Source organism: Tamandua tetradactyla, chromosome 7 (assembly GCF_023851605.1).
Source record: "Tamandua tetradactyla isolate mTamTet1 chromosome 7, mTamTet1.pri, whole genome shotgun sequence".
Taxonomy (NCBI): domain Eukaryota; kingdom Metazoa; phylum Chordata; class Mammalia; order Pilosa; family Myrmecophagidae; genus Tamandua; species Tamandua tetradactyla.
The window spans coordinates 79,602,611-79,890,968 of NC_135333.1; positions in this window are offsets into that span (position 1 = coordinate 79,602,611).

Consider the following 288,358-nt stretch of genomic DNA (forward strand, 5'->3'; position numbering starts at 1 on the left):
ATAACTATAACGAAAAAAAGTTGCCTCTGTTTGTATGAGTGTACTTCTGGATGCTTTGTTTTGTTCCATTGATAAATACATATCAGTTAATATGACACTATCTTTAGCTAACCTACTTCTATTATAAGTCTTAAAATTGGGTAAAATTGCAATACTAGTGGTCAATAAGAGCAATGGGTAAGGGGTATGGCATGTAAAGGTTTTTCTCTTTTTATTTCTTTTTATAGAAGAATACAAATGCTCTAAAAGCATGATGACGAATACATAATTATGTGATGATATTGTGAACCATTGATTGTATACTTTTGATGGAGTACATGGTGTGTGAACATATCTCAATAAAATTATATTTACAAAAAATCTCACCTAACAATGGCTATATTAGTAAATATTTTCCTGTTGATCTGAGTTCCAGAGAAAAACTGATCTATATTGGCAATTTTGGCACTGATGTCTATAAAAATAATAGTAATTTTAAAATAATGTTTTACACTAATAATCTGTTCAGAAGTCTACTATATTTTCTTTCCTTTTATTTTTCATGTCAAAATGGAGTGAAAGGCATTGGCAGTTCTTCTTGACATGATATTCACCCATCAAAAGTATAACATATTGCTGCATTTAAATTACTATGATATTACACAGTTTCTGATTTTGTGATTTTTCATAAGAGTTTAGGTTGATAAAAATTTAAAGCTCCTAGAACAGAATAGTTAGGCCTAAAATAACTCCTTTTAGGTATACGTACACGCAATTTTTAAAAACTCTGACTTCATGTTAATCTCCTCAATTATTTTGTCTATGTATATTTAAAGCTCTTCTATGCTTTAGTGCCTCATCAAATCCCATTCAGATACAGACCAGATCTGACCACATATTCAAAAATATATTCTATCTGATATACCTAATAACTATAGTGTGAAATACTTAAAATAAAAATTTTGCCATGTTTTCAGGCTTTTGTGAGTGTTCACCATCAGCCCTCCAAATGGAACATATATTATTGGATATTTAAAGCTCTGCTAACCTTGATGTCTCTAACTGAAAATTGCAAAACTTGGAAATGCTGAATTATATGTAAAATAGGACTAATGATGAAATAACAATTATAAAATTTTCTGACGTACTGTTGTTTCCATTTACAACATAAAGTTCATTGGAAAAATGTTCTGAATGTTTACCATAATATTTGCATTTTGCTTATAACAAATCGCTAACCGGTAAGTTATGGGGTAGCATATGGGTCTCAGTTCTTTAGTTGGCAGCAGTTAGACAAATCCTACATTTTTGGATACAAATAAGTGCTTGAGAAAGAAACTACCCATTTTATGTAATCACGTGTCCATTTGGATGTAGGTCAGGAAGGACGTGCTAGTGTACTAGTAGCCATAAAAATTTGCCCCATGCTAATTACTCTTTAGTTGTAGGGTGTTGGTTCAACTAGCTATGCTTATGTTATATGGTCCATATATACAAGTCTTCTCATTTGTAGAGAGGCCAGATGGGTCCCCCTGAACATGAACCTTTCCTGCTAGTTAGATTAACTATGAAAGGTTTAAATATTTGGTTTCTGTTTTTTTTTTCTTTTTTTTGTAAAATAATTCATTCTAGCACCATCTTTTATAGATGTGAGGGACTTTTAATTCAGAAAGAGAAGCAAACGCTATTTATTCATGCAGATTACTGCCAATAGTCCATCATTTTTGCTTCAAAGTATACATGTAGCCATCATTCTTATTATTTCAGTGATTTTTTTCATGTGAATTTTAGATTCATTTGTAAGAACTGGGTACTAAGGAAGGAGGTTTTAAATTCTGAATATCAATATTATCTGTATCCAAAGATTATATGCAAATCTCCCCAAATCTAACAATTTGATATTTAAGTTAATTTCTGTGAAAGAGGAGAATACTGACATTTCTATTTACATAAAATATATAAAGTAATTATTGTGGGAAGTAACTTGTCTGTGAAAGTAAACACATAGTTTTAATACACTTTTTAAAGCAACAGTCATGTTCACTATAAATCACTCTGTGGGAAAAATTAACATAAGTACATCTTCTTAGCATAATTCTTATCATTATATTTGAGTATAAAAAAATTTACGTGAAATATTCTGAATTAATCCTTTTCAAAAATGCATATCAAACTTTCTTAATATTAGTGCACCATGAATTGTATATCTGGTGTTCTCAAAGATCCTCTGGCTTAGTATTATCTGCATCTGAAAGCCTATAATTAAATGAATTTGTAAGGATGCCCTATACTACATAATTATTGAAATGCCAATATTCTCACCGTCTTTCACACTGTGTATTCAAGTTTAAGAGAAAACACATATACTTTTTAAAAAGTTCTAGAAGGAAAGCAATTAAGCAAGTGGAACTATCCTATCCAGAGTAGGGTACCCAAGTAAATTAAAGTCTAAAGGCAAAACTCTAGTTAAAATTTGTAGGTTGACCAAAATTTTGTCAATTCTGTCATCACGTAACTAAATCATCAGATATGGTATTCCATTCTTATGTAGTAAAATGTTCAGGTATGGTTCAGGAAATGCAAATAAAAATTCATTAGTTCTGACCGTTATACTTTATCAATAGATTAAGAAAAGAAAATGTACAGGCTTCAAAAAAGCATATGAAACTATGAATATTAGAGGTATAGAAAAAGGTGGAAGGAATCTCCAAAGGTGGACAAATTAGACCAGTTCAGAAACCTCTCTTGATTGTGTAGTTATTTGTTATGAGAATTGACGTGCCTTGACTTTAATGATCTGTTATCTTTTTGAAATTATTCTCTATACTTTAACCAGCAAGGTTCCTACTTTAGGAGTGCTTTAGAGGATAGGTTAGTCAAAAAGAAAATATGGAGTCTCTTTCATTCTACATAATAACTTATGGCATTCAATTAATTTAGTTAATACTTTAATAATTTCTCATTAAAACTGGTAAATATTTAAATTTTCTATAATTCTATTTATACATTTATAAAAAGGAGAATTTTGTTCAAATAATTTTTGAGTCATCATAGGATTTATACTGGAAGTACTAATAACCGTATAACACAGGGTTTCTCAACCTTAGCCTTATTGACATTTGGGCTGGTGATTCTTTGTTGTGGGATATCTGTGCATTTATAGGATGTGAAGCAATGTCATTTGTATCTACCATCTAGAAGCTAGTAACACTTAACTGGGACAACCAAAAATAACATCAGACTTTATAAATATTTCCTGGGGGGTAAAATGAGCTCAGTTAGGAAACACTGACCTAGCCATAACTATTTATGAACAAAATTTTGTCTTTTTTTTATGTTGAATGTGAGACATCATTAATAGTAATAATGTCTCCTGAAATTTTAATTTTTTTAAAGTTCAAAGGTATATCTTCTATTTTTATAACTAAAGAGGACAAAACATTGGAATTTTAAAATAATACTTTCTCAAACATAGAAAGATTAAAAAAAAAAAGATGAATTCCTCATAAGATCCTTACTAGCCAGAAAAAAGAAAATTTTAAAATACAATTTGGCATTTTAGACAGCAGTATAAATGAAAATTGACTTTAGGTTCATGCAGAAATAATATCCAAATTGTGAAGTGACTCCTTCATTTCAATATTTTAATGTGATTTAACAATTTAGTGAACTGTCATCAGTTATGGGGTGTGGGTTTTGGGACTCAAGCAAGAAAGGACAAAGTTACCTTTAAAAAATCTGGATTCCGATTTTTAGCAGTAATTGCATGCACAATGTTAGACTACCATTATCAACATCCATTACAATTCCATTCATAATGGCTCTTCAAAGAATAAAATGTCTAGGAATGAACGTAACCAAGGAGTTAAAGGACTTGTAAACTGAAAACTACAGCTGAAAGAACTAAAGAAGACCTAAATAAATGGCAATGTATCCCTTGTTCATGGTTAGAAAGACTTAATACTATTAGGATTTCAATAATACCTAAAATAATCTACAGATTCAACGCAATACCCATCAAAGTCACAGCAGCCTTTTTATTTATTTATTTATTTATTTATTTATTTTCAGAAATGGGAGAGCCAATTCTCAAATTCATATGGTATTTCAAGTAGTCCCAAATAACCAAACCAATATTGTAAGTAAGAACAAATTTGACAGCCTCACACTGCCTGATTTGAAAGCTTACTATAAAGCCACACTAGTATGGCTATTGGCATAAAACAGTATGGTATTGGCATAAAGATAGTAATACAGACCAATGGAATAGACTTGAGAGTTCAACTATAACCTATATATCTATGGCCAACTGAATTTTGACAAGGGTGCTAAGTACATTTATTTTAAATTTCTTTTCTTTGTTTCATAGAACCAATTAAAGTCATGAATTTCTTCCTGAATTTTGTATTAACTGCACCCACCTGTTTTGTTATGCATGTTTTCTTTATCATTCAATACAAAATATTTCGTACTACCTCTTGTGATTTCTTCTTTTGCCATGGATTATTTAGAAGTGTCTTGTGTAAGTTCCATACATTTGGAATATTGTAGATATTTTTCTATTATTGATTTATCTAATTCCATTGTGGTCAGTGAATATAACCTGTATTGTTTCAATTTTTCTAAAATTTTGATACTTATTTTATGATTTGGCATATACTTTATCTCAGAGAATATTTCCTATACACTTGGAGAAAATGTGTATTCTGCTGCTTTGGCATGTAGTACTCAGTATATTAATTAGATGAAGCTGTTAAGTAGTGGTTCAAGTTTTCTATAACTTTAATAGATTTTCTTTCTATAGTCTCTTAAAAATTAATTCCTGAGAGACAAATGCTTCAAAACTCTAATTCCAAATATGGATAGCTCTACTTCTCCTTTCTGTTCTGTTTTTGCTTTATTTTCTGAAGCTCAGTTGTTGTTCAAATGGGTACGTACACATTTGAAATTGTCCTTTCTTCCAATGAATTGTCTCTAAATCATTATGAAATAGCTGTTTTTATCCCTGGTAATATTCCTTGCCTTAAGTGTACTTTGATATTAATATAGCCATTCAATATTTCTTAAGAGTAAGATGTGCATAATATATACTTTCCCATTCTTTTACCCTTTATTTATTTATATTTGATAATCAAAATAGTTTTTATAGGAAAGTATATAACTGGGTCTTACTTTTTGTTTATTATAACAATTTCTGTTTTTCAATTTCCATGGTAAGACCATTTATTAATATAGTTACCAATATATTTTAGTTAAATATGTCACCTTGCTATTTTCTGTCACTCACCCACAGTTGCCCTGCACTCATTTTTGATGATTAATTTGGCTGAATACAGAATGCTAGATTAATAATGCTTTCCTTCAGCACTTCATGATATTGCTGTCTCATGGTTTGCATAACTTCTGATGAGAAGTCTGCTGTCATTATCTATTTTATTGGATATTTTTCCTTTGACTGATTTTAAAAATTTTCCCTTAAACATTTGTTTTTGGAAATTTAATGTAGTATATTTATCTTGCTTGGGGTTTGTTAAACTTCTCAGATATATGAGTTTGAAAAAATTGGAGCCATTTTATTTTCAAATATTTTATTCCCTTCTGCCCCTTTTCTAGGAGAACAATTACGCATTGGTGTAATTGCTTGAAATTGTTCACCTGTTACTGAGGTTCTGATGTTGCTGTTTTTTCCCAGTTTTGTCTTTTCTTGCTGTGCTTCAGTTTGGAGAGCTGACCTTGTGGAGTCGTCAAGTTTATTCATATTTTCTTCTGCAATATGGAATCTGTTCTCAAATCTATCCAATGAGTATTTCATTTCAGATGTTATGATATTTGTCATTTGATGTTTTATTTTTTTAAGTCTTCAATTTTTTTTCCATTATGTTCATGTTTTCTTTAAATCCTTGAGTGTCTATTTATAAGAGCTGTTTCAAAGTCTTGGCTAATTTCATCATCTATCATACCTGTCTGTTTTTATCGACTGATCCAAATCAGTCCTGGTTATGCATCAAATTTTGTTGCTTTTTCTCATGTCTACTGATTTTGACTGGATATTGTACATTGTGAATATACATTATTGAAAGCTTACATTTTATTGCCTTTCTTCCTAGAATGTTGATGCTTCTGTTAATAGGTTAAGTTACCTGATAAGCAAGCTAATCCTTTAGAGATTTGTTTTTAACCTTTTAAGGACAGGACTGTAGTTGTATTTACTCTAGTTCTAGCTGTAAACTAAGTTGTCTACTAAGACAGGGTCTTTTTTGGATATCCACAATTTTCCTGTGTGTTCAAAGACATCTAAGTAAAGATGCCTTACTAGCCAAGTAAGACTAGTAGACAAGAGGCATGAAAGATATAATGCTAAAGTCTAATATAGATCAAGGAGATTCGCTTTAGAGAATAGTGTGATGATACTATTCTTGAAATAAAAGTTTCCTTTAAGTGAAAGACAAAAATCTCAAAAATAAATTCATGTATTTCAAATTTATTTCATACTATCTACTTCTTATCATGTGCTTCATTGTGAGTGGTTTATTCAGATCTATCCTTCAGGTCACAGATGCATTGAGTTTGTTTTTAGTAGCAACTCTTGTAATTTCTATAACATTTTTGGTTCTTTGTCAAGTTACTCTACAATATAACATTGTTGTGCTTTTTTTTTCCTTCAAGATTTTTGTTTCTTTTTTCATTACTTTAAATATGTTAATACTGACAAATTCTTTATGATTGTTCTATTATTTCTATATCTTAGCATGAAAAATTATAATTCTTTTATCTCCTTACTTACTCTAATGATGTTTCACTTCCTATTGTAGCTTACTGCCCTGAGTTTATCCCATGAAGAATGGTTTTCTTTCTGGAAAATCTGTATGTCTTAGTTAGGTTAGGAAGCATCCTCCTTGTTGCCTTCACATTTCTTTGTGCCTTATATCGAAACAATATATCTGGTCTGTGAATTTGCATCCCACAATAGGATATGAATAAGCCTAAGGATCTTCTTTTATTTTCCCAGGTATCTGTTTATAGTCTCAAGACCATAGGATATTAACTAGTATTAGTGATTTGATGTCTTCCTAGTTCCTGTTTCATGGATTTAGTAGCTCTTCATAACTACCTCCTTAAAATAAATAGCTCAAAATCAGTCTTCTAGAACTTTAAAGATTTCCTCCCCATTACAGATTTAGACTGAAATCTTCAAGGATATGTATCTGGGTTTCAAACTCCATACATTGTTGAAATTTTGAGTTCTATCTCAGTTTCTCAAAGTTGTGGGTTTAACTTTATTTTTTGGATGACCATTTATTAAAACAACCTTTGCTCTATTTTATCTAGTAACTTTAACTCTTTTTTAGGGAAGATATTCTTCCATGTCAACTTCATTTCCCATATTGCCTGGAAATCTATTCAACCTCTTTAGGTCTATGTTTCCTCATTATTTTACAGATAATAGCCTCTACATTGCCAGGGGTTCAAGCAAGTGAATTAAATTAATATATATTAATGGCTTAGCATAGTAGTTGGTAAATCATAATTGTGCAGCAAATACTATTCTTCGTATAATGCTAAAGAACATATATTTAATTTGACATATGAAGTTACCAAAAAAGCATCTTAATCAATTTGAAATTGCTAACTTTTTAAATTTTTTAATGAAAGATTGCTTCTTAAGTATTTGTATACTGTCCAAAATGTACAGAAAAACACTGAAATGCATGGAAAAAAATTGGTATTATTTGCTTGTGCCTCATTTCTTTAATATATATAGAATTTCTGCAAGTGGGCTATTTTTTGAAACTCTCTGAGCTTCAGAATTTTGTACAAAGATTATGTGGAGAAAAGGCTCTGTGTTTATATTCTGCTGGAGGAGCTTTTGAGTAAATGCATTTTTAATTTTCCTTATATAGCGTCGATGTCTAATGAATGAATGCTAAACTCTTATAATTAAAAGAGAGAGATGTTTAGGACTGAAAGCAGAGGATTTGTAATTCAGAACATCTGATATTTTTTGATGATCCGGTTTAAAGGATCTGAAAATCTATATATACACCTTATTTTTTATTGATTAAAATAGTTCCAAATCATTTGATGTATGAATATGGAAAAGTTGTAGGATCTTTATCCATAGGGGAATTAGGGAAGGCGAGAGGAAAAGGAGTTTGGGGTAGGGGGTGGAGAGTACGTGAATCCACTGAGTTAAATTAGTAAATAATTAAAACTGGTTAAAACAACCATTTTCACACATTGTAAATTTAAAGCCTGTTCAATCTTTTTAAAATTCATTTGAATCTGCAATTATTTAGGCTGTGAGCTGTGCACTGAAGAGAGCATAAAATTATAGATTTTAAGGTTGTAACTGGAGGTAATATATAAATTCAATCGATCAGTCTGGCAGAGAATTGATGCCACAGTTTGTACCCAGTGGCATTTTCTCTCTCTTACTCAACTGGCTTTAGAACATTATCAGAGGTTAATATGATATGCCTATATAATGATACACTTTCAGTCATAAGTCTCTTGTTCTGATTAAATCTTAGGTGCCCACATTGTGGCAATAAATGGACAGACAGTCTGATTCCATCCCACTATTGTGTCCACTTCACTGCGTTTGCACAGTAACCAGTGGTCCTAAGAGCCAGCAATCCAGTGAGAGAGGGTGTCTGTCTTTTTAGGACAAAACAATGGAGGAAAATGACAACAACATGTAGCTGGAGCTGCAGTCTGGATTCAGCTCTCTCTCTAGCAGCCCCCTGTCTTTGTCTTTCCGTATGTTCTGATCAATTTACTTTTAAAATTATTTGATTTCATGTTTTGATTCTCTTTTTCATTTAATAATATGTTTCCACCGTAGCATTATCTTTTGTGCCCATTGCCTGCCAAGCTTGATCTTTCCAGTAAAACTACTGGGAACATTTAGCTGTCTTTCTCTTTGTTTTATTATAATTGAATTCTTAACCTTATTTAATACCACACAGCTTTTTATTTTTAAAGTGCACAGAGCTAAACCATGTATTTTATCCTCAATAAATATGTTCAACTTATTGGCAGCTTTCAGGCAGAGTATGTTACATAAAGTGATATATAGTATATTCCTTATAGCTCCACCTAAGCCTGGCAAAGCAATATCGTACAACATGTACTGCTTATCTGGTCTGCCTATACACAAGACGAGATTATTTCTGCCATGAATGTTGAGACACAGCTTGCCCAGGTATTTATCAATAATGATTTGCAGAGGTAGCATTTAATCTGTGACATTAAAAAGGTAACATACAGCCTAATTATAAAATAAAATTTGTATTAACTTTACTCTGTACTCGAGTTTTAGTGTATTTATTCATTCATTCATCCATTTCGCTTCATCTGGAAGTGCCTCCTCTACAGCCAGACACTGTACTGGGTGCTAGGTGGGGAGGCAAACAAAGTCGGTATCCTGCATGGGACATGTATTTTAGTGAAGAACACAATCATTTAGCAAACATAAGCAAATATATGTCAGGTGAAGAGGAATGCCAGGTAGAATGGGATTATAAGTTTGGGCTGGCATGGTGTGAGGAAATAGGGTGGTCACGGGGGACCTCGCTGATTAGGTGATATCTGAGCAGAGACCTGGCAGTAGTAAAGCAGTGAACTATGTGGACATCTACAAAAATAACACTAGAGGCAGAAAGAAAGGCCCACAAAGGGAACATGCTTGGCATGTTCAATGACAAGCAAGCCAACTCATTTGTCTGGAGAAGGATGATGTAAAAGGAGAATCTTAGGCTCTGTCCCTCCAAGCTGCAAAATCATATGCAAGTGATTTGAGAAACTACTAAGGGAATGTGGAAAGCAGAGAGGAAAAGGGGAAGAAGTCAAACAAGAAGAGTACAATTTCAAATGAATTCCACACCTCAACCTCATTTTCTGAGTGTTCTGTATTGTCAGTTAATTTTCAGAGGTAAGAGCCTTGGGCTTTCAAAATTCTGTTACAGTCAGTCATTGGCTATGGACAGCCCAGGAAAGATTTCAACTCCCAGACCCCAAGGTCACTCGGTGCTTCTGGACAGAACAGCTTCAGAAGTCCCAAGTAGTCCTCCAAAGAAGGTGGTAAGTGCAAAGCATGCATAAGCTGAGAGATTGGTGTACAGAGTGAGTAAACAGTATCCTAGGTATCTGGCAGGACAAGCAATTGGAATGCTTGTACTCACCAATATTGCCTACCCTTGCATTTAGGTGTGCCCCACCTGCCTGGTGGCTGAAATCTAGCAAACAGAATATAGAACTTGAGCCATTAAATGACCATGTGGAGAAGAACTCACCATATCTCCAAAACTGAATTGGACCATGGCATTAGTGAGAAATAAATTTTTATTAAACTTTTATTATTTAGTGTATTTTAGTTTATTATAAGCAATGATAACATTTTGCGTCAACTAGCATTGTTAACTTTAACGAATATATCTGGTTTATCTTTTAGATAGATTCCTCTGGTTACAGTGAAAATAAAAGACCATAGAGGGACAAGTGAAAAATCAGGAAGATTAGTTAAGAGGCAATTGCAATTTTTTTTGGAAAGAGGAATTGGTGAGACAAGAGTGATGAGATTTTAAAAAAAACAGAACCAACAGGATTTGCTGATGGATTTCAAAATTAATTTTCTCTATTTTTATTCAATCAAGGTCTCTTTTCTCTATTTCACCCTCACCTTCTCTCTTTCCCTTTTTCTCCTCTTTCCTCCTCCCTTCAGCTCTCTGTAATTTTTCAACATTCATATTTTATATGAGTACTTATTAACTATATGGAAAATATTGATTAGCTCTAATATCTCAGATATTTACCAATCACCAAATTTTGGTTTTTACCTTTACATGTTGTCCTTGCTTATTCTGATTTTTTTTCTCATCCCTGTCTTTGCTTTAGTATTTTTCATGTATACCAAGGTGGTGGATATTATTTTAAATGTTGCTCCTTTGGAGGAACGTAAACTTCTTCTTCTTTTGGTCTAAGCAAAAACAAAACAAAACATGTTCACTAAAGTAAAACTTAAGACATATAACATTTACTTAACTAAAAAGAAAATCACAGGCATGCATAAAATATAAACATGGAATAGAAAAATATTAACAATTATTTCTTTTATCCATGTGTCTCAATCAAGATAATAGTTATTGTGATTTCTCTTGGTTCTCTGCTGAAGCAATAAGCTATTATTTCTGTCATTAGCATTATGTAAATATTTTAATTATTTTATTGAGAACAGTGTACAATATACCTCCTTAATTTTGGTTTTCCATTTTTCTCCTCTGTCAATTGGGAAAAAAATGTGGAGGTGAAACACATGTATATATGAAAGGCCTCTAACCATTAAGCCTGCAGCAAATGTCGTATGAATATGCTATCTGAAATTGTTAGATGTTTAAGATTTTTTCCTTATAAACTACAAAAATTTCACAATTTACCCTCATAAAATTTAAGTAAGAAACAATGGGTTTTGAATAAATATTAAAGAGTATAAACTACACCAATATCTACCTATGTTTGCACATAATTATTTAATAAGACTCTTACCACTGAAACACAAGTTTTCTGTTCAAGGAGAAATGTTGTCTTTTTGAAGATATATATTCCTATCTACCTTGTTGAGTTTAATATGGCACTAAGTTGTTGAATTGAATCAATACCTTGCACATGGAAAAAGAAGATAATTGTAAAGAATTGCAAAGTTTTAATAGATTGCAGGGACACGTAAAAATGTTTTGCTCAAAAGGGAATGCATTTATATATATGAAATAAACATATATTCATATATATATATATATATATATATATATATATATATATATATGAAATAAACCATCATTGAGAGAGCAAATTTCTAGGTCACTAAAAAGTCAATTCTGTCAGTGTTTCCATGGAAAAGCAAAAGGCTTAACACTAAGAAATATTTTGTAGTTTTCTACAGTTACATTATTTCTCAGCTCTGCCTCTGGGGTCATTTAAGTTTTCAGAGTAAATGATTGGGTAAATTTTTACAAGATTTACAGTATTGCCACTACTAGGAGTGTTCTTTTATGTTTGACATATAGAAAGGGCTGTTGGTCTCAGAAAGTAACTGTAAAAATGCACATATGACTCTACCAGTGGCCCTGTTTTCTCTTTCATTATTCTACCACTTTCTCTGGCTGCTTTCCTACATAAAGGAGCTTTCTGATGCCAGGGACACCGTTTGGAAAGCTGAAATGGGGAGACTGGTTAGAAAACCTCTGATTCATGAAGTCTAGCCTTAATAGGGCAGGTTGTGATGTCTGTCTACACAGAGGAATAGGCAGATTAGGAATAGCATAACAGTTGCCTGGAGTCTACATGATGAGCGGGCAACAGGCATGATGTCAGAAGGAGTGCCTCTGCACAGCGAGAGAGGGAGTTCAGACATAAACGCGTTTACCTTAGACGTGTATCTGGTGTTGAAATGCCTGTGTGATGATAAGATTGTGTTTTAGTTTGCATTTCCTTGAAAGCAGAACTTGGGACCAGTGTTTATTTCCAGATGGTTTATCTGGAAGGCTGGAGATAGGAGGTATGAGGGAAGGAAAGAAATGGTCAGGGTTTTATGATGGTAACCACTGTGGGCAACTGCAACTTGAGTCTACTCTAAGCAGAGTGTAGAATTTTCTTTTTGAATTGTCCCTTCCGTGGATAGGAGGCAAGGATAACCACACATCAGCTGGAATCTCCAATGGTTGAGTGTTGTGCCGTTTATGCCCTGACACTTCCACACAGTTCAAGTGGAGGTGAAGACAGTTCCATGCAGAAAGCTAAAGTGCCAACAGGAGAGGTAAAGCACTGTCAGAGCAGAGTGAGTTAAAACCTGTATGAAAGCATCCTGGCTTGGTTGAAATCAGAAATGACGTCCAGAGAATGTGGGTGAAAGTACCAGAGTGGATTCTGATAGCCATAGACACGGAGTGGGCCTTTTGGTGATGGGTGAGAGTACATCACCCATGTATACAAGATATGTGAGACTGGGAATCAACTTTTCAAAACCACCGATCAATTTCTCATATGTCCTGTTGGGCTGCTCCAAAGGCAATCTGCATAATTCTGACTACCAATTTATTTTGTATAGATTCTATTAGAAGTTAGAAATAGGCAAATGGTTGCTTTGGGAAAATTACTTAATGTTTCATTGGAAGTTCATCCTAGAGAGAGGGTTATTTATTTACTTTTAAACTTTTTTTTGTATAATGTAAGATATATCCAAAGCAAAGAAAAAAAAAGCAATAGCTTTCAAAGTACTTTTCAACAGGTAGTTACAGGACAGATCCCAGACTTTGTCATGGGCTACCAAATGATCCTCTCATATTTTTCCTTCTAGTTGCTCCAGAATATGGGAGGCTAGAGGACTTAAATATTTATCATCACAATTGACTTTTTTTCCTTTTTTTTGTGAAAAATGACATATATACAAAAAAGCTATAAATTTCAAAGCACAGCACCACAATTAGTTGTAGAACAGATTTCAGAGTTTGGCATGGGCTATAATGTCACAATTTTAGATTTTTACTTCTAGCTCCTCTAAAATACTGGAGATTGAAGGAGTTATTAATTTAATGATTTAGCATTCGTATTCATTTGTTAAATCCTATATTCTCTGTATAACTCCACCATCACCTTTGATCTTTCCATTCCTCTCTTTAGGGGGTGTTTAGGCCATGGCAATTCTAAATTTTTCATATTGGAAGGGTCAGTCAATAATTTGGGTCAGGAAGATGGAACTATCTGATGTTCTGGAGAGGCTGGGCTAGGTTTCAGGACTTATCTGGACCAGGGGCCCCATCTGGAGGTTGTAGGTTTCTGGAAAGTTACTATAGTGCATGGGGCCCTTATGGAACCTTATATATTGACCTAGGTTTGACTGGAATGGTCCTGGTTGAGGTTGGCAGGTTATGATAGGTAGCAAGGTATAATTGGAGTTTGTGTAAGAGCAACCCCCAGAGTACCCTCTCAACTCTGTTTGAACTCTCTCTACCACTGATACTTTACTAATTACACATATTTTCCCCCTTTTGGTAAGGACAGAATTGTTGATCCCACAGGTTTGGATTCATCCCTGGGAGTCATCTCCCATGTTACCAGGGAGACTTTCACTCCTGGTTGTCATGTCCCACATAGGGGAAAAAGCAATGATTTCACTTGCTGAGTTGGGCTTAAAGAGGCTGAGGCCACATCTGAGGAACAGAGGTCCTCCAAAAGTAACTGCTAGGCATGACTATAGGTAGGCTAAACTTCTCCTCTAGTTACATAAGCTTCACAGGAGTAAGCTTCCTGATCGAGCGTATGGCTTATTGATTTGGGTGTCCCTAAAGTTTGACAAAGTATTGGGATTTCCTGATGGTAAGGTTTAATAGTTTCATATTTTTCTCCCATCCCTCAGGGGAATTTGCCAATACGTTTTGGTTATCTGCTTAATATACTCTAGTATGTATCCAGGCATTGCAATAATCTATACAGGATTAAAGGACCTCTTTCTTCCTCTGGGCTCCCTGTGTTTCAGTTGTTCAAATGAGCTATACAGATAGGTTCAATTAGATTATGCACTTGTGTTAGTTAGATTCAGTTGTCAACTTGGCCAGGTGAGCATACCTAGTCTTGTTGCTGCGGACATAAGCCAATGGTACGTGAGCCTCATCTGTTGCTAATTACCTCTGTAGTCGGCTAGGAAGTGTGTCTGCTGCAATGGGTGACATTTGACTCAATTGGCTGGTGCTTAAATGAGAGAGCACAAGGTAGCACAGCCTAAGCAGTTCGGCATTCCTCATCTCAGCACCCGCAGCTCAGCCCAGGCCTTTGGAGATGCAGAAAGAAGTCACCCGGGGGAAAGTTGTTGGAACCCAGGGGCCTGGAGAGAAGACCAGCAGAGACCATCCTGTGCCTTCCACGTAAGAAAGAACCTCAGTGTTCTGAGGAAAGTTAGCTGCCTTTCCTCTGAAGAACTAACAAAATAAATCCCCTTTTATTAAAAGCCAGTCCATCTCTGGTGTGTTGCATTCCAGCAGCTAGCAAACTAGAACAGCACTACAGAAAATCTCAGTTCCAGACCAAATAAACCTTTCTTCCATTGGTCTCAAAGAGTATGTGTGGCTCTAAAATATCGACACTGTCTTCCTTAACCCTATGTCCTGAATTACTTTAACCCCAGCTTTTTTGGCTTCATTCTTATCTCTAAAGATCAGGTTATATAAATAAAACAGCTTCTCAAAATCCAGAAATAATAATCACTACTCTGGACTTAATGTGTCTGCTCTGAAAGCTTACAATCTAGGCCCTTGTTTTCTTATAAGCATTTTCTACAGGTGAGTATACCGTTCTTGTTCTTTTGTTTCTGTCTTATTTTACCTCACCAAATGTCCCACATGTTCATTCACATCGTTGCATGCCTCATGACTTTGTTCCTTTTTGTGGCAGCACAATCTTCATTCATAAGTATACATCATCACTCGCCAATCTACTTCTCTATCAGTGCATCTTTCAGGTACCTGCGTTCATCAGGCGTCATGGAGAAGGCCCCAAATCCACAGTCCATCAGCATCTTTAATTTTAGATAATTTTATTGTTCCCAAGAGCAAGAAAACCAATAAAAACACCCTCACCAAATAAGAAATCTAAACCTACTCTTAACTCTTGGCCTTCCCCCATTATTTATCTCTGCTGTTGCTGCGGTAGTGCTGATGGTTTCCTTTGAACATAGCTCATAGCATGCAATAGCAGTTTTCCCCCGTACCCTGGACTTAAACACTCTTTATTCAAGAATCATATCTTTGAAGTAATTCTTACGAGAACGAATTCATATTTCTAGTGTTAATCAGTGGGACACATAGGTCTATACAACCCCTTTCAATCTTGTTCATCTTCAACATGGTAATATTACTTACAGATGCCCTAGAGAACCACTTTCACTCCTATCTATTCCTTTACATGGGAGTTCAACCTCATTAGCTAATGGTTCACTTATGTCTAGTTTCTGTGTATCTCTAAGTCCCCTATATTCAGTATTATAAGCCTCTGATTATACCGCTAAGCTGGTCATAAAAGTGGAATCATACAGTATCTATCCTTTTGTGTCTGGCTAATTTCACTCAGCATTATATCCTCAAGGCTCATCCATCTTGTCAAGTGCTTCAGGACATCACTTTCTCTTATTGCTGCATAATATTCCATTGTATGTATATACCACATTTTTATATGGTATATATATATATATATATATATATATATATGTATGGTATGTATATACCATATTTTTGTTGTATTTGTTGATACAACAAAATATCAACAAATATAACAAAATCATTTTTTGGTGATCCACTTGAAGATTTGGAAAGCCTAACTACCAAATTCGTCTGGAGGGGAAAGAGACCCCAAATAGTGAAAAGCATCCTATAACGACAAGAGCAAAGTGGGAGGATTAACGCTCCCTGCCTTTACACCATATTATAAAGCCACAGTGGTCAAAACAGCATAGTTGATCTACTTGTCTGTTGATGGGCATTTGGTTTGTTTACCTCTTTTGGCAATTGTGAATAATGCTGCTATGAATATCGGTGTGCAGATGCCTGTTTTTGTGGTTGCTTTCAGCTCTTCTGGGTATATACCAAATAGTGCTATTGCTGGGTCATAGGGCAGCTTGATAAATAGTTTCCTAAGGAACTGCCAAACAGTCTTTCTTGGTAGCTGCAACATTATACAGTCCCACCAGCAATGCATAAGTGTCCCAGTTTCTCCACATCCTCTCCAACATTTATAGTTTCTTATTTGTTTAATAGCAGCCATTCTTAAAGGCGTGAGGTGATAACTCATTGTAGTCTTAATCTGCATTTCCCTTATAGCTAATGAAAATGAGCATCTCTTCATATGCTTTGAGCCACCTGTATTTGCTCTTCAAAAAAATGCCTATTCAAATCTTTAGCCCATTTTATAATTGGGCTGCTTGTTCTTTTGTTGTTGAATTGTATGATTTCTTTATATATACAGGAAATCAAACCTTTGTCTGATATGTGATTTCCAAATATATTCTCCCATTGAGTTGGCTGCCTCTTCATCTTTCTGACAAAGTCTTTTGAGGTTCAGAAGCATTTCTTTTTGAGAAGTTCCCATTTATCTATTTTTTGCTTTTGTGTTTTGGGTGTAAAGTTTAGGAAGGTGTTTCTTATTACTAGTTTTTGAAGATGCTTCCCTACATTTTCTTCTGGAAAATGGTGCTAGTTCTTTTATTTAGATGTTTGATCCACTTTGAGTTAATTTTTGTGTAGGGTGTAAGATAGGGGTCCTCTTTGATTCTTTTGGCTATTGATATCCAGTTTTTCCATGCCCAATTATTTAAAAGACTATTTTGACCCATTTCAGAAGATTGGTGGCCTTGTCAAAAATCAGTTGAGCATAGATATGGCGATCTATTTCTGCACTCTCAATTTGATTCCATTGGCCAATGCTTCTATATTTGTGCTAGTACCATGCTGTTTTGACCACTGTGGCTTTATAATATGTTTTAAAGTCAGGGAATGTTAATGCTCCCACTTTGCTTTTTTCTTTTAGAATGCTTTTAGCTATTCAGGGTCTCTTTCCCTTCCAGATGAATTTGGTACTTAGCTTTTCCAAATCTTCGAAGTAGGCTGTTGGAATTTTGATTGGTACCGTGTTGAATCTGTAGATCTATTTGCGGAGAATTGAGATCTTAACTATATTCAGCCTTCTCATCCATGAGCAGGGAATGTCTTTCCACCTATTTAGATCTCCTTTGATTTCTTTTACAAGGTTACACAGTTTTCTGTATACAAATCCTTTACATCCCTAGTTACATTCATTCCTAAGTACTTGATTCTTTTAGTTGCTATTTTCAATGTATTTTTTTCCTTAACTGACTCCTCAGCTAGGTCATTGCTTGTGTATAGAAATGTTACTGATTTTTGTACATTAATTTTATAGACCACCACCTTGCTGAATCTGTTTTTTAGCTGAAGTAACTTTGCTGTAGATTTCTCAGGATCTTCCAAGTATAGTATCATATCATCTGCAAATAATGAGAGTTTTACTTCTTCCTTTCCAATTTGGATGCCTCTTATTTCTTTACCCTGGAGGTACATATGATGGAATATTATGCAGCTGTAAGACAGAATAAAGTTATAAAGTATGTAACAACATGGATGGACCTTAAGGATATTATGCTGAGATTAGCTAGAAACAAAATGGCAAGTACTGTATGGTCTCACTGATATGAACTGACATTAGTCAATGAACTTGGAATATTTCTATGGTAATAGAGACAATCAGGAGACAGAAAATAGGGTACGATATTGGGTAGTTGGAGCTGAAGTGATACAGATTGTGCAACAGGACTGAATATAAAAACTCAGAAATGCACAGCACAATATTACCTAACTGTAAAACAATTATGTTAAAACACTGAATGAAGCTGAATGTGAGAATGATAGAGGGAGGAGGGCTGGGGGCACAAATGAAATCAGAAAGAAAGATAGATGATAAAGACTGAGATGGTATAATCTAGGCATGCCTAGAGTGTATAATGATAGTGACTAAATGTACAAATTTTAAAAATGTTTTTGCATCAGGAGGAACAAAGGAATGTCATTACTGCAGGGTGCTGAAAATAGATGGCAATTGATATTTTTAAATTTCAACTTATGTGTGAGAATAAAGCAAAAAATGTTTATTTGGTACAAAATTTATATTTTGACTAGTGCATTTCCTAATATAACTTATATAGATAGCTTAATTGAACACCATAAGTACATAGAACCTTCAGTAGGAGGTTTATTTTTGAAGGGTGGTTTCTTAAACACTTTTATTTCAAGTTTCCTAAGTTTAAGGATTGTGAATAAAAAGCTATTGACATTTTGTGAGAGTTAAATGGCTGATTCCTGAACATTTTATAAAGCAACTATTTTCAATGTCTTTGTGATATATTATTACTTAACTATGAGATTGAAATCTCAGCATAATCTCACGCCTGGGAGATTCCTAAAAGAAGTTATATATTTGCTGTGTCTCTATTAGGCTACCATAACTACTGCATTTTCAAACTGCAGGCCTTATCTATCATTAAATTTTAAAGTTTTCAAAAATCTAGTGGGAAGGGATTTTCTTTCTTTTCCTCCCTTACATTGTCTCTGAGCTGGAGAAGAAAGTAGATTAAGCAAAAGATTTTTGTTTGCCTTGAATACAAAAGAAGTTCAAATGGATGCCTCAAGTGCAGTGGCCTTGATGAGGACTGCTCTTTTATTATAATTTTATGCCTAACAGTTCATAGAATATTCAGTTCAGCTGGGAAAAATTTGAAACTTTAGACAGAAGACATATCTCTGTAGGGAAACTTACCTGAGGGTAATTCCTCTGTGCCTAAAATTTAGGCAGATTGTGTGAGAGAAAAGAAATGCTTAAGAACAAATTAAGGATGGCCAAACTGATGTTATAACATAAAATAAATTCTACCTCCTCTAACTTTTCCATATCAACTTGAAATAAAATTAGAAGGAGTGAAAGTTAATTTAATATTTTCTCATGAATTAACTGTATACATCTTTGCAAACCTAGTTAGTAAACACACTGAATTCTTTAAAAAATGTTATATTTATACACCATTTTAGACAAATTGAAGCAGTATATATTGAACATGCCACTAGATTAGCCCATGATTGTGTATATATGTGTATATATACCTATAACAGTCGACTCATACAGTTGGCATGAGTCTTTTGTTTCTTAGAATTTTTGGCCTGGTTGTTAAACACAGTCAATATTAAAAATTAAATTGCATGAATTTATGGTTAAATAAATTATAGAAAATAAATACTTTAAATTCATCATTTCTATTTTACTACTTTTTACTATTTATGCTCTTGAGATGATTTGTATTTGTGTCTGTGTGGTGAGAATAGTATCATATCATGCATAGTACAATAGTACTAATGTACCATAGTATTATTTCTTCTTAGTTGTGCATTCAGTAGTGTTGAGATGGTAGCGTGGTACTGGACATGGTGCAGGTATTTATATCCCAGAAATTGGCAAACACTACAACTCAAGGCTTGACATTGCTTTGTTGATTGAGTATACTTAAGACAGTGTTGGAGAAAATGCTAATGCAGATTCAACTTAAAAGTGGATTGAGTTTATCTGTAGCCACTACATTGTCAACAGTATAAAAATTGAGGACATATTATTCACACATTCGAAAACTATTATCTGATTCAGTGAAGAAGACATTCCTATCATTAACCAAAAATGACGTTCTGACAAATGCCTTTGTTGTTTCACTTTTGTTTCATTACTGAAAATAATAATATCATCCAACATTCTTGAATAGCAACTATAAGTTGGTTAGGGCTACAGGAGTTCCAAACAAAATCGATGAGAGCATTCTGTGAAAATCAATTGGGTATTTGGAATTTAAAATAAAAATATTACACATTTTATTGTTATTTATAATTTTTGAATAATAAAATTTATAATATATTTTTTCTTTTTTTGTTGGTCTTAATTTTTTTATTTAAGAAAGCAAACAATACACTTAGAACCACCAACAATGGATATCTTAGTTAGCTTAACCATAGGCATATTTAAATAAAGTATCCATATAATCATTGTAAAGCCTGTGTTTGTACAGTAAATTTTATAAACCAATTTAAAATTAAGGCAACAAGGAAAAATTCTGCATATTCAGATAGCAAAATTCTTAAATTCTAAGTATTAAAAACTAACTTAGATATCATTTGATCAGCTGTCAAGCTGTGAATGTTCTCAAACTGCCAAGTTGAAAGTTTTTACAAATATCTGAATTGCTATAGTGATGACCTATGTTACTAACTCCTTTCCTGATTTCAGGAAAATATGAAGATACAAATATTTTTACCATTAACATATGGAAATCTTAACCACCTAAAATGAATATCTAAGTAAACTTATCCATAGGCATATTAAAATATATGTCTAAGTAATCATGGTAAAGCCTATTCATACACTCTGTTTCATAAACCAATTTAAAATTAAAGCAAGGAAGGAAAAAAAATCTATAAATACAGATATCAGAGTTACATGAATTCTAAATATTAAACAGTATCTTAAATATCATTTGATTAACTATCAAAACTGTGTATATTCTCAAAATACCAAGTAAAAAGTTATTACAAATATCAACTTTGCTATAATAGTAAGCTATGTTACTAAATATTTTCAATTTTTTGACTTCAGGAATTTATTTTATCTAATACTCTTATAACTGCCTAGCCATTTTTTAGTTGTAATACACACACACACACACACACACACACATATAAGCACACACGCACAAAGAAAATTTAAAAAAGCAGTGATTTTCAAAGCACACTTCAACAAGCAGCTACAGAACAGTCCCCAGAGTTTGTCATGGCTGCCATGTCCTCAACTCAGCTACTCCAAAACACTAGTGGCTTTATCAGAGTCATAATAATGGAATCATACAGTATCTGTCCCTTTGTGCCTAACTTATTTCACTCAGCATTTAAGTTCTCAAGGTTCATCCGTGTTTCATGTTTAGGACATCATTTTGTCTAAATGCTGCATAATATTCCATCGTATGCATATACCACATTTTGTTTATCCACTTGTCTGTTGATTGACACCTGGATTGTTTCCATCTCGAGGCAATTGTGAATAGTGCTGCTGTGAACATCAGTGTGCAAATGTCTGTTCGTGTCAGTGCCCTCAAGTCTTTTGGGTATATAACGAGTTTTGGTATTGCCAGGTCATAGGGCAACTGAATATTTAGTTTTCTGAGGAATCACTAAACTGATTTCCACAGCAGTTGAATCATTTAACATTTCCACCAACAGTGAATAAGTGTTCCAATTTCTCTGCATCCTCTCCAACATTTATAGTTTCCTGTTCACTTAATAGCAGCCATTCTTATAGTTGTGAGGTGATAGCTCATTGTCATTTTAATTTGCATTTTCCTTATAGCCAGTGGAGATGAGCAGTTCTTCATGGGTTTTTTAGCCATCTGTATTTGCTCTTCAGAAAAGTTCCTATTCATTTCTTCTGCCCATTTTATAATTCGGTTGTTTGTTCTTTTGTTGGTGAGGTGTATAATTTCTTTATGTACATAGGCTATCAAGCCTTTATCCAGTATGTGGTTTTCAAACATTTTCTCCCATTGAGTTGGCTGCTGCTTCACCTTTTTAACAAATTCGCTTAAGGCACAGAAGCTCTTGATTTTAAGGAGTTCCCATTTGTCTGTTTTTTATTCTTTCACAGCTTGTGCTTTAGGTGTAAAGCTTAAGAAGCTACCTCCTATTACTAGATTCTGAAGATGTTTCCCTACATTTGTTTCAGTGTAGGTACTGGCTCTTACATTTAGGTCTTTGATACATTTTGAATTAATTTTTATATAGGGTATAAGATATGGGTCCTCCTTCATTCGTTTGGTTATTGAAATCCAGCTTCCCCATGTCCATTAATTGAAAATTAATGTCCCAATTCAGTGGATTTGGGGGCCTTATCAAAGATCAAATGTCCATAAATTTGGTGGTCAATACTTGTACTCTCAATTCTATTCCATTGGTCATTTCTTCTCTCTTTGTGCCAGTACCATGCTGTTCCGACTACTGTGAATTTATAGTAAGCCTTAAAGTCAGGAAGTGATAGACCTCCCAGTTAGCTCTTTTTTAGAGGCTATCTTTAGCTATTAGAGATCTCTTTCCCTTCCATATAAATTTGATAATCAGTTTCTTCAAGTCTTCAAAGTAGATTGTTGGGATTTTTATTGGTATTACATTGAATCTGTAAATCAGTTTGGGTAGGATCGACATCTTGATGATATCCAGTCTTCCAATCCAGGAGCATGGAATATCTTTTCATCTATTTAGGTCACTTTAAATTTCTTTTAGCAATATGTTTTTATAATTTTCTTTGTATAAGTCCCTGATATCCCTGGTTAGATTTATTCCTAGATACCTAATTCTTTTGGTCACTATTCTGAATGGTATTTTTTCCTTAGTTGTCACCTCAGATATGTTATTGCTTGTGTACAGAAACATTACTAATTTTTGTATTTTAATCTTATATCCTGCCACTTTGCTGAATTTGTTTATTAGCTCAAATAGCTTTACTGTAGGTTTCTCAGGATTTTCTAAGTATAGGATCATCTCATCTGCAAATAATGAAAATTTTATTTCTTCCCTTCCTATTTGGATGCCTTTTATTTCTTTCTCCTGTCTAATTGCTTCAGCTAGTACTTCTAATACAATGTTGAATAACAGTGGTTACAATTGGCATTCTTGTCTTATCCCCGATCTCAATGGACATGCTTTCAATTTCTTACCATTATGTATGATACTGGCTATGGATTTTTCATAAATGTCCTTTATGATATTGAGAGTTTCCTGCAATGTCTAACTTTTGAAATGCTTTTATCAGGAAAGGATGCTGGATTTTATCAAATGCTTTTTCAGCATCAATCAGTATAATCATGTCATTTTCCCTTTGATTTGTTAATGTGCTGAATTATGTTGATTGATTTTCTTATGTTGAACCACCCTTGTATTCCTAGTATGAATCCCACTTGATCATGATGTATAATTCTTTTAATGTAGTGCTGGATATGATTTGCTAGGATTTTGTTAAGAATTTTTGCATCCATGTTTATTAGGGAGATTGGTCTTTAGATTTCTTTTCTTGTATCATCTTTATCCAATTTTGGTATTAAAGTGATCTTAGCTTCATAAAATGAGTTAGGCAGCATTCCTTTTTCTTCAAATTTTTTGTAAAAGTTTGAGCAGGATTGGTGTATTTCTTTTTGAAAAGTTTGATAAAATTCTCCTATGAAGTCATCAGGTCCTGGGCTTTTTTTTTGGGGGGGGAAGATTTTTGATGACTGATTGGATTTCTTTACTTCATTTGTTGAGATCTTCTATTTCTTCTCAAGTCAGTATAGGTAATTTGCGTGTTTCTAGTAATTTGTCCATTTAATCTAAATTATCTAGCTTATTGGCATATGGTTGTTTATAATAATCTCTAATGATGTTTTTAAATTTCTTCATGCTCTGTGATAACAACACCCCTCTCATTTCTGGTTTTATTTGTTTGTGTCTTCTCTCTTTTCTCCTTTGTTACTCTAGCTAGGGGACATTCAATTTTATTAATTTTCTCAAAGAACCAACTTCTGGTTTTTGTCTATTGTTTTATTGTTCTCCAGATTGTTTATTCTGCTTTAATTTTTATCATTTCTCTTCTTTTATTTGCTTTAGGGGTTAGTTTTCTTTTCTTTCTCTAAATCTTCCAGATGAGTAGTTAAATCCTCAAGTTTGCTCATTCTTGTTTCTTAATATATGCATTTAGGGCAATAAACTTCCTTCTCAGCACTGCTTTTGCCACTTCCCATAAGTTTTGATATGTTGTATTCTCATTATCATTCATCTCCAGATATTTACTGATTTCTCTAGCAATTTCTTCCTTGACTGACTGACTATTTAATAGTGTGTTGTTTAATTTCCACATATTTGTGAAAGTTCTGGTTCTTTGGTGATTATTAATTTCCAATTTTATTGCATGGTGATAAAAGAAAGTGTTTTGAATAATTTCAATCTTGTTAAACTTATAGAGACTCAGTGATGTCCCAGTATATGATCTATCCTGGAGAATGTTCCATGTGCTCTAAAGAAGAATGTATATCCTCATGTTCTGGGATGTAATGATCTATATATGTCTGATAGATCTAATTCATTTATTTTATTGGTTAGGATCTCTAGTTCCTTGTTGACCTTCTGTGTGGTTGTTCTATCTATAGCAGAGAGTAGTGTATTGAAGTCTCCCAGTATTACTGTTCATGTGTCTATAGCTCCCTTCAGTTTTCCCAGTATATGCCTCATGTACTTTAGAGCATCTTGATTGGGAGCACACACATTTATGATTGTTATTTCTTCCTGGTGAATTGCCCCTTTTATTAATATGCAGTGTCCTTCTTTGTCTCTTATTAGGTCTTTACATTTACATAAAAAGTCTATTTTTTTATTAGTATAGCTACTCCTGCTTTCTTTTGGTACAGCTTGCCTAGAAGATCTTTTTCCATCCTTTCACTTTCAATCTAATCATGTCATTGAGTCTAAGATGCATCTCTTGTAAACAGCATATAGATGGGTTATGTTTTTTGATCCATTCTGTCAGTCTGTGTCTTTTAATTGATGATTTTGGTCCATTGAAAGTAATTACTGTAAAAGCAGCTCTTGAGTCTACCATCTTGTCCTTTAGTTTTTATTTGTCAAATCTGTATATAATTTTCATTTTCTCTCTCTTTTCCTTTAAATTACCTTTACTCATATTTTTCATTTCTGTGCCCTCTTCCAGACCTCTCTCTCCTGTCTTTTTTTTTTTTTTTAATTATTGTCATCAGCTGACAGGGCTCCCTTTAGTATTTCTTGTAGGGCTGATCTGTTGTTGATTCATTATCTCAATCTTTATCTTTGAAGATTTTAATCTCTCCCTCAATTTTGAAGGATAACTTGGTTGGATAAAGAATTCTTGATTTAAAAGCCTTTGTCATTCAGGATCTTAAAAATATCATACCACTGCCTTCTTGCTTCCATGGTGCTTGGTGAGTAGTCTCAAGTCAGTCTCATGTGTTTTCCCTTGTAAGTAGTAGATCATTTTTCCGTGCAGCTTTCAGGACTTTTTGTGTCTATTCAATACATGACAGTCTGATTAGTATGTGTCTTGGAGTGGGCTTATTTGGATTTATTCTATTTGGAATTTGCTGGGCCTCTCTGATGTGCATATTCGTGTCTTTTATAAGGGTTGGGACGTTTTCTCCAATTATATCTCCAACTAACTTTCCCAACCCTTTACACTTCTCTTCTCCTTTTGAGACACCAATAGTTCTTATATTTTTGTACCTCATGTTGTCCATTATTTCTCTAAGATCCAGTTGCAGTTTTACCATCTTTCTTGCCATTTTTTCTTTTGTGCACTCTAGTTCTGTTGTTCTATCTCCCAGCTCAGTTGTTATTGCGTCTGCTTCTTCAAATCTGCTATTGTGTGGCTCCGGTATAATTCTTTTTCTTTTTTCTTTTTACATGGGCAGGCACCAGGAAGTTAACCAGGTTTTCAGCATGGCAGGCAAGAATTCTGCCACAGAGCCACCATCGCACTGCCCTCCACATATATTTTTTATTTGGTCTACTGTATCTTTCATTTCCATGAGGACTGCCATTTTTCTATTTAACCTACCAAATTCTTTATTATGCTCTTCTAGTGTCTTCCTGATAGCCTTTATTTCTTTATACGTATCATTGAGTAGTTGATCCATATTGTGTGTCCCCTCTGGAATTTTGATTTTCTCGTTTGGCTGGGCCATTCTGCTTTGATCTTTGTGTGTTTTGTGATTTTCTGTTGTGTTCAGGGCATTTGATTATCTTGATTTGTTTATTATGCAAGTTGGTTTCCTTCTCTCTTCTAAAGTTTTGTATTTCCTTAGTTTTAGCTGAATGTTTCCTTCTGCACTTTGTCAGTTATTCTTTTCCAAATCAAGGTCCAGATGTCATGTAGAGGACACAATTCAACTTAGGGCCTATTATAAGGTAGGCCAGAGTGCACCTGTACTCCAGTGGCAGAATGGCTGGTTATCATGCAAGAGACCCAAGGTGGACTCAGCCTATGCACAAAAAAAAAAAAAAAAGAAAGAAAAAGAAAAGAATGAGAAAAAAAGAAGAAAAGAAGAGAGAGATAATAATAAAGTAAAATAATAATATAATAAAAATATGAAACAGAAAAGCAAGAACCACAACAAAATACACCTTGGCAGTAGTAGGCACATGAATCAAAAGTAGATACCCCACAACATACTGGGGGTGAAGTCAAGCTGGCAGTTACCAGAAGGAGAGAAAATTTAAGGGAAAGCAAATAATAGTAGTAATAAAAATAAATGAAATGGAATATAAAAAACAATATGTGAAATAAAATATAGAAAATGAGTAAAATATAAGAATATAAATACCTATAAATTTTTTAAAAAAATAATGAAAAGGACAATTATATTACTAATAAAATGTTTAGAAAGAAAATGTTTTAAAGGTGGGGAAAATAAAAAAGGAATATGAAGAAGAAAAATATGTTTTTAATGAAAATAAAAATAAAGACGTAGACAGATAGTTACCTTGCCTGTACTTACTCCTTCTTTCAAGCAGGTGACGGCCATGAGATTCCTCTTACCTGGTGCTCTCCCCTCCTAGTCTGGTACAGCCGACCTGAACTTACCGCATCCGGCCAGCAGATGGTGCGCTGGGGTCTCCTCCTACCTCAGCCCCACCCATCCTGACCAGAGTGCCTGGAGGTGGGTATGCCCTGCAGGGGTCTGCTCTGGCAGGAGCAGCCAGCTGGTGGATCTCTTCAGGGGGACTAGAGAGTCAACCAGCCCTTGAGGGATCAGCTGATCCGCAGCGCTGGTGGGCCTGCCAGATACCGCCACTGTGGGCTGATTTTTCCTGCACCCGATGCATCAGGTGATGACACCCCCCCCCCACCCACCCAAGACCTGCCCTGTGGTGAACAATCACCCGACATCCTGGGTCCCTGCAGGTTCTGCCCAGGGCACCCACGTGGGGAGGTTTCCCCAGCCAGGAGCTGTGCAGGCTGGAGCCGAGGAGGGTCATTTTCCTCCTATCACACCTCCTTAGTGCACCGCAGCCCACCTGGTCAGGATCCCAGTCATATATCCCACTCACTGCCCCCTGATACTTCTCACACCCAAACCTGACTAAAGATGGTCCAAGACTATTCACACCCCCGGAACTGCAGTTCTGGACTTCTCTCCGTCTTCTATCTTGTTCCGCAGAAGTGAAGTCCCTTTTTTTTTTCCCCTTTTTTACATAGGTTGTCAAACTTTTATGGCACACCTTTGTAGATGTATACAGTTTCAATAACTATAAACATTTTACATAATTCTTAAAAATAAGCAGTTCCTGCAGAATCTGGGAATTTATTTTCCTTTATACATTAGAGTTAGGGCCTAAAAGAAAACATACAAATTAAATTTATTATTCAACATTTTATCAAGTTGAAAATTATAGGTGGAACCATAAACAGGATAATATATTATTGATACTATTAAATTCAATGGATACCATTAAGTGCGAGATTTGGAGAACCTAGCCCAAGACAAGTGAACTGGTTCTCAGACAGAATCTTCACTTGCAAAGATTTACTCTCATAAAATCCAAAATTTCTAGATAATGTGGGACTGACTTTTAATTTCTCTCTTTTAGCATCTTTTTAATGGTTATGACAATATGAAGAAAAATATTCTTACTATAAACAGAATATAAAGTTATAAATGATCACCTGGATATCAGTAGTACTTGAGAGGTAATGTGTATGTTTGTAAAAAGATATTCCAATTTATAACACAAATTTTTGACTTTTCTAAAATAGAATAATTGTAATAAATTATCTTTTTTTTATATTATCATTTGGCAATAAGATTTGAATTCTTAAAATTTTCCAGAAAAAATATACTTGAATTTACAGTTGGGGAAAAAAATAATTCTCTAACCCTTATCTTTTCTAACATCTCCTATGATAAATACCAAATTATACTGAATGTCTTTCCCAAATTCATCTATGATTCCTGTTCCAAATAGGCATTTTGGTCAAAACATTCATGAGAGAATAATCGTTTTTCTACTATCAACTTAAACTTCCCTACTATTTTTCAAACGTGTAGAAAAGCCCATGATCTCCTCACTCTTGTTCCTAGATGAGCCAGGACTATTTCTCCAGTCGTCCAGTATGAACCCTCATTCTCAGCATTCTTGTGGGGTTGTTGAGTCTATATTCACATGCGTCTTTTTATTGCACCATTGGTCTAATTAAGCTCTTAGTATGTGGACAAGGTGAGTATGACGTTTATATATATTAAAAAAAAAAAAGAAAAACTTTCAAGATATATTTCAAACATGCAGAAATACTATACTCATTCCTGTATCTACAATGCAACTCATTTTCTTTATTTTTCTTCTCTTTTCAACCCATCTTCCTTTCTTCCTTCCAAAATGAGATGCAATGCATTAAGATAAAAGCATACATTTATCTATTCCCCATCTGTGGAGTGAGTTACTACACAGTAAGTAATGAGAATACAAGCTTAGACACAACAGCAACTCTCAGCAAATGACCATTTTATACTTACACAGCATAAAGGGTCCAAAAGAGCAGGGAAAGAGATTCCTTCATAGCTAGTCTTCTGGGAAGACCAAACTGCTTACATCTGCATTGGTGGGTGACAGCTTCACCTGCCTCACTTCGTTTCTGAGAATAAAGGTTAGTTTGTGCTACCCCATCTGAGTAGTTATTCATTCCAGGACCCTGCCCCTGAAAGTTTTCTGCCCTGACAAGCATCTGGGGATACTTGTTCCTGTTCCGTGTTTCCAAGTTTAAAAGCTGATCAGACCTTTACATTAGACCTAATATCTACCCTGGTTGTAGAATGAAACATAGCCACCAATAGAAGAGGAGCCAGGGCCAGGCAAGGGCTGGGAGATAGTCTCTGAGCAAGGGTCTCTGACTTCCCAGCTTCGTCCCATTCCCTGATCCCTCTTTCTCTCTCTCTCTCTCTCTCTCTCTCTCAGAAAGGGAGAGGGGAAGTAACCAATCTATTTTATAAATGTACTACATGTGTTTCAAAAGTAAATAAAGAGGGTGGGCCATGGCGGCTCAGCAGACAGAGTTCTCGCCTGCCATGCCAGAGACCCAAATTCGTTTCCCAGTGCCTGCCCATGCAAAAAATTAAAAAAAAGAGTAAATAAAGAGAACATATAATTTTGCAGTTTTTACTTAGCTTTTTGTTTTCTAAATGCCATTACTGATTACTATAAATCTAGCTCATTCATTTTTTTCTGAGGGTATTTTATTCAGTTGTATGAGTATGTCATTCCTCTGTAGTTCCACATTGTTTCATTTTTTAAGTGCAGAAAATAATTAACATTCTTGAACATAATAAGATTTCTAGATTATATACTTAGCAATATGCTTATTGAGTTTTAGGTTTTCATAAACCCATAACTTTAACAATTATTGCAAAATTAATCTGCATGGATGTTTTATCAATTTACTTACTAGTAAGGGTATCAGTTTTCTCATCTATTTGCAAAACACTTGATATTCCAGGTGGTGCAATGGTGGCTCATTGGCAGAATTCTTGCTTGCCATGCCAGACACCTGGATTCAATTTCCGGTGCCTGCCCATGCAAAAAAAAAAACACTTGATATTGTGAGAATTTTAAATTTGTTAATCCCATGGATGTGAAAGTTTCTTTGTATTTCTTTCAATCTGCAATTTTTTTTTTACTGGTGAATTTGTGAATATCTTTGTATCTTCATAGACCATTCAGGTTCAGCTTCAGTAAATTGCCATATCAAATATTTTAGCATCTAGCTATTGGGTAGCTTGTTTTTCTTACTGGTTTATGCTTGAAACTATTTTTTTTTTTGTGGTTATATACCCAATGAAAAAAATTTCCAAATATGTTTTTCTTACATATGTTCAAAATTTCAAATTTTGATATAGGTATAGATAATAGATTCCTTTTGTCTTAAAAAGTTTAAATAATCCCAATATCATAAAGATATGATTTTCATATTATTCTATTTTTTGTATTGCTTCCATAATTAGACTTTTAATCCACTTATAATTTATTATTTAATAGTTTGAATAGGGAATCTAATTAGTTCATTTTTAATAGAGATAGCTAAGTGTCCTGGCAGTATTTTTCATGTCTATTCTTCTCCTCATTTATATTACTACTCTTTAACTTATATGAGTTTATATCTATATCTTTAATTGTTCAGGACTCTATTATGTTTCATGGGTCTCTTTGTCTATCCTTACTAGGAGATCAGTCACTGTTAACTTCTTTAGAATCATAATAACTTATCATGTCTAATAGGGTGATTCCTCCCTACTTATTCGTCTACAAAACTTTACAATTCTTGCCCCAAAATTCACTTGTATGAATTCACTCATGTGAATTTCATAGGTGAGTTTTAATATTTCATGGATAATTTGACTGGATTTTCATTTAATCTTATAATCTGTGGGAATTAAATTTTCCTAATATCAACCTTTCCTATCCATGAATAGAGTGTGACTCTACTTTTATTTAGGTGTGAAGATATTGAATGACATTTTATAGTTTTCTTACGTTTTAAAATTTGATTGTCAGATTTATTCCTAGATAATGTCATTTTTTTATTATTTTGAATGTGATCCTTTTAAACACAATTATTGCATTTACTACTTTACTGCTTTCTATATACGACTGTGATTGATTGTGTACTTTGATTTTGTATCCTGCAAACTTGCTTAACTCTCTTATTCTAATCATCTGTCTTTAACTTCCCTTTAATTTTCTATATAAACAACTTTATGTTTTAGGTAAATAACTATTTTTCTTCCTTTTTGATTCTTACTCATTTTACCATCTTATAGCATTAAATAAATCTTCCATTAAATGTGAAAAGAAAGGTGATAGCTTTCATCTTTGTCATGTATCTAATCTTTACTTCTCAGACAGATCACTGAATGAAAAATTAGCCTTTTTGGTGTATAAAGGTTACACTGAAAAGGAAGCAAGTATGAACAAATAAATTTTCTTTTCTGTGTGCTTCCTATACAAAAAAGCATTTATTATATTTAATCTAATGTTAACTAAGTTATATTGTTAATAACTCTTAATTATTCATTTCTTTCTTGTTTACCGATGGGTAAATTGCTTTAAGCTTCCAGACAGAAGAATTTTTTTTTAAATTTTTCCTTATACTCCTTCTTGTAATTCCACTATGGTGGTTGACTTTCTGCATATACCATAAATATCTGAATAGGGATAGTCTGATCACCAAGTCTGTGCTAATCTTCCAAAGGAACCAGGTAGGAAATGTCACTATTTAGACTGTCTACAGTGTAAAACCTTGGCATGGATGAAAGTAACAACTATTACTTCTGCTAACTTATCTATTTTGTTGTATAGAGTAATCAGTTTTCTTGAGCTTTATTAGTAATCTATGCCACTGCCTATTATATGCTCTTAATAACAGATCAGGGACTTGAAATGATGCTATTTTTTTATTTAGTGTAGTGCATTTAGCTTGAAATTAATTTAATTCTATCACTACTGAGTCAAATTAAATAATTAATACATATTATTTATAAAACCATATAAACAGCCCATAGAATTTTCAGTTACCTTAACTGGTTTTAATGAATACAAAGACTTCATGCTTTTATTATAATAGGAATTAAAGATAATGAGATGACTTATTCGGGGAGGTTATATTTGAGAGAAAAAGGAAAGAACTGTTATTCTTTTTCTTTCTTTCTTTTTTTTTTTTTGCATGGGCAGGCACCAGAAATAGAACCCAGGTCTCTGGCACAGCAGGCAAGAACTCCCTGCTGAGTCACCTTGGCCTGCCCATCTTTTTCTTTTTTGAGGCAATTTATACTTCTCTAAAGTTCTTGGATTTTTGTTATTCATCTCTACTTCTGCCTTTTTTTTTTTTTTTTCATTTCTCTGAGAGTCCTCTTTCTGACTTTTCTTCAGTAAGGTATGAGTTTAAATGGGGTAGAGGAATATAGTAGATACATTATCATTGTTTTGAGCAGTGCAGACTTATTCATTAGGCAGAAAGGACACAGTTCTTAAAGCCCACAGTACTAGTGGGCTAGTTTACAGTTCCAAGGCTAAGAAAATGTTCCAATTAAAACAAATCTATAGAAATGCCCAATCTAAGGCATCCACGGAAGGATATCTTGGTTCAAGAAGGCCGATGAAGTTCAGGGTTTCTCTCTCCAGTGAGAAGGCACGTGGGAACACAGCATCATCTGTTAGCTTCTTCTCCTGGCTTCCTGTTTCATAAAACTCCCCGAGAGACATTTTCCTTCTTCAAAGGTCTTGGCTGGTGGACTCTGCTTCTCGTGGCTATGTCGTTCCGCTCTGCTCTTTCTGAATCTCCTTCATTCTCCAAGATGTTTCCTCTTTTATAGGACTCCAGAAACTTATCAAGACCCATCCAAATGGGTGGAGACGTGTTGTCACCTAATCCAGCTTAACAACCACTCTTGATTAAATCACATCTCCAGGGAGATGATCTGATTACAGTTTCAAACATACAGTATTGAATAGGGATTATTCTACCTTTACGAAATAGAATTTTGATTACAACATGGCTTTTCTAGGGAATATACATCCTTTCAAACCAGCACAGGTTGCTACTGTCCTTTGGCAATTGTGAGTAAGACTGCTATCAACATCAGCGTGCAAATATCTTTCAGAGACCCTGCTTTTGATTCTGTGGGGTATATAGTAAAAAGTGAGAATGCTGGGCCATATCGTAACTCTTTATTTAACATTCTGAGGAACTGCCAAGCTGTCATCAACAGCAGTTGCTCCATTTTACATTCCTCCATTTTACATTCCCAATAATGAACAAGTGTTCCTATTTCTCTATATCCTCTCCAACATTTGTTATTTTGTGTTTTTTTTAACAGTAGCCGTTCTAGTGGGTGTGGAAAGTTATCTTGTTTTGGTTTTGCTTTGCGTTTCTTTAATGGCTAATGATATTGAGCATCTTTTCATGTACTTTTTTGGCCATTTGTATGTTGCTTTGGAGAAATATCTATCCATATATTTTGCCCATTAGATTTTGAGCATCTTTTCACATACTTTTTTTGGCCATTTGTATATGTTCTTTGGCGAAATGTCTATCCATATCTTTTGCTTTTGCCTGTTTTTAAATCGGGTCATTTGTCTTGTTATACTTGAGTTTTAGGATTTCTTTATAAATTCTGAATATTAAATAGTAGTTAAAAATATTGCATCCAATTCTGTAGGCTGTAGTTTTTCCTTTTGCTTTCACAATGAAGTACTTTGATGCACAAAAGTTTAAAATTTCAAATAGGTCCTTTTATCAATTTTTCCTTTTGTTGCATGTGTCTTGGTTGTAAAGTCTAAGAAACCACTGCTTGACAATAGGTCTTGAAAATACTTTCTGTTTTCTTCCAGGACTTTTCTTGTCCTGATCATTATATACAGGTTTTTTATCCTTTTTGAGTTAATGTTTCTATATTGTATGAGATATATTCTTTCTTCATTATTTTGCATATGAATATCCAGTTTCCCCACTACCATTTGCCAAAGAGGCAATTCTTTCCCAGTGGAGTGGATTTATCACCCTTGTTGAAAATCAGTTGGCCATAGATGTGAGGGTCTATTTATAGAATATCAATTTCATTGGTCTGTAAGTCTATCCTTGTGCCAGTACCAGGACCAGGATGTTCAGATCACCACAGCTTTGTCATTAGTTTTAAATTGGGACGTATAAGTCCTCTGCCTTCATTCCTTTTAAAGATGGTTTTGCCTATTCAGGGCTCCTTATACTTCCATATAAATTTAATGATTGACTTTTCCATGTCTGCAAAGAAGTCTACTGGAATTTTGTTTGGTATTGAATTGAACCTGTAAATCACTTTGGATAAAATTGACATCTTTTATATATATATATATATTTGTCATTGTTGTTAAAATTGACATCTTGACAATATTTAGTCTTTCAATCCATGTCTTTCCATTTATGTAGGTCGTCACTGATTTCTTTTAGCAGCATTTTATTGCTTACTATATAGAATCCTTTTTTCTTTGGTTAAATTATTCCTAGATATTTTATCTTTTAGTTACTATTGTAAGTGGATATTTTTCTTGATTTCCTATGCAGATTTTTCCTTACTAGTATATAGAAACCAAACCTATTTTGAATATTGATCTTATACTGCATCATTTGCTGAATTTAGTTAGTAAATCTAGTAGCTTTCTTGTGAATTTTTCAGGGTTTTTATATATAGGGCCATGTTATCTACAGATAGAAAAAGTTCCACCTCTTCCTTTCCAATTTAGATGCCTTTTCTTTTTCTTGCCTAACTGCTCTTTCTAGCATTTCCAGTATAATGTTGAATAATAGTGGTGACAGTGGGTATTTTGTCTTGTCCCCAATCTCAGCAGGAAAGCTTTCAGTCTTTTATCATTGAATATAATGTTAACTGTGGTTGTTTCATATATACCCCCTATCCTGTTGAAAGAATTTCCTTCTATTCCAACTTTTTACAGTGTCATATCAAGAAAGTATGCTGGAATTTGTCAAATGCCTTTTTTGCATCAATTGAAATATTATGTGATTCCTCCTTCATTCTGTTAATGAGGTGTATTACATTAATTGGTTTCTTATCTTGAATTACCCTTGCATGCCTGGAATCCTGGATCATGGCATAAAATTATTTTAATGCACTTGATCATGGTGTATAATTATTTTAATGCACTATTTGCTACTCTTTTGTTGAGAAATTTTGCATCTTTATTCATAAGGGATATTTGTCTTATGGAGTCTGTCTGAGTTTGGTGTTAAGGTGATGAGTTAAGGAGTGGTCCTTCCTCTTCAACTTTTTGTTAGAATTAGAGCACAATCAGAGTTAATCTTTCTTGGGATGGTTGTTTAAATTCACCAGTGATGCCATCTAGTCCTAGGTTTTTCTTTTGGTAGGATGTTTTTGATTACTGATGTGTCTCTTTATTCATTATTCATTTGGTGAGATTTATTCATTCTTGAGTCAGTGTAGGTAGTTTGTGTTTCTAAGAATTTGTCCATATTATCTAGGATATCTCATTTTTTTTTTTTTTGGCATTCAGGGGTTCATGGTATCACCCTATACTTCTTTTACATGTCCTGTGACATTCATAGTAATGTCCCCCTTTCATTTCTGAATTTAGTTGTCTGTGTCCTCTTTCATTTTTACTTTGACAGTCTAGCTAAGTGTTTGTTGATTTTTATTGTTCTTTTCAAATAATCAGATTTTGGTTCATTTTTTTTGTACTCTTTCATTTATATTCTTTCTAGTTTATGTTATTTACTTTCTACTTTCATTTTGGATTTCGTTTTCTCTTCTTTTTCTATATTCTCCAGTTGTGAGGTTAGGTGTCTGATGTGAGATATTTCTTCTTTTTTTCTTAACATTTTTATTGATAAACCTTCACTCATATACATTCTATACATGGTGTAAAATCAATGGCTCACGATATTGTCACCTTGTGTATTCATCACCATGATTATTTTTTAGGACATTTGCATCCCTCCAGAAAAAGAAATAAAAAAAAAAAGAAAAATCTCATACACACCATATACCATACCCCTACCTCTCATTGACCATTAGTATTTCTATCTACCCAATTTATTTTACCGTTTGTCCCCCTATTATTTATTTATTTTTATCCATATTTTTTACTAATCCATCCATACCTGGATAAAAGAAGCAACAGACACAAGGTTTTCACAGCCCCACAGTCACATTGTAAAAGTTATATCTTTATATAATTGTCTTTAAGAATCAAGGCTCCTGGAACACAGCTCAACACTTCCAGGTACTTCCGTCTAGCCAGTCTGATACACCATAAACTAAAAAGCGATTTCTATATAATGTACAAGCATAACCTCCAGGATAACCTCTTGAGTCCATTTGAAATCTCTCAGCCTCTGAAACTTCATTTTCTTTTATTTATTAAAAAAAAATTAACTAACACAACATTTGGAAATCATTCCATTCTACATATGCAATCAGTGATTCTTAATATTATCACATAGATGTATGATCATTATTTCTTAGTACATTTTTATCGGTTTAGAAAAAGAAATAGCAAGACAACAGAAAAGAAATAAAATGATAATATAGAGAAAAGAAATAAAAAAATACAAAAAATATATTAAAAAACATACAAAAAAAATTATAGCTCAGATGCAGCTTCATTCAGTGTTTTAACATAATTACATTACAATTAGGTATTATTGTGCTGTCCATTTTTGAGTTTTTGTATTCAGTCCTGTTGCACAGTCTGTATCCCTTCAGCTCCAATTACCCATTATCTTACCCTGTTTCTAACTCCTGCTGGTCTCTGTTACCAATGACATATTCCAAGTTTTTTCTCTAATGTCGGTTCACATCAGTGGAACCATACAGTATTTGTCCTTTAGTTTTTGGCTAGTCTCACTCAGCATAATGTTCTCTAGGTCCATCCATGTTATTACATGCTTCATAAGTTTATTCTGTCTTAAAGCTGCATAATATTCCATCGTATGTATATACCACGGTTTGTTTAGCCACTCGTCTGTTGATGGACATTTTGGCTGTTTCCATCTCTTTGCAATTGTAAATAATGCTGCTATAAACATTGGTGTGCAAATGTCCGTTTGTGTCTTTGCACTTAAGTCCTTTGAGTAGATACCTAGCAATGGTATTGCTGGGTCGTACGGCAATTCTATATTCAGCTTTTTGAGGAACAGCCAAACTGCCTCCCACAGTGGTTGCACCATTTGACATTCCCACCAACAGTGGATAAGTGTGCCTCTTTTTCCATATCCTCTCCAGCACTTGTCATTTTCTGTTTTGTTGATAATGGCCATTCTGGTGGGTGTGAGATGATATCTCATTGTGGTTTTGATTTGCATTTCTCTAATGGCCAGGGACATTGAGCATCTCTTCATGTGCCTTTTGGCCATTTGTATTTCCTCTTCTGAGAGGCATCTGTTCAAGTCTTTTTCCCATTTTGTAATTGGGTTGGCTGTCTTTTTGTTGTTGGGTTGAACAATCTCTTTATAAATTCTGGATACTAGACCTTTATCTGATATGTCGTTTCCAAATATTGTCTCCTATTGTGTAGGCTGTCTTTCTACTTTCTTGATGAAGTTCTTTGATGCACAAAAGTGTGTAATTTTGAGGAGCTCCCATTTCTTTCTTTCTTTCTTCAGTGCTCTTGCTTTAGGTTTAAGGTCCATAAAACCGCCTCCAATTGTAAGTTTCATAAGATATCTCCCTACATTTTCCTCTAACTGTTTTATGGTCTTAGACCTAATGTTTAGATCTTTGATCCATTTTGAGTTAACTTTTGCATAGGGTGTGAGATATGGGTCCTCTTTCATTCTTTTGCATATGGATATCCAGTTCTCTAGGCACCAGTTATTGAAGACACTGTTCTGTCCCAGGTGAGTTGGCTTGACTGCCTTATCAAAGATCAAATGTGCATAGATGAGAGGGTCTATATCTGAGCACTCTATTCGATTCCATTGGTCGATAGATCTATCTTTATGCCAGTACCATGCTGTTTTGACCACTGTGGCTTCATAATATGCCTTGAAGTCTGGCAGCGTGAGACCTCCAGTTTCGTTTTTTTTCCTCAAGATACTTTTAGCAATTCAGGGCACCCTTTCCTTCCAGATAAACTTGCTTATTGGTTTTTCTATTTCCGAAAAATAAGTTGTTGGGATTTTGATTGGTATTGCGTTGAATCTGTAAATCAATTTGGGTAGAATTGACATCTTAAGTATATTTAGTCTTCCAATCCATGAACACGGTATGCCCTTCCATCTATTTAGGTCTTCTGTCATTTCTTTTAACAGTTTTTTGTAGTTTTCTTTGTATAGGTCTTTTGTCTCTTTAGTTAAATTTATTCCTAGGTATTTTATTCTTTTAGTTGCAATTGTAAATGGAATTCGTTTCTTGATTTCCCCCTCAGCTTGTTCATTGCTAGTGTATAGAAACACTACAGATTTTTGAATGTTGATCTTGTAACCTGCTACTTTGCTGTACTCATTTATTAGCTCTAGTAGTTTTGTTGTGGATTTTTATGGGTTTTCGACGTATAGTACCATATCATCTGCAAACAGTGATAGTTTTACTTCTTCCTTTCCAATTCTGATGCCTTGTATTTCTTTTTCTTGTCTAATTGCTCTGGCTAGAACCTCCAACATGATGCTGAATAATGGTGGTGATAATGGACATCCTTGTCTTGTTCCTGATCTTAGGGGGAAAGTTTTCAATTTTTTCCCATTGAGGATGATGTTAGCTCTCGGTTTTTCATATATTCCCTCTATTATTTTAAGGAAGTTCCCTTGTATTCCTATCCTTTGAAGTGTTTTCAACAGGAAAGGATGTTGACTCTTGTCAAATGCCTTCTCTGCATCAATTGAGATGATCATGTGATTTTTCTGCTTTGATTTGTTGATATGGTGTATTACATTAATTGATTTTCTTATGTTGAACCATCCTTGCATACCTAGGATGAATCCTACTTGGTCATGATGTATAATTCTTTTAATGTGTTGCTAGATTCGATTTGCTAGAATTTTGTTGAGAATTTTTGCATCTATATTCATTAGAGAGATTGGTCTGTAGTTTTCTTTTTTTGTAATATCTTTGCCTGGTTTTGGTATGAGGGTGATGTTGGCTTCATAGAATGAATTAGGTAGCTTTCCCTCCACTTCAATTTTTTTGAAGAGTTTGAGCAGAGTTGGTACTAATTCTTTCTGGAATGTTTGATAGAATTCACATGTGAAGCCGTATGGTCCTGGGCTTTTCTTTTTAGGAAGCTTTTGAATGACAGATTCAATTTCTTTACTTGTGATTGGTTTGTTGAGGTCATCTATTTCTTCTTGAGTCAAAGTTGGTTGTTCATGCCTTTCTAGGAACCCGTCCATTTCATCTACATTGTTGTATTTATTAGCGTAAAGTTGTTCATAGTATCCTGTTATTACCTCCTTTATTTCTGTGAGGTCAGTGGTTATGTCTCCTCTTCCATTTCTGATCTTATTTATTTGCATCCTCTCTCTTCTTCTTTTTTTCAATCTTGCTAAGGGCCCATCAATCTTGTTGATCTTCTCATAGAACCAACTTCTGGTCTCATTGATTTTATCTATTGTTTTCATGTTTTCAATTTCATTTATTTCTGCTCTGATCTTTGTTATTTCTTTCCTTTTGCTTGCTTTGGGGTTAGTTTGCTGTTCTTTCTCCAGTTTTTCCAAGTAAACAGTTAATTCCCGAATTTTCGCCCTATCTTCTTTTATGATATAGGCATTTAGGGCAATAAATTTCCCTCTTAGCACTGCCTTTGCTGCATCCCATAGGTTTTGATATGTTGTGTTTTCATTTTCATTCGCCTCGAGATATTTACTAATTTCTCTTGTAATTTCTTCCTTGACCCACTCGTTGTTTAAGAGTGTGTTGTTGAGCCTCCACGTATTTGCGAATTTTCTGGCACTCTGCCTATTATTCATTTCCAACTTCATTCCTTTATGATGCAAGAAAGTGTTGTGTATGATTTCAATCTTTTTAAATTTGTTGAGACTTGCTTTGTGACCCAGCATGTGGTCTATCTTTGAGAATGATCCATGAGCACTTGAGAAAAAGATGTATCATGCTGTTGTGGGGTGTAATGTCCTATAAATGTCTGTTAAGTCTAGCTCATTTATTGTAATATTCAAATTCTCTGTTTCTTTATTGATCCTCTGTCTAGATGTTCTGTCCATTGATGAGAGTGGTGAATTGAAGTCTCCAACTATTATGGTATATGTGTCTATTTTCCTTTTCAGTAATTGCAGTGTATTCCTCATGTATTTTGGGGCATTCTGGTTCGGTGCATAAATATTTGTGATCGTTATGTCTTCTTGTTTAATTGTTCCTTTTATTAGTAGATAGTATCCTTCTTTGTCTCTTTGAACTGTTTTACATTTGAAGTCTAATTTGTTGGATATTAGTATAGCTACTCCTGCTCTTTTCTGGTTGTTATTGCATGAAATATCTTTTCCCAACCTTTCACTTTCAACCTATGCTTATCTTTGGGTCTAAGATGTGTTTCCTGTAGACAGCATATAGAAGGATCCTGTTTTTTAATTCATTCTGCCAGTCTATGTCTTTTGATTGGGGAATTCAGTCCATTAACATTTAGTGTTATTACTGTTTGGGTAATACTTTCCTCTACCATTTTTCCTTTTGTATTATATATATCTGTCCGGGACTTCTCGCTCAGCTTCTGGTCCCCGGCCGGCGAAGGGGACAGAGGAGAGAGAGACAGACGCAGACAAACCGACTTGAATGGCAGACACGAATCCGTAACACGCGGCGGTTGTGAGCACAGACCTTTACTGGAGCTAAGCTTGCATTCTTTGTAACAGGTTCCGCGCGGGCTAAAATACCCCACGGGGGAGCAACCTCTATGCGGCCGTCAGGTACGGCTCCCTGCGGGTCGTCTCCACCCACCCTGTCCGGGTAACCTCTTATATACTGTGCCCAAACCCAATAGGTTAGTGCCACGTATACAGAGGTGATTGGAAGATAGGGTTGGTGGGCGCGTGCGTCATACGCGGAAACAGGATGCGGGCGCCATCTTGACTCACTCGATGGGCGGGGGGAACTCTAGAGCAGGCCGCAGCGTGTCCACTAGGCCAGACCCGGGAGGCGGCTCTCCACATATATCATATCTAATTTTCCTTCTTTCTACACTCTTCTCCATACCTCTCTCTTCTGTCTTTTTGTATCTGACTCTAGTGCTTCCTTTAGTATTTCTTGCAGAACTGGTCTCTTGGTCACAAATTCTCTCAGTGACTTTTTGTCTGAAAATATTTTAATTTCTCCCTCATTTTTGAAGGACAATTTTGCTGGATATAGAAGTCTTGGCTGGCAGTTTTTCTCTTTTAGTAATTTAAATGTATCATCCCACTGTCTTCTAGCTTCCATGGTTTCTGCTGAGAAATCTACACATAGTCTTATTGGGTTTCCCTTGTATGTGGTGGATTGTTTTTCTCTTGCTGCTTTCAAGATCCTCTCTTTCTCTTTGACCTCTGACATTCTAACTAGTAAGTGTCTTGGAGAACGCCTATTTGGATCTATTATCTTTGGGGTGCGCTGCATTTCTTGGATCTGTAATTTTAGGTCTTTCATAAGAGTTGGGAAATTTTCAGTGATAATTTCTTCCATTAGTTTTTCTCCTCCTTTTCCCTTCTATTCTCCTTCTGGGACACCCACAACATGTATATTTGTGTGCTTCATATTATCATTCAACTCCCTGATCCCCTGTTCAAATTTTTCCGTTCTTTTTCCTATAGTTTCTGTTTCTATTTTGGATTTCAGATGTTCCATCCTCCATTTCACTAATTCTAGCCTCTGTCTCTTGAAATCTACCATTGTAGGTTACCATTGTTTTTTTCATCTCTTCTACTGTATTTTTCATTCCCATAAGTTCTATGATTTGTTTTTTCAGACTTTCTATTTCTTCTTTTTGTTCATTCCATGCCTTCTTCATGTCCTCCCTCAATTAATTGATTTGGTTTTTGAAGAGGTTTTCCATTTCTGTTCGTATATTCAGAATTAGTTGTCTCAGCTCCTGTATCTCATTTGAGCTATTGGTTTGTTCTTTTGACTGAGCCATATCTTCAATTTTCCTGGTGTGATTTGTTATTTTTGCTGGCGTCTGGGCATTTAAGCAGATTTCCCTGAGTGTGGGACCCAGCATGTTGAAAGACTTTCCTGTGAAGTCTCTGGGCTCTGTTTTTCTTATCCTGCCCAGTATGTGGTGCTTGTCTGTCTGCAGGTCCCACCAGCAAAAGATGTTGTGGCTCTTTTAACTCTGGAAGACTCTTGCTGCTGGGTGTGTGGTCGAGACAGAGGAAAGGTTGTAGGTTGGTTTTAATAACTTCAAATTGTGAAGTCCTGGGATCTGAATTCCTTGAGAGAGGGATTCCACCTGAGTTGCATTTCTGAAACTTCATTTTGTCTCATTTCTCTCCTTCCCCATTTGTTCAAGAAGTCTTTCTCAATACTTGATGCCAGGTCCTAGGTTGTCCCAGGATTTCTGTTCCATGTTGCAGGGAGATTTACACACCTGGAAGTCCTGTCACACTTTGGTGGAAGGGCAGTGACCTGCTGAGTTGGCTCAGAGAGAGAGGCCATATCTGACAACCAAAGATGTTTTCTAGGGGTGACTCTTAGGCATAATTATAAGTAGGCCTAGCCTTTCCTTTGCAGGAATAAATTTCAAAGGGGTGAACTCTAAGATCACAAGCTCGACCTATTGATTTGTTTGTCCCCACTGCTTACAAGATTATTAGAAATTCTCCAAATGGGGAAGTTAAATATTTCCACATTTCTCCCCAATGCAAATATTTCTTTATTCATTGCCCAGATTACTCTGGGATATATTGGAGCATCTCACTAACCTAGGCAAACCAACCTATTCAAGAGTCCATATACTTATGTAGTTCTACTAAACTGACCATCCAAATTAAATTAGGAAATGCACTACCCAAAATATAAATTTTGCACTGAATAAACATCTCTTCCTTTGGTCTCACACAGAAGTTGAAGTTTTAAAATATGGTCCATATTATCCTTTACCCTGTATTCTGATTTGTCTTAGTCCTATCCAAATCAGCTTCATTCATATGTCTGGTCAAAGTCTGATTATTTTTCAACTTTTTAAACAGTTCCTGGATGGGGTACTGCAAACTTTAATACCTTTGGAGCTCTAACACTGAAGTTTCTGAGGACAACCAGGTGATAAACAAACAACTCAACATCTCAGAATTTAGAAATAACAGTTAAACTCCTGAATATATGTAATTGCTATAAGAGCTTACAATCTTGACCCTTTAGAATAACCCCCAACCTGATAACGCGTGTTCTCAACTTCAGCTCACCAAGTTTTTATATTATAGTTAGTCCATATAATTGAGGCATGATAATATCTGTCTTTTTGTTTCTGACATTTCATTCAGCATACAGTCTTTAAGGTTCATACGCCTAGTTGCACACCTTACAACTTCATTCCTTGTGGCTGCTCAGTAGTCCATTGTATATATACATCATAGTTCCCCCTTCCATTTCTCAGTCATTGTACCCTTAGGCTACATCCATCCACTATGGATTGTGAATACTGCTGTCATAGACATTGGTGTGCAAATGTCCATTTATGTCCCCATACTCAGTTTCTCCAGGTATATACTGAGCAACAGGTTTCAGGATCATAAGGCAACCCCACTCCTAGTCTTCTGTGGAACAACACACTGCCCTCCAAGGGCCAGCACCTCTCAGTTTCCCTACTGACAGTGAATAGGTATATCTCCTTCTCTGCATTTTCTCTAGTACTTGTTTCTCTCTGTTCATTTTTAAACAGTTTTATTCACACATTATGACATCCAACCTAAGTAAATAGACATGCCTTTGCCACCATAATCTATATGAAGACATTTCCTTTTCCTCCACAAAGAATCCATACTCCTCCCTCATGCATCCTGCCTGTTGACATTTAGTTTTGGCGTAATGCCTTTTTTACATTCAGTTAAAGCATATTACAATATTGCTGTTGACTACAGACCTGTTTACATTAATTTTACTTTTTCCTTGTATACCATCTATTTTTTCACTTTTAACCTATTTTTGTCCTTGGGTCTAAAATGAGTCTCCTGTAGAGAGCATATAGATGGATCCTGTTTTTTAATCCATTCTGTCAGTCTGTATCTTTTGATTGGGGAGTTTAATCCATTGACCCTTAATGTTATTACTCTAAAGGCAGTGCTTTCTTCTATCATTTTGTCTTTTGGAATTTATGCCATATCTAATTTATTTTCTCTTTTTACCTTTGTTGATAGTCTTCATTTCTACACTCTTCTCCAGACCTTTCTCTCCTTACTTTTTATAACTGCCTGTAGTGCTCCCTTTAGTATTTTTTGCAGAGCCAGTCTCTTAGTCACAAATTCTCTCAATGATTTCTTGTCTGAAAATATTTTACTCTCCACCTTATTTATAAAGGACAATTTTGCTGGATACAGAATTCTTGGTTGGCAGTTTTTCTCTTTTAGAACCTTAAATATATCATACCACTGTCTTCTCACTTCCATGGTTTCTACTAAGAAATCTACACATAGTCATATTGGGCTTCCCTTATATGTGATGGATTGCTTTTCTTTTATTGCTTTCAAAATTCTTTCTTTGTCTTTGACATTTGACAATCTGTCTTGGAGTATGTCTGTTTGGATCTATTCTGTTTGGGGTATGCTGCACTTCTTGGATCTGTAATTTTATGTTTTTCATAAGAGATGGGAAATTTTCAGTGATTATTTCCTCCATTAGTCTTTCTCCTCCCTTTCCCTTCTCTTCTCCTTCTGGAACACCCACAAGTCAGATATTCATGCAATTCACATTGTCATATAATTCCCTGAGACCTTGCTGGTATACTTCCATTCTTTTCCTTCCATTATATTTTCTTCTGGATGCTGGAGTTCAGAAGTCTAGTCCTTTAGCTCACTAATCCTTTCTTCTGCCTCTTCAAATCTATTCTTATAGGTTTCCATTGTTTTTTCATCTCTTCTATTGTGTCTTTCATTCCCATAAGTTCTGAATTAGTTTTTTCAAACTTTTGAGTTCTTTTTGTTCACCCAACATCTACTTTATATCCTCCCTCAAGTCATTGATTTGATTTTGTATGAGATTTTCCATGTATGTTTGAACATTCTGAATTAGTTGTTTCAATTCCTGTATCTCATTTGAAGATAGGGCCATATCTTTGATGGGGCCATATCTTCAATTTTCCTAGTATGACTCATTATTTTTACTGGCATCTAGGTATTTTATTTCCTTGATTAGTTTATTCTGGGGGTTGTTTTCACTCTTTTACCTAGGATTTTCTTACTGGAAGTTGATTACTTTAATTGCTGCAGTTTTCCAGTCTCTGGGGCCTGAATTCCTTGAAGGGAGGGATCCTACTTGAGCTGAGCCCCACCTTTCTCTTGGGGAATATACACCCTTTAGGGAATTAACTCCTTTCACCTGAGTAGTTACTTTGTCTCTCAGACAAGCTTAATTCTGCCCTTTCCTGTGGCAGTGCTAGAGCCTGAGATGGCTTCCAGTTATATCTAATGAGCTGTTGAGGAGCAGAAAAAAAGGCAAAAAAAACAACAACAACCAAACAAAAACCAAAAACCTTTTCAGAGCCAGACCCCTGCTCTTGGGATTGTCAATCAAGAGCTTAAGTTTGTTCATGACTCTGTATCTCCAGGCTCTGTGTGCCCCCTTTCTTGGGGTCCAGCCCTTTCCCTGTAATTTCTTGTTGTCCAACTCAAAAAGTTTCTTTTGTTTTTGTTTTTATCTTTCATCCCCACCCCCTCTCTGTCATGGTAAAAACTTCTAGGAACTTTAGTGCTTATTCCAAATTTATCTTTGCTGAGGTTCTATTTTCAATAGTCAGAATTTGTTAATTAATTCTGTAATTGGAGCTTGGTTGAGCTGAGCCCTTGCTGCTAGGAAAGTCTGTTTCCTCTCCCTTTGGAGAACCAGCCTACTCTGCCCATGGGTTCCACATTTGTGGGACATTCAGTTCTAAGTAGGATCTTAGCTGTTCCACCTGGCCCAGACTGGTGTAAACTGTGTGTCCAGTTATTGATGTTCCCTCAGCCATTGTTCTGTACAATTCCTGGCTATTTACTATCTGCTCTGGAGGATGAACTAAATTCCACACTTCTCTAAGTTGCCATCTTGCCTCACCTGAAGTGGGGCAAAAATACAAATTTATTTTGAGTATTTATTGCTCTAAATTTCCCTCTCAGCAGTGTTTTTGCTGCATCCCTAAATTTTTGTATGTTGAATTTTCATTTTAATTTGCCTCAAGATATTTCCTAATTCCCCTTGTGATTTCTTTTCTGACCCATTGGTGATTTCAGAGTAAGCCGTTTAATTCCAACATATTTGTGATTTTACAGTTCTCCCTAATTATTGATTTCTAGATTCAATCCATTGTGGTCAGTGAGAATACTATATGATTTCATGCCATGTTTTTGCATTTATTGATACTTGTTTTTTGAGATAAAATACGGTCTCTCCTGGAGAATGACTGATATATGCTAGGGATGAATGTGTAATTTGCTGCTGTTGGATGAAGTGTTCTATATATGTTTGTTAGGTTTAGCAGGTTTAGAGGAGCATTCAACCTTGTATTTATTTATTGATTTTCTGTCTAGCTATTCTATCCATTATAGGGAGTATTATATTCAAGTCTACAGCTATTAACATAGGATTATCAATTTCATCCTTCACATCTCTCAATATTTGCTTCATATATTTTGGACTCTACAATTAGGTGTATATACAATTATAATTATTTTGTGTTCTTGTTTAATCTACCCATTTATGAGTATGTAGCAAATTTATTTGCCTTTATAACAATTTGTTTACTTAAGGTAATTTTCTGGTATTAGCTTAGCCACCCAGACTCTCTTGTATTTACTATTTATATGGAATCCTTTTCCATCCTGTTGCTTTCAATCTGCTCTTGTCTTTGAATTTAAGATATCTCATAAGTAGTGCACAGTTTGATCATGTTTTTTATCCATTCTGAAAATTTCTACCTTTTGACTGAAGAATTTAGTCCATTTACCTACTAACATATAGAACTTTCTTTTGCCATAAGGCTACATGGCCTTCATAAGTTTTAAACGTTTGTTGTTTTCAGTTTTTCCATTCATGCTACTTTCACACTTTGAGTTTTTCTACCATACGCTTTTGAGTCCCTTCTCATTTCTTTCTGTACGTGTTTATTTGTGTATATTTATTTTCTTTGTGGTTACCATGGGGCTTAAATTTAACATCCTAAAACCATGAACAGTCACATTTGATTTGATGTCAACTTAACTTCAATAGCATATACATACATGTTTTTTATAGTCCTCCTTCCCCCACCTTATTGTTGTACTTGCTACAGATTTTATGTTTATACTTTTAATTTCCTGAACCATAGATTTTTTCCTTCCATTTTTGTGCATTTACATTTTGATCCTGTAAGAGTGAAATAGTGCAGTTACAAAAAAAAAAAGAGAGACAATTAAATAATACTGACATTTACCGTTACCAATGTGGTTATCCTTACTGGTTATTTCTTATTTCTTTCTGCCACTTCATTCAGTCTTTTTTTTTTTTTTTTTTTTTTTTTGCATGGGGAGGTACCAGGAATCAAATTCAGATCCCTGGCGTGGCAGGTGCAATCCACTCTTTAGTTTCCTTTCATTTCAGACTAAAGAACTCCATTTATCAGTTTCTTTAATGTGGGTCTAATGGCAACAAACTCCCAAAGCTTTTGTTTATCTGCAAATATCTTAATTTCTCTCACTTTTAAAGACAGTGTCAGTAGATATAGAATTTTGGTGATATTTTATTTCTTAAGTATTTCATCCACTATCTTGTTGCCCTAATTGTTTCCTGTGAAAAATAAAAACTTAATCTTATTGGAACTTCCTCATACATAATATATTGCTTTTTCCCTTGCAGCTTTCAGAGCTCTCATTGTCATTTGCACTGAACAATTTGATGATTATGTGCCCAACTGTGTTTCTTTTTAATTTCATTCTGTTTTAGATTTATTGGATTTCTTGGATGTGGTCTTTTACTCCAGCATATCTGTTTCCTTCCTTTTTAAAATTTCTGTCTTTTTATTGAGCTTCTCATATTGTTCATTCATTGTTTTCCTGATATCTTTTAGTTCTTTCTCTGTATTTTACTACATACCTTGAACATATTGAGGATCATTTTTAAAGTCTTTAGCAGTATGTCTACAGACTAATCTTCTTCATTGATATGTTCTGGATTTTTATCCTCTTACTTTGCCTAGGTCATCATTTCCTGTTTGTCTTGTGATTTTTGTTGCAGACTGTGCATTTTAATATTTTAAAGTGTTACTCTGGGATTTTGTCATTGCACTGTCTATTCCTTAACTCTGTATGCATCTTGTGTTTTGAAAGATATTTTCTTGAGTACCAGGAGTTAACAAAACCAATGAAACAAGAAAAGTAACATTCACAGTCTTTCCAAGTTGGCTCTGCATTGTCTGGTGCTCCCTTTCAGTGTTCAACCATTCTATCAAGAAGATCAACCTGAGATGAACAGGAAATGCATGTTCCTGTCTTTTCTGAGCCTTTGTATTGTTCTGGGACTGTGTTTGCTAATGACCTTAGTTATTCTCCTGTTTAAAGGAATTCAAATGCCCCCTCTATTTCCTGTGCAATAGACTTTCTCACATTCCTAGGTGCTATATTTTATGACTTATTACAAGTATACCTTTGCTACAGTCTACTTAATTTAATTCTTTCTTATACTGCTTTACCTGTCCCAAACTGCTTCTGCCAGGAGGGCAAATTCTGGGACGGAGAGCCTGTGAAGAGTTTCCTATTTCAAGCTTTCAGGCTTTCACCTGGAGTATTGACACCAACATACAGGCACCCCGATATGCCCATAAGTTTTATTCTGCACCCACCAGAACAGGGCCAGGGACCCACAGCAGGAGATCAGACTGGCCCCACATTTCACTGGGGAGGGAGAAGAGTCAGATGTGTGCCCTGGGTTTTTTAATCTGTATTTTGTTGATTCAGCACTTGCTCAGTAACTATAGCCATTTAACTCTTTACTGTAGTTTTGAGGAAGGGTACTACTTTCAAAATTCCTCTGCTGCTTTTGCCTGAGGGGTGTTAGAACAATAAAACTTCTCAGAGTCAACCCTATAAATCTAAAGTGACTGATCAAAAGCAGTGATCAGCAATCAGACCCTTTACCCTGGAATTTGTGCCAATATCCCACCATGCCAGCAGAAATATGCGCTAAGAGCTTGGGCTACAAACCCCAGTGCTGCCTGCCTACCGTAGGTATGGGGGATGACAGACACTGCACAGAGGGCAAAGTTCATCCATATTTACCATCATTTACCAGCCTCTTCTTCAAGCTTGTCCCTGGATATTCCACAGTGTTCCACTAGACTCTGGTGTTTCAAAATAATTGATTCAGACAGTTGATTCAATCATTATTTTGGTAAAGGAATTATTCCTGGAGCTTTCAACTCTACTATCTTTGCAATGCAGCAGGTGTTCTTTGCACATGACCTTTATTAGAGCATAGCAGAGCTTACTTACAACCCATAGCAGCATGTGCCCAACCAGAGACCTGAACTTGGTCATTTTCTTGACTTACTTCCCCCCACGCTTTTAGTTTCACTTCCAACCCATTCACCATCTTTTCTCCTTCCCTCCCTTTCTGCCTGCCTGTCTAGGAAACAGATTTATTTGTCAGCTGTATCCCACCGAATATTCTATCAATCAGTTCTAACTCATAGATAGGTAGAGCTTGCAGTTAAGGGGGCTAGGTTAGATAACTATCACCAACTAAACTGGACGTAACTTTTGAAAATACTCTTAAGCAAAACAATTAAAAATGCTTTCTAAATATAAAAGAATGAATTTATTGCATTTCATCATGCTAGATATGCCTTTACAAATGGAGAAGCTATGCATTCTTGGAGACACTTTTTCTTTTCTTCTGACTAATCAGTTATTAGAATAAGGGTAGTACACATATTTAGATGTAATTCCATGTGGCTTGCAGTCTATCAGGAAAGGCTTTGTGGTACATTAGAAGTATGTTCAAGGAATGTCATCACAATATTTTAAAGGGCTTTATTTAAGATAAAGGGCAAGCCGGATCAAACCAGTCCACTGAATTTGCATGTTTTCCCCCTCACATTGCTTAAAACATCTTTTCAAACCAGCTTCAAACTAGAGCAATTAGGTAGGTAATTGCCCTAGTGTGAACTTAGCCTTAAAAGCTTATTCTATGAAACTAGAGTAATTAGACTTGGTTCTTCAGTGGTTTTTCTTCACTTCATTGTTCTCATGCATTAGGCTAATGTTGCTGTGCTTGGGTTCACTTCAATGCAAAGAAATAGAGGCTGGGGATGAAGAAATAAAAACTTAAATGGATAAGAAACCCAGCAAACAAAACTGAAACCCAGCTTGTGACAGCAATCATGAAACCATTTATATTCTAATAGTGCTTGTTTAACAGCATTTTAATTAATCTGAAAATTGCAACATACCTGCTTGTCATTATCCTTTGTAATAACTAGTTTATGTTCCTAAAATAGATATAGAAAATACCTCATGTTTTGCCAGATTATTTAGCTGTGCTTTGCTCTATCAAATTAATTTTTGTTGCTAACAGGATAACAGTTCTAGGTTTTTTTTTTTTCTTCACTTTATCATGTTAGAATCATTATCCAAAGGGAACAGCCAGGTCAAGTGTTAACAATATGTGCCTTACAAAAATAAAAGTTAAGATTTGCCATCTGTTTCAAAAAGATACTATTACATTAGATCATTAAAAAAAATCCCTTTAATCATAACACGTTTTGGTTTTGTTTCAATTTCTAAAAATTATACATGTATTTTAGTAAAGCAAAAGTATAATATATAATCAATTAATTCAAATTAAAATGTAATATAATGTAGCATACCTTTGTGTCAATATTTGAAGTAGATGTGTAATTTCTTCAGATGTGTTCCACGGATATAAATTTAAGGCTGAAGATGACATGTACAATGCAATGTGCATTAAATATTTGTTAAATCCAGTAGATTCTTAGATTAAAACTTTCATTATTGTTTTTATGATCGCATTCAAAGTGTCCCTCAGAAATGCTGACTGGACTCCTTTTCTCACCCAATAGCCCCTCTACCCTACTGTAGATTTTAAGTGCTATGTAATGACTCATTTCATGTGGCAAGAACAATCCTCCTGATTTGCTGCCCCAAATCTGGACAACTGATATAATATATATATAACTGGGACCACTTTTTCTGCACTAGTATGTCTGTTGTCATTTGGTTAATCCATTTCTTGCCAACATTGCCTTTATTCACCTGCATAAATTTTTTCCTTAGCAATTATAGAAATGATGTTATATGCTTTCTTCAGATTCCACACCTTTAAAAAATTATCATAACACCCAAATTAAATCCCAAATTTTGTGATATTAAACCTCTATTTTTGAGAGACGGCTTTTGAGTTTCTCAAAAGTTAAAAGGAAACGTTTCAGAACATACCCACATTTAATTTGTTAATTAGCATGGAAGAGAATACTTCAGTTCCTTTTCTTTCACTTCTGTGTTATGAGTTAAATCATCACTGTACTGTTAAAGCAGACTGCTACTGAAAGAACAAAATTTGCTTTCAGTATGATGACTGTACCAGTTTACCACAGCCATATTTTTCTGTAATCTGAGACAGATACATATTTAATAGTAGCCTTTTTTTTTTCTAAAGAAAACAATGCTAATGGGAGATGGCATTAGTATTTCCCAGGGAAAGGGAAAGAGTTTGGACTTTGAAGTTAGACAGATCAGAAAATTGCTTTGTATTAGTTTGAAGGGGCTATATTTCCGTGAGTCTCAGTTTTCTCATTGGCATTGTGTAGTCAATAGAATCTATCTTCTAAGATTGTACTGAAGACTAAATGAGATGTTATGCAAAGCCCATGAACAACATCTGTTATGTAAAATAGTTATAAAGCTTGGTAATAAATGTATCATCCTGCAAATGCTAATTCTGATCTGGCTGTGAGATGCCTGGAGGCAGGGTGGTTCAGTTCTTAGACCTCTGGTGCCCATGTCCATCATTGTGTCTGAGGTACTTTTTGCTAAAACAATGAATTAATGAATGCAAGAGTAAGTGCTTAGAATGCAAAATCACGTAGCAACAGTACACTGGACCAACGACTCTATAAAATACAGTTTATACTTATAAGCCTCCATTATCTATCTGATATTTAATAAACTAGTTACTGTCATATGGAGGTAGGTACAATGGAAAGGGCCTTGTAAAATGATCCAAGAAGCCTGACTCTACCACTGATTAAGTGGGAGAACTTGAAAGAAAGCTAAATCTGTCTAAGCTTTAAATTTCCCATCTATAAAATGAGGGCTTTGAGTTAAATGATCTTTAACATGTCATCTACCCCTCCCTGCATGAGCTTTATGAAGTCTATCACTTCAAAGGGTGCCAAAGTTTACAGAGAGAATGTCCACATTTTCCTTGCGCTTGCTCAGAGAGCTACAACCTGAACCTCTTTCATGAACAGATTTCAGCAAACAGACTCACAAGATAAATAAATAAACATGTAGGAAAACAGAGACATTTTGCATATGGATTTAATTTTAAAAGATACTAGAAAAATGCAGTCCAACATGCTTAATTAGAACAGATTCTTAAAAAAATAAATGTGCTAATTAGTTAGTCATCTTGATTACCAGAAGGTCATGCCCATATATACAACACGTATAAACCAGAAATTAGAGATACTTCACCACCTAGCTTCCATTCTGAAAAACTATTCCAAACTTGTAATGTAATTTTTAGGAGATGAATATTTTGGGAAGTAAGTGGTCTGGTCTCTTTTTCTTATTAGAAACTTCAGAATTATTCTGTGAATTTTTAATACATTGTAATTCATTTCTCCCTTTTAGCATCTCAATTAGTCTTTCCCAAAATATGTACTTCTTGCTTTAATTATTGGTATACTGCTCTTGTGAAGAGTTTCTGAAGAATCAGCGCTTCAGACACTAACTTTCTCATGCAAAGTAGGATAACCTAATTTAGCAGCTGTAGTAGAACAGGAAAGCAGCATGAGCCCCCAAAAAGCACTGCACAGTGGGAAGGGCATGCTGGCAAATACCAATTCACACTTGTTTTAGGCCTCCAGACAACATCAGGGATGCTGTTTAAATGGACTCTGTGTACAGTTAATACATTTTGGGGGTCACTGAAATGAACTATACTGATTCTTCTTCTTGGCAATTATTCCAATTAGGTGGATGCACCATTTTTTACAGTACTGATTAAGTAGGTTTAGTAGCAGGCACAAGGAAAGACTATGAGAGAATCCATGAAAATGATAATTCACATTTTTTAAAGTTCTTCTCATACTCACTAGTGTCTTATGTTACATGGTTAACAAATAGATGATTCTACAGAGAACATACTGCTGAGACCAGTGTTAAGGAAATGGTTAAATGTTCCAGGTAAGCACATTGAGATTTCAAATGTCAACATGATGAGAGGTAATTTTCAGTTGAAACTACCTGTTATTCTTGGTATTGGATATTTAAATATTCTAATTTTAACAAGCTTCTTTTCTGAGAAAAGAGTCAGAATATCCTGTACAACTAACTTGACTTTATTTGGAGTGTATACAATGATACTCTACCTCAAACCATCGAACTTATATGTTCATTATTTACACAAAAGAAATGCATTTGTAGCCACTCAAATTGACATTCTAGATCATCAAACAATGTATATCTGATTCTGTTCCATGTTATTATTAGCTTAAGAAAATCCAAATTTTTATCTTATTACTTTTTTATATGCTAAATATATTCCACTGTAGACATAGTTTTCTAGTATATTTTTACAGAAAACTGAACATGTGATGAAGCATTTTATAAACTAATGACATGTAAAGAAAATGATGGTAAAAATGTAGTTAACCAATATATATGGCAACTGAACCAAATTGTTAGAAGTAAAATGACCTGACCAAAGAAGGAGTTTAATTTGTTTTCTTTTCTTTTTTACTATCATGTTGATTTAAATACTGTTATTGACCGTACATAATTTTTTTATGTCATTTTCTACTGGAAATGAAATACTAAGACCTTGATAGATTACCTTAAACTATTTTTTACAATCTTCATAAAAGAAAAAAAAATATTAAAGGTCCATAGCTTGTTAAAAATAAATTTAGACATACCCTCAAGATCTGGCTATACAATAGTAAATCCCCCCAAAATTGAATTAAAAAACAGCATGTTAGATACATCACTTTAATGTTAACGTCCCTGGGTGTCATGTCCCACATAGGGACAGAGTAATGATTTACTCGCTGAGTTGGGCTTAAAGAGAGATAGAGGCCACAGCTGAGCAACAAAAGAGTTTCTGTGAAAGTAACTCTTAAGCATAACTATTGGTAGGCTTAGCTTCTCTGGTAAAGAAATAAGCTTCCCAAGACCAAGATCAAGGGCTTGGCCCATTGACTTAGGAGTTCCTAATGTTTGAGACAATATCAGGGGTTTCTCCAATGATAAAGCTTAATAGTTACATATTTTCCCCCCATCCCTCAAGGGACTTTATCAATATATTTTGATTATCTGTCCAATATACTCTGGTATGTATCTGGGTATTACATTGAGCTATGCAGAATTGCAAGTCCTCATTTCCACTCTGGGCTCCATGCTTTTGGGTCTTTTAAATGAATTATCCAGATAGGTTGAGTTAGATTATGTGCCAGAGAATATTTAGGTTTGGAAAAATAAACTTCTCTTCCTTTGATATTTTACAGTAGGTGAAGTTCTGAAATACGGATAATTTCATCCTTACACTGGTATTCTGATTTACCTTAGTCCCAACTCAATCATCTTCATTCTCATGTCTATTTGAAGTCTAATCTCTTTCAATTTCTTTAACAGCCATTGTATGTAGCAATGCTGACTTTCAGAGCTACAGAATTCCAACTCTGAGTCTTAGATGTCACCCTCTGTGTTCCCTTACATTTAATTTCAACCTCATTACTTAACTGTTCATCCATCTCTTATTTCTGTGTATCTCTGGGTCCTCTATATTCCATATTATAAGACTCAGAGTGTGATGTAGCTTAGATGTAGCTATAGTACCAGGGAGATAGCAGGTCTGAACTAAATGTTACTGCTAGAAGAGCTTATAATCTAGGCCCAAGTTTTCTTATCAAGTATTTGATAAAAGAGACCATACAATATTTGTTCTTGTTTCTGGTTTATTTTATGCCACATAATGTCCCCAAGGTTCATTAACCTCATTGCATGCCTCACAATTTTGTTCCTTTCTATAGCCACACAATATTCCATCATATATGTATACCAGTTTTTGTCATTCTACTTCTGAATGTATCCTTCGGTTACCTCCAATCCATTTGGCATCATGTATAATGCTCAAAGTCAACAATCTATGTCTCATATTATCTGCACTTAGTTGTACAATCAACAGTCTCAATTTTAGACAATTTTCATTGCTCCAAAGAGAAAAATAACAGATAAACACACCTTTAGCAAATAGAAAATCCAAACCTCCTCTTAACTCTTGTCCTTCTGCTCCCCCCACCCCAATTATTTATCCTGGTATTGCTGTGGTACTGTTGATCTCTTCCTATTAAACATAGCCAGTAACATGCCATAATAGCTTTCCCCCATACTCCAAATTATACACTCCCATGTGTAAGATTCTACCTTTGAAGTTGTTCATGCAAGAATTTATTTATATTTGTTGTGTTAATTGGTGGGATAAATGACTCTATCCAATTCCTTTCGATCATGTTCACCTTCAGTATGGCAATATTACTTAAAAAAAACACTAATGAACTGGGTCTATCCATTCCCTTACATTTAATTTCAACCTCATTACTTAACTGTTCATCCATCTCTCACTTCTGTGTATCTCTAGGTCCTCTATATTCCATATTATAAGCCTCTGAGATTATCTTTACCAAGGTCATAATAGTGATATCATACAGTATCTATCTTTTTGTGTCAGGTGTATTTCACTCAGCATTATGTCCTCACAGCTCATCCATGTTGTCATGTGTTTCAGGATGTCATTTCATATTACTGCTGCATAAAATTCCATTGTATATATGCACTACATTTTGTTTATCCACTTGTCTGTTGATGGACACTTGGATTGTTTCCATCTTTTGGTTATTGTGAATAATGCTATGAACATCAGCATACAAATATCTGTTTGTATCACTGCTTTCAGCTCTTTTGGGTGCATACTGAGTAGAGGTACTGCCACGCTGTAGGGCAACTCAATGTTTAATTTTCTAAGGAACCACTAAACTGTCTTCTATAGTGGCTATACTTTTATATATTTCCACCAGCAGTGAATAAGTGCTCCAATTTCTCCATATCCTCTCCAAAATTTGCAATTTCCCATTTGTTTAATAGTAGCCTTTCTTATAGGTGTGAGGCGATATCAAGGTGTAGTCTTGATCTACATTTCCCTTATAGCTTTTGAAAATGAACACCTCTTCATGTGCTTTTTAGCCATCAGTATTTGCTCTTTGAGAAAATGTCTATTCCTATCTTTAGTGTATTTTAAAATTGAGTTGTTTGTTCTTTTGTGTTGAATTGTATGAATTCTTTATGTAAAATGGATATCAAACCTTTATCTAAAATGTGATTTACAAATATTTTTTCCCAGTGAGTTGGCTGGCTCTTCACTTTTTGACAAATTCCTTTGAGATGCAGAAACATTTGATTTTGAGGAGTTCCCATTTATCTTTTTTTTTTTTTTCCTTTTGTGCTTTGGGTTGTACAATTTAGAAGGCTATTTCCTATTATGAGGTCTTGAAGATGTTTCCCTATATTTTCTTCTAGGAATTTTATGTTACTGGCTCTTATATTAGATATTTGATACACTTTGGGTTAATTTTGATTAGAGTATAAGGTAAGAGTACTTTTTCATTCTTTTGGCTATTGATATCCAGTTCTTCCATGCTCTTTTATTGAAAAGACAATCCTAGACCCAATGCAGTGGATTTGGGTACATTGTCAAAGATCAACTGACCATAGATTCAGTGGCCTATGTCTGCACTCTTAATTCAATTCCATTGGTCAATACTTGTCTTTGTGCCAGTACCATACTCTTTTGACAGCCGTGGCTTTGTAACAAGATTTAAAATTGGGAAGTATTAATCCTCCAACTTTGTTCTTCATATTTATGATATTTTTTGCTATCCAAATGAATTTGATAACTAGCTTTCCAAAGTCTTCAAAGTAGGTTGTTGCAATTTTTAAACTTTTTTTATTGTATTGTATAAAAAATATACAATGCAAAGAAATATATAAAAAAAAAAACAGTTTTCAAAGCAATCTTCAACAAGTGGTTACAGGACAGATACCAGAGTTTGTCATGGGCTACCATATGTTCCTCTCATATTTTTCCTTCTGGCAGCTCCAGAATATAGGAGGTTAGAGGGCTTAAATATTTTTTTATCATCACAATACACCTTTTATTCCTTATTTTTTTGTGGAAAATAACATATGTACAAAAAAGCTATAAATTTCAAAGTACAGCACCACAAGTAGTTGTAGAACATATTTCAAACTTTGACATGGGTTAACAATTTCACAATTTTACGTTTTTACTTCTAGCTGCTCTGAAATACTGAGACTAAAAGAGATATCAATTTAATGATTCAGCGTTCATAGAGGAGAGTGGTTTATTGAAGTCTATGACTCTTATTTGTTGTAACGTCTATTGCTCCCTTCAGTTTTGCCAATGTCTGTCTCATGTACTTTGGAGCTCCTTGATTGGAAGCATAAACATTTATGATTGTTCTATCTTCTTTGTGGATTGACCCTTTAATTAGCATATAACGTCCTTCTTTGTCTGTTGTGATGTCTTTACATTTAAAGTCTATTTTGTCCAAAATTAGTATCGGTACTCCTACTTTCTTTTGGTTACTTGTGTGAAAATCTTTTTCCATCCTTTCACTTTCAATCTATTTGTATCCTTGTGTCTAAAATGAGTCTCTTGTAAGCAGCATTTGGCTTGATTATGTTTCTTAATCCATTCTGCCAATCTGCATCTTTTAATTGGTAAATTTATTCCATTAACATTCAGAGTTATTACTGAAAATGCTTTCCTGATTCCACCTTCTTATCTTTTTAATTTTATTTGTCAGATCTATATAATCTACCTCTCCTTTTTTTTTCTTTTTTTCAGCCAGCAGAAACCCTTTAAGTATTTCTTGTAGAGCCAGTCTCTTGTTGACAGATTCTTTCAGAATTTCTTTGTCTGTGAAAAATTTAATCTCTTCCTCAGTTTTGAAGGACAATTTGGCTGGGCATAAAATTCTTGACTGGAAGTCTTTCTCTTTAAGGATCTTGAATATATCATACCACTGCCTTCTTGCCTCCAGGGTGCTAGTTGAGTAGTCTGAACTCAGTATTATTTTGTTTCTCTTGTATGTAGTAGATTGTTTTTCTTTTGCTGCTTTCAGGATTTTGTGCTTCTCTCCAACATTGATAGACTGATTAATATGTGCCTTGGGGAAGGCCTATTTGAATTTATTCTGTTTGGAGTTTTTTGGGCTTCTCTGACTTGTATATTTATGTCCTTTATGAGGGTTGGTTTGTTTTCCCCTATTATATCCTCAACTGCTCTTCCTAGCCCTTTACTCCTCCCTTCTACTTCTGGAACACCAATGATTCTTATATTTGTGTGCCTTGTTTTGTCTATCATTTCCCTGAGATCCCATTCAATTTTTCCCATCTTTTTTTTGTCATTTGCTGTTTTGAGTTTTCAAAGTCAGTTATCCTATTCTCTATATCACTTATTCTTTCTTCTGTCTCTTCAGATCTGGTGTTGTTTGAGTCTAGTATGTTTTTTATTTGGTCAGCAGCATCTTTAGTCTCCATAATATCCACTATTTTTCTATTTATTCTTTCAAATTCCTCTTTATGCTCTTCTACTGTCTTCTTGATCTCCTTTCATGTCATTTGCTATCCTACTTAATTTATTAAGTAGAGTTGTATGATATCTTTGATTAGTTGTTCCAGTATCTGTGTCTCCTCTGTGGTGTTTTACTTTTGTCCTTAGGCAGGGCTATATTTGTCTGCATTGTGATATGCTTAGTGATCTGCTGTTTTAGTGGTATGCTAATATCTTGCTTGATTTACTTTGGGAGTTGATTTCTTTTGGTCATCTGTGGCCTTGTGTTTGCAGGGTGGTTGTACAGCAGGGAACAAGGCATGGGGTGGGCACTCAGTGCAGTGATTTGTTTCAGGGCAGGTATAGGTGTAAGTTGTGGATATTATGCTGAGGCTTGTGAATGTGTGCACTAGCGGCCAGGGAGAATGTGGCTTTGTGGGTGCACTGGTCTAGGAGGCATAACCCTGGTGTGAGCTGGTCTAAGGCATGGGGACCTTTCTGCACATGTGTAGAGCTGTTGCAGCAGGTCAGTGTTATGGCTTCATGGATTGGGGGTAGATGTGACCCAACTGTGCAGGTCAGCACTTTCTGTGAGCTGGGAAGTATGACTGAGGGCATGCACATGCATGGTTCTAGGACTGCTGTAAAGTGCAGTTCCCAGAGCTGAATGATGTGATTCAGGGCCAGTGCACATGTGTTGGCCTGGGAGTGCTGTAAACAGATGCTCAGAGCTTCAGGCAGGGCAGAGTGAGGTTGTGAGACGCTATGGGTGGTGTCCTAGGTATAGGGGTTAGTGCCCACAGCCTTTATGTGCTGGTAACAGCCTGCAGGGAACTGGAAGGGAGAGGTAGTGCTTAGAATGTGTGCAGGAGAGGGGGGTTGGGCTTCACTTGAGGTTGGGGTGTGGGGCTGGTGGGGTGGGGGTGCCTGGAGCACAGGGAATGGGAGAGGATGATGGGGTTCAGGTGCATGAGGTGTGAGGTCAGTCTCCAGTCATGGTGCTGTGCTGGTGAGGATAGCACACCCAAGGAACATGGCCTGGCTCCCATCCATGCATTTTTGTGGGCTCCACAGCTCCATGCCTCTACGTCAGGCTCCAGCTGTCTGCCTCTCATTTCCTCAGCCTCTGCCGGTTGTTGAAATTTTGATTGGTATTGCATTGAATCTGTAGATCAATTTGGGTAGAATTGGAATCTTACCTACATTTACTCTACCTATCCATGAGCAGGAAATGTCTTTCCACCTACTTAGATTTTCTTTGATTTCTTTTACTGTTGTTTTGTAGTTTTCTGTCTACAGGTCCTTTACATCCTTGGTTAAGTTTGTTCCTAGATACTTGATTCTTTTCATTGCTATTTTGAATGTATTTTTTTTTCTTAATTGTCTAATTGGTTAATTCATTGCTTGTGTATAGAAACATTACTGATTTTTGCACATTAATCTTACATCCTGCCACTTTGCTGAATTATTAGCTCAAGAAACTCTTGTCATAGATTTCTCAGGATTTTCCAAATAGAGTATCATGTCATCTGCAAATAATGAAAGTTTTACTCTTTCCTTTCCAATTTGGATGCCTTGTATTTCTTTCTCCTTCCTGGTGGCTCTAGCTAGAACTTCTACAGTGTTGAGTAATAGTGGTGACAGAAGGCAGCCTTGTCTCATTCCCAATTCTAGGGAGAAGGCTTTCACTCTGTCCCCATTGAGTATGATGCTATGCTGATTTTTTCATCTATGCCTTTTATCATATTGAGGAAGTTGCTTTTAATTTCTACAGTTTGAAGTGTTTTTACAAGAAAAGGATGTTGGATTTTATCTAATGCTTTTTCAGCATAAATCAAGATGATTTTGTGACTTTTCCCTTTTTGATTTGTTAATGTGCTGTATTGCTTCAACTGATTTTCTTATGTTGAACCATCCTTCCATTCCTGGTATAAACTCTACATGGTCATGGTGTATAATTCTAATGTGTCTTTGGATTCGATTTGCTAATATTTCATTGAGATTTTTTGTATCATATTCATTAGGGAGATTGGCCTGTTGTTTTCCTTTCTTGTAGCATCTTTATCTGGTTTGGGCATTAGAATATGTTAGCTTCATAAAAATAAGCTAGGTAGAGTTCCTCTTTTCCTCAAATTTTTTGAAGAGATTGAGCAGGATTGGTGTTAGTTCTTTTTGGGATATTTGATAAAATTTCCTTATGAAGTCATCTGGTTGTGGGTTTTTCTCTGTAGGAAAATTTTTGATGACTGACTGAGTCTCTTTACTTGTGATTGGTTTATTGAGATCATCTATTTCTTCTTGAGTCAGTGTAGGTTGTTTGTGTGTTTCTAGAAATTTGTCCATTTTATCTAAGTCATCTAGTTTATTGACATATAGTATGTCATAGTATCCTCTTAAGACTTTTTAAAATTTCTTCAGTGTCTATGTTAATGACCTCACTCTTATTGCAGATTTTGTTTATTTACATCCTCTTTCTTTTTTTCTTTGTCAGCCTAGCTAGGGGTCCATTGATTTTTTTTTTTTTTAATTTTCTCAAAGAACCAACTTTTGGTTTTATTGATTATTTCTATTGTTTTGTTTGTTTGTTTTCCAATTCATTGATTTCTGCTGTAATCTTTGTTAGTTCTCGTCTTCTATTTGCTTTGGGGTTAGTTTATTACTCTTTCTTTATTTCTTCCGGATGGTCAGGTAAGTCCTCAATTTTTGCTCTTTCTTCTTTTTAATACAGGTATTTAGGACAATAAATTTCCCTCTCATCACTGCCTTTCTGTACCCCATACATTCTGAATGTTGTATTCTCATTTTCATTCATCTCCTGATATTTACTGATTTCTCTAGCAATCTCTTTGGCCCACTGACTGCATTGTTTGAACGGGAGTGGTAAAGGGTATGGCATGTTTGAGTTTTCTCTTTTTTCTTTTTTCTTTCCTTTGCTGAAGAGATGCATATGTTCAAAAAAAAAATGATCACAGTGATGAATACTCAACTATGTGATGATATTGTGAGCCATTGATTGTAATCATGATAAGAATGTTTCTGTGTTTGTTTATAGTTTATAATAAAAATATTTTTTTTAGAAAAGAGTTCATTGTTTAATCTCCATATATTTTAAATATTTAAGAATGTTTGCAAAGTGCCTAACATGGCAACTGTCAGCTTACTGTGTGCCGTGTTTAACATTACTGGAATGTTGAGGAAGAAATTTTGTTTGTTTCATTCACTTTATATTGCCAGTGCCTAGAATAGAGTGGTGACAAATGGAAGTTTAGTAAATATTTTCTAAATGAATATTTTCACAACACCCCTATGAAATTTATATTATTATCCCCATTTCACAGCAGAAGAAACATAGAAGCTGAAAACTTAGTGATTTGTTTAAGACTATAGAGCAATTAATGTAAAAGTTGCAGCTTGGTTTTAGCTTTCTATTTATCCACAATATTTGTTCTTTCCCTTTATACTTGAGAATATAAAGATAAGCTCAACTTGTGAAAGAACAGAAAAAAATGAGCATAATTTAGTAAATTATTACTGAGCACTGTATTAAATGACTTGCATAAAGTCTTTTATTTACTCCTTTTTTTAAAATTTCCTCTTTCAAAAAATTTTTATTGCTAAATATTTACAGATATACAGTCCATCTGAAGTATACAATGCATGGCTCACAATATCATCACATAGTTGTGTATTCATCACTGTGATCATTTTTAGAACATTTGCATCAAAACAGAAAAAGAAATTAAAAAAAAAAAAAAAGAAATTTGTATATCCCATACCCCTTACCCCTCCCTCTCATGACCACTAGTATTTAAATTTACTCAATTTTTACCCTTTATCCCCTATTAATTAGTTTTTATCCTAATTTTTTAACTCATCTTCTCGTACCCTGGATAAAAGAAGCATTGGGCACAAGGCTTTCATAATCAGATGGTCATATTGTAAAAGCTATATAGTTTTACAACCATCTTCAAGAATCAAGGCTACTGAAATACAGTTCAGCAGTTTCAGGTACTTTTCTCTAGCCACTCCAATATACCAAAAACTAAAAAGGGATATCTATTTAATGCATAAGAATAACCTCCCAGGATAACCTCTCAACTCTGAAATCTCTCAGACACTGAAACTTTATTTTGTCTTATTTATCTCTTCCCCCCTTTGGTCAAGAAGGCTTTTTCAGTCCCATGATGCTACATCCTGGCTCATCCCAGGAGGCCTGTCCATGTTGCCAGTGAGATTTACACTCCTGGGAGTCATGTCTCACATGGGGGGGGGGGGGAGGTCAGTGAGTTCACCTGCTGAGTTGGTTTAGAGAGGGAGACCACATCTGAGCAACAGCAACAAAAAGTTTTTAGGGGATGACTCTTAGGCATAATTATAAATAGGCTTAGATTCTCCTATGCAGGAATAAGTTTCACAAAGGTGAACCCCAAGAGCAAAGTTTTAGCGTATTGAATTGCTTGTTCCCACTGCTTGTGAGCATATCAGGAATTGTCCAGATGGGGAAGTTTAATATTTCCTGTTCTCTCCCCAGTCTCCCCAAGGGAATTTTGCAAATAGTTTTTTATCTCTGTCCACGTTACTCTGGAACATATTGGGGCATCACACCAACCAACAGGATCTCATGCCCTATTGGAGATTCCATGTAATCTTGTTCAAATAAACTAACCATACAAGTTAAATTAGATAATGCATTACCCAAAATATAAATTTTATACCAAATGAACATCTCGCCTTTTGGTCTCACACAGATGTTGTAGTTTTAAAATATGAACTATATCATCCTTTACTCTGTATTCTGATTTACTTTAGTCCTATCCAAATCAGCTTCATCCAGTTCTCTAGTTCAAGTCTGATAATTTTTTCAACAGTTTTTTTTCAACTTAAAAAAAAAATAGTTGCTGTGTGGGGTAATGCTGACTTTCACAGCTTCAATGCTCTAACTCAGAGTCTTAGGTGTCACATAAATTCCTGAAGTTTCAGGGTATGAGCAGGCAAATAGCTCAGTATCTTAGAATTTAGAAATAACAGTTACAACTCCTGAATGTATGTGACTACTGTAAGAGCTTACAATCTAGGACCATTTAAAATAGCCCCCAACCTGATAACCCATGCTATTGACTTCAGTTCATTCAGTTTTTATGTTATAGCTAGTCCATTTGATTGAGGCATGATAATATTTGTTTTTTTTGTCCCTGACATTTCATTCAACATACAGTCCTAGATGCATACACCTAGTTGCATGCTTCACAACTCCATTGCTTCCTGTGGGTGCTCAGTAGTCCACTGTATTTATATACCACACTTTCCCATTCCATTCCTCAGTCTTTGTACTCTTGGGCCAGTTCAATCCATTGTGAATCATGAACACTGCCACCATAAACACCAGTGTGCAAATGTACATTCCTGTCACCACACTCAGTTCCTCGAGAAATACAGTGAGCAACAGGGTTGCAGGATCATATGGCTACCCCACCCCTAGCCTACTGTGGAACCACTACACTCTCCTCCAAGGGAATGCACCTCTCAGTTTCCCTACTAACTCTGCATAGGTACATCCCTTTCTCCATATTTTCTCTAGCACTTGTTTTTCTCTGTTCATTTTAAAAGTTATATTCATACATCATACATTCCAATGTAAGTAAATAGATATGCCTTTAACACCATAATCTATATGAAGACATTTCCTTTTATTCCCCCCAAAATCCATACGCCTCTCCCTGATCCCCACCTGTTGACAATTAGTTTTGATATAATGCCTTTGTTACATTCAGTGGAAGCAGATTATATTACTGTTGACTATAGGCCCTAGCTTACATTGATTGTATTTGACCCTGTAAATCATCCATTTTCAACATCTTGCAATGTTGACATATGTTTGTTCTCCCTCATAAAAAAAACAAAACAAAACATTTTTTTATGTGTACATTTAATCATCATCATTGTCCACTCTAGGCATTCCTAAGTTATACCGTCTCTGTATTTATCCTCTATCTTTCCTTCTGGTTTCATAAGAGCCCCCAGCCCTTCTCCCTCAATCATAATCACATGCAGATTCATTCAGTGTACTTATATTATTGTGCTACCATCAGATAGTATTGTGCTATCCATTTCTGAATTTTTACAATCAGTCCTGTATTCCTTCAGCACCAGATGCCCAAATATGTACTCTTTTTCTATCTCCTGATAACCTGTGTTCTTAACTTCAACTCTCAAAGTTCACTCATTAATGTTACTTCATATTAGTGAGACCATATGGTATTTATCCATTTGTTTCTAGCTAACCTCACTCAGCACAATGTCCTCAAGTTTCATCCACATTGTTACATGCTTCATGCCTTTATTCTGTCTTAAAGCTGCATATATTCCATCATAAGTATATTCCACAGATTGTTTAGCCACTTGTCCATTGATGAACATTTGGGTTTCAATCTCTTGGTGATTGTAAATAATTCAGCTATAAACATCAGCATACACATGTCCATTTATGCCCTTGTCTTCAGTTCCTCTGAATATATACCTAATAATGGGATTGCTGGATCATATGCCAATTCTATACTTAGCTTCCTGAGGAACTGCCAAACTGCCTTCCAGAGCCATTGTACCATTTTACATTTCCACCAAGAGTGGATAAGTGTGATTCTTTCTCCGCATCCTCTCCAGCACTTGTCATTTTCTGTGTGTGTGTGTGTGTGTGAATGGTCATTCTAGAAGGTGTCAGATGATATCTCATTGTGGTTTTGATTTGCATTTCTCTAATTGCCAGTGAAGTTGAACATCTTTTCTTGTGCCTTTTGTATTTCCTCTTCTGAGAAGTGTCTGTTCATGTCTTACCCATTTCTAACTGGGTTATTTGTCTTTTTGTTGTTGAGTTGTAGAATTTCTTAATATAATCTGGATATTAAACCCTCATCTGATATGTGGTTTCCTTATATTGTCTCCCATTTTGTAGGCAGCCTTTCTATTTTCCTGATAAAGTTCTTTGATGTACAAAAGTGTTTAATTTTGAGGAGATACCATTATTCTATTTCTTTTTTTATTGCTCATGCTTTGGGTGTAAGATCTAGGCAACCACCTCCTATTACAACATTTATAAGATATTTCCCTACATTTTCTTCTAAAAGTTTTATGGTCTTAGCTCTAATGTTTAGGTCTTTGATTGATTTTGAGTAAATTTTTGTATAGGGTGTGAGATATGAATTCTCTTTCATTGCTTTGCATATGGATAGCCTGTTCTCCGAAAACCATATATTGAAGAAGTTGCTCTCTCCCAGGTGGGTTTGCTTGAACACTTCATCAAAGATCAATCATCTATCCATAGATAGGGTTTATTTATTTCTGAATACTCAGTTCTATTTCATTGGTCAGTACCTCTATCTTTATGCTATTACCATGTTGCTTTGACCACTGTATGGTGATCAAAGTCAGGTAGTGTGAGATCTCCCACTTCATTTTCCTTTCTCAAATATTTTTAGCTATTAGAAACACCCTGCCCTTCCAAATAAATTTGGTTATTGGTTTTTCTAACTGTATAACTTAAGTCTTTGAGATTTTAATTGGCATTACATTGAATCCATAGATCAATATGGATAAAATTGACATTTTACCTATATTTAATCTTCCAGTCCATGAACATGGTATGCCCTTCATTTATTTAGGATTTCCATGATTTCTTTTAGCAATTTCCTATAATTTTCTGTTTATAGGTCTTTTGTATTTTTAGTTAAATTTATTCCTAAATATTGGATTCTTTTGGTTGCCATTGTAAATGTGTTTTTTTTTCTTAATTTCCTTCTCGATTGCTCATCACTAGTGTATAAAAACACTACTGATTTTTTTATTTTGACCTTGTGCCCTGCCTCTTTGCTGTACTCATTTGTTAGCTCTAGTAGCTTTGGTTTAGATTTTTCTGGATTTTTGACTTACAGTATCATGCCATCTGCAAACAGTGAGAGTTTTACCTCTTCTTTTCCAATTCAAATATCTTCTATTTCTTTTTCTCTACTAATTGCTCTGGCTAGAACTTCCAGCACAATGTTTTATAACAGTGGTAACAGCGGGTGTCCTTGCTTTGTTTCTGATCTTTTAGGGAAAGCTTTCCATTTTTCCCTATTGAGGAAGATTTTAGCAGTCAGTTTTCATGTACTCCCCTTTTTATTTCGAGGACTTCCCTTCTATTCCTTTCCTTGGTAGTGTTTTTACCAAGAAAGCATATTGAATTTTGTCAGATGCCTCTTATGCATCAATCAAGGCATTCATGTGGTTTTTCTGCTTTGACTTATTGATATGGTGTGTTACATTCATTGATTTTCTTGTGTTGAGCCAGCTTTGCTGGAATAAATCCCACTTGGTCATGGTGTACAATTCTTTTAATGTTCTGCTTTATTAAATTTGTCAGCATATTGTTGAGGATTTTTGCATTATATTCACTAAAGATGTTGGTCTGTAATTTTATTTTTTTTGTAGTGTTTTTGTCTAGCTTTGATATTTAGGTAATGTTAGCTTCATAGAATGAGTTAGGTAGCTTTCCCTCCTCTTCAATTTTTTAGAGTTTGAGCAGTATTGGTGCTAACTATTTCTTGAATACTTTTTAGAATTTACATGTGAAGTCATCTGGTCCTGGGATTTTCTTTTTGGGGAGCATCCTGGTGATTGAATCAATCTCTTTACTTATGATTGATTTGTTGATTGTTGTCTATTTCTTCCTGAATCAATGTTGGTTGTTCATGCTTTTCTAGGAAGTTGTTGATTTAGCATATAGTTGCTTCTAGTATCCTCTCATTACCACCTTTATTTTTGTAGGGTCAGTGGTTAAGTCCCTTCATTCATTTCTGATTATTTTGCATTCTCTCTCTTTTATTTGTCAGCCTAGCTAAGGGTTCATTGATTTTATTGATTTTCTCAAAGAATCAACTTCTAGTTTTATTTATTTTCTCTATTGTTTTCATATTCCCAATTTTATTTATTTCTGTTCTAATCTTTGTTACATCATTCCTTTTGTTTGCTATGGAGTTAGTTAGCTGTTCTTTTTCTGGTTCTTCCAAATGAACAGTTAATTCCTTGATTTTTGTTCTTTCTTCTTTTTTAATATAGGCATTTAAGGCAAGAAATTTCCATCTCAGCACTGCCTCTGTTGCTTCCCTTAAATTTTGATATGCTATGTTTTGATTTTCACTTGCCTTAAGATATTTACTGATTTCTCTTGTAATTTCTTCTTTGACCCACTGTTGTTTGAGAGTATTTAACCTCTATATATTTGTGAATTTTCTTGTCTCTGCCTGTTATTGATTTCTAACTTCATTCCATTATGATCTGAGAATGTGTTCTGTACAATTTCATTTTTTTAAGTAGTTGAGATTTGGTTTGTGACCTAGCATATGGTCCATTCTTGAGAATGATCTATGAGCACTTGAGAAAAATTTGCATCCTGCTGTTGTGGGTCTAATGTTTGTAAATGTCTGTTATGTCTAGTTCATTTATGATATTATTCACAATCTGTATTTCCTTATTGATCCTCTGTCTAGATGTTCTACTCATTGATAAGGACAGGGAATTGAAGTCTCCAATATTATGGTAGAGGTGTCTACTCCTCCCTTCAGTGTTACCAGATTTTGTGTCATGTATTTTAGAGCACTCTGGTTTGGTGCATAAATATTTATGATTGTTATGTCTTCTTATTGAATTGTTCCCTTTATTAATACAGTGTCCTTCTTTGCCTCTTTTAATTGTTTTACCCTTAAAGTCTAATTTGTTGGCTATTAGTATAGCTACTCCTGCTATTTTCTTATTGCTGTTTGCATGAAATATCTTTTCCCAACCTTTCACTTTCAATCTATTTCTGTCCTTGGGTCTAAAGTGGGTCTCCTGTAGAAAGTATAGAGATGGGTCTGGTTTTAAAATCTATTTTGCTAGTCTATATCTTTTGATTGGGGCATTTAATTCATTAATATTTAATGGTATTAAGGTAAAGGCAATACTGTCTTCTACCATTTTGTCTTTTGGACTTTATATGCATATCTAATTTTTTTTCTTTTTACCTTTACTGATAGTCTTCTTTTCTACAGTCCTCTACAGACCACTCTTTCCTGTCTTTTCTTATCTGCCTGTATCGCTCCCTGTAGTATTTCTTGTAGAGCTGGTCTCTTAGTATAAATTCTCTCAATGACTGTTTGAAAATATTTTGACCTCCCACTTGTTTCTGAATGACAATTTTGCTGAGTATAGAATTCTTGATTGGCAGTTTTTCTCTTTCAGAATCTTAAATATATCATACCACTGCCTCCTCACCTACATGGTTTATGCTGAGAAATCCAAACAACATCTTATTGAGGTTCCCTTGTATGTGATGGATTACTTTTCTCTTGCTGATTTCAAAATTCTCCCTTTGTCTATGACATTTGACAGTCTGATTAGTAAGTGTCTTGGAGTAGGTCTTCTTAGATTTGTTCTATTTGGGGTACATTGCACTACTTGGATCTGTAATTTTTTTGTCTTTCATAAGAAATGGGAAATTTTCAGTGATTATTTCCTCCATTAGTCTTTTTCCTCCTTTTCCCCTTCTCTTCTCCTTCTGGGATACCCATAACACATGTATTCATGAGCTTCATTTTGTCATTCAGTTCCTTGAGGTTCTGCTCATATTTTTCCATCCTTTTCCCTATATTTTATTTTATGTGTCATATTTCAGATGCCTGTCCTCTAGTTCACTAATCCTTTCTTCTGCCTCTTCAAATCTATTGTTGTACATCTCCATTTTTTTAATCTCTTCTATTGTGTCTTTCATTCTCATGAGTTTTGACATTTGTTTTTTCAAACTTTACATTTCTTCTTTATGTTCACCCAATGTCTTTATATCCTCCCTCCATTTATTTATTTATTTTTGATGAGATTTTGCATGTCTGTTTGAACATCCTGAATTAGTTGTTTCAGCTTCTGTATCTCACATGAAGTGTTGGTTTGGGTTCCTTTGTGACATATCTTCAGTTTTTCTAGCATAATTCATTATTTTTTTCTGGCATCTAGGCATTGATTTCCTTAATTAATTTATTCTGGATATTGTTTTCACTCTTTTGCTTAGGGTTTTCTTGCTTAATGGCTTTTTTTTCTCTGTTCTTTGGTATTCAAGTCAACTTATTGTAGACTTCAAGCATAAGTTCCATTTAACTGATCAAAATTTTTCAGTTCTTGTTTTTCTGTTTCTTGTCCTGCCTATATGAAAACTTTTTTTTTTTTTTTTTTTTTTTTTTTTTTTTGAGGAAGGTCTGTCTCCTCAGGTATTTTAGACCTCAGTCACATTATCCCAGACCAGACAGGCCCACATCTCAGGAGGATAAACTAACCAGCATCAGTTTTCCCTGATGCTGAAATTCAACAGGGTGTCAGATTTTCCTATGAAGTTTCTAGACCCTCTGCTTTTCCTATTCTTCTCAGCATGTGGTGCTTTGTAGCCCACAGCTCCTTATTTGCATAAAGGGATGTGATGTCTTTAATTTCCTTAATAGTGGTGCAGTTGAGACATAAATTGAGGTAGTAGGCAGGCTTTCATTGCCTATGTTTCCAGTGGTGGGGTCTAAATTCCCTAGGGCCTCTGCTTGAGCTGGGCCCACCTCCCTTTCCTTGGAGAAGATATGTCCTGTAGGGAATTAACTCCTTTCACCTGAATATTTACTTTGTCTCTCAGAGAAGCTTAATTCTGCCCTTGTCTTTGGAATCCTGGATCCTGAGAGCCCTTGCAGTTCTATAGTTCTATTTAATGAACTGTTAGAAGTAAAAAAAAAAAAAAAAAAAAAAACCATTTTCAGGGCAGAACCCTGACTCCCAGAGTTTGCCAGTCAAGAACTTGAGTAAGAACATGGCTCCATATATCCCCACACTCTATATAAGCCCTTTTTTTGGGATCCAGCCCTTTTCCAGTATTTTGTGCTGTCCAACTCAAAAATTGTCTGCTTGTTTTTCCATCAGCCCTGCCCCCTCTTTGCCAAGGTGAAAACTCCTGGTTCCTTTCATGCTTACTCCAGGTTCATCTGTTCTCAGGGATTTTGTTCAGTAGTGAGAATTTGTTAATTAAATCTGCAATTGGAGCTTGGTTGAGCTAGGTCTTTGCTGCTAGTAATGTCTGTTTCCTTTCCCTACAGGGAATCAGCCTGCCTGTCTGTGGGGGAGGGGTACCAGCCTCCCTGGTTTGGGAGGCTTTCAATTCTATGTGGGATTTCAGTTGTTCCACACATTCCAGACTGGTGTACACTGTGTGTCCAATCACTGATGTCCCCCCAGCAGTAGTTCTATTCCACTCCTGGCTATTTACTTGCTGCTCTGGAGGGAAAACTGAATTCTACACCTCACTATGCCACCATCTTTCCCTGATTTCTTCTCATTTATTCTGTATGGTAACCCTGTAATGGTTAAAGTCTTGGTTAAGAATATAGTATTTAGAATTAGGCACTCTGATTTCAAACACTGTCTTTTCTACTTACTAGTCATGTACATCAATTAGGTTGTCTCAATTCCTCTTGCCTTTAGATGCTTGCCAATGAAAGATTTAGGTGTAAAAAATGAACGAGAATAGGTAGTGGTAATAGTAAGATTCATCTTAGTTTCAAAGATATTAACATCTCAAAAATATGTAGTTCAGACTCAAAGAATTAAGATACTTGGTGGATTAAACTTTATTACCAGCCAAGCTGATTTTAGGGAATGCAAAATATATCTGTGAGCAAATGTAGTTACTAAAACTGAATCCTGTTATTATGTTTTTAGACATTATATTTTTATTGACAACCACAGGTATCACGGGGCTACCACACACTTTCCCTTCAGGGACTAGACAATTTCCAGGCATGACAAAGATTAGCAAATAGCATGTAAGAAACAGGCCAGCTCCTCAAAGAAAGGATAGGAAAAGGTTGGGCTATGGATGGTAAATTTTTCCTTCCACATAACCAATCAGATTGAATTATTCATAACAAAAGAAGTCAGGACGTTATGCTAGCCTTGTTCTCCTCAAATGAAGGGGAGTCAGCAATATGGCAAATACTTCCCCTATTGAATGGCAGGGATAGAAGCAAGCACAGGTTTATCTGATTCCAACATCCAATCTTTACCCACTGTGTTACACATACTTAAAAGATGGGAAGAAGGGTATTTACTCAAGATTACATAATAAAACCCCAACAAATCTCTAAATCAGGCATAGTCTGCAGAACATGCTAATGGTTCCAAAAGTTGTGAAAGTCTAAACTTCGAGAAAGGGCTACAATTCAATGGACAGACTCTGAGAAGAAAGTATTGAGCTATATACAATGATCACTGAACAATTAAAGTCCTAATATATTAATTGAAGTCATAATTTAAAGGAAGTGCATTTAAATGGGCTGAGTTTCCAGGTCCAAATGAATCATACCCAAAGTTAATAAAATATTTTCAGTATTTAGTCAAATAATGTCCAAGGTTAACATTTGAGTATTCCTGGAGGAGAAAGTGATTTCAAAATGAAAGAAAGACCAATGTTGATTTTTCAAGAAGGTAATAAAAAGTGACAGTTCAGTCAGATGGATAACTATTCTTGCAAAATATAACAGTGGCTTATTACACTAATAATATGCAAACTGTTGAGGAAAGAACTGATCACTTGTAGCCAGTATGGGTTACATAAGAACAAATTATTCAGTCTCTGTCAATTCCATGTCAAACAAGCTCGACTTCCCCGTACTCATTCTCATCCCCCGTACTCATTCTCAGTACTGTCAAATCTATGGTCTACTGCTACTTGGGGTGGTATCTCTCTTCATCACTGAGAATTTTGACTCTTGATTTATGAGATTTCTTCTCAGCTCCTTTGTATTGAGTGACTGTGGCAGCCATGGAAATACTTTATTTAGACTTCCTGGTGGGTGGAGCAGAGTTGACTGACAAGCCCAGCTGCCACCCCTTTGGATCCACCACTACCGTAAAACTAAAGCCATGCTTTTCTGTGATTGTTCATAGCCAACACTAAGCCTGGCAAAGGTACTAATGAACGTCCATATCTCTGGGAAGTGAGACTCATTGGGGTAACTTTGGCTCTGAGATTTTTCACATTGTTCTGGCCATGACTTTCTCTGAACTGCATTTCAGTCTGAGGCTTATGACTCAATCTCCTTCCTGTCACCTCTCCTGCCAGAAGACATGCATTGTGGTCTGAACATTTTCCATGCCTACCCCGGCTTCATCCCCCTTATGCTTCATTGGGATTTCCTCCAATAATTCTTTACATGACTAACACAAGGGCTTTGATATCTTATGGGTTTCCCATACAGTGAATCATTATTTGTAATTTTTAAAACTCTCTACTAAATGATACATTAATGCTCCTTTCCTTATGCCTTTGAAGTTCCTTCTATTAGTTATAGGGTATATTTCTCCATTCCATTAATATTGTACTTTTTTTCATGACTTACTTTGACCAATAGAATATGAGCAAAAGTGATGAGTTAGTTTTGGGCAGAGCTCTGGAAGCACTGGATGTTTATGTTTGCTTCTTGTTTGTTGCCAGTTTCCATAAGAAGAATATATCCTGGATAGTCACTGGACAGACAAGAAGAAAAAATACATGTGGAACATTCCTGATTTTAAACCAAAGCCTTGAGTCAAGCATAACCTAAAGCAGAGCCTCACAGATATGAAAGAGAGAAAAGAAATACTAATTGTTCAAATAATTGAATTTTAGGGTTATTTATTATACAGCATTTTCTAAAATACTATTCAACAACTTAAAGATAATCTCAAATCTTGTCTTCAATAATAAGTATTTATTCCATTCAATTTTACCAATTCAATCTCATGGCCAAATACCAAATGTTGCCATACATGAAGTTGTAACACTTCTGAGATCTTAAATTCCAATATATCATTTCATCTTTATTAGCTTTTATTGCTCTACCTCTCTCCTACATATTAATTCCCTCAGAACACCTGTTGTTTGATCTCATTTAGACTTCCAAATCCTCCTCCCTTCATTTTTCTCCTAGTCTGTCTTCCAATCTGACTTCAAAGCTTTCCTTGTTACCCCACTCGACCTTGATCCCCGAGTGTATCACATCAATCTCTACCTGCCAGCACATTGACTTTCCTGGCTTCCCTTGACTTAACAACATTTCTATTATCTCGACTCTGAAACTTGGATCAATCCAACTATCAGCATTTCTTCCTCCCACATTATTTGACAGCTCAATGATTTAGGCAATCAACTACAAAAATTTCAATTTGGGGGACAGTATCAGCCCATGGTCACCAATATCATGTAGTCATCAAATATTGTCAATCATCATATGGACCAGAATGGAGCTCTTTCATTCATCCTCCATAGCTAATATGAGGGCACATAGTAATCTATATTACAGCAAGCAAATTTTTTGTATTATTTTAATTAATATTCTAGTTTACAATTAAAAATGTATTTGATAATTTGTTCCCAGTTACCTTTGAGAAAGCTTAGCTTAGTTACTAGAGATCGGAAAGAGCCCAACAAAATTCCAGGCCAGGTTATCTCATCTTATGCAATGTTGATATTTGGGACCAGATCACTCTTTGTTGGGGGAAGGAGTGCAGGCTTTCCTATGTATTGTAGGATATTTAGTTGCATCCCTGATCTCTACTTACTAGATGCCAGTAGAAACATCCTTCATCCAGTTATGACAACCAAAATTGTCTCCAGAGAGTGCCAAATTTTTCCTAGTATAGGAAAAAGTCACCATCAGGTGAAAATCATTGGTCTAGGCTATATCCATGGCTCAGGGACAAAAATAGATATTTCTGTTACTGTTTGGTGGAACTATATAGTTGGTTGGCAAAATTTTATTTTCCTAGTATGTGGAGACTTTTTTTTAAACCAGTTTTATTCACACGCCATACAATTCATCCAAAGTGATTCTATCAGTGGCTCTTGATATAGACACTGAGTTGTATGTTCATCACCACAATACATTTGAGAGCACTTCCATTGCTCAAAAACAATATCATTCCCCTGATAACCTCCACCTCGTGATTGACACTTAGCATTGGTATGTGTCTCTGATAGAATTGATAAAAGAATATTGCATAGTCTTATTGTTAACTATAGCCCACAATTTGCATTACTTGTTTTTTTTCCCCCATATGCCACCTTATTTATTAACACCTTGCAATAGTGTTGTATATTTGTTCTAGTTCTTATTTTGGTACAATTAGCCACAGTCATCACCCACAACGAGGTTCACTATGTTATACAATCCCATGTTTTATCCTCTAGTTTACCTTCTAGTGACATACACAACCCTAAACTTGCCCTTTTAACCATAGTCACTTCCATAATTCACTGCTGTTAATTACCCTCACAATATCATGCTACCACTCACCTCTATCCATTTCCAAATATTTATAATCAACCTTATTAGAAATTCTGTACAAATTATACATCAAATTCCCATTCTCTACCCTCATTCTATCTACTGATAACCCATACTCTGGATTTTAATTCCATGCATTTGCTCATTATAATTAGTTCCTATTAGTGAGACCATGCAGTATTTGTCCTTTTGTGTTTTATTTCACTCAGCATAATGTTCTCAAGTTTCATCCATGTTCTGGCATGCATCAGGGCTTCATACCTTCTCACAGTTGAATAATATTCCATTGAAAGTATATGCCACATTTTTTTTATCCATTCATCACTTGATGCACACGTGGGTTGCTTCCATATTTTTACAATTGTGAATGATGCTGCTTTTAATATCAGCAGGCAAATGTCTGTTCACATCCTTGCTCTCAGTTCTTCTGAGTATATGCCTAGTAGCAGGATGGTCATATCATATGTCAATTCTATACTTATCTTTCAAGGGAACCACCATTGTCTTCCACAACAGCTGCACCATCCTACATTCCCACCAGAAGTTAATAAGTATTCCTATTTGTCCGCATCCTCTAACATTTATAGTTTTCTGTCTTTTGATTTTAGTAGTGGAGACTATTGAGATAACATTTACTTTAATTTGAGAATGATGGAGTAGAACATCCAAGTGTGGTCAAATAATAAAGTTCTATGGAAGGGTAGCTCAATGAACAATGGCATATTATTCCTGGCCCTACACCCAGAGGGTCCATACTTAAGAGTATTAAGGAGACAATGGCTTTCACTATAGAGATGACAAGGTACAAGGCAGTATTGATTAGCATCTCTCCATAAAAGTGTAACTCAGAAAAGGATGAGACAAATTTTACTTCAACTTGTCATCTCTAACCTTGAGAATCCCAGTATATCAGCAGTGGTACTTAGTAGTAACAGAAGTGCTACCTAGTAGATGTGATGGTACCTTGCAAGAGGGACAGCATTCCTGCAGCAACTACAGTGGGAGTCACAGGACACAATAGGGGTGGGGAGAAAAAAGAAATAAAAGAGGGAATGACTCTTACTTTTGATTTATGGAAAAGTATTTATCAGACCAACCCTCCTGCCCAAAACCACTATAAACATGGATTAAAAAACAAACAATGAAGAAAATCTAAGGCATTCAGAATTTGAAGGGTCTACATTCTAATGGGAAGGAAAATGCATTAAGGTAAGGATATAGTTGTCTCAATTGTCACCTCTCAGAATATTTGCTGATTAAAAATATGGAGTACAGAAGCCTAGCAAAAAAGAATAGCCTGGAGTTTTCAACAGTTTCATTTGGCTCAGATGACAAATGCTGAACTTTATGGATTAACAGTGTATTCAATATTTGGGTCTCCAGAATTACAGAGGAAAAATAACAAATTGAAATTTTGTCTTCATTCTGTACCAAATTTACCCATTAGGCATTTGCTTGCTTCACAAAATGTATGTAGGTAGGGCAAAAATGCATAAGAGTACAAATGGTAAGAGGCTGAAAAGGTAAATGAAAAATACGATAATCTCAAAGTGCTAAGGAGACAAAGCTTGAAGAACAGGGATTTCCAAAGTGTTGTATTCAGGGAAAGACTTGGGGATTCTAGTTGAGATGCTAGAAGGAGCATGATAGGAATAAGAACAAATTTGGATGGTGTATTAGTTAGGGTTCTCTACAGAAACAGAATCAACAGGGAACACTTGCAAATATAAAATTTATGAAAGTGTCTCCAATGGATTTGATATCTGCGTGGGTTCGAACCCCACTCCTGGTACCAAAATCTGTTCTAGTTTGCTAGTTGCCAGGATGCAACACACCAAAGATGGATTGGCTTTTAAAAAAAGGGGATTTATTTTGTTGGTTCTTCAGAGGAAAGGCAGCTAACTTTCCACTGAGGTTCTTTCTTACGTGGAAGGCACAAGATGGTCTCTGCTGGTCTTCTCTCCAGGCCCCTGGGTTCCAACAACTTTCTTTGGGGTGACTTCTTTCTACATCTCCAAAGGCCTGGGCTGAGCTGCTAGTGCTGAGGTGAGGAATGCTAAGCTGCTTAGCTGTGCTACATTGCGTTCTCTCATTTAAGCACCACCCAATTGAGTCAAATGTCACTCATTGCAGCAGACATGCCTCCTAGCTGACTGCAGATGTAATTAGCAACAGATGAGGTTCACATACCATTGGCTTATGTCCGCAGCAACAAGACTAGGTATGCTCACCTGGCCAAGTTGACAACTGAATCTAACTAACACAGCTGGATCAACCTCAATTGTATCAATATATTCTGTTTGTATGTCACCTGATGGCTGAAAGAAACAAATTATATGTGTGGGAATACAAAATCTATAGCCTTTAGTTAGCATTTTATATAGAAAATGTTTAACATTCAATGAAATATTATCAGATCTGCTAGGAAACAGAACCAAATTAATAAAAACGAGTAAAACCAGACAAAAGAAAGAGGTAAATCAGATATTGGACTTTATTAGAACTATGATTAATGTGTTCAAGAAAATAGATTAAAAGGTTGAGAATTTGACCAGTGTCTTGAAAGTATGAAAAGTAAACACTGGAAATCCAAAATTGTACAATGATATAACTGAACATAAAAATTCAGTGGACAGCTTTATCAATAGACATAGCAAAACAAAAGAAAAATGGATTAGAAGATAAGTCAACAAAAAATATCCAGAAAAATCAAAGGAGGAAAAAAAAATGGGAAAGTACTGAAAAGAAAGTAAATAACATATGAAGCATGATAATATTTTTAAACATTCTATGGAATTTGTTATAGGGGAGAGAAATGAGTGAATCAGGAAGAAATACTATTTCAACAGAAATTGGCAGAAAAAAATTCAAACTGATGAAAGATATCAAGCCACAGAGTTCAGAAATTCTGTACTATAAAGTGTGGTAAATGCAAAGAAATGTACACATAAGCACAACAAAATAAACTGAAAACAAAATCCAAAGAGGAAATGTCAAAGGAAAACGCAGAAAGAGAGAAGTAATATTTTTAAAGGAGCCTCAATATGGTAGCAGGTTTTTCAAGAGAAATTACAAATTTAAAGTGCTGGAAAAATAAAGCAGCAGTAAAAATTTACTCAAAATATCTTTAAAAAGGAAGTTGAAAGGTGTTTTCATAAAAATAAAAACCAAAATATTTGGTTATCAGCAGGCCCAGATTAAAAGAAATTCTGAAGGAAGTTCTTCAGGCAGAATGAAAATGATCCCAATGAAACAAATGGAAATGCAAGAAAGGATGAACACCAGAATCCAAAACCTCACAAATAAACTCATTCTATATTGAAGTCTTATAAGTTTTAAAATGTTTGTAGATTTAAAAGAATTGGCAACTATATCACACGTTCATGGGGACATTTCATTGTTCAGAGAGTGATAAATGTGCTAATTTAAGGTAAACATTATGGGTCAAAATGCTTGTTAACTACTAAAAGAAAGTAATAACTAGGGTGTTCTAGTTTGCTAGCTGCCAGAATGCAATATACCAGAAACAGAATGACTTTTAAAAAGGGGAATTTAATAAGTTGCAAGTTAACAGTTTTTAGTCTATAGAAATGTCCAATCTAAGGCATCCAGGAAAGATACCTTGATTTAAGAAAGCCACTGAAGTTCAGGGTTTCTCTCGCAAGTGGAAAGGCACATGGTGAACATGGTCAAGGTTACTCTCTTGGCTGGAAGGGCACATGGCAAACAACATCATCTGCTAGCTCCCCAGGAGGTGTTTTCCTTCCTCATCTCCAAAAGTCACTGGCTGATGGACTCTCTGCTTTATGGTGTTACAGTGTTCTCTCCTCTCTCAGAATCTCAAGCTTTCTCCAAAATGTTTCCTCTCTTATAGGATTCCAGTACAGTAGTCAAAACCCACCTGGAATGTCTCCACTCAATCTAGTTTAACACCCACTCTTGAGTGAGTCACATCTCCATGGAGATAATATAATTAAAGTTTCTAACCTATAGTACAGAATAGGGATTAGAAGAAACCATTGCTCTTATAAGATCTCTTAGGATTAAAGCATTGCTTTTTTTTAGGGTACATAAATCCTTTCAAACCAGCACAGAGGGTAATTGATAGAAAAATTAAATAATAGCAGTAAAAAATGAACAAAAACAAATGAGAGAAGTGCAAAACAAATAATAAAAGGGAGATCTGAAACAACACATATTTGTAGATAGATTAATGGAAATAGACTTAGCCTGCCAATAACAGGTAACACTTGTCAAACTAAAGAAGGTGGAGGGAGAGGTAACAATGTGCTGCTTAAAAAAAGACAAAACTCTAAATACAAGGACACAGAAAGATTGAAAGCAAAGGATGGGAAAAATAAATCATGCAAAATCTAGGAAAAGTACTTTGCTGTAACTACAATAATTTTAGAACAAATAGAATTATTACTAAAAATAAAGAGGACAGGGTACGTGGGTGGTTCAGTGGTAGAATGCTCGCCTTCCATACAGAAGACCTGGGTTCGATTCCCAGCCCATGCACCCACACCCCCAAAATAAATAAATACATAAATGATAATAAAGAGGACTATTTCAGGCTAATATAAGCATAAGAAAGATGTAAGAAAGCCAAAGTGTGCGTGAAACTTGCAACATTATAGCTGAAACTATAAATCAAAAACTAACAGAACAAAAAATTAGAGACTTCACAAAACACTTTAAAAAACTAATAGGAAAGTATAAATGAATTTCAAAAATAAATTATAATTTAGTAATGAACTTATATAGAATATTATACTTTAAAAGCGACCAAAATCTATATAATTTTGAAAAACCTGAAATAATTGAAATAATACAGAATATATTTTCTAACTACAACTGAATTAATTTAGAAATAACAGAAAAATATGGAAACATTTTAAGTTTTTCAAAAGATAAGTAGAAAAGAAGTAATTGAGTTAAAATAAAAATACAATATATTAAAACATGTAGAATACAGCTAAAGCAGTATGTATGGAGGTAAATTTATTGATATAATGCTTATATTAGAAAAGTGAAGTACAATCAATGATTAAAGTTTACAGCTTAAGGTAGAAAAAGAAAAATTTAAGCTAAAGTAAAGTGAAGAAAATAATGACTATTTAAGATAGAAATTACAGAAATGTTAATTAACAAATTCAATATTTGGTTCCCTGAAAAGATTAATAATTGATATAATGCTACTAAGAGTGGTCAAGAAGAGACTGAAAACACAGATTAGCAGTAAAAGTATTGAGTGAGGGGAAATTGCAGTAGATGCTATAGACATTAAAAGGATAATAAGGGGAGGGTACTATGAATATAGATTTATGCCAATACTTTGGATAAATTAAAAGAAATAGACTTATTTTTTTAAAAAAATTTGCCAAAACTTGCCTAGCAAAATATTTTTTAAAAAATAAGGTTTTTAATCTAGTAAATAAATTGAAACCATATTAAGAAACTCTTCCTCAAATAGATTTCTAGGCCCAACTATTTCGCTGGTGAATTTTATCAATGAGAAAGAAATAATACTGACACTGTGGAAATCCTTTTAGAAAGCAGAAGGAAAGGGATGCAAAGTCATACTATTTTAGGTGGCCAGAATAACCTTTGTACTAAATGCTATGAAAACTATTACAAGACATGAAAATTATATATCACTATCATTCATGAACATAGATAAAAGATTTCTTACCAAAATATTAGCAAATCAAGCTCAATACATTAAAACGACAGTACAACTGGAAAAAGGAGCACCTACTCTGGCCCTGGGCCAGGTGCTGGAGGTATGATAATGAGCAAAACAGGGAGCAGCCGGAAGCTGGAAGTCAGCAAACCTGGAGGAGAAAAAAGATTTTGCCATGTGCATTGCCATATGAGAGAGGAGCCAAGGACCAAGGATCTCCAGCAGTCAGCACCAGAATGCCACAGTCTTCTGAGAGAAAACTTCATCTTGCTGACACCTTGATTTTGGACTTCTATCCTCAAAACCACGTGGCTATTAAATCTGTATCATTTATGCCAACCCATTGTATGGTGTTTGCTTTAGCAGCTAGGAAAGTAAAAGAGTAGTGATCTGTTTTAATTCTTTAGACATCTAAGGATTAATATAATTAATATAGAAGGATTTAGATATTAAAGTTTGATTTCATCTGTTCTATGATTTTCACCCCAATCTGTTGCACTAGCATCTTTCATACCAATTCATCTACAATTTAAGCATGTTCAATTTGATGCGCTATTCAGGCTATCCCACCTTTGTTCATTGGATGTGCTTCTGGATACTTTATTTCTTGTGTTTGGCTTTGGGATTCTGCAAATAGCCTTCTAGATTCAGCTTTTAAATTGTTGGGGTGCTGTAACAAAATACCGCGGAGCGGATGGTTTAAAACAGCAGCAATTTATTGTCTCACAGTTTTAGAGCTAAACATGAAAAATCAGGGTGTTGCGAGGGCCATGCTTCCTTTAAAGTTCATAGGGTAGTGTTGGGAGCTTGCTGGCAATCCATGGCCATTTTCTCTTTGTCTGTCTCTAAATGACTGTGTCCAAATTCCCTCTCTTTGTAATGACACCAGTCAGATAGATTAAGATTCACCTTAATTCTATTTTTCTCATCTTAACTGATATCATCAAAGATTCTATTTCCAGGGTGGGCCACAATGGCTCAGCAGGCAGAGTTCTCGCCTACCATGCCACGGACCCAGGTTTGATTCCCGGTGACTGGCTATGTGAAAAACAAAACAAGACCAAAAAAAAAACATTCTATTTCCAAATAGGATCACATTGACAGCCATTTTTGTAGGACTGGAACATATCTTTTGGGAGGATACAATCCTTATCAAGCTCCTGAAAACTTCCATACTATACATTACCCAATAATCAGCTCCTGCCATTTCTAGGGTCATGGAAAGGATCCAGAAAATGTGGAAGATTGAATACATATTTTTTTTATTTAGATTTTACTGGAATTTGATTCTTTACCTGATATTTATAATCATTTAAAAAGACTGAATCATAGTTATGATTTGACTTTTGTCAAATAATATTTTCATGGGAATACTTGATACTGAGTATACTAGGATAGACTAACTCCTCTAGCAAATAGACCCCTAAATTCATAGCAGCATAATCAAAGGAGTTTATTTCTCAGTCACATAAGAATCCAAGACTGTCAGTCCTGGGAGAGGGGTTTGTTCAATCCTCCAGGGACCCAGACTACAGGAGGTCCTGAGAACTTCAACATATACTACGATTGAAATTCATGGATTGAAATGGCGGAGTGGATATGAGTGGCTGTTATGGAAGTGCTACATGTCAATTCTACTGACAGTTCATTGGCAAGAACTCAGTTACATGATCACAGCTAAGGAAAGTATAGGGAAGAGAGGAAAACATGGACTTTTATAAATAGCCAGGCGTCACCAAACCTAGGAGCATAATTCTGTTGTATATTTAAATCTGGATGTGGGTAAAGATTTTAAATATCAATTACTATGATCTTTGGGCAGAATGGTATAATACGTTGGATTCTTCCAGGTTTAACATCAGTCTATGGGGTAAACCAAAACATTTTGAAGAAAAGAGGTTCAAATGGAAGACAAATTTCAGAGATTTGATTGAAACAGTGATGTAATTCAGAAAACACTAATTACAATAGAATCAAGAAATTACCATTTTCATGAAACCATTGGAGCAAAATTGTAGCAACTGGGAGATTATTTTAGAATTTGTAGTACCTGGAGAAGTAGGGGTCATTATTTTTAACCTCCCTCATCTTTAGAAATAGATAATGATGTGCACTATTCTAAGTATGTTTAATACTGCCACATAGTGTAACTTCCAGTTCTCAGCTGGATTCCCTTTAAAGCTGGAAACTGCTGTTCCTTCATATGATGATTCTTTACTTTTCCTATTTGTTTCCATTGCAGCAGTTACCATTTTGTCCCGGCCCTCATAACTTCACACATGGGTTATTTCAACAGACTCCTAGCTATTCTCCATCAATTCAGCTTCCTGTCAATATCCATTCTTCATAGTGCTTACAAAATTAATCTTCCCGAAACACTGTTTCATTACATCTCTTTCCAGTTTCACAAGGACGTCGTTCCCAGCTCCTTCCTGAATCGAACACGTGGCTCCCAGTTTCTTGCTGAATTGTTTTTTACCCTATAAATTCTGCTCTCATGTGCCTAATGCATCTTTATGGACACTTTCTACAGCTTTGACAGTTTATGGCTCTCCATATGGCATGTAACTTCCATTTCCATGACTTTTACTCTTTCATCTCCTCTTTCTCCAAGCCTCCCCTTCTTTCTCAACCATACCTGTCTCTTCCTTCAGAAAATAATCAATTACTTCCTTCTTTCCATACCCTTCCTTGGCTTTACTAACTTTCTACCCTCAGCAGATGTTAATTAATTCCCACTTAAATTTCACTAATAATTTCATATTTGTAAATTGAACTTTGATGTTTCACAAAAGGAAGGAAGAAATGCGTACATACCTATGATTCCTAGGAACAAATAGCATGTGCCTTGTTTGCCTTCAGAGTTCAAAACTATGTTGAAGTCAAAATATTTGACTTTTTTTACATGCTACTTATACAGAAATACCTTAATTGACTTCTATCTGCTTTTTTGGGTAATACTTATTTAATGAAGATGCATGATATGCTAAGAGAGCACACATTATATGCACCAGAGAAAATTAGATTCAAGAAGGAAGGTCTGCAAAACAAATACACCATTGAAGTCCTCTAAATTTGATTGCAAATTTGGCTGCAGGCTTGCTAACGTCAACAATTAGAGGGAAACCTGCACAGAAGCAAACCAATTTCTCAGGAGTAGCTGCTAAAACAGACACTATACAATGGGTTGGGTTTGATTATGTTGTTTGTATTTCTGCTGGATCATGCTCAAGGTTCTGTATTTCCGTGTTTTTTTTGTTTTTTTTTTTGAATGTGAATTTATGGTCTCTTGGATTTTATTTTTGAGAATTTTGAGGTCTGGTTGGAAAGTTAGCTTCCCCATGGGCATTCACAGTGACTTCTGCTAGGTACTGGGATCACTATCAATCCTAAAACATGACCCAATAAATTTGAGGTTTAAGGGATTTTTGGAATCACAAAAGGAAGTGTGAATTGGTGTTACAATCTCCTGTGAGGGTTGTCATGTGATGGTGAATTCTCAGGGGGAGAGTATGCTTTTCCTCCAGCTAGTTCTAAATTCAAGACAAGAAGGTTTCCTTTCTTTATCATTCTGTAGGGAAAATTCATCCACCCATGTCCATTGTGCCACTTGAAGCCCCAATATCCTGTAGAGGTCTGCTCTCAGACCGCACATTAAAGGAAGTCTTTAGACTTTACTTCATATCCTCTGTGTCACTTGGAATTTGATTTTTGTCCTTATGAAAAATCTGGTTTTAGTACCAATTTACCTGTAAGGCTTCCTATTTTCCATTCATTTTTGACTTCTTATTCTCTTACCAGTTCATGAATGCTTTTAAAAATTACTTTTAGTTTTCAAAATTAAACTACATGTATGTAAAATTGCATGTATTACATGTAGTTGTTTTTATACAGGATTGTAGTTCATAAACCAATAGATTTCTTGTTAGGCCATTTATTTTTTTTCCTCAAGAATATGTTGCTGGATTCACTATCTTTACAAAGCTAGACACTGGGTAGATAATTGAATTACTTTTCCATACTCTTGAAATATGCTTTTATGGCATAGTCTTCAAAATAGACATGGGGTTAAATAACAGAGAAGGTGAAATTGTTCACTTCTAGCTTATTCTTCACATGATGTGTTTAAAGCAATTAGGATTTAATCTTAACTGTACTGATAGTTACATTGCAAAGTAAGAGGTTAGTCAACCATATTTCTTAGCAAAGCACTGTGGTTTTAATAAGGCAATTTCACCAATAAATATAAAATTGGCATTAAATGACAGAGTTGTCTTTGTTAGCTTGTTTCGTGAGTAAAAACAGACATGTACTCTGAGACTGTCCATCTGGTACCTTCAGTGAAAATAAAAATTAGATTTCCAATTATCTTTATCACTTATTATTAACAACTTTTTATTCTAAGAAAATGTATTTTTTTCATATTTAGAGATTTTTCCCCCTGAACTCATTAAATGTCTACCTTATTAACCCATTTCATGTCCCTGTATATTTCATGTAAATATTTAAGAGATTATATTAAAATTAAATATTTATATCCTTTACGTTGTATGTCTCTGTATATGTTAGTATTTAAATGCACTAAGACATAGAATCACTTTATATACTACAGGAATAGAAAATACAGTGGGTGCTGATAGTTTTAAAAGAGACGTCTCAGTAATAGGGAAAGAAAAAATGTTCAAATATTATATTCAAAACAGCTTTTTAAAGAAGAAATATAATACAGCTTCTATTTCTATTTTTTATAGTTTTCCTTGCTTCCTTTTTACCTTTTTAGCTTTTTCCCTTTTATGAAATTGTCATTATTCCCTTTCCAAGGGATTTAAGATACAATTAGGTATAATTAGAAAGAGAATCCAACATATTGGATATGGTTGACCCAACTTCTTCCTCTGTTAAGTATTTGGCAATTTATACATTCCTAGTTTGGTTTTCAGATTCCAGGAAATTTTACTAAGATTTTTCATAGAATCTGATATATTTGAGTAAGATGGTTTATTTATACATTGAGAATATCTGTTATTAGTGTTTTAAAGAAATGCAAAGAATGAGTTTGACAAACATGGATTATTAGCATATATATTAGTTTTGATCAACATATACTATAAAATTTAGATGACACAGTATTTTTTTTAAAAAGCCAAGTGTTTTAGTTTCCTAGGCTGCTCACAGAAATACCATAAAATGGCCTAGTTTAAGCAATGGGAATTTATTCACAGGGCCTCATCAAGGTGGTGCTTTCTTCTTGAATACCAGCTGCTGCTAACCCTTGCTTGGCTCCTCTGCCACATGTCAAGGTATTCAGTGGTATCTCTTGGTCTCCTTTCCCTTCCAGGTTCTGTGGCGTTCAGTTTCTTGCTTCTGTGGCACTTGCTCGCTCTCTCTCGCGCTCTCTCTCTCTCTCTCTCTCTCTCTCTCTCTCTCTCTCTCTCTTCCCCTCTCCCTCCCGCCCTCTCCTGCCCCTGCCTCTTCCTCCCTCTCCCTCTCTCCCTCTCTCCCTGTCTCCCTGTCTCCCTCTCCCCCTCTCCCCCTCTCCCTCTTTCTCTCTCTGAATTTCATTCTTTTTATAATGGTCTCTAGTAAAAGGATTAAGACCTATGCTACCCATTCCTGAACTGAAGTAACCTTATCAAAATGTCCACTTACAATAGGCTTATACACAAAGGAATGGATTAGATTTAAGAAGATGTTATTCTGGGGTATGGACAGCTTCAAACCACCACCCCAAGTTTCTATATTTTAGATGATAAAAATGATAATTGCATTTTCCAAAGTTAGGACACAAATATCAAAGTTATGTTTTCTTTCAGGTTCTTTTTACCCTCCCACTTCATTGGAATTACCGACGGTAAAGCCAGCAAGTCAATACAGACATAAAATATCCTATTCATTATCACAAAGCTGATATGTGCTACAAGACTGTACTGTTTTTTAGTATTTTCTGCCTATTCTCATTTTATGGCCAGTATTCCTTTTTAGGGACCTAAATTGCTCTTTCGGTTACAATTCTAGATTTAAAGTGAGTATTATTTTCTGTGGAAAGCTGATTATCAAGATTTTTTGGCTATGGCTGTCATCCAGCATGCCTGTACAGGCAATATTAAATATTGAACAAAAGTTAGCAAAAACATAAGGGAAAACATCATGTATTGACCAATGTCAAACTAAGCCAAAAGTATTTTTTTTTCCATTTGCATTGATCTGAAGGGTTTAACATTTGGATTATCATGTAACCTTTGACCTTTAGCTTTAAGCCCACAGAACAAATTCATCTTCTATTTGAGGGGTATCCATAAACAGGCTTATTCTACCCCAGAACTAGCCACCTGGTGTCAGTTATAATAGTTCTCATGATAACTAGTAAATTTGGAGCTATTTTCATGAAATTATCTTAATACCAGTGAGCTGATAGCATTACAAATCTTGCAATATTAAGTAGATTTCTGTTGTTTATTGTGTGTGTGTAGATATAAATTAAACCATATATTTGGAACATTGGTACCATCTACACATTTCATTTTACTGCCTCATTGCCTATATTCAAGTTTTAAAATAGAATTTACTTTTAACCATTCTAGGTTCCTGGCTAGTTGATTGAATCAGAGCCAAAGAAAACATAGGCATGTCTAGGTTGACCACTGGGTACATATTTTAATTTCCTTTGCTGCTCAAGTAATTACCATGCAATGGGTTGGTTTAAACAATGGGAATTTGTTAGCTCATAGTTCTGAGGCAAGGGAAAAGTCCAAATCAAAGTGTCATCAAGATGTCCTCAAGGTGATACTTACCTCCGGAAGACTGGTGTTCTGAGACTGGATACCAGTCATCCATGGTCCTGGACTCCTCTGTCACATGGCAAAACATATGGAGACCTCTCCTGGTCTCTTTCTTTTCTTCCATTGACCTTCAGATTCTTGCTTCCCATGACTTTTTCTCTTTCTGTCTGAATTTCACTCTGCTTCTAAAGGACTCCAGTGTTAAGACCCATGCTGACTGAATTCAACTTAACCGAAACAACCTCATCATCAAAAGGTCCTACTTATAATGGGTTCATATCCGCAGGAATGGATTAAATTTGAGAATATGTTTTTCTGGAGTACATAGCTCCAAACCACCACAGTATGCCAGAACTATTATTAGTGAAGAGGGTCTCAAATGGAGAGATGTTCAAAAGCATTGCTTAGGGAGAGAGAAAAGGTAATAAAATTTTCCATAATTTGGTTCTCTCATCCTTAGTAAAAGCTAGATTTCTCAAACACAACAATGGTATCTGAGAAGCAATTTTACTGCTTTTCCTTACAATTAGGGAAAGGCAGGCAGCGGTGTTCAAATGATGCTTGACAGCCTGGGTAACAAGCACCACCATCTGTGCTATAACAGCGTTGTTTGTATTTTTAATGTTTACACATACAGCAAAGATAATTAAAAATAACTATAATTAAAAATGATTATAACAAATTACTTTTCCGTCAGCAGTAGTGTGTGTCTGTAACTTAGAAGTTACTTACTAAAGTAACCTTTTTTTGGAGTCTAGCAAGAAAATATTAAAATTCCTGCTTTATTTCTGGAAGTTTATAGATTCGAGGGAGGGGAGATTTGCCCAACCACGAAAATATTTAGCTGTTTTACTTCATGATACTTCTAGTATTATAGGAATTATTTCAGTATCAATAATATAGGGTGTGTTTTTTTCTCTGAAGGAAAGATTTAATATGGTTTCTTTCTCAAAATATATAAAGCAAAATGACTGGGGGGAAGTAAAAAAAACAGCATATTTGCCTCCCTGCAATGAACTCATTAAAAGGATTTGTTTTCAAAATGTCATATGAAATATGGAGAGAAAATTCCCTTCAGGAATAATACCATTCCCTGCATCTCCAAGAAACATGGAGCCTATGGATATCCTCAAACTGTCTTCTTTAAAGAAGGTACTGGTCAGTAACAGAAGTGAAAAAGTCAGTCCCGGGGCGAGGAATGAAGTTGACATAATCGTCATGGAAGGGGCTGGAATGTAGCAGGAAGTATATTGAAAAGATTAAGAGCATGGTCCTTGGAGGAATGCCTGGATTCCAGTCCCACACACAGCCTTTCATACTGGTGGGCTAAAATCACTTATGCCTCAGTCTCCTCATCTGCAACATACTGATAAGGGTAGTCTATCCGTAGTGTCGTGTAGTGGTGAGGATTAAATGAGTTGATATACATAAATTCTCACAACAGTGCCTGGCACACAGAAAATTTTATAGCAACAATTATTAATAACTTTACTTCTATTTGGAACTTGTCACCTGCTGGAGCCTTGCGACTGTGCCTTTAAGTTTTTATACCCCCAGGCCCTTGGTTATTGCTGGCTTCACTGCATCTTTCTAATGGTTGACAAAAGACATTATGTAGCTATATCTTAGCTTAGACTCAGGAAACAGAATATCCATTCCTTTTGGATTATTTTCGAAGAATTTTTGATTAGTAACCAAATGAAGACAATAGGGAGCCCCTGAGTGAAATTGGTGGACAAATTAATCTTTTTTTATTAGGGGACTGTTGAGGGTTGAATCATATCCCCAAAATAAGGCATGCTCAGGTCTCAAACCCTGTTACTGTAGGTGTGAACCTATTTGTAAATAGTACCTTTGAAGATGTTTTTAGTTAAGTGTGCCCAAACTGAATGAGGCTAAGTCTTAATTCTATATGACTGTGGTCCTTTTATAAGAAAAGGAAATTGGACATGGAAAGAGAAACAAACCATGGAGAGCAGCCAGAAGCTGGAAGTCTATGGAACCCAAAACAGAATGGAGAGGATGTCATTATATGCAATGTCTCGTGATGGAAAAGTCAAGATTGCTGGCGAACCAGAAGATACCAACCCCCGGAAGAAGTAAGTCTTCTAACCTCTGAAATTGAGAGCCAAGAAATAATTATCTTGAGCCAAGCCATTTTAAGATATTTGTTTTAGCAGCTGGGAAGCTAAAACAGTAACTAATGAACCTGGGAATTTTATAGACGGGGGGGGCGGGGGGGGGGCTTGATCCCCTTCACATTAAAAAAATATCATTCTGAATCGTGGCCTGGCTCCACTCACCTTATTCATGCAGAACAACTTTGCTCCCTGAAGTATTTTGGAGGGTTTCCAGAGGGAATCTTTCATACAAACAGAAATAAATCTCCTTCTCAGGTACTCACATGTGGTATCTGTGGCCACCATGCCCCTCCCAGGCCCAGTGGGGAGGTGGATTTCTCTACTGCTGCTCCACCTTACCCACCATGGACAACAATTTGCTTTTGGAAGACCTGACTTTCCAGGATACCAAGATGTATTACGATGTTACTTGTACTCCAAAATGATGAAACAGCTCTTCAGGTTTGCTATTATTGTTGTTTTTCCTTATACGTCTTTCTTTCCCTAGAACCCAGACATGAATCCAGAGGGCTGGGGACAGAGTCAAGTAATAGCAACCCTATTTTCTCAGAATCCCACTTTTTCCCGATAGTTAAAGATTGTTATCTATTTACCTTCCTCGGGGCAGTTCTTTCCTCCTTAAGGGTGCATTCTCTCCTGCAAGGCTACCCTATTTTTTCAGCTTCCCTTGCAATTAGGCTTTTGTCAGACTACTCTACTGTTTGCCAAACAAGACTGTGTATGTTTGAACCTGAACAGAAGTCACATTTAACTGTGTGTCCATAAGCCTTATGAGTCCCAACATAAATCAGTTTCAAGATGCATCCATTCAAGATGTCCAGACATGCTATTAAATAAATTCCCAGCCGAAAGAAAACTAAAAACACATTTTAGTTATACAACTGTCTTAAATTTCTTTTTAATAATTTAGAATTGAGCACCTTCAATAATTATTATAGTTTCATTCAGGTAATCCTTGATATTCTTCCTTTTTTCTTTTTACTTTCTACTAATAATTTCTCTTTACCTTCCCTTCTCTCTATATTCATTTATTCATTAATTTATGTTTTATTTATAATATGGAAGAGTAAGAACAGATTCATTTTATAAAGGATTTGTTCTAGTTTGGTAGCTGCTGGAATGCGATATACCAGAAACAGAATGGCTTTTTTTGTTTGTATGCTGTATGGTGGGGTCACAGTTCATTATTTTTCCATGTGAGTATCCCATTATTGCAGCACCATTTGTTGAATTTTTGTTGTTTTTGTTTGTTTGGTTTTCTTGTTTGTTGTTTTTTTGGGGGGTGTGTGCATGGACTGGGAATTGAACCCGGGTCACCCATATGTTGAGAATTCTACCCACTGAACTACCCTTGCACCCCCTCAGAATGGCTATAAAGAAGGGAATTTAATAAGTTGCTAGTTTACAGTTCTAAGGCTGAGAAAATGTCCCAATTAAAGCAAGTCTGTAGAAATGTCCAATCTAAGGCATCCAGGGAAAGATACCTAGGTTCAAGAAGGCCAGTGACATTCAGGGTTTCTCTGTCAGCTGGAAGGGCGCATGGCAAAGTCTGCTAGCTTTTTCTTTAGGCTTCTTGTTTCATGAAGCTCCCAGGAGGTGTTTTCCTTCTTCATCTTCAAAAGTCACTGGTTGGTGGATTCTCTGCTTCGTGGTTCTACAGTGTTCTCTGCTCTTTCAGAATCTCATGGCTTTCTCTTTTATTGTTCTCAAGCTTTTCCAAAGTGCTTCTTCTTTTGAAGGATTCCATTAAACCCAGTCAAGACCCATGTGGAATGAATGGAGTCTCCACCTAATCAAGTTTAATATCCACACTTGATTGAGTCACATCTCCATGGAGATAAGCTAACTAAAGTTTCTAACATACAGTACTGAATAGCAATTAGAAGAAACTTGCTCCCACAAGGTTGATTAGGACTAAAACATGGCTTTTCTAGGGTACATAAACCTTTTCAAACTGGCACAGGAGCATATGCTCTTTTTTTTGCAGAAATTTTTAAAAGCTAAAAAAAAAAAAAAAAAAGCCCACAGAGATAGTAACTCTCAAGCATGGCAATTTTTATGGGTAAAAATGTTAGCATACTAGTTCAGAATTTTTCTTCTTTCTTCAGAATTGTACAAGTCAGAATAGCATTCAGAGCCTTAGTTTTAACAAATCACAGTGCCTGGTTTAAAAAAAAATTAGGAAGTGCCAACAGACTTACATATATATGCACATACACATGCACATACATGTATATACACATACACATACATATAATTAATAGTTCTCTGTAATGTGAATGTATATTTTCATTACATGAGTCTCATATGTTAGTGCTTAACACCCTCCTATTTCTCTTGGATTTGAGGTCAGCACTGGTAAAATAATGGGAAACAGTACGAATAAGAATAGTGGATTTAATACTTATTATGTGTGGTGCTCTGCAAGTCAATGGCAAACATTTTGGGCTCTTTCCAGTTTCTCCAGTGACTAAATTGGGGACAGATGGTGGGAGGAACCTGCTGTGATTCATTCACAGGTGTTTAAAGAAGATGGCTTTCATGGTAATAGGAAAGAGGGAAAATAGAGACTTGGGTTACCACAGAGTTTGGACAATATGTAAGTGTTTTTGTAGGGTTCTATTTTGTTTTATGAGAGAATAAAAAATGTTATATTAAGAAATTAAATAGATGTGCCTACAACACTTATCCACAGTATTAATTATTTTTTATTAAAATGTTAATAATTGACTAAGGTGTTTTTGTTTTTTTATTTTTTTTGCATGGGCAGGCCCCAGGAATCGAACCCGGGTCTCCAGCATGGCAAGCGAGAACTTTGCCACTGAGCCCCTGTTGTACCACCCAATAATTGACTTAGTTTAAAATAAAATACATAGCTTTAATTAAATAATTAAGTTGTTTAATTCTAATATTATTGGGAAGGGATTATGATGGGAAGAAGGTTTAATATTATGGAATTTAGAAGTAAATAAATTTAAAAGTATAAGTATTTAAAAGTAAATAAAATAGAAAGAGCGCTTTTGTCAATTATGGACACAAACATTCTTCTTGCAAAATTCCTGTCCATGAAGTCCAAGGCAAATCCAGCCAAGTTTGATTTCTGGAGCAAGATCTGAATTACATTGTCTTGTTTCTGAGAGTACTTCAAAATGGACAAGACAGTTGCCGGACTGAGGAGAGCTAAGGCCAGTACCCAAGAGCCAGAGTCCTACATTAGGCTTATATTTTGCTGCACCAGGCAACAGGCCATATCCCTAGATAAGAGGGAACAGTCACTGAAGAGTGTAAAGCTTCAAATAAGGTGCCAACAAGTTTGAGATTCTAGGAGTTTGCTTTCAGTATTATTGGTTCCTGACCTTGTGGTAGAGAACTATCTTCAAAGACCAAACATGAGATTAGAGGGTTATGGGTGATTAACCCTCCCCTTTTCAGTGAGGATTCATTCATTCAATGGAGAATTTATTAAGCATTAACTATGTGCCATGCCTTATAGAATGCCTTGCAGAAATAACAGTGAATGAGAAATGGTCCTTGCTTACACTTGATAATGAGAAATTGCAATACACTTTTAAGTACTAGATTGGGAATTAGTAGAAGGTCCTTGGGGAACCTAAGAAGCACCACTGCACTTGTTTCAGATCACCAGGGGAGGCTTCAGGATGAGTAATGTCAAGGCAGAACCTTCAAAACTGTGTTAAGAATTAGCAACATAATGGGAGAAGTCAGAATGTAGCTGTTTAGCATGTTGGAGCAGGAGACACAGGGGCTTAAAGCAAGTAGAGAAAGAGGTAAATTCTGGGGTCTTGAGTCCCCTTTGCATATGTTGGAGTAGTTTGGGGCATGTGTGGAAGTAATGCTGATGAATTCATAAATGACGGGAATTTCCTTTTCTTATTCTTTCATGAATAAAGGGCAGAATTTCTCCTTAGATCATAACAAATTACATAGTCAGAATAAGAAATACAAACAACTTACTTATGAACCCACTTTTTAAAACATTTTTATTATGAAATACAACATACATGCAAAAAAGCAATAAATTTCTAATGACATTATAACAAGTAGTTATAGAACAGATTTCAGAGTTTGGTATGGGTTATAGTTCCACAACTGTAGGCTTTTCTTTCTAGTTATTCCAAGACACTGGAGACTAAAAGGAAGATCAATATAATGATTCAGTAGCCATACTCTTTGTCAAATCCTATCTTTTCTTTATAACCCCTCCTTCTCCTTTGACCTTCTTTATTAATTTTTTTAAATTTTTAACTTTTTAAATTATGTAGTATAAAATATTAGTATACGTGCTGCTGAAGTGAGCACTACAGGGCTTAAATATTTTTTTATCACAACAATCGACTTTTTTTCCTTCTTTTTTATGAAAAATAACATGTATACACAAAAGCTATAAATTTCAAAGCATAGCACTACGATTAGTTGTCAAACAGATTTCAGAGTTTGACATGGGTTACAATTCCACAATTTTAGGTTTTCACTTGTAGCTGCTCTAAAATACTGGAGACTAAAAGAGATATTAATTTAATGATTCAGCTTTTGTATTCATTTGTTAAATCCTATCTTCTCTGTATAATCATCACCTTTGAGCTTTCCATCCCTCTCTTTAGGGATGCCTAAGAGATAGTTCTAGAGGACCTCTTTAAGGGTGTTTGGGCTATGGCAATTCTAAATTTTTCATATTGGAAGGGTCTGTCACTAATATGGGGTAGGGATATGGAACTATTTGATGTTCAGGAGAGGCTGGGCTAGGTTTCAGATTTTATCTGGACCAGGGACCCATCTGGAGGTTTTAGGTTTCTGGAAAGTTAATCTAGTGCATGGATCTTTTGTGGAATCTTATATATTGCCCTAGGTGTTCTTTAGGATTGGCTGGACTGGTCCTGGTTGAGAGTTGACAGGTTATGATAGGTAGCAAGGTCTAACTGAAGCTTGCATAAGAGCAACCTCCAGAGTAGCCTCTCAACTCTATTTGAAATCTCTCTGACACTGATACTTTATTAGTTACACTTTTCCCCCTTTTGGTCAGGATGGAATTGTTGATCACATGATGCCAGGTCTGGATTCATCCCTGGGATTAATCTCTCATGTCACCAGGGAGACTTTTACCCCTGGATGTCATTTCCCAGGTAGGAGAGAGGGCAATGATTTCACTTGCAGAGTTGGACTTAGAGAGGCTGAAGCCACATCTGCGCGATAGCAGAGGTCCTCTAAAAGTATCTCTTAAGCATGCCTGTAGGTAGTCTAAGCTTCTCCGTTACCTACATAAGCTTCACAATAGTAAACCTCATGATGGAGGACATGGCCTATTGATTTGGGTGTCCCTAAAGTTTGACACAGTATCAGGAGATTCCCTGATGGTAGGATTTAATAGTTCCATATTTTTCTCTCCTCCCTCAGGGGACTTTGCCAATACTTTTTGATTATCTGCTTAATATGCTCTAGTATATATCCAGATATTATAATAATCTATACAGGATTAAAGTACCTCTTCCTTATTCTGAGCTCCCTGTGCTTCAGTTGTTCAAATGAGCTATACAGATAGGTTGAATTAGAGTATGCACTACAGAAAATTTCAGTTCCAGACCAAATAAACCTTTCTTCCATTGGTCTCAAAGAATATGTGTGGTTCTAAAATATAGACACTGTCTTCCTTATCCCTATGTTCTGAATTACATTAACCCCAATGTGTTCAGCTTTGTTCTTATCTCTAATATCAGGTTGTATATATAAACCAGCCTCTCAAAAATCAGAAATAATATTAACCACCCCAGATTTAATGTCTGCTCTAAAAGCTTACAATCAGGGCCCCTGTTTTCTTATAAGCATTTGCTAAATGTGACCATACCATTCTTGTTCTTTTGCTTCTTGCTTATTTTGTCTCAGCTAATGTCCCACATGTCCATTCACATTGTTGCATGCCTCACAACTTTGTTCCTTTTTGTAGCAGCACAATCTTTGTTCATAAGTATATACCATCTTTTGTCAACCTGCTTCTCCGTCAGTGCATCCTTCAGCTTCTTGCATTCATCGGGCATCATGTAGAGGGCCTGAAGTCCATAGTCCATCAACATTCTCAATTCTAGATAATTTCATTGTTCCCAAGAGCAAGAAAACCAATAAACACATCCTCGCCAAATAAACCTCCTCTTAACTCTTGTCCCTCCATTATTTACTTCTTCTGTTGCTGTGGTAGTGCTGATGGTTTCCTTTTGAACATAGCTCATAGCATTCAATGGTGGTTTCCCCCTGTACTCTGGACTTAAACACTCTTTATACAAGAATTATATCTTTGAAGTAATTCTTATGAGAACTAATTCATATTTCTAGTGTTAATCAGTGGGACACATAGGTCTATACAACCCCTTTCAATCTTGTTCATCTTCAATATGATAATATTACTTACAGATCCCCTAGAGAACCACCTTCACTCCTATCTATTCCCTTACATGGGAGTTCAACCTTATTAGCTAACAGTTCACCCATCTCTAACTTCTATATATCTCTAAGTCCCCTCCATTCTGTAGGATAAGCCTCTAATTATACCTTTATGTTGGTGATAAAAGTGGAATCATACAGTATATATCCTTTTGTGTCTGGCTAATTTCACTCAGCATTTTGTTCTCAAGGCTCAACCATCTTGTCATGTGCTTTAGGACATCATTTTGTCTTACTCCTGCATAATATTTCATCGTATGTATATACCACATTTTGTTGATCCACTAGTCTGTTGATGGGCATTTGGTTTGTTTCCCTCTTTTGGTGATTGTGAATAATGCTGCTCTGAACATCAGTGTGCAAATGTCTATTTGTATCATTGCTTTAAACTCTTCTGAGTATATACCAGTTAGTGCTATTGCTGGGTCTATAGGGCAACTCAATATATAGTTTCCTAAGGAACTGCCAAACAGTTTTCCATAGTAGCTGCACCATTGTACATTCCTACCAACTTTGCATAACTGTCCCAGTTTCTCCACATCCTCTCCAACATTTATAGTTTCCTGTTAAATTGCAGCCATTCTTAGAGCTGTAAGGTGGTATCTCATTGTAGCCTTGATCTGCATTTCCCTTATAGCCAAAGAAAGTGAGCATCTCTTCATATGCTTTTGAGCCATCTATCTGTATTTGCTCTTCAGAAAAATGCCTATTTAAATCTTTAGCCCATTTTATAATTGCATTGTTTGTTCTTTTGTTGTTGAGTTGTATGATTTCTTTGCATGTACAGGAAATCAAACCTTTGTCTGATATGTGATTTCCAAATATATTCTCCCATTGAGTTGCCTGCCTCTTCACCTTTTTGACAAAGTCTTTTGAGGTGCAAAAGCATTTCATTTTGAGGAGTTCCCATTTATTTTTTCTTTTGCTGCTTCTGCTTTGGGTGTAAAGTTTAGGAAGCTACCTCCTATTACTAGGTCTTGAAGATGTTTCCCTATATTTTCTTCTGGGAGCTTTATGGTGCTAGTTCTTTTATTTAGGTGTTTGATCCACTTTGAGTTAATTTTTGTGTAGGGTATATAATAGGGGTCCTCTTTCATTCTTTTGGCTATTGCTATCCAGTTCTTCCATGCCCAATTATTGAAAAGACTATTTCATCCCAGTTCAGAGGATTTGGGAGCCTTAGATTTGGTGATCTATTTCTGTATTCTTGATTCCATTGGCCAATGCATCTATCTTTGTGTCAGCACCATGCTGTTTTGACCACTGTGGCTTTATAATAGGTTTTAAAGTCAGGGAGTGTTAATCCCTCCCTCTTTTTTATTGTTTTTTAGGATGCTTTTAGCTATTCAGCATCTCTTTCCCTTCCAGATGAATTTGGTAAATAGCTTTTATAGATGTTCAAAGTAGGTTGTTTGAATTTTGATTGGTACTGTGTTGAACCTATAGATCAATTTGGAGAGATTTGACATCTTAACTATATTTAGCCTTCGTATCCATGAGCAGGGAATGTCTTTCCACCTATTAAGATCGCCTTTGATTTCTTTTAGCAATGTTATGTTGTTTTCCATGTACGAACACTTTACATCCCTAGTTAACTTCATTCCTAAGTACTTGTTTCTTTTAGTTGTTATTTTGGATAGAATTTTTTCCTTAACTGACTCCTCAGCTAGGTCACTGCTTGTGTATAGAAATGTTACTAACTTTTACACATTAATTTTGTATCCCACCACCTTGCTTAATTTGTTTATTAGCTCAAGTAACTTGCTGTAAATTCCTCAGGATCTTCCAAGTATAGTATCATATCATCTGCAAATAATGGGAGTTTTACTTCTTCCATTCCAATGTGGATGTCCTTTATTTCTTTGTCCTGCCTGATTGCTCTAGCTACAATTTCTAGCACAATGTTGAATAATAGTGGTGACACTCGGCATCCTTGTCTTGTTCCTGATCTTAGGGGGAAAGCTTTCAGTCTCTCTCCATTGAGTATGATGCTGGCTATTGTTTTTTAATATATTCCCTTTATCATATTGAGGTAGTTATCTTTGATTCTATCTTTTGGAGTGTTTTTATCAGAAAAGGATCCTGAAGTAGGTCAAATGCTTTTTCCACATCAATCGAGATGATCATGCAATTTTTCCCTTTCAATTTGTTAATATGCTGTATTACATTCATTGATTTTCTTGCGTTGAACCATCCTTGCACTCCTGCTATAAATCCCAGTTGGTCATTGTGTATAATTCTTTTAATGTGTTGTTGGATTTGATTTGCTAATATTTTATTGAGAATTTTTGCATTTGCTTCATTAAGGAAATTGGCCTGTAGTTTTCCTTTTTTATAGTATCTTTACACGGTTTTGATTGTAAAATGAAATTAGCTTCATAAAATCAGTTAGGTAAAAAGAAAATGAGTTAGGTAGAGTTCCTTTTTCCTCATATTTTTTGGAAATATTGAGCAGGACTGGTGTTAGTACTTTTTGGAATGTTTGATAAAATTACCCTGTGAAGCCATCTGGCCCTGGTCTTTCCTTTGTAGGAAGATTTTTGATGACTGATTGAATCTCTTTACTTGTGATTGGTTTGTTGACATCTTCTATTTATTCCTGAGTCAGTGTAGCTTGTTTGAGTGTCTCCAAAATTTGTCCATTTCATCTAAGTTGTCTAGTTTGTTGACATATAGCTGTTCATAGTATCCTCTTATGATTTCTTTTATTTCTTCAGGGTCTGTAGTAATGCAGTGCTTCTCATTCCTGATTTTTTTTTTTTTTTCGGCATCCTCTCTCTTTTTTTCTTTGTCAATCTTGCTAGTGGCCATTCAACTTTTTTGATTTTATCAAAGAACCCACTTTTGGTGTTATTGATTCTTTCTACTGTTCTTTCATTCTCCCATTTATTTATCTCTGCTGTAATCCTTGTTATTTCTCTTCTTCTATTTGCTTTGGTGTTAGTTTGCTGTTCTTTCTCAAGTTCCTACAGGTGTGCTCTTAATTTCTCAATTTTTGTTCTTTCTTGTTTTCTTCATATAGGCATTTAGGGCAATAAATTTCCCTCTCAGCACAGATTGCTGCATCCCATAAATTCTGATAAGCTGTATTCACATTTTCATTCATCTCCAAATAGCTATTGATTTCCTTAGCAATTTCTTCTTTGACCCACTGGTTGTTTAAGAGTGTGTTATTTAATCTCCATGTATTTGTGAATGTTCTCATTCTTTGGTGGTTATTGAGATCCAGCTTCATCCCTTTGTGATCAGAGAAAGTGCCTTGAATAATTTCAGTGTTCTTAATTTTAAAAAGACGTGTTTGGACCCCAGCATATGATCTATCCTGGAGAATGTTCCATGAGCAATGGAGTATCCAAAGAACAATGTGTATCCTTGTGTTTTGGGGTGCAATGACCTGTATATGTCTGTTAGGTCTAAGTCATTTATAAAGTTATTTAACTTCTCTATTTCCTTGTTGATCTTCTGTCTGCTTGTTTTATCTATAGAGGAGAGTGGTGTACTGAATTCTTCTACTAGTATTGTTGAAATAGCTATTGCTACCTTCAGTTTTGCCAATGTCTGTCTCATGTACTTTGGAGCTCCTTTATTGGGAGCATAAACATTGATGATTGTTATATTTTCTTGCTAAAGTCACTGTTTAATTAATGTATAGTGTCCTTTGTCTCCTATGATGTCTTTACATTTAAAGTCTATTTTGTCTGATATTAGTATAGCTATGTCTGCTTTCTTTGGTTGCAACTTGCATGAAAAATGTTTTTCCATCCTTTCACTTTCAATCTATTTGTATTCTTGTGTCTAAGAAGAGTCTCTTGCAAGCAGCATATAGCTGGATTATGTTTCTTAATCCATTCTTCCAATCTGTATCTCTTAATTGGTAAGTTTAGTTCATTAACATTCAAAGTTATCACTGAAAAGGCATTTCTTCAATCCACTATATATATGTTTGTTTGTTTGTTTTTGTTTTTGCATGGGCAAGCACCAGGAAATGAACCCAGGTCTTTGGCATGGCACGTGGGAACTCTGCCTGCTTAGCCACATGGCCTGTCCATATATATTTTTTATCCTATCTATATATTCTTTTCCCTCTTTCTCTTTGTATTGTTTAAATTACCCTTAGTGGTACTCTTCAATTCTCTGGCCCCACTCCTCCCTCTCTTGTGTTTTTTTTTTTCTGAACCGGCAGAAATCCTTTTAGTATTTCTTGTAGGGACAGTCTCTTGTTAACAAATTCATTCAGGACTTCTTTGTCTGTGAAAGCTTTAATCTCTCCCTCAGTTTTGAAGTACAATTTGGCTGGTTATAGAATTCTGGGCCAGAAGTCTTTCTTTTTCATGATCTTGAATATGTCATAGCACTGCATTCTCACCCCCAGGGTGCTAGTTGAGTAGTCTGAACTTAGTCTTATTTGGTTTCTCTTGTATGTAGTAGATTGCTTTTCTCTTGCCACTTTCAGGATTTTCTGCTTCTCTTCAACATTTCAGAAACTAATCAGTGTGTGTTTTGGGGAAGGTCTATTTGGATTTATTCTTTTTGGAGTTCCTTGGGCTTCTTTGACTTATATATTTATGTCCTTTATGAGGGTTGGGGAGTTTTCCCCCATTATATCCTCAACTCCTCTTCCTAGCCCTTTACTTCTCTCTTCTCCTTCTGGAACACCAGTGATTCTTATATTTGTGCACTTTGTTTTGTCCATCATTCCTCTGAGATCCAATTCAACTTTTTCCATCTTTTTAGCCATTTTCTCTTGAACCTTCGAAGCCAGTTATCCTGTCCTCTAAATCATATATTCTTTCTTCTGTCTCTTCAAATCTGGTGTTGTGTGCCTCTAGTATGTTCTGTATTTGGTCAACAGAGTCTTTAATCTCTGTGATATCCACTATTTTTCTATTTATTCTTTCAAATTCCTCTTTATGCTCTTCTACTGTTTTCTTGATCTCCTTTATGTCATTTATTATCCCACTTAATAAGTAGAGTTGTATGAACATGTTTGATCAGTTGTTCCAATGTCTGGTTCTTCTCTGGTGTTTTAATTTGGTCATTAGGCAGGCCTGTATCTGTCTGTGTTGTGATAAAAATGCTTAGTGATCTTCTGCTGTCTTTGTGGCATGTAAATATCTTAATTGATTTACTTTGGGAGTTGATTTCTTTCGGTTGTCTAAGACCTTGTACTTGTAGGATGGATCTACAGCAGAGGGCAGGTTACAGGGTGGGACAGTCAGTGTGGTGTTTGTTTTAGGGCAGGTATAGGCACAGGTTGGGTGCATTAGGCTGATGCTTGTGAACATGGGTGCCCCATGGCCAAGGAGGATGTAGCTGTGTGGGTGCACCAGTCTGGGGGCCATAACCCTGGTGTGCACTGGTCTAAGGCATGGGACCCTTTGTGCATATGCATAGAACTGTGTCAGCTGGTTGGTATGCATTCATGGATTAAGGGCAGATGTGACCCAGCTGCACAGGTTAGTACTTTCTCAGACCTAGGGAGTGTGGCTGAGGGCTGTGTGCATGCATGGTTCTAGGACTGCTGTAAACTGAGGTTCTCAGAACTGAATGACATGACTGAGGGCCCATGTGCATACATGGGTTTAAGAGTGCTCTAAGCTGATGTGTCAAGTTCAGGGGGTGTGGGGTGAGGCTGTGCAATACTTTGGGCAGGGAGCAGGGGTAGTCTGGGTATGGAGGTCAGTGCCCACAGCCTTTATTCACTGGCAACAGCCTTCTGTGAATAGGTAGGGGGAGGTAGTGCTCAAGAGGGTACAGGAGAGGTGGGTTGGGCTGTGCTTAGGGTGGGGGTATGGGGCAGGTATGTACACTGGCACTGATGGGGTAGGGGCGCCTGGAACGCGGATAAGGGGATTGGGTTTTGGGGGTTGGGTGTGTGGGGTGTGGGGTGAGTCACCAGTCACAGGGCTGCCCTGGTGAGGGTAGTACACCCAAGGAACACAGCCTGGCTTACTTCCTAGTCCCTGGATCCTGTTTGTACAGTCCTGTAGGCTCTGTGCCTCTGTGTTTTCTGCCTCTCAGTTCCTCGGCCTCGAGAACTAGGGCTGCCTTATGTGGTAGAGAAGTCTCTCCCAGGCCAGCCACACTCCTGAATCTCTGCCCCAGTCACCCTTCTGTCCCTCCTCTAACTTTTCCATGGAGCAGAGCTAATCTAGAGCTACTGTATTTGGCCATCTTTTATGAACCCATTTTAAGTACATACAGGACAATTTTTCTGGTAAAGTATGTAGTTAACCTTGGAGAATCACTGACTTTTTGTCCTGTCAGCCTACATGGCTTAGCAAGGCCCCTTAAGACTAAGGGTCTCTGTGAGCTTTTAGGAACTTTGCCTGTAAGTATCTTATTAAGGTGTTTATGGCCTAAGAGTGATCATCACAGGACTGAACTACTGGTACTAGAAAGTACAAATTGGAATTCAGTGAAAACATCACATATAATTCTAACTTACATGGAATTTAAAAATTTTCCACTCAGCAAGTGATGGCAAACTGTTGACCGGTCATTATAATAGGATATCGAATCATGATAATAAAAGACAAAAACCCAAATAAAAAATCTGCCATATTTTCTCTCTTTGACCAGATTTTAAGGGAATGTGTTAACAAATTTTGTTGAAAACAATAACAAACAACCCAAAAATCCTACTTGGAATAATTTATGTATTAGGGAGGAAAAAGGACAATGTCACAGAGTGTAGAATGTAAGATAAATTTAGATTAATTAATAAATAAAGGGAAAAGAATGCAAAGAACCAGATGTCAGGGAAAGGGAATAAAATTTGAAAATGGAAGGAATGAACTCAACAGTAAAAGGTTTCTCTTGAATTTCTTAGAAATTAAAATAAATGTTTGCTTTATAGAGGACAATCTATAGATGCTAATGATAGCAGTTAGTTTACTTTATTTTGATAAGCATTTATGCATGGCCTGGAGTAGTTGTTGGATTTGATTTCACCTTTCATGTGACTGGGGGAAAAAAAGGATTTGCCAGAAAAATAGTAGTTTTCTCTAAATATCAGAAGTTATGATGTAATATGGATATATTTTCTCAATTTCTGTCCTGTGATAAGAATGGTAGGGGATAAGAAATATATTAGGATAAACTATATTTGTCCATCTTTGTACATTTGGCTTTTCTCTGGAAAGCAGTTTAATTAGTCTTGCCACATCTTGCCTAAAGAACTCGCCACAATCTTCACAAGAAGGTGAGAAGGTCTCCAACGTTAGGGCCAGAGGAATAAGCTTCCATTAATTACTACTCTTACTTGAATCTTAATGATAACTCTGTCAAAGATATTTTCAAATTCACCTTGAATTAATTAATAATTTTCCCTGGAGATTGGAGAGTAAGGTGGTTTAAGACAAGCATGATGGATGAAACTAGAATTCCAAAGTTAGCAAATCAAACTGTATATTTATGCTTTTTGAAACAGAAACTTAATTTTTATATGTGTTAAAAATATGTCTAATTATACAGTAATGAAATTGGATTTTCAAACAAACTGTAGTAGAGCTTATATAATCAGAGAAATGTTAAACTTCAAAGTATTCTCCTTGGGACTTCACACACTTATTATAAATATGCTGCTATTTTTCAAGCCACATATAGAATCAGTCTTTTGAGGTTTTTAAGAAATTACTATTTTGCCAGCCACCCAAGGAAATTAATCTTTTTAATGCTATAATTAAATCACATTTCTTAAAAAAAAAAAAATGAATACCATATTATCCAGTTTTATTGCTCTATCTTCACGTCCAATCTTGGCTTTGAAAATTTTTTCATTGTTACTAGAAAAAAAAAACAGTCAAAATATTAAGATTTATCTCCATGGAGGATATCTTTGATAAGTGAATAAATGGATACAATATTAAGTATTTTCAAAAGAATATATTTTCAGTTGAGAAGATAATTTTTTTAAAATTTAAAATTGTTTTGATATAGCTAAGCATCGGTAGAATGAGTCTGCAACCTCTGGTTTTAGCAACCCCAAATGGGACTAGACTCACTTGCACTGTGCTTGTTTCAAAAACATAACATAGCTTTTACACAGGCACACTGTGTAAAAAGAAAACAGTGCTATTATATATAAAAATCAGTATAAGTATGTCCTTTTATGAAAAGGAAATATTTATACTCAGTAGTAAGTAATTATCTTAGTGAAAAGTATATTTGCTTTTCAATTTTAATCCGTACTAGAATTTGAGCTGAAGGAGACCTTGGAGAGCATTTAGTTCAGTCCACTCATCATTTCATAGGAGAGGAAAATGTAGTACAGAGGAAGCAAGGTGGCTTGTCTAGACTTATATTTGAGTAGAAAAATCTTGGTCTAGAATCTAGGTCTCTTGACCATCAATGTAAGCTTCTTCCCGTTACATCTTGGTGCTTCCCTATAAGGAGTCATTGTATATGAAATTTCCATAATCCAAGGCAATTTTAAAATGTTAAATTATAGATATGTTTATATTTTTGTGGACTTTAAAAAGATAGAGCAGTGCTCTTAATTTTATTTCATATGCCAACTACACTATACTTATTAGAAGTCACATGTGGAAGATGCAGATATGTGGATCACTTAAGAAAAATCTAGCAATTTTGTTTTCATCAATCACACTGCTTGATTTACTTTTCATTCACACTGAGCAGTGAAATCAGTGTTCATTTCTATTTTGTCCAGTTTTTTTTACTCTAACATAATACTTCCTGAGTGCTTTTGATTTTGTTTTTCATAGCCAGTATTTTACTTGTTTCCTTGGGGATCTTCCCAAAATAATTCAGAAAACCCTTTTTAAATTTTTTTTTAGTATTTTTACATTTTCTGGTTGATCACCTTTTTTTAAAAAATGTTTTTTATTGTGAAATATAACATTTATACAAAGAAAAGAAAGAAAAAGCAATAATTTTCAAAGTACGCATCAACAAGTAGTTACAGAATGGATTTCAGAGTTTATGGGTTGACTTTTCACTATTTCAGATTTTTCCTTGTAGCTGCTCCAAAATATTGGAAATTAGAAGGAGTAACAATATATTGATTTAGCAGTCATTCTCATTTGTTAAATCTTGGTTTGTTTGTTAGACTTCCTACTTCTCCTTTGATCCTTCTCCCTATCCATAGGGATCTTTAGGCAATGCCGATTATGACTTTTTCATCTTCAGAAGGGATGGTTAACCACCTTCTATAAAGACTTGCTGTGTGGTTCAGTGGTAGAATGCCTGCCTTCCATGTAGTAGACCCAGGTTCATATCCCAGAACATGTACGACAAAAAAAAAAAAAAAAAAAAAGACTTCTTAAAAACACTCAAAACCATGAATTTTTTCTCTTAATATTATCTTTGTCCAAGCAGGTTAAAAATTCCTTTCAGCAATAAAATATATTTACTAATATTTTCAGTTAGCTTTTGAATTTTTAATAGTTAATAGACATTTTTGCTCTACAATCTCTCCTTTTCATCATTATCCCCTAAATTTAAATCTCCAAAGGTCCACATTTTGCAAGGCTACTTTGAAATACTTTTTTATGTGGAGTAAATTACCTTTCTATATAAACTGACCTTGAGATATGGAGGCGAGCAGGCTAATGGGAGTGCAGGAAGATTGCATCTATTAACCAGGGAAGACTAACCACAGACTCCAAAATATACTTTCATACCCACAGAAGGAAGAATGAAGGAAGTACATAATCTGAAAATTGTTTTCAGTTAAAAATAATGAAACTTGTAGAAAATTGTGCTTTAAAAAAGATGTGAAAAGACAAGAAAAGGGAACCACAAGGCTGAGATAAAGGCAGGGCAGCTCACACAGTAGACTGAATAGTAGTTTAGAATGTGGGGCTGTAACAGAGAAATTAGGATTTAATGAATGATTTTGATTGCTAAATCATTATATAGCTCATTATATATAGATTATTATATCATTTTACTTTCTGGTTTATTGGAGTAGACAGAAAGAAATACCTGAAATCTTTAAATTTTAATCCAGCTGCCTTGATTTCTGATAATGATTAGTGTATAGCCTTTACCTTGTGCCCTGTGACTTATCCTTACTTACACCCATTTATTCAGTTTTTTTACTTTAGAGTTTGTGATCATTAAAAAAGCTCCTAGTGGTTATTAATGAAGGGTCCTGGGTCAGCCCAGAACTAAAGCCACCCCAAGTCCAAAATTATCTTGGTAGCCAAAACTAGCTCCAAACAAAATGGACTCATCTGACATGCAAAGTAGCTTAAACTTTGACCTAGAAATCACTTCTACCACTTCATGATACTAAAAAATCATGCCTCTTATCATATTAAGGTCGCCATCTTTGTACACATGTTCTGTGAGTATGCATGTCATCAGTCTGTGCATGCTCAATAACTGAATCACCTCTAATTATATCATCTGGGTTCATCATGCTCATTATCCAAAACCTGCCCAAGTATGCAATAAAACTATCAGAATTACTGTAGTTTGGGGAGAGAGATTTTTGGGCTGATATCCCATCTGATCTCCTGCTACATGCCTAGTAATAATTTTTTTTCTCTTTGAAACCTTGTTGTCTTGGGAATTGGTCATTTGAGCACACTGGTCAGAGCATCCACTGCCTTTGTCTTGTAACAGGACAACCAAAATAGGATCAGAATAAATCCACATTGAAGGCAGAAGAAAAGACCTGACCTTTCAGCAATCAACTTTATAACATAGAGAGTAAATGAAATATTCTAGGACTCTTTTTTTTTTTTACATGGGCCGGCACCAGGAATCGAACCTGGGTCCTCTGGCATGGCAGGCAAGCATTCTTGCCTGCTGAGCCACCGTGGCCCACCCAAAAATGTTCTAGGACTTTTTAAGACTGAAGGTGGTGGGTGAGGAGAGTGGGGTGGGGGGAAAGATAAGAGATTAGCCACAGAAGGAAACTCTCTAGATAAGTCTCATGATTCCTGGTTAATTTTTTTTTTATAGCTCAATATACTGTTAATTTTATTCACAATAGTGTGCTCCCATCAACACTATCCATTATCAAAATTCTCCTGATACAAAAAACAGTGATTTGATTAAAGTTAAGCATTAAATCTCTATTCCCTACCCCAATCTGACAACTAGTAAACTATATTCTAGTTTCTGACTCCATGATTTTGCTTATTGTAATTATTTCATATCAATGTGATCATACATGTGCTTTTTTGTGCTTGGCTTAAGTCTCTCAGCATGAGGTTTTCATTGTTCATCCATCTTGTCTCGTATATCAGAATGGCATTTTTTTTATGAATGAATAATATTACATGTATGTATATACATATACACCATTTTTATTATGCATTCATCTGTTGATGTACACTTAGACTGCTTCCATCTTATGAAAACTGTGAATGATGCTATGAACATTAGTGTGAGAATTATGATTCCCTGGTTTTAATTTGTTTTTGTATATATATATATATGTACAAGTGGTACTCCCAGGTCATATAGGATTCTATACTTAACTTTCTTAGGAACTACCAACATTTTCCACAGTGATTGTATTAGTTTGCTATTCCACTAACAATAAACAGGGTTTCCATTTCTCTGTATCTTCTCCAAAATTTCTTATTTTCATTTATTTTTTGGATGCTGACTGGCAGCGTCACATTTCATTCCTTTTCCATGTGAGTATCCCACTATTGCAGCACCATTTGTTGAATTTTTTTCTTGTTTGTTTTCGTTGGTTTCTTTGTTTGTCTGTTTGGGAAGTGCATAGGCCAGGAAACGAATCCTGGTTAAATTTGAATGACAGTGAAAAAATATATATATTTTTATGAAACCATGCCTTATGTATCATTAAATGATATGTATCATTTATCATTTGCTAAATCTAGAACCCTATCATGAGAGAAAGAGGCTACAGCCAAGTCTGCTATAAACTTGAAACCCTTTTTAATATACCCCCTTGGGCTCTGTTCCATTAAAAATATCTTAGAACTTGAACCAAATCACCTTTTGTTTTCCCTTAAGGAGGGATTTTATGCTCAGATTTCAACATATCTTTGGGGCAATAGATGGCAAGTGGTAGAGGGTCTCAAGAAAGAGAAAGGGAATTTCAACATCCTCTACTGGCAAATGCAAGTTAGTTTAATGTAACTTTAAAAAGTCTTTAAAAGAGAGTAGCTTATAAATATCACCATTCTTTTAAAATATATTTTATTGTGATCTATTAGAACCCCATAATAAATTATAAAGATAACAAATGTCTATATCTAACTTTCCAGCTTCATAAAGTGTAAATATTTTCATACATTTCCATTTGAATTTTCATACATTTGCCTTAGATTTCCCTGTAAAATAATAAGATATTTCATACATTTGCAATCTGTTGAATCCAAGATTCCTTTCCTCACAACAGGTAACCACCACCCAGAACTTAGTGTTCATTATTCCCACACATATTTTTATAATTAATCTACATTTTTATGTAACCATTTATAAGATAAAATATTGTTTTGCAGTTTTATGGAATTTATAGAATGTCTTACTTTGCATATCTTTTGTAATTAACAAATTTTTGAAAATTATGCATATTGCTACAGGATGGTTTGGTTCACTAATTTTAACATCTTTTTTTTTTATCACACTGATTGAATATATCACTTTATCTATTCTCCCATTGCTTAATATTTAAGTCCACTTTTTGCTTACAAACAATTGTATAACCTAGTGAGGGGAATAGAAATGCTGGATCAAATAGAATGTTTATCTTCAAATTTACCAGATCAGGCCAAACAACTCCCTCTCCCTAATGGTTACCCCATTTTATCATCCCACCATTCATTGTTCTCCCCAGTCCCTCATATCCTTACCAAAACATGGTATTTTCAGACATTCTTTTTCTAAATTGATAGGAGTGAAATGATACTTTGTTATGGTTTTAATTTGCATTTTTCTAAATACTTGTGAGGTTGAATATCATTCCTTGTTTATTAACCATTCAGTTTTCCATTTTTCTCCTCATATAGTTTGTCAATTTTTCCTTTGGTTATTTTTTCTATTTCTATTTCATTTGCAAAAGTTCTTTATAAATTCTGGATACAATTTTTTCTCAACTGCATGTGTTAAAAACATCCACTATGTGCCTTGTGATATTTATTACACCATTTGTTGTCTATAAATTCCTCTTGTTCAATTATACAGTAAATTATTTTTGCATCTCATTTAAGAAATTCCTGATTCTGAGGACGAAAGTATATTTCCCTATGTTTTATTCTAAATGCTTTATTTATTCCAAATTTTCCTGAGTTAGGTCTTGATTCCACCTGAGATCTTTTGGTGGGTATTAGATGAACTACAGATCTAATTTTATTTTACTTGTTTCTATAGATAACCAATTATTCTAGCACTCAGGAGTAACATCTAACCCAGGCTTGAGGAACCAGGAAAGCTTCTTTTAGAAAAATAATATTGAAACTAACCAAGTGATATGAGTTAGAATTGCAAGATGAAAGTGGTGGGGTAGTTATGTGAAGGGAGTGTTCTAGACAGAGAATGCAACTTATGAAAAACCAAAACAAAGCATAAAAGAGCGTAGCCTGCTCAGGAACTAAACTGAATGCAGAAAGCTGGGAGGAGTGGCCAGAGACCAGGTAGGGAAAGTAAGCAGAATCTGGTTTTAAAATGCCTAATAAGCATTTTCAAAGAATTTGGATTTCATTCTGAGGGTAATGTGGTGCTATTCAAGAGATTTCTTCAACACAGGAGTGGCACAGAAAGACTTACATATTAGAAAGCTCACTCTGGCCACACTGTGGAGAATGGACTGGATCAGGAGACATGAACATCAGTTAAGAAGCACCTCTTTTAATCCAGGGGTGACAGGATGGTAACCTGGACAAGAGTAACGGTGATGGGGTTTTAATGATGTGATTGCATTCAAGACATATTTTAGATAAACTGAATAAAATTTGGTGATTAAATGTAGCAGAGATGGAGACAAATGAATCAAAGAAAATAACTAGGTTTTAACTTAGGTAGCAGGATGGATCTTCATTTAGCGAGAGGGGAAATGTAAGAGGACACACAGCCTTTTGAAAAACATAATCACGCCAGTCTTTTTATGTTTGTATGAGGTATATGTATGACAGCCTAGTAGAAATATCAAACAATAGTTGGGTTTATGGGTCTGGGGTTCAGAAAAAGACTTAGGATATAGATAGAGGTTTTAGAAGATTTTAAGGATATGTATTTTTCGCACCATTTCTTGTCTGTAAAATGCATATATATATATGTTTACAAAGGACATTTTTAAGAAGTCTTAGTATAGAACCTTGAGAAAAATATGGTTAAGTACAAAAATATGACACTTCAAAGAGGACTGAGAAAGAAGGGATATGGTGGTTGGAGAAAAACAGTGGCGTATGTCTGAAACCAAAGGAAGGAAATATGGCAAGAAGAGAGGGATGACAGAACAATAGTCACTGAAAAATCAGGGCAGATGAGGATTGAAAAGTTTCCATTTGTTTTATAGTCGAGATATCTGTTGGTTGTGTAGTGAGAAAAGGCCAGATTGCAGTGGGTTGAAGAATGAGTAGGATATTAAGAAGTGCTGCTATTAAGTATAGAATTTGTGAAAAAATATGTCTGTGAAAGAGAAGTAAAGTAAATTTCTGATTGGCGATGGATGTGGTATCTAGGGGGACCTTTTTTTTTTCCTTAAGATGGGGTGACTTTAACATGTTTAACTCTCTATGTAAATAAACTCTTCTGAAGTAGTAGAATGTGAGAGGCAGGAGTTAAAAGGAAGAGGGGACTAGAATGGAGGAGTGTTGATGAGAGAGAAGGAGGCGCTGGGAGTGGAGGCATGTTGGTAGGTTTCGTGGCGGTCGAGTATGAGATTTCCTATCTGAGACTTGTATTTTTCATATAGAACAGAAGGGAAGAGGTCATCTGCTGAGAGTGAGGGGAGAAAGGATGAGGCAGTGATTTAAGGCGAGTGGAGGAGGCTTTAGACAGCCTTTGTTTTGATTGCAATGAAAGTTGACTTCCCAACATGTAGCATTGGGAGTCTCCCGTGGGGTCAAAGTTGGATTGGATTTGTACTTATCCCCTTCTCTTGGATTGCATGCTCTCTCCAAAAGCTCTCAACTGCTTGGGTATCTCATGTGCAAATTTTGCCTTTCTGTAGGACAGTAGGGTTCAGCTGAAGGAAAATCCCACCTCCTTTGCTTGATTTTCTTGATTGATAACATAGGATTGAGTGGTATTTTCATATTACTTTATAGCTTACACTATCTCATTTGATTATTAAGAATACACATTACCTTTATTTTTAGTATCTTCATTTTAGAGATGAAGAAATTTGGGCTAAGATTGAAATGGATTAAAGATTCCACATAGCCTTTCTGACAATAAATGTTGTGCTTTGGCACATCTGCATGAGGCACACAGAAATATATTTAATTAAATAACTGAAGTTGAAACTTATGGAGTGTAAGATGGAGAGACAAAGACAACTTCTCATCTCTGCAGAAGGCTACTTAGATCACATGTGTTCTAGTTTGCTAGCTGCTGGAATGCAACACACCAGAGATGGATTGGCTTTCAATAAAAGGGGATTTATTTTGTTAGTTCTTCAGAGGAAAGGCAGCTAACTTTCCACTGAGGTTCTTTCTTACATGGAAGGCACAGGATGGTCTCTGCTGGTCTTCTCTCCAGGTCCCTGGGCTCCAACAACTTTCCCCAGGGTGACTTCTTTCTGCATCTCCAAAGGCCTGGGCTGAGCTGCGGGTGCTGAGATGAGGAATGCCGAGCTGCTTAGGCTGTGCTACCTTGTGCTCTCTCATTTAAGCACCAGCCAATTAAGTCAAATGTCACTCATAGCAGCAGGCACGCCTCCTAGCCGACTGCAGATGTAATTAGCAACAGATGAGGTTCACGTACCATTGGCTTATGTCCGCAGCAACAAAACTAGGTATGCTCACCTGGCTAAGTTAACAACTGAATCTAACTAACACATGTCCACCCCTTGTCAGCTTGGCAACTTCAAGCATCACCTTAAACAGGTGTAAAATTTTCTCTTGCTGTGGACCTGTGAATCTCAAAACAAGTCCGGTGCCAAGATGCAAAGGAGGATATTCACAGGATACAGAGTTTCATTTCCATAGGGAGAAATTGGAAGAAACACAGATGTAAAACCTGCAGGGTAAGCGCCGTGGGATTTCAAAGTCTGAAAGTCATTCATCCTTTGGCTTTAGAAAGTGGCAGTCCCACCCCTTCCAAGGGACCATGCAGTGGCCTGCCTCTTTCCAAATCAACCTCGGGGAACATCAAGGAGACCACCTCTTGGCTCCACTCTCCCCAGGCATCAGGGCCACCTCTGGGCTCTCTGCAATTTCTGGGGCATACGCTAAACCCCTCCATGTGGTGGCAGCCATGCTCTCCCAAATCTGTTCTAGTTTGCTAGCTGCTGGAATGCAACACACCAGAGATGGATTGGCTTTTAATAAAAGGGGATTTATTTTGTTAGTTCTTCAGAGGAAAGGCAGCTAACTTTCCACTGAGGTTCTTTCTTATGTGGAAGGCACAGGATGGTCTCTGCTGGTCTTCTCTCTAGGTCCCTGGGCTCCAACAACTTTCCCCAGGGTGACTTCTTTCTGCATCTCCAAAGGCCTGGGCTGAGCTGCAAGTGCCCAGATGAGGAATGCTGAGCTGCTTAGGCTGTGCTACCTTGTGCTCTCTCATTTAAGCACCAGACAATTAAATCAAACATCACTCTTAGCAGCAGGCACGCCTCCTAGCCGACTGCAGATGTAATTAGCAACAGATGAGGTTCACGTACCATTGGCTTATGTCCGCAGCCACAAAACTAGGTATGCTCACCTGGCCAAGTTGACAACTGAATCTAACTAACACAACATGTGAATGATAATGGAGAACTGTATGAAATCTGACAAATAATATGGTTAGATGAAATACATAAAATATATATTATGTCTTGAAAGAAATCAATCCTTGGTTTATAGCTCAAAATAGCATCTTTTCTTTTCTGGTACAGCAGAGGATGCTCTCATATTAAGCAACATTTAGTAAGCACAAGTAACTGAATGCAATATGTTTACTGACAGTTGTGCCATGGCTTTGTAAGGTACAGTATTGATTTATTTCTTTCAAAACCAAAGTGACAACAAAGAGGGGGAAATCACATGATTCAGGGAAGATAGCTGAAGATTTGAAAGTAGCAAACACAAATCCATTAGTTTAAAAATGGGTCAAAAGACAAACCAGAAAACTGTATCTTAGTGAATCAGTGAATTCAATATCTATTGTAGAGTAAATACAGAAAATTGTGCAAGGGCGACTGTAGAAAGAAAGAAGCCAAGAAAGGAGCTGGAGTAAGAATAGCTTTATGAATGTACAGCAAAGAAGGTAGTATGGAGATTTTATCCTTATTTGCAGAAATAAATTATACTTTTAATTCTTTATTGTCACCAGACTTATAACCTATTTATTAGTGATTTATTAGAATATTTGTAAAACCATTCCATTAACATATTTATCATTGCAAAGTCATGCAAACAAAATATGATCTTGATTAGCTATCTCTTTCCATGAGTTGCCCCATGCGGCTCAGATAATACATCCATCTAGGTCTAAAAAGTCTTGAGTCTTTATTTTTGCCTTGCAAAATCTGGAAGTCTCCTCCAGACCCTTCTCCCAAGTGTGAATTAATAGCATAAGGTAGGAGTAGCTGGCAGCTTATTGTAGCTACTGTCAGAAGAGGTTTGTTCCACATGATTCACGGCATACTGGGACAAACGCTTATTCATGGAAACTACAGGAAGAATGAGTAGAGGGGGAGATGGGACCCCAGAATGGCTGAGTCAGTCCTGGAGATGGAGGGATGACAGATATTGAGGCTAGATCTATGTTCAATCTCCATTCAAGCACCAAATGGGACTCCTTTGCTTGTGGTTACATTGCCATAGTAATATCACCATTATCAAGTCATGAATGATCAGAAGAACCTTTCAGAAATTATGTTTTCTTTTTTTTTTTTGGTATTAGAATTGAGTAGAGAGAACTTTTCACTTTGTGTCTTTAACTGTAACTTCATGTGTACAAAAATCACAAAACAACACACAATTGTTTCTAGGCAGCAAGACCTTATTTGATAAAGCTCTATTCAATGACATTTTCCCCCCTTATCATATTTAAATGTTACCACTTTTATTCCCAATGTTTATTTAATAGTAATAGGTTTTCACTACTTTATGGCTCTCAAAGCAGTATTTTTCAAGAAGTGCCAAGACCACCTGCTTGTTAAAATGCTTCTCTATCCTAGCCACTTTGTAGATTTTCTAAATCGGAAACTCTAGTAAGATAGCATGGAAATCTGCATTTTTAACAGGATTCCTGGCTGACTTTTAAAAACCTGAGTGTGATACATGTGGCATATTTCTCAGGGACTGGAGCCTAACCATGCTTAAAATTTTTTAATCCTTCTCTCCCTCTCTACATTCACTCTCTGCCCTCCATACCTGTAACCCCCCTCTCTGTTCCCCCCTTCCCCCTCTTGTCGTAGACCACCCATTTCCATAGCCCACCACAAAACAACAGGCCTTCCTGTCATTCTCTATACTTTCCTATCCCCGAAACATACCCTTCTGCCTAGCAACTGCCTACTACCTTGCATGATTGGCTGCCTCAGTGTGACGTGTAAACCCTTAGCTCCACCCCTCCTCCGAGTATACTTGAGCCGGTTGCTCGCCCAGCCCCGGGTCGTCGATAGAGCCCTGGGGTCTTCATACCCCAGAGGTCCCACTCTTCGGGTTCCCGGGTGACCCATCCCGGAGTGTAACAATAAAGACTTAAAACCCGCATCTGGCCTGAGTGACGACTTCTTCGCGACCGCCGGCAGGGGAAAGACGCCGGCTTCGGCTTACCCAAGTTAATTTCCGGGAGCTCGCTCCCCAACCCCACCTGGTGTGCCAGCCGGCCTGACCGACTGGAGCTCTCCGATGGCAAGTGGTGCCCGAACAGGGACCCTTCCTCGCCCGCCGCACACCGGAGACACTAGGACCTCTCTTCTGAACCAAGGTAAGCCCCCTAGACTCTCCTGCTTAAATAAACGCAGTCCTAGTCTCTACAAGCAGTGAGTAGTCCCCTCCAAATTTCAACATGGGTCAGTCTCTCTCTAAGAGTCAGGTCCCTCAAGTGCGCGCCCTGGCCTCCTTGTTGGACACACATAGATGTAAGGTTTCTGCCCGGCAGCTTCAGGTTTATTGGGACCTCTTGCTGCCCTTCAACCCCTGGCTACTAACGAGTCCACTTTGGATCCAGGCTACCTACGATCAGCTCATTGCCCGGGTCATAGACAAAATGGAACACGAGGGCAGGCGTTTCCCCCCCGGACTTCTCCCCACCCTCTTTGCTATCCGCTCCTACCTTCAAGGCTCCTTGCCCCCCACAGACGGCCGACCCAAGCAGGTAAATGCGGCTGCTGCGGAGGCCTCGTCATCAGGCTCCGAGTCCGATTCGGATGTCGAGTCCTTGCTTGAGCAGTTAAGTGAGCGACTCGAACAACACCCACCCTTACGGGAATATGGCGGAAAGGTTAACGGCGGGAACCCAAACCCCACCCTTCCGCCTTCTTCCTCGCCGCCAGGGCCGGAAGGGAGTCGCAACCTTTGCCCCGCCCTCCCTAAGGACGTGGAGGCGAAACTCCCTAACTCCTCTCCCTTGCCTTCTGCCCCTCCCCTGGCTTCCGGCCCTGCTCCCTTCAGCACCACCAACCCCTTCTTCCTGGAAGCACGGCAGGCGCCATCCTTTTTACCCAGGCCACTCTGCCACAATCCCACGGGCGGCAGCCCTCTCCCAAGTCCGGAGCAGCCTTGGCCCTCGACCCGGCCGCTGCCTCCGATGCAGGCAACACTCTTCCCCATCAATCTCACTCCTTCCCCACAGCGCCCATTTCCTTGGGTTCCTCATAGCGAGGAAAATATAAAGTGATTACGCAAAGCAGTCAAGGAAGATGGGCTTACAGGTCCCTACGCCACCCACCTCCTGGAGGGGCTAGCCCAAGAACTTAACACCCCTCATGATTGGACCTCCTTGACCCGAGCCATCCTCACCCCTGGACAACTTGTGGACTGGAAAGCTCATTTCAATTTAGAGGCGGAAAAGGCTGCGCAGGAAGCCGCTGCGCAACGAGGCCCTCCAGGGCTCAGCCTCCCCCTCGAATGTTTTCTGGGGACGGGTCCCTACTTCGACCCATCCGTCTATTCGCAGGCCCCATATGCCTTTTTCCTTAAGTTAAGAGAAGTGGGCCTCAAGGCTTTTCGCAACTGCTCCGCGGCTAAGCCCGAGCAGCTCTCTGCCTTAGTCCAAAAGCCAGATGAGGACTTTGCCTCCTTTGTCTCGAGAGTGCAAGAGGCATGTCAAAAAAGGGTTGCTGGTGCACTGGAACAAAACCTTCTTGCTAAAGAGTTCATCTTTGAAGGAGCTCGCCAGCCATTCAAACAAGCTTTAATGGGAATCAGAGAAAAGAATATTTCGGACTGGGTGTTAGCATGCTCAAATGTCAATCCCAACACCGAGGGGCTAGCTACAGCCCTGTCCACTGCCCTCTCTAGCTCCCTCGCCTCGGTCCTCGCTCTCAGCCAAAACTGCTTTCGCTGTGGAGAAACTGGGCATTTCGCCCAAGAGTGCCCACAGCAGCGGGAAAACCCCCAGCCCCCCCTAAAGGGGGGCCCCAAACCCAATACCGGACAGCTCCGTAAACCTCTCACCCCTTGCCCAAAATGTGGTCAGAGCTATCACTGGGCGCGTTTCTGCCGCAACTCTGACCAGCTGTCACAGCCTTTAAACTCCAGGGGGGGCAAGTCTCAGCCCCGTCCTCAAGAGACCAGGGGAGCCAGCAAAAGCACCCCCAGACCATAATGTGGACGATCCCCATAACCCCGAATAAGCCCACCCGTAAGTTGAGAGTAGGAGCCGATTGGCTTCTTGGTACGGTGGACTCGGGAGCAGAAATTTCATGTCTTCCAGCCAAATGGAAAAACTTATGCCCAACTACTGCAGGGCCCGCGGTGCTCGGCGCCACAGGCTCTGCCCCCTCGGAGCGAGCCGCCATCCCCCTTACATGGGAAGATGAAGAGGGCCTCCGAGGTGTCTTCAGGCCACTGTTCTTAAACACCATTGACCAAATTTTGTGGGGGCGAGACATTTTAACAGCTTCAGGGGCGTATATTACCACACAGCCCCCCCAATAGGTTGCGCCACTGCTCGCATTACACCTCCAGCACCCACTCCTCTCCAATGGGACACAGAGGAGCCTATCTGGGTGGAACAGTGGCCTTTTCCGTCCCATAAACTCGCAATATTACAACAACTAGTGCAAGAGCAGCTAGAGGCGGGGCATATTGAGCCCTCGTGCAGTCCTTATAACTCCCCGGTATTTGTCATCGCCAAGAAGGGAGGCACCAAACATAGACTCCTTCTTGACCTTAAGGAAATTAATAAACATATCCGGCCCATAGGGTCCCCTCAACCTGGTATGCCTCACCCCGCGGCTCTTGCTAAACACCTACAAATTGCCACTATTGATATAAAGGATTGTTTTTTCTCCATCCCTCTGCACGATGCAGACAAAGAAAAATTCGCCTTTACTGTCCCCATCACTAACCACGCGGGGGCAGCATGACGTTACCAGTGGAAGGTGCTGCCCCAGGGGATGCGCAATAGCCCGGCAATCTGCCAAAACTTTGTTGACACCACGGTCTTGCCGCTTCGCTCCCAGGCTACCATCCTCCATTATATGGATGATGTCCTCGTGGCAGCAAAGAGCCAGGAGCAACTACAGGTAGTCTTAACCCAATTAACAGCAAACCTCAACGATCTTGGCCTCAAGGTGCAGCCAGACAAAGTTCAAACTCAACCGCCCTTTACCTTCCTAGGCTACACCATCAACACTCAAGTAGCCCCAGTAAAGTTTTCCTTTAACATCCCAGAGCAACTATCCCTACACCAACTACAACAGTTGTGTGGGCAAATAAACTAGGTGAGGAGAGCGCTGCCCATGACCACCGCTCAGCTCCAACCCCTGTTTGACCTGTTAAAAACTAGTCGCACCCCTGTAGAAGCTCTTAATAAACCTATTAAACTAACCCCTGCGGCCAAGTCAGTACTAATTAGCTTCAACCGAAGCCTGTGGCATGCACAGTTGGACCGGTAGGATCCAAACAAACCGCTCCTGGGAGTAGTAATTGACACGTACGAAGTCCCAGCAGGCGTGTTGTGGCAATCAGGTCCCCTACAGTGGGTCCACCCCGCCAAGAGTAAGTTCAGAAAAATCTGCCCTCTCGTGCAACTGTTCATTGCAATGGCCCAAAGCCTTATCAAGGCCGCGGTTCAGCTCACTGGTCGTCACCCGGACACAATTGTCTGGCCCCTAGGGGACCAGCAAACTACTTAGCTCATCCAGGAAGACATTAACATGCAAACCCTGGTAGCAACATTTTCTGGGGAATTTTCATCCAAATACCCTAAACATAAAATACTCCAGGCATTAGGACTCCTCCCATTAACTCCATCTCTCTCTGGGCACCCATTTCCGTCATCTGTGCCCATTCCGGGGGCCACCACCGTCTTTACTGACACCTCTAAAACACATCTTGCGTTCATCGCGTACGTTCCACAGCAAAAACAGCCCGTTTCAGTAATTCAACCCAATTTGGACTCTGTTCAGGTAGGGGAAATTCAAGCTATAATCCTAACACTTCAGCAGTTTCCCTTTGAACCAGTCAATATTTTCACAGACAGCCTTTACTGTTATCAAGTGTGCAGAGTCCTCGCTCATTCCATGTTCTTCCCCAATGAGGATAAACCTATTGATTAGTGCCTAATCTTACTTAAACATCTCCTGCAGGACAGAGAACATCCGTGGTTCATTTCTCACATTCGCAGTCATTCCGGCCTCCCAGGCCCCCTTGCTGAAAGCAATCAGCTGGCTGACGAGGCCGTCTCGGCCCAAGTCCTCGCTACCACGCAGGACCCAATCAACGCAGCCAAACAGCTTCATAGCCGGTTCTACCTATCAGCAGACACCATTCGGCATCTCTGTGGCATCCCCATCAAGACAGCCAAGCACCTGGTCAGGAGTTGCGCCGCCTGCGCTCCGTTTGTGCCTTTGGGTCCTCTGCAACCGCAGGGGGTAAATCCCAGAGGGCTCAAGCCCAACGCGAAGTAGCAAATGGATGTCACTCATGTTCCTTCATTTGGAAAGTTCAAATACCTGCACGTAATAATAAATACCTATTCAGGTATGTGCTATGCAGCCCCTATGCCAGGGGAGACTGCCAAGCACTGCATACAAGCCCTAAGACAAGGGATCCTCTTCATGGGGGTCCCCTGGGATCTGAAAACAAACAATGGCCCTGCATACCACAGTGCGGCCTTCAAGGCCTTTCTGGACATGTACAACATAACGCACCACTTTGGCATCCCCTACAACCCTCAAGGGCAAGCCATAGTGGAAGCGCTTAATAAAAGGATTAAAATTCAAATAAAAAAACAAGGAAGTAATATGCCTAAGGCATCTCCCAAAAACATCATCACTCAGGTCCTCATAGTACTAAACTTATTGACCTTTGACAAGGACGGCTTATCCCCTTTGCACAAACATTGGGGTCCCACCAGCCGACCTTCAGTAGTCCCCTCTGTCTACTGGCGAGATCCAGTCACAAACACCTGGTCAGGCCCAGCCCCGCTCCTAGCGCAGGGACGCGGTTTTGCTTGTGTCTTTCCAAAAAGTGAACCTCAGCCGTTGTGGATCCCTTCCCGTTGTGTCCGACCTGCGACAGCCACCACTGAAAAACGAAAATCCAAAACCCCACCACAGTGAATTAACAAATGTCTATGCACCCTTACTGGCTCTTTCTCATCTGCCCACTGGCCTTACTCTGGGCGGTAATACTAGCAACCGTTGCTCCAGAGGACTGGAGCCTCTTCGAGAGAATTTTACTTGCCATAATTTTCCTGTACATCATCGCATGTTTTAACCTGCTCATTTTCTTCCTCTAGGTGCTAACCTGCTTATTATTTTCAGTAAAAATGTTCTCCCTAGCACGCCCCTCCGGAATTCCCACCTGGCAACTCCTCCCTGTAACACTTCTAATTTTCTCCACAGCCACTTCTGCAAAATCTACCGAAAGCGAAGTGTGGGCCGCAGTCCAATATCCCCCCGGATTACTGTTCCTCACACCCGATTCCCCCACATTCCCACAACCTTTTGTTGATAATTGTTTGCTGGATCTCCCGTGCGATCCCAATGTCCTCCCCGCTAGTGCACCTCTCAACCTATCATCATTCCCTAATTTCTCCCCCCCTCCCGAAGCCCTAGCGATTAACCTTACCTTCTTGCAGAATCAGTCAATGCAAGCCATCCCCGAAGTCCCCTCACCAAACAACAAACTACAAAACCTCACGTTCGCTAATCTTTCAGGACAAGCAAAAAACGGGCTCCCATGTTCTCCTCAATGGCCCAATTGTATCCACCTTATTTACTCCCGAACCATAAACGCTGGAGTACTCAGTAAAAAGAAACCAAAAGCCCTCCTTTTTACAGGACCTTAGCCAGCTAGAGGAACTGCACCCGGATATAACCAAACTCGCCCACACCCACCGGCACGGCCCCCAGTTCCCCTTTGCTCGCCTGGCAGCTTTACACTCTCGACTTCCTTTACAAAAATCCCGTGGCTTCCGTGTCATTCTCCCCCTCAAACTTTCAACTCTTCCAAATATAACTTCTTTGTTCCCTATAATCCCCCCTTTCTTTATGGTACCAGCGGCTTCATGCATCTCTCTCTCTGTGGAAACCTCAGCTGCCTAGACCTACGCCCCTTCCTCGGAGCAGTAAAATCCCAATGGCGCCTAGTCACCTTCAACAGCACCCAGCAACCCCTGACTGTAGGTAACAAGGTTATAAGTTCGGGCTACTATGCGTTCAATGTTCTTGGCAGTGAAAACCTCACCTCCACAGTCTTCTTAAGTCCCCCGTTCTACTTCCTTACCTGCTCAAACTATAGTCGCCCGGGCACATGTCACCTACTTAACTACCTTAATGCCTCTTTCTCAATATTTTTCATAGTACTTCAACCTAGACTGCTGTGGATCCCCCTCAAAGCAACCAGATGGGTCGCTCCTGCACTGCCCATGGATAGCTCCATTTCATTCTGGAACTATACTCACAGCCTTCAAACTCAAATTCTAGCTATAGAAAACCTATCTGTACCTAAACTTTCTAGCTCTCTCCTTTCGGACCTCCTCCATAAATTCTCTTCTCTTTTCCAGCCTTCCAATCTTATCTTCTATGGCATCCTCCTACTAATTTTCATTGTTATCCTTTTCTTGCTCAAGTGTCTTTTCTCGAAAATCTCCCGCCATAAACGAGAAACAAAGCTCTTAGCTCTCGCAACTCTAGAGCTCCAGAACCCCTTCTCAGACGCCGAGAATTGTCGCCAGGCACAGGTTTGGCTCGCTAGTGTTGCTCACCCTCAGGATTAATCACCCTGAGGTACTGGCATCGCTCTCAAGACTGGCCATCTTGTGCAGTCGGCACTGAACTGCTGCGGCTCTGGCCTTGCCTGCCTATGCCTGCGCCACTCCCTGCCTCTCTCCATTCCCCTACGGGGGCTGCACGTCACCAGAGAGCGTGCATCTGGGGCCACCGAAAGGCTACCAGATGGGTACCGCTGGGTGCGGCACAAAGTAGCCGCAGAAGAGGGCCACTCTAACAGGCCTCCTCTGGCTCTTCTGGGGCACATGAGATTTGCATAAGGGTTGGCTCAGCACACACACTTTCCCTAAAATTCTGAGCCTCAAATGCAAGGGGAATCTCATCCCTACCCCTCCCAGCAAATGTTCATGCCCACCACTTGTCACACAACTGTGCTCTTTTAAAAAAAAAAAGGAGAGAAATTGTGGCATATTTCTCAGGGACTGGAGCCTAGCCATGCTTAAAATTTTTTAATCCTTCTCTCCCTTTCTACATTCACTCTCTGCCCTCTGTACCTGTAACCCCCCTCTCTGTTCCCCCTTCCCTCTCTTGTCGTAGACCACCCATTTCCATAGCCCACCACAAAACAACAGGCCTTCCTGTCATTCTCTATACTTCCCTATCCCCGAAACATACCCTTCTGCCTAGCAACTGCCTACTACCTTGCATGATTGGCTGCCTCAGTGTGACGTGTAAACCCTTAGCTCCACCCCTCCTCCGAGTATACTTAAGCCGGTTTCTCACCCAGCCTCGGGTCGTCGATAGAGCCCTGGGGTCTTCATACCCCAGAGGTCCCACTCTTCGGGTTCCCGGGTGACCCATCCCGGAGTGTAACAATAAAAACTTAAAACCCGCATCTGGCCTGAGTGACGACTTCTTCGCGACTGCCCGCAGGGGAAAGACGCCGGCTTCGGCTTACCCAGGTTAATTTCCGGGAGCTCGCTCCCCAACCCCACCTGGTGTGCCAGCCGGCCTGACCGACTGGAGCTCTCCGACGGCAGATACAGATAAAGGAAAGTGCATATATCACAACTATAAAGCTTGCAGAATTTTCACAAACTGAAAACACCTGTGAAACTAGCATCTTGAACAAGAAACAGAATTTTACCAACACTCCCAGATACCTCTTAAGTAAAACTTCCAGTCACTGCTTCCACCAGGGATAATCACTGACCTGATTTCGAAAAGCATATATGAGTTCACCTGTTTCTGTAATTTACTTAAATTGAATCATGAAGGATGTACTCTTTTGTGACTGTTTTCTTTTGCGTGACATCATGTTTTAAAAAGTTGATCCATATTTTTGCCTCTAATTGTGGAACATTCGTTCTCGTTGTATAGTATTATGTTTTTAGTATATGATTTTTATATATTCATTCAATTATTGATAGGCATTTGGCTATTTCCAGTTTGGGGTTCTTTTGAATAGTATTGCTGTGAATATTCTAGTGCATGGTTTTTGGAGTACGTGTTTGCATTTTTCTTGGGAATATGCCTAAAAGTGGAATTGATGGTTATAGGTTATGCAAACTTTCAACTTTAGTGGATACCGACATTGTCTTTTCCAAACTTGCACAAATTTGTGCTCTCTACAGCGATGTAGGAGAGTTCCAGTTGCTCCACATCTTGGCATTTTCCATCATTGTCCCTTTTAGTCCTTCTTTTGGCTTTACAGTTATGGCTCACTGTGGTCTAATTTGAATTTTCTTGATGGCTAAAGATGTTATAAATACTTCATAAATTAGGTGGTCATTTGAATATCTTCTTATAAGGACTGTCAGTTCAAATATTTTTTCTAATTTATTTTAGTTGGTTGACTGCCTTTCAACTGTTGATGTTTAGGTTTAAAAAATATTCTGCATAAGGATCCTTTGTCATATATATTTAATATGAATGTTCTTTCACTATGAAAGAGCCTTTTTCACTCTCTTTAACGGTGTCTTTTGATAAATATAAATCCCTAATTGTAATATGGTGTACTATCTGTTTACTTTAGTGATTAGCATGCTTTGTGTCTTATTTAAGATATCTTTGCCTACTCCAAGGTCAACAAGAGGTATTCTTTTCAAAGTTACGGTCTTACTTTCCTGGCTTCTAAAATAAAAAACATACAATGGCTGGCTTAACTATAGGTTTTCAGAGGGTAGAAGATTTCACAGGTTAGAAGGTTCTTAGAGGAAAGAAGGTTTGCATCCTTATGGGATTAGTAATTTTCTGGACAGCTGATGATCATTAGGGTTCCATGGCTTTCCCATTTGTATTTATTACTCAGGGCTCTCTAGAGAAAAAGAACCAACAGGAGATATCTGTAAACATGAGATTTATAAAATTGTCTTGCACAACCATTGGGATGCAAGAGTCCAAAATCTGTAGGGCAGGCTGCAAGGCTGGCAACTCTGATGAAGGGTCTTGATGAATTCTACAGGAAATGCTTGCTGGCTGAGCAAGCAATGAAAAATCTCTCCTCTTCCTTAAAAGTCATTAACTGACAGGATCAAAGCCAACTGATTGGATCATCTCAGACCCCAGCCATCTGGTTTATCCACTAACCCTGAAATATCCTTGCAGTAATGGTTAGGTCAGTGCTTTCCTGACCACCACCTAGGCACCATCACCTGGCCAGTTTGACACCTGAACTCAGCCATCACCATTGCATGGTATTGCCCTCTCCTTTCTCTTCTGGGTTCTGTTGACTTTCAACTAATGCTCATCATGTGGTTTTCTCTTTATAATGATTCCAGGATCAAAAATAAGGCACAACGTCATTCAATTTTGCTATACCTTAACTTCAAAACGTATAGGAATCTGCACAAATTTACGTGTCACCATTGAAAAGGGGACAAACTATTCTTATTCTTCTCTGTACTGTCCAATTTTAATACACATGCTCCTGAAGTGTATGTTTTTAATTACACTGACTAAATTGTACACTGCTTTTTTTTTGCAGAGGTGACTATTGGTTTTTTTTTCCTTTTAATGTTCTTTTGTTTTTGCCCTACTCTGATTTTTGCTATGGTTTATTTGCTGCCTTTGATACCTATATGCTTTTTTTTTTTTATACTCACCTATGTATATCCAGTGCACTCAAGACATTCTTTTCTGGTTTATGGTGGGCTTCTGATAATATGTGTTAAATGAATGAAAAGCTAAAAGAATCTATTTCTTCTATAGGATTCAACAAATTGATTTTGAGAGAGTTTCTCTTTCATTTCAGGTTTCATAGTTTTCTCTTGTGAGTTTGGCACAGGTTCTGTGGGAGAAGAAAACACTTTCATCTAGTTTTCTTCTCCCACCAGAGATCCAGGATCTTCAATAATCCTCAGTGTTATGTTAATTTCTTAGAATGCACCTTTAATATCATATGTCATGTATATATTTAGACTGTACAAATCAGCACGCACTAGATTTTCTATTTCTAGATATTCTACCTCTTATGGTGGACAATCTTTACTTTTCTCCTAGGTATGCAGCAATTTTGTTTTTAAACCATTTCCACAAGCCAATAGGCAGACTTTTTTCTAAATGTGTTTTAATGGGTAGGTCAGCACTTCAAGACTCTGAGCTTTACGCAGATATCCTTGTCTAAGCTGTTTAAATCCCTTAATTTTGGGATTTGGAGGCCACATCATCTGTCAATAAAAGTGGCTAGAACCCTAGGATTTTTACCCTTAGGAATTAATGAAATACTTATGATCACAGTAGAATTACTTTGAGGTTGGTCAGGTATTGAGTTTTGTTGCTATTGCCTATGGACTTCCTTTAAAATCTTTTATCCTTACTGCTTACTTACAACTTTCTATATTATATTATTCCAGCATTTCTCTGTGTCTTTATCAGCTGGGCCTTCCATGTTTCTGAAAATTTATTCCCAGATGATTCTCATGTTTACTTGAGATTTATAACCATTGAATGGGTTAATTTAATGGGCTAATAAAATCCATCTTGTCCTACTTATAACATAGGAACATAGAATAAGGTGTTTCTTTGAATTTCTAAATGTTTCTTTATGAAAAGAATTTTTAACCCGTTGGAATCCTGCATCAACAGAGTATACAGGGTGTTCAAGTAGAAGACATAATACATGAAGATGACCAAGATAAGGAAAGAAGATATGAGAAAACCTAAAGAAGGGTGTCTCTCAGAAGCAAAAGGAAGTAAAAACTATAGCAAGAAATAGTGGTGAACAATATCAGATAGCACACAACTTTAGATTTATAAAGACCAAAAATTGTCTATTGCATTTGAAACATGAAGGTCTTGACCCCTGGTGACTTTAGTGATAACACTTTATGATGTAGTGGTGTATGCTGGTTTGAAGCTGTGTGTACCTAAGCAAAGTATGTTCTTAAAACTAATCCATTCCCATGGGTGTGGACACAATGTAAGTAGGATCTTAAGATATGACCCGCCACATTCAGGGTGGGACTTAATCCTCTTACAGAGTCCTTTATAAGAGAACGTAATTCAGACAGAGAGAGAGAGCTGCAGAAGCAAGAAGGAAGCAGACAGCAATGAATCCTGGAAGATAACTGAGAGACCAGCAGATATTTCCATGTGACAGAGGAGTACAGGGTCTCCAGCAGCCAGGTTTTTTTGGAGAAAACATTATGTGATGAGGCCTTGATTTGGACAGTTTTCTCAGCTTGGAAACTGAGCTTGCAAGTTAGTAAGCTCCCATTGTTACAGCCCATACGTTTTATGGTATCTGTGCTAGGCAGCTTAGCAAATTGTCCATGGTAGGAGCAGAGGTCAAACTGCATTAGGTTGGAAAGTAGAAGGTGGGGTGAGTGATTAGGACAGTGAATGAGAATTATACTTTGAAACTTTGGGGCCATGGAAGAAAAGAGTAAAGTGGTAAGGTATTTAGAGTTTGTCACTGGTTTGTGGGGAGATTTATTTTTATTATGAATGAAGTTGGATTAAATTATACTTCTGATGTTAAGAGGCAGTGTATTCTGGTTTGCTAGCTGCTGGAATGAAATCTACCAGGAACGGAATGGCTTTTTAAAAGGGGAATGCAATAAGTTGCCAGTTTATAGTTCTAAGTCTGAGAAAATATCCCAATTAAAACAAGTCTATGGAAATGTCCAATGTAAGGCATCCATGGAAAGATACCTTGGTTCAAGAAGGCCAATGAAGTTCAGGGTTTCTCTCTCAGGTGGAAGGAACATGGTAAACATAGAGTTTTTCTCTCATCTGGAAAGGCACATGGTGAACACAGCCAGGGTTCCTCTCTTAGCTGGAAGGGCACATGGCGAGTACGAAATCATCAGCTAGCTTTCTCTCCTAGCTTCCGGTTGCATGAAGCTCCCTGGGAGGTGTGTTCTTTCTTCATCTCCAAAGGTCACTGGCTCCTGGAATCTCTGCTTCATGGTGCTGCAGCATTCTCAGTTCTCTCTGAATCTCTCACTCTCTCCAAAATGTTTCCTCTTTTATAGGACTTCAGAAATTTATCAAGACCCACCCAAATGGGTGGAGACATATCCTCACCTAATCCAGTTTAACAACCACTCTTGATTAAATCACATCTCCAGGGAGATGATCTGATTACAGTTTCAAACATATAGTGTTGAAGAGGGATTATTCTGCCTTTATGAAATGGGATTTTGATTAAAACATGGCTTTTCCAGGGTCCACACATCCTTTCAAACCAGCATACAGTGGAAAGGGAATTTTGTTTATTAAGGATAAATATGGAATCATATAAAATGATTTCTCTGAGGAGGCAGTGGAGATTGGGAATAAATTTAGAGTTGCACAGAAATTATTAAGGCATACAAAAGCCGTGATTAGTATGGTAATATAGCTGTGGCAGGCCCTATTACATGCTTATCCAAAACCCATTCTCCTTTTACTTCCTTATGATGCAAACATTGATTTTATTAGGTGGTATTTTATGTACTTAGGCTAAACATTATAGAGTTTAGTTAGTCATGGGAATATTAATCTTCTTCTCCAGATACTTACTTTCCTAAATTTTCTTGCAATTCTGGAGAAGGAAGGGAAAATGTTAAGCCTTCTAGGGAGTTTCTGTGTAAGGTTATTTATTTTTTACTGTGATAAAAGGAAAGCAGCTTGTCTAAAAGACTACTTTTGCCACCACTTTGATTCTTTATTTTCAATGTAGTTTTACAACTGACCCATGGAAACTATTCTGAGACCATGCGGCAAGTACATGAACACTAAAATCCAACAAAAGGAGAATGATGGAGTGGAAGGATAGGTGAACCTAGGGTCCTGTGAGATTTTTTTCTGCCCCTACATCAGATCTGAAGTCCCCATTAGTGATGTTTTCTGTTATTTTATGCATACAACAACCAAATCAAGTCATACAAACATTCCTCTTGAAAGTGGTTTCCTACTGTATGAGGTATTACCCAATTGTGTATATGATTTGAAAGTATATCACATACTAAGTAGCATTTCTATTGCAATTATGTTATAGGACTCTGACATATTTTAAAAATTGTCTTAGAAAATTTCAGATCTCACCATTATAGGGAAATTAAAAATTAGTAATTCCTATTGAGGAAGTTACTATAAATGTTTTGCTCACCACTACTAAGAACAGTTTAGAGTTCCTAATACATATCTGAGAATCAATAGATATTATCGGAATGAAAAAATTCAAAATAATGTCTTCATCTCACTTCAAGGGCGCTCTGCTCTAAGATCTTGCCTTGCTCCTCCAGAGGAATTAATTCTTCCTGCCCATATAACTTTTGCTAGTTCTTACTTTTGTTCATTCTATGGAACCTATTTCTCCCTTCTTTGTAATGTAGTTTTATTGATTGCAATATACTCTAACTCTTCTATTAGTTGGACCTATGAAACTAAGTTCGAGCCAATTGGCTACAAGTAGAAATAATGTGCACAACTTCCAGTTACATCTTTAAAAAGGAAATTGTTTGCCCTTCACTTCCTCTTTTTTTTGCTCTTCTACAGGCTAGGACATGCACAGAGTACTGATGACTCAGCTTTGCCTTAAGAGCTCCAAATCCTGTGTAATTTCATGGAACATTATGGTCTATATACCTTGGTTACATCATCTTTCTCATCCAATGGCAAGTCATCATGCAAGCATCTTCTAAACTCAGATATTATCTGATGAGAGATGAAGGAGAAGGGAGTGGATGGAGAGGTCCTGAAAACCTATGTATTTCCCTGGGCAAAGAAAAAACCAATTAATCTGGAAGTTACTAAGTCATCTTGAATCTGAAATGGGGTTGTTATTCATCCACTTCCTTGAAGGAATGGGAGTCTCTCATGGAACTAAATCCCGTTATGGTGAGGCAGATGCTCTGCACATCTGAGTATGACTGTGGACTCCAAAGCAGATTCCCATGCTACAGAAAATGTACTGAATTTCAAGTATGTTTCAGCATTGTTTTTATACCTGAGCAAAGAGGGGAAGAAGGAAAGACCTCCTCTTCATAGGGAGCACCAGTAAGAGAGAAAACAAAAGTGTAAATGGGTAATTGACATGTATTTTGGAATTTGTTCATCATAAAAATGCAAAAAGGGGTTTAAGAGGCACAGAATAGGGAAAATCATTTAAGACTAAGAGAGTTAGAATCTAATTATCTAATTATTTCAAATACATCTGAGAACATTGTCATTAGCTGGGGTGAAGATGCTTAAATTCTAGGTGTGATTCTGTTATTAGAGCAATATTCAAGGAAGAAAGTTCCAGGCCACCCAAATTTAGAGCACGTCTTAGAGCTATTGGAAATAAGAAATAATTTGCATTATTTTTTTGATATTCACACTCATCTTGATGTCTTTGTGTTTTTAATGGCGAATACTTATGATTTAATACAATATGTAAGTATCTTGTCAAGGATAAACTTCCTTAGAAATGAGACCAAGCGCATTACTATAAGTGAACTGCTTTAATGCCTACCTATTTTTGGAATCTGTTGGTTTCTGTGCTAAAATAGAAGTCCTGCTGAAGGATGATAATGATGGAGAGCAGATTTAGGAGTGTTGAAATACAGCCTATCTGAGTTTGGAACCCTGCTTGAGATTTCCCTGGGCATAGCAGAAGATGCATTGCTTTGATGTCACATGCCAAATTTAAACCAGTAACAGTCATTCAAGTATTACAGTTTCTTAGCATTGTATATTGTTTACAAAGGATCGAAAGGTGATTATGCCCACTTAATTATTCCCGTTTATGTTAAATAGGAGATGGATAAAGGAGGAAAGGGAATCTGAATGTTGCATCAATGTAACGATAAGGGAAATAACGTGCACAGATTGTGACAATCCACTTGGAAAAAAATCTAAACTAATTTTGTTCTATTTCTTCTAAGCCATCTGAGAGCCTTTCTACATTTACCAATACAGACTAAATTACCCTGTTTATGGAAAGATAGCAGCACATATGTAGATGAAAGCACAGACAGATATTTATGAAAACCTGGGTTTCTATTAAAAAAGAGAAAGTTGGTTGTTATTTTGAGGTATATATTTAATGTTCAAAAATGGAAACTTTAAAGAATATGTCAGTTATTAAAATATGCCACTTTTCCTCAAAAAGAGAAAAACACGATTTCCATTATAGGCTGTTGTTAGATTTTGACTTTGGTCGGTACAGCCTTTTGTCTCTCCAGCTGTATGAATCACCTCTACAATATGTCCCTTTTGTTTGCATACTGGGATTCTGTGCCTGTCTGGGTGTAGGAGAAAGTGTGGAGAAAAACCTGTTACTTTGTTTCCCTAGGAACAGATTGTTTCAAGTCTGTGTATGCATATTTTATTTTAGTCTTTCCCAAATCTTGGATGGCTTTCTTTCTCCTTCCTTCCTTCTTTCTTTCCTTCCTTCCTTCCCCCCTCCCTCCTTCATATTTTATTTTTGGTTTTGGAGTAAGAATCAAATAGAAGCTATTAATAAATAAAGTTTTACATTTTCCTTCGGTTTACTCTGCAAATTGTGTCAACTAGAAAATACACTGGCTTTTTACCTTCCACTTGAAGGCATATCTACTCCTCTCTTTATAAAATGTAGCTTCCATAATGCACTTCAATTTGTCAGTATGTAAGTCCGCATTTTTATATGTGTACAATATCTTTCTATATCTACATATAGAAAGATTATATTAATTATAATTTATTCATGTAAACTTTGTATATAGAGATAATATGTGAATTTTATTCATATATTTATTTATATACAGTAGATATATATAGAGAGATATATAGATATATACATATCCAGTCACTAGGAGACGTGAGTTCTAGGGATTTCTACTAGCATTATTTTATCACATTGTGTGGGGCTGGCTAGTGTCTCCAGTTTAGATACGGGAATCAGAACTCAGAGAAGTGAAAGGGAATCTATCCTCACAGATAGCTATGCGGCTCCACTGTTCATCTGCCTGAAGACCAGCTGATGCATACTGTCCAGATGCGTCACTGGTGGAAGGCGAAGCCAGATTTGAATTAAAGCCTATATGAGTCAGATTCCTTCTCTTCAGATTATACCAAGATGCCAACACATCTTAAGTCTGAAATGTTCTATTCGGTGGGCTGTAAGTAGAAAAGAAATGCTTTAAAACATTATTTTGTAAGACCAGTCTCATATTATATTTTGTTTGTTTTGCCAGTTCACAATCAAACTTTTTACTTTATGTTGGGCCATCCATGATATAATATTTCTGTAACAAATTCTATACTTTCAAAAATCATATTTTCACTATAGAAAATTTGGACAATACTCAAATGTAACAATAGCTCTGGCATACATATATGCACTGTGAAACTATTTTCCTAAATATTTTTGCACAGTAATTGTGCTGTATGTGCGTGTGTTTTTTCTTTTTTTCAAAATTGTGTTCAGAAATATAAATTAATTTGGTCTTTAATAAAATAAATATAAAAAACATGGGAAATAAAAATTTCCCATATCATTATTTTTATGAAATCATTTTTATTGTCACATACTATTTCATTGTATAGAATAGGTTGTCACATTTTTAACTTTATTGTTTAGATGTTTATTTTAGATTAATTTTTTTCCTCTTTATGAATATTTCTCTAATGACCACTACTCATTCTAACCCAACAATGTTTGGAGATTTCCCAGGTTTGCATAATTCTACCAGTGTTGGATATGAAAGCTCTAAAATATTTTGCATATTAGATAGGTGAAATAATATTTCATCTTGGCTCTAACTTATATTTAATTTCTTACTTGGTTTTCAAACTCGACTATTTGTACCTCTCAATTGATTCAGTTGCTTTCTCTTTCATTGCTTGGATGTGTTTGAATATTATTTCAAAGTATGAATTATTTAGAGCCTCACCGTAGACCAGGTACTGTGCACATGTGGACATAGGTCGTCCCGGCCCACATAAAGGTCATGGTTTGGCAAGTCAGATAAACAATAAACAAAAAGCAAATGCAATTTTTAATTTCCATTTTTATAAGTTCTCTGAAGGAAGTGAATAGGTAGAGAAATAGAAAAAGAAGAGAAAGCAGTATTTCCTAAAAATTAAATTTGTAATTAACATTTTTTGGCCAGGACTTCTAGTACATTTTGAGTAGGAGTGAGAACACATCTCTTAACCTTGCTTCTTCTGATCTTAGGAAGAAAGCTGGCAGTCTTTCTTTCACCAATAAATATGGTGTTAGAGGTAGGTTTGTCCCTGATGTTCTTTATCAGATCAAGAACACATTTCCTCTATTATGAGTTTGCTGAAACATTCTCTTGTCAAAAATAAGTGTTGAATTTTGTCAAGTGATGTTTTATATTTATTGAGAATGTTTTTCAATCTGATGCTATGTGAATTACATTGAACTGCTTTCAAGTGTTGAATTAACCTTGCATTCTTTAATTAAATTCCACTCATTCATGGTGTATTAAATTTCAATACATCATGATTCTTTAGATTTGTCAATGTGTTCTTAAGGTTGTTTGTACCTATTGCTGTTTTGGATTCTTTTTTGAGTGTCCTTGTGAGGTTATTGTTATAGGTTAATGTTGGTCTCATAAAATGAGTTTGGCTGTGTTTTCTTCTCTTTTATAGTTGAGAAACATTTGTGAAGAATCTGTATTCTTACTTAATGAATTGGAAAAGTCAGTGGTAGAGTCATCTGGTTTTGTTTTTGTTTTTTAGGAAAAGTTTTAACTATGAATTCCATTTGTTTATAGCTACAGAGATTCAGGGAGTTTGACAGGTTGTGTCTTTCAAGGATTTTATCCATTTCATCTAAATTATCAAATTTATTGGCATATAGTTTATCATAATACTCTATTATTATCCAGTTAAAGTCCATAGGATCTGTGGTGATGCACCCTCTTTCATGGTTGCCAATTGGTAATCTGTGCCTGTAGTAGGTAGATTCAGTTGTCAACTTGGCCAGGTGAAAGTTTCTAGTTCTGTTGCTGTGGACATGAGCCAATGGTACATGAACCTCATCTGCTGCTGATCACATCTGCAGTCGGCTAGGACGCGTGCCTGCTGCAATGAATGATGTTGATTTAACTGGCTGGTGCTTAAATAAGAGAGCTTAACGTAGCACAGCCCAAGCAGCTCAGCATTCCTCATTTCAGCACTCACAGCTCAGCCCACACCTTTAGAGGTGCAGAAAGGAATCACCCCAGGGAAAGTTGTTGGAACCCAGAGGCCTGGAGAGAAGGCCAGCAGAGATCACCCATGTAAGAAAGAACCTCAGTTGAAAGTTAGCTGCCTTTGCTCTGAAGAACTAATGAAATAAATCCCCTTTTATTAAAAGCCAATCTGTCTCTGGTGTGTTGCATTCCTAGAATAGTGCCTTTTCCTTTTTCTCTTACCATTTTGGAGAGAGGTTTATCAAACTTTTTTTTTAATGTTTTCCTGGAGTTGACATTTTGCTCCATTGAAATTATCTCTAACTGCTTTTCTGTTTTTTATTTAATTAATTTTTGCTGTTTATTATTTCTTTCCTTCTGCTTCCTTATGATTTAATTTTTTTCCTTTTTGTAGTTTCTTAACGTGGATGCTTGGATTACTGTTTTGAAATTTGTTTATTTATTTATTTACAGCCATAAATGCCCCCCCAGCAATAGTTTAGTTGTATGATACCATTCTCAAAGGTTTTACTTTTTAATTTTAATTTAATTTAAATATTGTACAATGTCTTGATTTTTTAATTTCTTTGTTGATTCATGGGACATTAGGAAGAGTATGGTTTAATTTCCAAATAGTTAGAGATTTCCATATATATATATCTTTGTGCTATTAATTCCCAAAATAAATCTTTTAAAGCATATAATGTGTTTTATTTAAATTATTTCAAGTTATTTTAGATTTTATTCTTGGCCTAGGATATGATCTATCTTAATGAATGTTGGTAAGAACATAAAAAAAAAGTGTATTCTGATGCTGTGGGGTAGAGGGTCATATAAATATCAATTACATAAAGTGGGTTCATATATTTTTCGTGTTTGTAATACCTTTCCTGATTTCCTCCCTATTTGTTCTATAAATATTTGAGAGAAGAATGTTGAGTTCTAACTATAATTGAGGTTTTGTCTATTTTTCTATTCAGTTCCATTAGTTTGTTTTTTTGTATAAACTTTTATTAGGTGCATATATTAGGATGCATTTGTTATTTTGTTAAAATGCCCCATTATAATTTTTATCCCTCTTTATCCCACTATTATTCGTTGGCAGAAGTCTACTTTGTCTTGTATTAATATAGCCACTTTAACTTCTGAGTAGTTTTTACCTAGTATATATTGTCTTCTCCTGTGCTTTTATTCTATTTATGTGTTTAAATTTAAATGGCTACATTGGAAAAGGAAATATAGATTGATTTTTTTTATCCAATTTGACAATCTTTGCTGTTTAATTTGTGTGTTTCATCAAACTGCATTTAATACAGTTATTGATGTGGTCAAATGTCTTGCACTCTTTTTTTCCCCTTTTGTCCTTCATTTTCTACTTTCCTGCCAATTTTGGAATACATTTTCATTCCATTTTTATCTGCATTATTAATTTATTTCTTTGTTTTCATTTGTGGGAGTTTTTTTGTTGTTGTTGTATTTATGATATGCATCTTTAAAGTTTTACACTTTATATATACCTGCATATACACAAACACACATATATTGTAAAAATGTTACATATATTGTAAAGACGTTATGTCACCGTACTCCCATTTAATCTTGCCCACATTTTGTGCTGTTGTTGTTATATATTCTGCTGCTACATATTTTATAAAACCAATATTCATTGTTATAATTTTTGCCCTGTATATTCAATTGCCTTTTAAAAAGAATTAACCATATGTATTTTTCATAAACCACATATTTTCTTGCTTCTGGCACTTTTCATTTCTTTGTGTAACTATTTGTTACATTCCTTCCTCCTAAAGATTTTTCTTCATTTCTTTTCATGTAGGTGTCCTGGTAGTGAATTCTATGAGCTGTTTCTAGTCTTAAAAAGTTTTAGTTTTCTCTTCTTTTTTTGCAGTATATTTTAGGTGAATGTAGAATTCTCAGTTAATACTTGTTCACTTTTTTCTCTTTTTCTCAAGACGTCAACTTGATATCAATATCAAATTTTCTATTGATAAGCCTGATGCCATTTTTACCTATTTTCCTCTGTTGATTCTGTTTCTTGGAAGACTTCAAGATTTTCTTTGTCTTACTTTTTCAGCAGTTCCTCTAAGATACCCCTAGTGGTGTTTTATTTGTATTTTTCCTTCATTAATTTCTCTGAACTTTTTAGATCTGTGACTTATTTGCATTCAGTAATTATAGAAAATCCTCATTTTGTTTTCAACATTTTCATCGTATTCTCTCTCTTTTTCTGAGACTTCAATTATATGCATGTTAGACCATTGGATATTGTCCCATAGCTTTCAAATTTTCTGTACTCACCCCCCACTCTTTTTTTATTTTTTCTTTGTGACTCAGTTTGTGTCGTGCCCATTTATCTTAGTTCATCATTTTTTTCTGTGCTGGGTCCATTCTGATGAAAAGCCCACCCAAAAGTTCTTTATCAATGGTATGTTTGTTTATTTAACTTTTGGCATTTTTTGACTCTATACTATAGTTTTCCTCTTTCTATTGATATTCCAGATTTTTAAAATACATGTTGTTTACTTTTCCCATTAGATAATTTTATTTGTTTACATTAAGCCACTGTCTGAAACTTTCAACACCTGTGTCTGATTCTATTAACCTCTTTATGTTTGACAATGGGTCACTTTTTTCTCTCTTTTTTGGGGAATTGGTAATCTTTTTATTGAATTCTGGATATTGTGTGGAAAGAACAGAAGAAGCTGAGATAAATATAATCTATACCTAGAAATTGGCATGCCTCTTCTGTCCGCTTGTTAGTGTGTGTTATTGAGTCATTGGCAGTAGTTAAGTTGGATTTGTATTTTCTTGATACCTTCAGTATACCAGAGATTTGAAATTCCTCCCATAGTGGACTGCTGCCACCTTGTGTTTAAATGGGATCTAGAGTTCTGGATTTTTATTTTCTCTCGCTGTTCCTCTTCCATCCCTGGCTTTGAGCAGTCTATACATGCCTGAACCGAAAGGAGAGCTATCTCCAGGCTCTTCCTCTCCTCCAGAAAACGAATGTTCTTTCTTGCTACTTGGTATGAGGCTCATGGTTGGGGAAGGAAAGGAAGTATTCTCCTCAGTTCTTCTACTTCAGCCTCAAGCTGACACAGGTTCTTTGTACCTGGATCTTTGTACACAGCTTTACTTTCCCTCCCTTCATGGAAGAGTGGGTCTGCCTTGTATACTTTGTGCAAGGGACTTGGGCCAGGAATGAATTTCTTGATCATCCTTGAGTGGTAAAAATCTTCTACTTTGTATCAATACAGGATCTTGAGTGGATTTCCTTTCCTTCCCCGTAGTCAGATCAGTTTTGCTTCTACCTTTTCCATAGTGTAGATTTTTGCTTAGGCTCAGGCATGGCATGGTTTCCTGCTTCTCCAGTGATTTCTGGCTTTCTTTTGGTGCTAGTCTTGGAACACATAGGGCATTTTTTGTTGACTTTTTTTCTTTTTCTGTGTATCACCAAAGGCGGCTCCCTTAGGTCTTCCCTCTGTCACCAAATCTTCCTGTGCCCAATGGAAGCTCAAAAGAGCTGGTAGGTATATTCATATTTTCCTTGTACTAGACACTCCTAGCGATTCACAACTGCTACTGCTGCTGATATATACTAGGACTTAAAGAAATCATTAACATTTTACTGTTTACTTCTAATCTGCTTTTATGGCAGTCACATCTACCTCCTAAATTCTGGAAAATGTCAAACTAATCCTAGGTCCTTTCTTTTTAGAGGGGCATGCCACTCTTTGTAATTTAGTTCATCTAATTTAATCTGTTTACTCAACTGTCTAATGGGATCACTGGAGTTGTAATTTTGTATATTATTCGACTTACCTTTATTATTAGGCTGGAGTGATGTTCTCTTTGGCTTTCCTAAGAAAAGTGGGGAGTCTAATTTATTTGACGTTTATTTTATGTTTCTTTTTTTGAGTTCTGCTTGTTAAGGTTTTATCTCCTATTATTATTTTACTTAATATCCTTTGCGCTCTTATTTTATAGAAGTATTTCTGGATAACAATTTTTGTGCTAAAAATTAAGATGAAGCCTTCCCTAATGGCCATATGCATTTTATTTTCTGTTTCCTTCCTTATTTGTAAACTGTATTTTTGTATAGATATTATACTATTTCTACAGATAGTTCATTTTTTTTGCTAGTTTATTTTTTTAATCACTAATTATCTAAAATGGCAAACTCTTTATTCCTGGATCAAGTACTTTCATGGAAAGGACTAGGGCCTTATTTTTGGGTAGCCACAGTTTTCCCTGATGTTTGCTGAAGTTCTGAATGATAGAAGACTATAACTGGGTGAACCATCCTTTATTTCATCCTAAACCAGCAGAGGTGAGCAACTGCCAAGCTATTCACAATCAATTTTTCTCCTATACTCTTTTACATCAAATATATTAGGTCAGTGTGATGAATTATTTAAATTTGCTTTCCCACTGAGGGGAAAAATAGATTCTTGGAAATATCACATATTGGTCTATGAAACCAGTTCTCATTGTTCAAATCACGGTTGTTGAATTTTTCCCCCAAATGCATGTCATAATTCTGGAGAAGAGGGCTCTGCCAGCTTTATCTGAGATATGTAGCTGTAGGCCTCTGTATTACTTAGGGGTCTCCAGAGAAACAGAATCAACAGAATCACTCGCAAACATAAAATTTATAAAAGTGTCTCACATGACCGCGGGAACGCAGAGTCCAAAATCCGCAGGGCAGGCTGTGAGGTGGCCGACTGGGATGGAGGGTCTGGACAAACTCCACAGGAGAGGCTCTCCGGCTGAAGAAAGAAGAGAGCCTGTCTCTTCTGAATCCTCTTTAAAAGGCTTCCAGTGATCAGATTAAGCATTACTTATTGCAGAAGACACTCGCCTTTGGCTGATTACAAATAGAATCAGCTGTGGATGCATCTAACATGATCATGATTTAATTCTATGGAATGTCCTCATCGCGACAGACAGGACAGCACTTGCCCAACCAGACAAACCGGTACCACCACTTGGCCACGTTGACACATGAACCTGACCATGACAACCTCCTTTCAGCATATTTCTGCACTTTCTGATTTCCATTGAATTTGACAGCCCTTCATGATATAATATGATTCATACATATTGTATTAATTTTCTGTTGTTTTATAACCTATTACCACAGACTTAGCACCTTAAAACAATATACATTTATAAATTTATTTTACTACCTTATGGTTCTGCAGGTCAACATTCTGAGGTACAACAGTACTGGGTTCTTTACTAGGGTCTCAATGAGCTGAAATCAAGAAACTGGCTAGGGCTCCTATCTCATAATAAGGTCCTCTTATAAGGGTCCTCTCCAAGCTTACTGGTTACTGTCAGAATTCATTTCCATGCATTTGTAGAACTAAGACCTACTTTGTTATGTATTTTGGGTGTTAAAATTTTTTCAAGAATCTTATCTTTTTCAGCTTGTAATTTTAATTGTTTCTAATTACGTGATAAGCTCTTTTTAAATACAAAAATGCATGCAGAATCATGCATTTTGTTGTAGATATTTTTTGTTGTAGATATTTTTGCCTGCTTGTTGTTTGACATTGGATTTTGTTCACAGTGTTTCTGATAAACATTTAAAATCAACACACTATCTTTTTGGCATTAACTTTTTATTGTTTAGCATTTATACCACCATCTGTGTAATCTGTGGTATAAATTAAATTATATCAATGTGCTTAACTTTACATTTACAGAATATACTACATAGTGTAGCCTGTATTTAGGGAATTACAAACAAAATATATGTTACAGTATTGTGCTGTCATCCAGGATATTTGATATAAAAACTCAAGCCTTTTTTTCTGTCCTGGATTTTTAACTGATGCAGAATTTCACTTGAAGAAGGTTTTTTAAACTTTATCTTTGTTCAGAAAAATTAAAGTTAAAAATTTCAGGGATAATTTTCTTGAATTATCTATAATATACACATATGCCTCCTTTGATTTTTAAATATATATGTATTTGATAATGTGAATTTTATTAACACTATATACAAAAATAAAGAAAAATTTCAGTTTATGTTACATGGGTGTTTCTGGTATCTTGGGACTCTCAAATTAAAGGTTACTATGAACTTCAGCATGGTGACCTTTAGAAAGAACTGAAAAGACTCATCTTTTCATTTAGGGCTTCACTTTGCAAATCCATAAAGAATGGCCTAAGGTCAAGCTGAGAATCCTCTTCCCAGAAAGGAAGCAAATATATATCCAATATTAACTGTAGGTATTCCTTTAAAATGACAAATGAGTCTAGGTATTATGGGTATGATAAGTGTGCCTGGACAGTTTTGTCTTGAGGAAATTAACTTCAGATACCAACGTTTGTGGGCACTGTAAGAAAGATGCTCTTTTCTCTAAGTATCTTCTTTGGGCCCCTTTGATAGGAAAACCCTGGCTCTCCTTTGAATTGGGGGGTCATTTTGAGAAATATTCCCAATCTCTCTCTTCACCTCCACTTCATTTCTGCTCCCCAAGGAAACAGTAACTACTCCCATGGATAGAAAGCCAATCATCCTTCACAGTTTTGCAGATGAGACAGTTATGAACATGTCTCTTTCATACTGTATACATCCATGATAAGAAAATGGAAGTTCTCTCTCATTTGTGAGGGTTTCACTTATAGTAATCACCCTGGGATAAAGTCCATTGTATAGCTAGAGATAAGGAAATATGCATGATAGCGTTCATTTTTCTCTCCAAGTAAATTTTCAATCCTTCTGTCTTACTGTCCCATTGTTCACTGTTCCCAAACCCTCTGGCTTCTTGTCTGGTTTGGCCACAGGGCCAAATAGGTTTAATAACCCTGTAAATTATTAAAAGGAAGGAAGAAAGTGGAGTCAGAGCTTTCATACATTTTTAACCTGTGTGACTTTGATCTTCTGAGTTCTAACAATCTTAGTTTTCCAGAGCTGCTACCACCAATACCACAAACTGGCCTTGCCTTAACAACAGGCATTTATTATCTCATGGTTTCAGGAGCGAGAAGTCTTGCTTAGTCCCAAGGTCAGTAGAGTTTCAGTGCTGATTTACTATAATATGTGAGGTTCCTTGGTTTGAATCCCTACCTCATGTCACATGGCCTTGTCTTCTCCTTTCTCATTTCTGTGATTCCCTGGTCCTCTTTATGAAGCTTCTAGTAATCTGGATTAAGACATACCCTCATTCAATTGGGTCATGCCTTAACTAAAAATAACATCTTGAGAAGACTCTATTTACAATGAGTTTACATACATAGGAAAGCAGATTAAAATTAAGAACATGTTTAAATTGGGGTAGATAATTCAATACCACATAAACCCTCCCTCCATTTCTCTCTTGAGACCTGGGGAGATAACAGAGACTCTCCTAAACCTACAGTTTCACTGTCATTGAGGGTGTCCTAAATTTATACCTTTGTAAATAGTCCATTTTAAAACAAACCCTCTTTGGATTACCATATTTTGAAGGTGCTGACAAAAGAAGGTTGTCTTTTCTAAGAGATTTGTGGAAAGAAGGAGAGGTGATTGGACTTTTGAATCTAATCTCTGTCAACTCCAAGATTCTTTTCTGCTTATCAACACAGAAGATCTAGATTTTAGACATGGATATATTTCATTTAGGAACAGTGTTAGCCATGAGGCATCATTTACCTGAAATTGTCATTAAATAGTAAATAAAATGTTTTAGTTTCTTAGGTTGCTTAAAGCGAATGCCATGAAATGGGTTAGGTTTAAACAATGAGAAATTATTTGCTTATGACTAGAATCTAGGAAATGTCCAAATCAAGGCATCATCAAGGTGATGCTTTCTTTCCAAAGATTGGCTGCCAGTCATCCTTGACAGCTCTGCCAGATTAAGATTAATATTAATTAATCTGGCACATGGTGGTGTCTGCTGGTTTCTCCCTTCTCTTCCAAATTTCACTGATTTCAGCTTTTTGCTTCTATGGATCTCTCTCCATCTCTCTCTCTCTATTTTCATTCCATTTAAAAAGGACTCCAGTAAAAGGATTAAGACCCACCCTGAATGAGGTGGGTCCCATTTTAACTGAAGTAGCCTCATCAAAAGATTCTATTTACAGTGACTCTACATCAACTGGAATGATTAGATTTAACAACATGCTTTTCTGAGAGATGGAGAGCTTCAGACCACAGCATAAAAATGCAAAGCTTTTCCAACTTGAGGCTCTAATTCCATCTCTCTCCTCTAGCAATATTCTGCTTTTCACAGTTGGATCTAAATGGACAATCCTTTTAATGTCCATACATCTGTTTAATTTATAAAAACCAGAGCCTTAAGTTTGGATACAATGCTGTAAAAAGCAAGAAAATCTGCTAGTACTTTTAGTAAAATAAAATCCAGATCCTCCTCATTGATAAAGTAAGGAAAATCTCCAAATTGATAGGAAAACCTGGATTGTTGAGTTCTTCACCTATTTCCCTAATGACTGGTTTCACTTCCTTGTGTATTTATTTACATGGAATACAATAAAAAATAGTAGCAAGCATTACGTAAAAATGGCATAAAACACATCTCATTTTTAGCTTGGGGAAACTTACAGGCTTTTCTTCTTGACTGGTTGGAAATATGTCTACATGTGAAAGAGGCTTTGTTGCCTATAAAAGCTGGGATGAACCTCAGGTACATATAGAAATTTCAACATCTACTCTGAAAAGCTAGTCTCAGGGAGACTAAGGTTCTTCTTATTCCCAATTTAAGACCTACCTCCTATGCAGTTTAGAAATCTCAAAACTAGAAACCCCCTTGCAGTTTACATTCCGTTCACTATACTCCTGTTGAACTTTCCTCAAACACACAAGTGACTCTCCTACCCTAGAATGTTGCCTTTACTATGTGCTCAGTCTGGACCACATTTTATAAAAGGTTCCACATGGCTGGCCTGATCACTTCAGTAATAGCACTGATCATCTCATGAATCTTGTAAGCAAGAATGCCTCCTCTGAGACATACTCTAAACGAATACTTCCCTCCAGTCATTCTAGAGCTCTTTCCTCTGCCATATTTTTATTCAAAGCACTTCTTTGACTGATGGATTGACAGAATATCTACCTCCTCCACTAGAATGTAAGCTTTGTGAGACAGAATCTTTTATATTTCTTCTGTATTCCCAAACCAGTGCCTAGTATATAATAAAGCTTCAAGAAACACTTATGAAAGAACGAACCAAAATTAAGAGATGTATATGGGGAGTAACTAATAGGACTGAGAAGAAGCAAGGCAGGCTTGGGGAAGAGGCCTGATAGAGCTGCCAAGGAAAATCAAGGATTTAAAATCAGATAAGGTTCTAGACAGAGATATCTATGGTTTGCAAAATAAAAGAAGTAGGCAGATGTAGTCAGGTAATATAATGGTATTATTATGCAATGTATAAGCCACACTGTTAAAGCAAAACTACTTTTCAAATAGAGTAGCTTTAATATGCATTTATTTATCTTCCCATATCAGTTCAGGGAGGTAGGCAGATCCTACTCTAAAAAGTCGTTCAGAAACTGGGGCTGAGTAAGTTGGTCTACTCGACTTCCATCGTCAATATGTAGTATCCAGTCTTAGCTTAATGTTGATTCTTGATTTATTCTCATCAGCCTAGTAAAGGGAAATTCACCCAAATCAGGCTCAAGTTACAACCCATTGTAAGGGGATGGGAAATTTCAGGACAGAAAGCTTCATCTTTAAGATAAATGGCCTGGAAATTTAACACACCACTTCTGTTTTAATTCCCTTTCCAGAACTTAGTCACATGATCATATCTAGCTCCAAAGAAGGCTTGGGAATATAGATATTCTCTACTTGACCAAACCTTGCTCAAATAAAACTCGGTGGAGCAGGACACATCACAAAAAAGGATGAGGGGGGCAATGGATTCTGGAAGACACTTTGCAGTTTCCAGTCTCTGATCTCTTTCATCATGAAGGTGTTCGTGCTCACTCTTCTTTTCCCATGTGAGATCAATCTCATTGAGAGAGTGGGTACACGGTAAATGCAAAAACAACTTTCCAGTTGGAAAAGTGAAGAATAGAAAAGACAGTTACTAAGTTACATCAATGATGAAATCCTGTTGAACAGAAATTGTAAAAACTCTACCCTGGAATGTAATATATATATATATATTTTTAAATTAGATTCTGATTCTGCCTTTGGGAAAATAGAACTTTTTTTCCCCGATTTGACCCTTTACAAAGTTCTTTCTTGTTCATTTTCTTGCATGGTCATATTAGAGTGGGAATTACAGAGCATTTCCTCTCAGTAGTTCAGCCTTTGCAGCATATTGCCTGCTAGTGCAGGATTGAGAGTTAGGGACTCAATCAATGACATTATTTATGAAGCCTGACTAGATGTTTCTTTGACAATACAAGATCCTTGAAAACTCACTTGGCTCCAGGTTGATTTAATCCTAGTAATTTTCATGTGTCATTAGCCATACCAGTGTTAATTTTTAGATACAGTTCTCTAAGCCTGTATCATTTAATGGCTTCCATTCCAGAATTATCCCCTCTCCCTCATTTTAGTGGTAACAGTCTGAAAAAATAGGTAAGGGGGGACACAAAATCCTCCTTAATTTGATTTTTACTAGGCTAGTTCCTATTTCTCTTTATAATGGAAGATACTTAAGAAAGATCCGGAGGATTATTTCCTACTGTTTAAGTTAAAAGGTTGAGTTTCCAACAAGGCCTGCTAGAACTTGTCCAGTTTGAGGCTAAAGGCAAATAAAACCTATTGAACTCCAGTCTATTCCATCTCTGCATGCAATTTTTTTTCAGTTTTTGATTGGATTTATTACTTTCTTATAATATGAATGTGATGAACTGTCCACGTTATTGCAGTTTAAAATGTTTGACCATAACCTAACAAGGCTCAGAGGTTTCTAATATGCAGTATCTGTTTAATCACTGCTGTTTGAGCCAATTGTCATGTTTTACCCTTTTTATGGAAACATACTATTTCTCTTGCCGATTTTTTTTATCATTTTGTCATAGGCTAAGCTATTTAACAACAATACCCAAGATATTGGGTATACCCAAGTTTACTTTTCTCCCTAAAAATATTGCGGAATGGATAGGTAGAATCTTGTTCAGAAGGTGAACTACAAGATTGGTTTTCCAGGGTGACTCTGTATCCTCAAAATGTGGTTTTCATTCCTGAATTTAAGCCTTAGTGTTTCTTGTTTGCTTGGATGAAGGTAGCTCACTAGCATTTTAGTTAATGGGAAGAAAGGTAAAATATAGGTAGGAGGGGCTTTGTTTTAAAGCAGATAACCCAGAAATTGTACCTGTAACTTCTGCTCATTTTCCATTTGATGAGAATTTAGTGGGAAGGTAAACATAGCTGTAAGGGAGGATAGGCTAAAGTAAAAATATGGAAGGAGTTAGCATTGCCAAAAATAATATATGGAGAATGACTACTGGTGGATTAAATAAGCCATAGAAGGATACTCTGTTTTGACCTGGTGCAGATAGTTTACTCTCAGAATGGAAAAGAGACAAAATAAATTAATGAGGAATAAAGTGTATATTGGAGAGAAAACTTAGAGAAGAAGAGTAGCTCAGTCTAAAGAGATAAAATGAGGAATATGGATGAGCAGAAGAGGTTTATTACTTCAATAAAATTGGCCATCTTAAGGTTCAAGTGAATTACTAAATGGTATGTCACATTCTATCATTCAACAATCTATTACTTCTGGCTAGAACACACTTTGCTCAGACTGTGAATAGGACAAGCACTTCAAGAGCTGAAGTTCCAGCAATGGAACACATCAAATTAAGAATCCATATTTTGAAAATGTCTTACTAATTTATTTCCAAACTTCTCTTTTTCTTTCCTTCCAACCTGCCCAAGCACCAATTTCCTTCTCTTTGTGTAACTGCCTCCTCATGTTACCTACAGCCTAAGAAAATTCTTCTACTGAGCTAATCTTTACTTATAAGTCTTCATTTCTCCTATCATTTCCATCCATTTTTTGCTTTATTCCATACAGTTATTCTGGTATATTCTTCCCAATAAAATGCCTCCAAGTTCGCTGAAGATGGGGATTTCAGAAGAGCTAGCAGCCTAGGGCAAACAATCTTCACTTTCTCAAAAGCAAGCAATTCTACTAAAAACAAAGCCAACATTGTATTCATTTTCTGCTGTTCCCTTCTCACCCTGATGATAAACACATCATTTAGAAAATCATGTCAAGAGTGCACTCAAATTATGTTAGATACACAAATGCATTGGAGCAGCATTTATCCTACCATAAACACTATTTTCAGTAACTTCTTTCTCATTACCAGAATTCTCACTCTCGATCATGTTTCAAAGAAAAAAAAAAAACACTTTCTGTTGCAGCCTATGTAGAATCTGAGCCTGATGTTTACTGCATGTAAACGTATTTATTACATGTTCCATATTAATTGAAAACAGTCATGTGCATGTCTGGCTTTCTGTATATCTCTCACATTTTTAGAGATTTACATATGCATAGAAAATTTCTGTAAAAATAAAAGCACTAGAAAGTTGCATGCCCTTTATTCTATTTGCATTTTATCTTGCATTTCCATTAATTTATCACTACGTTATCTAGTACTAAATTTAGAGATATGATAAAAATAAAGTTAAATAAAACTTGTCAAAGAAAATGCATATACATTTTGTTTAAGGAATCTCTGTGTGCATAATGAAGTCATGATTTAATAAAACAAACACTATATGGTGCTTGTTCTAGTTTGCTAGCTGCTGGAATGCAATATACCAGAAATGGAATGGCTTTTAAAAAGGGGAATTTAATGAGTTGCTACTTTACAATTCTAAGGCCGAGAAAATGTCCCAATTAAAACAAGTCTATAGAAATGTCCAATCAAAGGCATCCAGGGAAAAGATACCTTGGTTCAAGAAGGCCGATGAAGTTCAGGGTCTCTCTCTCAAGTGAGACGGCACGTGGCGAACACAGTCAGGGCTTCTCTCTCAGCTGGAAGGGCACATGGCAAATATGGCATCATCTGCTAGCTTTCTCTCCTGGCTTCCTATTTCATGAAGCTTCCCGGGAGGCGTCTTCCTTCTTCATCTCCAAAGGTCGCTGGCTGGTGGACTCTCTGCTTTGTAGTGTTGCTCTCTCTCTGAATCTCTCCGAAATGTTTCCTCTTTTATAGGACTCCAGTAAACCGATCAAGACCCCTCAAATGGGTGGAGACATGTCATCCCCTAATCCAGTTTAACAACCATTCTTGACTAAATCACATCAACCAGGGAGATGATCTCATTACAGTTTCAAATATATAGTATTGAATAAGGATTATTCTACCTTTTAGAAATGGGATTTATATCAAAACATGGCTTTTCTTAGGGGGCATAATTCCTTTCAAACCAGCACATTCCACCCTCTGGCCCCTAAAAAAGACATGTTTTTTCCATCCTTAAAGCTCAACACAGCATTCCAGAGGGGAAATAAAGGTCGAGGATCATAATGGCTACAGAGTGGCAACATAGAAATTAAATTTGACAATAGTTTTCAAATTCTGATAATGATATTTTCCTCTAGTATTCTTGATCTTCCATAATAATCAAGTATGAAGGCTGTTGTAGTTTGCTAGCTGCCAGAATGCAATATACCAAAAATGGAATGGCTTTTAACAAGGGGAATTTAATAAGTTGCTAGTTTACAGTTCTGAGGCTGAGAAAATGTCTCAATCAAAACAAGTCTATAGAAATGTCCAATTTAAGGCATCCCGGGATAGATACCTTGGTTCAAGAAGGCCGACAATGTTCAACATTTCTTTCTCAGCTGGAAGGGCACATGGCAGACACAGCATCATCTGCCAGCTTCTTCTCCTGGCTTCTGGTTTCATGAAACTCCCCGGGTGGCATTTTCCTTATCCATTTCCAAAGGTCACTGGCTTGTGGACTCTCTGCTTCGTGGTACTGCCACATTCTCTGCTCTCTCTGAATCTCCATTCTCCAAAATGTTTCCTCTTTCATAGGACTCCAATAAACCAATCAAGACCCATCCAAATTGATGGAGATATGTGGTCACCCAATCCAACTTAACAACCACTCATGACTAAATCACATCATCCAGGGAGATGATCTGATTACAGTTTCAAACATACAGTAATTGGATAGGGATTATTCTACCTTTACGAAAAGGGATTTTGATTAAAACATGGCTTTTCTAGGGGACATACATCCTTTCAAACCAGCACAAAAGCAGATGAAATAAATTCTCAAATACATAAAGACAAAAATATACTTCCTAAATAAGGATAATAGTAAACTTATTAAATAAGTAGTTAGATATGTACATGACCAGTCAATTTGGACACAGCAGTTGTTTCTACCTTGGGCTATTATGGATTGCTATGTCATATAGTAACTCTGAGTTTAAGTTTTTGAGGCACTACCAAACTGCTTTCCAAAATGGTTGCACCATTTTATGTTCCCATCAGCAATATCTGAATTCAAGTTTCTCCACATCCTTACTAACACTAACACACATTATTATCTATCTTTTGGATTATGGCCATCCTAATGGGTGTGAAGTTGCATCTCATTATTGTTTTGATTTGCATCTTTCTAATATGGAATGATGTTGAAGATCTTTTCATGTGCTTCTTGACCATTTGTCAGTTTTCTTTGGAAAATATCTATTTAGACCCTTTGTCCATTTTTAATTTGTTATTTTTATTTAATTTTAGTTGCAACATTTCTTTATGGCTTGTAGATGCAAGTCCCTTATCAGATACATTGCATTCTGGCAGCTAGCAAACTACAACAGCCTTCATACTTGATTATTATGGAAGATCAAGAATACTAGAGGAAAATATCATTATCAGAATTTGAAAACTATTGTCAAATTTAATTTCTATGTTGCCACTCTGTAGCCATTATGATCCTCGACCTTTATTTCCCCTCTGGAATGCTGTGTTGAGCTTTAAGAGTCAGTTATGATATGCTTCCCCAGTTTATGTAATTTTAAGAAAATAAGACTTGGTATGGTCCTTTAAATCTGGAGACATGTGAACTTAAGTTTTGTGAAATTTTCTGGTGTTTATATCATTCGAAATGTCCTTCCTACCATTTTCTCTCTCTTCTGCTTGATGTTTGACTCCTGAATTAATCCTGCACGTATATTTTTTTCTGTAGTTTTAAGCAATATTTCCTTGTCTTTTAGTCAACCTTCAAAAAAGTTTCTTCAAATATTTTTTTAGACATAATTTGGATTTTTGCAATTTTGGCTACCATATTTAACATTTTTAAGCATTCATCCCTGCCTTTTTATTGTTATTATTTTTAAACATTTTATTGTGAAATATAACATATATACAAAAAACACACAATACATTTCAAAGTACATTGTAACAGGTAATTATAGAACAGATTTCAGAGTTTGGTTTGGGTTACAGTTCCACAATTTTAAGTTTTTCCTTTTAGCTGCTCCAAGATACTGGAGACTAAGACAAACATCAATATAATGACGCACCAGTCATTCTCCTTTGTTAAATCCTATCTTCTCTCTTATAACTCCTTCTTTTCCTTTGATCCTTCTCCCAATCTTTAGGGGTTTATGCCCATTCTAACTTTTCATGTTGGAAAGGGGTGTTGATAATATGGGATAGGGATATGCAACCAGTTGATGTTCTTGGAAAGGCTGGCCCTTCTAGGTTTCAGGATTTATCTGGTTTATGACCCGATCTGGAGGTTGTAGATTTTTGGAATGTAATCTTAACATTTAAAACTTTTGTGGAATCTCAGATAGAGCCCTAGGTGTTCTTTAGGGTTGACAGGAATGGTTTGGTTGGGTTTTGGCAAACTGTGGTAATGAGCAATATCTAGTTTAAGCTTGTGTAAGAGTAACCTCCAGAATAGCCTCTCCACTCTATTTGAACTCTCTTAGCCACTGACACTTTATTTTGTTACATTTCTTTTCCCCCTTTGGATCAGAAAGGTTTTGTCAATCTCATGGTGCCAGGGCCAGGCTCTTCCCTGAAAATTATGTCCCATGTTTCCAGGGAGACTTTCATACCTTCATGTCGTGTCTCATGTAAGGGGGAGGGTAATTATTTTACTTGCAACTTGAGTTGGGATTAGATAGAGGTCACATCTAAGCAACAAAAGAGGCTCTCTGGAAGTTACTCTTAGGCATAACTCTAGATAGGCTTAGCTTCTCCACTATAGGAATAAGATTTTAGAAACAAGCCTCAAGATCAAGGGATTGGTCTATTGACCTTGGAGTCACTATTGTGTATGCTTGCCTTTTAATTGCTAATTTTTCAAAACAGTCCCTTCTTGATTAACAGAAGCAAAAATTATGTTTCTTAGAGGAGATAAAGGAGATTTGTTATAGCTTTTGTTGTGGTTGTTCTGTGTACTGCATCATCCTACTTGCACTTTTAGTTTGGGCACTGTTTCATATTTGAGGCTTCCTCAGATATCCTGTGCTTTATGGCTGTCCATTCACATTTGAAATAAAACAGTGAAAAGATGACTGGAAGTTTCATATGCATTAGTGAGGCCTTTGACTGGATGGAAGGATATGTGTAAGTATTTAGAAAGTTTAGCAAGTTAGATGGGATTTTTTACCAAAGCAGGAGAGAAGAGAGTTCCAAGGAGAAGGTCTGGAATGGAACATTCCACAGAGAGTACAGCAAGGAGGAAACAGAAAGGAGGTCACTGAATTTAACAAATACGAGCCCATAGATGGCTGTTGAGAAAGAAATTTCAGTAGAATGATAGAGATAGAAGCAAAATGTGAGTGAATTAGTGTGGGGGTCTGTGGGTGGAGGCAGTGTGTATGATCAGTTTTTCAAGAAATCTGTATTTAAAAAGAAGTGAGGGTGAGAATTGAAGTTTGAAGAGGAGACCATTTTGGATGTTTGTTTTGTTTTCTCTGTTAAAAAAGCACACACAAATGAAACAAGGAAGTGGTAAAAACATGCATCAAATGAGTTTAAATATTTTGATTTCATATCTATTTTTTTCTGGTGCTTTGATTTAGTGCTGGGAAGCTATGGCATTATCCAGAGACTGCAGAAAGGAGGGAAATCCAAAGACCAAAGTAATACATAGTTCAGAACATTGGTACCTGAAAAATTTTTGCGTCCATAATTGAAAGACTTTAAAAAGGGGCAATGGCTTTCTTTTCTTAGGAGTGAAGTTGCCTGAAATAAAGTTATGTAACTTTCAACTGACATATCTGAAAGTAAAGATAACTTCTTTCTTTTCTTCTTTTTTCCTTGTCTTCCCTCTCTCCCTCCTTCTCTCTTTTTTTTTTTTTTTATAAAATAACAAATAGATTGGTAACAAATAAATATGCAGAACTGAATGAAATCATCTGTCTATCATTGAGATAGCTTGCTAAACATACCTGTCTGTGTGTGTATGGGACTGTGTAGAGAGATTTTCTAATCATCACCATTATTGAAAGTTTGTATCTAACGGATAACTGACAGAAAAATAGCTGAAATGTAAAAGTAGGAACAAGGAAAAGTATTTTACTGAAGGTATCTGAGGATATAAAAGTGCCAATCATTCTAATATTGCTGCATTACTTTTCGTCGTTACATTAGATTGGAACGCCTGTTTGGAAGCTGGGATCAGCCTAAAATGGCAAATTATGACCATTTTTCTTAAACAGTGTAAAGTTGGTGTCTCCATTCTACTTGGTGAACAGAGCAATGATCAGGCTATTTTGGGCTAATTTGTGGTCTCATAAGAACACTTAGCAGAAGGTTGGATATGAAAAATTGAACCTTGATTTTATTCCATTTGAATAGCATTTCTAGGTTTACATTGAACTATAGCACTGATATAGTTTAATACAGCATCAAGAATTTCTGTATTTTGAAATCAATGTCTTTGCAGATAGTTTTATTAGTTTTTCAGAGGATTGGATGTTGTAAATACTTAGGGAATAGATCTTTTATCTTAAATGTATTTGTTTTTTTCCAAACTGCTGCGCCCGGGATTTTGGCCAAAGGAGTTGCATAATAGACATTTATATTTAGGGATAACTGAATGAGTGATGAATGAGTAAATGGAAATATTCTTCAACAAAGTCCCAAGGTAAGATATAAATAACTTAATATAATTTAAAATCTAAATAAAAAGGAAACCTAATGATGGGACTTCCATAACTTAGGTCAACATTATTTCTGTCACTTTTATGCACCAAAAGAAAATATGTTATAAATGAACTACAAATTTTTACACTAAACTAACTAATAAAACTGTAAGTTAAAAGCATCACTCATCTACATTTTCACCCAGCCTTTTCTTTGCTCCTGTTATACTAGAAACAAAATTTATCTATCATGTTACCACCTTGGGGACTCTCAGAATCCTTAATAAAAATTCTATAATAATATTCATTTCTATATTTTAAAGATATTTATTCCATTCAAATTTTAAAAAGTTTCTGTCTTCCCCTCAATTCAATATAAAGCTATTCGAGGACAAGAAAATGTTGATGCTTTTTGTCATCATCTGAAGCACTTTGCATTCTACAAAATATTTATCCATTCATCTAGTTGATCTGTTCAATCTTGCATGTGCTACTGAAGATTTGTAATATGCTAGTTTTTTGACTCATGTAGGATATTTTGTATATGGGGTACTTCAATTCTAGTTTTTTTTTTCCCTGTGGCAATAGGGCTAGGCAGTGATTTTGGGCATGTATGTGTTGGGGACCAGAGGCTAACCTAAGATGGTGATTAAGCCAACATGGCCACCCTGGCTGATGCAATAGCACCTACATATTACAACAAGGTTCTTCATGGAAATAGGTTCCCGCCAAGAGTCTGTTCTGCCCCTTTTTCCCCTGACAATAAGCGCCACCAATCATCTAACCAACCCTTCCCGCCGGCGCGAACTCCCTCCTATCATAATGCTCCACATACCCTACTTCCCTCCCCAAGTTGGTATATATACACCCAGCTTGCTTAATAAAATTTGCAGCTTGATCAGAATCCTGTCTTGCTGTCCTTCTTGCGTCTCTCTGTCCCATAGCCATTCTTCCCTCAGCAGGTGGCGGACCCCGTTGACTGTACTACGGGTCGGGACATGTATGCCATTGGCATTGCCGTTTAGATAATAATCACTTTGCTGGACAACTTAAAATGCCCTCCTCCTTCTCCTTTCAAATGACTCTAAGGAGTTGAATTTCCTGAGGGTGGAAATGACTAAACTAAAGTTTGATTATAGGGTAATTTTGGCAACAGTGCAGATTCCTGGTTTGGATGTGTTCGTCTGAACAACATTTTAAACCATTAGTGATTGGTTATGGATGTGCTTCAAATTCTCTGTTCAATTTTTGTAGTGCTCAACTGCCTTAAGCGTAAATGACTTTAAAAATTATAAAAAATTTCAACATATTAAACTTATTGCCAATATCATTTTATTTATTTTTCACAACATCAGTGTACAGTAGGGGGTTGCAAATCTGAGTCTAGGTACTGGTTTCGTTGGAGAGATAGTCATTTCATTGATAGGAATAAATACTTGAATGATATCTATATTCAGAAAGTATGTTGGGAGAAATTCATCTAAAATATTAAACCACTTAAATGATTTTTAGAAAATGTTGGGGAACATTCAAGGTGGCCCCAGGATGTCTGATATCAAGTGAAATATAAAAACATACTTAAAATTATGATTGTTACCTTTTCTTTTATAAAGCCTTTTATTTTGGTTTACAAAATAATTTTTATTTATCGATCATACCTATTGGAATACTTTCAAATTATGGGCTTCTTTTCATCAGAAGTTTTTCATTTATGTCTCCCTCAGTAAAATGAGTCACCATGTTTTCCCAGTCTTTTACCTGTGTCTATAGACTTTGAGTGTGTGAGTTGACTTTCTCTCTCTCTTAAGACGACATTACAGCCGATAACTTTAATGAGAACATCCATGGTATAAATATTATAAATCTGGGATCTAAATGATGAAGCATTGGAATAAGAAAGAAGTAGGGTAACTGAAGCAAGTGGGATGTTAATGGAACTGCAGGAGCTGCTGTCTACTTAGGGAAGACAGCGGTATATGTGTAAGTTTAGTTATCCTGAGCAGAGTGTAAACTTTTCAGGGACAGAGTGTGTTCTGTGGCACCTAAGGAAGGGACATTCAAGTTGCTGCTTGACAAATATTCTGATTACTTGTTTATTTCCTACAAAGAATAAAACTAGCCTGAAAGAGCAGTTTAAAAGAAGAGAGCCATCAGAAACTTAATCTATTTGTGAAATATAAAATAGTGCTTTACATTGATCTTGACTAGCTTTTTAAAAAATATTTGGCCAGAAAGAGGAAATATACCTTCCAACTGTGTTGGAAAAAAAAATTGATCTACATTTCTACCTTGTGGAGTAGTAAGCTTTCTTGGAAGTAAGCCCTCTTCTACTACAATATGTGTTTTTGCACCTGTTTTTGCTGCAATTTTACCAATATGGGGTCTAAGGAAGTACTACTTCATAGTTGGCCTATGGCCAAACCAATAAACAAAAATGTCATTAATCACTGTCACTTGTCAACTCTCAATTTAAGAAATTGTATCTTTTCATTGTTGCTAGAAAAAGTCACAAGAGAAATTGATGAATTTTGTTTTGGAGAACTGAGGCTAAATTTTCAAAAATGAAAATATGTTTTTAAAGTGCAGATGTAGTAGTAAAGCTAGATTACACCTGCAACTGAGTGTTTATCTGTGAGAGCAAAACCATGCCTGTAAGTGTGGCTGGACATCTGTGCTGGTTTGAAATGATGGATGTACCCTAGAAAAGCCATGTTTTAATCCTAATCCCGTTTTGTAAAGGCAAGCATTTCTTCTAATCCCTATTCAGTACTGTATGTTTGAAACTGTAATAAGATGATCTCCTTGGAGATGTGATTTAGGGAGTTACATCTTGATGTGATCTTACGTGATCAAGACTGGTGAGTCTTGATTAGTTTACTGGAATTGTATAATAGAGGAAACATTTTGGAGAATGAGGAAGATTCCGAGAGTAGAATGATGCAGCCGCAAGAAGCAGAGTCCACCAATCAGTGACCTTTGGAGAGGAAGAAGGAAAACACCTCCCAGGGAGCTTCATGAAACAGGAAGCCAGGAGAGAAAGCTAGCAGATGACACCGTGTTTGCCACATGCCTTTCCAGATGAGAGAGTAACCCCGACCATGTTTGCCATGTGCCTTCTCACTTGAGAGATACCCTGAATTTCATCGGCCTTCTTGAGCCAAGGTATCTTTCCCTGGATGCCTTTGATTGGACATTTCCATAAACTTGTTTTAATTGGGACATTTCCTCAGCCTTTGAACTGTAAACCAACAATTTATTAAATTCCCCTTTTTAAAAGCCATTCCGTTTCTGGTACATTGCGTTCTGGCAGGATGTCAGAACAACATCCAAGAATTTAGGTTGAATGGAATCTGCATTTAAACAGAGTGCTATTTCTGCAGGTCCTTTCTTGTAAGTGTTGGTTGAAAGTTCAGATATGGTGTAGGACAGTGATGTATATGTCCTCCCTACCCCACTTCCCGACAGGCTTCATGAAAATGGAGCACCGGCCAAGAGCTGGGTGTTCCTAAAGACTGCACCATCTCTCCCACAGAGCTTAGATCAACAGCTCCTGCCCTTTCCTAAACAAAGCAGTCAAATTAGCATATATGCAAATAACTTCTCTCCATTTAAAAAAACAAAGTATAGACCAAACAGGGACAATTTTCTCCCTGTTATTGTATAGGATCTCTAGCCTATATAATTTCATTGTATAGGATTCAAATAACTTCATAATGATTTTAAGTGTGATCCAGTAGGGGTAGAAGTAAATAAAAATTATAGAGGGAAATTGACATCTGTCTGCAGGCGGTATGATGAATTAGCTTAGCCTGTGGGTGGTAGAATCAGCCCTGCCTGAATTTTAATCCTGGCATCACCACTTAAAAACATTGTCTCCTTGGGCAAGTTATTAAATCCCCATTTCATATGATAAATAAATATAGCAAGATAGCACAATGCCTGGTCTATAGGAAGCATTGGAGAATGGGACATACATACAAAGATACTACACACACCATAACCCCTTTATAAGTATTTTAAAAGGACTACAACATTGGGGTTCAAATTTCTATTCTTATTTTAGGCTCTATAAGCATTGGCTTTTATAATTGCAAAATGGTGATAATGACAACACAATTTAGGCATTTTGTAGGGATTAAGATAAACAACATGTGTGGCAGGAACTAGAAGAATACCTTGTCCTCAGGTTTTTCTCAAAGTTATTTAATCTGAATTTTACAGCATCTATGATTATATCTTCATCATATGCACAAACAAGCTGCTAGGCACTACGAGGCACAAAAGCCAACTTGACTATGGGCAACTTTATCCTGGTGACACCTAATAGGATTTCAGTGCTTGCATATTATGAAACACTCAGTATGTCACATTTGACATTCTTACCTGTCAGTTTGGAATCTGGGAATTCTGGTGAGCTTATGACAACCTAGGAAGCGAGAGCTGAGAGGCCCCTTAAAGATCAAGTTCAACTCCTTCATTTTGTATGAGCAAAATACATAGAGAGCTGATATAACGTGTCCGAGATTGTACAATTCTTGCACTTCCCAAGGTGCTGAGAATCATGTTTATTATATGGAGTTTTTTTATGACACATGATGTAGCAATCATGTGGATGGCACTTTGATAGCCAGATGAGATAACTGAACACAGATGGTAGAGAAAGCCTGTGGAACTTTGGCAAGAGTGGCTTAGTTAGAGCATATATTCTTTAATAACTACTCATTGATAGAATCATACAATTCTCTTTTTTAAAATGAGGTCACATGACAAGACTGTGGAAAAATAGGACAATGAGACAAAATGTCAATTATTTACTTTGAACAGAAGTTTTCAAATTAAAATACGCATTTTATCCCATCTTCCCTAAGATGATGTTATATCTTTATAGTCCTGACTAAAAGCACCTTCATAAAATGAGTAATTTGGACATAGTTCATTTATCTTTCAAAAATAGAAGACGGAATTGCTACTGGGATTTGGATTTGGATGCAGTTCTAGGAAAATTAGGTAGTCTAATCTTCATCATTAAGTTACCCCCAATTGCTTTTGGCCCTATTCTGTTGCACTATCATGTTTATTTGTAATTTAACTTACCAGCTAAGCAGTGCTGCTACTGGAGGTAGGGAGAATGAACACATTGGAGTTACAAGAATAGTTTCATGTATTAAACTAATTTTTAATAAGGTATCTACACTAACAATTCATGCACAAGACACTGCGATTGATGGTATTTTCATGGTACCTGTCTTAAAGTGAAATGTTTCCTTTGAGCTCATTTCAATCTCTTTCCACTGTTTCTATTTTAGTGCCAGGAAATTGGTGTCCATTAACTGGCAAGGTAAATCACCTGTATAAATATGCTAGTGATAGTCCCAAAGGCAGAATCTTGGCTTTTCTTTTTTTCCGCATATAAAGATGACAATCAGTACTTGGGAGAAGCCAGCTATTAACTACCTGCTGAGTTTATTTGCACATGTCCTTCTCTGTTATATTCAGGCATCTAAAATTAATTTGTTACTAGATAACTCTTTTTTTGTATATACGATTACATTGAATGATATGAGATTTTTTAAAATAAAAAATGGGCAGGGCAATTCTAAATCGTTATTTTAGGTCATTCAGCCTCTAATCTTTTTTAGGTCTCTTTTGCATGTATAGTGTCTTTTTATTAAGTTATGGAAATTGGAACCCATCTTCTAGTTTCTAAAGACAATTATTATTTTTGTTTGTGTAGTAGAAGGGTTTATGCTTTTCCCTTTTTCTATTATGATACCTTTTCTTATTATGTTGAATGCACTGCACTCTGACTGAAAATGTCTATTTTTCAGATGTTGGTTTTATTTTTGTATTCTTTCATTTTCTCAGGTGCTTATGCTTTAATAAGTTTCCCCTGATTTGTGCTGCTTCTGTTAAAAAGATTTTTCCTGCTTACCTCTCTGAGAATGGTTCTTTCACTAAATTAATATATGGTACATTAACGTATATACCTTCACCCTATCATAAATATCTTTATCTTTCAAGTTTTCAAATATATATCCTTTTATAACTTTATATTGTAAAGTATTTTTTAGGAAATTCTGTGTGTTGGTAAAATGTATTAAATAGCCATTATAATTTTCTCAATTTACCAGAACTGTAATATACATAAAACAATTCTTTTATGTGGCACCTAAGTCTATGAACTTGAGTGAGCTATTTTTACATTTTCAGTGTGATAATAGTGCTTGTGGTAGAGCTAAGCCTTAAGGTCTGTCCTTTGATTTTGTTATATCTTGCTATTTCTCTGAAATAGGCACTCACCCCTTCAACTGCTTGATTATTGAAACAGATTTCTCAATGATTTCCCAAATTCTTATCTTTTTTTCAGATTCAGTCCAGTGTGTGTGTGTGTGTGTGTGTGTATATAATTAATTATATTAAAACATTCTTTTGAACAAGTCATTCTTCTGCTAAAGTCTTCATTGACCTATCATTGCTTAGGGAAAAATCTTCATAGTTCTAACCTTCTGTTCCAAAATTATTCTCATCACCCTCTCCCCCTGCCCTGGAAATGATATGCATGTCTCCCTCCTAGATCTAGCAGTGATAAAAGCACTGGTTAAAGAGTTTATCTTGCTTCAAAACTTGCCTGCATTTATGCAAGTTATTTCTCTATCTAAATCTTAGTTGCTTTAGATCTACAATGGAGATAAGAATATCTATCTCACACAATTGCTAAGTGTATTAAATGTGTTAATGCAGGTAAGGTGTCTAGGACAGAATAGGCATACAATGAGTTCTCAATATATGCTAATTAAAAAATTTATTTCTTTGGCTCAAGATTTCTCCTCCTCATAATATGCCTCTTTTCCTAAAATTATCATATATCAGTTCCTACTAAAGTGAAAGCATTTTCTGTTGTATAAGGTAGTGATCCATTCCTCTTATGAATTTGTTAACAATTATCATTTTTTTTGCTAGTTATTTGAACTTTAATATTATACTCCCTTTAGCTTCTAGTAGAACATTCAGAAATAATTCGTATCACCAAGGTACCCTTATCATGTTGGTACCTAATAGAGTGCCATGCAAGATGTAGGTGCTCAATAAATGCTTGTTACTATTGATAACCATTTCATAAATAGCCAAAAAAGCTACAAAGAGTTATATTATAAATATCTTAGCCTTATTCCTTTCATCCCTATGACTGCCCTTCCACATGTAACCATATCCAAAATTCTTTTATCATATTGGAGACCAAATGTAAATCATAACTGAATTGTGTTTAAAAAATATGTTTTCATCTGTCTCTGTAACTTTAGGGAAAAATCATAAAGGATATACACCAAATAGAAAATAATAATTACTGTGATGTAGAAAAGCCAGTGGGCCAAGGAGATGGAAACTGAAACAATAATTAAAAATACCCTAGGGGGTGCAAGCATAGTTCACTGGTAGAATTCTCACCTGCCGTGTGGGAGACCTGGGTATTATTCCTGGTCTATGCATTCCCCCCAAAACAAACAAACAAAAATTCAACAAATGGTGCTGCAATAATGGGATACTCACATGGAAAAATAATGAAATGTAACCCCATTATACAGCATACAAAAAAAAACCCAAAGACCCACTCTTAAAAAATAAAGCACTCAGCCCAGATGGTTCCATTGGTGAATTCTACCAAACATTTAAGGAAGAAATGATACTAATTCTGCAAATCATTTCCAGGAAATAGAAAGAAGGAATACTTCGGGTGCACAGGTGATTCAGTGGTAGAATGCTCACCTTTTATAAGGGAGATCCGGATTTGATTTCCAGACAAGCACCACCATCCCCCCCAAAAATGGTAGAGAATACTTCCTGTCTCATTGTAAGAGATTACCATTACCCTAATACCAAACCCAGGCAAAGACATTACAAGAAAGGAAAACTACAGACAAACAATCTTCATGAAGCTAGATGCAAAAATCCTGAACAAAATACTAGTGAATTGAATCCAAAAATGTATATGAAGAATTTTATAACAAAAAATTTGATAGGGAACATATAAAAAAATTTTACAGCTAATATCATGCTTCACAATTTGAGGTAATGTTCTTCTTTTAAATGTTTTATTGACAAATCTTCACACACATACAGTCCATACAAGATGTGCAATCAATGGCTCACAATATCATCACATAGTTGTGTATTCATTACCATGATCACTTTTTAGAACATTTGCATCACTCCAGAAAAAGAAATAAAAAGAAAAAAGAAAATACTCGTCATCCCATATCCTTTACTTCTCCCTCTCATTGACCTCTAGTATTTCAATCTACCCAATTTATTTTACCTCTTCCCCCCCATTATTTCTTTTCTATCCATTTTTTTTTTACTCATTTGCCCATATGCTGAATAAAAGCATCAGACAAAAGGTTTTCACAATCACACAGTCACATTATGAAAGTTATATCATTATACAATTTTCTTCAACAATCAAGGCTAGTGGAACACAGCTCAACAGTTTCAGGTACTTCCCTCCAGCCACTCCAATATACCCTAAACTAAGAAGGGATATCTATATAATGCATAAGAATAAATAACCTCAAGGAGAACCTCTTGACTCTGTTTGAAATCTCTTAGTTGCTGAAACTTTGTCTCATTTCTTTCTTCCTCCTTTAGGTCAAGAAGGCTTTCTTAATCCCATGATGTCAGTCCTGGCTCATCCTGGGAGTTCTGTCCCACATTGCCATGGAAATTGGTACCCCTGTGAGTCATGTCCCATGTAGCGGGGAGGGCAGTGAATTCACCTGCCAAGTTGACTGAGAGAGAGAGGCCACATCTACACGATAAAAGAGGTTCTCTAGAGGTGATTTAGGCATGATTATAATAGGCTTAGCTGATCCTTTGCAGGAATAAGTTTCATAAGGGCAAACCTCAAGATCAACCTATTGATTTGGTTATCCCCACTGCTTGCAAGAATATCAGAAATTCCCCAAGTGGGGAAATTGAGTATTTCCTCAATTCGCCAAGTACCCCAAGGGGACTTTGGAAATACTTGTTTATTCTCTGCCCAAATTGCTATGGGATGTATCACAGCATAACACTAACCTGGACAGACCAATAAGATTTCATGCCCTATTCAAGATTCCATGTACTTATGGTGTCCAACTAAGCTGACAATACAAGTTAAATTATGTAATGTGCTACCCAAAATGTAACTTTTGTACCAGCTAAACATCTCTCCCTTTGGTCTTACACAGAAGTTGAAGTTTTAAAATATGGACAATCTCATCCTTTACCCTTTATTCTGATTTACCTTAATCCTACCCAGATCAGTTTTATTCATATCTCTAGTCAACATCTGATCCCTTTTTCAACTTCTTAAGCAGTTCCTGTATGGGGTAAGCTGACTTTCATAGCTTCAGAGCTCTGAGTCTCAGGTGTCACATAAAAACCTGAAGTTTCTGGGAATGACCAGGTTACATACAAACAGCTTAGTATCTCCAAATTTGGAAATAACAGATACATCTCCTGAATATATGTGATTGCTGTAAGAGTTTACAATCTAGGACCCTTTACAATAGTCCCCAACCTGATAACCTGTGTTCTCAAATTCAGTTCACTGAGTTTTTATATTATAGTTGGTCCATATGATTGAGGCACAATAATATTTGTCTCTTTGTTCTTGACATTTCATTCAGCATAGAGTTCTTAAGGCTCATGCACCTGGTTGATTGCCTCACAACTTCATTCCTTCTTGTGGCTGCTCAGTGGTCTATTGTATGTATACACTACTGTTCCCCCTTCCTTCCCTCAGTTATTGTACCCTTAGGCCATCTCCATCCATTGCAAATTGTGAACATTGCCACCATAAATACCAGTGTGCAAAAGTCCATGTGTCAGGCGGGCCGCGGTGGCTCAGCGGGCAAGAGTGCTTGCCTGCTATGCCGGAGGACCCCGGTTCGATTCCCGGCCCCAGCCCATGTAAGAAACAAACAAACAAACAAAATATAATAAAACAAGAAAATGTTTAAAAGATGTTTCCCTTTCTTCCTCCCTTCCTTCCTTCCATCCTTCCTTCCTTCTCTCTGTCTTTCCTTCCCTTCCTCCCTCTCTCTTAAAAAAAAAAAAAAAAAAAAAAAAAAAAAGTCCATGTGTCCCCAGTTCCTCCTGGTATATACTGAGCAATGGTTGCGGGATCATATGGCAACCCCGCCTCTAGCCTTCTGTGGAACCACAACACTGCCCTCCAAGGGGCTGCACCTATCAGTTTCCACACCAACATTGAATAGGTACATCTCTTTCCTCACATTTCTCTAGCGCTTGTTTCTCTTCTTTTTGAACAGTTTTGTTCATATATCATATATCCCAATTTAAGGAAATAGACATGCCTTCACCATCATAATCTATATGAAGATATTTCCTTTCCTTCCACAAAGAATCTGTACTTCTCCCCCATACCCCCCCACACCTGCTGACATTTAGTTTTGACATAATGCTTTTGTAACATTCGGTGGAAGCATATTATAATGTTACTTTTGACTATAGACCCTAGCTTCCATTGACTGTACTTTCTCCTGTATACCATCAATTTTCCACACCTTGCAATGTTAACATTTAGTTGTTCTCCCTCATGAAAAAACATTCTATTTGTACATTTAATCACAACGTTGTCCACTCACTCTAGGCATTCCTAAGTGATACCATTTCAGTCTTTATCCTCTATCTTTCCTTCTGGTTTCATTCTCCCTCAATCATACTCACATTCAGCTTCATTCAGTGTACTTATATTATTGTGCTACAACTAGGTCGTATTGTGCTATCCATTTCTGAATTTTCAAAATTAGTCCTGTTGCACAATCTGTATTAGTTCAACACCAAATACCCAATCTCTACCCTATTTCTATCTCCTGATAACCTGTGTTCTTAACTTAAACTCTCAAAATTCACTCATTAATGTTAGTTCAAATTAGTGAGACCATACAGTATTTGTCCTTTTGTTTCTGGCTAATGTCAGCATAATGTCTGCAAGGTTCATCCATGTTGTTACATGCTTCATGACTTTATTCTGTCTTACAGATGTGTTATATTCCATCGTGTGTATATACACAGCTTGTTTAGCACTCATACATTGATGGACATTTGGGCTGTTTCCATCTCTTGGCAAGTATAAACAATGCTACTATAAATGTCCTTTTGTTGGTGCACAAATGTTCATCTGTGTCCTTGCCTTCAGTTCCCTGAATATATATCTAGTAATTGGATTGTTGGATCATATGGCAATTCTATACTTAGCTTCTTGAGGAAACACCAAACTGCCTTCCAGAGCATTTTACATTCTCACCAACACTGGATAAATACACCTCTTTTTCCACATCGTCTTCAGCACTTGTCATTTTCTGTTTTTCTTTTTGATAATGGTCATACTAGTGGGTTTCAGATGATATCTCATTGTGGTTTTGATTTGCATTCCCCTAATAGCCAGTGAAGTTGTGCAACTTTTCATGTGCCTTTTAGCCGTTTGTAGTTGTCTTCTGAGAAGTGTCTGTTCCTGTCCCTTGACCATTTTTTAATTGGGTTGTTTGTCTTTTTGTTGCTGAGTTGAAGAATTGCTTTATATATTCTGTATATTAAACCCTTATCTGATGTGTCATTTCCAAATATTGTCTCCCATTGCATAGTTTGCCTTTTTATTTTCCTGTCAAAGTTTTTTGATACTCAAAATTTTTCAATTTTGAGGAGATACCATTTATCCATCTTTTTTTTTTTCAATTCTTGTGCTTTGGGTGTAAAGTCTAGGAAACCACCTCCTATCACAAAATTTATAAGATGTTTCCCTATATTTTCTTCTAAAAGCTTTATAATCTTAGAGCTAGTGTTTAGTTCTTTGATCCATTTTGAGTTAATTTTTATATAAAGTTTGAGATCCATCTTCTTTTATTCTTGTGCATATGGATATCCAGTTTGCATATGGATATCCAGTGTTAATAGTGTTAACACTATTTATTGAAGTGGCTGTTCTGTTTTAGGTCAGTTGGCTTGACTGCCTTATCAAAGATCAATTGTGGGGTGGGCCATGGTGGCTCAGCAGGCAGAGTTCTCACCTGCCATGCTGGAGACCTGGGTTTGTTTCCTGGTGCCTGCCCAGGTAAAAAAAAAAAAGATAAAGAAAAATTAAAAATAATAAATAATAAAAGATCAATTGTCCATAGATGACAGGGTTCATTTCTGAACATTCATTTCAATTCCATTAGTCAGTATATCTTCTTTTATCCCAGTACCAAGCTGATTTTATCACTGTAGCTTTGTAAATTGCTTTAAGGTCAGGTAGTATGAGACCTTCCACTTCATTTTTCTTTCTCAAGATAATTTTAGCTAATCAGGGCACCCATCCCTTCCAAATCAATTTGTTATTAGTTTTTATGTTTCTGCAATGTAGGTTGTTGGGATTTTAATTGGTATTGCATTGAACCTATAAATCAATTTAGGTAGAACTGACATCTAAACTATATTTAGTCTTCTAATCCATGAATGTGGTATGCCCTTGCATTTATTTAGCTCTTTCATGATTTCTTTTTTTTTTTTTAATTTTTTTTATTAATCAAAAAATAAGAAAAGAAATTAACACAACATTTAGAAATCATTCCATTCTACACATGCACTCAGTAATTCTTAGTATCATCACATAGATGTATGATCATCATTTCTTAGTACATTTGCATCGATTTAGGAAAAGAACTAGCAAAACAGCAGAAAAAGATATAGAATGTTAATATAGAGAAGAGAATTAAAATAATAATACTAATAAAAAATATATATATATATATAAAAAGGAAAAAGAAAAAAAACAAAAACAAAAGATACAAACAAACAAACAAAAAACTATATTTCAGGTGCAGCTTCATTCAGTGTTCCAACATAGTTACATTACACTTAGGTATTATTGTGCTGTCCATTTTTGAGTTTTTGTATCTAGTCCTGTTGCACAGTCTGTATCCCTTCAGCTCCAATTACCCATTATCTTACCCTGTTTCTAACTCCTGCTGGTCTCTGTTACCAATGATATATTCCAAGCTGATTCTCGAATGTCGGTTCACATCAGTGGGACCATACAGTATTTGTCCTTTAGTTTTTGGCTAGATTCACTCAGCATAGTGTTCTCTAGGTCCATCCATGTTATTACATGCTTCATAAGTTTAGTCTGTCTTAAAGCTGCATAATATTCCATCGTAGGTATACGCCACAGTTTGTTTAGCCACTCGTCTGTTGATGGACATTTTGGCTGTTTCCATCTCTTTGCAATTGTAGATAATGCTGCTATAAACACTGGTGTGCAAATGTCGGTCTGTGTCTTTGCCCTTAAGTCCTTTGAGTAGATACCTAGCAGTGGTATTGCTGGGTCGTAATCCATTCTGCCATTCTATGGTTTTTGATTGGGAAATTCAGTCCATTAACTTTTAGTGTTATTACTGTTTGGATAATATTTTCCTCTACCATTTTGGCTTTTGTATTATATATATCATATCTGATTTTCCTTCTTTCTACACTTTACTCCATACCTCTCTCTTCTGTCTTTTTGTATCTGACTCTAGTGCTCCCTTTAGTATTTCTTGCAGAGCTGGTCTCTTGGTCACAAATTCTCTCAGTGACTTTTTGTCTATAAATGTTGTAATTTCTCCTTCATTTTTGAAGGACAATTTTGCTGGATATAGAAGTCTTGGTTGGCAGTTTTTCTCTTTTAGTAATTTAAATATATCATCCCACTGTCTTCTAGCTTCCATGGTTTCTGCTGAGAAATCTACACATAGTCTTATTGGGTTTCCCTTGTATGTGACAGATTGTTTTTCTCTTGCTGCTTTCAAGATCCTCTCTTTCTCTTTGACCTCTGACATTCTAACTAGTAAGTGTCTTGGAGAACGCCTATTTGGGTCTAATCTCTTTGGGGTGCGCTGCACTTCTTGGATCTGTAATTTTAGGTCTTTCATAAGAGTTGGGAAATTTTCAGTGATAATTTCTTCCATTAGTTTTTCTCCTCCTTTTCCCTTCTCTTCTCCTTCTGGGACACCCACAACACGTATATTTGTGCGCTTCATATTGTCATTCAGTTCCCTGATCCCCTGCTCAAGTTTTTCCATTCTTTTCCCTATAGTTTCTGTTTCTTTTTGGAATTCAGATGTTCCATCCTCCAGTTCACTAATTGTAGCTTCTGTCTCTTTAGATCTACCATTGTAGGTATCCATTGTTTTTTCCATTTTTTCTTCTTTGTCCTTCACTCCCATAAGTTCTGTGATTTGTTTTTTCAGATTTTCTATTTCTTCTTTTTGTTCAGCCCATGTCTTCTTCATGTCCTCCCTCAATTTATTGATTTGGTTTTTGAAGAGTTTTTCCATTTCTGTTCGTATATTCAGCATTAGTTGTCTCAGCTCCTGTATCTCATTTGAATTATTGGTTTGTTCCTTTGACTGGGCCATATCTTCAATTTTCCGAGCGTCATCCATTATTTTCTGCTGGTGTCTGGGCATTTGATCAGATTTCCCTGGGTGTGGGACCCGGCTGGTTGAAAGATTTTTCTGTGAAATCTCTGGGCTCTGTTTTTCTTTTCCTGCCCAGTAGGTGGCGCTCGTGGCGCTCATCTGTCTGCGGGTCCCACCAGTAAAAGGTGCTGTGGCTCCTTTAACTTGCCAATCCGAATCTCGCAGTCGGCCCGGGAAACTGCGCATGGAGGGGGGGGGGGTCGCCGGCCGCCGCGGCTTGGGGGAGTGCCAGTCCAAATTGCCCAGCTGGCCCGAGACGCCAAGCGTGGCGGGAGGGCCCTGCTATCCAACGTTCCCAGTCAGACCGGGGAGCCACGTGCATGGAGGGGACCCCAGTCGCCAGCCTCCCCAGCCGGGAAAATGCGCGCCCCTCGGGTATCTCACTGCAGTGGATTCTCCCTGCCCATTCAACCGTTCCAGAATGGGGTACGTTGTCTTTTTGGTCTCTGTCGTGGCTCCGGGAGCTGTTTCGTATTGTTTCTGTTTCTTTAGTTGCTTTTCTGGAGGAGGAACTAAGACCCGCGCGTCTTACTAAGCCGCCATCTTCTCCGGAAATCTCTCATGATTTCTTTTTAGCAATTTCTTGTAGTTTTCTGCATGTAGGTTTTTTATATCCTTAGTTAAATATTTGATTATTTTGGTTGCTATTGTATATGGAATTTTTTTCTTTATTTCCTCCTCAGATTGCTCATCACTTGTGTATAGAAACACTACTGAATTTTGGCATTGATCTTGTACCCTGTCTCTTGGTTGTACTCATTTATTAGCTCTAGTACCTGTGCTGTAGATTTTCCAGTATTTTCTGTATTTAGTATCATGTCATCTTCAAACAGTGAGTTTTACTTTTTCCTCTCCAATTTGGATGCTTTTTATTTCTTTTGCTCTGGCTAGAACTTCCAACACAATGTTTAATAACAGTGGTGACAGTGGACATCCTTGTCTTGTTCTTGATCTTAGGGGGAAAGTTTTCAGTTTTTTCCCATTGAGGATGATGTCAGTTGTGGGTTTTTCATATATTCCCTTCACCATGTTGAGAATATTCCCTTCTATTCCTATCCTTTGAAGTATTTTCATCAAGAAAGGATGTGGAATTTTGTCAAATTCCTTTTCTGCATCAATTGAGATGATCATATGGTTTTTCTTCTTATTTTCTTCTATTCTTAATTCACTGAGACTTTTATTTTTTTAAATAAGAAAGGGTGTTCGATTTTTGACAAATACTTTTCCTGTGTCTATATGGCCATATGTTTTTTTTTTTTGCTTCAGACTGTTGATGTGATAGATTATATGATTGATTTTCAAATGCACATTGAGATAATTCTACTTGTTTGTTAGCCTCATAAAAAGTTTAATATATTCACTCTTTTTCTATTTTCTGGAAGAGTATGTAGCCAGTTTTGTTAATTCTTTCTTAAATATAAGCCATTTAAAGTAGCAGTTTCCTTTGTAATAAGAGCTTTAAGTTCTTTAGTAGTTATTAGGCGCTTCCTGTATTCTAACCACTTCACTAAATTGTATTTTTCTAAAACTTGCATATTTTAGCAAAATTGTCAAACTTCTGAGCATGAAATTGTTCATAATGTCCCCCAATTATATTTTAATATTTCCAGAATTGTAGTGTTCCCACACACACACTTTTTTTTTGTTGTTTTTGCTGATGATTACAATGTGTATTTTCTCATTTTTTCCTTATGTCAGTATTCCTAGGATTTTAGCAACTTCTTAATATCTGAAGAATGACCTTTTGACATTTTATTTTTATTTACTTATATTTGTCTTCTATGTTATTTCTATTCTTATCTTTACTACTTCATTTGCTTGTACATTCCTTAATTTCATATGCTGTTCATTTTCTATGTTCATGAGATGGAAGTTTGTTTAACTGATGTTAAGATTTTCCTCTTTACTGATATACTTATTTAATGTACAGGTCTCTAAGTAGTTTTTTACTTACCTTTTGCAAGTTTTGTTGTGAATATATATTTATTTTCATTCACTTCAAATTATTTTCAAACCCCAATTTTCATTTATTCTATGACATATGAATTATTCCCAAGTATATTAATTTCCATATTGTTGTGTTGAAATAGTTTGCTTTTACTTATTGTTTCTAGCTTATTTCCACTTGGTAAGAGAAATAATTGGGGTTTTGTGGTTTGTTTTAAGAGCAATATAAACAACATATGCTTCATGCATTCTAGAATTTAATGTAATTCCATTTGTTCTGGTGTCAGTGTGCCATAAATCTCAATCAGATAAAGTTAGTTAATTGTGACATTCAAATAATTTTTAGCTCATAGTTACTGTGAATGTTTGTTAAAGTTCTCCAGTTTTGTTGATACTAGTCTAATTACATTTTTACTTCTGCTAATTCTGGTTTTATGTTGGAAATTTTATTAATATGCATCCAAATTTCTAAATGATACCTTTTCCTGTTGCTTGACTTTTTTCATCATTATGCAGTGCCTCTCAATCTCCATCAAATCAGCTTGATTTAAAGACTTCTGGTGTGATAATAGAATAGATACATCCAATTTATTATATTTAGTTTTTCTTTATGTATCTTTTTCATCATTTCATTTTCAATCTTTCCATGTCATTATATTTAAGGTTTATAACTTCTAAGAAACACATACTTGTTAGGTTCTTTCGTTTTTTTAACTCCTGTCTGAAATTTTCTGGTTTTTATTTGGAGTATTTACTCCATTTAAATTTAATGTAATGCAGGATAATAAATCTATCATATTTATAATATTCTCTATTGACCCATTTATTTATGTTTTTCAACTATTTTTTTGTCTTAAAAATTAATCAAGTATTTATATTACCTCAATATTTATCTTTTTGTTATTATAATATTATTTCAGCTACTAATGTGCATAGTTATGCATTATTTTAATCTTCATTAGTGGTTACCTTACAAATTACTACATCTATCCTTGTCATATTATTGTCTAATATGGATTATTTTACCATTTTCTTGGAAACTGATAGAAATTTAAAACTTTGAAACCCCATTTAACCCTATCCTGCCTAGTATATTATTATCATTAAGTTCTATACATGATTTAAATTCTAGAAGATGCTACAATTATCCTATTGTATAGTCAGTATTAATTGATATTTATTTCTACCATTCCTGGTGTCAAATACCCTCTCTGCATTTTCATATTTACCTTGAGATCATTTTCCTTCTCTGCTTTTCTCTGTCTATCTAATCTTTCTATAGACATCTTGAACTAGCTAGAGCTATCCTCTATCTACCTGTCTGTCATTTCTCTATAAATACGAGCCTGCTAGCAAGAAAATACTTCAGTCTTTTCCTGAAAAACTCCTCCTTATTTTTGAAGGACTTTTTGTTGGCTATAGAATTCTCAGTTGTCATCCTTCTTTCCCCCATTCTATTGTCTTCTAGCTTTCTTTACTTCTGAGGAGAACTGAGCTGTCATTTTTCCTGTTGTACCTTTAAAGGTAACACTGGGTACCCTCAATCCTTTTCCAAATCCCATGGGCTATTTTACATTTATTTTTCCCTTCTTTGGTTTTTAATGTTTTAGCTCTAATAACATTTTATTTTTCTTTTTTCTTTCATTCTCTCTCTCCACTTCCTTCCTTGCTTCCTTTCTTTCTCTCCTTCTTTCTTATGTTTGTATGTGTTTCTCCTGCTTTGTTCTTCTTAGACCTGATTTTGTATATTGATGTTTTTCACTGGTTTTGAGAATCCTCGGCAATTCATTCTTCAAATATTTTTCTAACTCCTTTTTTCCTACTTTCTCCATATTGGTCTTTTATTACACATAGACTAAATTTGGGCTTTGTTTAAATCCCCTTGTACTCTGTTCTGTTTTCACTATTCCTTTTAAAGATTGTGCTTCAATTTGTATATTTTCCATAGACCTATTTTTGAGTTTAATAACCCTATTCTGTAACATCCACTTTACAATTTAACCCAACCATTGAAATACTGAATATCAGACTGTGAATTGTTTAGTTTTATGTTTCTTTGATCCGGTTTTTAATATTCCAGTTCTTTGTGAATTACTTAACATTTTCATCTATTTTGTCCATCTCATTTTTCTATTTTCTTCATCACGATAGAGTTATTTTCTGTTAAATCCATTATGTGCATAACCTGTGGATATTTATCTATTATCTGCTATTTTCCTTAATTACCATATTTTCTTGTGGCTTTGCCTGTCTAGTAACTGTGGGTTGTCTGATGGGCATTGGATCATGATGATGTTATTTTCACAGAAAAAGATTTTCTATTATCTTAGACAGCTGGAAAGGGGGTGCTCATTTAAATCCCATTAGAAATTAAATTTGGTAGGGGCTTGTCTATACTCAAGTCCTACAAAATGCAATTTTTCAAACTTTTTATATCAAGGCCATGTTATTGAGAAAGAACACAGAAATAAGAATTTCTAAATGAAGTTTTGAAAAGTATCATATAACTGAGCCTAGATGTTTACATATGTAAACACATATATTGTGGATTACAAACATCAAGTAAAATTTCTGGAAACTGTGTTTGATTTTTAGACTTTGGTATAAAAGTTTTTTCTAATGCCACGATGAATCATTCCTAAAGCCAATTATAAATATATTTTTATTGAAGATAACAATAAAAGTTTTGATCAATGTATTTTTGTATATATATTTTAATAGATATACTATAGTCTAATAACTCTTTATTACAAGTATAAATATTTAGATTTTCATGCTGTATTTTATATTAAGGATGATGGACAAAAGGAAAAGAAATCTGTTTTTTTGAAATGTTTAAAATGTATATTTTCAAGCAAATTCTTGTATGTATAAGTTATATAATGAGATAGTGTCTGTGGAACTGATTCTATCACTTTTTACTATAAATTTATATAATAGTCAATTCAAATAGCTAACTTTTGCCTAACACCTAAAATATGCCAGGAACTAAGCTATATTTTCTATGTACATAATATTTAGTCTTTACAACAATCAAAGGTGAGAGACATAAAAATTGTTTATGAGGAAAACGAGTTCTAACATGGTTAATAACCACTCCAATATTACACACCTAAAAAGATTGTTGATGTTTCTTTGGTAATCCTCAAGAAATTATTTTTGAAATATGTAGTAGGGATCCTCTTTCCCCTTTTACTTTGGCATGGGTCAGAAATGTTAAGAATCTGACTATTGGAATATATGATTTTCACTACTGATGCTGCATTCCATACAATAATTTTGAACAATAAAATTTGGTCTGCTTTTCCTTTCCTCTCTCCCTTAGAATCAGATGGAATAAAAAGGTAATAAAAGTTTGAAAACTGGTTTATTGAAAGTCTAGGACCTTGGTTGGGAGTCTGGAAATATTGAGGTGGTCCAGAAGCCAGATACCATATAACACTGCAGTGTGATTTGTTTTGTAAAAAAAGGTCAAAGTATTCAGAAATATATGCAGTCTGAATTGGAAGTCAAAGTAGAACTCTATCTTTAGCTAACTAAATAGATAATATTTTATACAATCTTACAAATCAAATCATACACGGTTTTCCTCTATTCTTTCAAAACTTCCAAGGTAGGTGAGTGCTATTACCCCTGTTCTATGAATGGAGAAGAAACTGAAGCTTGAGAAAGCTGTACTTTAACTGTTCTGAAGTAAGTTAATAGGAATCTTTCTTGGTGGAAGCCCAAACTTCACCAAAAACTGGTTGTTAAGAAAATAAATCATTGAAGAATCAAAGAAATCTCAATTAAATGAATCAGAGCAGATGGCAAACTGGCTGTATTGGCCTGAGAGCTCTCTAGGTTCTAGTCCTTTTACCAGTCTGGCACATGAGTTTCTCCCATGTACCGCATGCTTTAATGGCAGGCCTGAAACATCATTCAATATGATTAGTATTCCTCTCTCTTGCAAAGAAAAATCTAGATGGATAGAGAGAGGGCAGAGACTTCTTCCCACCCCAAATTTCAGTGCCCAGTAAGGTTAGTATGAGTTTCCAAACCTGTCTGGTCATCAGGATCACCTCCTGAACCTACATACATACACACATACATACATGCATACATGCATGCATACATACATACACACATACATACATGCATACATACATACACACACCAGAAAATTTTAAAATGAATGAATGAATGACCATGTGCCATCCCAGACCTACTAAATTATAAAGGTGCTGGAAATTCAGAGATTAAGGTATAGCTTTTGGGAATCACTGCGTTATAACTAGCTTTCCAGGGGATTCTGGTAAGCGTACATGATTGTGAACACCAGCTCATTTTTCACAGGGTGGTAAATAACTGGCAATGATACCCTGACCACATAGTTGAATTGATATCAGAATATAGCTTTCTCAGAGCTCTCATTTTAGAACTGCCTGTCTCTTTACTCCTGTCTCTGTACACCTTTCTTCCTCTTTCTGTCTCTCTCAAAGTACTTTTCTTATAATATCTCTGTCTGGTCTTCTTAAGTCTGCCTCTCCCAGATAGTCTCTTTTGCTGCGCTGACTCTTTCCATGTAAGAAGTTTGATTTCCACTAGACTTAACAATGTTCAGAAACCATTTTTAATTTTTTTTCCTAATCAGACATATAGATGCAATAACTTACTGGTATCTATATATAGCAATCAAGTACATGCTTCATGTTAATAAATATACTTTTTGGAACATTGCATACCTTTTCCTCTTCTCTTCCCTCAAGCTTATTTTACTCAGATGATTTCCCTTTTGATTCTCCTTATATGAGTAGAACTCATTTGGAGGCTTATGAACTCGGTGAACTTCCAAGGTAGTTATTTCTTTATTGAGAAAGGTGTGTGTGTGGGGGGGAGGAAAGTGCCACTGGCTAAGCAGACCCATCGCTCCTGTTCTTTAAGATTTAGTGAAATATATTATTGCAGTGGTAGTAAGAATACTTTCTCTTAGTGCTGCATATATGTTATTTGATCTGAGTAATAAATGTAAAATACAGTCTCCCATAAACATACATATAAGCTAACAATTGAAGGTGGCAAATGAATTATAGATAGAAAACCGGTCCCTAGTAACCTATCATCTATGTATGAAATTGTGTACTATGTGAACAGACCTTCTTTAAAAGACTTTTCCCGAATAATATTTCTAACTGTGAAAGAAACTGGGACCTTGAAGTAAACCTTTTCATTTTTGAAAGTGCATTTACTATTTTAAGATTCTGTCTGGAATCCTCTGTGCATTTATATGCTGCCTCCTATTTCTTGCCCTGTGTACCTGAGTTCTGAGACAGTGGAATATAAGAAACCAGCTTATCCTCCAAAGCAGATTTCTGAATACTGATAGGGTACAGGTCAGTGTGAGTGTAGACTGCTGAATCTTATTACTTTGTTACCTGTGTGCTGTATATTGAGCCTCAAGGGAAATGCAATCTTTTGTATCAATGAATCAACAAATGTTGATTGAGCACCTATGATGTGATAGAGTGAGGTATTAAAGTTGCATAAGACAAGGCCCATGCCCTCAGGGAGCTTAAAATTTACTTAGTTTGTAATAAAAAGTAAAAAATGTGCATACTAAAACTACTAAAAATGATACTTAAAAATAATCTAAATATTGGGAGATAGATTGCAAATTATATAGTGAGCAAAAGATAAGCATCTAGAATATATGACTATTGCCTACATATCAGTGGGTAAGAGAGTAACTATGTTACTCTCTTGTATATATATTTCTTATATATTATAAAATGTGCAAATAATATTAACAAGTAAATTTTAGCTGCAGAAAAGAGTTGACTTATTCCTAAGATAAAATCATATTGTAATTATTGTGGTAATAACAGTCATGGTGATAATAGTGAAACTTATGAGATCAGATTGCATATTTTACATATTTTGAAAACAAAATCAACAGAATTTGCTGATAAATTCCGTGTTGAGTGGGAGAGAAATAAGTGTTAAAGATAACTTCAAGATTTTGATGTGAGCAACTGAGGGTAAAGATTGTCATTCACTGAGATACAAAAGATTAAGGAAAGATCACATTTGAAGAAGAAAATTATAAATTGACATTGGGCTGTGTTAAACTACTTGAAATGGAAGTAGGGTTGGTAGGAAAGTTGTTGGATAAACACAAATGAGGCTCATGATCCTGGCCTGGGATAGAAATGTACATTTGGGAGCCATCAATATAAGGATAGCATCAAAACCATGAGATTAATGAGACCACTAGAGAATGAGCATGAATAGAAAAGAGAAGAGGTTCAAGCACTGATCCCTAAGTTACTTGATGATGACAAGTATCCAAAAATAACATAAAATAAATAACAGTCTTTGAGGTGGGAGTTGCACAGAGTGAAAGAATATTCTGGAAGACAAGTGAATATACTATTTCAGGAAGTAGGTGATGAACAATTATGTCAAATACTATAGTAAAGCAAGATGAAAATTTCTGATCAACAACTGGATTTAGTGATTGGTGAATTCTTACCTTGAAAACAGCAGTTTTATAGAATAGTATGGGAGAAAGAATGATTGGAATGGGTTTAACTGGGAGGAGAGGAACTGAAGTAAGTAAATATCCATTTCTGGAGTTCATTAAGGGGAGCAAAACAAGGGGATAGATGGATGAGAATACGAAAAGGATTAAGATATCCTTTTAATAAGGGAGTTATTCCTACCTGTTTATATGCTATTGGGATGGTCAGGAAATAACGACAAAGAAAGGAAAGGATAAAATTTCTGGAATGATATCCTTGAATATCAAGGAGGAATGGGAACACAAGAAATACACAAATGAAAGGGTTGGCATAATAGTAGCATGGTACTTCATCTGTGGTTATAGAAAACCAAAAGAAGGAATACAGATTCACAACGTTGGCAGGGGTAGAGGTGATATCATAGGGATATCTCTCCTGATTGCTTCTACATTATTAGTGACATAGGAAGCAAGTTTATTTTTCGAGAGTGAGGTGGATGGGATAGATATTGGAAAAGTGCAAAACAGCTTTTAACAGGAGTGACTGAGTGATAAGACTAGTAATTAACAAAAATACTTTAGAAATGCCAAGTAGCACTACGGGTCCACCTAAAGATAGTAAGTTTGCCTGTGGAGCCATGCCAGTGATTTCAAGCCAAATTCATTTGCTTGTATGCAAAGAATAGAAAGGTATTTAATCTGAGCTGGAATCTTTGCAGGAGATATCACAAATGGAAAAAGTGCAAGTCACGTAAGGGTTTTTGAAAGGGAAAAGGTTTAATGGTTCAAGGACTGCAAGTGGAAGACCACTAATGAGAGATGAAGATGGTAAGGTGAGAGTGAAAAATTCATAAGATGAAAAAGTTATCGTTCACAGTCATGAAGAAGTTTGTTGGATTGGGGCTTTTGAGAGGATGCGCTAAACAAATCAGAAGTTGTCATAAAGAGGAATTGTTGCCTTTGAGATTATTGAGGGGACTACTGGTAATAGCAACACTTAGCATCTAACTACTGGAGTGTATGTTTGAGGTAAGAATAAAGATCATCAGAGTAGAGAAGATTAAAAATCAGAGAGGTCACATTTGAAGGGATATTTATGTATTTATTAAAGTCACCAAGAAAATTAACAGAACAAAGGTGAAAGCCAGTATGGAACTAAAAAGAAATCAATAAATGAAAGGAAATGATGTGTTCTGTATTTAGTTGCAAAAAAATGAAGAGTAGGGTTTGACATGTTTACTGATATGGGTTTTAAAGTTTTGTTTTCCTCCATTTTTATTTGTAAATGGAGCAGTGAGGAAAAATGGTCTGGAAGCAACAATGAAAAATTACCTACTGGACTTTCAGAGTTGTAAGTTGAAAATCATGGGAGATAAAACACATTTTTGCAAGGAAACTAGTGTCCCAGGTTTCAATGAAAGCATGCAGGTGAAGACAATTCTTAGGACAGCTGCTAAAAGTAAGGGAGACTAGGATCCCTAAATTTCAGGCATAACAATGGAAGAGTTGTGGGAGTTAGGGTGGAGGAAGATATGGGTCACACAGAGGTTCACAGAACCTTAAAAGAAAGAATGGAATTCTATGTGGTGAGATATGACTTAGAGGTCTTGGTCTTTTTCTGGTGATTTTGGTACAGATGCAAAGGGCATAACAGAGGCAGTCTTAGTAGACTTAACAGACTCCACAGTGATGAGGGTCATGAGGGGTATAGGATGAGGAGGCATGATGACCTAGACCGAGAGGTAGCCTTGGGACCTCCTACTTCTCCTATGGATGGGGATGAAGAGGCCAGGGGAAAAGCAGTTATCAGGACCAAGTGTGAATTCATGCTTTACACAGCAATTGACAGAAGTATCAGGGGGAAAAGAAAGACAGAGTTTTCCAGTATAACAAGTAATATTATACTTTTATATAAATTATATATTACATATAATAATTTATCTTCCATATCTAAGAAGAATGTTTTCTCTTCTGAAGAATGTAGAGACGTTTAAAAGTTGTTTGAAATGATTCATAAATTCATAATATTAAAAAACTTTTAAGGTGATCATTTACATAGGTGGAAATGCAATTTACAGCTTCTAATATAATCTGCACTATAGAGAAAAATAAGATAAGTGGGTGGGGGATAAAGTTTGATCAAACCAACAGGGAACAGGAAGGATAAATAGAAAAAAAAGGAATTCATGGTAAACAGAAAACTAAAGTGAGAAGACTATTAAATATGGAATCTATGAAGCTGAATTTAAAATTAAAACTAAATTCTGTTAGATGTTGATTAGAAGAAACATACATAAATCTCTAGGATATTACGTATGAAAATATGAAAATAATGCAAGAGGAAATATGCATGAACAAATATTAAACAAAATAAAGTTGATGCCACCTTATTAATGTCTTACAAAATATGATTTAAGCAAAATATTATTATGAATAAAAACATAAGCATAAAAGAAATTGCCAAAGAAGATATTTCAATAATAAACTCATAGGCACCTAATAAAGTATTTTTGAGATATATAAAGCAACAAAATGGTAGAAGTAAAAGAACATATTTAACATCATGCTGAAAAAATGTTAATGTAAATTTGTTAGAAATTATAGATGAAACATAAAAGGTTTTTTAGGGTAAAGAATAATTGGACTATAATTTGAGTTAATATGTTTAAATAGATTCTTGCAAACAACAGAGAGAAAATAAACATGTTTTTCAAGGATTCATGAACATTAGCAAAAGTTTAGTACCAATCATAAAGGCCATGAAGAATATCTCATCAGTCATAAGATTCTATCATTCCAGTCATGTGCTATAACCAAAATTCAATAAATGTTAAAACAAAACATACATATATATACATACTAAGATTTCACTCCTAAATATTTCATGGCTAAAGCAGAAATTACAATGAGCATTCTGAAATCTACACTTTACAACTATTTAACAACATTCCATACTTATGGTAAATTAGTGTTGAGAAATAAATTTATAAAATTTATGAATTTATTTAAAAGATAAAATGAAACACTTTAAACATTCAACTTAAAAGTAGAAAAAAAGAGTTAAACTAGAATAAATGAAAAATAACAGAAATAAATGAAAATGAAAAATATTAATAAGGATATGACCAGAGGAAATGTTTCTGAAAATAATAATAATAATAATAATATGAAGAAGAGGCAACAGCAGCAGGAGCCACCTCCAGGAAGGCTATGAGAGAGAGGAGGCATAAACAAATTGTATTTGATGTTAAAAGACAGGGAAATTAAATACAGATATGTGCAAGGTTATTCTATACTCTTCTGATTTAAAAGTCTATGCCCGTATATTTGGAAACTTGGACGGGATCATTTTTCTACATATCACATAAGAAATTAAGAAGAAATAGAAAGCCTACATAAACAATAATCATTTAAAAATTAGATAATAAAAATTCTCACTAATCTAAAATACATCAATCCCCAAATTCTTACAGGTGGGTTGTATTAAATCGTCAAGTGAGAGATAACAGCTCACAATAATTGCTCTCGATACTGCAAAGAGAAATGTGCACCTTTGATGGCAAAACTGGGGTAGAAAAATGCAAGAGAAATAATATATGTCATTCTTGAATAAGGGAAAACACGCAAAATACTAAGCAACTAAGTAAATTTTTCAACTTTGTAGAAAAAGTATAGTGTGGTCATATTTAATTCCTCTAGCAGTGCAAGAACAGTTAAATATTTGTCTCACATGCAGACATAATGCATGTCACTGCAGCAGCTCTCTTGCAACTATGAAGAAAAGACAAAAAGCATCATAGAGAAACTTCTCCTGATATCATTGTGTAACCTAGACCACGGCTGCTTACTTCTTGTTAGAAGAGGAAAAATAAGACCCAATGTATTTATTAAATTATGTTTGAGCTTTTGCTACTTGCAGCTATAAGCATTCTAAACTGATACATTTGTCAGTAGCACTGGGGAAGTAATTTTACCTCTCTAGTCACAATTTCCTCATTTTTTCATGTTGTGAGTACTGAGGGACGTAACTGTTTTGTGCTTAGCCTGGTGAATAATACCAGAAGTGCTTAATAAGTGGCATTATGTATAGTAGTCACTGTTAAAATAAAAACTAAGTTATTATACAGAGACCAGTGACAAGGCAGATTTGAGGATAAGGAAGGTAAGACTGCTCCTTGTTAGGAGCGGGAATTGTCTCAAAATCAACAGCTGAACTAAGCTTAGATGGATGGGTTAAGTGGCTCAGCTATGAAAATTATATGGATGAATAGACAGGCTAGTGACTAATTATTCACATAAATTTAAATATGTTTTGATTCATAGTCGATACTCCCATACCAATGGGGCACATATGCCCTAATAGGTACTGTATAGCATGGGCTAATGTAACCTGGTATGGACTGACCCCATGCTTATTCTCAGAGCTGGTGACCCTTAGTCAATGCTATGGAAACTATTAATTAAGATAAATGATGTTTATAACTGTAGGTCTGTCAGTTGTTCCATGTGTTGCAGCAGCCTATCAGCATCACTTAACAATAATAATTAGATTTATGATTTGCAGCTGGTTTGGTAGAGCTAAGCAGTGGTGGATATTAGTGGTGTGGTTTTGAAGGTTGAAATCCCCACCACAGCAGATTTGGGGCTTTCTGGTACCAAGATGCTACTCTGCACCCCAGTAGCAGTTTGAAACCTGGAGAGAATTTGGGTTCTGTGTAAACATTGTGTAGTGGGGGGACAAAGAAGCCTGCCCCAGGTCTCTAGACACTTTAGTGCATGATCCTCTCCTGATGATGCTATACTGTATCCTGTGCCTGTAGGAAAGTTATTCCATGAGTATAACCCTGTGAGTCTTGTGAGTCCTTTCAACCATCAAACACTTAAGATAATTAACATGATATTAAAATAGATAATCATCATTTCAAGTTGTTTTAATGTGTTCTATCATATGTTCAGCTTAAAATATTATAGTACAAATATGATAAAATAATCTCCCATCTAATCAAATCACTGATGCCTTTGAACAGCTCTATTCAAAGACTTGCCTTCCCCGGGGTTAAAAGGTACCCTGGATCTTGAGCTAACCAAAAGCTTACTTTCCTCTAGCTTTTGCCACATTTATATTTGTATCCCTAAAAAAATACAAGTTAGATTTGCCCAGTTTTGAACTATGATGAATGGAATCATTAAATATGATTTATTTTCTGAATTGCTATTTTTTTCTACTTCATATAATGCATTTGAGTTTCATCCATGTGGATGTTTCCAGCTGTAGTTTATTCTTTTTAATGTTTTATTTTCCATTGTAAAAAATATTCCAATTTATCTATTTTCCTGTTGGTTGACATTTGGTTTCTTTCCCATATTTTGCGATTATAAATAATGCTATAATTAATATTCTTGTGCCTGACTCATGGTAGGCACATGCAGAGTTCTCCTAGAAGGATAATTTCTGAGTTACAGAGCTTGTACTTCTTCAACTTTATAAGTTTATTCCATTACCCAAAGTTGTACCAAATTTATATTCTTAATAACGACACAATATGACTTTCCATAAATGAGCTATTCGCTGGCAGTTAAAATAGATACTTAGAGTCTCAAGGAAATAGTTCAATAGTTTATCTTGAATGAAATATTGGGAATTTCTACAAATCATATTTGAAATACTTCTGTTTTTATTTTATTTATACTCACATGTATTGTTATAAAAATTAGTGGATTTTCACGTAAATTTGGAATATTTTATATTAAACAAGGAATTTTTAAGTTTTAATTTTGCTGCTCTGATTTCTTTTTAAACCATAAAAATACCCTGTTTGTGTTCTAACAGGTATGGCATTACAGACTGACAGAGATTGGTCAAGATGTCTACTTTGTACAAAGGTTTTTATTACAGTGGCTATAATGAGCATACTGTCTTAGGAAGCTTGATGGTCTGCATATATGAGATTGTTCCTTTATGAAATATCTTATCAGTTAAAGATGCATCACTGTATTTTATTAAGATTTGTACCCCAGGTCTGAATTATTATAATATATAAACACTTATGATTATTAATAAATACCAGATGTGGTGTCAGACAATTAAGGGACCAAATCTGCCAGTTTCCAATTGTAATCCTGGAATAATCATTTAACATTTCTGAGCACCAATTCCTTCTCTTTAGATTGTATTTCTTCATTGTATTACTCTAATGAGTAAGTGAAATTAATCTAAAGCTGATACATAAAATATAGTGTCTTCAATGCACAGGGCTACTTATTCTGTGAATCAATGTTTTGCAACAAAAGTAATTATCATTTATTGAATGAATGTTCTGCCAAGGAATTTACACAGTGTGTCAACATTTAAAAGGCAGTATGGTGGAATGGCTAAGGGTCCAAATTCTGGAGCAAGATTGTTCCAATTCTAATCCTGCTCTGTTGCGATTTTAGGCAAGTGGCTTAATTCTACATGCCTCAGGATCCTGATTTATTAAATGGGAATCACTGTTGATACCCAATAGAAAATCAATTTTTAAAATTATAGGTCAATGATCATTGCTGCAAACACAAACTGATTTTGGATGAGTTAGCCAAAAGAGAAATTTATTTTAAAAAGTAGCTGAAATCCAAAAGTGTCATTGGAAGGGATAAAGTCAAAAAGTAAACCGAAGTCATGCAACAGAACTGGTCCATGATGATGCCACTTGCTCTCCTTCTGTGTGCCAGATGCCCACAGGATATCTCTGACCCCATGGGCATCAGACAATGGATCCTGCTGCTAGCACCCTGCCAACATCTGCTTCTGGAAAGTAGATGTAATGGTTATCCCTCCTGAGAGACTCCCTGCTTCTTTGTATTGCTAGCTTCTGAATCAATATCTAGGATGACTTTGCTGATTGGAAAATTAGCAATCATGTGCCCATGTTATAGCCTCAAGGGTGGAAGAAAAGTAAACATAATATCTGGAATATTCTGCTTCCATGAGTCAGAGATTTGTTCAGAAGCTGGGTGGCCATATAGAATTAATAATTCCCATATGCTTCCTTTAATCCCTGAAAAAATATGCTAATAAAACAAAGGCAAAGAAAAGTTAATTGACCGATCCAAAGTCACAGAATTACTACGGGCAGACACAATTCAAACCCACATGTCCTTTGATTTCAAAAACACAATGATCAAACTATGTTAAACTGTTTCAAAAAGAAGTCAAACTGTAATGTGTCATTATTTTTATCCTTAATACCTGAGCACCAGGGAAAAAATTGGATTTCTTATAACTTTCCCAATGTTCCAGAATTCTTAATGACAAAGCTGTTAACTTTAAAAGAATACAGTGTTTTTTCTGATGCAGTAGGGGCAAAAGTTCTCTATCTTTTAAACTGTGCACCATTATAAATACTATTTTTTGTCATAAATCAAAAAGAATGAAGACTGTATTATGAAGCTACTGTGCTGCATTGTCCGGGCAGATTTGTATATTTAGGCAGTACTCAAATCTGTCCACATTTCATTGACCTCTTTCCAAATGAAAAGTACTGCATAAATTCTTAATGATAACAACAGTGACCTAAGTTCCTATTGTCTAATGCTTGCGGCTTTCTTGTTGATGTTGTAAGTCCAGTTCATGAAAGACTAGTGCCTACACCATGGAAACCTCTATCATAATCAGCACTAATTTGCAGTCTAAACGGAAAGGCCAAGGTTTGACTAAAGAGGCTAAATTTCTATCTTCTTTCTGTGACTATTCCTACTAGCCTAGTATTACAAGCAAATTTTGAATGTAGTCACTTTGCACAAAATCATTTTTAAACATGAGACAAAGTGTGACAGATCCAATTTACAATGAGAGACCAGTTTTATTTGTTGGAAAGAGTTCAGGTTAAAAATCGGAATACCTGGGTTTCAGCACAAAGACTGTGGCTTTTTTACTTTTCTATCCTTTAGGCAAGTCACTTAAACTCTGTGAGCCTCAGTTACTTCATCTGTAAATGAGGATGATAACAGCTATTGCACATTAGTATGCATTGCATACTCATTAGTATGCATTACATACAGCTATTGCATTATTAGTATGTAACTAACACCTCAAAGAAAATGTATGAGAAAGCAATATGGTAAATTGCTTTTCAGATACCAGTTTTTGGGTTTTTTAACTTTTTATTATCTGATCTGTCAAATCATTTGGTAGTCATTAAGTGCAATGATTACAAAAATTTCAGAAACTTAGTAATAGAGCATGTTAATTTTTACTTGGAGAAAATGCTGTGTGTCTTTTGGGCTCTTATTTGGTGGAAGTTTTCTGTTAACACACAGTAAATGATAAACGACGTGCTACCACTGAAGGGAGGGGCTGCCCTCATTATTAAGTACCCAAACTAGATTATGCTTTTAGCACTGCCTGAAATAGAGCTCTTAAATTTATCAGCAAAACTCATCAACTCCACCTAAAATATTTGAAATCAAGTAATTTTCCTGCATCTGACCTCCTTGCTTCTATACTTTCTCTCTTTCAATATATTCTCTCCTTGAAGTCTTTTAAAATACGATCAATATATGTTTATTCCCTATATAAAATATTTAATAGTTTCTCACTTAAAGTAAAATCCAAACTTCATACATGCATAATTTGGCACCTGCCTCCTTCTGCATTTGTCATTCTTCTTGCTCTGATTTCAGTCATAAAAGCTTCTTTTCCTATCCTTTTCCCAGCTCTCTGCTGGGAAGTCTATTGCAGATATAATCTGCTTGAAATTCTCTTTGTCTTCCTTTTCAGATGGCTGGTTCCTCAAACTTCAAGTTTCAGGTTAAATGTCAGCTCTCCATGGAGGCCTTTCCTGACTATCTTATCTAACCCATTTCCCATTTCAATTTAATTAACTTATTAGCTAATTTAGTTTTTGGTCTGGTTTCCTCAGTAGAATGAGAGCCGATCAGGGAAGGGGCCACGTCTATCATGACCACCAATGGATCTTAAATCCTTAGCTCAGGGTCTGGAAATATTTGTTGTTCAATACATATTTATAGATGAATGAACAAACAGCTAGCTGCCTGAAAAGGTGGATGTATTAAAACTTTTGCCCCCACCGGAAAAAAAAACTAGTCATAAATCAAGAAATCAATATTGTTCATGAGAGTCTACACGAGAACTGAAATTTTGTTTAACAAAATGATTTCCCCATTATAATTTCATGAAGTATTTATAATTTTTTAAATGGTTTTGGTAAGCATCTGTTCTTGGCAATTTAAAATTATCTGTGGGTTCCCAATAAAAGAAGTTAATAGCATTAGGGAATCATGAAGCTGAAGGACATTGAGTTTATATTTCATACCTCATCCTGAATCCAAAACTAGAATCCTTTCTAAGATATTTTGAACATTCAGTTTTATCATGAACAATTCTATTGACTAGGAATTCACTATTTCCTCAGTCCTTGCATTTCATTTTCAGACAGCATTGACTGCTGGAAGCTTATTCTCTTTGGGCCAAAATCTCACTTTTTCCCATCCATCGGTTCTAATTCTATTATTTTTAACCACAGAAATTAGATTAATCATTTTTTATGTTTGAAGACCGTAAAATATGTGGTGGTAGACATATTGCATCCTGTTTATAGTTTTCTTCAAATTAAACACTAGAATTCTTTATACTATTAATCTCCAAATAAAAATTAAAAAATGGGTTAACTGTTTTTTAAGAATACTTTTATAATGTATAGAATCATAAAAATAATAATTCCTGTCAATGGATTTCTAGTTTAAACTTGTGACTGTGATTAAAAGGGAAACATACTCCTATTACAAATACATTTTAAAAATTTCAATGATTATTTACAAATTTTATTAATGTATTATTTTGATTAACTTATTTAGCTTCCATATTATTTTATGTATTCATTTATTTAGCTTCCATATTATTTCATGTATTCATTTATTTATCTTCCATATTATTTTATTTAGCTTCCATATTTTATTATTACTTCCATACTATTTTATGGTATGAGATATGTTCTTATACCACGTGATCACCCAAAGTGTACAATCAGTGATTCACAGTATCATCAGATAATTGTGCATTAACAGGAGTGTCAGTCACAGGTTTTCAAAATCACACAATCACACCATGAAAACTAAATAGTTATACAATCATCATCAAGAATCAAGGTTATTGGACTACAGTTCAACAACTTCAGGTATTTACTTCTAGCTATTCTAATCTATTAACAACTAAAAAAAGGCAATCTATATAATACATAAGAATAACCTCAGAGGGATTTCTCAACTCTATTTGTAATCTCTCAGCCACTGAAACATTATTTTGTTACATTTCTCTTCCCCTTTTTGGTCAAAAAGGCTCTCTCAATTCCAATATTGTAGTTTCAGGCTCATTTCTGGGAGTCATGTGCCACATTGCCAGGAAGATTTACACCCCTGGGAGCCATGTCCCATGTAGTGGGGAGGGCAGTGAGTTTATTTCCTGAATTGGCTTAGAGAGAAAAGCCATATATGAGCAACAAAACGGAGGTTCTCTGGGGCTGACTCCAAGGCATAATTAGAAGTAGGCTTAGCTTCTCCTCTGTAGGAATAAGTTTCATATGGACAAGCCCCAAGATCGAGGGCTTGTCCTATTAAATTGTTATTCCCCAATGCTTGCAAGAATATCAGGAATTCCCCAGGTGGGAAAATTTCCACAATTTCCCCTAGTCCCTTAAGGATACTTTGCAAATACCTTTTTTATTTTCTGCCCACATTATTCTGGGATGTATCAGGGCATCACAGTAACCTATACAAACCAATACAATCTCACTTCCTATTCAAGATTCCATGTAATTATGGTGTTTGAACAAACTGACCAAACAAGAAAAATTAGATAGTATGCTACAGAAAATATAAATTTTGCACCAAATAAACATCTCTACTTCCAGGGACGTAAATCTCACACAGAATTGAAGTTTTAAAACACAGTCAATATCCTTTACTCTTTAGTATGATTTACCTTAGTCCTAACTAGAGCAGCTTCATTCATTTCTCTTTTCAAAGTCTAATCTCTTTTTCAGCTCTTTTAACAGTTGCTGTATGGGGTAGTGCTGACTTCTGGAGCTGCAGAACTCTAGCTCTCAGTCTCAGGTGTCACACAGATACCTGAGGTTCCCGGGAGCTACCAGGTTATACACAAGTAGCTCAGCATCTCTGAATTCAGCAATAACTGTTACACCTCCAGAACAGATGTGACTGCTGAAGCCTTCCTGATAACCTATGCTCTCAAATTCAATTCTCAGAGTTTGTGCATTATGGTTAGTCCATATTAGTTACAATGTTTGTCTTTTTGTTTCTGGCTTATTTTACTCAACATACTGTCCTCAAGGTCCATCCAGCTAGTTGCATATCTCTCAACTTCATTGCTTCTTGAAGCCATTTAATATTCCATCATATGTATATATTGTAGTTGCCCTTCTGTTCACCAGTTGATGCATGCTTAGGCCAGATCTATCCATTGCTAATGGTAGATAATAACACCATAGACGTCTGTTTGCAAATGTCCATTTGTGTCCCTGCTTTTAGTTCTTCCAAATATATACCAAATAATGGGGTTGCAGGATCATGTGGCAACCCCATACCTAGCCTCTTGTGGAACCACCATGCTACCCTCCAGAGGGGCTGCACCATTCTACTTTCCTACCAACAGTGAATAGGTATACTTCCTCTTCACATTTATCCAGCTCCTGTGTCTTTCTGTTTGTTTTAAAGCAGTTTTATTCATATACCGTACAGTCTATCCTAAGTAAACAATCAGTAGTTCCCAATATAATCACATCACCACAATCTATATGAGGATTTTTCCATTTCTTCTGCAAAGAAAGAACAAGAGGTAAAAAAAAAAAAAAAGAATAAAAATAAAAAAAAATTAAAAAATGGAGAAACAATAACACCACCAAGAATTCCATACCCCTCTTAAATCCTCCTCTTAGTGGCATTTAGCTTTGGTATATTGCCTTTGTTACATTTAATGGAAGCATTTTACAAACTCACTGTTAACCATGGACCCTAGTTTGCATTGATTGTATTTTTTCCTTATACCATCCCACTTTCAACACCTTGCAATGTTGATGTTCATTTGTTCTCCCTCATGAGAAAGCATTCTTATATTTGTATATTTAACCACCATCGTAGTCCATTCTAGGTTTTGCTAAGTTCTACAGTCCCAATCTTTATCTCCTATCTTTCCTTCTGGTATCATACATGCCCTAGCCTTCCTCTTTCAACATAGTCATACTCAGCTTTGTTCAGTGTACTTACAACATTGTGCTACCATCAGATAATATAGTGCTATCCATTTCTGCATTGTTACAGTCAATCCCGTTGAATATTCTGTACTCTTTCAGCATCAAATGCCCAATCTCTACCTTCTTTTTATTTCCTGGTAACCTGTGTCCTCAACTTTAACTCTCAAAGTTCATTCATTAATGTTAATCCACATTAGTGAAATCATATAGTATTTGTCCTTTTTTTCCTGGCTAATTTCACTCCATATAATGTCCTCAAGTTTCATCTGCTTTCATTGTTGCATGTGCCATGACGTTATTCTATACCCTTACTGATAGTCTTCATTTGTACACTCTACTCCTAACTTCTCTCCTGCTTTCCTATCTGCCTGAAGTGTTTCCTTTAATATTTCTTATAGAGCAGGTCTCTTGTTCACAACTCTCTAAATTTCTGTTTGCCAAAATATTTTAAACTCTCCCTCATTTTTAAAGGACAGTTTTAATGGCTATAGAAGTCTTGGTTGGCAGATTTTCTCTTTCAGTATCTTTAATATATCATGCCACTACCTTCAAGCCTTCATGGTTTCTGCTAAGAAATCTATACATAATCTTATCAAATTTCCCTTGTATGTGATGGTTTGTTTTTTCTTGCTGCTTTCAGAATTCTCTCTTTGTCATTGACATTTGATAATGTGATAAGTATCTTGGAGCAGGTCTATTCATATCTATTTTGTTTTGGGTATGCTGCATTTCTTTTGATTTTCATAAGAGATGGGAAATTTTCAGGGATTATTTCCTCCATTATTTTTCTGCCCCCTTTCCATTCTCTTCTCCTTCTGGGACACCCATCACTTGTATATTCATGAACTTAATGTTGTCATTTAATTTCCTGAGATACCGCTTATATTTTCCCACTCTCTTCCCTGTCTGTTCTTTTGTGTACAGGATTACAGATGTCCTGTCCTCTGGTTCACTATTCCTTCATTATTCCTTTCTTCTGCCTCATCAGATCTGCTATTGTAAGTCTCCATTGTGTTTTTCATCTCTTCTATTGTGCCTTTTATTCCCATAAGTTCTGCCATTTGATTTTTCAAGCTTTTGAGTTCTTCTTTATGATCACCCAATGTCTTCTTTATATCCTTCATTTCTTTTTCCCTATCTTCCCTCAACTAATTGACTTGATTTTTTCTTTGAATTAACATGTTTGTTTGAACATCTCTAATTAGTTGTTTCAACTCCTGTATCTCATTTGAAGTGTTAGTTTGTTCATTTGACTGTGTCATATCCATGATTCCTAAATTTTTTGCTGGTGTGCAGGCATCTCACTTCTTTGATTTGTTTATTCTGGAGGTTGTTTTCACTTTTTTTACCTAGGGTTTTCTTGTTGGTTGGCTTTGTTATGTTGTTTGTTTGTTTTGATTTTTTTCATTCCCGTTCAACTTATTCTACAACTCCACCACAGCTTCTGTTTAACTGATCATAATTTTCAGCTCTTTTTCTGGCTCTTGCCATAACTATACCAAAACCTTTTATTTTTTAGGATAATTTTTCCAGATATGATAGACCCAATCAGAGTTTTCAAAACAGACAGGCCGAGGTCTCAGAGGCTCCAATCAGTTTCAAGTTTCCCTGAGGACGAGACCCAGTCTCTAGACTCTGTTTTCAGTATCCTGCCCAGCATATGGCCTGCAGCTGCCTATTGACATAAAATGGTGTGGTACATTAATTCTCAGCAGACCTTCTCCCTTCCAATGACATGGTTGAGTCAGATGCTAAGGTAGAAGGTATGCTCAAGCTGTTTCTGTTTTCCAGCCCTGGGTTCTGAATTCTCTGAATAAGGGCCATCAATTGAGCTGGGACCAGGCCCAGCCCCTCCTTTCTTGGGGAAGGTACTCCTTTAGTGAATTATGTCCTTCATGTGACTGATTACTTTGTTTCTCAGACCTATCTTAACTCCGCCCTTCCTTGGGTCAGTAATGACAACTGAAAATGCCTGAGGCTTTCTCTAATGAGCTACTGAGAATAGTTTAAAAAAGAAGAAATTCCTTTTCTGAGTCATCCCCCAGCCCCCAGGATTCTCCAGTCAAGAGCCAGTGTTGGTACCTGGCTCTATGTGCCCCTTTTCTTGAGGCACAGACCTTTTCACAGTTCATACTGAGCTGAGTACTCTGAGCTCAGCTAATTCCAAAAGTCTCCTTTCTATTTTCCCTCTCAGCTCTTTCTCTCTGATGGGAGAGACTTCAGGGTTCCTTTTCTGCTTGCTCTTGGTTTATGTCTGCTCAGAGCTTGTATTCAGTAGTCCACTTTTTAAAAGTAGAACCACAATTGGAGCTTGGTTGAGCTAACCGCCCTTGCTTCTAGAAAATACTTTCTTTTTCTCATGGGGAAGTGTCTCCAACACATCCTACTGTGCCAGTGGGGGAGGGGTGCCAGCCGTCACAGTTTGGGGACGCTATTTAAAACTCTGCACTGTGACCTTGGCACTTCCACCCATTCCAGACTGGCATGTGGTATGTGTCTGGTCATGGATGTTCCCCCAAACAGTTGCTCCAGACAGTTCCTGGCTATTTACTAGCCGCTGCAGAGGACTACTTAAATCTACTCCTTTCTCCTATGTTGCCATCTTGCCCCACCTCATTTTCCATAGTTTTTTAAAAAGTTAAGTATATCGTTTAAACTGGACTTAATATAAAATGATTTATGTGTTTTTAAAATGTTTATGATGTTTATATCTATATATAATATCTATTAAGATGCTATTTCTTCCTCATTAGTAGCTGAACATAACTTATTCCTTTTCTTTGTCCATTTCCTCCTTTGTATGTGCACATAATATATATCAGTATTCATCATATGCATTTGGTAAACCAAATGCTATAATTTGACATATTTCTTTGCTCCTATATATTTTTAAAATGTTGGTATTCTGGAAGTTAAAATTGAGAAAAGTAAAGGGAAAGAGGTGAAGTTTAAAAAGTCTATCCATAGAATAACAAAATAATCTCTATGCTATCTGTTTGTTTAAAATAATTTCAACCAAGAGGATCTAAGTATTAATTGTGAATTTGAGATGAAAATAAAATAAATGATTAGCTTGAAACTACTTGTAAGCACTTTTATGATTTTACTAGTTTTAAAGTAATAACTTAGTAAAACAATTAGACTCTAATTGTTGAAACTAATCTAGTAATCAAAGTTTAATACCTGTGTCCATAATAATTTTATCTGTTTAAAAGGTGATCAAATAAAAATAACAGAATTCTGAACTTTTAAAAATAAAATTCAAAAAATAAAGAAATATATAAATATTTTTTTAATTTCAGAAACCCAAGTTTTCCTTCATATTTTATTACTCTATTTCTAAAAACAGATTCATTGGAAAATCTGTGGGTAGTGAAATTAGAACTGATCAAGTTCATAAGAATGAAACGAATATGAAAACTCATACAGTCAAGATCCTTTGTTATGATACTTGGTTCTAGGATTATGTCTAGATTTTAGATTAAAAGAAAATTACTGTAAACTGCATATCTACAAATCTGAAAATGATCCAAACTTCTTAATTAAAAAAAAAGAACAACTCTAGTATTTCTGACCTTATCTACTCTTCCAAATATTTTTCTGAGTCCTACTTTGCTAAACTAATTGGATTAAGAATGGATATATCACCCAAGTTGACCTAGCAGGATTTTTGCTGAAAGTTTCAAGAATGGAATTCTTTTATCCTTTGGGAGAGGTGCCCAGTTGTCAACTATGTTATAACATGGGGAAGGGCTGCCTTAGAAATCAATCCCTCAAGCCTCAAAAGCATTGCCAAAAGATGGAAGTTGAGAGACAGTAACATTATTTGAAACACTAGATGTTAAATCTCTTTAATTTATCAGAAAATGGGACCAATACATTTGTTCTCATGTTTTTGCTGGTATATGCATGCTCTTTTTTTGTACTTGCAACTGAAATAGTGCTGACTTTTAAACATATTATGGCACATATTTTACCTATTCAGACAAAATAGAATGGCAAAAAACTAAAAACTATCCCACCTCATTTTGGTCTCATTTTGGAAAGCTGTATCATGGTATAGCTCTCCAAATGCTTACCCCTTGTTGTGTATACAGGGAATGAGTCAATTAATTAATTAATAATTTTAATTATGTAACTGAATATCAGCTGAGATCTCCATATATGCTGAGATTTAAACAAAATTTGCTGAAGGTCCATGATCCCTCGCTTGCAGAGTGCCATATTCCCAAAGATTTTTGAAAATTCTTTATACCCTATGTTCTAAAGATTTCTATTCTGCTAATTGTTTAACATCTATCTCACCTTGCATTACTCTTTTGTCACACATATGAGTCAGACTAGAAACTCAGTCTTTTTATTTTAATTTCCCCCAAACCTCTCACACAGAGGTACATCTGTATACCAAATTTTTAAATGGTTTGTGGTAGCAGAAAAGGGCTTGTAGCTGGAGCTATGTGAAGTTTAAAATTAAACATTAGAACTATTTTCCATAAAAGCCCTTTGGCCTTCTTGTCACTAGAAAATTATCACTGATCACCTTTTCTTAATGGCTATTCCTTTTCAATACTTTTCAAATTTTGTTCTGGCTCTTTCTTTCCTTTTTTTTTTTTTTTTTTACTCTTTTTTCTTTTTTTGATCACCCCCTTTCTGAATTCCTCTTCATTTCATCTCTAGAGTAATTTAGCTTTCTCTCTTTTTTCCCATCCCAACTCTCTTATTAAAGCACTACTTTCCTTACTAAAATTACTGTCAGTCTGTTTACCAAATAAAATCTGTGCACCCTCCATTCCCATTGACCCCTTTGGCACTGAACTCTTCAAATAGATTTATAGTTTGTTTATGGCCACTTTTTAAAAAAGATTCTCATATACTAAATGTATAGTCTTTTTTAAAAAAACTGCATATACTCTTCTCCCATTCCTCATAGCATACTTCATAGCATAGTAAATATTTAAGTAAAATAATTCAGGAGAGAGAGGTGAAGTTTATCCTTGCTTGCTAATGATACCTTATGTAAGTTTCCTGCGAGTGACCACTCAGATGAAATTTAACCTTGGGCAACACAGCAAACGTTGTGGCTTGAGGGGCATATTGTCTAGCTAATTTTTGGGTTATGTTCTAATGTATTAGTAAACCAAAGTAGTAATTCAAAATTTCATTGATCAATTTGTAAAGAGAAAACATGGTTTGGGAAGAGGCAGAGTTCAGTTATGGGCCCACATGGAAGTCTTGCTTTGTTTTCCTGGGTGGTTTAGTGGGAATCCAGACTGCTTTCCAATAGAAATTTGGCCTGAACAAATAATCTGGGAAATTAAGCCAATCTCTGTTGGCTGGTTCTCAGTCCTCCTATTCCAGAATCAAAATTGAGTTCATTTTTGAAACAGACTTGCATAATGCTGTTTCAGTAATGTTCTCAGGTGATCTTCATAAATGTATGCACCAGGATTGTTCTGAAAGCTGCAAACCCACATGGGTCGGGTGATTGTTTTGTCAGGGATTTGTAGCCATCTTCTACTGTCTAAGCTACTTCTTCAGAACACAAACAATACTTTCACCCAGAGTAATGTGTAATACCAATAGGTTTCCTTTTCCATTACTAAATGAGTAGTAAGATAATATCTGGAAGACATTATGAATTCCTTGGAACCTGATTTTATGGTACTTGGACCTCCTTGGGATCTAGTCATAGAACATTAGTCCTTTCCAACTGTTGTCTCTAAGCTGAATTCCTTTTATTTTTAAATTATTGACTAGCTTTAGTCCCTTGTAAGCAATCACTGACCTATTAAAAGCTTGCAAATCAGTGATTAGAAAATGATTTGATAGTATAACTTTGTAGGCAAAGTCCCTTTTATTTGACCATTGACAAAAAACAAAAGGAATTCTTCCTGCCTTGGACAACATCCCATGGTAATGATCGCATAAGAAATTTCCTTTGAGTTTAAAACCAAGCAGGTGGATGCTGTCAGGGCACACTGGGAAAGAATCTGAGATGCTAATTCTAGCTCAGTCTTTTCTATTAGTGCCCCTTTGCTCATGCTGTCTTATTTCTCCGGATCCATTGTTGTGTAAGATACTGAACACAGCTGTAGATCAATGAAGTCATTTACAGATTCATCTTGTGGGTAAGATAAATGATGGATTAATCTAAGATCCCTGGGGCCTTTTGGTTTTGGAACACATTCTAATGGTAACTAAAAATCCCTTACTAGAACTTCCTCAAATTTTTGCATTCTCCTTCATCAATTCAATGCTAGTATTGCTTCTAAGCTAGTCTAGTTCTCCAAGAGCTGTCTATGAACACTGGGTTCTATGCCTAGCCATGGGTCTTTCTTGCCATAAAGTTACAAGGTACAATCTATTATCACACAAGTGCCAAATGCTAAAATAAACCTATAGCAAGTTATTTATCTTTTCAGAACTATGGGGTGCACAGCTCAATTTCTGCACTTTATGTCTGTTGATATTGATGCTGAATGCCAAGAGAGAAGTAAACAGAAGGCAGATAAATTTGAAGGAAAGTTTATGGAAATTTTTCTCCAGAGAATTACATGTTGAGTTAGTCATGATACGATGCAATTAAAATAGTGAAATATGTCTGCTAGATGGTTAACCTCATTCCTTTGCAATCCTGACATAATCTGTGAACCTTCATTATAATGGTGGTTTTTGTGGCACTGGGTAAACTGTTTTACATATATCATCTTATTCAATGCTCAGGATAATTTTAGGATTGGTGTAATGTCATCTTTTACAGATAAGGACCTATGCTAAGAAAATGAACTTCTCCAAGGTTGTATAATCTGAAAAAAAAAGAATTGAATCCAGATTGCTTGTGATAGATAACACATGATAGAACTGGGGAAATCACATATAAAACATATGCATCGCTTAAGCTCAACCTATAGCCTTAACAAAAGGTTTTTACTTTATTCTCATTTTCTGGGCATGCCAGAATATAAGAAATGGTTTATCCTCTGAGTTAGTTAACAGTATCATGCTTTCTCCAATAGAATACTCTCTACCTTTCAGTGAAATTGTTCCTTTTGAAGGTTCACTTTGCATATGTTATATAACCAATTTCTTGATGAATCTAGTCTCTAAGTGCATCTTAGAAGATGTTATAAATGTCTGTTTAGGTTACTAGGAATTGAGTCTAATAGAAAGGTGGTTGGGGAGAGGTTGCTGAAAATTAAACATTTTATAAAAGGGATGACCAGAATTCAATTTTGTCAATCTGGGATGAATTATGTTGGCAATGGATATATATAAAAATGTTAAATTTCAATTGAACACTCTTAGTTATGAGTTCCATTTTTTATTTAAGGTAATTTTATGAGAAAAGTTCTCAGGAAAAGCCTTTTACCCCCACCATCATTCTATCTTTATAAGATTATTATTCTCTTTTAATGATCATCCATGCTTTTGAAACAATTTGATTAATTATTACAAGGCTCTCTCCTTGAGGTTGCTGTGGAGACTGACTTAGAACATACAGTGGTTAGAAATACTAGGTGTCATGGTCAGGTTCACGTGTCAACTTGGACAGTTGGTGGTGCCCAGTTGTCTGGTCAGGCAAGCACTGGCCTGTCTGTTGCTATGAGGACATCATGAACATAAATCATGATCACACTGGCTACATCCACAGCTGACTGCATAATCAGCTAAGGGGAGTATCTTCCACAATGGGTGATGTTTAATCTAATTACCAGAAGGTTTTAACTGACACTCATGAATTTGAGTGTATGAAACTACATAAACTCTCTGTATTGGACACAAAACAATTTTTAGTTAGCTGTCACGATCGAATTAGGGAGAACGTTTGATTTTTAAAGTTATATTGTTGAATGCCTAGAGTGGACAATGATGGTGATTAAATATCCAAATATAAAAAAAATTTTCATGAGTAACAGCAAATGAATGTCAATACTGCAAGGTGTTGAAAATGAATTATATATAGGAAAAAGTACAGTCAATGCAAACAGGGTCTATAGTCAACAGTAGCATTGTAATATGCTTCCACTGAATGCAAAAAATGCATTATGCCAAAACAAAATGTCAACAGGAGGGGGTATAGGGGAGGGATATTAATTATTTGTGGAAGAAAAGAAAGAAGGAAATTTGTGGAAGAAAAGGAAATGCCTTCATATAGATTATGATGGTAAAGACATGTCTACTTATTGAATTGCATGATGTACAAATAAAACTGTTTAAAAATGAACAGAGAGAAACAATTGCTAGAGGAAATGCAGAGCAAGAGATGTACCTATTCACTGTTCATAGGGAAATTGAGAGTTATAGCTCCTCTGGAGGGCAATGTGGTGGTTCCACAGGGGCTAGGGGTAGGGTTGCCATATGGTCCTGCAGTCTCCTTGCTTGGTATATACCTGGACAAATGGGGACATGAATGGAAATTTGCACACTTATGTTTATGGTGTCAGTGTTCACGATTCACAATGGATGGAGGTGGCCTAAGGGTACAACGACTGAGGAATGGAATGGGGAACTATGGTATATACATAGAATGGATTTATGAGCAGCCCTAAGAAGGACTAAAGTTGTGAGGCATGCAACTAGGCAAATGAACCTTAAGGTCTATATGTTGAATGAAGTGGCAGAAACAAAAAACAAATATCATGTATTGCTCATATGGGCTAACTATAATGTACAAACTCAGTGAATTTATGTCAAAGCATGGGTTATCAGTTTGGGGCCTACTGTAAAGGGTCCTAGATTGTAAGTTCTTATAGCAGTCACATATATTCAGGAGTTATAACTGTTATTTCTAAATTCTGAGATACTGAGCTGTTTGTATCTCCTGGTAATTGCCAGAAACTTTGGGAATTTATGTGACACCTAAAACTCAGATTTAGAATCTGAAGCTATGAAAGTCAGCATTATCCCATATAGGAACTGTTTAAAAAGTTGAAAAAGGGATCAGACTTTGACTAGAGATATGGATGAAGCTGATCTGGATAATCAGCCAAAAATGGACTAAGATAAATCAGAATGCAGGGTAAAGGCTGATATCCGTATTTTAAAACTTCAACTTCTTTGTGAGACTAAAGGGAGAGATGTTTATATGGTGCAAAAGTTATATTTTGGGTAGCACATTACCAAATTTAACTTGTATAGTCAGTTTAGTTGAACATGATAAGTACATGAACTCTTAAATAGGGTGTGAGATCTTGTTGGTTTGTACATGTAGTGTGATATCCTGATATATCCCAGAGTAATTTTGGCAGAGAATAAAAATGTATTTGCAAAGCCCCCTTGGGGACTGAGGAGAAAAGAGGAAAATATTCAACTTTCCCATTTGGAGAATGTGCTGGTTTGAAAGGATGCATGTACCCTAGAAAAACCATGTTTTAATCAAAATCCCATTTCATAAAGGTAGAATAATCCCTATTCAATACTGTGTGTTTGAAACTGTAATCAGGTCATCTCCCTGGGGATGAGATTTAATCAAGACTGGTTGATAAACTGGATTAGGTGACAGCATGTCTCCACCCATTTGGGTGGGTCTTGATAAGTTTCTGGAATCCTATCAAAGAGGAATCATTTTGGAGAACGAAGGAGATTCGGAGAGTGCAGAGAATACTGCAGCAACATGAAGCAGAGAGTCCACGAGTCAGTGACCTTTGGAGATGAAGAAGGAAAATGCCTCCCAGGGAGCTTCATGAAACCAGAAGCCAGAAGAGAAAGCTAGCAGATGAAGCAGCCCTTCCAGCTGAGAGAGAAAGACCCTGACTGTGTCCTCCATGTGCCTTCCCACTTGAGAGAGAAACCCTGAACTTCAGGCCTTCTTGAACCAAGGTCTCTTTCCCTGGATGGATGCCTTTGATTGGACATTTCTATAGACTTGTTTTAATTGGGACATTTTCTCAGCCTTAGAACTATAAACTGGCAACTTCTTAAATTCCCCTTTTTAAAAGCCATTCTGTTTCTGGTATATTGCATTTTGACAGCTAGCAAACTAGAACAGAGAATTCCTGATATTCTTGTATGAAGTGGGGATAACTACTGCCCTTGATTTTAGGGTTTGTCCCTATGAAACTTATAAAGGAGAAGCTAATCCCACTCATAATTATGCCTAAGAGTCACCCCCAGTGACCTTCTTTTTGGCCCAGAGGTGGCCTCTCTCTCCCTCTAAGCCAACTTGGCAGGTGAAATCACTGCTCTTCTGCCTATGTGGGACATGAATCCAAGGGGTGTAAATCTCCCTGGAAACATGTGACAGGACTTCTGGGATGAGATGGGATCTGTCATCATGGGACTGAGAAAGCCTTCTTGACCAAAAAAGGGAAGAGAGAAATGAGATAAAATAAAGTTTCAGTGGCTGGGAGATTTCAAACAGAATTGAGTGGTTATCCTGGAGGTTATTCTTATGCATTATATAGATATCCTTTTTTAGTTTATGGTGTATTGGAATATCTGATGGGAAATACCTAAAACTGTTGAGCTGTGTTCAAGTAGCCTTGATTTTGAAGCCGATTGTATAATGATATCGCTTTTACAGTGTGGCTGTGTGATTGCGCCTGAGGCTCCTTTTATCCAGGGTATGGACAGACTAGTAAAAAAAATATATATGGCTATAAAATAAATAAATAATATGGGGGGAATAAAGGGTATAATATTGGGTAGATTGAAATACTGTTGGTCAATGAGAGGGAGGTATAAGGTATATGGGATATACGATTTTTTTTCTTTCTTTTTTATTTTTTTTTCTTGACTGATCCAAATGTTCTGGCACTGATTACAGTCTAGAATACACAACTATGTGATAACATTGTGAGCCACTGATGGTATACCATGTAGGGACTGTATGTGTGTGAAGATTTCTCAATAAAAAAAATTTTTTTTAAGTTGTATTTTGGCAGGAAAGAAAATAGTTGGAAATATATTTACTTTTGTTTATAAATGGTATTTTATGTATTTTTACATAATTTAAAGTCAATAAAGACCTTTGCTTCATTATATATATATATATTTGCTACATATTTTCATGGACTGAAAAAAATGTTTAAAAACTTAGAAGGGTCAGCATTAAATTATGGTTATTATGGTCATATCCAGTATTGAATCATAAAAACTGACTAGATTCAAAACATGAGATTATCAGTAGGGAAATATATAGTGATTAAAAAATTCTTAAAATTATAAAATATTGAGGAAATTACAACAAAACTTTAGCTTGTGATAGGGATCAACACAATTCCTTATAGATTTCTTAAAAATATAACTTTTTGCTTTCTTTCAGATCCTGAAGTGATATTTTTCAAGAAATAAAGAGACAACTTTAGTACCTAAAAATATTTGAATGTTTGAGAAGTCACCCAGTTCTTAAATATAAAGAATAATGATATGCTAAGACCTTTGCATTCTAAAATCATCTCCTTCCCATGATTAATTAATCCATTAATTATGGATTAATTTGGAACTCTATCTACCCAGGAATGTGGCCCTCTATATTCTGAGGGGACAGTTGGGGGAGGAAATATTGGCCTTGAGTATCTGGTTAAGTGAAGAAAGGTTGGATCTGGTGTCAGAATTACTCACATATATCCCAAATCTCCCATTTCCTTTTGACTTGTAGCCCTGACCTTAGGCCATGGCAGGGTGACACATAACAGACTGAAATATAACTCGTTCAGGCATGATTTTGTTAAGGGTATTCCTTACTTTGTAAATTTATCTAGCACAGTTTAGTTTTATCTCATTTAGGTGTTCCTTAGTAATATCAGAAATGTTTATTTTTTCTACTTCTTCAAAGTTCTATGAATAGTATAAAAAGATCATCTGAAAATGGCTGTATGAACAATAATGAACAAAATAAGTACAGGCATTAAACAATTCAGATAAGCACTAATAGTTTCTGTGTGGCCAGTGGCTGGTATGTGAATATTATATACCTAGTTGTTCAGATACATATAAATACATGTGTGCGTGTGTGTGTATATATATATATATACACATACACATATATAAACATACATATATGGGAACAGGGTATTAAAATCTTTGTCTTTGAGGAGTTGGCATAAAGCGTGATCAAAAGTGGACAAAGACAATCCACATGTCATGATGACCAGATCCCTGCTCTTTCTCCTCTTTGATCCTGACATTTATGATGATGCTTTCCTCCCTTAATGTTGACTCAGAGAATGTGGGGAGTGATCACTCCCTTGTTATTAAGAGCTTGTGGTGGTTTGAAATGATGTATGTACCCTAGAAAAGCCAAGTTTTAATCCTAATCCCATTTTGTAAAATCAGTAGTTTCTTCTAATCCCTATTCTGTATTGTATGTTTGAAACTGTAATTAGATCATCTCCCTAGAGATGTGATTTAATCAAGAGTGGTTGTCAAGCTGGGTTGGGTAGAGGCATGTCTCCACCCATTTGGGTGGGTCACGATTAATTTCTGGAGTCCTATAAAAGAGGAAACATTTTGGAGAATGAGAGATTCAGAGAGAGCAGAGAAGAATGGTATAGCCATGAGAAGCAGAGAGGCCACCAGCCAGCAACCTTTGGAGATGAAGAAGGAACATGACTCCTGGGGAGCTTCATGAAACAGGAATCCAGGAGAGGAAGCTGGCAGATGACACCATGCTCACCACGTGCCCTTCCAGATGAGAGAGGATCCCTGACCCTATTCACCATGTGCCTTTCCATTTGAGAGAGAAACCCTGAACTTCACTGACCTTCTTGAAACAAGGTATTTTTCCCTGGAAGCCTTAGATTGGACATTTCTATAGACTTGTTTTAACTGGGACATTTTCTCGGCCTTAGAACTATAAACTAGCAATTTACTAAATTCTTTTTTTAAAAAGCCATCTGTTTCTGGTATATTGCATTCGGGCAACTGGCAAACTAGAACAGAGCTCAGGTAGTTAATGTTAAAATTATGTTTGTAATTGACCAATGTTTATATTTAAGTTTTTATAGTATCTATATTGAATTTTGCAATTATTATTATTTCAGTATTTCTATTTACTTCTACATAATTCCTTGTAGCTTCTAAGGTGTGCTTTTCTGTGCTGTAGTTCTCAAACATTAATGTGTTACAAACTACACAGCAATAATGTTAAAGTGCAGATTCTGGTTAAGTAGGTTGAGGAATACCTAAGAGTCTGCATTTCTAACAAGGAAATGCCAGGGCTGCTGGTCCATGTATATACTTTAAAAAATTAATTTTTTATCAGTTAAAATATTCAAATCTAAACTTCCCATTTTAACCATATTCAAGTGGTCAATTCAGGAGTATTTATTACATTCACAATATTGTGCTATCATCACTAATATCCATTACACCAACTATAACATCACTTCAAACAGGAACTCTTCAAACATTAAGGTATAACTCTCACATTCTGCCTCTCTGGTGACCTATAAGATGCTATTTGCCTTTGAAGTTTGTTTCTTCTAGGTATTTCATGTAAAAAACTATAAAGGATACCTGTATAATGCATAAGAATCACCCCAAGAATGACCTCTTGGCTCTCTTTTAATCTCTTAGCCATTGAAACTTTATTTTGTTTCATTTCTCTTCCACCATTTAGTCAAGAAATCTTTCTCAACCCCATGATACCAGAACCAGGTTCTCATCTGGGGGTCATGTCCCATGTGTCAGGGAAATTTATACCCCTGAGAGTCACGTCCCATGTGGGGGGAAGGCAGTGAGTGTATCTGCTGAGCTAATTTAGAGAGAGGCCACATATGTGCAACAAAATCCATCTCCGGGGATGACTCTTAGGCATAAGTATAGGCTTAACTTCTCATTTGTAGGAATAAGTTTCATGAGGGCAAGCTCTGAGATTGAAGGCTTGGCCTATTAAATTGATAGGCCCCAATGCGTGTGAGAATATCAAGAATTCTTTAGAGGGGGATGTTTAATATTTCCACATTTTACCCCCAGTACCTCAAGGGGGCTTTGCAGATACTTTTTTATTCTCAGTCTAAATTACTACTCTGGAATGTATGAAGGCATCACACTATCCTGTACAAACCAACAAGATCTTACTCCCTATTTAAGATTCCATGTAGTTATGATTTTTGAATAAACTGATCATACCAATTCAATTAAATAGGGTGCTACAGAAAATGTAAGTTTTGCAGCAAATAAACACCTCTTCCTTTGGTCTCACACAGAAGTTGAAATTTTAAAGCACAGTCAATACCATCCTTCAGACTTTAGTCTGATTTACTTTAGTCCTATGCAGATCTGCTCCATTCATATCTTTAAGTGAAGTTTGAGCTCTTTTTCAGCTTTTTTAAACAGCTGACATATGGGGTAATACCAACTTTTACAGCTGCAGAACTCCAGTTCTAAGTGATATCCAAAGTTCCAGGGACCAGCCAGGTTATACACAAAGAGCTTAGTATCTCAGAATAACCATTACAATTCTGGAATAGATGTAACTACTATAAAAGCTTACAACCTAGGAACCTTTACAATAAGCTTTCCCTGATAACCCATGCTCTTGGATTCAATTCTTAGAGTTTGGATATTATAGTTAATCCATAACAGTGAGGTGCTATGTTAGTCTTTTCATTTCTGGCTAATTTCACTCAACATACTATTCTCAAAGTCCTTTCACATAGTTACATGCCTCACTACTTCATTCCTTCTTATAGCTGCTCAGTAGTCCATTGTAGGTATAGACCACTATTTGATTAATATATTTGATTAGCTGTTCTAACGTATTTACTTCCTCTGTTTGAATAAGCCATTTCTTACTCTCTCTTTGTATGACTTTTTATCTTTTTAAACATTCTTTTTTTTTGTTTGCTAAAGCTGCCTAAGTGCAATACACCAGAAATGAATTGATCTTTACATTGGGGATTTATTAACTTACAATTTATAGTTCTTAAGCCAAGTCCATATGATGATACCTGGACTCTGAAGACAGGCTGCCTCTCACACATGGGGAAGCACGTGACCAGCATCTGCTGATCGTTTTCTCCTGGGTTTCATTGCTTTCAACTTCTGGCTTCAGTGGCTTCCTCTCTGTTTTCTGTGGGTCTTCTCTTAGCATCATTGGGCTTTTCTCTAAACCTCTTGGGATGTTCCTCTCTGGTTCTACCTTAGCTTCTGTATGTGTTTTATCCTCTTATAAAGGACTCCAGTAAGAGGATCTCAATTGAAATAACATCTGAATTGAAATAACCTAACCAAAAGGTCCCACCCACAAGAGGTCTACACCCATAGGAATGGATTAAAAGAGAAAACATGGCCTTTTCTGGGGATACAACAGTGTCAAACTACCATAATATGTGAACATTGTATTATTTTGGTGTGCTAACTCTTCCTTCTCATGTAATATTTTAATATAGGTTGGCTCTGTGTTAAAGCTCTTCTTCAATTCTTTGCCTGGTTTATACTAAATCTTTAAAACAGCTTTTGGTTAACAGTTGAGGTTTTCTCTTGTCTCTCTGAGCCTGTGTCTTACCTTGCATATGCATCATAACTTTCAAGAATTCCTTTGTATGAGTGATGGTTTCCCTACCGGGAGAATTTCCTCCCTCCAGCTCTCCTCCCAAATCCTGGGCTGTACTCCTAATTTTTATAGTTTTTCCTCCCCGACAGCTCAGCTCCACTCCCATACACTGGCCATACTTTCACTGTAGCTTTCATCCTTGTACCCATGCTGCATTCAGTTACTCTGCTCTAGATTTCCATGCAGTTTTTCTGTTCCTATTAACTTCAGGGTTAGGGGACTCAAATCTGTGCCTTGAGTCTATTCTCCATGGGACCAAATGAGGTCGAAGGACAAATCACCCAATATTTTCATTTAGGTTCACTAGTAATCAGAAGCCACAACCTGGGCTGGTGGCCAAAGCAGCACTTAGGTCTATCTGGCTTCTAAGAACTGCAATTCTATGTGCCTACAGTCCACTGCTGTAAACCTGTTGGGCCTCAATACCCTGCATTTGAGTATGCATGGGTCTCCTGAATGCTACCATGGGTAGATCAGTTCTCAGAGACCAATATTAGAATGTGCTTTGGCCACAGAACCCTCACCATGAATTGTGTAAACTGCTGCAGGGATCTGAGCAGTAAATTTGTTCTGTAGCTTTCCTACTATTTTTATTTGCTGAATTTCTTCCTAATTCAGCATTCATTTCATTTTTCTCTAGTTTAACTGTTTCCAGAGTTTGGAGAGAATGTATTTGACCCTTTTATTTTGCTGTTTCTAAGGGGGGGGGCATTTACCAAGATATCCAAGATACCACTTTGATGACATCGCCTACCCTGGTGTCAGTTATGAGGAGTAAGACAGTAACACACACGCAGCACAGCTCTCTGCTGTAGCTACTAGGGAGTGCGCTTTCTCTATTCTTCTTGTGGTGAGTGGGCAAATATGTGTTTGTGCCTGTGTGCCTTAGAGAGATGCAGATAAGAGAGAATTACAGTTAATCCTAGCATTTGGTTTCTGAGATATGTGTTATGTGTTTACCATAAAATATCTTGCCTTCATTACTCAAGAATTTATTTACTTGGAATCAACATCTTCTCTGTTTGGAACAGATTAGGTGCTGCTGTTCAACCACCCCATGCTACATGTATCCTTTCATTCATTCATTTACTCAATAATTATTTATTAAGTATGCATTTTGTGTCAGGAAATGCACTGAGTACTAGCTAAAGAGTTGAAAGTGAGACATATTCCCTGCTTTGAAGGAACTCAATTTAAATGGAAGAGACAGATAAGGTGAGGAAATGGTAATATTGAGTTTAATACAAAGCACTACATAAGCACAGAGATCCAGGAAGGTTTCAAAGAGTATGTAACTGTTCTGAGATAGTAATATTCTTACTGTCTGGGAAAATACTTCAGACAGTAGAATTTTAGGGGCAGTCACTCCTTGCACAGGAAATAGCACCTGCAAAGGCACAGAGGCTTTAAAATGAATGGTGTATTCAAGGTAGCGCAGTGGTTTAGAATGGCTGTGAGGGAGTAGCAAGAGGTGATGCTAAAAGTTAGGCAAAGTACCAACTTATGTATACTCTTTGGAATTGTTATCACATGGGCAATGTGGAAATAATCAGTGTCTTTCATTAAGGTGATTTCTACAGCATTTATATTTTAGGCAAATAATTTCAGTAACAGATTATAATGTTGAATTTTAAAATGGCAGATTTGGACGGTATCAATGCAAGTAGGAACCACAGATTCTGAGCTAAGGTACTTCAGTGGGGATAGTGAAAGATATTTTGGAGGTAGAAATGACAGGACTTTGGTAAACTGAACATTAGAATAAGAATGAGGAAAGATGACTTTCAAATGTTCAGCCTGATTAATTAGGTGGGATATAATGGTTTCTGTTAAAGAACTCTGCATAGAGAAGAATGTATGTATTTTCAAAGTGATGAATTCAGGTTTTATCTTGTTGAGTTTGAGCATTTTGTAAGAAAATCAAACAGAATTTTGCAAGGTCCAGCTTAAATAAAATGAAGATGGAATATGGAGGTTGAAGCTTTCTATTAGCCTGGATCACCTAATTTATTCTCTGTGTAGCTAAAAAATTCTCCTTTGGTGAATGGCAGAGAAGGTTATCACCAACTTCAACGTTCATAATTGCTTTTCATCCAATTTGCTCTGAAATTTGAAGCATCCAAAAGACCACAAGATTACAATAGTTCTTTTCATGACGTTATATAGCAACAAGAGTAATTTAGCTATTTTAGAGCAGAACTGCTAATAATTTAAACTATAAGCATTTGAACTCTTTAAAGTACTATACAATTTCAGTGATGCCTAAGTATTAATTATTGTTTTATGATAAGACAACAGAACCAGGGTCTCACATTTTTCAAAATGTCATTCTGAGGTGTATTTCTTTTTTACTCCTATTTAATAGTATCTCTAAGTATTACTGGGCCCCATATTTTAGATTAGAGATTTATATCAATTTGTGGTATAAAGAAGTATAAAAAAATGTTAAGACATGAGATTATGTGATCATATATGAATACATAATAGGTGATTGGTCCCACCTGGCAAATGGCCAGGTAGAATGAAGACTTTGAATAATTCTCTTTAACTTCCTTCTGGCAGTCCAGGAGGAAGATCTTCCTTGAATAGTAAATGATTGGTTTATATGTATATACAACATTTCTGATTCTACATAAGATCTTCTGATAAATTGTGATTGTTAAGGTGATTTCAGTTAAAATGAAAGGAAAATTGGAAATGGGAATGGCTGCAGATAAGAATGGAGATTTGAGATAAAACAAGATGCAAACTACTAGTAAGCCAAGAGCTCATCTGCAGTCATCACGTAAGGCAAAGAGTTATTATACTTGTGATTATTTTTTAAAATTAATTTTTGTTATTGTATGAAATTGTTTCCTTTTTTATTAGGGAAGTTGTGAGTTTACAAAACAATCATGCATAAAATTCAGAACTCCTCTACACTACCTCATGCTAACACTCTACATTGGTGTGGAACATTTGTTACTATTGGTGATAGTACTTTTTTAATAATTTTTTTATAGTAGTTACATTTGTTACATTCATTGATGACAGTAGTGTATTGAGTTTCCAGCTATTACTGTAGAGACATCCATTTCACCCTTCAGTTTTGCCTTTGTTTACCTCATGTATTCCGGGGCAGCGTGGTTGGGTGCATAAGTATTTATGATTTTCTATTTCTTCTGGGTGATTTGTCATCATTTTATTAATATATAGCTCCTTCTTTGTCCTTTATGACTTTTTTGCTTTTAATTTTCTTTTGTCCAATATTGGTTAACTACCCCAGCTCTTTTTTTTTTGGTTACAATTTGTGCAGAATATTTTTTTCCAACCTACTTGTTTATTTGGGTTTAAGGTGAGTTTCTTGAAGACAACATAAAAGTTGGGTCATACCATTTTCTTTTTCTTTTTGCATGGTCAGGCACCCAGAAATGAACCTGGGTCTCTGGCATGGCAGGTGAGAACTCTGCATGCTAAGCCACTGTGGCCCACCCAGGTCATAGTTTTTAATTCACCCTGCCAATCTGTGTCTTTTGATTGGGGAGGTTAATCCATTAACGTTCAACCTTACTACTTTAGAGGCAATACATATTTCAACCATTTTATCTTTGGTTTTTATTTATTATATCTTTTTTTGTCTCTTTTATGGCCTTTAGTTACCCTTACTGATGATCTTCATTGATGAGTTAACTCTTAAGGTCAGTCTCTTGTCTCAGTTTTTATTCATGATTTGCTTCGTGTTAAGGCTCTTTGACACTTGGTTCAATGTATTCTACCCCTTTAGAATAGTTCGTGTTTAAATGATCAGATTTTTTTTTTTCAGCTCTTCTTCACCTGATTCTTTCCCAACATATATGGTGTCCTTTTTTTTTTTAAACATTTTTTTATTGTACACTACAACATATATACAAAGCAAAGAAATAAAAAGGCAATAGTTTTCAAAGCATTCTTCAATAAGTAGTTACAGGACAGATCCCAGAGTTTGTCATGGGCTACCATATGATCCTCTCATATTTTTCCTTCTAGCTACTCCAGGATATAAGAGGCTAGAGAGCTTAAATATTTTTTTGTGATTACAATTGACTTTTTTTCCTTCTTTATTTTGTGAGAAATAATATATATGCAAAAAAGCCATAAATTTCAAAGCACAGCACCACAATTAGCTATAGAACATATTTCAGAGTTTGACATGGGTTATAATGTCACAATTTTAAGTTTTTATTTCTAGCTGCTGTAAAATACTTTAAAAGAGATATAAATTTGATGATTCAGCATTCATATTAAATTGTTAAATTCTGTCTTCTCTGCATAAGTCTGTCATCACCCTTGATCTTTCCATCCCTCTTTAGAGGTGTTTGGGCAATGGCAAATCCAAATTTTTCATATTGAAAGGGTCTGTCACTAATATGGGGTAGGGAGATGGAACTATCTGATGTTCTGGAGAGGCTGGGCCGGGTTTCAGGATTTATCTGGACCAGGGACCCATCTGGAGATCGTAGGTTTCTGGAAAGTTACTCTAGTGTATGGGACCCTTGTGGAATCTTATGTATTGCCCTAGGTGTTCTTTAGGATTGGCTGGAATGGTCCTGGTGGGAGGTTGGCAGGTTATGAGAGGTAGCAAGGCCTAACTGAAGCTTGCGTAAGAGCAACTCCCAGAGAAGCCTCTTGACTCTGTGTGAACTCTCTCTGCCACTGGTACTTTATTATACTTCCTTCCCCCCTTTTGGTCAGGATGGACTTGTTGATCTCATGGTGCCTGGTCTGGATTCATCCATGGGAGTCATTTCCCACATCAACAGGGAGACTTTCACCCCTGGATATCATGACCCATGTAGTAGGGAGGACAGTGATTTCACTTGCAGTGTTGGGCTTAGAGAGACTGAGGCCACATCTGAGAAACAAAAGAGGTCCTCCAGAAGTAACTCTTAAGCATGCCTATAGGTAGGCTAAGCTTCTGTTACCTACATAAGCTTCACAAGAGTCAGCCTCATGATCGAGGGCATGGTGTATTAATTTGGATGTCCCTAAATTTCGACACAGTATCAGGGGATTCCCTGATGGTAAGGTTTAATAGTTCCATATTTTTTCTTCCATCCTCAGGGGACTTTGCCAATACTTTTTTATTATCTGCTTAATATACTCTAGAACGTATCCAGATATTACAATAATCTGTATAAGATTAAAGGACCTCTTTCTTATTCTGTGCTCCCTGTGTTTCTATGAGCCATACAGATAGGTTGAATTAGATTATGCACTAAGGAAAATTTCAGTTCTAGACCAAACAAACCTTTCTTCCATTAGAAAGGTTCCATTTTAGAACCACCATTAGTGTGGTTCTAAAATATAGATACTGTCTTCCTTACCCCTATGTTCTGAATTACTTTAACCCCACCCTGTTCAGCTTCATTCTTATTTCTAAATAATCAGTTTATACATATATATATATATATAACTGCCTCTCAAAATCCAGAATTAATAATCACCACTCCAGAATTAATGTATCTGCTCTAAGCTTACAATCTAGGCCCTTGTTTTCTTATAAGCATTTTCTAAAGGTGACCATACGATTCTTGTTCTTTTGTTTCTGGCTCATTTTGTCTAACCAAATGTCCCCTGTGATCATTCACATCATTGCATGCCTCATGACTTTGTTCCTTTTTGTAGGAGCACAAACTTTGTTCATAAGTATAAACCATCATTCGCTAATTTACTTTTCTATCAGTGCATCCTTCAACCACCTGCATTCATCGGGCATCCTGTAAAAGGCTCAAAGTCCACAGTCCATCAACATTCTCAATTTTAGATCATTGCATTGTTCCCAAGAGAAAGAAAACCAATAAACACACCCTCACCAAATAAGAAATCTAAACCGCCTCTTAACTCTTGTCCCTTCCCCCATTATTTATCTCTGCTGTTGCTATGGTATTGCTGATGGTTTCCTTTTGAACATAGCACATAGTATGCAATATCAGTTTTCCCCCTGTACCCTGGACTTAAACACTCTTCGTACAAGAATCATATCTTTGAAGTAATTCTTGCAAGAAGTAATTCCTATTTCTAGTGTGAATCAGTGGGACACATAGGTTTATACAACCCTTTTCAATCTCGTTCATCTTCATTATGGTAATATTATTTATAGACCCACTAGAGAATCACCTTCATTCCTATCTATTCCCTTACATGGGAGTTCAACTCCTTATCTAACAGTTTACCCATCTTTAGCTTTTATGTATCTTTAAGTCCCCTGTATCCTCTAATAGAAGCCTCTGATATACTTTTATGCTGGTCAAAAAAGTGGAATGATACAGTATCTATTCTTTAGAGAATGGCTGATTTCACTCAGCATTATGTCCTCAAGGCCCATCCATCTTGTCGTGTCCTTCAGGACATCATTTTGTCTTACTGTTGCATAATATTCCATTAGATGTGTACCCCATTTTGTTGATCCACTCTTCTGTTGATGGGCTTTTGGTTTGTTTCCATCTTTTGGCAATTGTGAATAATGTTGCTATGAACATCGGAAATGTCTGGTTCATTGCTTTCAGCTCTCCTGGGTGTATACCAAGTAGTGATATTGCTGGGTCAGGACAACTCGATATTTAGTTTCCTAAGGAACCATGAAACTGTCTTCTATAACATTCCCACCAGCAGTGCATAAGTGTACCAGTTTCTCCACACCCTCTCTAACAGTTATAGATTCCTGCAATAGCAGCCATTCTTATAGGTGTGAGGTGGTATCTCATATTCTTGATCTGTATTTCCCTTATAGCCAATGAAAATGAGCATCTCTTCATGTACTTTTGAGCCATCTGTATTTGCTCTTCAGAAAAATGCCTATTCAAATCTTTAGCCCATGTTATAATTAGGTTTTTGTTCTTTTGTTGTTGAGCTGTATGACTTCTTTGTATATACAAGAAATCAAACCTTTGTCTGTATGTGATTTCTAAATATTTTCTCCCATTGAGTTATCTGCCTCTTCACCTTTTTGACAATCTTTGAAGTACAGAAGCATTTGATTTTGAGGAGTTCCCATTTATCTATTTTTTCTTTTGTTGCTTGTGCTTTGGGTGTAAAATTTGGAAGCTACCTCCTATTACAAGGTCTTGAAGATATTTCCCTACATTTTATTCTAGAAGCTTCATGATGCTAGTTCTTATATTTAGGTGTTTGATTCACTTTGAGTTAATTTTTGTGTAGGGTGTGAGATAGGGGTCCTCTTTCGTTCTTTTGGCTATTGATATCTCTGTTCTTCCATGTCCAATTATTGAAAAGACTATTTTGTCCCAGTTTCGAGGATCTGGGGTTGTTGTCAAAAATCAGTTGACCATATATTTGGTGGTCTATTTCTGCACTCTCAATTCGATTCCATTAGCCATTGCTTCTATCTTTGTGCTGGTATCATGCTAATTTAACCACTGTGGCCTTATAATAGGTTTTAAAGTCAGGGAGTGTTAATCCTCCCACCTTGTTCTTCTTTTTCAGGATGCTTTTAGCTATTCGGGATCTCTTTCCATTCCAGATGAATTTGGTAATTAGCTTTTCCAAATTCAAAGTACGTTGCTGGAATTTTGATTGGTACTGTGCTGAATCTGTAGATCAATCTGAGGAGAACTGACATCTTAATTACATTTAGCCTTCCTGTCCATGAGCAGTAATGTCTTTCCACCTATTTAAATCCCCTTTGATTTCTTTTAGCAATATTTTGTAGTTCTGTGTACAAGTCATTTACATCCCTAGTTAAGTTCATTCCTAAGTACTTGATTCTTTTAGTTGCTATTTTGAATGTAATGTTTTCCTTAACTAACTCCTCAGCTAGGTCATTGCTTGTGTATAGAAATGTTATGAATTTTTACACATTAATTTTGTATCCTGCCACCTTGCTGAACTTAATAGCTCAAGTAACTTTGCTGTAGATTTCTCAGGATCTTCCAAGTATAGTATCATATTACCTGCAAATAATGAGAGTTTTACTTCTTCCTTTCCAATGTGGATGCCCTTTATTTCTTTGTCCTGCCTGATTGCTCTAGCTACAATTTCTAGCACAATGTTGAATAATAGTGGTGAAACTGGGCATCCTTGTCTTGCTCCTCATCTTAGGGAGATAGCTTTCAGTTTCTCTCCATTGAATATGAGGCTGGCTATTGTTTTTTCATATATACCCTTTATCATATTGAGGTAGTTACCTTTGATTCTATCTTTTGAAGTGTTTTATCAGAAAAGTATCCTGAAGTTTGTTGAATGCTTTTCCCACATCAATCGAGATGATCATGAGATTTTTCCCTTTCAATTTGTTAATATGCTGTATTACATTCATTGATTTTCTTGCGTTGACCCATCCTTGCACTCCTGCTATAAACCCCAGTTGGTTATTGTGTATAATTCTTATAATGTGTTGTTGAATTCGATTTGCTAATATTTTATTGAGAATTTTTTGTATCTATTTCATTAAGGAGATTGGCCTATAGTTTTCCTTTTTTACAGTATCTTTACCTGGTTTTGGTTGTAAAATGATATTAGCTTCATAAAATGAATTATGAGGCAAAAAGAAAATGAGATAGGTAGAGTTCCTTTTTTCCTCAATTTTTTGGGGGGAAAGCTTGAGCAGGACTGGTGTTAGTTCTTTTGGTGATGTTTGATAAAATTCCCCTGTGAAGCCATCTGGCCCTGGCCTTTTCTTTGTAGGAAGATTTTTGATGACTGATTGAATCTCTTTACTTGTGATTGGTTTGTTGACATCTTCTATTTATTCCTGAGTCAGTGCAGCTTGTTTGAGTGTCTCCAAAATTTGTCCATTTCATCTAAGTTGTCTAGTTTGTTGACATATAGCTGTTCATGGTATCCTCTTCTGATTTCTTTTATTTCTTCGGGGTCTGTGGTATACACTGCTTCTCATTTCTGATTTTGTTTATTTGCATCCTCTCTCTTTTTTCTTTGTCAGTCTTGCTAGTGGCCAGTCAACTTTTTGATTTTATCAAAGAACCCACTTTTGGTGTTATTGATTCTTTCTACTGTTCTTTCATTCTCCCATTTATTTATCTCTGCTTTAATCCTTGCTATTTCTCTTCGTTTGTTTTGGGGTTAGTTTGCTGTTCTTTCTCAAGTTCCTCCAGGTGTGCTGTTAAGTCCTCAATTTTTACTCTTTCTTCTTTTCTTTATGTAGACATTTAGGGCAATAAATTTCCCTCTCAGCACAGTTATTGCTGCATCCCATAAATTCTGATAAGCTGTATTGATATTTTCATTCATCTCCAAATAGCTACTGATTTCTCTAGCAATTTCTTCTTTGACCCACTGATTGTTTAAGAGTGTGTTATTTAATCTCCATGTATTTGTGAATGTTCTCATTCTTTGGTGGTTATTGAGATCCAGCTTCGTCCCATTGTGATCAGAGAAAGTGCTTTGAATAATTTCAATGTTCTTAATTTTTAAAAGACCTCTTTTGTGCCCCAGCATATGATTTATCCTGGAGAATGTTCCATGAGCAGTAGAGAAGAATGTATATCCTTGTGTTTTGGAGCACAATGATCTATATATGTCTGTTAGGTCTATTTCTTTTATAAAGTTATTTAACTTATCTATTTCCTTGTTGATCTTCTGTCTGCTTGTTCTATCTATAGATGAGAGTGGTGTATTGAATTCTTCTACTAGTATTGTTGAAATATCTATCGCTCACTTCAGTTTTGCCAATGTCTGTCTCATGTACTTTGGAGCAACTTGGTTGGGAGCATAAACATTGATGATTGTTATATTTTCTTGGTGAATTGACCTTTTAATTAATATATAGTGTCCTTCTTTGTCTCCTATGATATCTTTACATTTAAAGTCTATTTTGTCTGATATTAGTATAGCTATTTCTGCTTTCTTTTGGTTGCAACTTGCATGAAAAATGTTTTTCCATCCTTTCACTTTCAATCTATTTGTATTCTTGTGTCTAAGATGAGTCTCTTATAAGCAACATATAGCTGGATTATTTTTTGTTTTTACCTGGGCAAGCACCAGGAAATGAACCCAGGTCTCTGGCATTGCAGGTGGAAACTCTGCTTGCTCAGCCACCATGTTCTGTCCATATATTTTATTTGTCCTATCTATATATTCTTTTCCCTCTTTCTGTTTGTATTCTTTAAATTACACTTAGTGGTAATCTTCAATTCTCTACCCTCCACACCTCCCTCTTTTGTGTGTGTTTTTTTTTTTTTCAACTGGCAGAAATTCTTTTAGTATTTCTTATAGGGCTGGTCTCTTGTTAACAAATTCATTCAGGACTTCTTTGTCTGTGAAAGCTTTACTCTCTCCCTCAGTTTTGAAGGGCAGTTTGGCTGGTTATAGAATTCTTGGCCAGAAGTCTTTCTTTTTCAGGATCTCGAATATATCATACCACTGCCTTCTCACCTCCAGGGTGCTACTGGAGTAATCTGAACTCAGTCTTATTTGGTTTCCTTTGTATGTAGTAGATTGTTTTACTCTTGCTACTTTCAGGATTTTCTGCTTCTCTTCAACATTTGAGAAACTGATTAGTGTGTGTCTTGAGGAAGGCCTATTTGGATCTATTCATTTTGGATTTCCTTGGGCTTCTTTGACTTATATATTCATGTCAAAGAGGGTTATGAGGGTTGGGGAGTTTTCCCTCATTATATCCTCAACTATCCTTCCTAGCCCTTTACTTCTCTCTTCTCCTTCTGAGACACCAGTTATTCTTATATTTGTGCACTTTGTTTTGTCTGTCATTTCCCTGAGATCCAATTCAACTTTTTCCATCATTTTAGCCATTTTCTCTTGAACCTTCGAAGCCAGTTATCCTGTCCTCTATATCACGTATTCTTTCTTCTGTCTCTTCAAATCTGGTGTTGTATATCTCTAGTATGTTCTGTATTTGGTCAACAGAGTCTTTAATCTCTGTGATATCCACTATTTTTCTATTTATTCTTTCAAATTCCTCTTTATGCTCTTCTACTGCCTTTTTGATCTCCTTTCTGTCATTTGCTATCCCACTTATTTTATTAAGTGGAGTTGAATGAACATCTTTGATTAGTTGTTCCAATGTCTATTTCTCCTCTGGTATTTTAATTTGGTCATTAGGTAGGGCTCTATCTGTCTGTATTGTGATATGCTTACCGATCTTTTGCTGTCTTCATGGCATGTAAATATCTTGATTGATTTACTTTGGAAGTTGATTTCTTTCAGTAATCCAAGGCCTTCTATTTGCAGGATGGTTGTATAGCAGGGGGGCAGGTTATGGGATGGGGCACTCAGTGTGATGATTTGTTTCAGGGCAGGCATAGATGCAGATAGGGGATGTTATACTGATGCTTGTGAATGTGGGCGCCCAGCAGCCAGGGAGGATGTAGCTGTGTGGGTGCACCATTTTTGGGGGTGCAACCCTGGTATGCACTTATCTTAACATGGGGCCCTTTGTGCACATGTGTAGAGCTGTGGCAGCACCTGGAGCATGGAGAATGGGAGTGGGTGACAGGCTTTGGGTGTGTTGGGTATAGGATGAATCGACGGTCACAGGGCTGCACTGGTGAGGTAGGGCACCCAAGGAATGGATTCTGGCTTACTTCCTAGTCCCCAGCTTCTGTCTGTGCACTGCCATGGTCTCCACAGGTAGAGCTGGGGACTAGGTGTGCCAGGCAGAGCTTTCTGCCTCTCTGTTCATTGGCCTCTGCAATCAGGGCTGCCCCATGCAGTGCAAATAGCTCTCCCATTCAGCCACATTCCTGAGTCAGTGCCTCAGTCGCTGTCCGTTTCCTTCTCTAACTTCTCCATACAGCAGGATTAATCTTGAACTACTCTATTTGGCCATCATCCCAGAAGTCTCTGTGGTATTGTTTTTAAGATTGTATTATCTGTGCAATTGTTGCACCCTCAGGAGAAAGCTTCCTTTCTTCTCTTCCTTCTTTGAGAATCTGATTGGTTCTGTTTCTTTTTATTTTGCCTGTATAGATTTTTTTTTTTTTTTTTGCACTCCTTTTGTTTGCCTCTAATTGCTTTTGCCATGAGGGAAAATTCTGGAGGAGGGCCACATTGGAGAGGATTTTTGTATTTCAGAATTTCCCAGTCAAATAAGGGTCAGGGACCCACAAAGGGGTTGCAGAATACCTCCAAAGTGCTGTGGAGAGAGGGTTAGGAAAGATGCCAAAAGCCTTTTCAATGGCTCCCTAAAACTGCACTTTCCTGGCCTGCACAGCAGATGGCACCCTTCAGCAAAAAGTTCCCCACAGCCCTAAGGAGGAACTGTATGTTTAAACCTCCACTGCCTCCACTCCTGTGGAGGTAAGATTGAAACAATGGCTGCTGCTGCCTTTCTCCTGGGTAGGTTGAAACAGTGGCTCAGAGCTAGCACTCAGCACTCTGAATTGCTATCAGAAGTAGCCATCAGTGTTCACATGTGCCCCCCAGTTCTTGGGGAAGAGGTTGTTCTGTCCCTTTCTGACAGCAGCCACTAGTCAGAGCCTGGGTCCTAGGCACCCACTGCAAGAGTGTGAGAAGGGTACCAGCAGGTGCCATGGAGGGAGAGCTTCTCACAGTTTCTGTATCGCAGCTTATCTGCCTCTTCCTCCCTCTCTTCCCTGCACGCTCTGTAGTGTTCTTCTGGTTTCTAGGGCTCCAGAACTGTTGTTTCTCACAGTTCTTCTCTTTTTACTGTTTTGGAGGCTGTTTTGGAGGAAGGAATGAGTCCTGGAGCTTGCTACTCCCTGCCATCCTCCTGTTCATTTCATCGAGTTTAATAAACTTTTTCATGATTACTTTTATTTCCATACATCAAAGTGATGAAATGAGGCTTACGTTTCATTTGCTGTACTTGTTTTCAACTATCATTCCCTTTCAAGATGAAATAAGTAAATTTTTGATTAGTAACATCAAGTATTCATTAGAAAATTGGGGAGTAATTTTAACTATATGTATGTCTGTGTCTCTATGTATCTGTCTAATTTGCCTAAATCTGCATCCAAAACCTCAGTAACTTTGTGTAACTCTGCACCATTAATTTCTTCAGAATGACATTCTGATGTGAGCTGAACAGATGGAATTGCAGGATTGTTCTAGCAAATTTATCATAAAAAATGCATCCGACACCTGTGTAATTTGCCTAATCATTTTCCTAATAAGCTCCCACCATTAATTATGCACGACTTCCACAATGCAATCAAGATAAAAGTAAATCTGATGACTTAATACCCTTCAAAATAATTGGTTCACCCAACACAAGGCCTCCTTTGCTTTCCATAGCCATTTTAGTTAATTAGAAAAAGGGTGCACCCTGTTGGAGTCAGCAGAACGGAGGCTGATAGCTTGGTGGGAGGTAGACCTGCTGGGTTTTGGGCAGGAGACAAGGATATTAACTCATGAAAGAAAAGAGCAAAATTTTGCCCCTTCCTCTTTTTTAGTTCCCTTCACAACCCTACCTCCCCCAACTTCTCTGCCTCCCACATTCCACCCCCGTAGCAAACAGATGCGATTAGTGTTCTTCAGCCATCAGAAAACTGACTGCAGGACTCTGCGGGTCTAATGAGAATCAACTTTTCCGAGGCTGCTGTCTTGTGGTGCAGCCCACCTGTCACATCATTAGGTGCAGCATGTGCCTTGAATTCACTTTGCTAAATGAGATTTACAGGCCCCAGTGAAACCCATCCTGCAGCATCCCTGCTTCAATTAGCTAAAGATTAATTGTCTGAGAAAGGGAATGAAAGTTTTACTTCAACTGACCTGAAAAAAAAGGTAAAAAAAAAAAAAAATGTATGGTTCAGGTATTCCACATAGGCCTGAGGCAGTGTGGAAAAACGTGATAATTTAAAGGTGCTGCAAATTTCCTACACCTTGCCTGGATGAATGAAATTAACTAGCACTAAAAGCTGTCAAATTAAAGGTTGACTTCCAGATATTAGCACCTTAAATGTCACCGAATATTCTCTTTCCCTTTTTTTTTTTTTTTTTTGGCAAACATTCACATCAGCACACCTGCACATGCACACAAACATTTTCTAACTGCTGTTTCTGCTAACTGCTTGTTCGTGCCCAGCCTGGAGTTACTTTCTATAAATCTTTGCTGTAACCATGGCTACAGAACAACTGGCAATTACAAAATTTCCTCCATTTTTAATGTTATACTAATTATGTTTGAGGATGTTTTAATGGAGAAGAAGAAGAGTTGGGAGGCGAGAAAAGCTTCTGGAGAAAGGGCCGAATGGGGACTCTCTGCTCCCATCTGCTACATATTCCCTCTGCTCTCAAGCCACAGACAGCCTTAAAGTTGAGGTATATTACGGGTAGCTAGAATTATTAACTTGAAGTCATAATGCAAATTATGGAACTTAAAAAATTTTAACATTATACAGCAATGGCTGAAAGTAAATAGACAATTTAATACATTCATAGCATTGTGGCATATGCAATGATTATTAGGATTTGGATAGGAATGATGACAACTTCTATTTCTAATACATTTTAACTTTAAATAAGAAAAAATAGTATTCTCAATATTTAACTCAAGGACTGGCAAACTCATTTGGCTAGATTGGGAGAATCCCCTGCAGCTGGGTGAGGGATGAGCTGGGGCCTTTCATTCTTAGCATATTTTAACCGATCACAACTGGTTTGTGCTAATTTAAGTAAATATGTAGATGAAAGTACACAGTTTAAACTAAAAAAATTCAACAAGTATAAACACTCCTGGGAAACTTCCTTACCAATTTGGCATATAGCTAGCTAGCTAGATAGTCCTAGTAATGTAAGCATAAGAGAACAATAAGAAATAGCACAGCAGATATGGCTTCCACTTCCACTCCGGATAGGCGTTCTCTCTCATGACAGTAGGAAGTAAAAACAAAACCAAGAGAAAAATGATGACATAATTAAATACCCCATAAAACCCTGAATGAATTCTTCATAAATATCTATGCATCTATTTAAAATATGAATTTGTATCCATTATCGTTAATGATGAACCTCACTCTAAATGCATATTTTACTAAGAGTTATTAACTAACAAAACTACAAAGCACCATGATTTGAAAGGGATTTAAAACATTATTTTCAAAATCTTCTTTTATACTACTTTTGTTTTATAATGTGCATATCTTATTAGTATAGTTAGGTATATGTATAAAAACTTGTGAAGATATAGTATACCTATATTGTACCATATGTTCAGGTTTTTAATTTACATTTAATTTTTTCCTTGATAAGAATACATAATCCAAAACTTCAAAGAATCTTATACCAAAGCTCCATTTGTAAAGTTCGACAACGCTGGAAAGAATTATCTAGTCACTTTCACTGATAATCTTTGATAGATGAAGTTTCTCTTTGCCTTAAACCCTCCATTTAAGACTTCATCAAATAAAAGGAGAGAGATACTACTCTCTCAGTGCATAAATATTCCTCAGTTTCTTTTTTTTCATGTTAGTAGAATTATGGATTATATAATTAAAAGAACTTTTTGCAAAAAAACTGCTTTATACTTGCATCCTTTTTTCCAGCTGTCTGCACATTTACTAAACTTACTGAGGCTAAACATTAGCATTTTGATTTAAAAGTAATGTATCATACTCTGTGTCCCTTTTTCCTCCCCTAAATATCTACATTTATGTAATAATAATCAGCCCATATTGACATTTACTGTACTCCAGAAGCAATGCTTTTATAAGAATTGTCTCATTTAATCCTTAGTACTGTCCTATGAGTTGTTTTATTATTTTGCTACTTCTACTAATGAGTAAAATTTAGCTACTGGCATTAAATAATGTATTCATGGGAATCCTCAAAAAATAAAGACTAACATTCAAACCACATTCCAGAGCCTCCACTCTACTTCGGCATGATGGAATTCATATTCCTATGAATTGCTTAAAATTGATACCTTGATCGTTTCAATGGAGACGTAAAACGATGGGGAAACCAATGGTTTGTTTTTTGTATATTTAGGTTCAAACTAATGCATCATGAATATATGTGTGTGAATATAAATGTGTGGGCAGTGAGCCGGAAGGCTAAGGTGTTCACGTGTGATTCAATATATAGATAAAGTGACATTTTAATTGAATGCTGGGTAACATCAGTGGTTATGATATAACACTCATAGTTATGAGTCCTTATTAGTTTTAACTGTGCATATGTTCGGGTCCAGCTAATGTATTATAAATATAAATATATTTTAGCATAGTACACACAGAACCCATCTTGCTAAAGATGATCAAAAACAATACGAATAAAAGTTACATATCTTACTGAAAGATACAGAAGAATTCTGCACATTTTAAAGGTACCAGTTCTTCCTCAGTAGAGTCTATATTGAACACAGTGCTGATGAAATCCCTAGCAGAGATTATTTGGACCTTGGCAAAATAATTCTAGAGCACATCTGGAAAATTAACTTAATGAGGCTAGCAATTAGCATTTTGGCTAAAAAAAGTATGAATAAAAAACATTCTGTACTAGAAAATAAACCATAATTTAAAATTAGAAGATAAATATTTAGAGAGAATTGACAAAAGATCAAAAGAATAGTCTGTCAACAAAAAATTATATACATATATATATCTGTAAGAAAGTGTAACCAAAATTCATTGGGGGAAAAAGTCAATGTCAATACATGGTGACAGGATAATTGGTTACTTAATGATATTATTTTTATATTTATATGAAATAGATTACATATTATTTTAATTAAACATATTAGAATTAAATAAATCTAGAAAGAGGTTTTGTGCTAGAGAAGGATCTCTAAATATTAAAATAATATCAGAAATGATGTAGGCAAAAATGGTAATTGACCCCTCAAAGGCTCAATCTTCTCTATATCAAAAAGCATATTAAAAAGTCAATATTAGACTAGAATTAAAGTTTTGTAACATATATGATAGAGAAATGTTAAGGTCCGTATGAATCAATACTGTTGTACATTAAATTTTTCAAAATAACAACCTGATGAGGAAGGACATAAACCAACAATTCACAGAAGAATAAAAGCAAAGATCTAAAAATTATGTCAAATATAAAAGTGAAAATATTGAAACATTTTTCACTTTCAAAAAGGAAATTTAATAAAATGTTAATGCTGAAAGAATAGCAAGGTATCTAAAATAGATGTTATGAACAATGCTGCTGCGAGTAAAATTTTATACATTTTAAAAAACAATTTGTTAACAGAAATCAGAGTTTTAGAAAGATCTATACCCTTTGGCTACACTGAACAGTCTTGTTTCAAAAAATCTACCCTCATAAATTAACTAATGTGATATTGCACAAGAAGAAACAATCTAAATGTCCAACAAAATAACAGAAATTGTTAAAGAAATGCCATTCATACACTGAAAATGAATTTTTGAAGAATATGTAATATATATGAGTACTCTCAAAATTATTGATATAAAACAGTGTAATAAACTATATAGCATCTACAATAACTCCACAGAATAGTTTGTGTGTGTTCATATACACATGTATATAAATGTGTATGTATTATATATGTATATATATATATATATATTAGACAAAAAGGCTTAACAGTATGGTATAGGGTTAAATTTTGGGTTTGAATTTTAACCTTATCAGTTTAACTATATATCTTTGGAAAGTTACTTTCTTTCTATTCCAGTTTTCTAATCTAAAAATGGTTATAATACAATCATAGTGTTATGGGGCTTAAAGTAGATTATCTATGTGATGTGCTTAGCATAAGGCCAGCATTAAGCAATGGTTCAATAAATTTTGGTTGCTGTTATCATCTCCAGATGGTGGTATGGTTATTATAAATATCTTAAATAAATCTGAGATATTTTATAACAAAAATTTATGAGCTTATTTTTTAAGCTTCATTGAAAGAAAATATGCATCTACTGTTCAGAAGTCAAAGCAGCAGGAAACCTGGAAACATTACTAACAGATGAACATTTTTCTTCTTTTTAGCCTTTTTCTATAACTTTAAGCATATTAGATATGAATATCTCATTCATTCAACAATAATGTTTACTCAGTGGTGAGGCAATTTTCTAGGCTCCTATCAATGAACAAAACATATTCCTTTCATTACGTGGTGTATATTCTGTTGGAGGTGACAGGCAGTTTGAAAAACAGGTCTACCTCAGAGGCCAATAAATAGTAGCGAGAGGAATGAAAAAAATATAAAAATTTTTAGATAGAGAAATTTAGTCTCAATATAATGGTAGGGAAAAATCTTCCTGAAGAGAGGACATTTAGGCAGAAACCTGATCAGACATATATACTGTCACATTTAATCCTATGTTTCTGAGTATACAGATTGGAAATATTTTAGTTGATTACATCTAATTTTAAACACATTTCTGCGTGTTCATCAAAGCAAACTTTGAAATGTAGTTTTTATGCTTTCATGTAATTTTATGTTCTCACATACATTTAAAATAGCAACAATCCCTACTCATATTTCCTGAACATGTTATGAGGATATCTTAAAATTATACATGTATTATCTCAGCTTACTACTCACAGAAACCTTATTAGATTATTACCATTATTATCCCTATTTTACAGAAGAGGAAACAAATTTAGATTAAATTTAGAGATTATATTTTGTAAAACGACCGGATTATAAGTGATGGAATTGTGATTGCAACCCAGGTCTTTCTGAGATCAAAATCCATATTCTTAATCAATAGTATGCTTTTTGTTTGGGCATATGAATACAGATGAGAGGTCTGTATTTTACTACATTATTCTCCATTATTTTTTTAATTTTGAAATTTCAAGCAAATGAGTCATTTGAAAAACTCTTAGTAAATTTGGCTCCAATATAATAATCAACTGGTACATTTGGCTTTAAATAAGTAGAAGGATTTGAAATACTTCAAGGATTAGTTATTCAATCTAATGCATAACTTCTAAGAAGATTTTTTTGAGATTCTGGTTTTGAGAAAGTTGAAAATTTACAGGTATTACCATATTAACATATAATATATTTTATCTATTAGAGGGCTAACCATGGCCTAGTCATTTTATAGATAGTAAACAGATTATATAGCAAAAGTTAAACCAATGGAATCTTTCTTAAATGACTAGACACCACAGAATCATTATAATAATATAATAATAAAATTTAAAATAATTAATTTCTTACTAGGTGCCAACATCAATTCTTTTCATGTTGCATACATACTTTCTCAATTGTTCACAACAACTCTATGAATGTTGGTAATGTCTACCAAAGTGCCAACTAAGGCTCTGAAAACTTAAATAATCCAACAACTCCTCCTAAGTGGTTAAATGAGAGTCAGACTTTGAACTCAGATCTGCTGGATTATAATAAAATTTATAGAATGAATTCAGTTCTAGGGCATGCAGCATCATTACCCAAATGAATTTTTATTTAAAACACTCACATAAAGCTATATTTATTTAATTATTTATTTATTTTTATTACATGGGCAGGCACTGGGTAAATGAACCCAGGTCTCAGGCATGAAACAGGAGAACACTGCCACTGAGCCAGTGTTGCCCTGTCCCCAATGAATTTATCTATGCCATCTCTACCTCTGTAGTTGCAAAGGTTTTTATCTGGTGTATCACAGCAGCTCTACTAATTTAAAGGGAGAAGAATACCTCTTAGCATGCTAGAAATGATACAAATCCCTTCCTTGATCACATCTCAGACTTTGGGCTGAAGGTCAAAATATAAGTATCTCTTTTGCAGTGTAGAAAGTTTGTGAATTGGACTGGAAAAAATCACAGACAACCACTCATTTACTCATACTTTTTTACAATAGCTAATATATAACATAACCTATCTTGGTTGATTAGATAATCATCTATTGCAAGTCTTAAAAGATACTTACTGTTTCAGTAGGAATTGGGTTACAGTAGGCCAAATAGTATGATGGTAATAGGCAGGAATACTTAGTGTGGAGTTGTCTTTATAGATTTGTATCTTTTATTAAAAAAAATTGGAAATGCATTAAGATATTTTTATGTAATTGAAGTGTACATATTTCTGCCCTCCTCTACCAATCCAGTTCTAATTCCTGTCTTTGCAAAGAATATAAACATATCTGGTAAAGTGCATATATGATGCATCCGTTCGTGCTAGCACCTTTGATTAGGTTTTTATGTTCAGAAAGTACTGTCAATGTCTCCTTTGAAATGACTGACTTTGCTGTCAGTAAGTTTTATAAAATGGTGAAATGGTCAAAAACAAATGGATTAAAAAGACAGGAAGGTAGGGGCATGGGAAGGTAGGGAAATAAAGTCAGATACTGCCTTCTTAATATCTAGGATTAAGTGAATTACTGCTTTATTTTTGTGCTGCAAGCTGGCACCCCTGCCCAGCACTGAAGAACTAAATGTAACCAACAACAACAAAAATCATTCTTAACATGTCTGTTGATGAAAAATAGGATAAATTCAGTACAGCATTGCTACATCCCAGCACACCTGCTGGGCACCAGGCAGCCTTATGTAGCAAGTTGTGAAAAGTGAAGTTGAAGAGGTGGCGAACAGAGAGATACTAAACATATTACACATTCATTAAAGAGGGAATGAGAAACATATTGCTTTCTGCAGTATTTATTTATTTTTCCCTCATTGCCTTCTTAGCTGAGAATTTAAACACACGCACACACTCACTGCATGTCCACTGGTGACTGTGGGACGAGAATACAATTACAAGGTTCCTCACAGCAGTAAGCTCTCAATCCCAGCTGTGCCTTCGGCGGCATGAGCCAGCTTGATTATGCTAAAGCACCCCTGGATTCCTTCCTCTTTTGTTTCATTCCACCCAGGGTCTTAAAGCTTAAAACATTTGACATGCTTGGGCAGTTTTCTCTCTAATTTCACCCAAGCTGACTGTGCAGTGAGTTTAATGTATAGGTGTCGCCTGTAGGTACAAGTTGCTTCTTCAGTATGTTGTGTTTTTTTGTTTGTTTGCTTGTTTTTTGTTTTTTCCTTTCACCATCTGAACGCTGGATGCTTTCAGGCTGGGATGAATATATGCTACGTTAAAACGTTAAACTATAAAACTATATCACAACGGAAATAATATTATAAGATCAAACTAATTTAGATCAATATCTATGTAGGCGTAGGTTGACTGTGAAACTGCTGGTACAACGCTTCTGGCTTCAGCTACTGGAAGATTGAAGCTCTTTAGGAAGTCACAAAGCCTCCCATACACAGGGTGTGTGTATGTATATATATTAGGTTTAGTTAAAACCTTTTAAAACCACATGATAAGAGCACATACAGACTGCTTATTAATCCACTAATTTACCATGATCTATAGATATATTATATATTTTTGAAAAGCTACAACTTTTGTTTATTAACGAACTTGGCCCTAAACCAGAATTTATGTGTGTCAACTTTCAATCCTACCTCCCTTTGAGATACTCTTTGCTACTTAGAGAAAATCTAGCAAAGTAAACTGTTAAATTGTTACTGAACTGGCAGATGGTTGAAGCATTCTGCAAAGTGAGTGTCTAGCCCATTATGGGCATCCTGGAATCCCTATGAAAACTTCTGACTACATTTCTTAGACTCCCTGATAAGCACACTATCTTCTGAAAGAAAGATTACATTGCTTTTATCCTTGCTTGTTTCTTGGTTATTTTAATTCCTCTGTAGAGTTATTTGTCATTAAAAAAAAAAAAAAAAACTCTCTACCTTTTGGGATATGAATAATTTGAAGAATTTCAAATCTGGAGTAAAATTATTAGGATCATATAAGAATAAAGATTCTCTGTAAAATATATTTGGTAAATTCTGCAAATGAAATGTATTCCCCCATAAGCTTGCACAGAAATTCCTTTTAATAATTTAAAGACTGTAGAGAGTCCCAAATAAAACTTTGCTTATCTCCATGGTTCTTGATGCTGACTGGATATGTGAAACACCTTGGCAGCTTTAAAGTAACACCCAGAACAAATAAATAAGATTCTCTAAGGGTGGGTTCTGGGAATCAACAATCTGACCTCCCCCACCACTCACCCCCAGTGCGGGGAGCTACTAGAAGTGGCTGGGTCCTAGATGGGCAAGAACATCCCATTATCTGGGAATGTGAAGTGTCCTTCTTCAATGAAAGCAACTAGACCTGCAAATTTTCTCTCTGTCAAGTATTGTGGAAAGAGGATTGGCCCTGTTTATTTGGATAAATCCCCCAAATGGATGTGATAGAATTCCTGCTAGTAAGAGTAAATTGGGAAAATATAAGAGATGTAACCATATTCAGAGTCCCATGTACCCCACACTGATTGTTCCAGTTACTTGTTGTGTGTATTTTTTCCCAGTGTATCTTCAATTCATTTCGTGAATGTTTCTCAAGAATGACTGAACCACGTCCGCTAAAAATTAGGAGGCAGTTTAACTATAAACAAAACCCCTGGTTTTTTGAACAAACCATTTTTATGGTCCTCCAAATATATGATGGTTTCATTCTGAAACACCAAAAAGGGCTAGATATTTAGAAACAGAAAATGGAGTTTGCCTTAGTACAAACAATAGGAAAATAAATATCTTTTTGAATAAGCAACCTGGCCTTTGGTGCTTAATCCTTGAAATTTCCCCAAAATATCATCATTCTATATTTGTGTTTAAGAACTATATACTTTAAAACAATAACAGCAAAACAACTTCATTTTAGTGTTTATTATAGGTTCAGAATAATGATCTTCCTTTTCATGTGCTATATTCTATTAATTTGTTATAACCACTTAAATATTACAGTGATAAAATCCAGATATATGTCCATATGCTTAGTAGGAATCACAGTACTAATGACTCACTGTTTTATTTTTCTAATAATTTTTCTAAAATTCTCCTACTAATATACTATATGCTACCACTATACTTCCATTTTAAAACTCAAAGTTGAAATTGGAATCAATATTTGTGGATGTTCTAGTTTGCTAGCTGCCAGGATGCAATATACCAGAAACAGAATGGCTTTCAAAAAGGGGAATTTAATGAGTTGCTAGTTTACAGTTCTAAGGCCAAGAAAATGTCCAATTAAAACAAGTCTATAGAAATGTCCAATCAAAGGCATCCAGGGAAAGATACCTTGGTTCAAGAAGGTCGATGATATTCAGGGTTTCTCTCTCATCTAGAAAGACACATGGTGAACACAGTTATAGTTTCTCTCTCGGCTGGAAGGGCACATGGTGAGCATGACGTCATCTGCTACTTTGTCTCTTGGCTTCCTGTTTCATGAAGCTCCCCGGGAGGCGTTTTCCTTCTTCATCTCCAAAGGTCACTGGCTTGTGGACTCTCTGCTTCTCATGGCTATGTCATTCTTCTCTGCTCTTTCTGAATCTCCTTCTTTCTCCAAAATGCTTCCTCTTTTGTAGGACTCCAGAAATGTATCAAGACCCACCCAAATAGGTAGAGACATGCTGTCACTTAATCCAGTTTACCAACCACTCTTGACTAAATCACATCATCCAGAGAGATGATCTGATCACAGTTTCAAACATACAGTATTGAATATGGATTATTCTAGCTTTATGAAATGGGATTTTGATTAAAACATGGCTTTTCTAGGGGACATACATCCTTACAAACCAACACAGTGGAGTTTCCAGTTTTAAACAAGTTTTAGTTAAAGGCAAAGGCTTGGATCAAAAGTTTTATGCCAGCTCAATGAGGAACATAATTCAAGAGGATTTTTATTTTTCTCACGAAACATTTAATAATTTAAAATAATTATTTGGGATAATTAATATTTAGTTAATTATTTTAAGGAAACTCATACTGATTTTTAAAAATCTACTTACTGCCTCTTCCTTTAATTTTGATTAGCTGCATCCAATTGCTATGGCTTTCAAAAATGTTGCTTATATCTTTACTCATAATGCACAAAAAAGGAAAAGCTAAATTATAAAACTTTTCAGCTCATGATGACGTGGGATGATGAATACATATATATATATATATATTTTTTTTTTTTTTTTTTTTTGCAAGGGCAGATACTGGGAATTGAACCCAGGTCTCCAGCATGGCAGGTGAGAATTCTGTTCCTGAGCCACCATTGCACCACCCCATGAATATGTTTTAATCAACAGCAAAATTCCTTAGCTGGGAAAAAAATAGAAGGGTTCATGAATGAGCAATATGGGTTAATACATTAAACAAATTGGAGACACAGGTTGGTATGTGATTATGTGCATTTACCCAATGAAGGGACTCAGGGATTTCATTAGATGGTTAAAGGGTCTTTAATTAAAAGAAAGAAAGAAAGGTAAAACCAGCAAAGAGCATTCTGCAGATATACAACACTCTCTTCAAACTTCCAGAATAGGAAAATTGGAAATTAATGAATTTCCTGCAAGGATTTAAAACAAATTATCAAAAACAAAAACAACACCTTACCTTGTTGATGGTTTTTGTCATTACTTATCTCTCTCTGTCTCTTTGTCCGCCTCCTGCTCAACAAAGACTATATCTTGAGAACCTTGCTCATTGATTGTTTTACCAAAATATGTATTAATTTACCAGTTTGATTCTAACGTGAAAAGCAACTGAGTCTCTTTAATATAGTTATCTGACATTATCACTGTTGGAAAACTAACTCTTTAGATCCATTCTTATTTTCTAAACTGTGAGTTGGCAAGGTTTTTCTTTAAGGGGTATGATAGTAAGTCTGTTAGACTTTGTAGGCCATATAATGTACATTGCAACTACTCACCTCTGCCATTTTAGGTCAAAGCAGTCAGAGATGATGCATACATAAATGAGTGGTTGTGACTGTGCTTCAAAGTGATGTGTGAGTCCATGGATGCACAGTTTGTCAACCTTTGCTCTAAGTTTTACTGCAAAATATTTAATCTTCAGTATATGAATTAGTACATTTAAAAACTATGGTCTGGGGCAGGCAACAGTGGCTCAGTGGCAGAATTCTCGCCTGCCATGCTGGAGGACCCAAGTTCAATTCCCAGTGCCTGCCCATGCCCAGAAAAACCTATGGTCTGTTTTTCACATACCTAGTACCTAGAGATTTCTATCATTTCTCATATTTGCTATGCTTATAGTGGTTCTTTTCAGAATATGTACAGGCTTTATTCTTAATTCAATATCATCTTTAAAATAAAGTATTAAATTCTAGCTTCCTTAAGCATGCTGTTCTCTTTATACTTATTTGTACTTCTTCATAGTCTTTTGGTTTCACTGTGGGTTTCCTCCAGATCCTTTCTTAATTTTACGTGTTACATTACTTCTTTTCTACTTGTTAGTAATTTTCATATCTATAAGATATGACATTTCTTGTTAGTAATTTTCATATCTATAAGCTCTTCTATGATATTACTTTCTAAATCCTAAAATTGATTCTATCTGGTAGAATATCAACTATGTTTTAGATCATGTTTATAGATTTAACTCTTTTCTTTCCAGTCAAGTGGCATGTATACTGCTGTAAATATGGAAATCCATGCTTACTCATAATTTTACAACTTGAGGTGACAGACTAAAGCAAAAGCCATTTTATTTGGAGTTTTAAAAAGAACATTTCATAACAGAGGATCCCAGCAGTTAACAATATTAGACTTTTATAGTTTTGTTCCACCCCTCTTGCTTTGAAGATCTTTGACCCTCATAAACATAGACTCAACTGAAGCTTTTGGTTTGATCAGAAAAATAGTCAAAGTATAAATCAACATGTTTCACAATTTCTGGAAGACAGAGATGCAGGAAATCAGAGATCAATATTGCGATACGTATACCAGCTGTAATTCAGAAGTGAAACTGTTTATTATCAAGAACATAGACTACCTAGAAATGACTAGTAGACATCTTCTGGGCTCTAGGATATTACAATCAACTCTTTGTTTTAGTGCCACTAAAATAATTTCAAACATCACTGATTCAGACCTCAGTGTTTGGATATTATTAGGTCAATTGCCATAGTGACTATGGAAAACAACTTGTTTTTCAACTTACGTGTCTTGAAAAAATAGAGAAAATTCAACATTTAAATTGATTTCTTAGGCTACAAAGTTTTCCGGTTGTTAATGTCTCTTTTTTTCATTAACTTTATTGAGGTGTAGTTTACATAAAGACATACACTCATTTTAAAAGTAGTTTGTTGTACTTACATACCCCAATTTTATCCACTTTAGTCGACACACAGGACATTTCCATCATACAAATTCCCTAACAACAGTTATATTATGCCACTTCCAGTGACGCTTTATCATATGGGACCTGTTTGTGACACAACTCCTATATATTTCTCAAAAGACTCTAGTGTTGTAGACAACATAGATTGGAAACCACTGTTTCAGTAGTAAAAGTTATTATGTATATGTGCCCTAGAACTAATTAGACTATAGAATGTCTCAAATTAAAAAAAATAATTTAGAAGGTAAATCCATTTAGTTTATACTTTATTTGGAAGCTTCTATTCCTTATGCAACTTTAAAAATAATATTAGTAAGAAATTACCAAATAAATTGTATGGATTTTTTTTAAAAAGACTAAATAATTTTGTTCTACTAGGGATGCTGATATGCTTTTAGAATCTTAAAGTATTTACAGTATTTTTTTGTCCAGATAACTTTTGCATTCATTTAGGGCAGTTGACTCTTATAAACTTTTATGCCCCATGCTATATGCTTTCAATTTTCTCCTTATATTGATTTTTATTTCCTTTAATACTACTATCTTTCACTAGAGTCTATAGGCATCATTTAGTTTACCCTGCTATACTCAGAGTTACAGAGGTTTGTGACCTTTGCCTAAAGGCTTTAACCAATTGATAAAATTCAGCATCAGTAAATACCCTGTAATCTGATCACTGGAACCTGAAGTGTTGAAGGCTAATTTCATTTGTCCCTAAAAGTCTTCAGTGTTTGGGAGAAACATGTAAAAGAAAGAAAGCAAATCACAAGATACAGTAATTCATTTGAAAAATTATTTTAAAATTTTTGTTATACTCTTTTGAGATTTACAGTGTATTACTGGCTAAAGCCTGTAGCCAGAAAGAATAATTAAAGAAAAATCATGAGTTTACATTTTATTTGTATTTCCAAATAAATATATATTAGTCATTAACCTAAAGAGGAGATGCCACAACTTAAGAGTCTAGGATGTTTGATCAGCTACCTAGTGTGGTTACAATCCTAAAATATCCTGCAGATGTAGAAAGCTACATAGATTAACATGTTATATCTAAATAATATCTTGAATTGGGTGAGACCTAAGTAAGCCACAGAAGTATTCTTTTGTCCTACAGGTCAATGGCCTGTTTACAAAAGTATAGGCTTACACTCCAGTCTTGGCATTTATTCTCTTACTACAACCAATTGTCAAGGCAAAGGTATAGTATTTTTATTTTCTTGCCAAGCACTCATTATTTTTGGATTATTGATCCATTCTGTTCACTTCATATAATATAGGCAGTTCTGTTAACCACAGTGCTTCATTTCACTCATGGTCAACTAGTTGGACATTGTCCATGACAGGAATAATCTACAGACATCCCCCTGGCAAGTTCAAGCAGAGACTGTCCTCAGGTTGCTATATGGATAAGTGATGAGAGAAGTCTTTGTTCCACTGGAATGAGCAAAGTGGCAGATTGTGAATGCAGCAGAAAGTACATATTTTTCCTGCCTATGGAGATAATTTGCCATTGAATTAAGGCAACATGAAAAAAGTGGTAGAGCCAAAAGATGGAGAGAATGATGCCATCATTTGAACCCCTGAATATAGCTATGTCTATGCCAAATGCATGGCTAGCCTTTGTAGTTGCATAAGCCAACCTTCTCTGTGGTCTGTAATATACTTTCAAGTGGATATCTATGACTTGCTGTAGAAATTCCTGACTGATGTCATAAGAGACAAAGCCTTAGATTCCATGTATCTTTTATGATTCTTTAATGTTGATGTGTTATCACTGCTATGATTGATATTTCATGGCATATCTTTTTACATCCCTTTCTGTTTCAGTCTGTTTTAGGAGTGTCTCTTGTAAGTGATATATAAATGACCTTCTAAAAAATGGAATCTCATAATCTCTGACATTTTAAAACTAAATTTTTAATCCTCTATATTTATTTTGTTTGTTGATATATTTGGACTTCTTTTAATATCTCATTGATGTTTCCTGTGTACTATCCATGCTCTTGACATTTTTATTTTTGCATTTTTCTACTACTTATGAGTTTGATAAACATTTCTATACCCTATAATAGAGGTTACAAATTTTTCCAAGGTCACACAGCTAGTCTGAACTGGATATGGGATTTGGAATATGTACACTTAAATCCAGCATTTGCATTCTTAATCACTGGATAATATTGCTCCTAGGGTGCAGAAAGATAAGCATTTGCTTAAATCTTTGCAGTAAGGATGGAAAAATCAAGGATAAGCAAAGAAAAATTGAATTGATTGTACTTAAAAAATGTTTGTGTGATGACTGAAAGAATTATTACTTGGGCAACTACATGTGTGTTGTTCAAGTAATCAGGACAACTAATATGGAGGGAGGGGAAATACTTTGAGCTGGAGGTGACAGCATGTCAATCAGATGGAAAGGTTCAGTCGTTTTAATAGAAAATGTTTGGTTTGGAGAGATGGTCTGAGCTAGCATTTGAAAATGCATCAAAGTGTTCCAACCCAGCTCTTAAAGGGCTTGGGTCAGCTCAGCCCCAAGACCAGAGCATACGCTAGGCACGGAGTTAGACATGAGTTTATTAGGATTTATGAACTGAAGAAGATTGTCGTAATGGTGGCCATTTGGGAGGTCAGTGCTCTGCAAAGGTGGAGGGTGCAAGGGAAGACTTATACGGGTTTGGGGCATGGACATTTATAGGGTATGAAAATGGAGTTTCAGCAGGGTCCCATGACACGGGTTTGGAGATTTGTTATCAACATATCAGAGGAGAGGAGTTTTAATGCTTTACAAGATAAGTCATCTCTGCATTATTTTCATCCCTAAAGAGATCTTTTGATCTTTAACTTCTGTCCAGGTCACATGGGCGACTATGTGTAGAGTACAGAGGGGGAGCCCAGGCCCTGAGTCTTCACCATCCACCCACATACAGCAGACTACGCTGACCACAGGACAGACATTGCATCCATACTCCACAACAGCAGTATAAGAGACAGCAGAACAGCAGCAGTCTCCCACTCACAGATTATAATACTGCAAAGAGATGCCGCCATAGCCAAGAAAGGGAATTGAACCATTTAGACAAGGGGTCTACTGATAATTGAACAATATTATGTATGTGTTCTTGCATATGATTTAAAACTTGTGAAACGTTATGTGAATAATCAGGAATATACACACAGCACTGCACATTAATTAAGGCACAGGTGCTGCCTTGTGTTGCAGTGAGGATATCTAAGGCAATTTTATTTGTAAAACTACTTTTTAAAGTTACCTGCCTTTTTTTCATTTCGCAAGAATTTAGCTATTTTGGAATCACTCAGTGCTTGGGCGGTGTAATTGGCTGAAACTGCCACATGTATTCAGTAACACTGTACCTCCACTTGTTGCAAAAATGGCTCAAGGATATTACCACCAGGGAATGCATTTTATTCTATATTTTGCTTTAACCATTTTCCAATTAAGAGGAGTATGTGGTAAAGACTCATATAGGGTAATGGGGACATAGGACTGTCCTCACATACAACATCCTGTTAGTTATAGGGTATTTAGGGCTAACTAATAGCCTATAGGTCCATAGCCGTCCCTTAGGGGAAAAATTTGTCCCATGTTGGTTGGAGTTATTTTGCCACTGGAGAAACCTATTGTTTTGTAGCTTAATAGTAAAATTGCACAATTCAGGAGATAGCCACCCCACATCATAAATTCCATCAAGCCATTCCATACAGACAGAGGCAACATGGTCTACTAGTTACAGCTTCTGCCGTCAACTACCCTAAACTATTCCATACAGTATACTCCAACACAGGCTGGGGCTTGTTTATCTTTTCTCACACATGGCAAGAGATGTAAGCCTTAGTCTCATTATAGGATGGTAGTTGGATCTCAGTCTTAAATGACAAGATTCTTTCCTAGGTTTTCTGATGGGCTGAATTCTGCTAGGCCAGCAAAGTATTCCATGCAGTCCAATTTGCAGGGGTCACAATCTAAGGAAGGACTGTGGTGTCCAATGATGGCAAGTCCATGGAAACCCAACAATGGGTTTGATTGTGGGCATGAGTTACCACTGAAACCCACATAGGAAGGTGTTTGCTAGGGTGCTATGGGGAAAAACAAAGATGTTTATTGAGAACAATTATGTCTAATTCCTGCTGATCTAATAACACACATGCTAAGAGTTCCATTGTTGATAACAAGGTACTAGGCAGAGGAACATTATAAGGGAGTTTTAAGTACCAGATATTCTCTTCCTGCAAATCTTGAGAGGCCTCTACCATTGCATTGATTGTTAATCTTTATAAGAAGGATCTACGTAGTGATGCATAAGATTCCTGTGTGAATAGGAGGTCCCAAATTGGTGATAAAGATTTTAAAAGGCATTTTCTGCATATACTGAGGTTTTATTACAATATTTTGGGTGACTTCTATTCCCCAGGGACTTAGGATTCCCTAACTAAAGCAGCGACACAGGCCAGCATCAAGGCCAATTGACTTTGTTTTCCCCATTTCATGTGGTCTCAGGCACAGGCAACAACAAATCATTATTTCCTCTTTCGGGCTACAAAACAGTGGGCACTTTGACTTGTTTTCTCAGGGCCTACATTGGTCTAGCCATCAGCATTTTGATGAGGGTTGGTGCAGCAGCCCACAGAATTTCACTCAATTGAGTTAAAGGCTGATAGAGCCTCTTAGTCCAGTGCTGCAAGGACCTCTTTACATCTTTTAGCTGTTGCTTTGACAAACCATTTCTTCTTTCAATAAAGCCCTCATCTATGGGAGTTTAGGGCAGATGGAACATCCATTTGATCCATGGCCCAAGGTTGGGCTGTCTACCTATTGAAAGGAATCCCCTGATCACTGTGTATCTGTGTAGGCACTCCATACAGATCACTTTGTCCAAACTGATGGCCCTCTGATTCCATAGCAGTAAAACCATACCTCACCCATTCCAAGAGCAGAAGAGGGCCAACGTAATCTAGTTGCTACTGGGTCACCTGAAATATGTGCCCAGACGATGTGTTTCATCTTGTGAGGTAGCTTACATGGTTGATGCAATCTAGTGATGTCAACTAGCTGCTGGCATATGATTGGCAGCTGGAACAGCTGGGCCAGATGCCACAGGATTTGATACCCTAAGTGTCCACTTTTCCTATGAAGCCACTCCACCAATTCTCTGGTTTCAGCTGTGCTGCTTTGAACACCTGTGAGTGTACTTGCTTCCATATTTTGGGTAATGTGTTTGGAGTGTGAGCAGTAGTTGGTATGATAGTAACTGTTGGCAGGCATCCCAGATGTCTTTCTAGAATTACAGTACCCAGAAGGGGTGACCTATGCCTGTCATTGTTACTGCTTTCAGGTTGCCATCCAGGTCATTAGGTCTTTATAAACAGCCCAGCTGTTGGTACAGACAGCATGTCTCCTGGTTCATGCACTGTAATCATCCATACTACTCTTAACTCAGCCCATTGAGTGCTTGGCATAGTGCCAATCTCCCACCATATAGTGTCAGTAATGAGTTGTACTCCCACAGCTGTCCATGTGGGATGCTGCTTGCAAGCAGATCCATCAGGGTACCAAGCAGAATTGGGAATAGTACCCATGCCTTCTACAATAGACATCTCAACAGCTATTTCAGGTACAGGAACTTTAGCTGTTAAATCTTCTGTAGAGGACACTGGCCCAAGAATTTTATGCATTTCTGCACTCAAAATACTGGTATTAAAAATGCTGCACTATAGCAGGTAGGCTTTCCATTTGGTCAGTTGCTCAGCCAGGCACTGGCAGAACATGACTTCAGATATGTGTTGGTTAGCCACCCCTGAATAGGGGTTTTCAAGGTAATTGACCATCTTTGCATCAGTTACTCCACTTGCAGTAAGGCAAATAATTGATTTTCCAGGGGGCCGTATCTTAGTTCTGCCCCTTTCCATAATTGTGACCAAAGACCCAGGGGCATTTGTTTGGAATGTACCTCTGCCACAGACCCCACCCAAAGCCAATATTAGTGCTGGCTACACCCAATTCACAGGACAGGTCTGGATCCATGCCTGTCATTGCTTATACCTGTGCTATTGCCCTTTTTGCTTTTTCAAAGCAGCCTGTTGAGAGGCATCCCTTTTCCAGGAATGACCTTTCCTAATCAAAACATACAAAGGTTTTAACATTTGGGCTAAGTGAAGAAAAAAATGTCTCTGATACCCCAACAACCCCAAGAAAGCCATTGGTTGTCTTGGCATTTGTGGCATGGGGAAACATTGCACCTTATCAATTACAGCAAAAGGTACAATTTTTGTCTTACCCAACCAGACTAACATCCAAGAACTTGACAAAGCAGCCAAGGCCTTCCAGCTTATTGTGATCGACTGTCCATTCCCAACTCGCAAGGTGAGATAGCAGTAAGCCTGGGGCTTCCTTTAATTCTTAAATAGAGTCACTGGTTAACATGACATCATCAATATAGTTAAAAAGATTTACACATTTCCACTTAGCCAAATCCCTTGCCAGAGACTGTGGCAGATAGTTGGGCTATGCACGTAGCCTTGGAGAAGCAAACTAAACGTCCACTGTTGGCCTCCCCAAGTGAAGGCGAATGCAGGCTGGCTTGATTTTTCTAGGGAGATACTACAGAGATTATTAAAAAGATCCAATACAAAATGATATTGACACAATTGTGTACTAATCGCTTGTAATAAACCAGTGATGTTTGGGAATGTGGCATATAATAGTGGTGTCACCTTTTTTTAATGCCTGATAATGTATTGTTATATACCATGTTCCATCAGGCTTTTGTATTGGTCATACAGGGCTACTGAACAGGCTATGAGTGGGTATTATTATCCCTGATTGATCCAACTCTTTGATAGTTCCTGAGGTTTCTTGGTGCCATCCTGGAAGTTTATATCATTTTGTAGCTATGATCCCGAGGCAGGAGTATTTTTATAGGTACAATTTAATGGGTCCTCTCAGTACCACTTTAATCACTCTACACCATAGGCAGAATTCCTCTATAGTGGTTTGCAATGTGACACTCTGTAGAAGTTCAATTCCTAAGATGTATTCAAATATAGGGGAAATATATACCATATACAATGGGGGGGGGGGCAATCTCCCAACTTGAAAGTTAGACTGTGCCATTGTGCCTGGATCATTTTATCCTCATAGCTGTCTATAGCCAGTATGGGCCCATGGAGCCAAGCTACATTTCCATATTACATTTGGCTCCATATCTATTAATGGTAATACTTGTTGCTCGTTAGTAGGGGACCATTAGATGGTTATTACTTGTGGCCCCTACTCCCTGGCATTCCCAGCTATTGTTTACACCCAGGGATCTCATCGTTCCCACTGCAGAAGAGGGAAAGGGGGTTGTCAAACCTCCTCCAGGAGAGTGGAGGGATCCCAGGTTCTGAGCGGTAGTTTCTTTTGGTGACTTCCTTTCTCCCTCAGGAGCCTGGGAGCTCACTTTACTAAAGCTCTGGTCCTTAGACAGTTTGCTCCATAGTTTTACCAGGACTACATTAGGTTGCCTGTCTATGGCTTCTCTCTCTTTGTATGAGGCAATGTGATTCATCCACACTTGCCTGTGGGATAAGAGTTTAGGACCATCATATTCATGGGGAGCCTTTCCCATTGCTCTTACTCCTGACCCAGTTTTCCACAGTGTCTCTGACTCTCCATGGTTGGCTATAGCCCAAGAGGCAAAGGAGAAGTGCTGTCTTATTAGCAGACTTAGGATAGATATGAGAGGCCCATAGTAATGATTGGGGGCAGTGCGCAGTACTGTGTCTTTCTTTACTGTGGTAAAAGCTTCAGTGTCAGGACCTACAAAAGCTGCAGAATAAATAGTGTGTTTCATTCCCAGTCCCCATAAAATGTCTTGTAGCAACTCCCTAATTTTCCAAAGGGGGCTATTGGGTGCTATATCCCCTTCACTAGGCCATGCAGACTTATACCCGTCAATCAGCCATACCAATAAGGAGGCAGTTTTGCATTAGTTGAGGGAGCACGCAAACACTGTTATAGTGAAGGGTGGGTGGTAATAGATGTACATTGGCTCATCTCTGCTACAGAAACCAGTACCCCTCAGCTCTAGTGTCCCATAACCTCAGGAGCCAATTGGGTAGGCACTCTTTAGTTTTGTCCATACACTGCCCTAAATCACCCAATTTGGCAATGGCATAACCTCTCATAATAACATGCAATTTCTGTTCAGGAGATCGAAATTGCTGAAACCCAAGGGGTTGATCTTGTGACACCTCCCATTTCTGTTGCATCGTGGGGTGTGCCTGTTGGGGCTCTGTGTCCTCCTCCTCACCTCACATTCCTCCTCCCTTTCCTCTTCCAAAGAGAAGCCTATGGGGTCTCACGCTATGGGGTCTCATCAGGAGTGGCTAAAATCCCCCCAGACTCAAATCCAAGGCAACTTACAGCCTATGACTCGGGCATATCTGCATGCTAGAGTCTCTAAATGAGCATCCTTTCAGCACTAGTGAGTAGTTACTCTTTCATTTCCTCCAGGGCAAGGCATGTATCTCTTTATAGGTTTAATTTCTCCTCAAGATGGTGGGCAGTTGCATTTGCTGCTTGTTCTGCCTCGGCTATATGTAAGGCTACTAAAAGGGGACAGGCTGCAGCTGTAACTACTTGATGTTCTTTCTTTTTGTTAAGATTTAGTTTTCCTGTTATCTGTTGCAAAACATTTAGCAACTCTACCAGAGTTTTCAGGGCATCCCCATAGTCTTTCAGGGGTTCCCATTCATCCAGGAGGGCAGCCAGCCCTCTCATATGGGCAATATAAGCCAATTTTGGATTTCTCCCATGGATTCTCTCTTCTCAGGACTCATGCTGGTATGGCCAGGGATTCTCTGGTCTCCTGGCTGGCTCACCAACTTTCCAACCCATTCTTGTAGGGCTTGGGTCAGCACAGCCCCAAGACTATAGGACATACCAGGAATGGAGTCAGTCATGAGTTTTATTAGGTTTTATGAACAGGAAATGATTGTTCCAATAGTGGCCATTTGGGAATTCAGCACCACACAAAGGCAAGGGGGTGCAAGGGACCGCTTACAAAGGGTTAGGACAAGCACATTCCAGAAGTAATGATAACAGTTTCAGCAGGGTCCCATGCCACAGGGGTTTGGAGATTTGCTATCAACATATCACAGAAGAGGAGTTTTAATGATTTATATTATAAGTGGTTTATGATATCATCTGCACGGTCTTTTCATCCTTGAGGAGGTGTGTTAACTTTTAACTCCTTATCCAGGTTATGTAGGTAGCTCTGCGCAGCACTTTACTCTCAAAACGGAGGGTGCAGCATGGCTCATGTGTCTCCACACAATATATAAATACCTAGGGAAGCCACACATTTAGATAAGAGCATGGTATAAAGTGAAGACAGAAGAAGATAAAGAATAATGGTACCATCAGTGTACAAGTAGAAGCCTGTGTTTTGAATTATAAATTACTCAATAGATGCAGAGTACTAGAAACAGCACCTAATATAGAATAAGTATTCAATTAAGGTTATCTAATAATGCTGATGACAACAAAGATGTTGATAATGTAAGAGTTGCCTTCATTACACTTGTTCTAGTTTATAGGATATACTACATTAGGTCCAGGTCTGAAACCAGGCATTAGAGAATTAGTCCATTATTTACTTCATGTGACAAATAATATCCAACACTTGCTTTAAACTGGGAAAAACTACTAAGCCTGATACTCTCCTATGTTTTGCTTCCCATTAAAAGGGGAATGAATACTAGTAAAGTGATGATGAGAAATATTTTTCCTCACAGTGATTTTTCAGCCTCTGCAATCACTGCATTAATTTCTAAGGCTGCTCAAATAATCTTAGATAAATAGTTGGGAGTTTTATACAGTAGCCATATAAATTTTCTTCCAGATAAAGCAGAATAAGATTTATCTCAACATCTTTTTTTTTTTACTCCCTCATCAACTTCCACTAGTATAATTTGGTCGTGTTCAACTGTATGTGAAAAGCACTTTTTCCTCTTTTCCCTCAAACTCATCTTCACATAGATAAGGTGAAATTTGTGCATCCCCAGGGATTTTAAGAAGAGAGAGAGGTGGTAGGAGAAGTTGAAAGGCAAAGAGTAAGTTCAAATTGTCAAACCTTCTGGTCTGACTGAATTTTACCCAAGGGATAATCCATTCCTATTGACTGAAGCAGAAAATACTTGCAAGCAAGAAAGACAATTTAAACATGAATTTGCCAACATGGCAAAAATGAAGGATAATATTTTATGTGTCATGAAACAGTTTTATCCCAAAAGGCTCTGAGAACAAGCAGTTTCTAAGCTGTATGAAGTTTCTCTCTCAGATAAGTTTCATTATAATGGAAGTAACACTGGAAGGAAACGGAATTTCTAAATTAAGCTCTATTTACATTTTATTTTTACAAGTTAAACTTGCATAAAATTATTTCAAGTTCAAAAACAAATAATGTAGGTGTTTTATACCCACCTAGCCACATCCCATTCTCTTATTTAATTTATTATATATATTTCAAATCTGTTATGCCTTGATTCTGCTATATTTTCTTCATTGAATTATTTTTTTCAAGAATTGGTGCTGGAATGAACTAGATAACATTACAGGATCATTTAAAGAAGACATTCTTCTCTGGCAACCTCAATTTGGCCATCAGTATCTACTCTGCATTATATGTTGAATTTAGAATAATCAGTAATATTGTAATGATGTAGATATAGAAAATCTAAAAAATTGCTTAAGGTAAAAGAGTAATAGATTGAGTACTAGGATTACCTAGCTTCAAAATTCAAGCCATTGTGAGTTCATTATACCAAACTCTTCTTGGTTTAAGGATTTTGAATGTCATGGTCATAATAAATCATGTAAAACTTTACTAAATACCTCTTTGGCATAATAATCTACTAGAAACTCAACAATGAATTATACAGAGAGATTCTTCAGGCTTTCAGAGCTTGTATTCTAAGAAAATGTATATACTGGACTCATGTACTTAGACACGTTCTAGTCACATGACTAGAAAATATTGACAACCTCACTATGTCAGTCACAGTAAATCGTTAGCTCTTTTTACAGGTGATGATTAAGAACTGATTTCTTTCATGTTTGTATCTAGTAGTCTGATGAAATCATTAAACCTATTCCAGTATGACCAAGCATGAAAATCTTCTTGGAGTATGTTGTAATCGGTATGATCACAAACATGTTACAGATTGAGTACTCCTATTACAATAGTAAAGGAGAAACAATGAATAGAACATAAAAAGCATTATTTGTAGCACTAGGATATGTAGACATAATATTGTGATTATTGAAGATTGGTATTTTTCCCTGAGATGGCTTAGTATGTTTTTTTTAGTGTGAATTTTGTCTTTAATTCTTTTTCCTTAAGTATGTGGTTTGAATGTGAAAACTGGGCAGAATTTTGGCCAGGTATATAACTTTTTACATTGCTTTGATATTGACACTTTGATATTATTTGGGTCAAGTGTTTGTGAGCCAGGGAAAGACCTATCATAATAGTTCTGATCCAGCTCAGTTCTCCTGGGTCACCATTTCCAGACAGAAATATCCCCCTTGGCATGTGTGAGATGCCTGGATCATACTTGATAAACTTTTGTCTTAGCATTTTAAACTTTGTGTTTCCTTTACATTCTCTGGAATAATAATTTTTCTGTAAATTAAAAAATAAATTTTGTTTTATTTTTTTTTTGTCCTGGGAGACAGGAGGTAGTGAAAAATCCTAGAATATCTTAAGGTATGGTAGTTAATTTAATTTACCCTATGATTATAAATTAATACTTTAAAATTCATTCAAACATAAATATTCAGTTATTAATTTCCTTCTCTCATACCCAGAGCCAATTTTATGTGATAAAGAAAATGAATATGGGTGTGAGCATGGGAAAGAAAAGGGTGGTCAAGATTTAAAAAATGATGCATTCCATTTCTATTCCCTATGCAATGATTTAATGGCAGGGTTTAAACTGTGAAATCATGTGCAGTAATTTTATGTATTGTGACAAAATTTACTATCTATTCTAAGAACTAAAAGAAAAGAAAAAAGAAAATGAGGTCAAAGTAGCAGCAGTAAGTGTCAGAAAAAACAACTTTAGCAATATGGGTGAGTCTGAGCAGGGAACACTTGAGGAATTCGGTTTAAATATTTATAAACCTGAATGTGAAAAGTGGCATTCTAAAAATGGCTTTCCCTCCAAAATTCCTGCTCTTTGAGTAAAGAACAATCTAGGCACTTCCAGGAAGGAACTTGCAGATGGAAGTTGCTAATGACTTGTCTTAAATATAGGAAGAATATCCTGGGTCATCTGCGTGTGGCCGAGGTAATCACAGCAGAAGAGGAGGGCAGGAGATTTAGTCACCGAGATGCTCTGGAAGAGTGTGGAAGGGGTGATGAGGCAGAAGAGGAGGGCAGAGAGAAATGAGGGGTGGGAAGAACACAACATTCCATTGTTGCTTCCTGTGGACCGCAGCTCGAAGGATATTAAGGAATGACGAGAAAGACAGACGGAATCAGGGGGTCCGAAGATAGGTCCTACATTCCATTGCTAGCTTTTAAGGGGATGAACATGGTTTCTAGAAGCTGAGAAGGAAACTGCATCAAGCTGATTTCTGCCAAAAACCTGGATGAGATTGGAAATGATATAAAGCACCCTTTGACCTGCTTTATTGACCACTCATTATCTTCTTTGCAAGTATATATTCAAATATTGTCCATTACTTTCTGTGGGGCTGTTTGCTTTCCTATTACTGAAGCATAATATCCTTTAGGCATTCTGGATCGAAGTCATTTGACAGATACATGATTTATGTTTTCTACTAATATGTGCCATCTTATTTCATTTTTGCAGTGATAGTTATAGCAGTGATAGTTTTCAGGTTTTTAACTTGAAAGAAGCCCAAATGATCTTTTTTCGTGTGTGTGTTTAGTTCTCATGTCTTATCAAGAAGTCCATTCCTATCCCAAGGTTGCCTAGATTTTTTCTTATACATTTCTCTAGGATTGTTAATATTTTAGCTTTTATACTGAGAATTATGATCCATTTTAAGTTAATTTTTATGAATGGTAAAATTTTAGTTGTTCCAGCACCATTTGTTGGAAAGATTATTCTTTCTATACTGATTTCTCCTGGTTCATTTGTTGAAAATCAAAGGCCATATCTCTGCATGATTATATCCGGACACTATTTTATTTCATTGTTCAATATCTATCCTTATGCCCAAACGACACTGTCAAAAACTGTAGTTTATATTAATTTTTTAAAATTTTAATGCTGTATTTAACCCTTTATTTATATTTTTATTTATAATATAAACCCTTATAATATAAACTCTTTATTTATATTTATAATCCAATGGTATATAATAGAACATAATATTATATAATATAAATTGTGTTATGTTATAGTTATATAATTTTCCTATGTTGATTCCAACATGTAATGAATATAAGGAAATTCTTAAGATTATTAAGCTACATCTTCAAAATCCAGTGTGGATTTTACATGTACAGTACATTTTAATGTCTCCATTTTCTTGGGGTCAGAATTCAGATCTCAGCAGCCTGCTCTGTGCCTCCTACAAAAGTTACGGGCCATGGTTTTTAGATATTGTTATATTTTTACCATGGTGCCCACCCCTCACTTTAAGTCCTGGTTATCATCGAGACAAATATTTTGTTTCCTTTTTTTTTTTAATTGAGATATATTTCACCAACCATAAAATTTACCATTTTAAAGTGTAAAATTTGGTGGCTTTTAGAATATTCAGAGTTGGGCAATGATTGCCACTAATTCCAGAACATTTTCATCACCTCCAAAAGAAATCTGTGAGCATTAGCAGTCATTCCTTATTTCCCACTTCCACCAGCCCCTTCCAGCCTCTCCCTAAATGGTACTGTTAACTGTTGTCCATGCTCTGCATTAGGTATGTATTTTTCCCATACACCACCCTGTTATTGACACCTTGTATTAGTGTCATACACTTCGTTATAATTTATGAAAGAATATTCTTTTACTATTAACTGTAGTCCATCATCTACAGTAAGCTTTAGTGTGTTATACAGATTCTGTTTTATCTTTTAATTTTTACTCTGGTAATGCATACAAATAAAAAGTTTCCTCTTTTAACCACATTCACCTATTATATAAATCATTGCTGTTTATTACACTCACAATGATGTGCTATCATCACCACCATGCAATTCCAAACATTTACAATCAACCTAAATAGAAGCCAACTAACTGATTTTTTTGATAAAGGTGTTAAACCAAATAGTGCTGGGAAAGCTGGATATTTATATGCAAAAGAATTAACTTAGACCCTTACCTTATACTATATAGAAAAATTAACTCAAAATGGGATTAAAGACCTACCTAGATGAACTAAACCTATAAAGCTATTAGGAAAAAAAACAGGAAAAAATCTTCAGGACCTTGCACCGGATATGACACCAAAAGCACAAGCAATCAAAGGAAAAAAAATGGAAACATTGGATTTCATCAAAGTTAAAATCTTTTGTGCATCAAAGGATATGATCAAGAAGATGAAAAGAAAATCCACAGATTGGGAGACAATATTTGCAAATCATATCTTTTATGAGGGCCTAGTATTGATAATGTATAAAGATCTCTTAGAAAACAGTAATTAAAAGATAAATAACCTCATTGAAATGTGCAGAGAATTTTAATAGACATTTCTTCACAGAAGAGACACAAGTGGTCAATAAGCATATAGAAAGATGCTCAACATCATTATTAGGGAAATGCAAATCAAAAGCACAATGAGATACCACTTCACATCCACCATGATGACTATAATAATTTTAAAAAAAGGGAAAATAGCTACTGTTGTGAGTATATGGAGATATTGGAACCCTCATATATCAAGTAAAGGAAGGTAAAACAATTAAGCCATTGTAGACAACAGCTTGGAGTTCCTCAGAAAAGTTAAACATAGTTACCATGTGCCTCAGTTCCTAAGTTTTGAAATCAGAAAGTATCAATCTTCCACATTTATTTCTTCTCTTTTCAAGACCGGTTTAGCTAGGGCAGAATCTTAGCATTGCCATATATTTAAGAAATGGTTTTTAAAATTTCTATATAAGTTTGCTTGGAATTTTTTGGGGATTTCACTGTATCAGTAGTTCAATATATGGAAAACTTATAACTTAAAATTTTTGAATCCAAGTATAACCATCCCCAATAACTCCAATTGTTTAGTCTCTCTTTAATGTCACTCAACAGTACTTTGTAAATCTTGTTGTATGAACTTGATCTTATTTTGCTAAATTTATACCAAGGTATTTTATATTTATTGAAGCTCTCATAGGTAGTTTTTAAAAATTTTTCTTTTCAAAATAAATTTGCTTGAAAATACAGTATATTTGAACATATTGGACTTGTGTCATGCGACTTTGCTAATTTCACGTGTTAGTTTTTATGTTTTTGTAGTTGTCAGGCTTTTCCATGTGCCCAACCGTATATCTGTATATAAAGACTATTTTAATTTAATTAATTGAATTGGCTAGGACCTCAAATACAATGTTGACCATAAGTGCATTAAATCTTTAAGAATTAGTTGATCTATTAGCTGGGAATTATTTATTGTAGATGTTTTTATGATATTGAGGAAATTTCCCTCCAGTCCTAGGTTTCTGAGTTTTTATTGGGAATGGATATTGTGTTTTGTCACATAATTTCTTTGATTCTACTGAACTTCAGATGACTTATAAAATTCTGTTTTCTGTAGTGAATTATATTATTGATTTTCAATTATTAAAATAATCTTACATTCATGGGATAAAACCAACTTGATCATGAGGCTTTTTTCTTGTGTATAATGAAGTTATATTTGATAACTTTTTTTTAACAGACTTTATTATTTAGAGCAGTTTTAGGTACACAGAAAAATTGCAGAGGAAACAAAGAGTTCCCATGTCCTACACCTCCACACAACATAGCTTCTCCTACTATTATCATCTTGCATTAGTGTGGTATTATTGTTACAATTGTTGAAGCAATATTGATAAATTACTATTAACTATGTTCCATAGTTTAAGGTCAATTTGCTTTGAACTGTTTTATAGATTTTGACAAATGCATAATGCCCATGTATACACCATTAAAGTATCATAGAAAATATTTCCACTGCCCTAAAAATGCACTACGTCACCTATTCATCCCCTTTCCCCTGCCCCTGAATTCCTTCCAACTGATCTATTTATTGTCTCCATAGTTTTAACCTTTCCAGAAGATCATATATTTGGCACCATACAGCCTGAAACCTTTTCAGATTGGCCTCTTTCAGTTAGCAATGTGCATTTAAGAATTCTCTCATGTATTCTCATGGCCTGGGAGTTCATTTGTTTTATTGCTGTGTCATACTCTATTGTTTAGATGCATACCTCTCAAAGGACATCTTGGTTGTTTCCAATTTTTTGCAATTATAGAATAAAACTGCTGTAAACATTCATGTGCAGGTTCGTGCACAAACACAACTTTTCATCTCTTTTGTATAATTACCTGAGGATGCAATTTCTGGGTCATATGCTAAGCCTATGTTTAACTTTGTAAGAAAATGCCAAAATGTCATCCAAAGTGACTATACATTTTTGCATAAACCCCAGAAATGAATGTGAGCTTCTGCTGGTCTACATTCTGGCCAGAATTGGGTGGTGTTAATGTTTTGAATTCTAGCTATCCTAATTTATTGGTATCTTGTTGTTTGAATTTGCGATTCCCTACTGACATATGATGTTAAGCATATGCTTATTTTCCAACTCCGTATCATCTTTGTTGAAGATTTTAATTGGGTCATCTATTTTCATAATGCTGAGTTTTAAGAGTTCTCTGTGCTCTAAGTCCTTTATCAGATGTGTGTTTTGCAAATATTTTTTGCCAAACTCTGGCTTGTCTTTTCATACTTTTGAAGGTTTCCTAGTATTTAGTGAAAGATAATTAGGGTTAAAGAATGATAGTCTAGGGCGGGCCGCGGTGGCTCAGCGGGCAAGAGTGCTTGCCTGCTATGCCGGAGGACCCCGGTTCGATTCCCGGCCCCAGCCCATGTAAAAAACAAACAAACAAACAAAATATAATAAAACAAGAAAATGTTTAAAAGATGTTTCCCTTTCTTCCTCCCTTCCTTCCTTCCATCCTTCCTTCCTTCCTTCTCTCTGTCTTTCCTTCCCTTCCTCCCTCTCTTTAAAAAAAAAAAGAAAAAAAATTAAAAAAAAAAAAAAAAAAAAAAGAATGATAGTCTATATCTCAGCTCTGTAGTGATGTCCTATCTTTCATTTCCGTTATTGGTAATCTGGATTTTCCCCCTACACTTTTCTTTCATCAGTCTAGCTAGAATTTTTGTCAATTTTAGAGATCCTTAAAAAGGAAAATCTTTGGGTTTCATTGATTCTTCTCTATTTCAACCTGTTTCCTGTTTAATTGACTTTGAATGTTATGTTTGTTTTTTTAATTCCTTTTAACTAAATATAAATTTAATTTGCCCTTTTTCTATCTTAATGTGAAAACTTACATGACAGAATCTTAGACTATTCTTCTTTTTTAATATAATCGCTTAAACCTGTAAGTACTATTCAAATTGTGCATGCAAAATTTAGCATCTTATTTTTAATATCATTGAATTCAGAGGACTTAATTTCCCATTACTTCTAAGTCTTGTGTCAAAGAATAAGTAATTGATTCAGTTTCTAAATATTTGAGGCCTTTCTAGATATTTTATTAAATATTTATTTAATTCTCTTGTGAAGAATACATGCTTCCAATGATTATGGATTGCAAAAGCTTATATTAATATGTCAATATAATCCAAAGCAAAATAAAATTTCAATGCAATCCCTATCAAAATTCTAGAAACCTTTTTTTTTTCCAGAATGTAAATGAGAGTCTCAAATTCATATAGAACTGCATGTGGCCCAAAAGGGTCAAAATGATCTTGTGAAGATGAAATTATTTCATCAAAATTGTAGATTGGTCCTTTCCTTGTTGCAGTTCTGTGTTTGTGTCATGTAGAACCAACCTGTTTTATTAGTGGGCACCCCCATTAAATATTATGCCCCTTTTAAGAATTGTCAGATTAATCGTCATAAAATGTTTCAAGGAACCCCTGGTAAAGAAAAGAAGAACAGGGTTGGAAGTCTAATGCTCTCCAATTTCAAATTGTATTTCAAAGTGACAGTAATTAAACATTGTGATATAGCATAAAGACAGACAAATAGATCAGTGAAACAGAATTGCAAGTCTGGAATTAGATCCACATATCTATGGTCAATTGTTATTCAACAAGTTTGCTAAATATATGCAGTAGGGAAAGAGTCTCTTCAACAAATGGTTGTGAGAAAGCTGGATATCCACATGTAGAGGAATTGAGTTAGACCCCTACATCACACCACACATGAACATCAACTCAAATAAAAGATCTAAAACTATAAAAGTCTTAGAAGATTACATAGGGGTAAATCTTTATGTCTTTGGATTTGGCAATGGATTCTTAGATATGATACCAAAAGCAGAAGCAGTAAAAGAAAAAAAATGATTTTGTAGAAATGTAGTACTCATACATCAAAGAAAATTATTAATAAAGTGAAAAGGCAACGTACAGAGTGGAAACAGTTTCAAACCATCTATTAGATAAGGGCTCAATATCTAGAATATATAGAGAACATTTCTAATGCAACCACAAAAAGACAAGCAACTTAGTTAAAAATGGGCAAAGGACTTGAATAGATATTTCTCCAAAGAAGATATATAAATGGCCATTAAACACAAGAAAAGATGCTCAATGTCACTGACCATTAGGAAAATGCAAAATAAGATACTGCTTCACACCCACAAGAACGGGCACATTTTAAATCCTGGAGAGGACATGGAGAAACTGAAACACTAGTGCATTGCTTGTAGGATTTAAGATAGTGTGGCCACTGTGGAAAGCTATATGGTGTTTAAATTCAAATATAGATTTTTTTTTCAATTCTATATTTAATTCTATATTTCAATTCTATATCTAAATTCAAATATAGAATTACCATTTGACCTGGCAATCACAAGTCTAGGTATATACACAAAAAGAGTAAGAGCAGGGCTGTAAAGAGATATTTGTACACTAATTTTTATAGATGCATTATTCACAAGAATCAGAAGTTGGGAAGAACCCAAGTGCCCATTCAGTAATGCATGGACAGATAAGCAAAATGTGGTACATACACAATGGAATTTTATTTAGCCATAAGAAAGGATAAAGTTAGGAGACATGATACACCATGGAATAACTTTGAAAACATTATATTCTTTGTCTTAAGCAAGACTCAAGACAAAAATTGTATGATAGCACTAATAAGAGATAGCTAAAAATAACAAATTTGCAGAGATAGGAAGCAGATTAGAGGTTATTGGGGGATACATGAGGGGGGTAGGTTAGAATATTTATTTGTACAAATAAAAAGGGGAAATCAAATATAGTTCCATCAAAATAAAAAATAAAAGAACATATGCTTAATGATTTCAATCCATTTAAATTCATTATTCATTGAAGATTAGTTTATGACCCAAAATATACACTCTCTTAACCAATACTCCATGTGTACTTGAAAGTAAGGTATTCCGCTTTTGCTAAGTGTAAAGTTTTATGAATGTCAATTAGATCAATTTGGTTGACAGCCTTGTTCAAGTCTTCTATACTTATACAGATTTCTCTTTAATTTCCCATTTAATTCTGAGAGTGAAGGTAAAATTAATTAATCAGAATTGTGGATTGGTCCTTTTGTTGTAGCAGTTCTGTGTTTGTTTCATAGAGAATGAACCTGTTTTATTAGTGGCAACCACCCCATTAAATATTATGCCCTTTTTAAGAATTGTCAGATTAATCATTATAAAATATTTCAAGGAATCCCTGGTAAAATTCTCTGTTCTCAAGTCTGTTCAGTTTGCTATTATTATGATTAGTGTTTGCATGTTACATATTTTCCATCATTTTACTTTTGATATCTCTATATTTAAACTGGTTTCTTCTAGACAACATTTAGTTGTATCTTGTTTTTTTGAGTTTAAGAAACTCTGCCGTTTTATTTGTGATAGTCCATTATATGTAATTTAATTATTGGTGCTGTTGTAAGTCTACAATCATGTTATTTCTTTTTTAATTGCCCCATATTTTTCCTTATTTTATTTTTCCTCTTTTCCTGACTACTTTTGTTTATATTAGTTCTTTTATTTTCTATTCCATTTCATCTCCTTCTTTGACTTGTTAGCTATTTGACTTCATTTTTATTTTCTTAATAGTTTAACTATGATTTACAATATGCATCATTTACACCATTTCAAATCATTATATATCTTTATCTAGTATTATATCAGTTAAAATAAAATTTAAGAAAATTACCACAGAATACTTTCTTCTTCCTCTCTTGATGTTTGTACTATTCTACATATATGATAAATCCACAAACATTTTGGCTTTAAATAATTATTTTTCAAAAAAATTAAAACAAATCAGAAAAATTTTAGGTTTTCCTACATTTTGACATCTTTGTTCCTCTTCATTCCTTTGTGGATATTTGGTGTGCATTTTGAATCATATTTCTTTAGCCTGAAAAATTTCCTTCAACATTTCCTAGAGTTCAAGTCTTTTGGCAAAAAATTACCTTAGTTTATGCTTGTCTAAAATGTCTTTATTTTTAGTCTTCACATTTAAAAGATATTGTCATTGAATATGGAATCCTAGGTTGAGAGGTGTTTTTTTTTTTAATTTCATCTCTTATTGTCTTTTACTTCCACTGTTTCTAATTAGAAATCTGCCTTTGCTTTCATATATATATTGTGTGCTTTCTCTCATCAGTTTATTCAGGGTGGGCTTTGGCTTGATTTTTTTTCTTTGTGCATCCTGCTTCTGGAGCTGTGGATTGATATTTTCTACTTAATTAGAACATTTACAGTCACTATTTTCTCAAGTTTCTTTCTTTTACCTCCCCATTGCCTGCTCCTCCTGGCACCCCAATTACACACATTTAATATCTTGGTATTATCCCACAGGTTATTTAGGCTCTGTCCACTTCTTTCAGTCTTTTTTTATTTCCAATCTGGAATTAAAGTTAGATAATTTCTAGTCCCTGTCTTTGGCAAAATTACTTTTCTTTTGCAGTATTTACTTATTTTGCTCCTAAGTCCAGTCAGAGGATTTCTCATTTTACACATTGCATCTTTTACATTCTTGAAGTTCCATTCAGTTCTTTGTAATAGTTTCCATTTCTCTACTCATGTTTATGACTTTCTTTAATTCCTTGAAGATATTTATAATAAGTTTTTCAAACTTGTTGTCTTCTAATTCTGTCATCTTGCTCATATCTGGTCTGTCTCTTTGGGCCTGCTTCTATTGACAATTTATCTTCTGCTTTGGGATCACATTTTCTTGCTGCTTCATTTGTCTGTTATTTTTCTCTTGGCAGCTGAATATTGTAAAAGATATTTTTCTGAATTTTAGGGTTTTCTTTTGAGTATTGTTGAGTTTGTTTTGACACATATTACTTGTTGATCTTTGGAGGCATGCTTTTTTTTTTTTTTTTTTTTTTTTCTTTTTGCATGTGCAGGCACCAAGAATTGAACCTGGGTCTCCAGCACGGCAGGCAAGAACTCTGCCACTGAGCCACCATTGCACCACCCTGGAGGCATGCTTTTAAGCTCTGTCAGAAAATGACTAGAATAGCTCTGTACTATGGTTAGTTTAGCTATATTTCTAGAATGTAATCTTTCTGTAATCTCTACAAAATGCCTATGTGTTCTGTAAGGTCTCTCTACTCTGGTTAGAACAGGACATAATCCAATCCTGTGATAGAGCTGGAAGTTTTCCAGTTTATGATACCACATTTTTCTTTTCCTAATATTCTGTTCTTTGCCCAGCTTATGGGTCTTATTTTGTGTACATGCAAATTAACATTTAACCAAAGACTCTAAAGAACCCTTTTGCAGTTTTTTGGAACTCTTTCTTTGAGTAGCTTCTTCCCTTTCAATATTCTGTCTTGCAAATACCAGCCCTCTTAGCCTTTGTAATCTCCAATTTCTGTCTCTCAGTAAGTTTACCAAGTCATGATGTGCCACCTCTCCTTGTGCCAGGGTTCAGTAATTAGTTCCATGCAGAAAGCAGGGGCATTCATAGGGCTCATCTTTTTCATACTCTTTTTTCCTTCTCTAAAGTTTCGCAAGCCTTGCTTTCTGCTCTCCAATGAATGAAAACATCGTTTCATAAAAATTTTCAGTTTTCTACTAGTTTATGGCCAGATGACAAGTTCAGTATTCGTTACTTCGTCATGGTTGGAAATGGAACCCTTTTCCATTTTGAAGTGCTAAACATCTTTATTTCCTAGATTACAGTAAAATTTGTCTCCCTAAAAATTTTACCCATTAATTGTCATTTCCACTTTTGGCACAAAACGAACATATTTTTTTCTCTACTTCTCTTATATTACCTCACTTTACATATTTACAGAAAACACATAAGTACAGAATGAATAGTAGCTTTGCTTTGTTTCTGTTAATTGCTTCAACCAGTACTGGGTTTTTGTGTTCGTCATTATGCCCTAACATTGCTGTAGTTAACCCTTTTAGTATTTTTTTAAAAAGAATTTTAGAAGTCTTTATTAATTTTGCTCTCAGCATTTCTTAGCTGTATTCTCACCTATTTATACACTTTTGTCCTTTATTTATAGTTTGTTTTAATATGTCATTGAATAGTAGCCTATGCCCATTAATAAGGAAAATTGCCAAAATTAAAAAGGTCTCACAACATAAATAACTTTTTCTCAGTCTTTTTCAATTGCATTTTTTAAAACTAGAGTCTAAACATAGCCTGAGAAAATATTTTTTTCAGAAGAAATTCTTGTATTTGATCGCCATGTTGCCATAATGAGAAATATCTATGTATAACAAAATTTCTTCCTTTTAAATTTCTGTAGGAATCATTGTGAAATATAGCACTGGTCCTCCACATTTTTAAAGTATTCTTTCTGTGGCCAGTTATATAAACTGTTATTTGTGTTTTACTTTTTTAAAGATATTTGTGACAATTGTGCATGCCAGTTCTTTTGTACAATTACTTCCCCATTTTTTAGTTACCTCTGATTCATTTTTTAATTACCTCTGATTCATTTCTCCATTATATAGATTATATTCTTAACTTAATATTTTAAGGCAAACTATTTTTTAAAATTCCATTGGTTTGTATAATGATAATAATAATGATGGTTAACAATTACTAAATATTCCTTTGTATTTTTTATATCAAGCATTTTACATGGACCATGAGTCCATGTGCTATTCTCAGTATATCTTCATTACTTTCATTATCCTTCTTTGGTGATTTGAAAATTTTGTTTGAGGTATTCTCACCCTCTCTCCTGCTATTATATTTGTTGCCTTAAAAATCTGAATTATGAATGTGACTAACAACCTGGTCTTAGCTCCTCCACCACTTCCATTCCAATAACTGCACTTTGAATATCCACACAGCAGTTTGTCATTTTGGATATCATGAACCTCAATTACTATATAACTTAAAAAAAAACCCTAAAAATTGGACCTAAGTTAGGATTGAAAAACCAGACATGCTCATATTCATGTCCCCATATTCCCCCCCTTTATATATGAAAAATATATTATATAGGGCACTATATTACATATATAGCCATATATAATATGTTTGGAAATGTATATTTTAGAAATATTGCATCTTTTAACTTATCAAATAGCCAAATGAATACATTGAGAGGATGCTGCGTTTGATCTTGAATGTATTGTTGATTATGAATAAAATTGAACATTGATTTGGAAAGTACTGAAAAAACTGCAGTTGTGAATCTGTAATTTTCATAAAGAAGACTGAAGGTATAAATATCCACTTGGATTCCTATATTTACAGGTAATTTTAGATTTTGAATTAAAGTTTTCTCTTTTTTCAAAGGTGCATTTCTTTTACTAGCATAATCACTGATGCTTTGATTTACTGTGACAGGTTAAGAGCTGTTAAAATAATGACTCTGTGATGGTAGAGCTGGTTATATTTGGGATTATTTTGTGCCAAACTATGATGCTTCTCATATATGCTATTTCATTTTGTTATAAATAGAATTTAGGCTTTTATAAGTCTAAAAATAACTTCATATAATTATATTTTTAATTGATCATAGCTACAATTTTAAATGTATCTGACTGGAATCTTACATATTTGTATTTTTTTCAGTAAACATCAGAAACAAGAATTATAATTTTATTTCTCTAACAGTACTGTTCACCAAGATTTAAATTATAAAGCTCAATCTTCAAATTATTATTGTTTTGTTTCTTTTCCTAGAGATTATTCTAAAAGAATAATCTAAAAGAATTTAGATCCCTTATATATGGAATTTAACTTTCTACACTAATATACTCTCTCTGATATACTTTCTGAGGTGTGATCAGATGTCTTCTTCCAGTTAACATTAGTCTTTCTATGTAGACTGCTGAACTTATATAAATATATATATATATTTGTAAATATCTTTATAATTAGGATAAGAAGCAGTTTTCATATTTCCACTCAAAAGATGTCAATTCACATTTTTATATTTTAGCTGAAGTTAAGGAATTTTTACTAGGCCAGATTTTCCTAAGAAGGAAGATACCTGTTGAAAACAACTCTGAGTGATGTTTATTTTACTATCTTAGAAGTAAATTTTTAGCTACTTTTTGAATCTAATATCCAATTGCAAGTAACTGTTACATACAGCATTTAGCTAATTCTGTATCTTTGGACTGACTTTAAATTCTAACATTTTTTCTCTCTCACAAAAGTGTTAAAATGGCAGTACTGTTTTCACCATACTTTATACATTATGCCTAGCAGTTAAGGTGAGACTATTAGCCATATGAAATAGATGATGGTGAATCCTCAACAAAAGTTTTGAAAATCTTATTCTGCCAGTGAAAATTCTCACATTGTACATACTAAGGATATCTCTGATTTTATGATTGTTAGAAACTTTTGTGATATGGGTGCAAGACACATTTTATTTGACTAATGCCAGGTCTGGTCTGTGTACAAAGGGTTTGCTTACGTTAGAGGCAGAAAAAAAATGATTTTTAACTCATTTATGAAAGTGAAGTATAGTACTGACCAAAAAGATTCCTCTTCTGTTCTTCAGTCATGCTTACAATCCCCTTTACCAGCAGCAAAGGCCTTTTATTTCCAACCTGAAGAGACGCTTACAAGACCTTAATAATGTTATTTGAGTGTACTTTAAGTCATGGCACAGTCCCCTTCCTTGGCACTGATGGTGGAGTTTAGAGACAAGAAAAAGAGTAAATGGACACTGGATATTTAAAAAAAGGAGGGGATGAGTGGGAGTAGCAATCTGACCCAAACCAATTTTGCCCAATTCAAATATTTGCTTATAATTAGCTCTGTTAGTTATTTCCTCTAAACTATCACTAATTTAACTCTTAGAAGATAAATAAGAAAACATTGTCCTTTCAGTTTTACCTGCACTGAGAGAAGTTGGTTAGCGTCTTGTCCAGCAGCAAACCCAATCCCTGGGAGTTGAGTGCAGGGAGCCAAGAGAAAACTCAATAGGATGAAGGTTACCGCTTTCTTCTTTCCAGGTAAGTATCTCTGGGAGAGCATCACTGGGGCTCTCCTTAGCCAGCTGCTCCTCTTAGCTCGCTCTCATCCCCCCTCCAGCACAGGACAGCAGTAATGCCATTAATGGCTAAGTGCTGGGAACACCATGGTGTGCATGAGGGTATTCAGAAAACGTATCCTCACATGCTTTGGCTGTGCGGTTCATTTTTTAACAAAGGACTAAAACCGAAAATGTGGATGTGACTGAAAGAGAAGAGCAGGGGGTGAAAGACCACTTTGTACCAAATGAATTACGTTCAAAGTCAATTTTTAACTAATTCTTCCTGCGGCTATTAAAAGAGCTAGTGTTACCTAGAGTCACAGACCAGTTCCCAGAAAATGAGTATCAGGGAGAGATCTACTTCTGGGCATAAAGCATCCTCTTTAGAGAAAGATCATTCTTGTAGTCTATATATTAAGTTTGTTCTCACTGTTTTAAGGCAGGTTTAAAAAATCTAACAGAAAAGAAAGAAAAACTATTGGATTTATCCATCTTAAAGAGAACACAAATGGACTTCCTGCTGATGACAGAGTAATCGGTGGTGGTGGGGGGAACAACTCTCCCCCCCCCAAAAAAAAAATCCAACCAAAAAAATCTTTCACAGTCAACCACAGAGATTGCTTCAGTTCAATTTCCTCTCATATACAGGATATTTCTTTATATTTTAGCTCCATAATGTATTTATTAGGAAAAACTTCAGGAACCCTATCAAATAACTGAAACTGAAATCCCAGTACACATGGCAACAAAATAATCTTTAAAACTTCTTGGCCACATTCTCTATAATATCACCAAATGTTCTGTATACTATTATTCTTTGCGTACTTTTTTCTGCCTTTCCTCATTTTTTAAAAATCCCTAGTCTAAGTTGAGGAAAATAGTTAAGGATGGTATACTTTACTTCCTTAAAGAGCTTATCCTATGGGCTCCATTTATCAACCTTTACCTTTATCATGAGGTCTTACACCCTTAATATAATTGTGATAAAAGCAACGACATCTACTTTTATTGTATCAGAGAGAAAAGTCTCAGAAAAGTTTCAGTATTTCCACGGTCATTAGTGTATTAACTGCTGTGAAAAAACTTCTTAGAGGTGACCTCCTCAAGATATATGCTTTTGCCATCAACAATCCATTGGAGAGTCTGAAATGGGGTGTGAGAACTTGCAACATTTTACTGTGTCTTGGGAGACACCATTATTATGACCCTGTAGATTTACTGTCTTTGTAGACAACTTGCTGTGGGAAAGGGGAACTCTGTAGTTAACTCAGCAGCTTCTGCAAATGAATGTTCCATGAGAGTATTACTGTAAAACCCAAGAGGGGATATTAGTCTAGCTCTTCATTAACAAGGGTGAGAAAAAGCTATCCTCTGTGTTCCTGGTTAGGCAGACTTTATTCTGAGAGTTTCTCTCTGGAATTCAATTCTCTGAAATTCTTAGTGCTTCCAAAGTCAGACTTGTCTTTAATGGAAATGGTATAAGGGGAATCTAAAAATGTCAAGTGCAGAGTTTTATTTTTCAAGGAGACTGTGGATTTATAAACTGGGTGATAAAAGAAAAACAAAAAACAATTCCTTAAGCAGAATTAATGTGCAATTGTAAAAGTCCAAAACATCACAATTTGACAATGTGCACTAACTGATAATGTAACCCACTTGACTCATTTACCAATTTAAGGTTATTTTGTAATCTCCCTCTGAGCTTTCCAACATAATACAAAATCGCTGTGTGCCCAAATGTGTGTCTTGCTCTAAAACAGCAAATAACTTCCAACAATACTTTAAAGCTATTGTTGACTCCTTCCCTCGGCCCTTAAAAAATTAGCAATGGATATTTGTGCATAGGTATTTTTTTAAAAGTTAGATATTAGTGAAATGTGTGGATAAATAAAATACAAATTTCAAAGTTTCAAAAGCACGTAAATAACGTTAAAGAAAATAATTGAGAACAGAGTGAAGATATAATAAAATTGCTCAATGTAATTAAATTCTAATACAATGAAAATGGAATCTGACCAGATCAAAATTTCAGTTAATGAAAATGGAAGTATTCAAAAGATGCAACCTGATTTACTAACCTATCTAGTCCTATGATCAGTGAATAAACATAGAAACCATCTAAAATGAGTTTGTCTTTTTTCTGCCTCTACAAAAATATGCTTGTAATAGTGAATCATAAATGTGCAATGGCTTTTTGTTTATCAATTTTTTAAGGTTCAGACTTTTAGGATTTTGAAAATACCTAATTTATTGGAAATGTCCTATGTGAACTAATTAAAGAAAGAGATTTTAGTTGGGACTTACATATATACCTAAGTCTGAAATCGTAGTCTGTGTTAAATTCAAATCAGTCATAGCATGTGCTGCTCTTTTCTTCCTTTTATTTTTTGCATGGGCAGGCACCAGAAATCGAACCCAGGTTTCCGGCATGGCAGGCGAGAATTCTGCCAATGAACCACCATCATACCACCCTGCTTCTTTTTTTTTTTTAATATAACATTTATAAAACTAGACCAATATATTCAGAGCATATCATAACTTCTGAAATGATCTCTGTCATAAAAATAACTACAAAGTGTCTACTCATTATGGTCTGGGTTTGTGCCTTTACAGAAAGATCTACCAGCATTCCTGTGCTCTAGGAACTTAAAATGTAAGAGATGAAATATTAGTTTGGTATGCCTTTCCATAGCATTGAATGTTTTTAGAGCTTTCTAGAAAATATTACCTGCTGGTAGAAAGAAAAATACAGAACTTTTATTCTGTCTATGTGAGGTGGTCCTCTTCGCTCTGCTTAATCAGTTCTAAGGGTGGGGAATTTATTTCTACATTAGGGAACTAGTACATTTATAAGAAGCTACCATGGAAAGCTTCTCTGTATTTTGTAACCATGTTTTATTCTCTAAAACAATCGCAGATTTATCATACCTTGTTAACTCTTACAATATGTAAAGACACTTATCCTCCAAGCTCCCCTGAATTTTTTTAAAGCTTTCTATTTTTACATTATACCATGCGTTATGGTGGTTATTAATCTCCATATCTTATATCCTACATGTTTAAATCAGCTCCGAATCTGCACATTGATCTGCTTGTACCTTGTAACCTGTAGCCCCTCCTGAAATCTCCTGTGCTTCCCTCTTTTACTCTGTTCTCATTCTGTCTCCTGCTTTCTCCTTAAATGCCTCAGACATTTCTTTGGGCCTGATCTTCTGTGGATTCTAAGCTTTGTTGCTATTATTGGTCCCCATTCCCATAGTTTGACACACATATCCATGGTCTCATGTCATCTGCACATAAAGCTATACCCCATTTGTACATTAACCTGATTGAAAACATTGGACCTAAATCAGAGCTCAGGCATTCAACCTTTCCTAGAGAGATATTTGACGAGTTAATCTGTAAATTCCATGTCTCAGGAGACACAGTTTGTCTGTGTCCCAGACCTGAACAGAATAGTGGCCTGGGTATACTATTTCATGCTTGTGCCAAATCATGGATGACTCAAGTAGACAGGCCTTCATGCTGAGCTGGCAAGTTCACCTCTTCTGATTCCCTGTGGACAGTGCTCATTGAAATGGGGAAAATGAATTGCTCTTATTCTTTACCTTTCTGTGGTACTTGAATGAGCCTCTGGGGCAGATAGAGTAATTGATGACTTTGAGGATCAAATCATGGTACACTAGACCCAGGTTTCCACTCAACCCAAGACTGCACCCATGTGGAGAATCACTGCTGATGGACAGCGCTGCTGAAGGTGGAGGTGAGGGTTATATCCATGGGACTGATCCCATCCAACTACATGTGGTTAAGCAAGCTAAGATGCATGCCACTTATCTCCCACTGTAAATGGTCACTTCACCTGGAAGTTCACTAATTGTCATCTCAGTCCCCTTCACAGTTTATCTGAAATGTTAAGCAGCCACATCACACCGTAGGTTTATGCTGATCTTGTAGAAAACCAAACTGTCTGTAAATTTTCCTGTAATTTTCTATCAATCCAATTATTTCCATACCCTCTACTTGTCCAGTAGTTTTTTAAGTCAAATTATTACATTTAATTTCATCCGTTACCAATGAATTTATTTTACTTTATTCTATTTATTTTTCTACCAATGAATTTTGCTTGTGTCCATGCTTCAAGTTTGTAAGTAAGGCATTTCTTAGTACTTGGGATTAATTTGACAACACATCCTCAGTCATTTCTCCTTCCATTGAGTAGATAAATATGAGGTTCTTATGGGTTAATGTTGTCTTATTCTAGTCAAAGTAGATCTTTGGGGTGAGTTGTCAATACCAGTTCTGCAGAGCCCAATTCTCAGTTGGCCAGGACCTGAAGGAAAATGTGTAGCAAAACTAGCTTGGCCTTGCTTTTCTCCAAGATCATATTTATCCAGTACCTGTATTACCAAAAACAAAAAACTTAGTTGTTTTTTTTTTTTGAATTGTGGCACCTTATATAAAGACACTTTTAAAGGAAAGCATTACCAAAATAGTTTTGACTATCCATCTGGGTTCAGTGAAGAGAGAAATTGAAAAATTATGTCAATAGGAACCTCCAATAAGCACAATTCTGGTTAGAAAAGTCTATACTCTTCAGTCATGGGACTTTGTGGTCAGAGTTTGGCTAAACATTTGATCAATTTGATGATTTTTCTGTATGAACTGAGGTAGAATAGTTTCATGAAATAGAAAAGTATTTCTTCAAGATATTTCACTTAAAACATATTTAAGAAGACAGGAATTATACAATAGAATTCTGTGACAAATTACTGACATACAGATGAAAAGGTAATATACTTTAAGTATACTAAAAGCAGCTGTAAAACTGCCAAAACCTCATGGGAGAACTTTGAAGAGTGTATTCAGAAAATTCTATTTAGCCTATATTCTGTTGCTTTTCTTTTCATTATTCTTTGTTGATAGGGACATAATATAATTCTGAATTATTCTAAAGGCCTCATATATATTTTGTAATTCCTTTCTATTACTCTATAAACATCAACATTTCTCAAGTATATAATATCCTAACATTAAATTTCTCTGTGTCCCATTGCAACCAGTTTGTCCATAAAAATGGGACTTCAGTTACATTTTATATTGTATTTTTATAATTTCACTTATAACAGTTGTGCTTTCTTTAGTTAGGATTTTTGATATAGCATTTTTCTCAAGACTGTGAACGTCTTCAAGGTAGAAATTGTATTTTATATCACCAATACTGTAACAGATTGAATTGTATCTCTCCAAAAAGCATTTTTAAGTCTTAACCCCCAGACCTATAAAATATGAACTTTTGTAAATAGGATCTTTGAGGACATATTTAGTTAAGATGAGACCCAACTAGATAGGATAGGCCCTAATCTAAGTGGTGTCCTTATAAGGAGAAGGGAGTTTGAACACAGGGAGAGAGAGGGTGACTGGGATAGAGGGAGAGAGAGATGGTTATGTGATGGAGGCAGAGGCTGAATTAAGCTGCCATCAAGGCATTTCATGGATTGCCAGCCATATACCAGAACCCAGAAGAGAGGCGTGGAATGGATTTTCACCTTTAAGAGGAAGCTGGGCCCTGCTGACACCTTGAGTTTAGATATCTAGCCTTCATAACTATGAGACAATAAATTTCTGTTGTTTAAGCAAACCAATCTATGGTACTTTCTTACAGCAGCTTCACAAACTAAGACAAATACCTAACACACTGCCTGTCACACAGTAGGTGATTAATAAATGTTTGTAGGTTTGAACTGTCTTGGACTATTGTTTGGATAGTCTTTATCCACCAAACAGTCCAAACTAAATTTTTATTAACTCATACTTCTTGTTCTTTATTCCTCAAATGCTTTTAAATAAGATTTGAACATCCTGGTTTCTATAAAAACTACTGTTTCTGTGGGCAATATTCAAGAACACTGGGCCCCACTATTTATTTCTCAGCACAGAACAGAATCTTTTGTTAGGGACATTATAACATACACCCTTGCCAGTTTACAAAGCTACTTTGCTAAATACTTTCAAGTTTATTTTATCTACAAAAAATTTTAGTCTAGTGAAAATTATAATTAATTTTTGCACTATTACCAGAATAACACTATCTTATTCATTCCTACTATTTTTTAGCTTTCTTATTACTTCAGAAAAGACAGGCATGAGCCTTTAAAAAGTGATCTCAGATTCTGGTCATAGTTTGTATGAAAACCCTGTAAAGGGACTGATGTTTCTTTTTAACACACTACCTTATTTCCATTGGATCTATAACTCATTTCTCTCAGGCCTTGGGCATGTGGACTAGTTCTATTTTCATGGCTTCATTAAATTGTCAAAAGTTAAGGGCAATGACTTGACAAATCATCTTCAGGAGAAGGTGAGTTTAAGAAACATATTTGTTTTCATGTCTTCACATAATTAAAATAAAGGAAGAGAGATGCATAGTTTATGGCCTGTTATACTAGTAAATATGTTTGTGAAAGCCATTCTTTAAACTTTTTATTCTGTGTGGCATATATTTAAGTATTAAGACAATTTTCCCATATTTCTAATTTCAGTTCTTTGATATTTTATGAGCACAGTAGTTGCAAAAGTCATGCTCTAGTCTATAATTACTTACTCTACCGACACAATGCCAAACATCTAATCTTACCTTTGGAATAATAGAGAATTAGACCCTAAAATACTCTGCCAACTATTTTTCAGAATTTCAGACTCTTAGAGATTATGTAAGTTTGCTTACTCATTCATTGATTCGTTCACTCAATTTTTGTGGGCTACCTTGCATGTACAAGTTTTTTGGATGTAAAATAAAAAAACAGTATTTGTCCTTTAGTTTTTGGCTAGACTCACTCAGCATAATGTTCTCTAGGTCCATCCATGTTATTACATGCTTCATAAGTTTATCCTGTCTTAAAGCTGCATAATATTCCATCGTATGTATATACCACAGTTTGTGCTGAAGGGATACAGACTGTGCAACAGCACTAGATACAAAAACTCAAAAATGGACAGCACAATAATACCTAATTGTAAAGTAATCATGTTAAAACACTGAATGAAGCTGCATCTGAGCTATAGGTTTTTTTTTTTTTTTTTTTTTACTATTATTATTACTTTTATTTTTTTTCTTTATATTAACATTCTATATCTTTTTCTGTTGTGTTGCTAGTTCTTCTAAACCAATGCAAATGTACTAAGAAACGATGATCATGCATCTATGTGATGATGTTAAGAATTACTGATTGCATATGTAGAATGGTATGATTTCTAAATGTTGGGTTAATTTCTTTTTTTCCATTAATTAATAAAAAAAAGAAAAAAGAAAAAAAAATGAGCAAGAAGCTTAACTGCTTTAAAAGAACATAAATCCTGGTAGGAAATCCCTTTTGCATAATGGATAAAATAATTATAACTATAACAAATGTTATTTTTATATGCCTGTGTGTGTTCATGAATTCAGATGCAAGAACTTTAATTCTATTTGTTTAAAATATCACTTGGTCATACTGAAACCCCATTCTACCAAGATGGTGAAAAATTATCCCAGTTAGGGTGTGGTTCTCCCACTCCTTTCCCAAGGTTTCATCCATCCGGGGGAGTTATATAGTCACAGAAAACTGTTGTGCAGTGGGATCCATTGGTTCATGAAAAATGTGTCCATACAAGTGTCCACCAAAGTTGGAGCAACTTCCTCTCATATTTCCATGGTCTCTCTATGGTCATGGGAGATATTCTTATGTTCCTGTATACTCTGTTTCTTATTCATTTTTATGTCCCTGACATCCAGTAAAATGCCTTCATATGGTGAGTGCTCTCTGTGAGGCTCTCCTTACTCTCTCTTCTTCAGCATTCCATGTAGCCATAACCTACCTGGGTTTCTGCTCTTTCTTCTATTCTTGACCAGGCATCAAGACCTATCTTGAATGCCCTCCTCTCTAAGGATTTCTAGGTAAGCTTCACAATTTCCTCAAATCTACTATCTCTTAGCTCCAGGCATAAACTTTTCATTTCTTCTTTTATTTTCTTAGTCTAATGTAAGGTTTATCTATTCTCCTGGGAATTATCTTCCTGCTGTAGCTTTTATATTTTCTCATCATACTTCTAGCATAATCCACCTATTTTTTTTTAAGGTTCCGAACTCTACTAGACACATGTGCCTGTTGAATACTTAGATGTGACTAGTCCAAATTGAGATGTGCTTTTGATGGAAAATATGCACCAGATTTCAAAGATTTAGCATGAAAAAGTGTAAAATATCTCTTTGAAATATTTTTATGTTGATTTCATGTTGAAATATTTTGGAAACATTGCATTGAATAAAATTAAGTATTAAAATCCATTTCACCTTTAGCCCCTTCTTTTAAAAAAATGTCTATAACGTGTTTCAAACTGTATTGTGAAGGCATTTTTAAACATTTTGAGATATAGGTGAATACAGAATTGTTGAAATATTTTAAGAAATGTCATGATAAGACAATTTCATTTTAAAAGTTTATTCTCTTTTCTCTTCAGGTCTGATAGGACCTTGGCAGTGGTGAATCTAGGTTTTATGGTCTTTACTGGTACAGTGTGGGTGCCCTCTTTCAGGAAATGAATGCAAGTTAGTAAATGTAAAATTAAGAAAGAAAGCAGAAGTTAATTTAAATAGAGAAATCTCAGCAAATTAAAAATGTATTGAAAACCATCAGAGACCTCAAAATTTAGGAAAAGTAACATAAAATTGAATAATTCTCTGATACAGCCATGATATTTTTGGCATTTTTTTCACTACAAATTCTCTAATAATCTCTCTTCATATGACTATTTTTTCTTGAATGAAATGGAGCTGCAACAGCATAATTGCTGCTATGCAGCAAAAGCCATACTAAGAGGGAAATTCATAACATTAAGGCATGCCCTAGGAAAGTAGAAAGATCTAAAATCGACAATCTAAACTCCCAACTTAGGAAACTAGGAAAAGAGAAAAATAAACCTAAAAGTAAGCAGAAGAAATGAAATAAAAAAACTAGTGCAGTAATCAGTAAAATTTAAGATGCAGAAACAATAGACAAAATCAACAAAACCAAAAGTTGTTTCTTTGAAAAGGTCAATAAAATTGATAAACCTCTAGCCAGTCTAACCAAGATAAAGGAGAGATGATGACACAAATAATATTATAAATAAAAGAGGGGCCATCACTACTCATCCTATGGAGAATAAAAGGATAGCAAAGAGCTATTATGAACAATACTGTGCCCACTAATTTGATAGCTTAGATGAAATAGACGAATTCATTGCAATACACAATCTAACAAAACTCAAATAAGGAGAAATAGGAAACCTGAATAGCCCTATATCTAGTAATTAAATTAGATGAAAAATTAATAACCTTCCAATCCAGAAAGCACAAGGCCCAGATGATTTCATTAATGAATTCTATCAACTATTTAAAGAAAAACTGATATCAAATTCTCTACATTTTTTTTTTAGAAAATAGAAGCAGAGCAAACATTTCCTAATTCATTACAGGATGCCAGCATTATCCTAATTACTAGAACCAGACAAAGGCATTACAAGAAAGGAAAATTAAAATCCATTTTCTCTCATGAATACCAATGTAAAAATTCTCAACAATATATTAGCAAATCAAATCTGAAAATGTATAAAAAGAACTCTATACCATGACCAAGTGGGAATCATTCCAGATATGCAAATCTGGTTCAATGTATAACATGTTTTTTCTGACATTTTCTATAAGGAGAATAGAAAGGTAATTTAGATTTTTCTTCCAGCATGGCTAATCAAAATTTGTTTTATATTTTTGAGGAATGGAAAAAAGAACCATGCTTATTCACTCAAAATTCAACTACTGTATGCTGTACTGTGAAACAAACATAAGCATTTCATTATGTTCCATTTTATTCATTCAATTGCCATCAAAAAAGAAAAGAAAGTTTGCTCACTGACTAGCTTCTGACTCCATATAATTCAAACCTTGTTTCTTCTCCACTACTCATTTAAAGACAAAGTGATATCAAATTCATTTAAGCTATCACATTTGGGAGCATTTATGCTTTAGGGCATAGTGGGTTGGCATTATGATCTGACCTCTGGTCCTAAATTCTGAGATAACAATGCTGTGTGAATCACACGGCTGGGGGAATAATATTACTGGAATCTGTTCCAGTGATGAGATAATTAAAAATAACTTACCTATACACAAAAATGACTATGAAAACCACATAAGTCTAAATCCCAAATAAATGTATCTTCAACTTCCCCTTAGCTGGATCCCTAAAATTTCCACTCCAATACCATGGCCATTACATGAAATCAGATGGAGGGCAAGTCATAGGAAAAAAGATAGGGTTCATGATGGACTGTTGTTAAAATACCCTGGTATGCAATTTTTGGGGAAAAACATTTGAGCATGTGAACACCTTGCTAAGACTAGTTCTAGGTCTGTGTAAGTAAGGGGCCCTGAAATTTAAAATTTATTAGCACCACATTAAATCAATATTTGAACTCATATCATATTACTATAAAGATCTAATCCAACAACACATTAAAAGAATTATACACCATGACCAAGTGGGATTTATACCAGGAATGCAGGGATGGTTCAACACAAGAAAATCAATTAATGGAATACAGCACATTAACAAATCAAAAAGGAAAAATCACATGTTCATCTTGATTGATGCTGAAAAAGCATTCAACAGAATTCAGCATCCTTTTCTGATAAAAACACTCCAAAAGACAGGAATCAAAGGCAACTATCTCAATATGATAAAGGGAATATACAAAAAACTGATAGCCAGAATCATACTCAATGGAGAGAGACTGAAAGCTTTTCCCCTAAGATCAGGAACAAGATAATGATGCCCACTGTCACCACTATTATTCAACATTGTGCTAGAAGTTCTAGCCAGAGCAATTAGGTAGGACAAAGAAATAAAGGACATCCAAATTGGAAAGGAAGAAGTAAAACTCTCATTATGTGCAGATGATATGATACTATATTTGGAAGATCCTGAGGAATCTACAGCAAAGTTACTTAAGCTACTAAACAAATTCAGCAAGGTGGTAGGATATAAAATTAACACGCAAAAATCAGTAACATTTCTATACACAAGCAATGACCTAGCTAAGGAGTCAGTTCAGGGAAAAACTCCATTAAAATAGCAACTAAAAGAATCAAGTACTTAGGAGTGAAGTTAACTAGGGTCATAAAAGAATTGTATACAGAAAACTACATAACATTCCTAGAAGAAATCAATGGAGATCTAAATAGATGGAAAGATATTCCCTGCCAATGGGTAGGAAGGTTAAATATAGTTAACATGTCAATTCTCCCCAAATTGATTTACAGATTCAACACAGTACCAATTAAAATCCCAACAACTTACTTTGAAGATTTGGGAAAGCTAACTACCAAATTCATCTGGAAGGGATAGAGACCCTGAATAGCTAAAAGCATCCTAAAAATGAATAACCAAGTGGGAGGATTAACACTTCCTGACTTTAAAACCTATTGTAAAGCCACGGTGGTGAAAACTGGCACAAAGATAGAAGCATTGACCAATGGAGTAAAATTGAGAGTGCAGAAACAGACCACCAAATCTATGGTCAACTGATTTTTGACAAGGACCCCAAATCCTCTGAATTGGGATAAAATAGTCTTTTCAATAACTGAGCATGGAAGAACTGCATAGCAATAGACAAAAGAATGGAAGAGGACCCCTAACTTACACCTAACACAAAAATTAGCTCAAAGTGGATCAAACACCTAAATATAAGAACTAGCACCATAAAGCTTCTAGAGGAAAATGTAGGGAAACCTCTTTAAGACCTATTAATAGGAGGTAGCTACCTAAACTTTACACCCAAAGCACCAACAACAAAAGAAAAAAAAATAGATAAATGGGAACTCCTCAAAATTAAATGCTTCTGCACCTCAAAAAATTTTGTCAAAAAGGTGAAGAGGCAGCCAACTCAACAGGAGAAAATATCTGGAAATCATATTATCAGACAAAGGTTTGATTACCTGTATATACAAAAAAAATCATACAATTCAATAACAAAAGAACAAACAACCCAATTATAAAATGGGCTAATTATATGAATTGGCCTTTTTCTGAAGAGCAAATATAATGGCTCAAAAGCACATGAAGAGATGCTCATTTTCACTGGCTATAAGGGAAAAGCAGATCAAAACTTAGATACCACCACATACCTATAAGAATGGTTGCTATTAAACAAACAGGAAACTATAAATGTTGGAGAGGATGTGGAGAAACTGGGACACTTGTGCACTGCTGGTAGGAATGTATAATGGTGCAGCCACTATGGAAGACTGTTTGGTAGTTACTTAGGAAACTAAATATTGAGTAGTCCTATGACCCAGCAATTGCACTACTTGATATAGACCCAGAAGATCTGAAAACAACGACACAAACAGACATTTGCACACCGATGTTCAGAGCAGCATTATGCATAATCAACAAAAGATGGAAACAAATCAAATGCCCATCAACAGATGAGTAGATCAACAAAACATGGTATATACATATGATGGAATGTAATGCAGCAGTAAGACAAAACGACATCCTGAAGTGCACGATAAGATGAATGAGACTTGTGGACATAATGCTGAGTGAAATTAGTCAGACACAAAAGGACAGATACTATATGATTCCACTTTTATGACCATCATAAAGGTATTATCAGGGGCTTATAATATAGAATATAGGGGACTTAGAGATACATAGAAGCTAGAGACGGATGAACCATTAGCTAATGAGGTTGTACTCCAATTTAAGGGAATAGATAGGAGTGAAGGTGGTTCTCTAGTGGGTCTATAAGTAATATTACCATAAAGAAGATGGACAAGATTGAAAGGGGTTGTATAGACCTATGTGTCCCACTAATTAACACTAGAATTATGCATTACTTCTCCCAAGAATTGCTTTAAAGATAAGATTCTTGTACAAAAAGTGTTTAAGTCCAGGGTACAGGGAGAAAACTGCTATTGCATGCTATGAGCTATGTTCAAAAAGAAAGCATCAGCACCATCACAGCAACAGCAGAGGTAAATAATGGGGTGGGGGTGAGGGACAAAAGATAAGAGGAAGTTTAGATTTCCTATTTGTCAAGGGTGTGTTTATTGGTTTTCTTTCTCTTGGGAACCATGAAATTATCTAAAGTTGAGAATGTTGATGGACTGTGGACTTTGGGCCCTCTACGTGATGCTCGATGAATGCAGGTGGCTGAAGGAGGCACTGACAGAGAAGTAGATTGGTGAACGATGCGGTATACTTATGAAGGAAGGTTGTGGTGCTACAAAAAGGAACAAAGTCATGAGGCATGCAATCATGTGAATGAACAAGTGGGACATTTGGTGAGACAAAATAAGCCAGAAACAAAAGAACAAGAATGGTATGATCCCCTTTAGAAAATGCTTATAAGAAAACAGGGGGCGAGATTGTAAATTTTAGAGCAGTCACATTAAATCCAGAGTGGTGGTGATTATTTCTGGATTTTGAGAGGCTGTTAAAAACTAATTCAGAACATAGGGGTAAGGAAGACACATTGTCTATATTTTAGAACCACATATACTCTTTAAGACCATTGGAAGGAAGGCTTATTTTGTCTGGAATTGAAATTTTCTGCAGTGCACACTCTAAGTCAACCTATCTGTATGGCCCATTTGAATGACTGAAACACAAGGAGCACAGAGTAAGAAAGAGGTCCTTTAATCCTGTATAGTTATTGTGATGCCTGGATAGCTACTAGAGTATATTAAGCAGATAATCAAAAAGTATTGGCAAAGTTCCCTGAGGGATGGGAGAAAAAATATGGAACTATTAAACCTTACCATCAGGGAATCCCCTGAAACTGTGTTAAACTTTAGGGACATCTAAATCAATAGGCCATGCCCTGGATCATGAGGTTTACTCTTTTGAAGCTTATGTAGGTAGCAGAGAAGCTTAGACTACCTATAGGTATACATAAGAGTTATTTCTGGAGGACCTCTTTTGTTGCTTAAATGTGGTCTCAGTCTCTCTTAAGCCCAACTCTGCAAGTGGAATCCTTGCCTTCCCCCCTATGTGGGATATGACATCCAGGGGTGAAAATCTCCCTCGCAATGTGGGAGATGACCCCTAGGGATGAATCCAGACCTGGCACCATGGGATCAAAAATTCCATCCTGACTAAAGTGAGAAAGGAATTGTAATTAGTAGAGTATAAATGGCAGAGAGAGTTCAAATAGAGTCGAGAGGCTACACTAGAGGTTGTACTCATGCACCTTGCTACCTCTCATAACCTGCCAACCCCCAACCAGGACCATTCCAGTCAATCCTAAAGAACATCTAGGGCAATATATAAGATTCCCCAAGAGATCCATGCACTAGAGTAACTTTCCAGAAACCTACAACCTCCAGATGGGTCCCTGGTTCAGATAAGTCCTGGAACCTAGCCTAGCCTCTCCAGAACATCAGATAGTTCCATCTCTATAACCCACATAGTGACAGAACATTCCAATATGAAAAATTTAGAATGGCCATAGTCCAAACACCCCTAAAGAGGGGGATGGAAAGATCACAGGTGATGATGGAATTATACAGAGAAGACAGGATTTAACAAATGAATATGAATGTTGAATCATTAATTTCTCTTTTAGTCTCCAGTATTTTAAAGGAACTAAAAGTAAAAACCTAAAATTGTGACATTATAACCCATGTCAAACTCTGAAATATGTTCTACAGCTAATTGTGGTGCTGTGCTTTGAAATTTACAGTTTTTTTGTATATATGTTTTTCTTCCACAAAAAGCAAAGAAGGAAAAAAGTCAATTGTAATGATAAAAAAATATTTAAGCCCTCTAGCCTCCTATGATCTGGAGCAGGTAGAAGGAAAAATATGGAATCTGTCCTGTAACTACTTGTTGAAGAGTGCTTTGAAAACTATTGCTTTTTTATTTATTTGTTTTGTATATACGTTATACTATACAATTAAAAAGTTAAAAACAGTAATATAAAATCATCTAAGTGGAAAAAAAAAGGAAAAAATGGTCAGATCAATTGTTTTTTAAATGTAAGCTGGACAAATAAAAGGAGGTGCATTTTCTATTAGCATTTGGTATATATTATATAATTCAGATTGATTACATTCCTTTTATTTTTTTCGTATTTGATCTATCAAGAAGCAATTACCAACTATTAATGTTTTTTGTCATATCTAATTGTTTTTCCTTATGCATTCTTTAGCCCAGTCATATTAATTAATATTTTAGTGAGAATTCTACTCTTTATGAATAAAAATGGCCTAATTTCCCTCTTAAAAAAATAAAAAGAAAGAAAATAGATTGTATTGTGCAAGGAAATAGTTAGTAAGTAGGGAAGAAAAATTAGTTCAGCTTCAAACACTGAATTTGAGATGTTATGGGTAATCTGATGGGTTCTTGGAGGCAGTTAGACATAAGGTTTGGTTCTCAGAAAAAGGTATTGGATATTGTCTCTAGATTCATCATGTATAGACAATAACAGAAACCAGTGAAGTACATAAAGTCACTTAGGTAAATTTGATGTAGTTAACGGATTTCAAATTCCTATATTTAAAGGGGAGTTGTACAAAAAAGATCCAGGGAACAGAATGAAAAAGAATGATTAGAGACATGATTATAAATAGGAAAAGAATATTGGCTGAAGCTAATAGAAATGGAATATGATGCTGAATGTTGTTCCTTTCTCAACTTTATTTATTATGTCATAGACCTTCTAAAACACAGGTTTATGCCGACCTATTTTTATATAGCATGAGCTACTAACCCTTCCCATCATTCCAATAAAAAATTAAATTCATAGGAAATGTTCTTTGAACTCTTTTTAATCCTTCATCCCTTTTCCTACTTAAGAGAACCTGCCTATACATTTTGAAAGATTATCGTGGTCAGCAATAGTAGATGACAGTTGGAAACTGTGTGTGGTTTCTTGACTCTGAGTAGTTGCATTGGACCTTTTTCTGCTTTGCACATGGTATTGTCTCACGGAGGAGTACATAATATTAAGTGAAACAGATTTTACCAACACTCATTTAGTTTTGTTATGCTTAAAACTACCTATCACTTCCATCTTTATACTGGCACTTTCCTCTAGAATTATCATTAGTATTATTATACTATGGGTAGTAGAAAACATAATGAAAAATTAGCTAACATTCCAACCCATTTACTCAGTGTTTTTCCCATGTTGTGTCTGCCAATGGGTCAGGCTTTCTTTCACCTCTAGAGAGACTTTTGCCAATACAGTTTCCTGAACTTGAGGGATTATTCCCATTTTGGCTGACTACTTCTTATCTCTCACATCTCAGAGTTCTACCATTCTCTACCAAGCCTTCCCTGAGTCTCCTATGTGCTCCCCATACACTTTATACCAACCATTATCATAGAATATACAATGTCTATGTCATATGATTCTGTCATCCCCTACTAGAGGGTAAGCTCTTTGAAGTGATATACTTTTTCCTACTCATTTTTTCACCCAGGGCTTGGCAGAATCTGGGATAAGGAAGTGAGTAAGTGTGTAGGAAATATTTTTTCTCCCAAAGACAGATGCATCTTTTTCTATAAATTACAGGTTTAATTTTAGTATGATGGTTTGACCCATTTGATAGTCATCAATATTTCATGTGCTAATGATTGAGTCACATTAGGTCCGTATGACCTTGCGTTAGGATCACCTTTTCTGTGACCTGGTCATAGATAGGTAGATAACAGACCCCTCTCCCCGAAAGTGAGGAAAATGATCTGTTTATTTCTGAGGAGGAGGATTTGTGGGTTTAGGGACAATACAAATGCTTTCCTCTGGCCAAATACTGTTCTAAAGCATTTATAACCACACAATGACTTTAGGCCCCTAATAGCCTTTGGGGACAAGAGATCAATGACCTGGGGCCTCTAACTAAGCAGAGCACCAATGAATGGAGAGTACATATTCCTCTCTGGAGGAGTTCCCTTCCCCTTCCCTTGGCCCTGTGTTTGATAACTCTATTTCAACACTAACAGCCACATACTCTGCAGCTGGGGCTATCTCTGTATTTTTTTTTTTTTTTTAAAGAGAAATACATCCAAAAACCGTTATCTTCAGACCCCCTTTTAGGTTGCATCTGAGGTATAACAGGCAAACCAAAGCTCTACAAATGGTCAGGCATTACTACACAATGCCACTCAAAGCTCTAGGAGTCTCTCCTTGCCATAGCACCTGGCCAACAATTTAGAAAGAAATTTAAAACAGTTGAAGTGTCAAGCCTTAGCAACTGGATACTTAGTGGTGTCCTTAAAAGACATGGTAAATACATGGCAAAGGCCTATTTGCAAGGAAAACCAATGAGTCCACTTTGGTGCTTTTTATATTTGAGATACCTTGGGGATATAAGGAAGGTTTGAGAAAATATGTCAGGAAATGGGTTAATGTGGAGACTCCCTTGACGGATATTAAACTGTATCCAGGGAATTTGGGATACAATTCACATCCACTTATTTATTTTTAATTACATAGGTACTTATATATTAAACCCATGCTTGTTAAATATAATATGACTCCATTATATTTCATGGAACTTTAGTAGAGAAATGACTGACAAAACAATAAGCTGATATGTTTAGTAAAAGAAACATATATGCTATATTTTAGGTTTAATTCAATCTTTAAACACCCAAGCTCTTAAGAATTTGTAAAAAAAAAAACATAACTAATGTGCATTATTATGAGTTTGAGAAACTAGAAGATCTTCGAATATAATAAAAAGAAAAGGATAGATGATACTATAGCTTCTATTTGCAAGTCAGGATATTATTCTGATAGTTTGAAAGGTTTTCAACAGCCATTCAAACTAAATGAACGTCTTAAAAATAATATATATATATATAATATATATTATATATATATTATACATATATATTATTATATATATTATACATATATATATATTATACATGTATTGTTTCAAATAATCTAAATATCTTATACTTAGACCATCCTATTCATTTAAAGATTTACTTTTCTTATCTGATTCACCTCAGCTTCAAAAAATGACTAATATTTCCTTAAATCTAAATAGAACTTCAATTTTATCTTTGTTTAATGGCTATTAAGATCCTACCTATTTACCAAGTAGTTCTCTCTTCTGTATCATGACCCTGAGAAACTTTATAATCAGGAAATTTTATTTTAATTTTAGAATTAATGAGATGTCTTCTTACCAGCTATTATGATTTGTCACTGGGCCTTTAAGTTGTAAGATAATATCTTCACGTGGAACAAAGAACACACTGATAGTATTTTAAGGATGTATATGATTTTTAGAAGGAAATATTAAAAAATTGGAAAAATAAAAAAAATTAATATTCCCAAAGCTAAGTAAGAAACTCATAGTAAAAAAGCAGGGCTGACTCTGCTTTGGAGTATTGTCTATTAAGGCTTACTAAATTTGCATTTTTGATATGGTTTTCACAGAACCACTTTTAGTCTTGAATATGTTAACTCAAGAATCACATGCATCCATTTTAGCAAATCACATATTCCTCAAAATAAAAATTCACAAGGCATAACTACATATGTCTATTTATATTAATTGTATTCATATCTTGTACTTAAATCTCCCATTCCAAGAAATATGTCCATACATATGTATGTAAACACATAGGTGTATATACACATACAAGCAATGGTCGAAAATATTGGAAAATTTATACTAAACAAAAGGAAAATATATTTATATATTTTCCAGCATATTTAGGTTAAGAAATTAAAGAAAATACATTGGCTATATAATTATAAAAGCATGCATCTTAAAATACTAGAAAAGATTTCTTGTGAAAAACTATGATGAAAAAAAGAGTACTCGATGAAAATACAAAAAAATAATTAAAGCTGGAGAATTAATCTTTGTCTCTACACACACTGGTTCATGCTAACACATTTGCAGAAACCATATATTTAAAGCTACATTTTATAAAACCTAGCTGGCGAAAATCAATAGATAGCTTTAGTGAGTAGAATGTGTGTAATAGTAACAAGTGGAAAGGTTAGTGTAGAAGTTAATGGTTCTATCAGGAATAAAACAGAGTTAAAATGTGAAGGAAAGGTCTACCACAAGTGGTTCATTAACCTTTTGGAACCCCAGTGTATCTTCCCTGTAAAGATTACAACAAATCTGATGCAGACTCTACAAGCATTTGCTAATACTCCAATGCAGCACAGCACCGTTTAAATTTCTTATGATAGAATTATTTTTCATTACAATTACACGTCTCTTCTGTAAACTATAATGGCAGGACTAGTTTGCAAGGACGTTCGTAAGCACACATCATGGAATTCTGTTTGTTTGTTTTCATCCTTCCGGTCTTCTTTTTGCATCTGATACAACTCCACACTGACCAAAAGTGGTATATGATACAAGTTCCAATGAAGAACTATCTTTTGATCACAGCCTTATTTTTAATGGATAGCTATTCTCACCTCAGATTTCTCTTCCTTGTCAGCTTACTCCTAACATTGACAGGAGATTGAAAAAGGTGAGGAATTTTTCAGAACCTGTTCGCATCATCAGAGACATAAAATGTTAGCTTCTTTTCATATAGAAGTATATTCTATGACCTCTGAATCACCTGATAAGTTTGTTTGGAGAAAGATGATGATTCAACTTGAGTTATAATGAGCCAAAGGTGGCAATTATGATAATAAAAACCTACAGTTAGAAACACATGGGCATTAACAATGATTTGATGTCCTTGGATAGAATGTAGTCATAGTGTTGTCTCCCTGTTTTTTAATCTCCCATGTTTCTTTTTAACCTTCATAAAAGAATTAAAGAAAATTACCACCCCTAACTTCTCTCCTCGCAGTGCTCTTCCTGCTTCCCTTCCTCTCCCTGACCCACCTCCTAAATCATCTTACTTCCCTTTCAGCAAATTTAGGGTAGAAGTTTAAGTGAGCAGCTGCCACAGGAGTCACTGCCAATGTTCTCTGGCCAGCCAGCCGACAGGGGGTACTCTTGAATAGGATGGCACGTGCCCCTTCAGAAGCAGAGCTAACTTCTGTGACAGATTCAGAGTCCACGAGCTTGGATCCTGAGACCCCCAGACATTATATCCCTTCCAAATTTTCCAGTTTGTAGTCTATCCTGCTGGACTGATTCCTCTCATATCTCCATAAAATCCAAAAATGCAGTTATTTTTTTCTTCCCTTTTTTTTTTTTTTTTTTTTGCAAAGATGGGAGAATTCAGTCCATAATTAGGGGAGGAGTAGCTTTTGGATTCTATCCCCTCCATGAAATCTGTTATAAATGCGTCCTGCCAAAATCCTGAGCTGTAATGTGCCAGTTTTGTAATAGGTTTAGTTCTCTGGTCTTTTTCTCTAAGTCCAAATTCTCTGTCATTTTATAACATTTTGTCCTTGAAAGCCTTTGTTTTTCCCCCTCATAATTTTCTTTTTAAAAAGATGATGTGGTATGCTTGTTTTAAGCCATCCCATCTGTGATAGCAAAGACAAAACGTCAGCCTGAGTTTTGGCAGAGTTTGGGTCTCCATCCTATAATCTCATTTGTGCCCATCCTAGAACTGCTCTTATTAACCAGAATTCTTATCTCATAGCCACAGCCGAGAAAGCATTGTAGCTGTTTGAGCATAATCAATGCACTGGCTAAAGCGACATCCAGCTCTCTGTCAGAGCAGACACCATCTTTGGAATTGACTCCGATGTTGCAAATTGCTGAACCCCTTAATCTGTTTTATTTCTCTTACTTGAATGATGGTTTGAGCAGGGCAACTCCAAAGAATAATGGTTCCAGCTATTTGAAATGTTGATTTTTATCCATGTCATGATGTGATGAGCACATAAACTTTTTATATAGTTGGTCAATAGTAACAAGGCCTTCTATAGAGAACACTGTATTTTGCCATTTAGTGTTCATCTTACTTGCCAAGAAAATTTTGTCCAAAATCGCACACCAGACTTCATTATGCCTATATTTAAATGAGAACTTTGAATAAACTACAAATAATTTCCATGCTTTATACGTTTGTTTTGCTTTTTTTACATAATTCAAACACAAATCATCATTGGATCTTTAGTTTTGGGAGTCAGAAGTTGAGTTTTATTTATTTATTTTTTTAAGAAACAAGATTGTAATGTTCTCTTTGATTTGAAACTTAATCTCCCTCAAGAGATAAGCCATTATGTCTTCATGTTGTATGTTAAGTTAGTACATAAATCACTTATGATAAAACAATCTTTTTTTCACTAATCATAACAGCCTGCTCATGGGATCCACCACTCTAGACTACTACCTAATTGTATCTTTGTCATAAGAAACTTTGTGAATTGTTGTTAACGTGGGAATATGCTTATCATCAAATAAGATTGGCTATATAAAAGATAACTCCATGCAGCATTCCCCTATTGTTACTGTGATTTTACATTTACTTACTCAATATGAATTCATTTCTGGCTGTGGTAATAAAACCCAGGTATTCATTCATTATCATCAAAGACATCATGTCAGAACCTAAAAGTTATATCTAGTTTAAAAAAACTAATATATAAACCAAACAGTTGATACATTTTTAAAGATTTGGAAGTAGAGGCATATAGAATCACCTATTTTGGAAGAGTTGAACTTAAAAGTTAAGGACAAGAAAGCTATGGTGTTACTAAGTAAATATGTTTCTTTGTACCGTCAATGAATTAGGGCTAGTTTCATCAATATTCAGGACTTGTAAAACCTATATGTGGGTGACACTTTAATTGAATAGATTCTTAATTCAGGGGGAAGAATAGGGATAACTATCATACTTCATCTAGTTGGTACCCCCATTCAAAATTCTAGAATAACGCACCCTTCTGGATACCCTAAGGCTCCCTAGTATAACCATTCTTAACTGTCATACAATGAAAAGAAAACAATGTGGTAATATTGGATGGATTCACAGTTTCAGGGTAACTCACAAACACCTGTGATCATAAACATTTAAAATATCAATAAGAGAGTTTTCAAATAATTGAAAGCAACTCCCGAAAGGTCATGATTTGTTTCCATTTTTTTTGACTGGATGGCAGATGAGCAATTGCATATCCAAAATGAAATAATGAATATAAATAAATAAGTTCTTTTAAAAAAATTGGTCACGAAAACTATACTATGGACTGCAAGAATTATAAGATACATATTGCTTGTTTTATTTAATAAATTAATAATTTCAATTAGAAATTATCCTTTCCAATATTGTTTTCTTTTTCTATGATCTAGGTATGTATGGGAAATAAACTATTGATCTTGATTCCAAACTTTCTTAGTGATCTCTCTCATATCCAGTGTGGGCAACAATCTAACCATCCATCTATTCATCAGCCTTTGTGCTTTCCAGATCTACACAGTCCCAAGTGTAATATATCCTAGCAGTCTGATCTTAGACAATGTGCTTAACCCCTCTGAATATCAGTTTACTAACTTGTAAGGTAAGAATAGCAATATATATTTCTACCATGGATTCTTCAGATTAAATTATATACTCTTTTCCTCTCTCCTTCCATTCTCGTTCTCTAGCATGCACACTTGTATGCACTATCTCTTCCCCAACTCAATGTTCCCGATTAGTAGCCATCCATCCACTGGTCTGCCTATCTATCATCTATCTATCATCTATTTATTCATCCATCTATTTATTTGATGCTACCAAATGGAATTGGAAGTGGATTTCCAATACTTTCAATTTAATAGAAAATATAAAATGATACAGTGGAAAATAAAGTATAGGAAAAGGAGCAAACAGGTTACAATATAAAAATTTAAAGGTGGTCAATGAGTCAGTTGTAGACTGTAAAAAAGAATATTTTTTTTACAGAATATTCTGTAAAAAAGAATAAATGTAGCCCTTTTTGTATTACTATGCCTCAGGGAAATCACAGATACCTACCTGTCAAGGGGCCATCACCCAGACCTCCCCTATCCACACCTCCTTCTCTGGGGAATTCTGTAACACATGCTAAGAGACCATCCTCTGGGCGTCACTACCCCCAACTTCTTTTCTGTTGTGTGCCATTCCATAACCTGGAGGAAAATTTAAGCCTAATGAAAAGTCCAAGCCAGATTTTAAGCCTGGAAACTGGGAATAAGCACTCCAAATACTTATTAGAAAAGGAATTCTCAGTATCAGGACTACTTCCCCAGAGGTGGATTAAAAAACACACTCAACCATTATAGATTTGTCTCTCTTCTCTGTCATGAAATGGGACATGAGGAGCTGCCATCTACCAACCTCAACCTGGAGCTGTTTGGGTCACTCTGGGAGGCAGGTACCAATGGAATGTCTTCCCCTGCTCCTCTGGACTCTTTGTACTGTGTAAGAAAAAGATTATTTGCTCTTCTCAACTTTTTATACTGTGCAAGTAATAAAGACATCATTTTCTGAAAGTTTCTGTTGTGCCCTGAGCCTGTGTTCCCACAATGCACCATTTTAGCAACTCCATCCACATAAACTTGCTAACTAATTTATTGGGCAACTTAAAATATGGTTGTAATCATTACTACATCAATATAATAAGCCATAGATTTGCTTTCACCATCAAATGTCATTGATAGAGTTGACAGTATGGCTACAGTGAAAGCCACTGTGTAAGACAGTCATAACAGTATCAAATATACAAAACAGGGTATGGTATTTTGAAAAATAATATGCTGTACATGGCCAGTGTGAGAGAACGCTCTTGGTTTTGTTTTTTTGTTTGTTTTTTGTTTCTTGCATTTATTTCTTCATAAAGGCAGGATCACATGCGCATCGATTAAATACTTAGTACTGGTATTTTAAAGTCATTTGTATGGATTTTGATGATGATTGTACAAAGTATCACAATCCAAATACTATATTGGCTCAAAAGAGTAAAAATAAATGAATAAAACGTCAAATTTGATGGTTATAAATGCATTTTCAAATGCCTAGTTTCAACATTCTTTAATATAAATTAGATACTGAATCACTCTTGTTTAATTTATAGGAAACAAACAATAGGATTTAGCAGATTCAACTAAACCTTGGATTTTTCTCATTATTTGAACAGAATCCTCAAAATCTTGAGCCTTTGACTAAACTTAACTCTGATTTAAGCCCAGAAAACTTAGTTTGGTTCTTGATATATTAGGGTACACTGATCAACTCACACCTTATGGCCAACTGGATAAATCCTTGACTATTCTCTTAGTGGCTAGCCATTTCTTTATTGCTTTTGGGCAAGGCCCCTTTCCCCAGAATGTGACTAGCCCTTAACAGTTATTCTCACACAGCAGTTCCATAACTGATCCTACACTGCTCCCTCTCTAGCAGCTGCATTCCTGCAATAACCTTCTGACCCAATACCTGCCCCCAGGCAGCTGCATTCCGATGATAAGCCCCCTACCCAATATCTGCCCTCTGGCAGTTAAAACCCTGCACAATGCAGTGACCTTTAACTTTCAAACCCCACCAAGGGAGCTGCTAACTCCCCAACTTCCCAGGCTTGCCAAAACCACGCATTGCTAATTCCCCTGCCCAGTCCCTCAGATATAAAAGATCCTCTAATTGCTCTCCCTGGAAGGTTGAAGTCTGAATTCAGACCCTCACCATGCTGGTGCCTGAATAAACCCCTTCTCCTGTAATCATCTGTCTCCAAGTCTTATGTAAACCTAACAATTGCCAGATCCAGAGAAGGCCTGTCATTGCCTAGAAAGTCTCTTATTACACCTAAGGGCTCCGTGGAAATATTTAAATGGAATATTCTTGAAAATCATTAGCCTGGAATATCTATTAATTCTTGGCCTTAAGTGTACAAGAAACTCGCTGTTATTAGGAAAGACATATTTATTAAATGAGTCTGTGTTTCTTTTTTTTTTTCAAAGTGTGGCTACTACTACTAGCTGTGCCAAAAATCGTTTGTGAAATATATTTTCATTCTTTCAGTAAAATACCACTAGATAGAGAATTTGACAATATATCTCAATTTCAGTCTGCTCGAAATTTCAAGCAATAAAAATTTCACCATTTACCTCAGAGATCAAGGAAAAAAATATTTGGAATCTTGGGAGAATTTCAAGTCTATATTCATGATGCAGACTCCATTTCTCTGGGCCAGACAAGTAAGATGAATAAGAATTCGGCTCTCCAGGTTAAAATACTTTCCTTTATTCCTCTTTTATTGCCATTTATTTCTATATTCCTACTTTGCAGTGTTCTTATGAAGATGAGTGGAATAGTTTCCTCTAAAGTGCCTAAAATCTTAGGAGGAAAAGTGTTCTATAAAGCAGATTATTATTATCTTTATTACTGTAACAAACACTGGAAATAATTATTTTTGAGTCAAAAGAACAAGGCAAAATGTGATTAAGGATCAAAAATGACATGGTGGGCGGTAAATGGTTTTCAATTCTGCAAAGAGCAATACAGTAATATTCACATTGCACTTCTTATATCATTTATCCTCTAAAGACCTTGCTTGTGCTCACTTTCAAATTTTGTACTCTTTATCATTTCCACATAAGTTTTCTAAATTTTGTCCTTTGCAACACCCATAAGATTTAGCAAAATTAGAGAAGTAATTTCTTGGTAAAAAGTAAGTGTAAAAAATGCTAGACTTTATACACAAGAATTCATGTATTTTATACTATGGATTTATTGTAAATTTTTATTTTAATAATACATTTTTTTCTTTGTAGCTTTTCTGTGATTACTTCTTGCTTATCCAAATATAATATTTGGTTAGCCACTATCCTATTAGCTTTATAGAGGAACCCCCTTTTCTTTGAATACTATGCTCCTGAGCTTCATTTTCTAAGCTATATACACTTCCTGGTTTGCATTAATTATTGATAGAATTCCACATGCTTTCATCAATAGCACTGGGGTGGGGAAGCAAGGTAATCATTTGTTTCTCCAGTCCTGGTCTTTGTGAAGACTAAAAAAGAGAACTAGATTTTGCAAAAAACTAGAGGTGAGAAACAATGGAGGGGCAAATCGGTTTTTTAGGTCTAGAAGACTGTTCTTAGTTCTCTCACTTTTTTGTTCTTTTATCTCCCCTCTTACATATAATCTTTCATCCCTCTTTCTCTGCTGATGCCTCCAGATTTGGGTTTTAACAAGACACGTACTTGCATATAATACTTTTCTCCTTGGCCTTTCTCCAAATGGAATATTCAGTTAAGTCACAGGGTTTAGTCAATTCCTAAATTATTTCCTTGAAACATTCTTTATCCTCCTCTTTCCGCAGATGCCTGGATTTGGTGCTAACATGGAGGGAGTAACTGAAGGATTGAGGGGTGGTAAAAGACTGTTTCTTCTTCCTTCTTAACATCAATCACCACTCTGGGACATGATGATAAAGTAATAATGGCATGTTATTTTCAGTCCAATAGATGGATTTCTCTCTATACACCCCTACCTCATATACACAAACACATACAGGTAATATTTTATAAAAAAACATTTTGAATTACATATTTCTTAGATTTTAGCTATCTTTTGGTGATTATAGAAAGTTAACAGTAAAACTGCATTGCTGTCATTTTCTTACCCCAATATTTTTCAATTATAGATTTGTCTCAGAAGAGAAATTTACTTCTGGAAGTGTTCTTTATCAAATTCTTCTATTGAAGGTAATTTCTGATTGACTTTCAGAATCTTCTGTGTACCTGACTTAAAATGCCAGGCCTATCCAATTGCTTATAGATAGTTTTAGAAAAGATGTTGTAAAGCTCAACAGTTGCAAGGTGATAAGAACCTGAGTGGCTCTGGTAGAGTCAGCTTCATTCTAATTCCTGAAGGTGAGGTAAAATAGAGTTTGGTGGAATAGGATTCTGAGAGGCTAATAAATAACAGTGTCTCATGGAAAATAAGCTCCTTACTTTATATAATTAGTGAAAGTTACAAAAATAAATTAGATTTTATTTATTTTAAATAAATTTGAAATATCAGAAATAAATTCATTCTTTGTGCCATGCATTGCTTTAGGTCTTTGGTTTATATGCCATTTAACCAAAACTAACCAAGATCAATTACTTAGTGGAGTTTACATTTTGGTGCAGAAAGGCAAACAGGAACCATTAAGTTGCTAAGTAAGTAAATTATACAGGATATGACAAGTTGATGGGATAAGGAAAAAAGAGAGCAGAAGATGAGGCTTGGAAAGGGCTAAGAATGGGCAGGCAAGTTGAAATATTAAATAGAATGGTGGGTAATCCTCACTGAGAAAATTAGATTTAAGCAAAATTTTGAAAAATGGGAGGTTTTAGTGAAGCGGGTATCTGGGGCAAAGCTGGGCAGAGGAAAGAAACTAGGATATCAACTCTAAGGCAGGATATGCTTGGTAAGTTTTATGAGTATAGAGTATATGAGCAGAGAACAATGAGCATGCAATATGGAGCTTGTCATAAAGGAAGTCAGAGATCATGGGGTCAGTAAAGTAACTTCACTTCTACTTTGAGAGAAATGTTTAGCCATTGCAAAGTTCTGAGCCAAAAAGGGGACATGATTTGATGAATTAAAATCTGTATTCCATTAGAATTGAGTCAAAACTTGGAGTTAAAATGGAATAGTAACTAAATAAAAATCAGATAGATGTATCATTCTTTACCCAATATATTTTATTTTTTTAATTTTCTTTAGATACAGATTTTTTTTCCCAATTGGATCAATTAGAATTCACCTGAGAATGTGACCTTTAAAGGAAACTATAGTCAACCTTTTGTAAAAATGTTTTCACTTCCCTTCAAATAGCTGTATTTTAGTTAATACTCAAGCCATGTACAGAAGCATTTCTAATAAAACGGAAGTTGAATTTTCCATTTTATTAGAATAATAAATAAAGAAATTTATCTCAGATATTTTGACCAATCATTTTGTGAGGTGATCCCCAAGAATATGTATGTATATTTAAGAAGATCTGTAGGTCATGTGACAATTGCAGTAATTGTCTGGTCTCAACATTTACTCCTTTCCATGTAGGGATGCGAGGTATGTGTTTCAGAAAGAGAGAGAAGGAAGAGAATGGAATAGTCAGATGAATAAATAAATGTAAAAATGGGCAGTTTTGCTATCACTCATCTATTTATCTACTGCATAAATCTGTGTGAAATTGCTTTCATTATTTTAGAATTACGGTACCTAATTTATACCTGGGAAATAAATCAATGAGTTAAAAATTCCCTGGCATTACGTGTCAGCAGGGTTAACCTCAGGATACCAGGATCCTACAAGTGGATACATTAATTATAAGAATAAATTATTAAGGGAAAATAGGTGAGTGAGATTAGCTCTTTCTCACCACATAAGTATGTGGCGTGTTTGATTACATCTATTGCTCATTTCCTACTTACAATGGTGACCATGTAAATTGCCCGAGTGGCCAGTATTCTTTTGAGAATTGTAAATCTTACTTCCTGTCATTTTACTATTTTACTATTCTATGTATTTGTAAATTGTCATTTATTTTGAATTAATATGTGAACAGCAATAAATAGGAAATATGCATGTTAGAATAGGGTGCAGAGGACATGCCAACAGCAAAGAAGAGCTCTTAGATAGAAATAGGGAATATAAACAAAATATCAGGACAAATTTTGAATTTTTCTTTAGGGTTAACTGAGGTCCTGTCTCTTAAATTCATTCTAAATGTCACTTCAGACTTCAGGCTTTTAGTGGTTCATTCATTCCAGTTATATAGCTATTTCTGCTATTTCTTATTTTTCTTTGGATTTCCTAAAGTATACCATTCCTAAAACTTTAACATTTTGAAGTTTAGCATGTAGCAAGAAGAAATTTGACAGGTAAAAATTAAGGTAGCCTTTAAATGATTTTAGCTAACTTTCTCTCTTTTATGTACTCCAGGTATTAACACCTTTTTGATTTCTTGTTGAAGCCAAAGAGGAAAAATTCCCAAACGTTTCTCTTTTTTTGTAACTTAAACAAATACTACAGAGAATACACTCCAATTTGAAAGAGTTCATATTATGTTAAGAGTATTAACCATATACTGCCTGCAATAAGACAAGGATACAATTCTAACATGCATTTATACACAATTCATAAAGCTTTATAACATCCAAATATTAATAGGCATACATATTGTAAAAAGAAGAGTTTATACATATTTTATCAATATAAACATTTTCTGTCAACTTACATTCACCTTGTCCTGATGACTTCTGATAATACTATCTCAAGAGTTTTAATTATATCTTATACAAGTATTTACATTTGCTTTGTCTCATTATCGATTACCACTATTATGTCACATTTTTTTTTATGTATGGTGATAATTGGTCACTTATCATTAATAACAGGACAAGTCTTTTATTAAAGCTTTAAATACAATAGGTTTAAAAACAAACTACAGAAGATTGAATCTCCTTTGTGATTTCCTACACAGTATATACATCTATAGAATTGATTATCTGCTCTCACTGTTCTCTATTCATGCTGACTTTATTATCCACCACACAATTATGCACTAAAACTGACATTATTCTTTTAAGAACTAAAGTTTAAAATGAACAAGTATTTAGAATGTTTGTGTTTCTTTGGAGAATCCAGGGTAATTTATAAAATGAAAAAGAGAGATAGGGAATATACTTTTAGTTGACCTTGATCCTCATTTGTATTTAACCATGCTGTAGCTAATGGTCTTACATTATTTATTTAAGCTTAATAAAATCAGAAATTTCTTCTCTTTAAACTGATTTTGCAAATTAATGTAGCCCCATGACTAGGGTGGGTTATTCTTTAATAAAACTTTATTAAGAGAAAATGGCTCAAGTCATACAAGTCAGTCCAGAAATTTAGATACATAAATTGAATTAATGATGTAATAAATCTGAGTCATTTTTTGAGAAAAATACAGTTTGCCAGACTAAGTGAATTTCCTGTCCAAAAATGCAATGTTCACAAATTTTTATGTTCTAGAGATGGAAGATGTTTTAAAACATAGCAACAGCTAAACTCCGAGCAATTACATCTGTGGAGACTATATATGAGTATGTTAATGTCTTCACGTCACAATAGAATATTTTTAATTTGAATTTTATTCATAAACATAGACGACCCTGCATATTTAAGAAGTATCATTCATTAATTTATTGATTGATTGAATTTACACAACCAATTCAACATTTATTATCAGCAAGGACAGATAAAAGATGAGTAAAGTATAGTCTCTGCCCTCAAGGATCTTGAAATCAGACTAGGGATGGCAGAAGGAAAGTACTATAAGCAACATATACCAAAAACAAATCTGTCAATGTGACAGGCAAATGAAGTCAGCAGCAATAGAAAAAGAAAGGTGGACTATTTTAGAAGATATTTAATAGTCAAATTGACAAGACTTTGCATCTAAATAATTGTTAGAAAAGGGGAGAATCAATCATTGCTGAAGTTTTGGATGTTATAACTAGCTGAATCAAACATCATGACCAAAGATATGTAGAGCAAGTTTTGTGGAGAATAGTGTTTGTTTTGGAGTAGATGGAGTTTAGGTGACTGCTATTCATTCAGGCAAAATGTCTGGTATTCCAAAAGATTCTGTAAAAGATCTGTAAAGTCATGGAAATGAATTTGCAGTTCAAAAATACTTGGTTATTATCAGGAAACAAGTGGCAGTTGAGGCCATTGTTGATATATTTCAATAAAGAAAATAAAATAAAACCGCTTGAATAAAAACAAAATAGAGAACATGGTGTTTGAAAACTGAAAATGATTTTCAAAAGTATAGAAGGGAGGCTAATTATTTCAAGCTTTTGGTGTACCAAAAGTAAAAGAATGATCATAGTATTTTAGCTATGGAATAAGTTTTATTATCTTTAACATATGTGAAAAATCACACCTAAATACAAACCCATATACCCTTATATACATACATGTTTGTATGTAATATTCTTGATGAATTAGTCTTAAAAAGTGATTTTCTTAGACCGAGAAAACTTTGGTGGGGCATAGTGATTGACCTGTCACCTAATAATGATATTTTCTTTCATTTTTATCCCATTTTGCAATATTTTTTTAAAATACTCTATTTTATTGCATTTTGTTAGTGATGAATTCTCAGTTGTTTTGTTGTATATAAATTTCTTAATTTTTAAGATCCTTGATCTTTGAAGGATTTTTTCCCCATTGGGAATAGAATGCTATTTTGGTAGTTGTTTTCATTTATCACTTTAAATTTACCTTCCATTGTCTCCTAGCTTTCATCATGTCTTCCTAAACATTGTCACCCTTATCATTGCCCATTTGAAAATAATGTGGTTTTTTTCTTTGATTGCTTTTAAAACTTTTCTCATATTTGGTTTTAAGCCAATTAATGATGATGTTCTCATGCTTTCATTTTATATTGCCGACAATACATGGATTTTCTTCAATACATGAGATAATGTGTTTCCTAAATTTTGGAAAATTTTCAGTCACTATCATTGTGCTTGTTTGAAAGGAAGTATGCCCCCTAAGAAAAGCCATGTTTTAATATAAATCCCGTTTCATAAAGGTAGAATAATCTCTATTCAATACTGTATATTTGAAACTGTAATGAGATCATCTCCCTGGATGATATGATTTAGTCAAGAATGGTTGTTAAACTGGATTAAGGGATGACACATCTCCACCCATTTGGGTGGGTCTTGATTGGTTTATTGGAGTCCTATAAAACAGGAAATATTTTGGAGAAAGAGAGATTCAGAGAGAGCAAAACGATGTAGCCATGAGATGCAGAGTCCACAAGCCAGCAACCTTTGGAGATGAAGAAGGAAAACGCCTCTGGGGGAGCTTCATGAAACTAGAAGCCAGGAGAGAAAACTAGCAGATGACAATGCCATGTTGGCCATGTGCCCTTCCAGCTGAGAGAGAAGCCCTGACTGTGTTCACCACATGCCTTCTCACTTGAGAGAGAGACCCTGAACTTCATCAGCCTTCTTGAACCAAGGTATCTTTCCCTGGATGCCTTTGATTGGCATTTCTATAGACTTGTTTTAACTGAGACATTTTCTCGGCCTTAGAACTGTAAACTAGCAACTCATTAAATTTCCTCTTTTAAAAGCCGTTCCATTTCTGGTATATTGCATTCCAGCAGTTAGCAAACTAGAACAATCATTCAAATATTGCTTATTTTCTATTTATCTCTGTCTGAAACTTCAATTATTGCTATCGTTGACCTTTCCATTTTGCCTCACATTCCCATAACACTTTTTTTTTCATATTTTCCATTTTTTATTTCCCTCTATGTTTCAAGTAAATGTTTTCTATTGTCCTGTGTTCAGGTCACTAATCCTGCCTTCTTTCCATCTTTTGCTTGGTAGCCTGTTTTGTTCTTTGGGGCAGCTTTGCCTGGTAGTTCCCAAGCTCAAATTATATCTCCTTATCATAGAGAGACGCCCATAAAACTTTACCTTGTAGTTAGCTTTTTAATATCCTATCCCAATTATCACTTGGATTTGGTTAATATCTTAAAGGTAAAGGCAGAATACATAAAGCTCAGTTCCTCACCCTTCCCCACTCATCAGGACATTTTTACCTTAAGGCTTCAATCTTGATTCTCTAGCCACATGAAACTGGACTTTCTATCTGCTACTGATCACCTTCTTTCCAGGCAAAGCATGGGTTCTTAGGCTCATATTTTGAACCCAGGATTGATAGCTACCCTGAGGGCAGAGTAGCTCAATTGTCAGGTTACCTCAAATGCGATTTCTCCTCCCACATCCATAACATGGGTCCCTATCACCCTGTTTACTACAGCTCTCTCCAAACGTCTTTGTCTATGCGTTTATTCAGAAGCTTTCCTCAATAGTCTTCTTGGTGGTAACATTTTTCTCCCGGTAGGTACTCTATTATATCCAGAAATGAAAGACCTACAAATATTCTTCAAAAGGCAAATTGGAAAGATAAAACAAATTAAATTATAATATTGATTTTAAAGTTACATAATTTCTCACTTCACCAAGTTGTTTAGATTTTAAAAAATATAAGAGGTTCAGGAAATTAAGTGCAACTGTGAACGGATTTCTTGTGTTTATAGTCAATGGGAAATTTCCACCTTCAATTTTATCATTTTATCTTTTCTTAGGGTCCTATGTGGTATTGGCCATACAGGCATATTAATAAAGGTGTTTGTTCATTATTAAGTAACAGAAAGATAAACTGACTGATATCTCCTCTGTGAAATTCATGAATGTGGATGAATATAGAAGGCAGTCAAGTGCTGGGGGGAAATTAGAGAATGCATGTGGCCATATGCTAATTACGGATCCCTTATGTAGAAAAAAGTAAAACATGGATGGGTTCCTTCGGTTATCATCTTTCTTAAGTAAAGCACTGTATTGTAATGGCACATGATGTTACTATAGTTCATAATTTTACTCACCTGAAATGTAAATGAGTGATTAATTTGCATTAAAATCTAAGGGTTTATTTGTGAGAAAGAAATTATGTAGTATCTAACATATTATAAAATTTATAATTCATATTTATATGAACATTATCTACAAAAAGTTAAATAGTTGCAAAATTAGTTATTTAATTTTAAAAACGAAGAAGAAAAATCAGGGCCTATTCTGTCTTTACCCAGAAGCTAATATGTCTGTCTGTGTGGAATTAGATTTAAATGATGGTAATATCCAGACACAAAGCTCCCAACTAAAGGGACTACTTTGAACAAGATCAGCTATAAAATTTAACAAATGCTTCAGACATTTACAACTCTGCACAAATGTAATGGCACCCATACCTAATACTTACATTAAACTGCAAATTTTATGTGGAGAAATGCTATGCCCAATGAATTAGAAATGCTCTTAGCAATCTTATGGTGAAAATGAAGATACTCCAGGAAAAATCCTGTTTATTGTAAAGGATAAATAAAGGAAACTTCTTTATGCTTTAATGAAAAAAAGCTCATATATTACTATAAAATAATAGCATGTGCACCACAGTCCACAAGACTATTGAGGTTTTCTGATAATGAAGAAAAAAGCAAATTTCAAGAGGAAAAATGGGATTATGTTTAAAGATCTCTCACATTATTAGATCTTAACTTAGTTCAGTGATAGTGCAATAAAGGCTTAAAAATAATTTTTTAACATAAAAGGCTCATTGTAGGTATAGTTACTATAGATGGAACTCATGGGTTTTGTGTGAAAATGCATCATGTAGCAATTTTTCCACAATTTATTGC